This window comes from Heptranchias perlo, chromosome 27 (genome assembly GCF_035084215.1).
Source record: "Heptranchias perlo isolate sHepPer1 chromosome 27, sHepPer1.hap1, whole genome shotgun sequence".
Lineage (NCBI taxonomy): Eukaryota > Metazoa > Chordata > Chondrichthyes > Hexanchiformes > Hexanchidae > Heptranchias > Heptranchias perlo.
The window spans coordinates 1,044,991-1,324,561 of record NC_090351.1 but is presented as its reverse complement, the minus strand read 5'-3'; the positions used below and the strand labels follow the sequence as shown (position 1 = coordinate 1,324,561).

Sequence of the window (279,571 nt, the reverse complement as noted above, 5' to 3'; positions counted from 1 at the left end):
TAGAGAGAGAGAGGGGGAGGGTTAGAGAGAGGGGGAGGGTTAGAGAGAGGGAGGGATAGAGAGGGAGAGAGGGAGGGATAGAGAGAGAGAGAGAGGGGGAGGGATAGAGAGAGAGGGGGAGGGATAGAGAGAGAGGGGGAGGGATAGAGAGAGAGGGGGAGGGATAGAGAGAGAGGGGGAGGGATAGAGAGAGAGGGGGAGGGATAGAGAGAGAGGGGGAGGGATAGAGAGAGAGGGGGAGGATAGAGAGAGAGGGGGTGGGATAGAGAGGGGGAGGGATAGAGGGAGAGGGGGTGGGATAGAGAGGGGGAGGGATAGAGAGAGAGAGAGAGGGGGAGGGATAGAGAGAGAGGGGGAGGGATAGAGAGAGAGGGGGAGGGATAGAGAGGGGGAGGGATAGAGGGAGAGGGGGGTGGGATAGAGAGGGGGAGGGATAGAGAGAGGGGGAGGGATGGATAGAGAGAGAGGGAGAGGGAGGGATGGATAGAGAGAGAGAGGGGGAGGGTTAGAGAGAGGGGGAGGGTTAGAGAGAGGGAGGGATAGAGAGGGAGAGAGGGAGGGATAGAGAGAGAGAGAGAGGGGGAGGGATAGAGAGAGAGGGAGGGATAGAGAGAGGGGGAGGGATAGAGAGAGGGGGAGGGATAGAGAGAGAGGGGGAGGGATAGAGAGAGAGGGGGAGGGATAGAGAGAGAGGGGGAGGGATAGAGAGAGAGGGGGAGGGATAGAGAGAGAGGGGGAGGGATAGAGAGAGAGGGGGAGGGATAGAGAGAGAGAGGGTGGGATAGAGAGGGGGAGGGATAGAGAGAGGGGGAGGGATAGAGAGAGAGGGGGAGGGATAGAGAGAGAGGGGGAGGGATAGAGAGAGAGGGGGAGGGATAGAGAGAGAGGGGGTGGGATAGAGAGGGGGAGGGATAGAGGGAGAGGGGGTGGGATAGAGAGGGGGAGGGATAGAGAGAGGGGGAGGGATGGATAGAGAGAGAGGGAGAGGGAGGGATGGATAGAGAGAGGGGGAGGGTTAGAGAGAGGGGGAGGGATGGATAGAGAGAGAGGGAGAGGGAGGGATGGATAGAGAGAGAGAGGGGGAGGGTTAGAGAGAGGGGGGAGGGTTAGAGAGAGGAAGGGATAGAGAGGGAGAGAGGGAGGGATAGAGAGAGAGAGAGAGGGGGAGGGATAGAGAGAGAGGGAGGGATGGAGAGAGGGGGAGGGATCGAGAGAGGGGGAGGGATAGAGAGAGAGGGGGAGGGATAGAGAGAGAGGGGGAGGGATAGAGAGAGAGGGGGAGGGATAGAGAGAGAGGGGGAGGGATAGAGAGAGAGGGGGTGGGATAGAGAGGGGGAGGGATAGAGGGAGAGGGGGAGGGATAGAGAGAGAGGGGGAGGGATAGAGAGAGAGGGGGAGGGATAGAGAGAGAGGGGGAGGGATAGAGAGAGAGGGGGAGGGATAGAGAGAGGGGGGAGGGATAGAGAGAGGGGGAGGGATAGAGAGAGGGGGAGGGATAGAGAGAGGGGGAGGGATAGAGAGAGAGGGGGAGGGATAGAGAGAGAGGGGGAGGGATAGAGAGAGAGGGGGAGGATAGAGAGAGAGGGGGTGGGATCGAGAGGGGGAGGGATAGAGGGAGAGGGGGTGGGATAGAGAGGGGGGAGGGATAGAGAGAGAGAGAGAGGGGGAGGGATAGAGAGAGAGGGGGAGGGATAGAGAGAGAGGGGGTGGGATAGAGAGGGGGAGGGATAGAGAGAGAGAGAGAGGGGGAGGGATAGAGAGAGGGGGAGGGATAGAGAGAGGGGGAGGGATAGAGAGAGGGGGAGGGATAGAGAGAGGGGGAGGGATAGAGAGAGGGGGAGGGATAGAGAGAGGGGGAGGGATAGAGAGAGGGGGAGGGATAGAGAGAGGGGGAGGGATAGAGAGAGGGGGAGGGATAGAGAGAGGGGGAGGGATAGAGAGAGGGGGAGGGATAGAGAGAGGGGGAGGGATAGAGAGAGGGGGAGGGATAGAGAGAGGGGGAGGGATAGAGAGAGGGGGAGGGATAGAGAGGGGGAGGGATAGAGAGGGGGAGGGATAGAGAGGGGGAGGGATAGAGAGGGGGAGGGATAGAGAGGGGGAGGGATAGAGAGGGAGGGAGGGATAGAGAGAGAGGGAGGGATAGAGAGAGAGGGAGAGGGAGGGATAGAGAGAGAGGGAGATGGAGGGATGGATAGAGAGAGAGAGGGAGGGATGGATAGAGAGAGAGAGAGAGGGATGGATAGAGAGAGAGAGAGAGGGATGGATAGAGAGAGAGAGGGAGGGATGGATGGATAGAGAGGGAGGGAGGGATGGATAGAGAGAGAGGGAGGGAGGGATGGATAGAGAGAGAGAGGGAGGGATGGATAGAGAGAGAGAGAGTGAGGTAGGGATGGATAGAGAGAGAGAGAGAGGGAGGGATGGATACAGAGAGAGGGAGAGATGGATAGAGAGAGAGAGGGAGGGATGGATAGAGAGAGAGAGAGAGAGGTAGGGATGGATAGAGAGAGAGAGAGAGGGGGAGGGATAGAGAGAGAGGGGGAGGGATAGAGAGAGAGGGGGAGGGATAGAGAGGGGGAGGGATAGAGAGGGGGAGGGATAGAGAGGGGGAGGGATAGAGAGGGAGGGAGGGATAGAGAGAGAGGGAGAGGGAGGGATAGAGAGAGAGGGAGAGGGAGGGATGGATAGAGAGAGAGGGAGAGGGAGAGGGAGGGGATGGATAGAGAGAGAGAGGGATGGATAGAGAGAGAGGGAGGGATGGATAGATAGAGAGAGGGAGGGAGGGATGGATAGAGAGAGAGGGAGGGAGGGATGGATAGAGAGAGAGAGGGAGGGATGGATAGAGAGAGAGAGAGAGAGGTAGGGATGGATAGAGAGAGAGAGAGAGGGAGGGATGGATACAGAGAGAGGGAGAGATGGATAGAGAGAGAGAGGGAGGGATGGATAGAGAGAGAGAGGGAGGGATGGATAGAGAGAGAGAGAGAGGGGGAGGGATAGAGAGAGAGGGGGTGGGATAGAGAGGGGGAGGGATAGAGGGAGAGGGGGGTGGGATAGAGAGGGGGAGGGATAGAGAGAGAGAGAGAGGGGGAGGGATAGAGAGAGGGGGAGGGATAGAGAGAGGGGGAGGGATAGAGAGAGGGGGAGGGATAGAGAGAGGGGGAGGGATAGAGAGAGGGGGAGGGATAGAGAGAGGGGGAGGGATAGAGAGAGGGGGAGGGATAGAGAGAGGGGGAGGGATAGAGAGAGGGGGAGGGATAGAGAGAGGGGGAGGGATAGAGAGAGGGGGAGGGATAGAGAGAGGGGGAGGGATAGAGAGAGGGGGAGGGATAGAGAGAGGGGGAGGGATAGAGAGAGGGGGAGGGATAGAGAGAGGGGGAGGGATAGAGAGAGGGGGAGGGATAGAGAGAGGGGGAGGGATAGAGAGAGGGGGAGGGATAGAGAGAGGGGGAGGGATAGAGAGAGGGGGAGGGATAGAGAGGGGGAGGGATAGAGAGGGGGAGGGATAGAGAGGGGGAGGGATAGAGAGAGAGGGAGGGATAGAGAGAGAGGGAGAGGGAGGGATGGATAGAGAGAGAGGGAGGGATGGATAGAGAGAGAGAGAGAGAGGTAGGGATGGATACAGAGAGAGGGAGAGATGGATAGAGAGAGAGAGGGAGGGATGGATAGAGAGAGAGGGAGAGATGGATAGAGAGAGAGAGGGAGGGATGGATGGAGAGAGAGAGAGGGATGGATAGATAGAGAGAGAGGGAGGGAGGGATGGATAGAGAGAGAGGGAGGGATAGAGAGAGAGGGAGAGGGAGGGATGGATAGAGAGAGAGGGAGGGATGGATAGAGAGAGAGAGAGAGAGGTAGGGATGGATACAGAGAGAGGGAGAGATGGATAGAGAGAGAGAGGGAGGGATGGATAGAGAGAGAGGGAGAGATGGATAGAGAGAGAGAGGGAGGGATGGATGGAGAGAGAGAGAGGGATGGATAGATAGAGAGAGAGGGAGGGATGGATGGATAGAGAGAGAGGGAGGGAGGGATGGATAGAGAGAGAGAGGGAGGGATGGATAGAAAGAGAGAGAGAGAGGTAGGGATGGATACAGAGAGAGGGAGAGATGGATAGAGAGAGAGAGGGAGAGATGGATAGAGAGAGAGAGGGAGGGATGGATAGAGAGAGAGAGAGAGGGATGGATAGAGAGAGAGAGGGAGGGATGGATAGAGAGAGAGAGAGGTAGGGATGGATAGAGAGAGAGAGAGAGGAACAGATAGAGAGAGAGAGGTAGTGATGGATAGAGAGAGAGAGAGGGATGGATAGAGAGAGAGAGAGGGATGGATAGAGAGAGAGAGAGGGAGGGATGGATAGAGAGAGAGAGAGGGAGGGATGGATCGAGAGAGAGGGATGGATAGAGAGAGAGAGGGAGGGATGGATGGAGAGAGAGAGAGGGAGGGATGGATAGAGAGAGAGAGAGGGATGGATAGAGAGAGAGAGAGGGAGGGATGGATAGAGAGAGAGAGAGGGAGGGATGTATAGAGAGAGAGAGAGGAACAGATAGAGAGAGAGAGGTAGTGATGGATAGAGAGAGAGAGAGAGAGGGAGGGATAGATAGAGAGAGGGAGGTGGAGGGATAGATAGAGAGAGGGAGGTGGAGGGATATAGAGAGAGGGAGTGAGAGGGAGGGATAGAGAGAGAGAGAGGGAGGGATAGAGAGAGAGGGGGATGGATAGAGAGAGAGGGGGAGGGATAGAGAGAGAGAGAAGGGATAGAGAGAGGGAGGGGATATCGCGGGAGGGGATATAGGGGGAGGGGATAGAGAGAGAGGGGGGAGGGATAGCGAGAGAGGGGGGAGGGATGGAGAGAGAGAGGGAGGGATAGAGAGGGATAGAGAGAGAGAGGGAGGGAGGGAGGGATAGAGAGAGTGGGGGAGGGATAGAGAGAGGAGTGATAGAGAGAGGGAGGGGATTTTGGGGGAGGGGATAGAGAGGGAGGGGGAGGTAGAGAGGGAGGGGGTTTGGGGGAGAGGTGGGGGAGGTCGAGAGGGAGGGGGTGGGAGGGGATAGAGAGGGAGGGGAGTTAGAGAGGGAGGGGGTCGGGGGGTAGAGGGGGTGGGGGGGGTGAGGCGGAGGAGGTAGAGAAGTAGGGGGTGGGGGGGGGAGAGGCGGGGGAGGTGGAGAGGGTGGGGGGGAGGTGGAGAGGGAGGGGTTTGGGGGGGAAGGTGGAGAGGGAGAGGGAGGGTGTGGGGGGGGAAGGTGGAGAGGGAGGGGGTGGGGGGGGAAGGTGGAGAGGGAGGGGTGGGGGGGGGGGAGGTGGAGAGGGAGGGGGTGGGGGGGGGAGGTAGAGAGGGAGGAGGGTTGGGGGGGGGAGGTCGAGAGGGAGCGGGTGAGGGAGGGGGGAGAGGGCGTGTGAGTGAGAGAGGGTATGACGGAGTTGGGGAGGGAGAGGGGTTATGAGGAGGGGGAGTGAGGGAGGGGGTGTGAAGGAGTGGGGGTGTGAGGGAGGGCTGAGGGAGTAGGGGTATGATGGAGAAGGGGCGTGAGGGAGTATGGGGGGGGGGTGAGGGAGAGGGTGTGAGGGAGTAGGGAATGAGAGAGCGAGGGAGAAGGGTAGGATGGAGTTGGAGTGTGAAGGAGGGGGAATGAGGGAGTGGTTATGAGAGGGGGTACTAGGGAGAGGGAACGAGAGAGCGGGGGTATGAGGGAGCGGGAAAAGGCGTGGGAAGGAGTGGGGATGAGAGGGAGAGAGGGGGTGTGAGGGAGTGAGGGTAGGGGGGAGGGGAATGTGAGGGAGAGGGGGTGGGCGGATGGGGGTGTGTGAGGGAGTGGGGGTATGAGGGAGTGGGGATAGGAGGGAGAAGGGATATGATGGAGGGAGTGTGAGAGAGTGAGGGAATGAAGAAGAGTGTATGAGGATGAGGGGGTAGAAGGGAGAGGGATGGGAGAGTGGGGGTATGGGAGTAGAGGGTATGGGAGAGTGGGTGAATGAGGGCGTGGGTGAATGAGGGCGTGGGTGTATGAGGAGGAAGTGGGGTCATGAGGAAATGGGGTCATGAGGAAGTGGGGTTATGAGGGAGAGGGGTTATGACAGGGTGGGGGGATAAGGGAGAGGGGGAATGGGAGAGTGGGGGTTTGAGGGAGTGGGGTCATGAGGTCGTGAGGGTATGAAGGAGAGGGGATATGAAGGAGTGGTGGTATGAGAGTGGGGGAATGTGGGAGGAGGGTATGATGGAGGGGGTGTGAGAGAGTGGGGGTAGGAGGTTGAGGGAGGGGGGTATGAGGGAGGGTGTATGATGGAGTGGGGATATTAGGGCAAGGGGGTATGAGGGAGCGGGTAGGAGGGAGTTGGTGTATGTGGGAGTGGGTGTTGGAGGGTGAGGGGGTATGAGGGAGCTGGTGAATGAGGGTGTGGGGGTATGAGATAGAGAGGGTTTTGAGGGAGAGTGGGTAGGAGGGAGTGGGTTGGAGGGTGAGGGAGTGGGGTTGTGAGGGCGAGGGGGAATGAGCGGGGTAGTGAGGAAGAGGGGGTGTGAGGGAGCTGGGGTGTGAGATGGAAGGGATGTGAGGGAGAGGGGGATTCTGAGGGAGAGGGGCTGTGGGGAAGGGGGGTCTATGAGGGAGTCGGGGTATGAGGGAATGGGGCTATGAGAGAGTGGGCGTTTGTGAGAGGGGTTAGGAGGAAGTGGAGGTACGAGGGAGAGGGTATATGAGAGAATGGTGATATGAGGATGTCGGGGTATGAGGGGCTGAGGGAGTGGGGGGATGAAGGAGAGGGCGTATGAGGGAGTTGGGGTATGAGCGAGAGGGGTTATTGGGGAGTGGGGCTATGAGAGAGGGGGTATGAGGGAATGGGGATAGGAGGGATTGGGGTAGGAGGAGAGGGTGTATGAGAGTGGGGCTACGAGGGAGTGGGGCTACAAGGGAGTGGTGGTCTGAGTGTGGTGGTGTTGTGAGGGAGAGGGGGTATTAGTGAGTGGGGTCTGAGGGAGAGGGGGCATGAGAGCATTGGATTATGAGAGAGGGGTTATGAGGGAGCGGGGTTATGCGGGAGATGGTATGAGTGGGGGTATGAGTGACGGGTTTTGAGAGTGAGGGTATGAGGGAGTGGGTGTGTGAGGCAGAGAGGTTCTGAGAGAGTGGGGAATGGGGGTGAGGGCATATGAGAGAGGATGTATGAGGGAGAGGTATGGGGGAGTGGAGTTATGTGGGAGAGGGTATGAGAGAATGGGGGAATGAGGGAGAGTGCGTATGTAGGAGTGGGATTTTGAGGAAGAGGGGGTATGAGGGAGTGGGGGTATTGGAGAGGGCATGAGGGTGTGGGGTAATGAGGGTGTTGGGTATGAGGGAGAAGATATATGAGGGAGTGGGAGTATGAAAGAGTGGGCGAATGAGGGAGATGACTATGAGGAAATGACTATGACGGAGGGGACATAAGGGAAAGGGGTTATGAGTGAGTGGAGTATGAGGGTGAGGGGTTCTGAGGGAGAGGGTGTATGAGAGATGAGGGAGACGGTATGAGGCGGTTGGGCTAAGAGGGAGAGGGTGTATGAGGGAGTGGGGGAATGAGAGATTGGAGGTGTGAGGGAGAGGGGTTATGAGAGAGAGGAGGTATAAGGGAGTGGGGATATGACGGAAAGGGTGTATGAGAGATTGGGGGCATGAGGGAGGGGTTTGAGAGAGTGGGGGTATGAGGGAGGGGTTTGAGAGAGTGGGGGTATGAGGGAGGGGTTTGAGAGAGTGGGGGTATGAGGGAGGGGTTTGAGAGAGTCCTGAGGGAGGGGTTTGAGAGAGTGGGGGTATGAGGAAGGGGTTTGAGAGAGTGGGGGTATGAGGGAGGGGTTTGAGAGAGTGGCGGTATGAGGGAGGGGTTTGAGAGAGTCCTGAGGGAGGGGTTTGAGAGAGTGGGGGTATGAGGGAGGGGTTTGAGAGAGTGGGGGTATGAGGGAGGGGTTTGAGAGAGTGGGGGTATGAGGGAGGGGTTTGAGAGAGTGGGGGTATGAGGGAGGGGTTTGAGAGAGTGAGGGTATGAGGGAGGGATTTGAGAGAGTGGGGGTATGAGGGAGGGGTTTGAGAGAGGGGGTGTGAGAGAGTGGGGGTATGAGAGAGTGGGGGAGAAGGGGTATGAGGGAGTCTGGTATAAGTGGGTGGGGATATGAGTGAGGGGGCAGTAGGGAGAGGGGGTATGAGTGAGTCGGGGTATGAGGGATTGGACGTATGAGGGAGAGGGTGTATGAGAGAGTGGGGATATGAGGGAGTGGGATTATGGGAGCATGGAGGTATGTGGGACTGGGGATATGAGAGAGGGTGTATGAGGGAGTTGGATTATCAGTGTGAGGGTATGAGGGAGAGGGTATGAGGGAATTGGCGTATGAGGGAGTGGCGATACGAGGGAGAGGAGGTATGAGAGATTGGGGGAATGCGGGAGAGGGGCCATGGGCGAGTGGGGGTATGAGTGAGAGGGGGCTTGAGGGAGTGGGGGTATGAGGGAGAGGGTATATGAGAGAGTGGTGGTACGAGAGAGAGGGCGAATGAGAGAGTGAGGGTATGAGAAAGTAGGGGTAGGAGAGTAGTGATATGAGGGAGAGGTGGTATGAGAGAGTGGGGTTGAGAGGGGGCATGAGGGACTGGGGGCTATGAGAGAGTGGGGGTATCATGGAGTCAGGATATGAAGGAGAGGACACATGAGAGGGGAGGGTGTGAGAAACGGGTTATAAACAAATGCGGTTACGAGGGAGTGCGGGAATGAGGGAGAGGGGTTATGACGGAGAGAGGGCATGAGGGAGAGGGGGTTTGAGAGAGGGCATTGGAGGGAGAGTGGGGGTTATGAGGGAGTGGGGGTTATGAGGGAGTGGGGGTTATGAGGGAGTGGGGGTGTGAGGGAGTGGGGGTATGAGGGAGTGGGGGTATGAGGGAGTGGGGGTATGAGGGAGTGGGGGTATGAGGGAGTGGGGGTTTGAGGGAGAGGACATAGGAGGGAGTGGGGATATAATGGAATGGGGGTATGAGAGACGAGGTATGAGGGAGTGGGGTTATGGCAGTGTGGGGGTAGGAGGGAGTGGGGGTATGAGGGAGAGGATATATGAAGGAGTGGGGGAATTCAGGAGACAGTGTATGAAGGAGAGGATGTATGATGGAGTGGGAGTATGAGAGTGGGGATATGAGGGATATGGGGTGTAAGGGAGATGTGGTATAAGGGAGTCTGGATTTGAGAGTGGGGGAATGAGGGAGAGGGGGTATGAGGGAGTGTGGTATTAGAGAGTGGGGGTATGAGTGATGAGGTAGTAGGGAGAGGGGGTATGAGTGAGTAGGGGTATGAGGGATTGCGCGTATGAGGGAGTGGGGGTATGAGGAAATGGGGTTATCAGTGTGGGGGTATGAGGGAATGGGCATATGAGGGAGATGGTGATGTGAGAGTGGTGGGAATGAGGGAGAGTGGGGTTATGAGGCAATGGAGTTATGAGAGAGAGGGGTATGAGACAGCATGTGTACGAGGGAGTGGGGGTATGAAGGTGGGGTATGTGAGAGTGGGGGTTGAGAGAATGGTGGAATGAAGGAGAGGGGGTTTGTGAGAGAGAGGGGTATGAAGGAGTGGGCGTATGAGGGTGAGGAGGTATACGGGAGTGGGGGTTTGAGAGTGAGGTTATGAGTGAGGGGGTATGAGTGAGGGGGATGAGAGTGTGGGGCTGTGTGGGAGAGGGGCTATGAAAGGGTGGGGGTATGAGGGAAAGGGGGTCTGAGGGAAAGTGGTATGAGTGTGTGGGGTTACGAGGGAGAGGGTGTATGAGGCGGGATATGAGGGAGTGGGGTGATAGAGTGGGAGTATGAGAGGGCATATGAGAGAGTTGAGGTATGAGGAAGAGGGTTTATGAGGGAGAGGGGGTAGGAGAGAGGGGTTATGAAGGAGTAGGGTTTTGATGGATTGGGGGGGGGAGAGAATGGGGGAAGTGGGAGTTTGAGTAAGAGAGTGGGAATGAGGGAGTGCGGTTATGAGGGAGTGTGGGTATGAGAAAGAGCGGCAATGAGGGAGAGGGTATATGAGGGATTGGGGCTATGAGGAAGAGGAGGTATGTGGGAGTGGGGATATGTGGGAGAGAGGTTATGGAGAAGCGGGGGTATGAGGGAGAGGGGGTATGAGGGAGAGGGGGTATGAGGGAGAGGGGGTAGGAGGGAGTGGGGGTATGAGGGAGTGGGGGTATGCATGAGTGGGGGTAAGCAGGAGAGGGTATGAGTGAGTGGGGATATGAGGGAGAGGGGGTATGAGATAGAGTTTATGAAGAAGTAGGGGTATGAGGGAGTGGGGCTATGAGAGAGTAGGGCTATGAGAGAGGGGATATGAGAAAGTGGGGCTATGAGGGAGAGGGGGTATGAGGGCATGGGGTATGTGAGAGTGGGGGTTGAGAGAATGGTGGTATGAGGGAGAGGGGGTATGAGAGTGGAGGTTTGTGGGAGAGGGGGTATGAGTGATTGGGGGTATGTGGGAGTGGGGGTATCAGAGACTGTGTATGAGGGAATGGGGTTATGAGGGAGAGAGTTTATGAAGAAGTGGGGGTATGAGAGTGTGGGGCTATGATGGAGTGGGGGTATGAGGGAGATGCGAATGAGGGAATGGGGTTATGAGAGAGCAGGGCTATGAGGGCATGGGGGTGTGAGGGAGAGGGGGTTAGAGAGTGAGGGTATGAGGGAGAAGGCATATTAATGAATGGGGGTGTGAGGGAGAGGGGATACAAGAGAGTGGTGGTATGATGGAGACGGTATATGAGAGTGGGGGTGTGAGGGAGGGGGGTATGCGGCAGTGGGGGTGTACGAGGGAGAGGGGCTACGAGGGATTGGGAGTATATGATAGTTGGGTATGAGGGAGAGGGAGTATGAGGGCAAGTGGCAATGAGTGATTGGGTATGAGGGAGAGGGGATAGGAGAGAGTGGGGGTATGAGGCAGAGGGCATGTGAGGGAGGGGGGGTCTGAGGGAGTGGTGGTATGAGGGAGAGGGGTATGTGACTGGTGCTACGAGGGTGGGGGCGTATGAGGGAGAGGGGGTACGAGATAGTGGGGGTATTAGGGAGTGGGGGTATGAGGGAGAAGGGCTATGAGGGGTTATGAGGGAGTGGGGTTATGAGGGAATGGGTGTAATTTTTTTGATTCGTTCATGGGATGTGGGCGTCGCTGGCGAGGCCGGCATTTATTGCCCATCCCTAATTGCCCTTGAGAAGGTGGTGGTGAGCTGCCTTCTTGAACTGCTGCAGTCCGTGTGGTGACGGTTCTCCCACAGTGCTGTTAGGAAGGGAGTTCCAGGATTTTGACCCAGCGACAATGAAGGAACGGCGATATATTTCCAAGTCAGGATGTTGTGTGACTTGGAGGGGAACGTGCAGGTGGTGTTGTTCCCATGCGCCTGCTGCTCTTGTCCTTCTAGGTGGTAGAGGTCACAGGTTTGGGAGGTGCTGTCGAAGAAGCCTTGGCGAGTTGCTGCAGTGCATCCTGTGGATGGTACACACTGCAGCCACTGTGCGCCGGTGGTGAAGGGAGTGCATGTTTAGGGTGGTGGATGGGGTGCCAATCAAGCGGGCTGCTTTGTCCTGGTTGGTGTCGAGCTTCTTGAGTGTTGTTGGAGTTGCACTTATCCAGGCAAGTGGAGAGTATTCCATCACACTCCTGACTTGTGCCTTGTAGATGGTGGAAAGGCTTTTGGGAGTCAGGAGGTGAGTCAGTCGCCGCAGAATACCCAGCCTCTGACCTGCTCTTGTAGCCACAGTATTTATATGGCTGGTCCAGTTAAGTTTCTGGTCAATGGTGACCCCCAGGATGTTGATGGTGGGGGATTCGGCGATGGTAATGCCGTTGAATGTCAAGGGGAGGTGGTTAGACTCTCTCTTGTTGGAGATGGTCATTGCCTGGCACTTGTCTGGCGCGAATGTTACTTGCCACTTATCAGCCCAAGCCTGGATGTTGTCCAGGTCTTGCTGCATGCGAGCTCGGACTGCTTCATTATTTGAGGGGTTGCGAATGGAACTGAACACTGTGCAGTCATCAGCGAACATCCCCATTTCTGACCATTATGATGGAGGGAAGGTCATTGATGAAGCAGCTGAAGATGGTTGGGCCTAGGACACTGCCCTGAGGAACTCCTGCAGCAATGCCCTGGGGCTGAGATGATTGGCCTCCAACAACCATTACCATCTTCCTTTGTGCTAGGTATGACTCCAGCCACTGGAGAGTTTTCCCCCTGATTCCCATTGACTTCAATTTTACTAGAACTCCTTGGTGCCACACTCGGTCAAATGCTGCCTTGATGTCAAGGGCAGTCACTCTCACCTCACCTCTGGAATTCAGCTCTTTTCTCCATGAGAGGGGGGTATCAGGGAGTGTGGTTATGAGGGAGATGGTGTATGAGAGAGTGGGGAAATTAGGTTGAAGAACTATGAGGTTGAGGGGTTATGAGAGAGGGAGTATGAGGGTGAGGGGGTAAGAGAGAGTGAGGGTATGAGGGAGAAGGCATATTAGTGAGTGGGGGTATGAGGCAGTGAGGATATGAGGGTGAGCGGGTATGAGAGAATGGGGGTACGAGGGAGAGGGTATGAGAGACGGCATATGAGGTCGAGGGAATATGAAGGTGAGGTGTATCAGAGAGTGGGGGTATGAGGGAGAGGGGTATCGGAGTGTGGATATGCGGGAGAGGGTATGAGGGCGTCGGGTATGAGTGATTGAGGGAGCGGGAGTATGGGGAAGGGGGTAGGTGGGACGGGGGTATGAGTGAGTCGGGGTCTGAAAGATTGGGAGTATTAGGGAGAGGGGATTTGAGAGGGTGGGGTTATGAGGTAATGGCAGTATGTGGGAGTGGGGGTATGTGCGAGAGGGTGTATGAAAGATAGGGAGTATGAGGGAGAGGGGGTATGAGATAAATGATAGGGGGTGTGAGGGAGAGGGGTTATGAGGGAGTGGGGGCATGGGGAAGAGCGGTTACGATGGAGTGGGGCTATGTGGGGGAGTGGGGCTATGAGGGAATGGGTGTATGAGAGAGAGGAGTATCAGGGAGGAGGGTATGAAGGAGAGTGTGTATGAGGGAGGGGAGTACGGGGCGAGGGGCTATGAGAGAGTGTGGGTATGAGGGAGAGGGTGTAAGAGAGTGTTTGGCTACAGGGATAGGGGGTATGAGGGAGAGGGGTTATGAAGGAGTGCGGTTGAGGGAGTGGGGGTATGAGAGTGTGGCGGTATGAGGGAGTGGGGCTATGAGGGAGTGGGTGTAATAGGGAGAGGGAGTATGAGAGGGTGTATGAGGGAGAGGGTTTATGAGAGAGTAGGGGTATGAGGGAATGGGGTAAGAGATTGGGGGTATGAGGGAGAGTGTGTATGAGGGAGTGGGGGTAAGATATGAGGGAGAGGATATGAGGGAGAGGGCATGAGGGAATGGGTCTATGTGGGAGCGGGTCTATGAGGGAGAGGGTATATGAAGGACGGGGAAAGAGAGAAAGGGGGTATGAGACAGTGGAGGTTTGTGGGAGCGGGGGTATGAGAAAGTGGGGCAATGAGGGAGAGGGGGTATGAGAAAGTGGGGCAATGAGGGAGAGGGGGTATGAGGGCATGGTGATGTGAGTGGGGGTTGAGAGAATGGTGGTGTGAGGGAGAGAGGGGGCTATGAGTGAGTGGGCTTATGATGGAGTGGGAGTATGAGGCAGGGGCGCATGAGGGAGAGGGGGTATGAGATAGTGGGGTTATGAGAGAGTGAGGTATGTGAGAGTGGGGGTTGAGAGAATGGTGGTATGAAGGAGAGAGGGTATGAGAGAGGGGATATGCGGGAGTGGGCGTATGAGAGTGAGGTTATGAGCGAGATGGAGTTTGAGATGGGGTATAATAGAGAGGGGGCTATGAGGGAGAGCGACTATGAGCGAGAGGGTGTATGAGGGAGTGAAGATGTCAGAGTGGGAGTACGAGGGTGAAGGTGTACAAGGGAGAGTGGCAGTGAGTGATTGGGATATGAGACAGAGGAGTAGAGGACTGGTGCTATGAGGGAGAGGGGGTATGATGGAGTGGAGGTATGAGGGAGAGCGTGTATGAGGGAGTGGGATTATGAGGGAGAGTGGGTATGAGGGAGTGGGATTATGAGGGAGAGTGGGTATGAGGGAAAGTGGGTATGAGAGAAGGGCTATGAGGGAGAGGGGTGTGAGGGATTTGGGGTATAGGGGAGGAGGGGGTGGGTCTATGTGGGGGTGGGTCTATGAGGGAGAGGGTGTATGAGAGTGTGGGTCTATGAGGGAGAGGGTGTATGAAGGACAGGGGAAAGAGAAAGGGGGTATGAGAGTGGAGGTTTGTGGGAGAGGGGGTATGAGGGAGTGGAGGTATGAGAAAGCAGGGGTATGAGGGAGTGGGGGTTGAGAGAATGGTGGTATGAGGGAGAGGGGTTATGAGAGGGAGGGGGGTATGAGGGAGGGGGTTCTGAGTGAGTGGGCTTATGATGGAGTGGGAGTATGAGGCAGGGGCGCATGAGGGAGAGGGGGTATGAGGGAGATGGGGTATAAATGGGGGCATGAGGGAGACGATGTATGAGGGAGTGAAGTATGATGGATTGGGGAGTGGGGGTATGAGGGAGTGGTGTTATGAGGAAGAGGGGGTTTGAGGGAGAGGGCATATGAGAGAATGGGGTTATGAGAGAGGGGTATGAGACAGTATGGGTATGAGGGAGCATGTCTATGAGGGAGTGGGGGTATGAGAGAGAGGGGATGTGCGGGAGTGGGGTTTTGAGAGTGAGGGGTATGAGAGAGTGGGTGTATGAGAGTGAAGGGCTATGCAGGAGTGGGCGTATGAGAATGAGGTTATGAGGGATAGGGGGCTTGAGAGAGTGGGGGCTTGAGAGAGAGTGACTACATGAGGGAAAGTGGTATGAGTGTGTGGGGGTATGAGGTAGAGGAGGTATGAGTGTGGGGGAATGAGGGAAAGGGTGTATGAGGGAGGGGCGCATGAGGGAGAGGTGGTATGAGATAGTTGGGAATGAGGGAGTGGGGGTATGAGGGAGAGGGGTATGAAACTGGTGCTATGAAGGTGAGGAAGTATGAGGGAGTGGGGTTACGAAGGAGTAGGGTAATGAGGGAGATGAGGTATGAGGGAGTGGGGGTATGTGAGATGGCGGAATAAGGGAGAGGGGATATGAGAGACTCGGGTTATGAGGGAGAGGGGGTATGAGGGAGAGGGAGTGTGAGGGAGTGAGGGTATGTGGAAAAAAGGGGTTATGAGAGAGAGGGGGTATGAAGGAGCGGAGGTATGAGAGAGTGGGGGAATGAGGGAGGGGGGCTGTGAGACAGAGGGGATATGAGACAGAGATGGTTTGAGTGAGAGAGTGTATGAGAGAGAGGGGGTATGGGGGGTAGGGTTATGAGAGTGGGGCTATGAGAAAAAAGGGGTATGAGATAGAGGGGATATGAGACAGGAGATTTGAAGGAGAGGGGGTATGAGAGTGAGCGGGGATGAGGGAGTGGGGGGAATGAGGGAGTGGGGGTATGAGGAGAGGGGCTGAGAGAGTGGGTGTATTGGGGCCTGGGGGTATGACGGAGAGGGGTTATGAGGGAGAGGCGGTAAGAGAAAGGGAGCAATGAGCGAGTGGGCATATGAGGGAGAGTGGATATGAGAGAGTGGCGATATGAGGGAGATTGGTTATGAGGGAGTGCGGGTAAGAGGGAGAGTGAGGGAATGAGGAAGAGGGGTTATGAGGGAGTGGGGAAATGAGGTAGAGGGTGTGGGGCTCCGAGGGGGAGGGTGTATGATGGAGTGGGGGTGTGAGGGAGAGGGTTTGATTGAGAGGGGCTATGAGGGAGTGGGGGTATTGAGAGAGGGGCTGTGAGGTAGTGGGAATATGAGAGTGTGGGGGTACGAGGGAGAGGGAGTATGAGGGCGAGTGGCAATGAGTGATTGGGGTCTGAGGGAGTGGGGGTATGAGGGAGAGGGATATGAGACTGGTACTATGAGTCTGAGGGAGTGGGGTTATGAAGGAATGGGCGTATGAGGGAGAGGGGTTATGAGAGTTGGGGTATGAGGGTAAGAGGTAAGAGAGAGTGAGGGTATGAGGGAGGGGTTATGAGGGACAGGGCATATTAGTGAGTTAGGGTATGAGGGTGAGCGGGTGCGAGGAAGAGGTGGTACGAGGGAGAGGGTATGAGAGATAGGATATGAGGGAGTGGGATCATGAGGGAGATGGGGTATGACAGAGTGGGCGAATGAGGGAGATTGGGTATTAGGGAGTGGGGGTATGAGAGAGTAGGGGATTGAGGTTGAGGGGGTATGAGAGCGTGGAGGTATGAGGGAGAGGGAATAAGAGAGCGAGCGGGAGAGTGGGGGTATGAGGGAGAGGTGGTACAAGGGAGAGGGTATGAGAGACGGGATATGAGGTAGAGGGAGTATCAGAGTGGGGATATGGGGGAGAGGGTGAATGGGGGTATGAGGGAGAGGGCCTATGAGACAGTGGGGGTATGAGAGAGAGGGGGTATCTGAGAGTGGGGATATGCTGGAGAGGGGGATTGAGGAGTGGGAGTACGAGGGAGTGGGAGTACAAGGGAGCGGGGTTATGAGAAAGTGGGGGTATGAGGGAGAGGGGTTATGAGGGAATGGGTGTATGAGAGAGGGGGTATGAGGGAGAGGGTTTGTGAGAGAGTAGGGGATTGAGGTTGTGGGGGTATGGGGGAGAGGATATAAGAGAGACGGGATATGAGGTAGAGGGAGTATGAGAGTGGGCTTATGAGGGAGAGGATGTATGAGGGATTGGGGTTATGAGGGAGTGGGATTATGAGGGAGACGGGGTATGAGAGAGTGGGGGTATGAGGGTGAGAGGTTAATACGGAGAGGGAGTATGATGGATTTGGGGTATGAGGGAGATAGGGTATGAGGGAGAGGGGGTATGAGGGAGATGATACGAGGGGTTATGAGGGAGTGGGTGTATGAGGGAGTGGGGCTATGTGGGGGAGGGGTTATGAGGGAATGGGTGTATGAAGGAGAGGGGATATGAGGGAGGGAAGTACGAGGGCGAGGGGCTATGAGAGAGTGAGGGTATGAGAGAGTGTGGGTATGAAGGAGAAGGTGTATGAGAGAATGGAGGCATGAGGGTGTGGGGTTATGAGGGAGAGGGGGTATGAGGGAGAGGGGTTATGAAGGAGTGTGGTTATGAGGGAGTGGGAGTATGAGAGTGGGTGTACTAGGGAGAGGGGGTATGAGGGAGAGTTGGGGTATGAGGGAGAGGGGTGTGAGGGATTTGGGGTAAGAGGGAGTGGGGATATGAGGGAGACGATATGAGGAAGAGGGGGAGGAGGGAGTGGGCGTATTAGGGAGTGGGGGTACGAGGCAAGGGGCTGAGAGTGAGGGCTTGAGGGGGTATGAGGGAGAGGGGTTATGAAGGAGTGCGATTATGAGGGAGAGGGGGTATGAGAGAGTAGAGGTTTGTGGGAGAGGGCGTATGAGAAAGTGGGGCTATGAGGGAGAGGAGGTATGAGAGAGTGGGGGTATGAGAGAGTAGCAGTAAGAGAGAGAGGGGTAAGAGACAGCGTGGGTATGAGAGAGCATGTGAATGAGGGAGTGGGGTATGTGAGAGTCGTATGAAGGAGAGGGGGTATGAGAGAGAGGTGATATGAGGGAGTGGGAGTATGAGGGTGAGGGGGGTATGAGGGAGAGGATTTGGGGGTATGAGGGGGTGGGGGTATGAGGAAGAGGGCGTATGAGAGAGTGGAGTTATGAGGCAATGGGGGTATGAGGAGTGGGTGCATGAGGGAAATGAGTTATGAGGGAGTGGGGGTATGAGTGAGAGAGTGTATGAGGGAGAAGGAATATGATGACGTGGGGTATGGGAGAGTGGGGGAATGAGGGAGAGGGGATATGAGAGAATGGAGTTATGAGGGAGTGGGACTATCAGGGAGAGGGGTTTGAGGGAGAGGGGTTTGAGGGAGAGGGGGTGTGAGGGAGAGGGGATATGAGGGAGTGGCGGTATGAGAGAGAGGGGGTGATAGAGTGGCGGTATGAGAGAGGGATATGAGGGAGGGGTGTGGGAGAGCAGTGGTATGAGAGAGTGGGGGGTATGAGACCGTGGGTGTATGAGACATAGGGGGTTTGAGGGAGAAGGGGTATGAGGGCCTGGGGGGGTCTGAGGGAGGGGGGGGTATGAGAGAGGGGGGAATGAGGCGGAGGCGATATGAGGGAGAGGCGATATGAGTGAGTCCGGGTATGAGGGAGTGGGGGTATGAAAGAGTCGGAGAATGAGGAAGAGGGGCTATGATGGAGTGGGGCTAAGAGGGAGTGGGGGTTCGAGTGAGATGGGGTATGAGGAAGTTGAGGTATCAGGGAGAGGGGCTATGAGTGCGTGTGGGTATGAGGGAGAGGGGGTCTGAGAGAGTGGGGTATGAAGGAGAGGTTGTATGAGGGCATGGTGGTATGAGAGAATGGCGGTATGAGGGAGAGGGCTCATGAGGGAACGGGTCTATGAGCAAGAAGGTGTATGAAGGACAGGGGGAAAGAGGGAGAGGGGGTATGAGAGTGGAGGTTTGTGGGAGAGGGGATATGAGGGAGAGGAGGTATGAGGGAGTGTGGGTAAGGGGGAGAGGGGGTATGAGAGAGTGGGCATATTTGGGAGAGGGGGTATGAGGGAGTGGACATATGAGGGAGTGGGTGTATGAGAAAGGGGCTGCGAGGGAGTGGGAGTCTGAGGGAGTGGGGGTGTCAGTGTGGGGCTATGAGAGAGGGGGTAGGAGAGTGTGGGGCTATGAGGGTGAGGGGGTATGAGGGAGAGGGGGAATGTGAGTTAGTGGTATGAGGGAGTGGGGGTACGATGGAGAGTTGGCTATGGGGGAGCGGGGGTATGAGGGAGCGGGAGTATGAGACGGTTAGGGTTATGAGAGAGTAGGAGTATGACAGAGTGCGGGTATGTGCGAGGGGGGTATCGAAGTGGGGGTGTGAGACAGAGGGGGTATGTGGGAGTGGGGCTTTGAGAGAGTGGTGGTATGAGAGAGAGGGGTTATGACGAAATTGGGGTATGAGAGTGTGGTGGTATTAGAGAGTGGGGGTATGAGAGAGAGGGCTTATGAGGGAGTGGAGGTATGAGGGAGAGGGTTATGAACGAGAGGGGGTGTGAGGGAGTGGGGGTGTAAGTGAGTGAGGGTATGAGGCGGGGATATGAGGAAGATGGGGTATGAGAGACTGGGAGAATGAGGGAGATGGAGTATTAGAGAGTGGGGGTATGAGGGCGTGCGGGTATGAGGGAGAGGGGGTGTGAGAGAGTGGGGCTATGAGAGAGGGGATAGGAGAGAGTGGGTGTATGAGGGAGATGTGGTATGAAGGAGAGGGGGAATAAGTGAGTGGAGGGTATGCGGGAGTGTGGGGTATGAGAATGTGGAATGAGGGAGTGGGGGTGTGAGGGAGAGGGGATATGAGGCAGAGGACCTATGAGGGAGTTGGGTGATGAGGGAATGGGGGAATGAAAGAGGGCGTATGAGGAAGAGGGGGTATGAGTGAGAGAGGGTATGAGGGAGTCGGGCATGAGAGAGTGGACTATGAGGGAGATGGGGTATGAGGGAGTTAGTGTTAGGGGTTAGGGTTAGGGTTATGAGAGAGTTGGGCTATGAGGGAGTGGGGTTACGAGAGCGTGGGGGTACAAGGGAATGCAGGTACGAGAGGGGCTATAAGGGAGAGGGGTTATGTGGGAGTGGCGGTATGAGGGGTTGGGGTATGGGAGAAGGGTGTATGAGAGAGTGGGGGTGTCAGAGTGGGGATTTGAGAGTGGGGGTATTGGAGAGGGGTTATGTTAGAGTGGGGGTATGAGAGGCGGTATCATGGAGTGGGTGTATGAGAGAAAGGGGGTATCAGGGAGTGGGGGATATCATGGACAGGGGGCATCAGGGAGAGGGGTTATGAGGCAGTGGGGGAATCAGAATGGGTGTATCAGGGATTGGGTATCAGAGAGAGGAGGTATCAGGGAGAGGGGGCCTCAGGGAATGGGGGTATCGGAGTGGGGGCCACAGGGAGTGGGGGTATCAGAGACTAGGGCTGTCAGGGAGATGGGATGTGAGGAACGGGGTATGAGGAAGTGGGGGGTATGAGGGAGCGGGGGTGTCTGAGAGCGGAGATATCTGAGAGCGGGGTATCAGTAACGGGGTATCCTAGAGTGGGGGTACCAGGGACAGGGTGAATCAGGGACATGGTGAATCAAAGAGTGGGACATCTGGGACTGGGGGTCTCAAGGAATGGGGGCCTCAGGGAGAGGGGGTCTCAGGGAGTGGTGGTCTCAGAGAGTGGGTCTCAGGGAGTGGGGATATCAGATAGTGGGCTCTCAGGGAGAGTGAGCTATCAGGAACAGGGTGTATCAGTGTGGGGGTATAAGGAAGTGGGGGTCTCCAGGAGAGGGGTTATCGGGGAGAGGGTCTCAAGGTAGAGGGGGTAACAGGGAGAGGACGTTTCAGGGAGGGGCTCGATCAGGGCGAGGGGGTCTGTCAGGGTGAGGGGGTATCAGGGCGAAGGGGTATCGGGGAGGGGGTCTATCAGGGCGAGAGGGCCTATCAGGGTGAGGGGGTATTAGGGAGAGGGGAGTATCAGGCAGTGGGGTCTCAGGGACAGGGTATCAGCGACTGGGGATCTCGGGGAGAGCAGGATGGGGGAGAGGGGGTTAAGAGGGGCTATCAGGGTGAAGGGGATCAGGCAGTGTGGTATCAGGGATGGGATATCGGAGTGGGTTATCAGAGACAGGGATATCAGAGGGGTATCAGGTAGAGGGGGCATTAGGGAATGGGGGTATCGGAGTTGGGGCGTCGGAGTAGGGGTATCGGGGAGTGAGGGTATCAGGGACAGGGTGTATCAGGGAGTGTGGGTATCAGGGAGTGTGGGTATCAGGGAGTGTGGGTATCAGGGAGTGTGGGTATCAGGGAGTGTGGGTATCAGGGAGTGTGGGTATCAGGGTCAGGGGTATCAGAGTGGGATATCAGGGAGTTGGGGGCATCAGATAGAGGAGGTATCGGGGAGTGAGGGTATCAGGGAGTGGGGGTATCTGGGACATGGGATCTGAGGGTGTGGGGGTATCAGGGACGGGGTATCAGCGACTGGGGATCTGAGGGAGTGGGGTATCAGGTACAGGGGGTCTCAGAGTGGGGTCTCAGAGAGTGAGATATCAGGGAGTGGAGTATCAGGGACGGAGTATCAGAATTGGGTATCGGGCAGTGGGGGTATCGGGCAGTGGGGGTGTCAGGGAGAGGGGGTATCAGGAACAGGGGGTATCAGAGTGGGGGTATGAGGGAGTAGGTGTATGAGGGTATGGGGGTAACAGGGAGCATCAGAGTGGAGGTTCAGGGACAGGGAGTATAAGGGACAGGGAGTCTCAGGGAGATGGGGATATCAGGGAGTGGGGATATCAGGAGAGGGGATATCGGGGAGTGGGGGTATCAGGGAGTGGAGGTATCGGGCAGTGGGGGCATCAGGGATGGGGGTATCAGAAACTAGGGATATCGAAGTGGGGGTATTAGGGATAAGTGGTATTGGGGAGCGAGGTTTCAGAGACTGGGGTTATCAGGGAATGGGGGTGTCAGGGAATGGGGGTCTCAGGGAATGGGGGTCTCAGAGAGATGGTCTCAGGGTCAGGGGATCTTGGAGTGGGGGGTCTCATGGAGAGGGGGTAGCAGGGATTGGGGATCTCGGAGAGAGGCTCTCAGGGAGTGGGGTCTCAGGGAGAGAGGGTATCAGAGAGTGGGGGTCGCTGGTCGGGGGTATCAGGGAGAGGGATTTTCAGAGAGTGGGGTCTCAGGGAGAGGGAGTATTGGAGTGGGGTCTCAGGGACGGGGTATTGGGGAGTCGGGGTATGGGGTAACGGGGGTATGGGGGAGTCGGGGTATCAGAGACTGGGGATAACAGAGACGGGCTGTCAGGGAGAGGGAGTAACAGAGTGTGGGGTATCAGAGAGTGAGGGTTTGAGAGGATTGGGTATCGGGGAGACGGTGCGCAGGGAGGGGGGGCGTCAGGGAGAGGGAGTATCAGAGTGTGGGCTATCAGGGACTGTGAGGCTATCGGACAACTGGGGGTAACGGAGTAACGGAGACTGGGGGCATCAGTGCCCTGGATATCAGACTGCATTACCAGGGACCTGGGGCATCAGATTGGGGAATCAGGGACTGGAGGTAACAGACAGGGGTCTTAAGGCATTGGGGGCATAAAGTTTATAAACTAGGCTTGTAGTCCCTGTAATATAGAAGGTTAAGGGATGATTGAGTTTTTTATGATTTTGAAAGCAATTGATAGGGTAGACAGAGAGGAACTTTTTCCACTGGTGGGGGAGTCTAGGACAAGGGGACATAACATTAAAATCAGAGCCAGGTCATTGTGAGAGAAGTTAGGAAACATTTCTTCACACAAAGGGTGGTAGAAATGTGGAACTCTCTCCCACAAAAAGCAGTAGATGCGAGCTCAATTAATAAGTTTAAATCTGAGATCGATCAATTTTTGTTAGCCAAGGGTATTAAGGGATATGGAGCCAAGGTGGGTGAATGGAGTCAGGATACAGATCAGCCATGATCTCATTGAATGGTGGAACAGGGTCAAGGGGCTGAATGGCCTCCTCCTGTTCCTATCAGGGACTGGGGGCATCAGACAGGGGATATCAAATATTGAGGGGTATCAGAGACTGGGGGCATCGGACTGGGGGCATCGGACTGGGGGCATCGGACTGGGGGCATCAGGAACTTGAGGTATCAGGGACAGGGGGTACCAGTGGGGTATCGGGGACTGGGGGAATCGGGGATTGGGGATCAGGGACAGGGGGTACCAGTGGGGTATCGGGGACTGGGGGAATCGGGGATTGGGGATCAGGGACAGGGGGTACCAGTGGGGTATCGGGGACTGGGGGAATCGGGGACTGGGGATCAGCAATGACTGATGGTATCAGTGACAAGGGTTATCAGGTACTGGGGTATCAGGCTGGGGGTAATAGGGACTGGGGGCGTTCGAGAAACAGGAGAAGGCCATTCAGCCCCTCGAGCCTCTTCCACCATTCATTTAGAGCAAGGCTGATCTGTACCTTAACTCCATCTACCCCCCTTACTTCCATAACCTTTAATATTCTCACCTAACAAAAGTCTATCAATCTTAGTTTTGACATTTTCAATTGACCCCCAGCCTCAACAGCTTTTTGGGGGAGAGAGTTCCAAATTTCCGATTCCCTTTATATGGAAAAAGTGCTTCCTGACATCACCCCTGAACGGCCTGGCTCTAATTTTAAGGTTACGCCCCTTGTTCTGGACTCTCCCACCAGAGGAAATAGTTTCTGTTTATCTACCCTACCAACTCCTTTTAACATCTTAAACACCTCAATTAGATCGCCCCTTATTCTGTACTGGGACGGGAAGGAACTGTACCGATGAGACAGAGACTGTCCGCAGTAAACTGGGTAAATCTGTTAATGGGTAAAACGACAGATGATCAGTGGGAGGTATTCAAAAAAGAATTTAACGTGATACAGAACCAGTTTATACCCCTAAGGGGCAAGAGCTCTACTTGGCCAAAAAAACAGCCATGGATGACAAAAAAGGTGAGGGACCAATATCCTCACGGGGAGGTTTGCTAGTGCTATTGGGGAGGGTTTAAACTAGCTTGGCAGGGGGATGGGAACCTGAGCGTAGATTCAGAAGGGGGAGATGCAAAGCTGGAAGTGGAAAGCAGAAAAGTAGTAAGTGAGTTTGGAAGGCAGAGGAATCAAAGGTTAGAAAATAGACAACAAAGGAGTTTGGCAGTGCTTAATGGTACATACCTCAGTGCAAGGAGTATAGTGAATAAGGCGGATGAGCTGAGGGCACAGATAGACATGTGGACATATGATATCATAGCTATTACAGAAACATGGCTTAAAGAGGGGCAGAAATGGCAGCTCAATGTTCCCTGGTTACAGGGTTTTCAGATGAGATGGAGAGGGGGTAAAAAAGGAGGGGTGGGGTCACAATATTGGCTAAAGAAACAATTACATCTGTGAGGAGGGATGATATGTTAGAAGGATCCATCAAATGAGGCCATACGGGTTGAGCTGAGGAACAAAAAAGGGGCAGTCACACTACTGGGAGTGTACGATAGACCCCCAAACAGTCAGAGGAAGATAGAAGAGCAAATATGGAGGCAAATTTCTCAGAATTGCAAAAACAATAGGGCAGTGATAGTAGGGGATTTCAACCACCCTAATATTAACTGGGATACAAACAGTGTGAAGGGAATAGAGGGCACAGAATTCTTAAATTGCATTCAGGAGAACTTTTTTAGCCAGTACGTAGCAAACCCAACAAGAGATGGGGCAGGTCTGGACTTAGTTTTAGGGAATGAAGCTGGGCAGGTGGAAGGAGTATCAGTGGGAGAGCATTTTGGTGGTAGTGATCATAATTCAGTTAGATTTAGCATAGTTATAGAAAAGGACAAAGACAGAACAGGAGTAAAAGTTCTCAATTGGGGAAAGGCAAATTTTACTCAGCTGAGAAGTGATTTAGCAAAAGTGGCCTGGAAACAGCTACTTGAAGGTAAATCAGTGTCAGAGCAGTGGGAGGCATTCAAGGGGGAGATTCAAGGGGATCAGAGTAAACATGTTCCCACAAAGAAAAAGGGTGGGGCTGCCAAATCTCGAGCCCCCTGATTGTCCAGGAGCATTCAGAGTAAGATAAGGCAAAAAAGGAAAGTTTATGTCAGACACCGAGAACTCAATACTGCTGAAAGCCGAGAGGAGTATAGAAAATGCAGGGGTGAAATTAAAAAGGAAATTAGGAAAACAAAGTGAGGGCATGAAAAAATACTGGCAAGTAAAATCAAGGAAAACCCAAAGATGTTTTATGAATACATAAAGAGCAAGAGGATAACTAAGGAAAGAGTAGGGCCTATTAGAGACCAAAAAGGTAACCTGTGTGTGGAGGCGGAAGATGTGGGTATGGTTCTAAATGAATAATTTGCATCTGTCTTCACAAAAAGAGAGGGACAATGCAGAGATTTTAGTTGAGGAGGAGGAGTGTGAAATATTGGATGGGATAAATTTAGTGATAACTTAGGCTGTTAAGAGAAGCAAGAGAGGAAATAGCGGAGGCTCTGACCATCATTTTCCAATCCTCCCTGGATACAGGCGTGGTGCCGGAGGATTGAAGGACTGCTAACGTTGTACCGTTGTTTAAAAAGGGAGAGAGGGATAGACCGAGTAATTACAGGTCGGCCAGTCAGTCTAACCTTGGTGGTGGGCAAATTATTGGAAACAATTCTGAGGGACAGTATTAATCATCATTTAGAAGGCAGGGATCAATCAAGGACAGTCAGCATGGATTTGTTAAGGGAAGGCCATGTCTGACCAACTTGATTGAATTTTTTGAGGAGGTAACAAGGAGGGTTGATAAGGGTAGCGCGTTTGATGTAGTGTACATGGATTTTAGCAAGGTCTGATATGGCAGACTGGTCAAAAAAGTAAAAGCCCATGGGATCCAAGGGAAAGTGGCTAGTTGGATCCAAAATTGGCTCAGTGGCAGGAAGCAAAGGGTAATGGTTGACAGGTGTTTTTGTGACTGGAAGGCTGTTTCCAGTGGGGTTCCACAGGGCTCAGTATTAGGTCCCTTACTTTTTGTGGTATATATTAATGATTTGGACTTAAATGTAGGGGGCATGATTAAGAAATTTGCAGATGATACAAAAATGGGTCATGTGGTTGATAATGAGGAGGAAAGCTGTAGACTGCAGGAAGATATCAATGGACTTGTCAGGTGGGCAGAAAAGTGGCAAATGGAGTTCAATCCGGAGAAGTGTGGGATAATGCATTTGGGGAGGGCAAACAGTAAAAGGGAATACACAATAAATGGGAGGATACTGAGAGGTGTAGAGGAAGAGAGGGACCTTGGAGTGCATGTCCACAGATCCCTGAAGGTAGCAGGACAGATAGATAAGGTGGCTAAGAAGACATATGGAATGCTTTCCTTTATTAGCTGAATATAAGAGCAGGGAGGTTATGCTGGATCTGTATCAAACACTGGTTAGCCCACAGCTTGAGTACTGTGTACAGTTCTGGTCACCACATTACAGGAAAGATGTGATTGCACTAGAGAGGGTACAGAGGAGATTTACGAGGATAGTGCCAGGACTGGAGAATTTTAGCTACGAGAAAAGATTGGATAGGCTGGGGTTGTTCTCTTTGGAACAGACGAGGCTGAGGGGAGATTTAATTGAGGTGTATAAAATTATGAGGGGCCTAGATAGAGTGGATAGGAAGGACCTATTTCCCTTAGCAGAGTGGTCAATAACCAGGGGGCATAGATTTAAAGTGATTGGTAGAAGGATTAGACGGGAGCTGAGGAGAAAGGTTTTCACCCTGAGGGTGGTGGGGTCTGGAACTCACTGCCTGAAAGGGTAGGAGAGGCAGAAACCCTCATTGCATTTAAAAAGTACTTGGATATGCACTTGAAGTGCCGTAACCTACAGGGCTATGGACCAAGTGCTGGAAAGTAGGATTAGGCTGGGGGGCTCTTTTTCAGTCGGCACAGACACAATGGGTTGAATGGCCTCCTTCTGTGCCGTAAATTTCTATGATTCCATGATAAAACTAAAAGAAAAAGCATACAAAATTGCAAAAAATAGCACAGAACTTGGCGACTGGGAGATATACAAAGAACAGCAAAGGGTGACAAAATAGATAATAAGAGCTACAAAGAGGGAGTATGAAAAGAAACTTGCAAGGGATATCAAAATGAACACAAAAAATGTTACAATTATATTAGGAAAAAGAGGGTGGTCAAGAGCAATGTAGGCCCCTGAAAAACTGATACTGGTGATATTGTAAATGAAAATAAGGAAATGGTGGACATGTTAAATAATTACTTTGTGTCAGTATTTACAGAGGGGAAGAGGAGAGCATGCCAGGCACCCCAAGGAAACTCATTTTGAATCAGGAAAGGGGACTCACCATAATTAACATAAGCAAATTAACAGTAATGAAGAAAATAATGGCACGAAAGAGTGACAAATTCCCAGGACCAGATGGTTTCCATCCCAAGGTTTTAAAGGAAGTAGGTGAGAACATTTCAGATGCCCTAACTATAATCTTCCAAAGTTCTCTCGATTCAGGAACCGTTCCTTTAGATTGGAAAATTGCACGTGTCACTCACAGAAAGGTGAGCGAGAGAAACCAGGGAATTATAGACCAGTTAGCCTAACATCTGTTGTCGGGAAATTACTGTTGGAAACATTAAAGAGTAAAGAATTCGGTAAGTATTGAGAAAAGACAAGGAAGTAACTTCGGCAGAGTTTGCTTTCTAAAACACCCGTTACAAAAGTTGGTACTATTTGTGGGCGGTTATCATAGAGTTCGAGTCATAGAGTTATACAGCACGGTAGAGGCCCTTCGGCCCATCGTGTCCGCGCCGGCCATCAAGCCCTGTCTACTCTAATCCCATATTCCAGCATTTGGTCCGTAGCCTTGTATGCTATGGCATTTCAAGTGCTCATCCAAATGCTTCTTGAATGTTGTGAGGGTTCCTGCCTCCACAACCCTTTCAGGCAGTGAGTTCCAGACTCCAACCACCCTCTGGGTGAAAAAGTTCTTTCTCAAATCCCCTCTAAACCTCCCGCCTTTTACCTTGAATCTATGTCCCCTTGTTATAGAACCCTCAACGGTTGTTCCTATACATGCAGCCAGTAAGCCATTCTAGGCTCCACCCTTCTCCAAAGGAGTCCAGGCTGGAACACAATTATTCTCTATTGTGTGGCGAGATCTTTCCTCAATAACATGAAATGGGCTCAGTGATTAGATGAAGTGCTTTTAATGGGAATCCTGTTCACAAGTACTTAGGTTTACTGGCCAGCTTAGCAGCTTCCATTCAATCCAAGATTCTTCTTTGTCTTGGGGGGAGGGCAATGCTTTGCTATTTTACACTCAATGATGGTCTGGTCTGGTCTGGCCAATTCCTATGATTGGATTAAGTGTTTAACAATGTATGTAATTTCAAATGAACCAATGTAACTGCAAGCCTGTAGTAATGTATAAGAAAGCTTGTCTGTTTTTGTTCAGCAGTATTGTAACTAGGAGCCATAGTTCACTGTCTTGAGGTTGCGTCTGATAGGCTTATGCCTTTGACCATACTCTATCCATGTAACCAACGCTCTCTACATGGAAGCGAATAAAGGCGAAACTATCAACTTGTGGTATTGGACTCACAATTCTGTAAGTACGAAACTAAATCTACAACAATTACTGGAGTCTATAATTAAGAATGGAGTGACTGAACAACGTGAACATTTTCAGCTGATCGGAGAGAGCCAGCATGGAGTTGTAAAGGGTAGGTCATGCCTGACAAACCTGATTGAATTTTTTGAAGAGGTCACTAAAGTAGTGGACAGGGGAATGTCAATGGATGTTGTTTTTAGGGACTTCCAGAAGGCATTTGATATATTCCTTCATAAGAGACTGTTAGCTAAAGTTGAAACTCATGGAATTGAGGGCAAATTATTGACCTGGTTAGGAAATTGGCTGAACGGCAGGAGACAGAGGGTAGGGATAATGGGCAGGTACTCAAATTGGCAGGATGTGACTAGTGGTGTCCCACAGTTGGGGCCTGAACTATTCACTGTATTGATTAACAATGATGACGGGATAGAGAGCCACATATCCAAGTTTGCCAATTACATAAAGATAGGCAGCATTGTAAGCAGTGTAAATGAAAGCATAAAATTACAGAGATATTAATAGATTAAGTGAATGGGCAAAACTGTGGCAAATGGATTTCAATGTAGGCAAGTGTGAGGTCATCCATTTTGAACCTAAAAAGGATAGATCAGAGTACTTTCTAAATGGTGAAAAGCTCGAAACAGTGGAGGTCCAAAGAACATTAGGGGTCCGTGTACATAGATCATTAAAATGTCACGGACAGGTACAGAAAATAATCAAAAAGACTAATGTAATGCTGGCCTTTATACCTAGAGGACTAGAATACAATGGGGTAGAGGTTATGCTACAACTATACAAAGCCCCGGTTAGACCACACCTAGAGATTTGTGTTCAGTTCTGGGCACCTTCAGAAGGATATATTGGCCTTGGAGGGAGTGCAGCGTAGATTTACTAGAAAGATACCCGGACTTCAAGAGTTAAGTTACGAGGAGAGATTACACAAATTGGGGTTGTATTCTCTAGAGTTTAGAAGGTTAAGGGGTGATCTGATCGAAGTTTATAAGATATTAAGGGGAACAGATAGGATGGATAGAGAGAAACTATTTCCGCTGGTTGGGGATTCTAGCAGTAGGGGGCACAGTCTAAAAATTAGAGCCAGGAGTGAGATTAGAAAACATTTCTACACACAAAGGGTGGTAGAAGTTTGGAACTCTCTTCCGCAAATGGCAATTGATAATAGCTCAATTGCTAAATTTAAATCTGAGATAGATAGCTTTTTGGCAACCAAAGGTATTAAGGGATATGGGCCAAAGGCAGGTATATGGAGTTAGATCACAGATCGGCCATGATCTTATCAAATGGCGGAGCAGGCTCGAGGGGCTGAATGGCCTACTCCTGTTCCTATGTTCCTATGACTCCAAGGGTTATATTATGAGAAAACATTACACAAACTAGGGTTGTATTCCCTGGAATTTATAAGATCAAGGGCTGATTCGATCAATGTTTTCAAGATATTAAGGGGAACTGATAGGGTAGATAGAGAGAAACTATTTCTGCTGGTTGGGGAGTCTAGGACTAGGGGACATAGTCTAAAAATTAGAGGCAGGACTTTCAGGAGTGAAGTTAGGAAACACTTCTACACACAAAGGGTGGTAGAAATTTGGAACTCTCTTCCACAAACGGCAGTTGATACTAGCTCAATTGTTAATTTTAAATCTAAAATTGATAGATTTTTGTTAACCAAAGGTATTAAGGGATATGGGGCTAAGGCGGGTATATGGAGTTAGGTCACAGGTCACCCATGATCTCAGTGAAGGGCGGAACATGCTCGAGGGGCTAAATGGCCTACTCCTGTTGCTTTGTTCCTATACTCAAGGGAATACTAGTCTGTGCAACCTGTCCTCATAATTTAACCCTTTTAGCCCTGGAATCATTCTGATGAATCTGTGCTGCACCCCCTCCAAGGCAAATATATCCTTCCTAAGGTACAATGCCCAGAGCTGAATGCAGTCTCCAGATGGGGTCTAACCAGAGCTCTGTACAGCTGGAACATAACTTCCACCCCTTTGTATTCCAGCCCTTGAGATAAAGGCCAACATTCCATTGGTCTTTTAAATTATTTTTTGTACCTGTCCACTAGCTTTTAGTGATTTCTGTACTTGGACCCCTGAATCTCTCTGCTCCTCCACAGTTCCGAGCTTCTCGCCATTTAGAAAATACTCTGATTTATTTTTATTAGATCCAAAGTGAATTACCTCACACTTCCCTATATTGAACTCCATCTGCCACAGTTTTGTCCCTTTGCAACTTTCTGTTCCCATCTGCACTATTTACTGTGCCAACTTGGTGCCATCAGCAAACTTAGATATACAACTATCTCTCTTCCTTCCTTTAAGTCATTATAAGTATAGTGAAAAGCTGAGGCCCCAGTACAGATCCCTGGGGGACACCATTAATCACATCCTGCCAATTTGAGTACATACCCATTATCCCTACTCTCTGTCTCCCACCTCCCAACCAATTCCTTACCCATGTCAATAGGTTGCCTTTAATTCCAGGCGCTCTCTTTTTTGTTAACAGTCTCCTAAGTGGAACTTTATTGAACGCCTTCTGGAAATCCACATAAATAACATCCGTAGACACTCCCTCAAAAAGTTGAACTAGGTTCGTTAGACATGACATATCATTTACAGGGGCATCCTTGACTGGGGTTATCGGAGACCGAGGATTATCAGAGACCAAAGGGGCATCATTCACTGGGGATATCAGGGACTGGGGCTGTCGGGCTGGGGATATCAGGGACAGAGGTGTCAGACTCGGAGCATCAGTCTGGAGGCATCAGACTTGGATCGGGCTGGGGTAATCAGGGACTGCGGCATCAGGGACGTGGGTTGTCAGACTGGGGGCATCAGTCTGGCGGCATCAGACTGTGGGTTTCGGGATGGGGCAGCAGGAACTGGGGCATTAAGGACTTGGGTTATCAGAGCCTGGGCCATTATAGAAACAGGAGTAGGCCATTCAATCCCTCGAACCTGTCCACCAATTAGATCATATCAAAATTTGCAGATGATACAAAGATGGGAGGGAAAGTGGAAAATGTGAGGTTACCCTATACGTTATATCTTCGAGGATATAACGTATAGGGTGGATAAAGGGGAACCAGTGGACGTAGTGTATTTGGACTTCCAGAAGGCATTCGACAAGGTGCCACATAAAAGATTATTACTTAAGATAAAAAATCACGGGATTGGGGGTAATATTCTGGCATGGGTGGAGGATTGGTTATCAAACAGGAAGCAGAGAGTTGGGATAAATGGTTCATTTTCGGACTGGCAACCAGTAACCAGTGGTGTTCCACAGGGGTCGGTGCTGGGTCCCCAACTCTTTACAATCTATATTAACGATTTGGAGGAGGGGACCGAGTGCAACATATCAAAATTTGCAGATGATACAAAGATGGGAGGGAAAGTGGAGAGTGAGGAGGACATAAAAAACCTGCAAGGGGATATAGACAGGCTGGGTGAGTGGGCGGAGATTTGGCAGATGCAATATAATATTGGAAAATGTGAGGTTATGCACTTTGGCAGGAAAAATCAGAGAGCAAGTTATTTTCTTAATGGCGAGAGACTGGAAAGTACTGCAGTACAAAGGGATCTGGGGGTCCTAGTGCAAGAAAATCAAAAAGTTGGTATGCAGGTGCAGCAGGTGATCAAGAAAGCCAACGGAATGTTGGCTTTTATTGCTAGGGGGATAGAATATAAAAACAAGGAGGTATTGCTGCAGTTATATAAGGTATTGGTGAGACCGCACCTGGAATACTGCATACAGTTTTGGTCTCCATACTTAAGAAAAGACATACTTGCTCTCGAGGCAGTACAAAGAAGGTTCACTCGGTTAATCCCGGGGATGAGGGGGCGGACATATGAGGAGAGGTTGAGTAGATTGGGACTCTACTCATTGGAGTTCAGAAGAATGAGAGGCGATCTTATTGAAACATATAAGATTGTGAAGGGTCTTGATCGGGTGGATGCAGTAAGGATGTTCCCAAAGATGGGTGAAACTAGAACTAGGGGGCATAATCTTAGAATAAGGGGCTGCTCTTTCAAAACTGAGATGAGGAGAAACTTCTTCACTCAGAGGGTGGTAGGTCTGTGGAATTTGCTGCCCCAGGAAGCTGTGGAAGCTACATCATTAGATAAATTTAAAACAGAAATAGACAGTTTCCTAGAAGTAAAGGGAATTAGGGGTTATGGGGAGCGGGCAGGAAATTGGACATGAAGCTGAGTTCGGATCGGTCAATGCCCTGTGGGTGGCGGAGAGGGCCCAGGGGCTATGTGGCCGGGTCCTGCTCCGACTTCTTGTGTTCTTTAGATTTGTGGTTGGGATCAGATCAGCCATGATCTTATTGAATGGCGGAGCGGGCTCGAGGGGCCGATTGGCCTACTCCTGCTCCAATTTCTTATGTTCTTATGTTCTTATCTGTATCTTAACTCCATCTACCCACTTTAGTTCTGTAACCTTGCCTAACAAAAATTTATCAACCTCAGTTGTGAAATGTTCAATTGACCCTCGGCCTCAACAGCTTTTTGGGGAGAGTTTTCCAGATTTCCACTCCCCTTTGTGTGAAGAAGTGCTTCCTGACATTACCCCAGAATGGCCTAGCTCTAATTTTAAAGTTATTCACCCTTGATTTGGACTCCACCCACTAGAGTCATAGAGTCATACACTAGAGGATATCGTTTCTCTCCATCTACCCTATCAAATCCTTTCATCATTATAAACACCTAAATTACATCACCCCTCACTCTTCTATACTCAAGGGAATACAAGCCCAGTCCGTGCAACTTGTCCTCATAATTAACCCTTTTAGCCCCAGTGTCATTCTGGTGAATCTGTGCTGCACCCCCTCCAAAGCCAATATATCCTTCCTGAGGTGCGGTGTCCAGAACTGAACACATTCTCCAGATGGGGTCTAACCAGAGCTCTGAACAGCTGGAACATCACTTCCACCCCTTTGTATTCCAGGCCTCTCGAGATAAAGGCCAACATTCCATGAGCCTTTCCAATTAATTTTTGTACCTGTCCATTGGCTTTTAGTGATTTCTGTACTCGGACCCCTAAATCTCTCTGCTCATCCACAGTTCCGAACTTCTCACTAGAAAATACTCTGTTTTATCTTTATTAGGTCCAAAGTGGATAACCTCACACTTCCCCACATTGAACACCTTCTGCCACAGTTTTGCCCACTGTCCCAGTGTGTGAAAGGACAGCGACTGACCCACTGTCCCAGAGTGTGACAGGACAGCGTCTGACCCACTGTCCCAGCGTGTGAAAGGACAGCGACTGACCCACTGTCCCAGAGTGTGAGAGGACAGTGTCTGACCCACTGTCCCAGAGTGTGAAAGGACAGTGTCTGACCCACTGTCCCAGAGTGTGAAAGGACAGCGACTGACCCACTGTCCCAGAGTGTGACAGGACAGTGTCTGACCCACTGTCCCAGAGTGTGAAAGGACAGTGTCTGACCCACTGTCCCAGAGTGTGAAAGGACAGTGTCTGACCCACTGTCCCAGAGTGTGAAAGGACAGTGTCTGACCCACTGTCCCAGAGTGTGAAAGGACAGTGTCTGACCCACTGTCCCAGAGTGTGACAGGACAGTGTCTGACCCACTGTCCCAGAGTGTGAAAGGACAGTGTCTGACCCACTGTCCCAGAGTGTGACAGGACAGTGTCTGACCCACTGTCCCAGAGTGTGACAGGACAGTGTCTGACCCGCTGTCCCAGAGTGTGAAAGGACAGTGTCTGACCCACTGTCCCAGAGTGTGACAGGACAGTGTCTGACCCACTGTCCCAGAGTGTGACAGGACAGTGTCTGACCCACTGTCCCAGAGTGTGAAAGGACAGTGTCTGACCCACTGTCTCAGAGTGTGACAGGACAGTGTCTGACCCACTGTCCCAGAGTGTGAAAGGACAGTGTCTGACCCGCTGTCCCAGAGTGTGAAAGGACAGTGTCTGACCCACTGTCCCAGAGTGTGACAGGACAGTGTCTGACCCACTGTCCCAGAGTGTGACAGGACAGTGTCTGACCCACTGTCCCAGAGTGTGAAAGGACAGTGTCTGACCCGCTGTCCCAGAGTGTGAAAGGACAGCGTCTGACCCGCTGTCCCAGCGAGTGACAGGATAGCGTCTGTCCAGCTGTCAAAGCGTGTCACAGGACAGCGTCTGACTCTCTGTCCCAGAGTTGGACAGGACAGCGTCTGACCCGCTGTCCCAGCGAGTGACAGGACAGTGTCTGACCCGCTGTCCCAGCGAGTCACAGGACAGTGTCTGACCCACTGTCCCAGCGTGTGAAAGGACAGCGTCTGACCCGCTGTCCCAGCGTGTGAAATGACAGTGTCTGACCCGCTGTCCCAGCGTGTGAAATGACAGCGTCTGACCCGCTGTCCCAGCGAGTGACAGGACGTCGTCTGACCCGCTGTCCCAGCGAGTGACAGGATAGCGTCTGTCCAGCTGTCAAAGCGTGTCACAGGACAGCGTCTGACTCTCTGTCCCAGAGTTGGACAGGACAGTGTCTGACCGGCTGTCCCAGCGAGTGACAGGACAGTGTCTGACCGGCTGTCCCAGAGTGTGAAAGGACAGCGTCTGACCCACTGTCCCAGAGGGTGGTTGGAGTCTGGAACTCACTGCCTGAAAGGGTTGTGGAGGCAGGAACCCTCACAACATTCAAGAAGCATTTGGATGAGCACTTGAAATGCCATAGCATACAAGGCTACGGACCAAATGCTGGAATATGGGATTAGAGTAGACAGGGCTGATGGCCGGCGCGGACACGATGGGCCGAAGGGCCTCTATGCGTGCTGTATAACTCTATGACTCTATGAGTGACAGGATAGCGTCTGACCAGCTGTCCCAGCGAGTCACAGGACAGTGTCTGACTCTCTGTCCCAGAGTTGGACAGGACAGGGTCTGACCGGCTGTCCCAGCGTGTGACAGGACAACGTCTGACCGCTGTCCCAGCGTGTGACAGGACAGCGTCTGACCCGCTGTCCCAGCGAGTCACAGGACAGCGTCTGACCGGCTGTCCCAGCGAGTCACAGGACAGCGTCTGACCGGCTGTCCCAGCGTGTGACAGGACAGCGTCTGACCGGCTGTCCCAGCGTGTGACAGGACAGCGTCTGACCCGCTGTCTCAGCGTGTGACAGGACAGCGTCTGACCCGCTGTCCCAGCGTTTGACAGGACAGCGTCTGACCCGCTGTCCCAGCGTTTGACAGGACAGCGTCTGACCCGCTGTCCCAGCGAGCGACAAGACAGTGTCTGACTCGTTGTCCCAGCGAGTCACTGGACAGCGTCTGACGCGTTGTCCCAGCGTGTGACAGGACAGCGTCTGACCCGCTGTACCAGAGTGTGAAAGGACAGCGTCTGACTCTCTGTCCCAGCGAGTCACAGGACATTGTCTGACCCGCTGTCAAAGCGTGTCACAGGACAGCGTCTGACTCTCTGTCCCAGCGTGTGACAGGACAGGGTCTGACCGGCTGTCCCAGCGTGTGACAGGACAGTGTCTGACCCACTGTCCCAGCATGTGACAGGACAGCGTCTGACCCGCTGTCCCAGCGAGTGACAGGACAGTGTCTGACCCACTGTCCCAGAGTGTGAAAGGACAGTGTCTGACCCACTGTCCCAGAGTGTGAAAGGACAGTGTCTGACCCACTGTCCCAGAGTGTGAAAGGACAGGGTCTGACCCGCTGTCCCAGAGTGTGAAAGGACAGTGTCTGACCCACTGTCCCAGAGTGTGAAAGGACAGTGTCTGACCCACTGTCCCAGAGTGTGAAAGGACAGGGTCTGACCCGCTGTCCCAGAGTGTGAAAGGACAGTGTCTGACCCACTGTCCCAGAGTGTGACAGGACAGTGTCTGACCCACTGTCCCAGAGTGTGAAAGGACAGCGTCTGACCCACTGTCCCAGAGTGTGAAAGGACAGTGTCTGACCCACTGTCCCAGAGTGTGAAAGGACAGTGTCTGACCCGCTGTCCCAGAGTGTGAAAGGACAGCGTCTGACCCGCTGTCCCAGAGTGTGAAAGGACAGTGTCTGACCCACTGTCCCAGCGAGTGACAGGACAGTGTCTGACCCGCTGTCCCAGCGAGTGACAGGATAGCGTCTGTCCAGCTGTCAAAGCGTGTCACAGGACAGCGTCTGACTCTCTGTCCCAGAGTTGGACAGGACAGCGTCTGACCCGCTGTCCCAGCGAGTCACAGGACAGTGTCTGACCCACTGTCCCAGCGTGTGAAAGGACAGTGTCTGACCCGCTGTCCCAGCGTGTGAAATGACAGTTTCTGACCCGCTGTCCCAGCGTGTGAAATGACAGCGTCTGACCCGCTGTCCCAGCGAGTGACAGGATAGCGTCTGTCCAGCTGTCAAAGCGTGTCACAGGACAGCGTCTGACTCTCTGTCCCAGAGTTGGACAGGACAGTGTCTGACCGGCTGTCCCAGCGAGTGACAGGACAGTGTCTGACCGGCTGTCCCAGAGTGTGAAAGGACAGCGTCTGACCCACTGTCCCAGAGGGTGGTTGGAGTCTGGAACTCACTGCCTGAAAGGATTGTGGAGGCAGGAACCCTCACAACATTCAAGAAGCATTTGGATGAGCACTTGAAATGCCATAGCATACAAGGCTACGTACCAAATGCTGGAATATGGGATTAGAGTAGACAGGGCTGATGGCCGGCGCGGACACGATGGGCCGAAGGGCCTCTATGCGTGCTGTATAACTCTATGACTCTATGAGTGACAGGATAGCGTCTGACCAGCTGTCCCAGCGAGTCACAGGACAGTGTCTGACTCTCTGTCCCAGAGTTGGACAGGACAGGGTCTGACCGGCTGTCCCAGCGTGTGACAGGACAACGTCTGACCGCTGTCCCAGCGTGTGACAGGACAGCGTCTGACCCGCTGTCCCAGCCTGTGACAGGACAGCGTCTGACCCGCTGTCCCAGCGTGTGACAGGACAGCGTCTGACCCGCTGTCCCAGCGAGTCACAGGACAGCGTCTGACCGGCTGTCCCAGCGTGTGACAGGACAGCGTCTGACCGGCTGTCCCAGCGTGTGACAGGACAGCGTCTGACCGGCTGTCCCAGCGTGTGACAGGACAGCGTCTGACCGGCTGTCCCAGCGTGTGACAGGACAGCGTCTGACCGGCTGTCCCAGCGTGTGACAGGACAGCGTCTGACCCGCTGTCCCAGCGTGTGACAGGACAACGTCTGACCGCTGTCCCAGCGTGTGACAGGACAGCGTCTGACCCGCTGTCCCAGCGAGTGACAGGACAGCATCTGACCCGCTGTCCCAGCGAGTCACAGGACAGCGTCTGACCGGCTGTCCCAGCGAGTCACAGGACAGCGTCTGACCGGCTGTCCCAGCGTGTGACAGGACAGCGTCTGACCCGCTGTCCCAGCGAGTGACAGGACAGCGTCTGACCCGTTGTCCCAGCGAGTGACAGGACAGCGTCTGACCCGTTGTCCCAGCGAGTGACAGGACAGCGTCTGACCCGCTGTCCCAGCGAGTGACAGGACAGCGTCTGACCCGCTGTCCCAGCGAGTGACAGGACAGCGTCTGACCCGCTGTCCCAGCGAGTGACAGGACAGCGTCTGACCCGTTGTCCCAGCGAGTGACAGGACAGCGTCTGACCCGTTGTCCCAGCGAGTGACAGGACAGCGTCTGACCCGTTGTCCCAGCGAGTGACAGGACAGCGTCTGACCCGCTGTCCCAGCGAGTGACAGGACAGCGTCTGACCCCCTGTCCCAGCGAGCGACAAGACAGTGTCTGAATCGTTGTCCCAGCGAGTCACTGGACAGCGTCTGACGCGTTGTCCCAGCGAGTGAAATGACAGCGTCTGACCCGTTGTCCCAGCGAGTGATAGGACACCAAGTCCTGTTCACCCCTCACCCCTGTGTTCACTGACCTCCATTGGCTCCCAGTCGGGCAACACCTTGAATTTAAAATTCTCATCCTTGTTTTGAAATCCCTCCCTGTCCTGGCCCCTCCCTATCTCTGTAAACTCCTCCATGTCCTGGCCCCTCCCTATCTCTGTAAACTCCTCCCTGTCCTGGCCCCTCCCTATCTCTGTAAACTCCTCCATGTCCTGGCCCTCCCTATCACTGTAAACTCCTCCATGTCCTGGCCCCTCCCTATCTCTGTAAACTCCTCCCTGTCCTGGCCCCTCCCTATCTCTGTAAACTCCTCCATGTCCTGGCCCCTCCCTATCTCTGTAAACTCCTCCCTGTCCTGGCCCCTCCCTATCTCTGTAAACTCCTCCATGTCCTGGCCCCTCTCGATCTCTGTAAACTCCTCCATGTCCTGGCCCCTCCCTATCTCTGTAAACTCCTCCCTGTCCTGGCCCCTCCCTATCTCTGTAAACTCCTCCATGTCCTGGCCCCTCTCGATCTCTGTAAACTCCTCCCTGTCCTGGCCCCTCCCTATCTCTGTAAACTCCTCCCTGTCCTGGCCCCTCCCTATCTCTGTAAACTCCTCCATGTCCTGGCCCCTCCCTATCTCTGTAAACTCCTCCATGTCCTGGCCCCTCCCTATCTCTGTAAACTCCTCCATGTCCTGGCCCCTCTCTATCTCTGTAAACTCCTCCATGTCCTGGCCCCTCTCGATCTCTGTAAACTCCTCCATGTCCTGGCCCCTCCCTATCTCTGTAAACTCCTCCATGTCCTGGCCCCTCTCGATCTCTGTAAACTCCTCCATGTCCTGGCCCCTCTCTATCTCTGTAAACTCCTCCATGTCCTGGCCCCTCCCTATCTCTGTAAACTCCTCCATGTCCTGGCCCCTCCCTATCTCTGTAAACTCCTCCATGTCCTGGCCCCTCTCTATCTCTGTAAACTCCTCCATGTCCTGGCCCCTCTCTATCTCTGTAAACTCCTCCATGTCCTGGCCCCTCCCTATCTCTGTAAACTCCTCCCTGTCCTGGCCCCTCCCTATCTCTGTAAACTCCTCCCTGTCCTGGCCCCTCTCGATCTCTGTAATCTCCTCCATGTCCTGGCCCCTCCCTATCTCTGTAAACTCCTCCATGTCCTGGCCCCTCCCTATCTCTGTAAACTCCTCCATGTCCTGGCCCCTCCCTATCTCTGTAAACTCCTCCATGTCCTGGCCCCTCTCGATCTCTGTAAACTCCTCCATGTCCTGGCCCCTCTCGATCTCTGTAAACTCCTCCCTGTCCTGGCCCCTCTCGATCTCTGTGAACTCCTCCCTGTCCTGGCCCCTCCCTATCTCTGTAAACTCCTCCCTGTCCTGGCCCCTCCCTATCTCTGTAAACTCCTCCCTGTCCTGGCCCCTCCCTATCTCTGTAAACTCCTCCCTGTCCTGGCCCCTCCCTATCTCTGTAAACTCCTCCCTGTCCTGGCCCCTCCCTATCACTGTAAACTCCTCCATGTCCTGGCCCCTCCCTATCACTGTAAACTCCTCCCTGTCCTGGCCCCTCCCTATCTCTGTAAACTCCTCCATGTCCTGGCCCCTCCCTATCACTGTAAACTCCTCCCTGTCCTGGCCCCTCCCTATCACTGTAAACTCCTCCATGTCCTGGCCCCTCCCTATCACTGTAAACTCCTCCCTGTCCTGGCCCCTCCCTATCTCTGTAAACTCCTCCATGTCCTGGCCCCTCCCTATCACTGTAAACTCCTCCCTGTCCTGGCCCCTCCCTATCTCTGTAATCTCCTCCGTGTCCTATTATGTTAAAGGTGCTATATATATGTGCATGTTGTTGTTTGCCCCAGTTCACTGTCCAGCCCCTGTGCAATGGGTGTTGGGAGCAGTTTTCTATTGAATAAACACACGCCCAGAACTGTGTATAGATTTTATTTGCACAGCTCACTGCTGAGTCTCAATGTCACTCCTCTTTATTAATATCACACACGATTTAAAATATTATTTCAGGGGAGCAGACGTACAAAGGAAGATTTTACCCACAATGCGGTTCACAGTGGGGTTTAAGGTCACATAAAACTCTCAGTCAGTGTTACTAAATATCAGCTGAGCTCAGCACACACGACAGCTGGAGACGGCCCATCGAGTCAACGAGACAAGGGGACTCTGGTGACGAACACATCTGTGATCAACAAACAAAACTTAAGTCAGGCCGACACATATCGAGGTGGAATCTAACAGTGAGGCAGCTGAAACCAGCACAGATCAGGTCGCAACCTCGTAGGCCTCTTCATAAAGGGGCCGCCCTCCCCACCACAGTGTTTGGCAAACCCGCAGGCCATGACTTGAGTGGGGGCTCACGGGACTGTGTGAGGAAAGGCTGGTCATGGCCTCCATTTAAAACCATTCCCCCGGCACCAACCGGGCCTGGGACCTGTCGTGGACAGTTCATGGGGAACATGTTGCCTGTCAGCACATCTGTTTATAGGGGACACGGCGAGGGGTGGACCTCCTTATAGGGGACGCTGCGAGGGTCCCTCTCGCTCTATAGGGGACACGGTGAGGGTCCTTCTCTCCTTATAGGGGACACGGTGAGGGTCCCTCTCTCTTTATAGGGGAACGCGGCGAGGGTCCCTCTCTCCTTATAGGGGACACGGTGAGGGTCCCTCTCTCTCTATAGGGGACACTGCGAGGGTCCCTCTCTCCTTATAGGGGACACGGTGAGGGTCCCTCTCTCTCTATAGGGGACACGGTGAGGGTCCCTCTCTCTCTATAGGGGACACGGTGAGGGTCCCTCTCTCCTTATAGGGGACACTGCGAGGGTCCCTCTCTATAGGGGACACGGCGAGGGTCCCTCTCTCCTTATAGGGGACACGGTGAGGGTCCCTCTCTCCTTATAGGGGACACTGCGAGGGTCCCTCTCTCTTTATAGGGGACACTGTGAGGGTCCTTCTCTCCTTATAGGGGACACTGCGAGGGTCCCTCTCTCTTTATAGGGGACACTGTGAGGGTCCTTCTCTCCTTATAGGGGACACTGCGAGGGCCCCTCTCTCTTTATAGGGGACACTGCGAGGGTCCCTCTCTCTTTATAGGGGACACTGTGAGGGTCCTTCTCTCCTTATAGGGGACACTGCGAGGGTCCCTCTCTCTTTATAGGGGACACTGTGAGGGTCCTTCTCTCCTTATAGGGGACACTGCGAGGGCCCCTCTCTCTTTATAGGGGACACTGCGAGGGCCCCTCTCTCTTTATAGGGGACACTGTGAGGGTCCCTCTCTCTTTATAGGGGACACGGCGAGGGTCCCTCTCTCTTTATAGGGGACACGGCGAGGGTCCTTCTCTCTTTATAGGGGACACTGCGAGGGTCCCTCTCTCTTTATAGGGGACACGGCGAGGGTCCCTCTCTCTTTATAGGGGACACGGCGAGGGTCCCTCTCCCTTTATAGGGGACACGGCGAGGGTCCCTCTCTATAGGGGACACGGCGAGGGTCCCTCTCTCTTTATAGGGGACACGGCGAGGGTCCTTCTCTCTTTATAGGGGACACTGCGAGGGTCCCTCTCTCTCTATAGGGGACACGGCGAGGGCCCCTCTCTCTTTATAGGGGACACGGCGAGGATCCCTCTCTCTTTATAGGGGACACGGTGAGGGTCCCTCTCTCTCTATAGGGGACACGGCGAGGGCCCCTCTCTCTTTATAGGGGACATGGCGAGGATCCCTCTCTCTCTATAGGGGACACGGCGAGGATCCCTCTCTCTTTATAGGGGACACGGCGAGGGTCCCTCTCTCTCTTTATAGGGGACACGGCGAGGGTCCCTCTCTCTTTATAGGGGACACGGCGAGGGTCCTTCTCTCTCTATAGGGGACACTGCGAGGGTCCCTCTCTTTATAGGGGACACTGTGAGGGTCCCTCTCTCTTTATAGGGGACACTGCGAGGGTCCCTCTCTATAGGGGACACTGTGAGGGTCCCTCTCTCTTTATAGGGGACACGGCGAGGGCCCCGCTCTCTTTATAGGGGACACTGCGAGGGTCCCTCTCTATAGGGGACACTGCGAGGGTCCCTCTCTATAGGGGACACTGCGAGGGCCCCTCTCTCTTTATAGGGGACACTGCGAGGGTCCCTCTCTATAGGGGACACTGCGAGGGTCCCTCTCTCTTTATAGGGGACACTGCGAGGGTCCCTCTCTATAGGGGACACTGCGAGGGCCCCTCTCTCTTTATAGGGGACACTGCGAGGGTCCCTCTCTATAGGGGACACTGCGAGGGTCCCTCTCTCTTTATAGGGGACACTGCGAGGGTCCCTCTCTATAGGGGACACTGCGAGGGTCCCTCTCTATAGGGGACACTGCGAGGGTCCCTCTCTATAGGGGACACTGCGAGGGTCCCTCTCTCTTTATAGGGGACACTGCGAGGGTCCTTCTCTCCTTATAGGGGACACGGCGAGGGCCCCTCTCTATAGGGGACACTGCGAGGGTCCCTCTCTATAGGGGACACTGTGAGGGTCCCTCTCTATAGGGGACACTGCGAGGGTCCCTCTCTATAGGGGACACTGCGAGGATCCCTCTCTCTTTATAGGGGACACGGCGAGGGTCCCTCTCTCCTTTATAGGGGACACGGCGAGGGTCCCTCTCTTTATAGGGGATGTGGTGATGGTTCACCTGTTTATAGGGGATACAGTGTCCTGGCCAAAATTTATCCCTCAATCGACATCATTAGAAACTGATTATCGGGGCATTTTTAAAATTTGCTGCTTGTGGAGTTTGTTTTGTGCAAATTGGCTGCACAGCAAGATTCCACAAAGAGCCAATCATTAGCATAAATAACAGTGCCTGTATTCGGAATGAATTGCTTGGTTACAACGTACTGCCTGTCACCCTGGGATTGTGGTCAGGTGAGACATGAATGCCAATTCTTTCTGTACTCAATTCCTGTGGAGCGATTGTTCCTCCTCCCTCATTATAAAGTCACAGGGTTTTTGAACAAAGTGCAGTGGGAGGAGGATGATTCAGTGTTTATAATGTGCTGGGACCTCACCTGTATGGTGGAGCTGCTTTCGATGGGTCTAATCTTCACTGGGACACCTGGACAGCTGGAGAGGGCAAAGAAGAACAGAATCAGAGTGGAAAGAAAGGAGAGATGGATAGATGGAGGGGGAGATGGATAGATGGAGAGGGAGTCTTGAGCACATAATCCAGGTTGAATCTCCAGTGTAGTGCGGAGGGAGTGCTGCACTGTCAGAGGTGGTGTCTTTTGGATGAGACGTTAAACCGAGGCCCCTTCTGCCCTCTCAGGTGGACGTGAAAGATCCCATGGCCATTATTCAAAGAAAAGCAGGGGAGTTCTCCCTGGTGTCCTGGCAAATGGGCGCGTGGGTAACCTGCCCAGTGAAATCCGTCCGTTTCCCACGTGATCGCGGGTCAATTGGAGCCACTTACCGTGGCTTTCGGGTTTGCCGTTGGAAATCTGCACAGTGGGCGGACTGCGCACCCGCATCACAGGCTGCCAGCTGGAGGAGCTCTATTTAAAGGGGCAGTCCTCCAATGACTGCTCCTGGAGCAAACACCCACACAACATAATGGAGCAGCCCAGGGAAAAGGCTGCTCCCAGATTTAGTGATGCCTCACTCCAGGTCCTACTGGATGGGGTGAGGAGGAGGAGGGATGTCTTCTACCCAGCGGACGGGAGGAAGTGGCCTGCCTCTGCCACCAAGAAGGCCTGGCTCGAGGTGACTGAGGAGGTCACCAGCAGCAGCAACGTCTCCCACACCTGGATCCAGTGCAGGAAGGATTTCAATGACCGAACTAGGTCAGCAAAAGTGAGTCCACTTACTCATTCTCCTACACTCCGTCTTCCACATCACCGCCCCCACCCCACAACTCCTTCTGCACTGCCCACACAACTCTATCACATCACCCCTCACACCCACTCAAAGCTCATCCTCAACTTACCTGCACTTCCTCAGCACTTCCTCACCTCCCCAGTACTCATCCCACCACTACCACTCAACCCAATCCTCATACAATGTCATGGCTCTGTCTCATACTCACCCTCTGATGCATCTCTTTCATGGTCAGCCTCACCCAAAGGGTGAGGACGGGAGGGGGGCCACAACAAATCGCTGTCCTCACAGACGCGGAGCAGGAGGCTCTTGAAGTGAGCCTCTCCCTCGAGTGCCTGTCCATCGGGGACGCCGAGACTGCCACCCGACAAATGGCTGGTGACAGAACTTTAACATTCAGCACTCACAATAGCAAATGATGTTAACGTGCCTTGCCATCTTCGGCACCTCAACATCTGTGACCATGCTTAATATTGCCTTCTGTTCTCTTACAGGGCCTTCAGTGACCGCTGTGATGGCAGAGGGCGATTCCTCAGAGGACCTGCCGGCCTCTGAGGGGGCACCGTCACATCTGAGCGAGCCATCCACCAGCGCAGATACTCACACCTCGGTGGGTCCCCGTCCTCAGTTAGTTGGGGTCGCACCTGGTGAGTTACCACACACACGTGAGCACAAGCTGATGTCGGTGGGAGCACTCCTCTCCAGGCTCTGCTCGGCTGGACACAGATGCTGAACTCTGGGGGCCATCCTTTAAAAGGAGAATGATCGAGAGGCAGCAGCGCATTTGCGAGGTGCTGGAACAGGTGCCACGCGCAGTCTCCACAATCGCCCAGAGGATGGAGGAGTCCAACTCCTGCATGAGTGGAATGCTGGCACAGGTACGGGAGGGAATCTCTGAGATAGTGTTGCGGTTAAGTGCGGGAATGTCTGCGATGGAGGGAAGGCTAGCCTCAATCGAGTTTCAAGCACGGCTCACCAATAAGTCCATTGAGGCCCTGATAACGGCCCTTCGGACTCAAGGTGAGCAACATTCTGCCGCCTTAAACAGGCAGGCAGATACACGAGCACTGGCCTTACAAGGCTTCACATATGTCCTCTCAACTGTCGTCCAGCAGGGTGGTAGGAGTGGTGTGGGCCTGACCCCGGGGAGGGATGATGGCGAAAGGAGACTTGGAAGTGGGGACGCCACTCAAAGTGCCCCCACGTCTCACCCGTTGCCCCCCTCTCAACCATTACCCACAATGCTGCCTCCTCTCCAGGTGGCCGAGTCTGACCTGCACAGGTGCAGGTGGAGGAGTCTTTGGAGGGGCCCTCACGGGCACCGAAACCCAGAGGATGTCGGCCCAAAACATCTAATTGGTCAGGGCATGAACAAGAGTAACCTGTCACTACCTCTGCTGCAGTCACAGGGGAAGCACCACATAGGAGTAGTCGGAAGTGAAAGGCGAAGGTTTTGTGAGCACGAAGGGGATGCACAAGGGTGTTTGACGGTTTGTCATGTCTTTTATTTATATTTCCTTTTGTTAAACTCACATTAAATATTATATTGTCACCACTACTGCCACGTCTTGGCCATTCTTGACTGGTTTCTGTAATAATTCCCTTTCATGAGGTTCACCATGAACACCCACACTTGATGCCACCCATTGGGTCTCCCTACAGTGGGTGTATGTGTAGTTGCACGACTATTTTGTGCAGGTGCCTGTGGTGCAGCACTGTGTTGTGGAGCTCCACGTGGCGGAGGTGGACACCGTGCCTGGCGAGGCTGATGATGTTGCTCGTCCTCGGATGCAGCCATGGTGACCCCCCCATCCTGACGGTGTGAGTTTGAGGGGGTCCGCAAAGTAGGTAAATGTGTTTGCACAGCAGAGTTTAGGGTATAAATTAATAATTTTGAGTTGAAAGCAAAAAGTGTTGCAGACAAAACTTTGTCTGAAGTGACAGAGTGCCCTGCTGCAATAAATGAGGTTTTCCCCGCACCTGTCAAATAATCCTTTGCATCTCCCACTGGCTGCGGACTGAAACACGTCTGTTGGAACAGGGAGTGTTTCCCACAGCACGGGAAACACGCTGAGGATCCTTCAAAATCGCACCCCTGCCAAAATCTCCACTCAGAGGTCTGTCAAGTACCTCAACTACCCAAATAACAATGTAAATGATCATCTCGCCGGCTTTAATTGCCGGTGGGAGTCCCGTTTGCGGGAGCTATGCGCACACCCGACCGCGTCATTGGGGAACCCGGAAGTGAGCGGGTTGGAGCCGGGCTCCGAACCCGCTCCGGGATTCCGCCATTTTCTGAGCCCCACCCCCACCCCCAGCGCTCCCACTCGGCCATCCGAAAATCGGCCCCAGAGACAGATAAAGAGAGACAGACAGATGGAGAGAGAGAGAGTGTGAGATGGAAAGGGAGGTAGAGAGAGTGTGATGGACAGATAGAGAGAGAGAGGGAGATGGAGAAACCAGTCAGGAATTAACAGTCATAGTTCCAGGTTCATTACAAGCATTGGGAGTGGAAAATCAGCCAGGGATCCCCATGTCTGGTCAGTGTCCAGCGTGCCCTGGACTGGTGCTGGTGTGTTTAGCTGTGATGCCCTCACAGTGGAATAGCCCATTAGCTCTCACTATCTGAAACAGATACACTGATCCGGTGTAGACAGTGTGCAAGACCATCATGTGGGGAAGAGGTGGACCGCAGGCTGAGAGAGAGAGAGAGAGAGGGTGGGGAGACCCGGGGACAGAGGAACGGAGAGGGTGGGGAGACCCGGGGACAGAGGAACGGAGGGGGTGGGGAGACCCGGGGACAGAGGAACGGAGGGGGTGGGGAGACCCGGGACAGAGGAACGGAGGGGGTGGGGAGACCCGGGGACAGAGGAACGGAGGGGGTGGGGAGACCCGGGGACAGAGGAACGGAGGGGGTGGGGAGACACGGGGACAGAGGAACGGAGGGGGTGGGGAGACCCGGGGACAGAGGGACGGAGGGGGTGGGGAGACCCGGGGACAGAGGAACGGAGGGGGTGGGGAGACACGGGGACAGAGGGACGGAGAGGGAGGGTTAGCACTAATGCACATTCCCCAGATAGGGTGGCTGAAGCCATGGAGAGATTCAAAAGGAAAGACCGGGGTCCTGGAAATGGGTTGGGGGGTGTGAGGGACAATGTCGGGGAGAGGAAGCAGCCTGTCGGGGTGTGAATGAGCTGGGGGTTGAGGGCGGTGTTTGTGAATCAATCTCAAGATGATGAAAGTGTGGCCGAGGATTTCAGCAGCTGTGTGGGCTGGGGGTCGGAGGTCACAGGAGCACGAGCATGCAATGAACCCAATCTTGTCGTCAGGCCCAGGTGTTGGGGGTAGAAAGATTAGCTTGGGGTCAAGGAGAGACTGGGCCTTGTGAACCAGCAGCAGCCCGAGGGGAGGTGGATGGAGTCGGTTCCAGAGGCCTGAGCCAATTGGCAGGGCTCCATTATTTTGCTGTCATTGAGCTGCAGGAAGTTGGCTGATTGTGGGTTGGTCTCGGGGGGGGGGAGGTGAAGATCAGGCACTGAGGGGAGTGTGAAACCAGACTCCCGCACCAGGCAGCAGAGGAGGGGGAGAGATGGAAGGGAATGGCATTTGGGACTCCCCCCATGGTCAAAGAGCTGGCCCCTTTAAATAACCAGCAGGGGGCAGATAGCTGTGAACCGTTCACATATCAGCACTGTGCCCCAATACCAGGCCCCTGCTCCGAAACTGAAGGGTGAACCTGGTCGAATAGCTCTCGAGATGCCGTGCCAACGTGCCACTAGTGCTGGCTAAAGGCGTGTGGCTCTGCCGGTGGCTCGGCTGGTTAAGGACACCAGTGAGTGAGCCAAACCCGCCAGGAAGGCCCACATGTCACATTGGCTGAGGTCTGTCAGAGCACCAATAGGGGGCTGCAATTAGGTTCAGTGTTCCTGGGCTGAGGTTGTTCGGGGACTGGGGTGAGGGGCAGCTATCAGCCCAGGTTGTGGATCCTGATCGGTGTTATCCCTGCTGGAACGTGCACGTCGGGATTGGGTCAGGATCGGCTGGGCGGTGATGCCCCCCAAGGTCAGACAGCGCACACACATGAAGAGTAGCTGCTTGGGTCAGGCAACATTGGGAGCTAGAACCAGGTCAACTGCAGGGAGTTGGGGGGTATAGCACTGGCTGGGGGGCTGGGGGAGGGGAGCACGGGCTGGGGGAGGGGGAGCACGGGCTGGAGGGGTGGTGGGGGAGGGGGATGGGCAGCACGGGCCGGGGGAGGGGGATGGGCAGCACGGGCCGGGGGAGGGGGATGGGCAGCACGGGCCAGGGGTGGGGGAGGGGGAGCACGGGCTGGGGGAGGGGAGCACGGGCCGGGGAGGAGGAGCACGGGCAGGGGGGGGTGGTTGGTGGGGGAGGGGCAGCACGGGCCTGGGGGGGTGGGGGAGGGGGAGCATGGGGTGGTGGGGGAGGGGGAGCACGGGCCGGGAGGTGGTGGTGGGGAAGGGGGAGCACGGGCTGGGAGGGGGGTGGGGGAGGGGGAGCACGGGCCGGGGGGGTGGTGGGGGAGGGGGAGCACGGGCCGGGGGGGGGAGGTGGCGGCGGGGAGGGGGAGCACGGGCCGGGGGGGGGAGGTGGCGGCGGGGAGGGGGAGCACGGGCTGGGGGGTGGTGGTGGGGGAGGGGGAGCACGGGCCGGGAGGGGGGTGGGGAGTCGCCGAGAGAAGGGAATCAGTGGAGCGGTGAGGCTAGACCCAGACGTACCTTCGTGGAGGGAGCACGGAGTGAGTGTGATGCAGCCCTCATTGCACCGGCTCAGCGGCTTGTGCAATTTTACACAGATTTTGCGTAGCAGGGCATCGAATGGCGTCTGCCGTTAGCTAGACTTGACCCAGCCCCCTTCAGCTCCAAAAAATGTTGCCCACAAAGTTGGTGAAAGTGCGAACTGGTAACAGGGCACTGAGGGGAACAGGGTATCTCCTCAACCAATCAGATTTAAGGATTGGGAAATAAACACAGGAAGGACGGATGGTGAGTTAAAGGGGGTGAATTCACTGTCAAATCAGGTACAGAAAGAGAAATAGAGAGAGGGAAAGAAAGATTGGATTAAGAGAGAGAGAAAAAAGAGACTGAATGGAAAAGTAAGAAAAAAACTAATCCCACTGTCCCTCTCTCACCCCATAGCCCTGTATCAATCCCAAACTAATCCCACTGTTCCTCTCTCTCCCCATAGCCCTGTATCAATCCCAAACTAATCCCACTGTCCCTCTCTCTCCCTATAGTCCTGTATCAATCCCAAACTAATCCCACTGTCCCTCTCTCTCCATAGCCCTGTATCAATCCCAAACTAATCCCACTGTCCCTCTCTCTCCATAGCCCTGTATCAATCCAAAATTATTTGGATTCAGGAATCGGAAGTTCAATTTCAAGATTTGTGGACGACACCAAATTCGGGGGTGTAATTAATATAAAGAAAGCGTGCGTCAAACATAGAAGGACATTAATAAACTTGCAGAATGGGCATGTAATTGGCAAATGAATTGATAAATAAGTGTGAGGTAGTGCATTTTGGAAGGAAGAATAAAGAGGCCACATACTGCTTGGATATTAAGAATCTAAACGGGATAGAGGAGCAGAGGGATTAGGGTGTACACATACACAAATCACTAAAAGTAGCGATGCAGGTTAATAAGGACATAAAAAGGGCAAATCACGTACTGGGGTTCATTTCCAGAGGGATAGAATTGAAAAGCAGAGAAGTTATGTTAAACTTGTATAGAATCTTAGTTAGACCACGCTTGGAGCACTGTGAACAGTTCTAGTCTCCATAATTATAGAAAGGATATGGAGGCACTGGAGACGGTGCAAATAAGATTCACAAGGATGATACCGGAACTGAGAGGATATCCTTATCAGGAAAGGCTGAACAGGCTGGAGCTCTTTTCTCTGGAAAAGAGAAGACTGAGGGGTGACCTGATAGAGGTCTTTAAGATTATGAAAGGGTTTGATAGGGTAGATGTAGAGAAAATGTTTCCACTTGTGGGGGAGTTCAAAAGTAGAGGTCATCAATATAAGACAGTCAGTAATAAATCCAATCGGGAATTCAGGAGAAACTTCTTTACCCAGAGAGTGGTGAGAATGTGGAACTCACTCCCACAGGGAGTAGTTGAGGTGAATAGAATAGATACATTTAAGGGGAAGCTGGATAAACACATGAGGGAGAAAGGAATAGAAGGGGATCCCGATAGGGTGAGATGGAGTGGGGAGGGAGGGGGCTCGTGTGGAGCATTAACACCAGCACAGACCAGTGGGGCTGAATGGCCTGTTTGTGTGCTGTAGTTTTGATGTAACTCAGTGCAAAACTAAACCCACATCCCTGTATCAATCTCAAACTAATCCCACTGCCCCTCTCTCTCCCCATAGCCCTGTATCAATCCCAAACTAATCCCACTGCCCCTCTCTCTCCCCGTGGCCCTGTATCAATCCCAAACTAATCCCACTGCCCCTCTCTCTCCCCATAGTCCTGTATCAATCCCAAACTAATCCCACTGCCCCTCTCTCTCCCCGTGGCCCTGTATCAATCCCAAACTAATCCCACTGCCCCTCTCTCTCCCCATAGCCCTGTATCAATCCCAAACTAATCCCACTGCCCCTCTCTCTCCCCATAGCCCTGTATCAATCCCAAACTAATCCCACTGCCCCTCTCTCTCCCCGTGGCCCTGTATCAATCTCAAACTAATCCCACTGTCCCTCTCTCTCCCCATAGCCCTGTATCAATCCCAAACTAATCCCACTGCCCCACTCTCTCCCCATAGCCCTGTATCAATCTCAAACTAATCCCACTGCCCCTCTCTCTCCCCGTGGCCCTGTATCAATCTCAAACTAATCCCACTGCCCCTCTCTCTCCCCGTGGCCCTGTATCAATCTCAAACTAATCCCACTGCCCCACTCTCTCCCCATAGCCCTGTATCAATCTCAAACTCAAACTAATCCCACTGCCCCTCTCTCTCCCCGTGGCCCTGTATCAATCCCAAACTAATCATAGAAATATAGAAACATAGAAAATAGGAGCAGGAGTAGGCCATTCGGCCCTTCGAGCCTGCTCCGCCATTCAATATGATCATGGCTGATCCTCTATCTCAAAATCCTGGAACTCCCTTCCTAACAGCACTGTGGGAGAACCGTCACCACACGGACTGCAGCGGTTCAAGAAGGCGGCTCACCACCACCTTCTCAAGGGCAATTAGGGATGGGCAATAAATGCCGGCCTTGCCAGCGACGCCCACATCCCGTGAACGAATAAAAAAAAAAAAAAAAAAATACCATATTCCCGCTCTCTCCCCATACCCCTTGATGCATTTTGTGTCTAGAAATCTATCTATCTCCTTCTTAAATATATTCAGTGACTTGGCCGCCACAGCCTTCTGTGGTAGAGAATTCCACAGGTTCACAACCCTCTGAGTGAAGAAATTTCTCCTCATCTCAGTCCTAAATGTCCTACTCAAAATCCTGAGACTGTGACCCCTCGTTCTGGACCCCCCAGCCAGGGGAAACATCCTCCCTGCATCCAGTCTGTCTAGCCCTGTCAGAATTTTATATGTTTCAATGAGATCCCCTCTCATTCTTCTAAACTCGAGTGAATACAGGCCGAGTCGACCCAATCTCTCCTCATACGACAGTCCTGCCATCCCAGGGATCAGTCTGGTGAACCTTCACTGCACTCCCTCCACGGAAAGTCTATCCTTTCTTAGGTAAGGAGACCAAAACTCTACACAATACTCCAGGTGTGGTCTCACCAAGGCCCTGTATAACTGCAGTAAGACATCCTTGCTCCTGTACTCAAATCCTCTTGCAATGAAGGCCAACATACCATTTGCCTTCCTAACTGGTTGCTGCACCTGCATGTTTGCTTTCAGTGACTGGTGTACAGAGACACCCAGGTCCCTTTGTAAATCAACATTCCCCAATCTATCACCATTTAAATAATACTCTGCCTTTCTGTTTTTCCTTCCGAAGTGGATAACTTCACATTCATCCACATTATACTGCATCTGCCATGTATTTGCCCACTCACTCAACTTGTCTAAATTGCCTTGAAGCCTCTTTGCATCCTCCTCACAACTCAATCCCACTTAGTTTTGTGTCGTCAGCAAACTTGGAAATATTACATTTGGTTCCCTCATCCAAATCATTGATATATATTGTGAATAGCTGGGGCCCAAGCACTGATCCCTGCAGTACCCCACTAGTCACTACCTGCCACCCCGAAAAAGACCCATTTATTCCTACTCTCTGTTTCCTGTCTGTTAACTAATTTTCAATCCATGAAAATTGGTTAACAGACAGAGTGAGAGGGACAGTAACTCTACTGTCCCGCTCACTCCCCATAGTCGTGTATCAATCCCAAACTAATACCCCTGCCCTGCTCTCCCCCCATTGCCCTGTATCAATCCTACACTAATCCCACTGCCCCATTGTCTCCCCCTACTCTGTATAAATCCCGAACTGATCCCACTGCCCCCTTCTCTCCTCTTAGCCCTGTATCAATCCATAAATAATCCCACTGCCCCATTCTCTCCCCATGGCCCTGTATCAATCCCCAATTTTTTTTTCTTATTCATTCATGGGATGTGGGCATCGCTGGCAAGGCCAGCATTTATCGCCCATCCCTAATTACCCTTGAGAAGGTGGTGGTGAGCCGCCTTCTTGAACTGCTGCAGTCCGTGTGGTGAAGGTTCTCCCACAGTGCTGTTAGGAAGGGAGTTCCAGGATTTTGACCCAGCGACGATGAAGGAACGGCGATATATTTCCAAGTCTGGATGGTGTGTGACTTGGAGGGGAACGTGCAGGTGGTGTTGTTCCCATGTACCTGCTGCCCTTGCTCTTCTAGGTGGTAGAGGTCGCGGGTTTGGGAGGTGCTGTCGAAGAAGCCTTGGTGAGTTGCTGCAGTGCATCCTGTGGATGGTACACCCTGCAGCCACTGTACGCCGGTGGTGAAGGGAGTGAATGTTTAGGGTGGTGGATGGGGTGCCAATCAAGTGGGCTGCTTTGTCCTGGATGATGTCGAGCTTCTTGAGTGTTGTTGGAGCTGCACTCATCCAGGCAAGTGGAGAGTATTCCATCACACTCCTGACTTGTGCCTTGTAGATGGTGGAAAGGCTTTTGGGAGTCAGGAGGTGAGCCACTCACCGCAGAATACCCAGCCTTTGACCTGCTCTTGTAGCCATAGTATTTATGTGGCTGGTCCAGTTAAGTATCAATCCCAAACTAATCGAACTTTCCCGCGCTCTCCCCATAGCCCTGTATCAACCCAAAACTAATCCCACTGACCCACTCGCTCCCCCGATCCTGTATGAACCTCAAACTTAACCCACTGCTGCATTCTCTCCCCACAGCCCTGTATCACTTCCTTATTAATGGATTCCAGCATTTCCCGATGACTGATGTCAGGCTAACTGGCCTGTAGTTCCCTGTTTTCTCTCCCCCTCCTTTCTTGAATAGCGGGGTTACATTTGCTACCTTCTAATCCGATGGGACCATTCTAGAATCTAGGGAATTTTGGAAGGTCAAAACCAATGCATCCACTATCTTGGCAGTCACCTCTTTTAGAACCCTAGTATGAAGGCCGTCAGGTCCAGGGGATTTGTCGCTTTTAGTTCTGTTTGTTTCTCCAATACTTTTTCTCTACTGATATTAATTACTTTAAGTTCCTTACTCTCATTTACCCCTTGGTTTCCCACTATTTTTGGTACGTTTTTTGTGTCTTCTGCTGTGAAGACCGATACAAAATATTTGTCTAACATCTCTGCCATTTCCTGATTCCCCGTTATAATTTCTCCTGTCTCAGCATCTTTTGCTACTCTCTTCCTCTTTACATACTTGTAGAAGCTCTTACAATCTGTTTTTATATTTCTTGCTAGTTTACTCTCAAATTCTATTTACTCTCTGTTTATCAATTTTTTGGTTGTCCTTTGCCGGTTTCTAAAACTCTCCCAATCCCCAGGCTTACTACTCTTCTTGGCAACATTATAGATCTCTTCTTTTTATCGAATACTCTCCTTAACTTCTTTAGTTCATCACTTTTCCCGTGGTGTTTCTTTTCTCAATGGAATGTATGTTCGTTGAGAATGTTGAAATATTTCTTTAAATGTTTACCATTGCTATCGACCGCCATACCCTTTAATTTAATTTCCCAATCTACCTTTGCCAACTCGTCCCTCATACCTTTGTAATTGGCTTTATTTAAGTTTAAGACTTTAGTCTCTGACTTAAGTACGTCACTCTCAAAGTTAATGTGAAATTCTATCATATTATGATCACTCTTCCGCAGAGGATTATTTACTGTGAGATTGCTAATTAACCCTGTCTCTACAAGATCTAAAATAGCCTGTTCCCTGCTTGGTTCCATGACATAATGTTCTAGGAAACTGACTCGAATGCATTCCATGAACTTATCCTCCAAACTACTGTTGCCAATTTGATTTGTCCAGTCTATATGAAGATTAAAGTCTCCCATCACTATTGCATTACCTTTGTGCCTTGTAGATGGTGAAAAGGCTTTTGGGAGTCAGGAGGTGAGTCACTCGCCGCAGAATACCCAGCCTCTGATCGGCTCTTGTAGCCACAGAATTTATGTGGCTGGTCCAGTTAAGTTTCTGGTGAATGGTGACCCCCAGGATATTGATGGTGGAGGATTTGGCATTGGTAATGCCACTGTATGTCAAGGGGAGGTGGTTAGACTCTCTCTTGTTGGAGATGATCATTGCCTGGCACTTGTCTGGCGCGAATGTTACTTGCCACTCATCAGCCCAAGCCTGGATGTTGTCCAGGTCTTGCTGCATGCAGGCTCGGACTGCTTCATTATCTGACGGGTTGTGAATGGAACTGAACACTGTGCAATCATCAGCGAACATCCCCATTTCTGACCTTATGATGGAGGGAAGGTCATTGATGAAGCAGCTGAAGATGGTTGGGCCTAAGACACTGCCCTGAGGAACTCCTGCAGCAATGTCCTGGGGCTGAGATGATTGGCCTCCAACAACCACTACCATCTTCCTTTGTGCTAGGTATGACTCCAGCCACTGGAGAGTTTTCCCCCTGATTCCCATTGACTTCAATTTTACTAGGGCTCCTTGGTGCCACACTCGGTCAAATGCTACCTTGATGTCAAGGGCAGTCACTCTCGCCTCACCTCTGGAATTCAGCTCTTTTGTCCATGTTTGGACCAAGGCTGTAATGAGGTCTGGAGCCGAGTGGTCCTGGCGGAACCCAAACTGAGCATCAGTGAGCAGGTTATTGGTGAGTAAGTGCCGCTTGATAGCACTGTCGACGTCACCTTCCATCACTTTGCTGATGATTGAGAGTAGACCGATAGGGCGGTAATTGGCCAGATTGGATTTGTCCTGCTTTTTGTGGACGGACATACCTGGGCAATTTTCCACATTGTCGGGTAGATGCCAGTGTTGTAGCTGTACTGGAACAGCTTGGCTAGAGGCGCAGCTAGTTCTGGAGCACAAGTCTTCAGCACTACAGCTGGGATGTTGTCGGGGCCCATAGCCTTTGCTGTATCCAGTGCACTCAGCCGTTTCTTGACATCATGTGGAATGAATCGAATTGGCTGAAGACTGGCTTCCGTGATAGTGGGGATATCGGGAGGAGGCTGAGATGGATCATCCACTCGGCACTTCTGGCTGAAGATGGTTGCAAATGCTTCAGCCTTGTCTTTTGCACTCACGTGCTGGACTCCGCCATCATTGAGGATGGGGATGTTTGCAGAGCCTCCTCCTCCCGTTAGTTGTTTAATTGTCCACCACCATTCATGACTGGATGTGGCAGGACTGCAGAGCTTTGATCTGATCTGGTTGTGGAATCACTTAGCTCTGTCTATCGCATGTTGCTTCCGCTGTTTAGCATGCATGTAGTCCTAAGTTGTAGCTTCACCAGGTTGGCACCTCATTTTTAGGTACGGCCTGGTGTTGCTCCTGGCATGCTCTTCTACACTCCTCATTGAACCAGGGTTGATCCCCTGGCTTGTTGGTAATGGTAGAGTGAGGAATATGCCGGGTCATGAGGTTACAGATTGTGCTGGAATACAATTCTGCTGCTGCTGATGGCCCACAGCGCCTCATGGATGCCTAGTTTTGAGCTGCTAGATCTGTTCTGAATCTATCCCATTTAGCACGGTGGGAGTGCCACACGAGGACTGTGCGGTGGTCACTCCTACCAATACTGTCATGGACAGATGCATCTGCGACAGGTAGATTGGTGAGAATGAGGTGAAGTAGGTTTTTCCCTCGTGTTGGTTCGCTCACCACCTGCCGCAGGCCCAGTCTGGCATCTTTGTCCTTCAGGTCTTGGCTAGCTCAGTCAGTAGTGGTGCTACCGAGCCACTCTTGGGATGGACATTGAAGTCCCCCACCCAGAGTACATTCTGTGCCCTTGCTACCCTCAGTGCTTCCTCCAAGTGGTGCTCAACATGGAGGAGGACTGATTCATCAGCTGAGGGAGGACGGTAGGTGGTAATCAGCAGGAGGTTTCCTTGCCCATGTTTGACCTGATGCCATGAGATTTCATGGGGTCCAGAGTCAATGTTGAGGACTCCCAGTGCCACTCCCTCCTGACTGTATACCACTCTGACATGACTTCTGGTGGGTCTGTCCTGCCGGTGGGACAGGACATACCCAGGGATGGTGAAGGAAGAGTCTGGGACGTTGGCTGAAAGATATGATTCTGTGAGTATGGCTATGTCAGGCTGTTGCTTGACTAGTCTGTGGGACAGCTCTCCCAATTTTGGCACTGAATGGCTTGGTAGGCCATTTCAGAGGGCAGTTAAGAATCAACAACATTGCTGTGATTCTGGAGTCACACCGGGTAAGGACGGCAGGTTTCCTTCCCGATCGGACTTTAGTGAACCAGATGGGGTTTTTACGACAATCATGATTCATGGTCACTGTTGCTGATACAAGCTTTTTATTCCAGGTTTTTAATTTTTTTTAAATTAATTGACTTTAAATTCCCCAGCTGCCATGGTGGAATTTGAACTCATGTCTCCGGATTACTAGTCCAGTAACATAACACTATTGGCTACTTTACCAATAATCCCACATCCCCCCTCTCTCCCCATGGCTCTGTATCAATCCAAAACTAATCCCACTGCCCCTCTCTCCCCCAGATCAATCCCGATCTAATCGTGGAATTATAGAAAGGTTACAGCACGGAAGGAGGCCATTTGGCCCATCAAGTCCATGCCAGCTCGACGCAAGAACAATCCAGCTAGTCCCACTCCCCTGCCCTATCCCCGTAGCCCTGCAATTATTTTCCTTTCAAGTACTTATCCAGTTCCCTTTTGAAGGCCATGATTGAATCTGCCTCCACCACCCCCTCGGGCAGTGCATTCCAGATCCTAACCACTTATAGAATCATAGAATCATAGAAGTTACAACATGGAAACAGGCCCTTCGGCCCAACATGTCCATGTCGCCCAGTTTATACCACTAAGCTAGTCCCAATTGCCTGCACTTGGCCCATATCCCTCTATACCCATCTTACCCATGTAACTGTCCAAATGCTTTTTAAAAGACAAAATTGTACCCGCCTCTACTACTGCCTCTGGCAGCTCGTTCCAGACACTCACCACCCTTTGAGTGAAAAAATTGCCCCTCTGGACCCTTTTGTATCTCTCCCCTCTCACCTTAAATCTGTGCCCCCTCGTTATAGACTCCCCTACCTTTGGGAAAAGATTTTGACTATCGACCTTATCTATGCCCCTCATTATTTTATAGACTTCTATAAGATCACCCCTTAACTTGCAGTGTAAAAAAGTTTTTCCTCATGTCACCTTTAGTTCTTTTGCCAATCACCTTAAATCTATGTCCTCTGATCCTTGACCCTTCTGCCAATGGGGACAGTTTCTCTCTACCTACTCTGTCTAGATTTTGAACACCTCTATCAAATCTCCTCGCAACCGTCTCTGTTCCAAGGAGAAAAACCCCAGCTTCTCCAGTCTATCCATGTAACTGAAGTCCCTCATCCCTGGAACCATTCTGGTAAATCTCTTCTGCACCCTCTCTAAGGCCTTCACATCTTTCCAAAAGTGCGGTGCCCAGAACTGGACACAATACTCCAGTTGTATTCGCGATGCTGAGACTATCGTGGATAGCACGTTCACTGAGGTGGTCACACGCAGGTAAAGATTACGCAGGCAGAAAGGAAATGGGTGACTGCCAGGCAGAGTAAAAGGACTAGGCAGGTAGAGCAGGAGTCCCCTGGGGCCATCTCCCTCTCAAACAGATATACCGCTTTGGATATTATTGGGCGAGATGGCTTATCAGGGGAATGTAGCAAGAGTCAAGACCGCGGCACTACGAGTGATTCAGCTGCACAGGAGGGGAGGAAGAAGAATGGGAGAGCAATCATTATAGGGGATTCCATCATTAGGGGAACAGATAGGCGTTTCTGCGGCCGCAGACATGACTCCAGGATGGTATGTTGCCTCCCTGGTGCTAGGGTCAAGGATGTCACGGAGCGGCTGTAGGACATTCTGAAGGGGGAGGGTGAACAGCCAGAGGTCGTGGTTCATATCGGTACCAACGACATCAGTAAAAAAAGGATGAGGTCCTGCAAGCAGAAAATAGGGTGTTAGGAAATAAATTAAAAAGCAGGACCTTTAAGGTAGTAATCTCAGGATTACTCCCAGTGCCACGTGCTACCGAGAGCAGAAATAAGAGAATAGACCAGATGAATGCGTGGCTTGAGAGATGGTGTAGGAGGGAGGGGTTTAAATTTCTGAGGCATTGGGACCGATTCTGGGAAAGGCGGGACCTGTACAAGCTGGACGGGTTACACCCAAACAAAACCGGGACCAATATCCTCGCGGGGGCATTTGCTAGTTCTGTTGGGGAGAGTTTAAACTAGTATGGCAGGGGAATGGGAACCAAAGGGCAGGTACAGACAGGACAAATTCAGACCAGGAAACGGGAAGTAGACAAGCAGTTAGTGACGTAGTTAGCAACTCAGAAAGGCAAAAGAAGGAAAGGTTAAATAGTGTTCAGCACAGGAATTTGAAGGGGTGAAAGGGAATATACTTCAATGCAAGGAGTATTACAAACAAAGCAGATGAGCTAAGGGCACAGATAGACACATGGCAGCATGATATCATTGTTATAACGGAAACCTGGCTTAAAGAGGGGGATAATTGGCAGCTCAATATCCCTGGATATAGAGTTTTCAGGCAGGATAGAGTGGGTGATAAAAAAGGAGGGGGGGGGGGGAGTAGCATTACTGGTTAAAGAATCAATTCCAGTTGTGAGAAGGGATGATATGCTAAATGGATCATCAATCGAGGCCATATGGGTTGAGCTAAGAAATAAAAAAGGGGCAGTCACACTACGAGGAGTGTACTATAGACCCCCGAAGAGCGAAAGGGAGATCGAAGAACAAATATGTAGGCAAATTTCTGAGTTCAATAATAGTCGGGGACTTCAAGTACCCTAATATCAACTGGGATTCAAACAGTGTGAGGGGCACAGAGGGCGCAAAATTCTTGATCGGTGTCCAGGAGAACATTTTTAGCCAGTACGTGACAAGCCCAACAAGAGGGGATGCAATTCTAGATTTAGTCCTGGGAAATGAAGATGGGCAAGTGGGTGAAGTGACAGTGGGTGACCATATTGGGGATAGTGACCACAATTCAGTTAGATTTAGCATTATTAAGGAAAAGGACAGAGTGAAATCAGGAGTAAACGTTTTAAATTGGGGGAAGGCAAATTTTACAGAATTAAGAGGTGATTTGGCAGAAGTGGACTGGACACAACGACTTGAGGAGAAATCAGTGGCAAGCCAGTGGGAGGCACTAAAAAGTGAAATTCTATGGGCACAATGCAGACATGTCCCCTCAAAGAAAAAGGGCGGCACTGCCAAATTTACAGCCCCCTGGTTGTCCAGAAATATACGGGGCAAGATAAAGCAGAACTAGAAAGCTTATGACTGTCACAGAAAACTAAATGCTGCAGAAAGCCTAGAGCAGTATAGAAAGTACAGGGATGACGTAAAAAAGGAAATCAGGAAAGCAAAGAGAGGGCATGAAAAAATATTAGCTAGTAAGATTAAAGAAAACCCAAAGATGTTTTATCAGTACATTAAGAACAAGAGGATAGCTAAGGAAAAGGGTGGGACCTATCAGGGATGATAAGGGTAACTTGTGTGTAGAAGCAGAGGATGTGGGTAGGGTTTTAAATGAATATTTTGTCTCCGTATTCACAAAGGAAAGGGATGATCCGGACGTAGTAGTTAAAGAGGAGAGGTGTGAAATATTGGATAAGGTAAACATAACGAGAGAGGAAGTACTAGAGGGACTGGAATCCTTGAAAGTTGATAAGTCACCAGGGCCGGATGGATTGTTTCCTAGGCTATTGAAGGAAGCCAGGGAGGAAATAGTGGATGCTCTGAGGATCATTTTCCAATCCTCACTAGATACAGGGGAGGTACCAGAGGACTGGAAGACTGCAAACGTAGTACCATTGTTTAAAAAGGGTACGAGGGAAAGGCTGAACAATTATAGGCCGGTCAGTCTTACCTCGGTGGTGGGAAAACTATTAGAATCAATACTGAGAGATAGGATAAACGGTCACTTGGAAAGGCATGGTTTAATCAGGGATAGTCAGCATGGATTTGTTCAGGGAAGGTCATGCCTTACAAATCTGATTAAATTCTTTGAGGAAGTGACGAGGAGGATTGATGAGGGTAGTGCAGTGGATGTTGTCTACATGGATTTTAGTAAGGCATTTGACAAGGTCCCACATGGCAGACTGGTCAGAAAGGTGAAAGCCCATTGGATACAGGGAAATGTGGCGAATTGGATCCAAAATTGGCTCAGTAACAGGAAACAAAGGGTAAAAGTCGATGGATATCTTTGCGAATGGAAATCCGTTTCCAGTGATGTGCCACAGGGCTCAGTGTTGGGTCCCTTGCTGTTTGTGGTATATATTAATGATTTGGACTTGAATGTAGGGGGCATGTTTGGCAAATTTGCAGACGACACAAAAATTGGCTGTGTCGTTAATAGTGAAGAGGATAGCTGGAGACTCCAAGAAGATATCAATGAGTTGGTGGAGTGGGCGGAAAAGTGGCAAATGGAGTCCAACCTGGAGAAGTGTGAGGTAATGTACTTAGGGAGGGCAAACAGTAAAAGGGAATACGCAGTAAACAGGAATATATTGAGAGGGGTAGAGGAAGTGAGAGACCTTGGAGTGCATGTGCACAGGTCCCTGAAGGTGGCAGTACAGGTAGATAAGGTTGTGAAGAAGGCAAACGGAATGCTCTCCGTTATGAGCCGAGGTACAGAATACAAAAGCAGGGATGTAATGATGGAACTGTATAAAATGCTGGTAAGGCCACAGCTGGAGTATTGTGCGCTGTTCTGGTCACCACATTACAGGAAGGATGTAATTGCTCTGGAGAGAGTGCAGAGAAGATTTACAAGAATGTTGCCAGGGCTTGAAAATTGCAGCTACGAGGAGAGATCGGATAGGCTGGTGTTGTTTTCCTTGGAGCAGAGGAGGCTGAGGGGAGACTTGATTGAGGTGTACAAAATTATGAGGGGCCTAGGTTCAGTAGACAGGAAGTACTTGTTTCCCCTAGCGGAGAGTTCAAGAATTAGAGGACATAGATTTAAACTGATTGGCGGAAGGATTCGAGGGGACGTGAGGAAAAACATTTTTACCCAGAGGGCGGTGGGTGTATGGAATTCGCTGCCCGAATTGGTAATAGAGGCTGGGACCCTCAACTCTTTTAAAAAGTACCTGGACCTGCACCTAAAGTGCTGTAAGCTGCAGGGCTACGGACCGGGTGCTGGAAGGTGGGATTAGAATGGACACCTGGTTGTTGTTTGAGCCGGCGCGGACACGATGGGCCGAATGGTCCCTTCTGTGCTGTAACTTTTCCATAGTTCTACGGTTCTATTGTGGCCAAACCAATGTTGTATAAAGGCCCGTCATGACTTCCATACTTTTGTACTCTATGCCTCTATTTATAAAGCCCAGGATCCTGTATGCTTTTTTCACCACTTTCTCAACCTGCCCTGCCACCTTCAACGATTTGTGCACATATACCCCCAGATCTCTCTGTTCCTACAAGCCTTTTAGAATGTATCACTACACATTTTTCTGCGATAAATTTCATCTGCCACGAGTCTGCCCATGCGACCAGCCTGTCTATATCCTCTTGAAATCTATCACTATCCTCCTCACTGTTCACTACACTTCCAAGTTTTGTGTGATCTGCAAATTTTGAAATTGTGCCCTGTACACCCTAGTCCAAGTCATTAATATATATCAAGAAAAGCAGTGGTCCCAGCACCGACCCCTGGGGAACACCACTGTACACCTCCCTCCAGTCCGAAAAACAACCGTTCACCACTACTCTCTGTTTCCTGTCACTTAGCCAATTCTGTATCCATGATGCTACTGCCCCATTTATTCCTTCAATCTTGATGATAAGCCGATTATGCGGCACTTTATCAAACGCCTTTTGAAAGTCCACATACACCACATCAACTGCATTGCCCTCATCTACCCTCTCTGTTACCTCATCAAAAAACTCAATCAAGTGAGTTGAACACGATTTGCCTTTAACAAACCCATGCTGGCTTTCCTTAATTAATACTCACTTGTCCAAGTGACTGTTAATTCTGTCCCGGATTATCATTTCTAAAAGTTTCCCCACCACTGAGGTTAAACTGACTGGCCTATAGTTGCTGGGTTTATCCCTACACCCTTTTTGAACAAGGGTGTAACATTCGCAATTCTCCAGTCCTCTGGCACCACCCCTGTATCTAAGGATGTTTGGAAGATTATGGCCAGTACCTCCGCAATTTCCACCCTTACTTCCCTCAGCAACCTAAGATGCATCCCATCCGGACCGGGTGACTTAACTACTTTAAGTACAGCCAGCCTTTCGAGTACCTCTTCTTCATCAATTTTTAGACCATCCAGTATCTCAACTATATCTTCCTTTACTGAGATTCTGGCAGCATCTTCTTCCTTGGTGAAGGCAGATGCAAAGTATTCATTTAATATCTCAGCCATGCCCTCTGCCTCCATGAATAGATCTAATTTATGGTCCCTAATCAGGCCCACCCCTCCTCTTACTACCTGTTTACTGTTTACATGTCTGTGGAAGACTTTTGGATTTGCTTTCGTGTTCGCCGCAAGTCTATTCTCACTGTCCCTCTCTCTCCCCATAGTCCTGTATAATCCCAAACTAATTCCACTGCCCCACTCTTGCCCTATTGTCCTGTATAATCCCAAACTAATCCCACTGCCCCACTGTCTTCCCAATCCTTCCTCTCTTTCAGTGTTCATCTACTTTACCATTAAAAGATGCAATGGTCTCTGCCTCGACCACTCCCTGTGGCAAAGCATCCCATGTTGCATTTATGCTCTGTGTAATGAAATCTCTTCTGTATTCTCTGGAGAGGTTGGGAATATCGAACGTGTTGTTGGCTTTCTACATGAAGCTGAAGTTGAGGCCACCAAATGTAAACACAGAAAGACTCAAATTCCAGAGTAACCGACCTGCAGCCAGTCTGGGTCTTTGATTTCACGCCAGGGCGGAGGAACAGCACCAAGACCTATATCACCATTCTACTATTAAATTTCAACCGTGTTTCCATGGAAGCACTCTTACCTCTGAGTCAGAAGGACGTGGCTTCAAATCCCACTCCAGAGACTTCAGCCCATAAACCAGGCTGACCCTCCAGTGCAGCACTGAGGGAGTGCGGCCCTGGAAGGTGCCGTCTTGAGAATGAGATATTAAACCGAGGCCCCGTCTGCCCTCTCAGGTGGATGTAAAAGATCCCACGGCCACTATTCAAAGAAGAGCAGGGGAGTTCTCCCTGGTATCCTCGCCAATGTTTATCCCTCAACCAACGTCGCTAAAACAGATCATCTAGTTATTATCACTGCTGTTAGTGGGATCTTGCTGTGCACTAATTTGCTGCTACATTTCTCTACATTACGACCCATTAATAGTACTTCATTGGCTTTCAATTGTTGTGGAACATCCTGAGGTTGCGAAATGACAGGTCTTTCTTACTCACCTTTCACATCGAGCTTGCAGTCTGCCACAGCTTCCCCGAGTGCATTGACTGCTTTACACGTGTAGACTCCTCCATCGAACTGGGAGGGCTTGCGGATCTCCAGTGTACAGATTCCCTCGTTCGTCAGAACCCGAAACTTCGGATTTTGGTCCAGTAACATCTGGTTCTTCAACCAACTGATTTTGGGCTGGAAGAGACCAAAATGAAGAGTTTTTGCAGTGTGATGAATTATCCCCAGTCGTAGTGTGATGTATTATACCCAGTCGTAGTGTGATGTATTATACCCAGTCGTAGTGTGATGAATTATACCCAGTCGTAGTGTGATAAATTATACACAGTCGTAGCGTGATGAATTATACACAGTCGTAGTGTGATGAATTATACCCAGTCGTAGTGTGATGTATTATACCCAGTCGTAGTGTGATGAATTATACCCAGTCGTAGTGTGATGTATTATACCCAGTCGCAGTGTGATGTATTATACCCAGTCGTAGTGTGATGTATTATACACAGTCGTAGTGTGATGAATTATACCCAGTCGTAGTGTGATGTATTATACCCAGTCGTAGTGTGATGAATTACACCCAGTCGCAGTGTGATGTATTATACCCAGTCGTAGTGTGATGAATTATACACAGTCGTAGTGTGATGTATTATACCCAGTCGTAGTGTGATGAATTATCCCCAGTCGCAGTGTGATGTATTATACCCAGTCGTAGTGTGATGAATTATCGCCAGTCGCAGTGTGATGAATTATACACAGTCGTAGTGTGATGAATTACACCCAGTCGCAGTGTGATGTATTATACCCAGTCGTAGTGTGATGAATTATCCCCAGTCGTAGTGTGATGAATTACACCCAGTCGTAGTGTGATGAATTATACCCAGTCGTAGTGTGATGAATTATACACAGTCGTAGTGTGATGTATTATACCCAGTCGTAGTGTGATTTATTATACCCAGTCGTAGTGTGATGTATGATACCCAGTCGTAGTGTGATGAATTATACCCAGTCGTAGTGTGATGTATTATACCCAGTCGTAGTGTGATTTATTATACCCAGTCGTAGTGTGATGTATGATACCCAGTCGTAGTGTGATGAATTATACCCAGTCGCAGTGTGATGTATTATACCCAGTCGTAGTGTGATGAATTATCCCCAGTCGCAGTGTGATGAATTATACACAGTCGTAGTGTGATGAATTACACCCAGTCGCAGTGTGATGTATTATACCCAGTCGTAGTGTGATGAATTATCCCCAGTCGCAGTGTGATGAATTATACACAGTCGTAGTGTGATGAATTATCCCCAGTCGCAGTGTGATGAATTATACACAGTCGCAGTGTGATGAATTACACCCAGTCGCAGTGTGATGTATTATACCCAGTCGTAGTGTGATGAATTATCCCCAGTCGTAGTGTGATGAATTACACTCAGTCGTAGTGTGATGAATTATACCCAGTCGTAGTGTGATGAATTATACACAGTCGTAGTGTGATGAATTATACCCAGTCGTAGTGTGATGTATTATACCCAGTCGTAGTGTGATTTATTATACCCAGTCGTAGTGTGATGTATGATACCCAGTCGTAGTGTGATGAATTATACCCAGTCGCAGTGTGATGAATTATACCCAGTCATAGTGTGATGAATTATACACAGTCGTAGTGTGATGAATTATACCCAGTCGTAGTGTGATGAATTATACCCAGTCGTAGTGTGATGAATTATACCCAGTCGTAGTGTGATGAATTATACCCAGTCGTAGTGTGATGAATTATACCCAGTCGTAGTGTGATGAATTATACCCAGTCGTAGTGTGATGAATTATACACAGTCGTAGTGTTATGAATTATACCCAGTCGTAGTGTGATGAATTATACCCAGTCGTAGTGTGATGAATTATACCCAGTCGTAGTGTGATGAATTATACCCAGTCGTAGTGTGATGAATTATACCCAGTCGTAGTGTGATGTATTATACACAGTCATAGTGTGATGAATTATACCCAGTCGTAGTGTGATGAATTACACCCAGTCGTAGTGTGATGAATTATACCCAGTCGTAGTGTGATGAATTATACCCAGTCGTAGTGTGATGAATTATCCCCAGTCGTAGTGTGATGAATTATACCCAGTCGTAGTGTGATGAATTATACCCAGTCGTAGTGTGATGAATTATACCCAGTCGTAGTGTGATGTATTATACCCAGTCGTAGTGTGATGAATTATACCCAGTCGTAGTGTGATGTATTATACACAGTCATAGTGTGATGAATTATACCCAGTCGTAGTGTGATGAATTATACCCAGTCGTAGTGTGATGAATTATACCCAGTCGTAGTGTGATGAATTATCCCCAGTCGTAGTGTGATGAATTATACCCAGTCGTAGTGTGATGAATTATACCCAGTCGTAGTGTGATGAATTACACCCAGTCGTAGTGTGATGAATTATACCCAGTCGTAGTGTGATGAATTATACCCAGTCGTAGTGTGATGAATTATACCCAGTCGTAGTGTGATGAATTATACCCAGTCGTAGTGTGATGAATTACACCCAGTCGTAGTGTGATGAATTATACCCAGTCGTAGTGTGATGAATTATACCCAGTCGTAGTGTGATGAATTATCCCCAGTCGTAGTGTGATGAATTATACACAGTCGGAGTGTGATGAATCATACCCAGTCGTAGTGTGATGAATTATACACAGTCGTAGTGTGATGAATTATACCCAGTCGTAATGTGATGAATTATACCCAGTCGTAGTGTGATGTATTATACCCAGTCGCAGTGTGATGAATTATACCCAGTCGCAGTGTGATGAATTATACCCAGTCGGAGTGTGATGAATTATACACAGTCGTAGTGTGATGAATTATACCCAGTCGTAGTGTGATGAATTATACCCAGTCGCAGTGTGATGAATTATACCCAGTCGGAGTGTGATGAATTATACACAGTCGTAGTGTGATGAATTATACCCAGTTGTAGTGTGATGAATTATCCCCAGTCGTAGTGTGATGAATTATCCCCAGTCATAGTGTGATGAATTATACCCAGTCGTAGTGTGATGAATTATACCCAGTCGTAGTGTGATGAATTATATACAGTCGTAGTGTGATGAATTATACCCAGTCGTAGTGTGATGTATTATACCCAGTCATAGTGTGATGTATTATACCCAGTCGTAGTGTGATGAATTATACACAGTCGTAGTGTGATGAATTATACCCAGTCGTAGTGTGATGAATTATACACAGTCGTAGTGTGATGAATTATACCCAGTCGTGGTGTGATGAATTACACCCAGTCGCAGTGTGATGAATTATACCCAGTCGTAGTGTGATGAATTACACCCAGTCGCAGTGTGATGAATTATACCCAGTCGTAGTGCTATGAATTACACCCAGTCGTAGTGTGATGAATTATACCCAGTCGTAGTGTGATGAATTACACCCAGTCGTAGTGTGATGAATTATACCCAGTCGTAGTGTGATGAATTACACCCAGTCGCAGTGTGATGTATTATACCCAGTCGTAGTGTGATGAATTATACCCAGTCGTAGTGTGATGAATTATACCCAGTCGTAGTGTGATGAATTATACCCAGTCGTAGTGTGATGAATTATATCCAGTCGCAGTGTGATGTATTATACCCAGTCGTAGTGTGATGAATTATACACAGTCGTAGTTTGATGAATTACACCCAGTCGCAGTGTGATGTATTATACCCAGTCGTAGTGTGATGTATTATACCCAGTCGTAGTGTGATGAATTACACCCAGTCGCAGTGTGATGAATTATCCCCAGTCGTAGTGTGATGAATTATACCCAGTCGTAGTGTTATGAATTATACCCAGTCGTAGTGTGATGAATTACACCCAGTCGCAGTGTGATGAATTATCCCCAGTCGTAGTGTGATGAATTATACCCAGTCGTAGTGTGATGTATTATACCCAGTCGTAGTGTGATGAATTATACCCAGTCGTAGTGTGATGAATTATATCCAGTCGTAGTGTGATGTATTATACACAGTCGTAGTGTGATGTATTATACCCAGTCGTAGTGTGATGAATTATACCCAGTCGTAGTGTGATGAATTATATCCAGTCGTAGTGTGATGAATTATACACAGTCGTAGTGTGATGAATTATACCCAGTCGTAGTGTGATGTATTATACCCAGTCGTAGTGTGATGAATTATAACCAGTCGTAGTGTGATGAATTATACCCAGTCGTAGTGTGATGAATTATATCCAGTCGTAGTGTGATGAATTATACACAGTCGTAGTGTGATGAATTACACCCAGTCGTAGTGTGATGAATTATTTCCAGTCGTAGTGTGATGTATTATACCCAGTCGTAGTGTGATGAATTATACACAGTCGTAGTGTGATGAATTATACACAGTCGTAGTGTGATGAATTATACCCAGTCGCAGTGTGATGAATTATACCCAGTCGGAGTGTGATGAACTTTCCCCAGTCGTAGTGTGATGAATTATCCCCAGTCGTACTGTGATGAATTATACCCAGTCGTAGTGTGATGAATAATCCCCAGTCGTAGTGTGATGAATTATCCCCAGTCGTAGTGTGATGAATTATACCCAGTCGTCGTGTGATGAATTATACCCAGTCGTAGTGTGATGAATTATATACAGTCGTAGTGTGATGAATTATACCCAGTCGTAGTGTGATGAATTATACCCAGTCGTAGTGTGATGAATTATACCCAGTCGTAGTGTGATGTATTATACCCAGTCGTAGTGTGATGAATTATACCCAGTCGTAGTGTGATGAATTACACCCAGTCGCAGTGTGATGAATTATACCCAGTCGTAGTGTGATGTATTATACCCAGTCGTAGTGTGATGAATTTTCCCAGTCGTAGTGTGATGAATTATACCCAGTCGTAGTCTGATGAATTACACCCAGTCGCAGTGTGATGAATTATACCCAGTCGTAGTGTGATGTATTATACCCAGTCGTAGTGTGATGTATTATACACAGTCGTAGTGTGATGAATTATATCCAGTCGTAGTGTGATGAATTATATCCAGTCGTAGTGTGATGAATTATACCCAGTCGTAGTGTGATGAATTACACCCAGTCGTAGTGTGATGAATTACACCCAGTCGCAGTGTGATGAATTATACCCAGTCGTAGTGCTATGAATTATACCCAGTCGTAGTGTGATGAATTACACCCAGTCGCAGTGTGATGTATTATACCCAGTCGTAGTGTGATGAATTATACCCAGTCGTAGTGTGATGAATTATACCCAGTCGTAGTGTGATGAATTATACCCAGTCGTAGTGTGATGAATTATATCCAGTCGCAGTGTGATGTATTATACCCAGTCGTAGTGTGATGAATTACACCCAGTCGCAGTGTGATGTATTATACCCAGTCGTAGTGTGATGAATTATAACCAGTCGTAGTGTGATGAATTATACCCAGTCGTAGTGTGATGAATTATACCCAGTCATAGTGTGATGTATTATACCCAGTCGTAGTGTGATGTATTATACCCAGTCGTAGTGTGATGAATTATACCCAGTCGTAGTGTGATGAATTATACCCAGTCGTAGTGTGATGAATTATACCCAGTCGTAGTGTGATGAATTATACCCAGTCGTAGTGTGATGTATTATACCCAGTCGTAGTGTGATGAATTACACCCAGTCGCCGTGTGATGAATTACACCCAGTCGCAGTGTGATGAATTATCCCCAGTCGTAGTGTGATGTATTATACCCAGTCGTAGTGTGATGAATTATTCCCAGTCGTAGTGTTATGAATTATCCCCAGTCGTAGTGTGATGAATTACACCCAGTCGTAGTGTTATGAATTATACCCAGTCGTAGTGTGATGTATTATACCCAGTCGTAGTGTGATGAATTATATCCAGTCGTAGTGTTATGAATTATACCCAGTCGTAGTGTGATGTATTATACCCAGTCGTAGTGTGATGAATTATACCCAGTCGTAGTGTGATGTATTATACCCAGTCGTAGTGTGATGAATTATACACAGTCGTAGTGTGATGAATTATACACAGTCGTAGTGTGATGAATTACACCCAGTCGCAGTGTGATGAATTATCCCCAGTCGTAGTGTGATGAATTATACCCAGTCGTAGTGTTATGAATTATACCCAGTCGTAGTGTGATGTATTATACCCAGTCGTTGTGTGATGAATTATATCCAGTCGCAGTGTGATGTATTATACCCAGTCGTAGTGTGATGAATTATACCCAGTCGTAGTGTGATGAATTACACCCAGTCGCAGTGTGATGAATTACACCCAGTCGCAGTGTGATGAATTATCCCCAGTCGTAGTGTGATGAATTATACCCAGTCGTAGTGTTATGAATTATACCCAGTCGTAGTGTGATGTATTATACCCAGTCGTTGTGTGATGAATTATATCCAGTCGCAGTGTGATGTATTATACCCAGTCGTAGTGTGATGAATTATACCCAGTCGTTGTGTGATGAATTATATCCAGTCGCAGTGTGATGTATTATACCCAGTCGTAGTGTGATGAATTATACACAGTCGTAGTGTGATGTATTATACCCAGTCGTAGTGTGATGAATTATACCCAGTCATTGTGTGATGAATTATATCCAGTCGCAGTGTGATGTATTATACCCAGTCGTAGTGTGATGAATTACACCCAGTCGCAGTGTGATGTATTATACCCAGTCGCAGTGTGATGTATTATACCCAGTCGTAGTGTGATGAATTACACCCAGTCGCAGTGTGATGAATTATCCCCAGTCGTAGTGTGATGAATTATACCCAGTCGTAGTGTGATGTATTATACCCAGTCGTAGTATGATGAATTATACCCAGTCGTAGTGTTATGAATTATACCCAGTCGTAGTGTGATGAATTACACCCAGTCGCAGTGTGATGAATTATACCCAGTCGTAGTGTGATGAATTACACCCAGTCGCAGTGTGATGTATTATACCCAGTCGCAGTGTGATGTATTATACCCAGTCGTAGTGTGATGAATTACACCCAGTCGCAGTGTGATGAATTATCCGCAGTCGTAGTGTGATGAATTATACCCAGTCGTAGTGTGATGTATTATACCCAGTCGTAGTATGATGAATTATACCCAGTCGTAGTGTTATGAATTATACCCAGTCGTAGTGTGATGAATTACACCCAGTCGCAGTGTGATGAATTATACCCAGTCGTAGTGTGATGAATTACACCCAGTCGCAGTGTGATGTATTATACCCAGTCGTAGTGTGATGTATTATATCCAGTCGTAGTGTGATGAATTATACACAGTCGTAGTGTGATGAATTACACCCAGTCGTAGTGTGATGAATTATATCCAGTCGTAGTGTGATGTATTATACCCAGTCGTAGTGTGATGAATTATACACAGTCGAAGTGTGATGAATTATACACAGTCGTAGTGTGATGAATTATACCCAGTCGTAGTGTGATGAATTATACCCAGTCGTAGTGTGATGAATTATACCCAGTCGTAGTGTGATGAATTATACACAGTCGAAGTGTGATGAATTATACACAGTCGTAGTGTGATGTATTATACCCAGTCGTAGTGTGATGAATTATACACAGTCGTAGTGTGATGTATTATACCCAGTCGTAGTGTGATGAATTATACACAGTCGTAGTGTGATGTATTATACCCAGTCGTAGTGTGATGAATTATACACAGTCGTAGTGTGATGTATTATACCCAGTCGTAGTGTGATGAATTATACCCAGTCGAAGTGTGATGAATTATACACAGTCGTAGTGTGATGTATTATACCCAGTCGTAGTGTGATGAATTATACACAGTCGTAGTGTGATGTATTATACCCAGTCGTACTGTGATGAATTACACACAATCGTAGTGTGATGAATTATACCCAGTCGTAGTGTGATGAATTATACACAGTCGTAGTGTGATGAATTATACACAGTCGTAGTGTGATGAATTATACCCAGTCGTAGTGTGATGAATTATCCCCAGTCGTAGTGTGATGAATTATACCCAGTTGCAGCGTGTTGATGATACACAGTTGCAGTGTGTTGTATTATACCCAGTTGCAGTGTGTTGTATTATACCCAGTTGCAGCGTGTTGTATTATACCCAGTTGCAGTGTGTTATATTATACCCAGTTGCAGCGTGTTGTATTATACCCAGTCGTAGTGTGATGTATTATACCCAGTCGTAGTGTGATGAATTATACCCAGTCGGAGTGTGATGAATTATACCCAGTCGTAGTGTGATGAATTATCCCCAGTCGTAGTGTGATGAATTATCCCCAGTCGTACTGTGATGAATTATACCCAGTTGTAGTGTGATGAATTATCCCCAGTCGTAGTGTGATGAATTATCCCCAGTCGTAGTGTGATGAATCATACACAGTCGCAGTGTGATGAATTATACACAGTCGTAGTGTGATGTATTATACCCAGTCGTAGTGTGATGTATTATACCCAGTCGTAGTGTGATGTATTATACCCAGTCGTAGTGTGATGAATTATACACAGTCGTAGTGTGATGAATTATACCCAGTCGTAGTGTGATGTATTATACACAGTCGTAGTGTGATGAATCATACCCAGTCGTAGTGTGATGAATTATACACAGTCGTAGTGTGATGAATCATACCCAGTCGTCGTGTGATGAATTATACCCAGTCGTAGTGTGATGTATTATACCCAGTCGTAGTGTGATGAATTATACCCAGTCGTAGTGTGATGAATTATACACAGTCGTAGTGTGATGAATTATACCCAGTCGTAGTGTGATGTATTATACCCAGTCATAGTGTGATGAATTATACCCAGTCGTAGTGTGATGAATTATACACAGTCGTAGTGTGATGAATTATACCCAGTCGTAGTGTGATGAATTATACCCAGTCGTAGTGTGATGAATTATACCCAGTCGTAGTGTGATGAATTATACACAGTCGTAGTGTGATGAATTATACCCAGTCGCAGTGTGATGTATTATACCCAGTCGTAGTGTGATGAATTATACCCAGTCGTAGTGTGATGAATTATACCCAGTCGTAGTGTGATGAATTATACACAGTCGTAGTGTGATGAATTATACCCAGTCGTAGTGTGATGAATTATACCCAGTCGCAGTGTGATGTATTATACCCAGTCGTAGTGTGATGTATTACACCCAGTCGCAGTGTGATGAATTATACCCAGTCGTAGTGTGATGAATTATACCCAGTCGTCGTGTGATGAATTACACCCAGTCGCAGTGTGATGTATTATCCCCAGTCGTAGTGTGATGAATTACACCCAGTCGCAGTGTGATGAATTATACCCAGTCGTAGTGTGATGAATTACACCCAGTCGCAGTGTGATGAATTATACCCAGTCGTCGTGTGATGAATTACACCCAGTCGCAGTGTGATGAATTATACACAGTCGGAGTGTGATGTATTATACCCAGTCGTAGTGTGATGAATTTTCCCAGTCGTAGTGTGATGAATTATACCCAGTCGTAGTGTGATGTATTATACCCAGTCGTAGTGTGATGAATTATACCCAGTCGTAGTGTGATGAATTACACCCAGTCGCAGTGTGATGAATTATACCCAGTCGTAGTGTGATGTATTATACCCAGTCGTAGTGTGATGTATTATACACAGTCGTAGTGTGATGTATTATACCCAGTCGTAGTGTGATGAATTATACCCAGTCGTAGTGTGATGTATTATACCCAGTCGTAGTGTGATGTATTATACACAGTCGTAGTGTGATGAATTATACCCAGTCGTAGTGTGATGTATTATACACAGTCGTAGTGTGATGTATTATACCCAGTCGTAGTGTGATGAATTATACCCAGTCGTAGTGTGATGTATTATACCCAGTCGCAGTGTGATGAATTATACCCAGTCGTAGTGTGATGTATTATACCCAGTCGCAGTGTGATGTATTATACACAGTCGTAGTGTGATGAATTATATCCAGTCGTAGTGTGATGAATTATATCCAGTCGTAGTGTGATGAATTATACCCAGTCGTAGTGTGATGAATTACACCCAGTCGTAGTGTGATGAATTACACCCAGTCGCAGTGTGATGAATTATACCCAGTCGTAGTGTTATGAATTACACCCAGTCGCAGTGTGATGAATTATACACAGTCGGAGTGTGATGTATTATACCCAGTCGTAGTGTGATGAATTTTCCCAGTCGTAGTGTGATGAATTATACCCAGTCGTAGTGTGATGTATTATACCCAGTCGTAGTGTGATGAATTATACCCAGTCGTAGTGTGATGAATTATACCCAGTCGTAGTGTGATGTATTATACCCAGTCGTAGTGTGATGTATTATACACAGTCGTAGTGTGATGTATTATACCCAGTCGTAGTGTGATGAATTATACCCAGTCGTAGTGTGATGTATTATACCCAGTCGTAGTGTGATGTATTATACACAGTCGTAGTGTGATGAATTATACCCAGTCGTAGTGTGATGTATTATACCCAGTCGTAGTGTGATGAATTATACCCAGTCGTAGTGTGATGTATTATACCCAGTCGCAGTGTGATGCATTATACCCAGTCGTAGTGTGATGTATTATACCCAGTCGTAGTGTGATGTATTATACACAGTCGTAGTGTGATGAATTATATCCAGTCGTAGTGTGATGAATTATATCCAGTCGTAGTGTGATGAATTATACCCAGTCGTAGTGTGATGAATTACACCCAGTCGTAGTGTGATGAATTACACCCAGTCGCAGTGTGATGAATTATACCCAGTCGTAGTGTTATGAATTATACCCAGTCGTAGTGTGATGAATTGCACCCAGTCGCAGTGTGATGTATTATACCCAGTCGTAGTGTGATGAATTATACCCAGTCGTAGTGTGATGAATTATATCCAGTCGCAGTGTGATGTATTATACCCAGTCGTAGTGTGATGAATTATACACAGTCGTAGTGTGATGAATTACACCCAGTCGCAGTGTGATGTATTATACCCAGTCGTAGTGTGATGAATTATACCCAGTCGTAGTGTGATGAATTATACCCAGTCGTAGTGTGATGAATTATATCCAGTCGCAGTGTGATGTATTATACCCAGTCGTAGTGTGATGAATTATACCCAGTCGTAGTGTGATGAATTATATCCAGTCGCAGTGTGATGAATTATACCCAGTTGTAGTGTGATGAATTACACCCAGTCGCAGTGTGATGAATTATATCCAGTCGAAGTGTGATGAATTATACCCAGTTGTAGTGTGATGAATTATACCCAGTCGTAGTGTTATGAATTATACCCAGTCGTAGTGTGATGAATTACACCCAGTCGCAGTGTTATGAATTATACCCAGTCGTAGTGTGATGAATTATCCCCAGTCGTAGTGTGATGAATTATACCCAGTCGTAGTGTTATGAATTATACCCAGTCGTAGTGTGATGAATTACACCCAGTCGCAGTGTGATGCATTATACCCAGTCGTAGTGTGATGAATTATACCCAGTCGTAGTGTGATGAATTATACCCAGTCGTAGTGTGATGAATTATATCCAGTCGCAGTGTGATGTGTTATACCCAGTCGTAGTGTGATGAATTATACACAGTCGCAGTGTGATGTATTATACCCAGTCGTAGTGTGATGTATTATACCCAGTCGTAGTGTGATGCATTATACCCAGTCGTAGTGTGATGAATTACACCCAGTCGCAGTGTGATGAATTATACCCAGTCGTAGTGTGATGTATTATACCCAGTCGTAGTGTGATGTATTATACCCAGTCGTAGTGTGATGAATTACACCCAGTCGCAGTGTGATGTATTATACCCAGTCGTAGTGTGATGTATTATACCCAGTCGTAGTGTGATGAATTACACCCAGTCGCAGTGTGATGTATTATACCCAGTCGTAGTGTGATGAATTACACCCAGTCGCAGTGTGATGTATTATACCCAGTCGTAGTGTGATGAATTATACCCAGTCGTAGTGTGATGAATTATACCCAGTCGTAGTGTGATGTATTATACCCAGTCGTAGTGTGATGTATTATACACAGTCGTAGTGTGATGAATTACACCCAGTCGCAGTGTGATGAATTATCCCCAGTCGTAGTGTGATGAATTATACCCAGTCGTAGTGTGATGTATTATACCCAGTCGTAGTGTGATGAATTATCCCCAGTCGTAGTGTTATGAATTATACCCAGTCGTAGTGTGATGAATTACCCCCAGTCGTAGTGTGATGTATTATACCCAGTCGCAGTGTGATGTATTATACCCAGTCGTAGTGTGATGTATTATACCCAGTCGTAGTGTGATGAATTACACCCAGTCGCAGTGTGATGAATTATACCCAGTCGTAGTGTTATGAATTATACCCAGTCGTAGTGTGATGAATTACACCCAGTCGCAGTGTGATGAATTATACACAGTCGTAGTGTGATGTATTATACCCAGTCGTAGTGTGATGAATTATACCCAGTCGTAGTGTGATGTATTGTACCCAGTCGTAGTGTGATGTATTATACACAGTCGTAGTGTGATGAATTATACCCAGTCGTAGTGTGATGTATTATACACAGTCGTAGTGTGATGTATTATACCCAGTCGTAGTGTGATGAATTATACCCAGTCGTAGTGTGATGTATTATACCCAGTCGCAGTGTGATGAATTATACCCAGTCGTAGTGTGATGAATTATATCCAGTCGTAGTGTGATGAATTATATCCAGTCGTAGTGTGATGAATTATACACAGTCGTAGTGTGATGTATTATACACAGTCGTAGTGTGATGTATTATACACAGTCGTAGTGTGATGAATTATATCCAGTCGTAGTGTGATGAATTATATCCAGTCGTAGTGTGATGAATTAAACCCAGTCGTAGTGTGATGAATTACACCCAGTCGTAGTGTGATGAATTACACCCAGTCGCAGTGTGATGAATTATACCCAGTCGTAGTGTTATGAATTATACCCAGTCGTAGTGTGATGAATTGCACCCAGTCGTAGTGTGATGAATTATACCCAGTCGTAGTGTGATGAATTATATCCAGTCGCAGTGTGATGTATTATACCCAGTCGTGGTGTGATGTATTATACCCAGTCGTAGTGTGATGAATTATACACAGTCGTAGTGTGATGAATTACACCCAGTCGTAGTGTGATGAATTATATCCAGTCGCAGTGTGATGTATTATACCCAGTCGTAGTGTGATGTATTATACCCAGTTGTCGTGTGATGAATTACACCCAGTCGCAGTGTGATGAATTATCCCCAGTCGTAGTGTGATGAATTATACCCAGTCGTAGTGTTATGAATTATACCCAGTCGTAGTGTGATGAATTACACCCAGTCGCAGTGTGATGTATTATACCCAGTCGTAGTGTGATGAATTATACCCAGTCGTAGTGTGATGAATTATACCCAGTCGTAGTGTGATGAATTATATCCAGTCGCAGTGTGATGTGTTATACCCAGTCGTAGTGTGATGAATTATACCCAGTCGTAGTGTGATGTATTATACCCAGTCGCAGTGTGATGTATTATACCCAGTCGTAGTGTGATGTATTATACCCAGTCGTAGTGTGATGTATTATACCCAGTCGTAGTGTGACGAATTACACCCAGTCGCAGTGTGATGAATTATACCCAGTCGTAGTGTGATGAATTACACCCAGTCGCAGTGTGATGAATTATACCCAGTCGTAGTGTGATGTATTATACCCAGTCGTAGTGTGATGTATTATACCCAGTCGTAGTGTGATGTATTATACCCAGTCGTAGTGTGATGTATTATACCCAGTCGCAGTGTGATGAATTATACCCAGTCGTAGTGTGATGTATTATACCCAGTCGTAGTGTGATGAATTACACCCAGTCGCAGTGTGATGTATTATACCCAGTCGGAGTGTGATGAATTACACCCAGTCGCAGTGTGATGAATTATACCCAGTCGTAGTGTGATGTATTATACCCAGTCGTAGTGTGATGTATTATACACAGTCGTAGTGTGATGAATTACACCCAGTCGCAGTGTGATGAATTATCCCCAGTCGTAGTGTGATGAATTATACCCAGTCGTAGTGTGATGTATTATACCCAGTCGTAGTGTGATGAATTATACCCAGTCGTAGTGTTATGAATTATACCCAGTCGTAGTGTGATGAATTACACCCAGTCGCAGTGTGATGAATTATACCCAGTCGTAGTGTGATGAATTATACCCAGTCGTAGTGTGATGTATTATACCCAGTCGTAGTGTGATGAATTATACCCAGTCGTAGTGTTATGAATTATACCCAGTCGTAGTGTGATGAATTACACCCAGTCGCAGTGTGATGAATTATACCCAGTCGTAGTGTTATGAATTATACCCAGTCGTAGTGTGATGAATTATACCCAGTCGTAGTGTGATGAATTATACCCAGTTGCAGTGTGATGTATTATACCCAGTCGTAGTGTGATGAATTATACCCAGTTGTAGTGTGATGAATTACACCCAGTCGTAGTGTTATGAATTATACACAGTCGTAGTGTGATGAATTATACACAGTCGTAGTGTGATGAATTACACCCAGTCGTAGTGTGATGAATTATACCCAGTCGTAGTGTGATGAATTATATCCAGTCGCAGTGTGATGTATTATACCCAGTCGTAGTGTGATGAATTACACCCAGTCGTAGTGTGATGTATTATACCCAGTTGTAGTGTGATGAATTATACCCAGTCGTAGTGTGATGAATTATATCCAGTCGCAGTGTGATGTATTATACCCAGTCGTAGTGTGATGAATTACACCCAGTCGCAGTGTGATGTATTATACCCAGTCGTAGTGTGATGAATTATACCCAGTCGTAGTGTGATGAATTATACCCAGTCGTAGTGTGATGAATTATATCCAGTCGCAGTGTGATGTGTTATACCCAGTCGTAGTGTGATGAATTATACCCAGTCGTAGTGTGATGTATTATACCCAGTCGCAGTGTGATGTATTATACCCAGTCGTAGTGTGATGTATTATACCCAGTCGTAGTGTGATGTATTATACCCAGTCGTAGTGTGACGAATTACACCCAGTCGCAGTGTGATGAATTATACCCAGTCGTAGTGTGATGAATTACACCCAGTCGCAGTGTGATGAATTATACCCAGTCGTAGTGTGATGTATTATACCCAGTCGTAGTGTGATGTATTATACCCAGTCGTAGTGTGATGTATTATACCCAGTCGTAGTGTGATGTATTATACCCAGTCGCAGTGTGATGAATTATACCCAGTCGTAGTGTGATGTATTATACCCAGTCGTAGTGTGATGAATTACACCCAGTCGCAGTGTGATGTATTATACCCAGTCGGAGTGTGATGAATTACACCCAGTCGCAGTGTGATGAATTATACCCAGTCGTAGTGTGATGTATTATACCCAGTCGTAGTGTGATGTATTATACACAGTCGTAGTGTGATGAATTACACCCAGTCGCAGTGTGATGAATTATCCCCAGTCGTAGTGTGATGAATTATACCCAGTCGTAGTGTGATGTATTATACCCAGTCGTAGTGTGATGAATTATACCCAGTCGTAGTGTTATGAATTATACCCAGTCGTAGTGTGATGAATTACACCCAGTCGCAGTGTGATGAATTATACCCAGTCGTAGTGTGATGAATTATACCCAGTCGTAGTGTGATGTATTATACCCAGTCGTAGTGTGATGAATTATACCCAGTCGTAGTGTTATGAATTATACCCAGTCGTAGTGTGATGAATTACACCCAGTCGCAGTGTGATGAATTATACCCAGTCGTAGTGTTATGAATTATACCCAGTCGTAGTGTGATGAATTATACCCAGTCGTAGTGTGATGAATTATACCCAGTTGCAGTGTGATGTATTATACCCAGTCGTAGTGTGATGAATTATACCCAGTTGTAGTGTGATGAATTACACCCAGTCGTAGTGTTATGAATTATACACAGTCGTAGTGTGATGAATTATACACAGTCGTAGTGTGATGAATTACACCCAGTCGTAGTGTGATGAATTATACCCAGTCGTAGTGTGATGAATTATATCCAGTCGCAGTGTGATGTATTATACCCAGTCGTAGTGTGATGAATTACACCCAGTCGTAGTGTGATGTATTATACCCAGTTGTAGTGTGATGAATTATACCCAGTCGTAGTGTGATGAATTATATCCAGTCGCAGTGTGATGTATTATACCCAGTCGTAGTGTGATGAATTACACCCAGTCGTAGTGTGATGTATTAAACCCAGTCGCAGTGTGATGAATTACACCCAGTCGCAGTGTGATGAATTATCCCCAGTCGTAGTGTGATGAATTATACCCAGTCGTAGTGTTATGAATTACACCCAGTCGCAGTGTGATGTATTATACCCAGTCGTAGTGTGATGAATTATACCCAGTCGTAGTGTGATGAATTATACCCAGTCGTAGTGTGATGAATTATATCCAGTCGCAGTGTGATGTGTTATACCCAGTCGTAGTGTGATGAATTATACACAGTCGTAGTGTGATGAATTACACCCAGTCGCAGTGTGATGTATTATACACAGTCGCAGTGTGATGAATTACACCCAGTCGCAGTGTGATGAATTATACCCAGTCGTAGTGTGATGAATCATACCCAGTCGTAGTGTGATGAATTACACCCAGTCGCAGTGTGATGAATTATCCCCAGTCGTAGTGTGATGATTTATACCCAGTCGTAGTGTGATGTATTATACCCAGTCGTAGTGTGATGAATTATACCCAGTCGTAGTGTGATGCATTATACACAGTCGTGGTGTGATGAATTATCCCCAGTCGTAGTGTGATGAATTATACCCAGTCGTAGTGTGATGTATTATACCCAGTCGTAGTGTGATGAATTATCCCCAGTCGTAGTGTGATGAATTATCCCCAGTCGTAGTGTGATGTATTATACCCAGTCGTAGTGTGATGAATTATACCCAGTCGTAGTGTGATGAATTATATCCAGTCGTAGTGTGATGTATTATATCCAGTCGTAGTGTGATGTATTATACCCAGTCGTAGTGTGATGAATTACACACAGTCGTAGTGTGATGAATTATACACAGTCGTAGTGTGATGAATTACACCCAGTCGTAGTGTGATGTATTATACCCAGTCGTAGTGTGATGAATTATACACAGTCGTAGTGTGATGAATTACACCCAGTCGTAGTTTGATGTATTATACCCAGTCGTAGTGTGATGAATTACACCCAGTCGTAGTGTGATGTATTATACCCAGTCGTAGTGTGATGTATTATACCCAGTCGTAGTGTGATGAATTATACCCAGTCGTAGTGTGATGAATTACACACAGTCGTAGTGTGATGAATTATACCCAGTCGTAGTGTGATGAATTATACCCAGTTGCAGTGTGTTGTATTATACCCAGTTGCAGCGTGTTATATTATACCCAGTTGCAGCGTGTTGTATTATACCCAGTTGCAGTGTGTTATATTATACCCAGTTGCAGTGTGTTGTATTATACCCAGTTGCAGCGTGTTGTATTATACCCAGTTGCAGTGTGTTGTATTATACCCAGTTGCAGCGTGTTATATTATACACAGTTGCAGTGTGTTGTATTATACCCAGTTGCAGTGTGTTATATTATACCCAGTTGCAGTGTGTTATATTATACCCAGTTGCAGCGTGTTGTATTATACACAGTTGCAGTGTGTTGTATTATACCCAGTTGCAGTGTGTTGTATTATACCCAGTTGCAGTGTGTTATATTATACCCAGTTGCAGCGTGTTGTATTATACCCAGTTGCAGTGTGTTATATTATACCCAGTTGCAGCGTGTTGTATTATACCCAGTTGCAGTGTGTTGTATTATACCCAGTTGCAGTGTGTTGTATTATATACAGTTGCAGCGTGTTGTATTATACCCAGTTGCAGTGTGTTGTATTATATACAGTTGCAGCGTGTTGTATTATACCCAGTTGCAGTGTGTTGTATTACACCCAGTTGCAGTGTGTTGTATTATACCCAGTTGCAGTGTGTTGTATTATACACAGTTGCAGCGTGTTGTATTATACAGAGTTGCAGTGTGTTGTATTATACCCAGTTGCAGTGTGTTATATTATACACAGTTGCAGCGTGTTGTATTATACACAGTTGCAGCGTGTTGTATTATACAGAGTTGCAGTGTGGTGTATTATACCCAGTTGCAGCGTGTTGAATTATACACAGTTGCAGTGTGTTATATTATACCCAGTTGCAGTGTGTTGTATTATACACAGTTGCAGCATGTTGTATTATACCCAGTTGCAGCGTGTTGTATTATACCCAGTTGCAGTGTGTTGTATTATACCCAGTTGCAGTGTGTTGTATTATACACAGTTGCAGCGTGTTGTATTATACACAGTTGCAGTGTGTTATATTATACCCAGTTGCAGTGTGTTATATTATACCCAGTTGCAGCGTGTTGTATTATACACAGTTGCAGTGCGTTGTATTATACCCAGTTGCAGCGTGTTATATGATACCCAGTTGCAGCGTGTTGTATTATACCCAGTTGCAGCGTGTTGTATTATACCCAGTTGCAGTGTGTTGTATTATACCCAGTTGCAGCGTGTTGTATTATACCCAGTTGCAGTGTGTTGTATTATACCCAGTTGCAGTGTGTTGTATTATGCACAGTTGCAGCGTGTTGTATTCTACCCAGTTGCAGCGTGTTGTATTATACACAGTTGCAGCGTGTTGTACTATCCACAGTTGCAGCGTGCTGTATTATACCCAGTTGCAGCGTGTTGTATTATACCCAGTTGCAGTGTGTTGTATTATGCACAGTTGCAGCGTGTTGTATTACACACAGTTGCAGTGTGTTATATTATACCCAGTTGCAGTTTGTTGTATTATGCACAGTTGCAGCGTGTTGTATTATACACAGTTGCAGTGTGTTATATTATACCCAGTTGCAGTGTTTTATATTATACCCAGTTGCAGCGTGTTGTATTATACGCAGTTGCAGCGTGTTGTATTATACGCAGTTGCAGCGTGTTGTATTATACGCAGTTGCAGTGTGTTGTATTATACACAGTTGCAGTGTATTGTATTATGCACAGTTGCAGCGTGTTGTATTATACCAGTTGCAGTGTGTTATATTATACCCAGTTGCAGCATGTTGTATTATACCCAGTTGCAGCGTGTTGTATTATACCCAGTTGCAGTGTGTTGTATTATACACAGTTGCAGTGTATTGTATTATGCACAGTTGCAGCGTGTTGTATTATACCCAGTTGCAGCGTGTTGTATTATACCCAGTTGCAGTGTGTTGTATTATACCCAGTTGCAGCGTGTTGTACTATCCACAGTTGCAGCCTGCTGTATTATACCCAGTTGCAGCGTGTTGTATTATACACAGTTGCAGTGTGTTGTATTATACCCAGTTGCAGTGTGTTGTATTATACCAGTTGCAGTGTGTTCTATTATACCCAGTTGCAGTGTGTTATATTATACCCAGTTGCAGTGTGTTGTATTATGCACAGTTGCAGCGTGTTGTATTATACACAGTTGCAGTGTGTTATATTATACCCAGTTGCAGTGTGTTGTATAATGCACAGTTGCAGTGTGTTGTATTATACCCGTTGCAGTGTGTTGTATTATACCCAGTTGCAGTGTGTTGTATTATACCCAGTTGCAGTGTGTTGTATTATACCAGTTGCAGTGTGTTCTATTATACCCAGTTGCAGTGTGTTATATTATACCCAGTTGCAGTGTGTTGTATTATGCACAGTTGCAGCGTGTTGTATTATACACAGTTGCAGTGTGTTATATTATACACAGTTGCAGCGTGTTGTATTATACCCAGTTGCAGCGTGTTGTATTATACAGAGTTGCAGTGTGTTGTATTATACCCAGTTGCAGCGTGTTGTATTATACAGAGTTGCAGTGTGTTGTATTATACCCAGTTGCAGTGTGTTATATTATACACAGTTGCAGCGTGTTGTATTATACACAGTTGCAGCGTGTTGTATTATACAGAGTTGCAGTGTGGTGTATTATACCCAGTTGCAGTGTGTTAAATTATACACAGTTGCAGCGTGTTGTATTATACCCAGTTGCAGTTGTTGTATTATACCCAGTTGCAGTGTGTTGTATTATACACAGTTGCAGCGTGTTGTATTATACACAGTTGCAGTGTGTTATATTATACCCAGTTGCAGTGTGTTATATTATACCCAGTTGCAGCGTGTTGTATTATACCCAGTTGCAGCGTGTTGTATCATACACAGTTGCAGTGCGTTGTATTATACCCAGTTGCAGCGTGTTATATTGTACCCAGTTGCAGCGTGTTGTATTATACCCAGTTGCAGCGTGTTGTATTATACCCAGTTGCAGTGTGTTGTATTATACACAGTTGCAGTGTATTGTATTATGCACAGTTGCAGCGTGTTGTATTATACCCAGTTGCAGCGTGTTGTATTATACCCAGTTGCAGTGTGTTGTATTATACCCAGTTGCAGCGTGTTGTACTATCCACAGTTGCAGCGTGCTGTATTATACCCAGTTGCAGCGTGTTGTATTATACACAGTTGCAGCGTGTTGTATTATACCCAGTTGAAGTGTGTTGTATTATACCAGTTGCAGTGTGTTGTATTATACCCAGTTGCAGTGTGTTGTATTGTACCAGTTGCAGTGTGTTGTATTATACCCAGTTGCAGTGTGTTATATTATACCCAGTTGCAGTGTGTTGTATTATGCACAGTTGCAGCGTGTTGTATTATACACAGTTGCAGTGTGTTATATTATACCCAGTTGCAGTGTGTTGTATTATGCACAGTTGCACCGTGTTGTATTATGCACAGTTGCAGTGTGTTATATTATACCCAGTTGCAGTGTGTTATATTATACCCAGTTGCAGCGTGTTGTATTATACGCAGTTGCAGCGTGTTGTATTATACGCAGTTGCAGTGTGTTGTATTATACACAGTTGCAGTGTATTGTATTATGCACAGTTGCAGTGTGTTGTATTATACACAGTTGCAGTGTATTGTATTATGCACAGTTGCAGCGTGTTGTATTATACCCAGTTGCAGCGTGTTGTATTATACCCAGTTGCAGTGTGTTGTATTATACCCAGTTGCAGCGTGTTGTACTATCCACAGTTGCAGCGTGCTGTATTATACCCAGTTGCAGCGTGTTGTATTATACACAGTTGCAGCGTGTTGTATTATACCCAGTTGCAGTGTGTTGTATTATACCAGTTGCAGTGTGTTGTATTATACCCAGTTGCAGTGTGTTGTATTATACCAGTTGCAGTGTGTTGTATTATACACAGTTGCAGCGTGTTGTATTATACACAGTTGCAGTGTGTTATATTATACCCAGTTGCAGCGTGTTGTATTATACACAGTTGCAGCGTGTTGTATTATACCCAGTTGCAGTGTGTTGTATTATACACAGTTGCAGTGTGTTGTATTGTACGCAGTTGCAGCGTGTTGTATTATACACAGTTGCAGCGTGTTGTATTATACCCAGTTGGAGCGTCTTGTATTATACACAGTTGCAGCGTGTTGTATTATACCCAGTTGCAGCGTGTTGTATTATACCCAGTCGTAGTGTGATGAATTATACCCAGTCGTAGTGTTATGAATTATACCCAGTCGTAGTGTGATGAATTACACCCAGTCGCAGTGTGATGTATTATACCCAGTCGTAGTGTGATGAATTATACCCAGTCGTAGTGTGATGAATTATACCCAGTCGTAGTGTGATGAATTATATCCAGTCGCAGTGTGATGTGTTATACCCAGTCGTAGTGTGATAAATTATACACAGTCGTAGTGTGATGAATTACACCCAGTCACAGTGTGATGTATTATACCCAGTCGTAGTGTGATGTATTATACCCAGTCGTAGTGTGATGAATTACACCCAGTCGCAGTGTGATGAATTATACACAGTCGTAGTGTGATGTATTATACCCAGTCGTAGTGTGATGTATTATACCCAGTCGCAGTGTGATGAATTACACCCAGTCGCAGTGTGATGAATTATACACAGTCGTAGTGTGATGTATTATACCCAGTCGTAGTGTGATGAATTACACCCAGTCGCAGTGTGATGAATTATACACAGTCGTAGTGTGATGAATTATACCCAGTCGCAGTGTGATGAATTATACCCAGTCGTAGTGTGATGAATTACACCCAGTCGCAGTGTGATGAATTATACCCAGTCGTAGTGTGATGAATTACACCCAGTCGCAGTGTGATGAATTATACACAGTCGTAGTGTGATGAATTATACCCAGTCGTAGTGTGATGAATTATACCCAGTCGTAGTGTGATGTATTATACCCAGTCGCAGTGTGATGTATTATACCCAGTCGTAGTGTGATGAATTACACCCAGTCGCAGTGTGATGTATTATACCCAGTCGTAGTGTGATGAATTATACCCAGTCGTAGTGTGATGAATTATACCCAGTCGTAGTGTGATGAATTATATCCAGTCGCAGTGTGATGTATTATACCCAGTCGTAGTGTGATGAATTATACACAGTCGTAGTGTGATGAATTATACCCAGTCGTAGTGTGATGAATTATACACAGTCGTAGTGTGATGAATTATACCCAGTCGTAGTGTGATGAATTATACCCAGTCGTAGTGTTATGAATTATACCCAGTCGTAGTGTGATGTATTATACCCAGTCGTAGTGTGATGAATTATACACAGTCGTAGTGTGATGAATTACACCCAGTCGCAGTGTGATGAATTATACCCAGTCGTAGTGTGATGTATTATATCCAGTCGTAGTGTGATGTATTATACCCAGTCGTAGTGTGATGAATTACACACAGTCGTAGTGTGATGAATTACACCCAGTCGTAGTGTGATGAATTATACCCAGTCGTAGTGTGATGAATTATACCCAGTCGCAGTGTGATGTATTATACCCAGTCGTAGTGTGATGAATCATACACAGTCGTAGTGTGATGAATTACACCCAGTCGTAGTGTGATGTATTATACCCAGTCGTAGTGTGATGTATTATACCCAGTCGTAGTGTGATGAATTACACACAGTCGTAGTGTGATGAATTATACCCAGTCGTAGTGTGATGAATTATACCCAGTCGTAGTGTGATGAATTATACCCAGTCGTAGTGTGATGAATTATACCCAGTCGTCGTGTGATGAATTATACCCAGTCGTAGTGTGATGAATTATACCCAGTCGTAGTGTGATGAATTATACACAGTCGTAGTGTGATGAATTATACCCAGTCGTAGTGTGATGAATTATACCCAGTCGTAGTGTGATGAATTATACCCAGTCGGAGTGTGATGAATTATATCCAGTCGTAGTGTGATGTATTATATCCAGTCGTAGTGTGATGTATTATACCCAGTCGTAGTGTGATGAATTACACACAGTCGTAGTGTGATGAATTATACACAGTCGTAGTGTGATGAATTACACCCAGTCGTAGTGTGATGTATTATACCCAGTCGTAGTGTGATGAATTATACACAGTCGTAGTGTGATGAATTACACCCAGTCGTAGTTTGATGTATTATACCCAGTCGTAGTGTGATGAATTACACCCAGTCGTAGTGTGATGTATTATACCCAGTCGTAGTGTGATGTATTATACCCAGTCGTAGTGTGATGAATTATACCCAGTCGTAGTGTGATGAATTACACACAGTCGTAGTGTGATGAATTATACCCAGTCGTAGTGTGATGAATTATACCCAGTTGCAGTGTGTTGTATTATACCCAGTTGCAGCGTGTTATATTATACCCAGTTGCAGCGTGTTGTATTATACCCAGTTGCAGTGTGTTATATTATACCCAGTTGCAGTGTGTTGTATTATACCCAGTTGCAGCGTGTTGTATTATACCCAGTTGCAGTGTGTTGTATTATACCCAGTTGCAGCGTGTTATATTATACACAGTTGCAGTGTGTTGTATTATACCCAGTTGCAGTGTGTTATATTATACCCAGTTGCAGTGTGTTATATTATACCCAGTTGCAGCGTGTTGTATTATACACAGTTGCAGTGTGTTGTATTATACCCAGTTGCAGTGTGTTGTATTATACCCAGTTGCAGTGTGTTATATTATACCCAGTTGCAGCGTGTTGTATTATACCCAGTTGCAGTGTGTTATATTATACCCAGTTGCAGCGTGTTGTATTATACCCAGTTGCAGTGTGTTGTATTATACCCAGTTGCAGTGTGTTGTATTATATACAGTTGCAGCGTGTTGTATTATACCCAGTTGCAGTGTGTTGTATTATATACAGTTGCAGCGTGTTGTATTATACCCAGTTGCAGTGTGTTGTATTACACCCAGTTGCAGTGTGTTGTATTATACCCAGTTGCAGTGTGTTGTATTATACACAGTTGCAGCGTGTTGTATTATACAGAGTTGCAGTGTGTTGTATTATACCCAGTTGCAGTGTGTTATATTATACACAGTTGCAGCGTGTTGTATTATACACAGTTGCAGCGTGTTGTATTATACAGAGTTGCAGTGTGGTGTATTATACCCAGTTGCAGCGTGTTGAATTATACACAGTTGCAGTGTGTTATATTATACCCAGTTGCAGTGTGTTGTATTATACACAGTTGCAGCATGTTGTATTATACCCAGTTGCAGCGTGTTGTATTATACCCAGTTGCAGTGTGTTGTATTATACCCAGTTGCAGTGTGTTGTATTATACACAGTTGCAGCGTGTTGTATTATACACAGTTGCAGTGTGTTATATTATACCCAGTTGCAGTGTGTTATATTATACCCAGTTGCAGCGTGTTGTATTATACACAGTTGCAGTGCGTTGTATTATACCCAGTTGCAGCGTGTTATATGATACCCAGTTGCAGCGTGTTGTATTATACCCAGTTGCAGCGTGTTGTATTATACCCAGTTGCAGTGTGTTGTATTATACCCAGTTGCAGCGTGTTGTATTATACCCAGTTGCAGTGTGTTGTATTATACCCAGTTGCAGTGTGTTGTATTATGCACAGTTGCAGCGTGTTGTATTCTACCCAGTTGCAGCGTGTTGTATTATACACAGTTGCAGCGTGTTGTACTATCCACAGTTGCAGCGTGCTGTATTATACCCAGTTGCAGCGTGTTGTATTATACCCAGTTGCAGTGTGTTGTATTATGCACAGTTGCAGCGTGTTGTATTCTACCCAGTTGCAGCGTGTTGTATTATACACAGTTGCAGCGTGTTGTACTATCCACAGTTGCAGCGTGCTGTATTATACCCAGTTGCAGCGTGTTGTATTATACCCAGTTGCAGTGTGTTGTATTATGCACAGTTGCAGCGTGTTGTATTACACACAGTTGCAGTGTGTTATATTATACCCAGTTGCAGTTTGTTGTATTATGCACAGTTGCAGCGTGTTGTATTATACACAGTTGCAGTGTGTTATATTATACCCAGTTGCAGTGTTTTATATTATACCCAGTTGCAGCGTGTTGTATTATACGCAGTTGCAGCGTGTTGTATTATACGCAGTTGCAGCGTGTTGTATTATACGCAGTTGCAGTGTGTTGTATTATACACAGTTGCAGTGTATTGTATTATGCACAGTTGCAGCGTGTTGTATTATACCAGTTGCAGTGTGTTATATTATACCCAGTTGCAGCATGTTGTATTATACCCAGTTGCAGCGTGTTGTATTATACCCAGTTGCAGTGTGTTGTATTATACACAGTTGCAGTGTATTGTATTATGCACAGTTGCAGCGTGTTGTATTATACCCAGTTGCAGCGTGTTGTATTATACCCAGTTGCAGTGTGTTGTATTATACCCAGTTGCAGCGTGTTGTACTATCCACAGTTGCAGCCTGCTGTATTATACCCAGTTGCAGCGTGTTGTATTATACACAGTTGCAGTGTGTTGTATTATACCCAGTTGCAGTGTGTTGTATTATACCAGTTGCAGTGTGTTCTATTATACCCAGTTGCAGTGTGTTATATTATACCCAGTTGCAGTGTGTTGTATTATGCACAGTTGCAGCGTGTTGTATTATACACAGTTGCAGTGTGTTATATTATACCCAGTTGCAGTGTGTTGTATAATGCACAGTTGCAGTGTGTTGTATTATACCCGTTGCAGTGTGTTGTATTATACCCAGTTGCAGTGTGTTGTATTATACCCAGTTGCAGTGTGTTGTATTATACCAGTTGCAGTGTGTTCTATTATACCCAGTTGCAGTGTGTTATATTATACCCAGTTGCAGTGTGTTGTATTATGCACAGTTGCAGCGTGTTGTATTATACACAGTTGCAGTGTGTTATATTATACACAGTTGCAGCGTGTTGTATTATACCCAGTTGCAGCGTGTTGTATTATACAGAGTTGCAGTGTGTTGTATTATACCCAGTTGCAGCGTGTTGTATTATACAGAGTTGCAGTGTGTTGTATTATACCCAGTTGCAGTGTGTTATATTATACACAGTTGCAGCGTGTTGTATTATACACAGTTGCAGCGTGTTGTATTATACAGAGTTGCAGTGTGGTGTATTATACCCAGTTGCAGTGTGTTAAATTATACACAGTTGCAGCGTGTTGTATTATACCCAGTTGCAGTTGTTGTATTATACCCAGTTGCAGTGTGTTGTATTATACACAGTTGCAGCGTGTTGTATTATACACAGTTGCAGTGTGTTATATTATACCCAGTTGCAGTGTGTTATATTATACCCAGTTGCAGCGTGTTGTATTATACCCAGTTGCAGCGTGTTGTATCATACACAGTTGCAGTGCGTTGTATTATACCCAGTTGCAGCGTGTTATATTGTACCCAGTTGCAGCGTGTTGTATTATACCCAGTTGCAGCGTGTTGTATTATACCCAGTTGCAGTGTGTTGTATTATACACAGTTGCAGTGTATTGTATTATGCACAGTTGCAGCGTGTTGTATTATACCCAGTTGCAGCGTGTTGTATTATACCCAGTTGCAGTGTGTTGTATTATACCCAGTTGCAGCGTGTTGTACTATCCACAGTTGCAGCGTGCTGTATTATACCCAGTTGCAGCGTGTTGTATTATACACAGTTGCAGCGTGTTGTATTATACCCAGTTGAAGTGTGTTGTATTATACCAGTTGCAGTGTGTTGTATTATACCCAGTTGCAGTGTGTTGTATTGTACCAGTTGCAGTGTGTTGTATTATACCCAGTTGCAGTGTGTTATATTATACCCAGTTGCAGTGTGTTGTATTATGCACAGTTGCAGCGTGTTGTATTATACACAGTTGCAGTGTGTTATATTATACCCAGTTGCAGTGTGTTGTATTATGCACAGTTGCACCGTGTTGTATTATGCACAGTTGCAGTGTGTTATATTATACCCAGTTGCAGTGTGTTATATTATACCCAGTTGCAGCGTGTTGTATTATACGCAGTTGCAGCGTGTTGTATTATACGCAGTTGCAGTGTGTTGTATTATACACAGTTGCAGTGTATTGTATTATGCACAGTTGCAGTGTGTTGTATTATACACAGTTGCAGTGTATTGTATTATGCACAGTTGCAGCGTGTTGTATTATACCCAGTTGCAGCGTGTTGTATTATACCCAGTTGCAGTGTGTTGTATTATACCCAGTTGCAGCGTGTTGTACTATCCACAGTTGCAGCGTGCTGTATTATACCCAGTTGCAGCGTGTTGTATTATACACAGTTGCAGCGTGTTGTATTATACCCAGTTGCAGTGTGTTGTATTATACCAGTTGCAGTGTGTTGTATTATACCCAGTTGCAGTGTGTTGTATTATACCAGTTGCAGTGTGTTGTATTATACACAGTTGCAGCGTGTTGTATTATACACAGTTGCAGTGTGTTATATTATACCCAGTTGCAGCGTGTTGTATTATACACAGTTGCAGCGTGTTGTATTATACCCAGTTGCAGTGTGTTGTATTATACACAGTTGCAGTGTGTTGTATTGTACGCAGTTGCAGCGTGTTGTATTATACACAGTTGCAGCGTGTTGTATTATACCCAGTTGGAGCGTCTTGTATTATACACAGTTGCAGCGTGTTGTATTATACCCAGTTGCAGCGTGTTGTATTATACCCAGTCGTAGTGTGATGAATTATACCCAGTCGTAGTGTTATGAATTATACCCAGTCGTAGTGTGATGAATTACACCCAGTCGCAGTGTGATGTATTATACCCAGTCGTAGTGTGATGAATTATACCCAGTCGTAGTGTGATGAATTATACCCAGTCGTAGTGTGATGAATTATATCCAGTCGCAGTGTGATGTGTTATACCCAGTCGTAGTGTGATAAATTATACACAGTCGTAGTGTGATGAATTACACCCAGTCGCAGTGTGATGTATTATACCCAGTCGTAGTGTGATGTATTATACCCAGTCGTAGTGTGATGAATTACACCCAGTCGCAGTGTGATGAATTATACACAGTCGTAGTGTGATGTATTATACCCAGTCGTAGTGTGATGTATTATACCCAGTCGCAGTGTGATGAATTACACCCAGTCGCAGTGTGATGAATTATACACAGTCGTAGTGTGATGTATTATACCCAGTCGTAGTGTGATGAATTACACCCAGTCGCAGTGTGATGAATTATACACAGTCGTAGTGTGATGAATTATACCCAGTCGCAGTGTGATGAATTATACCCAGTCGTAGTGTGATGAATTACACCCAGTCGCAGTGTGATGAATTATACCCAGTCGTAGTGTGATGAATTACACCCAGTCGCAGTGTGATGAATTATACACAGTCGTAGTGTGATGAATTATACCCAGTCGTAGTGTGATGAATTATACCCAGTCGTAGTGTGATGTATTATACCCAGTCGCAGTGTGATGTATTATACCCAGTCGTAGTGTGATGAATTACACCCAGTCGCAGTGTGATGTATTATACCCAGTCGTAGTGTGATGAATTATACCCAGTCGTAGTGTGATGAATTATACCCAGTCGTAGTGTGATGAATTATATCCAGTCGCAGTGTGATGTATTATACCCAGTCGTAGTGTGATGAATTATACACAGTCGTAGTGTGATGAATTATACCCAGTCGTAGTGTGATGAATTATACACAGTCGTAGTGTGATGAATTATACCCAGTCGTAGTGTGATGAATTATACCCAGTCGTAGTGTTATGAATTATACCCAGTCGTAGTGTGATGTATTATACCCAGTCGTAGTGTGATGAATTATACACAGTCGTAGTGTGATGAATTACACCCAGTCGCAGTGTGATGAATTATACCCAGTCGTAGTGTGATGTATTATATCCAGTCGTAGTGTGATGTATTATACCCAGTCGTAGTGTGATGAATTACACACAGTCGTAGTGTGATGAATTACACCCAGTCGTAGTGTGATGAATTATACCCAGTCGTAGTGTGATGAATTATACCCAGTCGCAGTGTGATGTATTATACCCAGTCGTAGTGTGATGAATCATACACAGTCGTAGTGTGATGAATTACACCCAGTCGTAGTGTGATGTATTATACCCAGTCGTAGTGTGATGTATTATACCCAGTCGTAGTGTGATGAATTACACACAGTCGTAGTGTGATGAATTATACCCAGTCGTAGTGTGATGAATTATACCCAGTCGTAGTGTGATGAATTATACCCAGTCGTAGTGTGATGAATTATACCCAGTCGTCGTGTGATGAATTATACCCAGTCGTAGTGTGATGAATTATACCCAGTCGTAGTGTGATGAATTATACACAGTCGTAGTGTGATGAATTATACCCAGTCGTAGTGTGATGAATTATACCCAGTCGTAGTGTGATGAATTATACCCAGTCGGAGTGTGATGAATTATACCCAGTCGTAGTGTGATGAATTATACCCAGTCGTAGTGTGATGAATTATCCCCAGTTGCAGCGTGTTGTATTATACACAGTTGCAGTGTGTTGTATTATACCCAGTTGCAGTGTGTTGTATTATACCCAGTTGCAGCGTGTTGTATTATACACAGTTGCAGTGTGTTGTATTATACCCAGTTGCAGTGTGTTATATTATACACAGTTGCAGCGTGTTGTATTATACACAGTTGCAGTGTGTTGTATTATACCCAGTTGCAGTGTGTTGTATTATACACAGTTGCAGTGTGTTGTATTATACCAAGTTGCAGTGTGTTATATTATACCCAGTTGCAGTGTGTTATATTATACCCAGTTGCAGCGTGTTGTATTATACACAGTTGCAGTGTGTTGTATTATACCCAGTTGCAGTGTGTTGTATTATACCCAGTTGCAGTGTGTTATATTATACCCAGTTGCAGCGTGTTGTATTATACCCAGTTGCAGTGTGTTATATTATACCCAGTTGCAGCGTGTTGTATTATACCCAGTTGCAGTGTGTTGTATTATACCCAGTTGCAGTGTGTTGTATTATATACAGTTGCAGCGTGTTGTATTATACCCAGTTGCAGTGTGTTGTATTATACCCAGTTGCAGTGTGTTATATTATAAGCAGTTGCAGTGTGTTGTATTATACCCAGTTGCAGTGTGTTATATTATAAGCAGTTGCAGTGTGTTGTATTATACCCAGTTGCAGTGTGTTATATTATACACAGTTGCAGCGTGTTGTATTATATCCAGTTGCAGTGTGTTGTATTATACACAGTTGCAGTGTGTTATATTATACCCAGTTGCAGCGTGTTGTATTATAGACAGTTGCAGTGTGTTATATTATAGCCAGTTGCAGTGTGTTATATTATACACAGTTGCAGCGTGTTGTAGTATACACAGTTGCAGCGTGTTGTATTATACAGAGTTGCAATGTGGTGTATTATACACAGTTGCAGCGTGTTATATTATACACAGTTGCAGCGTGTTGTATTATACACAGTTGCAGCGTGTTGTATTATACAGAGTTGCAGTGTGTTGTATTATACCCAGTTGCAGCGTGTTGTATTATACAGAGTTGCAGTGTGTTGTATTATACCCAGTTGCAATGTGTTATATTATACACAGTTGCAGCGTGTTGTATTATACAGAGTTGCAGTGTGGTGTATTATACCCAGTTGCAACGTGTTGTATTATACACAGTTGCAGCGTGTTGTATTATACCCAGTTGCAGTGTGTTGTATTATACCCAGTTGCAGTGTGTTGTATTATACACAGTTGCAGCGTGTTATATTATACCCAGTTGCAGTGTGTTATATTATACCCAGTTGCAGCGTGTTGTATTATACACAGTTGCAGTGCGTTGTATTATACCCAGTTGCAGCGTGTTATATTATACCCAGTTGCAGCGTGTTGTATTATACCCAGTTGCAGCGTGTTGTATTATACCCAGTTGCAGTGTGTTGTATTATACACAGTTGCAGTGTATTGTATTATGCACAGTTGCAGCGTGTTGTATTATACACAGTTGCAGCGTGTTGTATTATACACAGTTGCAGTGTGTTATATTATACCCAGTTGCAGTGTGTTATATTATACACAGTTGCAGCGTGTTGTATTATACAGAGTTGCAGTGTGGTGTATTATACCCAGTTGCAACGTGTTGTATTATACACAGTTGCAGCGTGTTGTATTATACCCAGTTGCAGTGTGTTGTATTATACCCAGTTGCAGTGTGTTGTATTATACACAGTTGCAGCGTGTTATATTATACCCAGTTGCAGTGTGTTATATTATACCCAGTTGCAGCGTGTTGTATTATACACAGTTGCAGTGCGTTGTATTATACCCAGTTGCAGCGTGTTATATTATACCCAGTTGCAGCGTGTTGTATTATACCCAGTTGCAGCGTGTTGTATTATACCCAGTTGCAGTGTGTTGTATTATACACAGTTGCAGTGTATTGTATTATGCACAGTTGCAGCGTGTTGTATTATACACAGTTGCAGCGTGTTGTATTATACACAGTTGCAGTGTGTTATATTATACCCAGTTGCAGTGTGTTATATTATACCCAGTTGCAGCGTGTTGTATTATACGCAGTTGCAGCGTGTTGTATTATACGCAGTTGCAGTGTGTTGTATTATACACAGTTGCAGTGTATTGTATTATGCACAGTTGTAGCGTGTTGTATTATACCAGTTGCAGTGTGTTATATTATACCCAGTTGCAGCGTGTTGTATTATACGCAGTTGCAGCGTGTTGTATTATACGCAGTTGCAGTGTGTTGTATTATACACAGTTGCAGTGTATTGTATTCTGCACAGTTGCAGCGTGTTGTATTATACCCAGTTGCAGCGTGTTGTATTATACCCAGTTGCAGCATGTTGTATTATACCCAGTTGCAGCGTGTTGTATTATACCCAGTTGCAGTGTGTTGTATTATACACAGTTGCAGTGTATTGTATTATGCACAGTTGCAGCGTGTTGTATTATACCCAGTTGCAGCGTGTTGTATTATACCCAGTTGCAGTGTGTTGTATTATACCCAGTTGCAGCGTGTTGTACTATCCACAGTTGCAGCGTGCTGTATTATACCCAGTTGCAGCGTGTTGTATTATACACAGTTGCAGCGTGTTGTATTATACCCAGTTGCAGTGTGTTGTATTATACCAGTTGCAGTGTGTTGTATTATACCCAGTTGCAGTGTGTTGTATTATACCAGTTGCAGTGTGTTGTATTATACCCAGTTGCAGTGTGTTATATTATACCCAGTTGCAGCGTGTTGTATTATACACAGTTGCAGCGTGTTGTATTATACCCAGTTGCAGTGTGTTGTATTATACACAGTTGCAGTGTGTTGTATTGTACGCAGTTGCAGCGTGTTGTATTATACACAGTTGCAGCGTGTTGTATTATACCCAGTTGGAGCGTCTTGTATTATACACAGTTGCAGCGTGTTGTATTATACCCAGTTGCAGCGTGTTGTATTATACCCAGTTGCAGCGTGTTGTATTATACACAGTTGTAGTGTGTTGTATTATACCCAGTTGCAGCGTGTTGTATTATACACAGTTGCAGTGTGTTGTATTATACCCAGTTGCAGCGTGTTGTATTATACACAGTTGCAGTGTGTTGTATTATACCCAGTTGCAGCGTGTTGTATTATACACCGTTGCAGTGTGTTGTATTATGCACAGTTGCAGCGTGTTGTATTATACACCGTTGCAGCGTGTTTTATTATACCCAGTTGCAGCATGTTGTATTATACCCAGTTGCAGCGTGTTGTATTATACCCAGTTGCAGCGTGTTGTATTATACACAGTTGCAGTGTGTTGTATTATACACAGTTGCAGCGTGTTGTATTATACCCAGTTGCAGCGTGTTGTACTATACATTGTTGCAGTGTGTTGTATTACACCCAGTTGCAGCGTGTTGTATTATACCCAGTTGCAGCGTTTTGTACTATACACAGTTGCAGTGTGTTGTATTATACCCAGTTGCAGCGTGTTGTACTATACATAGTTGCAGTGTGTTGTATTATACCCAGTTGCAGCGTGTTGTATTGTACCCAGTTGCAGCGTGTTGTATTATACACAGTTGCAGTGTGTTGTATTATACCCAGTTGCAGTGTGTTGTATTATACCCAGTTGCAGTGTGTTGTATTGTACCCAGTTGCAGCGTGTTGTATTATACCCAGTTGCAGCGTGTTGTATTATACACAGTTGCAGTGTGTTGTATTATACCTGTTGCAGTGTGTTGTATTATACCCAGTTGCAGTGTGTTGTATTATACCAGTTGCAGTGTGTTGTATTATACCCAGTTGCAGTGTGTTGTATTATGCACAGTTGCAGCGTGTTGTATTATACACAGTTGCAGTGTGTTATATTATACCCAGTTGCAGTGTGTTGTATTATGCACAGTTGCAGCGTGTTGTATTATACACAGTTGCAGTGTGTTATATTATACCCAGTTGCAGTGTGTTATATTATACCCAGTTGCAGCGTGTTGTATTATACGCAGTTGCAGCGTGTTGTATTATACGCAGTTGCAGTGTGTTGTATTATACACAGTTGCAGTGTATTGTATTATGCACAGTTGCAGCGTGTTATATTATACCCAGTTGCAGCGTGTTGTATTATACGCAGTTGCAGCGTGTTGTATTATACGGAGTTGCAGCGTGTTGTATTATACACAGTTGCAGTGTGTTATATTATACCCAGTTGCAGTGTGTTGTATTATGCACAGTTGCAGCGTGTTGTATTATACACAGTTGCAGTGTGTTATATTATACCCAGTTGCAGTGTGTTGTATTATACCCAGTTGCAGCGTGTTGTATTATACACAGTTGCAGTGTGTTGTATTATACCCAGTTGCAGCGTGTTGTATTATACACCGTTGCAGTGTGTTGTATTATGCACAGTTGCAGCGTGTTGTATTATACACCGTTGCAGCGTGTTGTATTATACCCAGTTGCAGCATGTTGTATTATACCCAGTTGCAGCGTGTTGTATTATACCCAGTTGCAGCGTGTTGTATTATACACAGTTGCAGTGTGTTGTATTATACACAGTTGCAGCGTGTTGTATTATACCCAGTTGCAGCGTGTTGTATTATACCCAGTTGCAGCGTTTTGTACTATACACAGTTGCAGTGTGTTGTATTATACCCAGTTGCAGCATGTTGTACTATACATAGTTGCAGTGTGTTGTATTATACCCAGTTGCAGCGTGTTGTATTGTACCCAGTTGCAGCGTGTTGTATTATACACAGTTGCAGTGTGTTGTATTATACCCAGTTGCAGTGTGTTGTATTATACCCAGTTGCAGTGTGTTGTATTGTACCCAGTTGCAGCGTGTTGTATTATACCCAGTTGCAGCGTGTTGTATTATACACAGTTGCAGTGTGTTGTATTATACCTGTTGCAGTGTGTTGTATTATACCCAGTTGCAGTGTGTTGTATTATACCAGTTGCAGTGTGTTGTATTATACCCAGTTGCAGTGTGTTATATTATACCCAGTTGCAGTGTGTTGTATTATGCACAGTTGCAGCGTGTTGTATTATACACAGTTGCAGTGTGTTATATTATACCCAGTTGCAGTGTGTTGTATTATGCACAGTTGCAGCGTGTTGTATTATACACAGTTGCAGTGTGTTATATTATACCCAGTTGCAGTGTGTTATATTATACCCAGTTGCAGCGTGTTGTATTATACGCAGTTGCAGCGTGTTGTATTATACGCAGTTGCAGTGTGTTGTATTATACACAGTTGCAGTGTATTGTATTATGCACAGTTGCAGCGTGTTATATTATACCCAGTTGCAGCGTGTTGTATTATACGCAGTTGCAGCGTGTTGTATTATACGCAGTTGCAGCGTGTTGTATTATACGCAGTTGCAGTGTGTTGTATTATACACAGTTGCAGTGTATTGTATTATGCACAGTTGCAGCGTGTTGTATTATACCAGTTGCAGTGTGTTATATTATACCCAGTTGCAGCCTGTTGTATTATACGCAGTTGCAGCGTGTTGTATTATACGCAGTTGCAGTGTGTTGTATTATACACAGTTGCAGTGTATTGTATTATGCACAGTTGCAGCGTGTTGTATTATACCCAGTTGCAGCGTGTTGTATTATACCCAGTTGCAGCATGTTGTATTATACCCAGTTGCAGCGTGTTGTATTATACCCAGTTGCAGTGTGTTGTATTATACACAGTTGCAGTGTATTGTATTATGCACAGTTGCAGCGTGTTGTATATACCCAGTTGCAGTGTGTTGTATTATACCCAGTTGCAGTGTGTTGTATTATACCAGTTGCAGTGTGTTGTATTATACCCAGTTGCAGTGTGTTATATTGTACCCAGTTGCAGTGTGTTGTATTATGCACAGTTGCAGCGTGTTGTATTATACACAGTTGCAGTGTGTTATATTGTACGCAGTTGCAGCGTGTTGTATTATACACAGTTGCAGCGTGTTGTATTATACCCAGTTGGAGCGTCTTGTATTATACACAGTTGCAGCGTGTTGTATTATACCCAGTTGCAGCGTGTTGTATTATACACAGTTGCAGTGTGTTGTATTATACCCAGTTGCAGCGTGTTGTATTATACACAGTTGCAGTGTGTTGTATTATACCCAGTTGCAGCGTGTTGTATCATACACAGTTGCAGTGTGTTGTATTATACCCAGTTGCAGCGTGTTGTATTATACACCGTTGCAGCGTGTTGTATTATGCACAGTTGCAGCGTGTTGTATTATACACCGTTGCAGCGTGTTGTATTATACCCAGTTGCAGCATGTTGTATTATACCCAGTTGCAGCGTGTTGTATTATACCCAGTTGCAGCGTGTTGTATTATACACAGTTGCAGTGTGTTGTATTATACACAGTTGCAGCGTGTTGTATTATACCCAGTTGCAGCGTGTTGTACTATACATAGTTGCAGTGTGTTGTATTACACCCAGTTGCAGCGTTTTGTACTATACACAGTTGCAGTGTGTTGTATTATACCCAGTTGCAGCGTGTTGTATTATACCCAGTTGCAGCGTGTTGTACTATACATAGTTGCAGTGTGTTGTATTATACCCAGTTGCAGCGTGTTGTATTGTACCCAGTTGCAGCGTGTTGTATTATACCCAGTTGCAGTGTGTTGTATTATACCCAGTTGCAGCGTGTTGTACTATCCACAGTTGCAGCGTGCTGTATTATACCCAGTTGCAGCGTGTTGTATTATACACAGTTGCAGCGTGTTGTATTATACCCAGTTGCAGTGTGTTGTATTATACCAGTTGCAGTGTGTTGTATTATACCCAGTTGCAGTGTGTTATATTATACCCAGTTGCAGTGTGTTGTATTATGCACAGTTGCAGCGTGTTGTATTATACACAGTTGCAGTGTGTTATATTATACCCAGTTGCAGCGTGTTGTATTATACACAGTTGCAGCGTGTTGTATTATACCCAGTTGCAGCATGTTGTATTATACCCAGTTGCAGCGTGTTGTATTATACCCAGTTGCAGCGTGTTGTATTATACACAGTTGCAGTGTGTTGTATTATACACAGTTGCAGCGTGTTGTATTATACACAGTTGCAGCGTGTTGTATTATACCCAGTTGCAGCGTGTTGTACTATACATAGTTGCAGTGTGTTGTATTACACCCAGTTGCAGCGTTTTGTATTATACCCAGTTGCAGCGTGTTGTATTATACACAGTTGCAGCGTGTTGTATTATACCCAGTTGCAGTGTGTTGTATTATACCAGTTGCAGTGTGTTGTATTATACCCAGTTGCAGTGTGTTGTATTATACCAGTTGCAGTGTGTTGTATTATACCCAGTTGCAGTGTGTTATATTATACCCAGTTGCAGCGTGTTGTATTATACACAGTTGCAGCGTGTTGTATTATACCCAGTTGCAGTGTGTTGTATTATACACAGTTGCAGTGTGTTGTATTGTACGCAGTTGCAGCGTGTTGTATTATACACAGTTGCAGCGTGTTGTATTATACCCAGTTGGAGCGTCTTGTATTATACACAGTTGCAGCGTGTTGTATTATACCCAGTTGCAGCGTGTTGTATTATACCCAGTTGCAGCGTGTTGTATTATACACAGTTGTAGTGTGTTGTATTATACCCAGTTGCAGCGTGTTGTATTATACACAGTTGCAGTGTGTTGTATTATACCCAGTTGCAGCGTGTTGTATTATACACAGTTGCAGTGTGTTGTATTATACCCAGTTGCAGCGTGTTGTATTATACACCGTTGCAGTGTGTTGTATTATGCACAGTTGCAGCGTGTTGTATTATACACCGTTGCAGCGTGTTTTATTATACCCAGTTGCAGCATGTTGTATTATACCCAGTTGCAGCGTGTTGTATTATACCCAGTTGCAGCGTGTTGTATTATACACAGTTGCAGTGTGTTGTATTATACACAGTTGCAGCGTGTTGTATTATACCCAGTTGCAGCGTGTTGTACTATACATTGTTGCAGTGTGTTGTATTACACCCAGTTGCAGCGTGTTGTATTATACCCAGTTGCAGCGTTTTGTACTATACACAGTTGCAGTGTGTTGTATTATACCCAGTTGCAGCGTGTTGTACTATACATAGTTGCAGTGTGTTGTATTATACCCAGTTGCAGCGTGTTGTATTGTACCCAGTTGCAGCGTGTTGTATTATACACAGTTGCAGTGTGTTGTATTATACCCAGTTGCAGTGTGTTGTATTATACCCAGTTGCAGTGTGTTGTATTGTACCCAGTTGCAGCGTGTTGTATTATACCCAGTTGCAGCGTGTTGTATTATACACAGTTGCAGTGTGTTGTATTATACCTGTTGCAGTGTGTTGTATTATACCCAGTTGCAGTGTGTTGTATTATACCAGTTGCAGTGTGTTGTATTATACCCAGTTGCAGTGTGTTGTATTATGCACAGTTGCAGCGTGTTGTATTATACACAGTTGCAGTGTGTTATATTATACCCAGTTGCAGTGTGTTGTATTATGCACAGTTGCAGCGTGTTGTATTATACACAGTTGCAGTGTGTTATATTATACCCAGTTGCAGTGTGTTATATTATACCCAGTTGCAGCGTGTTGTATTATACGCAGTTGCAGCGTGTTGTATTATACGCAGTTGCAGTGTGTTGTATTATACACAGTTGCAGTGTATTGTATTATGCACAGTTGCAGCGTGTTATATTATACCCAGTTGCAGCGTGTTGTATTATACGCAGTTGCAGCGTGTTGTATTATACGGAGTTGCAGCGTGTTGTATTATACACAGTTGCAGTGTGTTATATTATACCCAGTTGCAGTGTGTTGTATTATGCACAGTTGCAGCGTGTTGTATTATACACAGTTGCAGTGTGTTATATTATACCCAGTTGCAGTGTGTTGTATTATACCCAGTTGCAGCGTGTTGTATTATACACAGTTGCAGTGTGTTGTATTATACCCAGTTGCAGCGTGTTGTATTATACACCGTTGCAGTGTGTTGTATTATGCACAGTTGCAGCGTGTTGTATTATACACCGTTGCAGCGTGTTGTATTATACCCAGTTGCAGCATGTTGTATTATACCCAGTTGCAGCGTGTTGTATTATACCCAGTTGCAGCGTGTTGTATTATACACAGTTGCAGTGTGTTGTATTATACACAGTTGCAGCGTGTTGTATTATACCCAGTTGCAGCGTGTTGTATTATACCCAGTTGCAGCGTTTTGTACTATACACAGTTGCAGTGTGTTGTATTATACCCAGTTGCAGCATGTTGTACTATACATAGTTGCAGTGTGTTGTATTATACCCAGTTGCAGCGTGTTGTATTGTACCCAGTTGCAGCGTGTTGTATTATACACAGTTGCAGTGTGTTGTATTATACCCAGTTGCAGTGTGTTGTATTATACCCAGTTGCAGTGTGTTGTATTGTACCCAGTTGCAGCGTGTTGTATTATACCCAGTTGCAGCGTGTTGTATTATACACAGTTGCAGTGTGTTGTATTATACCTGTTGCAGTGTGTTGTATTATACCCAGTTGCAGTGTGTTGTATTATACCAGTTGCAGTGTGTTGTATTATACCCAGTTGCAGTGTGTTATATTATACCCAGTTGCAGTGTGTTGTATTATGCACAGTTGCAGCGTGTTGTATTATACACAGTTGCAGTGTGTTATATTATACCCAGTTGCAGTGTGTTGTATTATGCACAGTTGCAGCGTGTTGTATTATACACAGTTGCAGTGTGTTATATTATACCCAGTTGCAGTGTGTTATATTATACCCAGTTGCAGCGTGTTGTATTATACGCAGTTGCAGCGTGTTGTATTATACGCAGTTGCAGTGTGTTGTATTATACACAGTTGCAGTGTATTGTATTATGCACAGTTGCAGCGTGTTATATTATACCCAGTTGCAGCGTGTTGTATTATACGCAGTTGCAGCGTGTTGTATTATACGCAGTTGCAGCGTGTTGTATTATACGCAGTTGCAGTGTGTTGTATTATACACAGTTGCAGTGTATTGTATTATGCACAGTTGCAGCGTGTTGTATTATACCAGTTGCAGTGTGTTATATTATACCCAGTTGCAGCCTGTTGTATTATACGCAGTTGCAGCGTGTTGTATTATACGCAGTTGCAGTGTGTTGTATTATACACAGTTGCAGTGTATTGTATTATGCACAGTTGCAGCGTGTTGTATTATACCCAGTTGCAGCGTGTTGTATTATACCCAGTTGCAGCATGTTGTATTATACCCAGTTGCAGCGTGTTGTATTATACCCAGTTGCAGTGTGTTGTATTATACACAGTTGCAGTGTATTGTATTATGCACAGTTGCAGCGTGTTGTATATACCCAGTTGCAGTGTGTTGTATTATACCCAGTTGCAGTGTGTTGTATTATACCAGTTGCAGTGTGTTGTATTATACCCAGTTGCAGTGTGTTATATTGTACCCAGTTGCAGTGTGTTGTATTATGCACAGTTGCAGCGTGTTGTATTATACACAGTTGCAGTGTGTTATATTGTACGCAGTTGCAGCGTGTTGTATTATACACAGTTGCAGCGTGTTGTATTATACCCAGTTGGAGCGTCTTGTATTATACACAGTTGCAGCGTGTTGTATTATACCCAGTTGCAGCGTGTTGTATTATACACAGTTGCAGTGTGTTGTATTATACCCAGTTGCAGCGTGTTGTATCATACACAGTTGCAGTGTGTTGTATTATACCCAGTTGCAGCGTGTTGTATTATACACCGTTGCAGTGTGTTGTATTATGCACAGTTGCAGCGTGTTGTATTATACACCGTTGCAGCGTGTTGTATTATACCCAGTTGCAGCATGTTGTATTATACCCAGTTGCAGCGTGTTGTATTATACCCAGTTGCAGCGTGTTGTATTATACACAGTTGCAGTGTGTTGTATTATACACAGTTGCAGCGTGTTGTATTATACCCAGTTGCAGCGTGTTGTACTATACATAGTTGCAGTGTGTTGTATTACACCCAGTTGCAGCGTTTTGTACTATACACAGTTGCAGTGTGTTGTATTATACCCAGTTGCAGCGTGTTGTATTATACCCAGTTGCAGCGTGTTGTACTATACATAGTTGCAGTGTGTTGTATTATACCCAGTTGCAGCGTGTTGTATTGTACCCAGTTGCAGCGTGTTGTATTATACCCAGTTGCAGTGTGTTGTATTATACCCAGTTGCAGCGTGTTGTACTATCCACAGTTGCAGCGTGCTGTATTATACCCAGTTGCAGCGTGTTGTATTATACACAGTTGCAGCGTGTTGTATTATACCCAGTTGCAGTGTGTTGTATTATACCAGTTGCAGTGTGTTGTATTATACCCAGTTGCAGTGTGTTATATTATACCCAGTTGCAGTGTGTTGTATTATGCACAGTTGCAGCGTGTTGTATTATACACAGTTGCAGTGTGTTATATTATACCCAGTTGCAGCGTGTTGTATTATACACAGTTGCAGCGTGTTGTATTATACCCAGTTGCAGTGTGTTGTATTATACACAGTTGCAGTGTGTTGTATTATACCCAGTTGCAGCGTGTTGTATCATACACAGTTGCAGTGTGTTGTATTATACCCAGTTGCAGCGTGTTGTATTATACACCGTTGCAGTGTGTTGTATTATGCACAGTTGCAGCGTGTTGTATTATACACCGTTGCAGCGTGTTGTATTATACCCAGTTGCAGCATGTTGTATTATACCCAGTTGCAGCGTGTTGTATTATACCCAGTTGCAGCGTGTTGTATTATACACAGTTGCAGTGTGTTGTATTATACACAGTTGCAGCGTGTTGTATTATACCCAGTTGCAGCGTGTTGTACTATACATAGTTGCAGTGTGTTGTATTACACCCAGTTGCAGCGTTTTGTACTATACACAGTTGCAGTGTGTTGTATTATACCCAGTTGCAGCGTGTTGTATTATACCCAGTTGCAGCGTGTTGTACTATACATAGTTGCAGTGTGTTGTATTATACCCAGTTGCAGCGTGTTGTATTGTACCCAGTTGCAGCGTGTTGTATTATACCCAGTTGCAGTGTGTTGTATTATACCCAGTTGCAGCGTGTTGTACTATCCACAGTTGCAGCGTGCTGTATTATACCCAGTTGCAGCGTGTTGTATTATACACAGTTGCAGCGTGTTGTATTATACCCAGTTGCAGTGTGTTGTATTATACCAGTTGCAGTGTGTTGTATTATACCCAGTTGCAGTGTGTTATATTATACCCAGTTGCAGTGTGTTGTATTATGCACAGTTGCAGCGTGTTGTATTATACACAGTTGCAGTGTGTTATATTATACCCAGTTGCAGCGTGTTGTATTATACACAGTTGCAGCGTGTTGTATTATACCCAGTTGCAGTGTGTTGTATTATACACAGTTGCAGTGTGTTGTATTGTACGCAGTTGCAGCGTGTTGTATTATACACAGTTGCAGCGTGTTGTATTATACCCAGTTGGAGCGTCTTGTATTATACACAGTTGCAGCGTGTTGTATTATACCCAGTTGCAGCGTGTTGTATTATACCCAGTTGCAGCGTGTTGTATTATACACAGTTGCAGTGTGTTGTATTATACCCAGTTGCAGCGTGTTGTATTATACACAGTTGCAGTGTGTTGTATTATACCCAGTTGCAGCGTGTTGTATTATACACAGTTGCAGTGTGTTGTATTATACCCAGTTGCAGCGTGTTGTATTATACACCGTTGCAGTGTGTTGTATTATGCACAGTTGCAGCGTGTTGTATTATACACCGTTGCAGCGTGTTGTATTATACCCAGTTGCAGCATGTTGTATTATACACAGTTGCAGCGTGTTGTATTATACCCAGTTGCAGCGTGTTGTACTATACATAGTTGCAGTGTGTTGTATTACACCCAGTTGCAGCGTGTTGTATTATACCCAGTTGCAGCGTTTTGTACTATACACAGTTGCAGTGTGTTGTATTATACCCAGTTGCAGCGTGTTGTATTGTACCCAGTTGCAGCGTGTTGTATTATACACAGTTGCAGTGTGTTGTATTATACCCAGTTGCAGTGTGTTGTATTATACCCAGTTGCAGTGTGTTGTATTATACCCAGTTGCAGCGTGTTGTATTATACCCAGTTGCTGTGTGTTGTATTATACCCAGTTGCAGCGTGTTGTATTATACCCAGTTGCAGTGTGTTATATTATACCCAGTTGCAGCGTGTTGTATTATACCCAGTTGCAGTGTGTTGTATTATACCCAGTTGCAGTGTGTTGTATTATACCCAGTTGCAGCGTGTTGTATTATACACCGTTGCAGTGTGTTGTATTATGCACAGTTGCAGCGTGTTGTATTATACACCGTTGCAGCGTGTTGTATTATACCCAGTTGCAGCATGTTGTATTATACCCAGTTGCAGCGTGTTGTACTATACATAGTTGCAGTGTGTTGTATTATACCCAGTTGCAGCGTGTTGTATTGTACCCAGTTGCAGCGTGTTGTATTATACCCAGTTGCAGTGTGTTGTATTATACCCAGTTGCAGCGTGTTGTACTATCCACAGTTGCAGCGTGCTGTATTATACCCAGTTGCAGCGTGTTGTATTATACACAGTTGCAGCGTGTTGTATTATACCCAGTTGCAGTGTGTTGTATTATACCAGTTGCAGTGTGTTGTATTATACCCAGTTGCAGTGTGTTATATTATACCCAGTTGCAGTGTGTTGTATTATGCACAGTTGCAGCGTGTTGTATTATACACAGTTGCAGTGTGTTATATTATACCCAGTTGCAGCGTGTTGTATTATACACAGTTGCAGCGTGTTGTATTATACCCAGTTGCAGTGTGTTGTATTATACACAGTTGCAGTGTGTTGTATTATACCCAGTTGCAGCGTGTTGTATCATACACAGTTGCAGTGTGTTGTATTATACCCAGTTGCAGCGTGTTGTATTATACACCGTTGCAGTGTGTTGTATTATGCACAGTTGCAGCGTGTTGTATTATACACCGTTGCAGCGTGTTGTATTATACCCAGTTGCAGCATGTTGTATTATACCCAGTTGCAGCGTGTTGTATTATACCCAGTTGCAGCGTGTTGTATTATACACAGTTGCAGTGTGTTGTATTATACACAGTTGCAGCGTGTTGTATTATACCCAGTTGCAGCGTGTTGTACTATACATAGTTGCAGTGTGTTGTATTACACCCAGTTGCAGCGTTTTGTACTATACACAGTTGCAGTGTGTTGTATTATACCCAGTTGCAGCGTGTTGTATTATACCCAGTTGCAGCGTGTTGTACTATACATAGTTGCAGTGTGTTGTATTATACCCAGTTGCAGCGTGTTGTATTGTACCCAGTTGCAGCGTGTTGTATTATACCCAGTTGCAGTGTGTTGTATTATACCCAGTTGCAGCGTGTTGTACTATCCACAGTTGCAGCGTGCTGTATTATACCCAGTTGCAGCGTGTTGTATTATACACAGTTGCAGCGTGTTGTATTATACCCAGTTGCAGTGTGTTGTATTATACCAGTTGCAGTGTGTTGTATTATACCCAGTTGCAGTGTGTTATATTATACCCAGTTGCAGTGTGTTGTATTATGCACAGTTGCAGCGTGTTGTATTATACACAGTTGCAGTGTGTTATATTATACCCAGTTGCAGCGTGTTGTATTATACACAGTTGCAGCGTGTTGTATTATACCCAGTTGCAGTGTGTTGTATTATACACAGTTGCAGTGTGTTGTATTGTACGCAGTTGCAGCGTGTTGTATTATACACAGTTGCAGCGTGTTGTATTATACCCAGTTGGAGCGTCTTGTATTATACACAGTTGCAGCGTGTTGTATTATACCCAGTTGCAGCGTGTTGTATTATACCCAGTTGCAGCGTGTTGTATTATACACAGTTGCAGTGTGTTGTATTATACCCAGTTGCAGCGTGTTGTATTATACACAGTTGCAGTGTGTTGTATTATACCCAGTTGCAGCGTGTTGTATTATACACAGTTGCAGTGTGTTGTATTATACCCAGTTGCAGCGTGTTGTATTATACACCGTTGCAGTGTGTTGTATTATGCACAGTTGCAGCGTGTTGTATTATACACCGTTGCAGCGTGTTGTATTATACCCAGTTGCAGCATGTTGTATTATACACAGTTGCAGCGTGTTGTATTATACCCAGTTGCAGCGTGTTGTACTATACATAGTTGCAGTGTGTTGTATTACACCCAGTTGCAGCGTGTTGTATTATACCCAGTTGCAGCGTTTTGTACTATACACAGTTGCAGTGTGTTGTATTATACCCAGTTGCAGCGTGTTGTATTGTACCCAGTTGCAGCGTGTTGTATTATACACAGTTGCAGTGTGTTGTATTATACCCAGTTGCAGTGTGTTGTATTATACCCAGTTGCAGTGTGTTGTATTATACCCAGTTGCAGCGTGTTGTATTATACCCAGTTGCTGTGTGTTGTATTATACCCAGTTGCAGCGTGTTGTATTATACCCAGTTGCAGTGTGTTATATTATACCCAGTTGCAGCGTGTTGTATTATACCCAGTTGCAGTGTGTTGTATTATACCCAGTTGCAGTGTGTTGTATTATACCCAGTTGCAGCGTGTTGTATTATACACCGTTGCAGTGTGTTGTATTATGCACAGTTGCAGCGTGTTGTATTATACACCGTTGCAGCGTGTTGTATTATACCCAGTTGCAGCATGTTGTATTATACACAGTTGCAGCGTGTTGTATTATACCCAGTTGCAGCGTGTTGTACTATACATAGTTGCAGTGTGTTGTATTACACCCAGTTGCAGCGTGTTGTATTATACCCAGTTGCAGCGTTTTGTACTATACACAGTTGCAGTGTGTTGTATTATACCCAGTTGCAGCGTGTTGTATTGTACCCAGTTGCAGCGTGTTGTATTATACACAGTTGCAGTGTGTTGTATTATACCCAGTTGCAGTGTGTTGTATTATACCCAGTTGCAGTGTGTTGTATTATACCCAGTTGCAGCGTGTTGTATTATACCCAGTTGCTGTGTGTTGTATTATACCCAGTTGCAGCGTGTTGTATTATACCCAGTTGCAGTGTGTTATATTATACCCAGTTGCAGCGTGTTGTATTATACCCAGTTGCAGTGTGTTGTATTATACCCAGTTGCAGTGTGTTGTATTATACACAGTTGCAGCGTGTTGTATTATACCCAGTTGCAGCGTGTTGTATTGTACCCAGTTGCAGCGTGTTGTATTATACCCAGTTGCAGCGTGTTGTATTCTTCCCAGTTGCAGCGTGTTGTATTATACCCAGTTGCAGCGTGTTGTATTATGCACAGTTGCAGCGTGTTGTATTATACCCAGTTGCAGCGTGTTGTATTATACCCAGTTGCAGCGTGTTGTATTATACACAGTTGCAGCGTGTTGTATTATACCCAGTTGCAGCGTGTTGTACTATACATAGTTGCAGTGTGTTGTATTACACCCAGTTGCAGCGTGTTGTATTATACCCAGTTGCAGCGTTTTGTACTATACACAGTTGCAGTGTGTTGTATTGTACCCAGTTGCAGCGTGTTGTATTATACACAGTTGCAGTGTGTTGTATTATACCCAGTTGCAGTGTGTTGTATTATACCCAGTTGCAGTGTGTTGTATTGTACCCAGTTCCAGCGTGTTGTATTATACCCAGTTGCAGCGTGTTGTATTATACCCAGTTGCAGTGTGTTGTATTATACACCGTTGCAGCGTGTTGTATTATACACAGTTGCAGTGTGTTGTATTATACACAGTTGCAGTGTGTTGTATTATACCCAGTTGCAGCGTGTTGTATTTTCCCCAGTTGCAGTTTGTTGTATTATACACAGTTGCAGCGTGTTGTATTATACACAGTTGCAGTGTGTTCTATTATACCCAGTTGCAGTGTGTTGTATTATACACAGTTGCAGCGTGTTGTATTATACCAACACACTGCAACTGGGTATAATAGAACACACTGCAACTGTGTATAATAGAACACGCTGCAACTGGGTATAATACAACACACTGCAACTGGGTAAAATACAACACACTGCAACTGGTATTATACACAGTTGCAGCGTGTTGTATTATACCCAGTTGCAGTGTGTTATATTATACCCATTTGCAGCGTGTTATATTATACCCAGTTGCAGTGTGTTGTATTATACCCAGTTGCAGCGTGTTGTATTATACCCAGTTGCAGCGTGTTATATTATCCCCAGTTGCAGTGTGTTGTATTATACCCAGTTGCAGTGTGTTGTATTATACCCAGTTGCAGTGTGTTGTATTGTACCCAGTTGCAGCGTGTTGTATTATACCCAGTTGCAGTGTGTTGTATTATACACAGTTGCAGCGTGTTGTATTATACCAACACACTGCAACTGGGTATAATAGAACACACTGCAACTGTGTATAATACAACACGCTGCAACTGGGTATAATACAACACACTGCAACTGGGTATAATACAACACGCTGCAACTGTGTATAATACCAGTTGCAGTGTGTTGTATTTTACCCAGTTGCAGTGTGTTGTATTATACCCAGTTGCAGCGTGTTATACTATACCCAGTTGCAGCGTGTTGTATTATACCCAGTTGCAGTGTGTTATATTATACCCAGTTGCAGCGTGTTGTATTATACCCAGTTGCAGTGTGTTGTATTATACCCAGTTGCAGCGTGTTGTATTATACCCAGTTGCAGCGTGTTGTATTATACACAGTTGCAGCGTGTTGTATTATACCCAGTTGCAGCATGTTGTATTATACCCAGTTGCAGCGTGTTGTATTATACCCAGTTGCAGTGTGTTATATTATACCCAGTTGCATCGTGTTGTATTATCCCCAGTTGCAGCGTGTTGTATTATACCCAGTTGCAGTGTGTTGTATTATACACAGTTGCAGTGTTTTATATTATACCCAGTTGCAGCGTGTTGTATTATACACAGTTGCAGTGTGTTGTATTATACACAGTTGCAGCGTGTTGTATTATACCCAGTTGCAGCGTGTTGTATTATACCCAGTTGCAGTGTGTTACATTATACCCAGTTGCAGTGTGCTATATTATACCCAGTTATATTGTGATTTATTTTGTGATATACTGCAACCAGTTATAGTGTGATGTATTATACACAGTTGTAGTGTGATGTATTATACACAGTTGTAGTGTGATGTATTAAACCCAGTTGTAGTTTGATATGTGGCAGGCACTTCTGGTGTGATGTATTACAGCCAGGTGCACTGCGATGTAATATACCCAGATGTCGTGTAATATATTATACCCAGTTGTAGTGTGATGTGTTGCACCCAGTTGTCATATGATGTATTATAGGCACTTGTGGTGTGATGTATTATAGCAAGTTGTAGTTTGATGTATTATACCAAGGTGCAGTGTGATGTGTATATACCCAGTTGTTATGTGATGCAATATACCCAGTTGTAGGGTGATGCAATATACCCAGTGGTAGTGTGATGCATTATACTATGTTGTAGTATGATGTATTATACTCAGTTGTAGTATGACGTATTATAGCCATTGGTAGTGTGATGTATTATACCCAGTTGTAGTGTGATTATTACAAGTTGTATTGTGCTGTATTTTCGCAGTTGTATTGTGATGTGTTACATCCAGTTATAGTTTCCTGTATTATACCCAGTTGTAGTGTGATTTATTACACTTAATTGCAGTGTGTTATATTATACCCGGTTCCAGTGTGTTGTATTATACACAGTGTGTAGTGTGCTATATTATACCCAGTTATATTGTGATGTATTATGCACAGTTGTAGTATGATGTATTAAACCCAGTTGTACTGTGATGTATTATTCCCAGTTACAATATGATATATGACCTTGAGTTGCAGTGTGTTATATTATACCCAGTTGTAGTGTGATGTATTATCCACAGTTGTAGTGTGATGTATTATCCACAGTTGTAGTGTGATGTATTATCCACAGTTGTAGTGTGATGTATTATCCACAGTTGTAGTGTGATGTATTATCCACAGTTGTAGTGTGATGTATTATCCACAGTTGTAGTGTGATGTATTATCCACAGTTGTAGTGTGATGTATTATCCACAGTTGTAGTGTGATGTATTATCCACAGTTGTAGTGTGATGATTTATCCACAGTTGTAGTGTGATGTATTATCCACAGTTGTAGTGTGATGTATCTTCCCTTGTTGTAATGTAATGTATTATCCCCAGTTGTCGTGTAATGTATTATCCCCAGTTGTAGTGTAATGTATTATCCCCAGTTGCAGTGTGATATATTGCAGGCACTTCTGGTGTGGTGTATTACAGCCAGGTGCACTGTGATGTAATATACCCAGTTGAACTGTGATGTATTACGGGCACTTGTAGTTTGATGTATTATACACAGTTTTAGTGTGATTAATTGCACCCAGTTGTCGTGTAATGTATTACAGACAGTTGTAGTGTGATGTATTATAACTGGCTATAATATATCACACAACAACTGGGTATAAGAACATAAGAACATAAGAAATAGGAGCAGGAGTAGGCCAATCGGCCCCTCGAGCCTGCTCCGCCATTCAATAAGATCATGGCTGATCTGATCCTAACCTCAAATCTAAATTCATGTCCAATTTCCTGCCTGCTCCCCGTAACCCCTAATTCCCTTTACTTCTAGGAAACTATCTATTTCTGTTTTAAATTTATTTAATGATGTAGCTTCCACAGCTTCCTGGGGCAGCAAATTCCACAGACCTACTACCCTCTGAGTGAAGAAGTTTCTCCTCATCTCAGTTTTGAAAGAGCAGCCCCTTATTCTAAGATTACGCCCCCTCGTTCTAGTTTCACCCATCCTTGGGAACATCCTTACCACATCCACCCGATCAAGCCCCTTCACAATCATATATATTTCAATAAAATCGCCTCTCATTCTTCTGAACTCCAATGAGTAGAGTCCCAATCTACTCAACCTCTCCTCATATGTCCGCCCCCTCATCCCCGGGATTAACCGAGTGAACCTTCTTTGCACTGCCTCGAGAGCAAGTATGTCTTTTCTTAAGTATGGACACCAAAACTGTATGCAGTATTCCAGGTGCGGTCTCACCAATACCTTATATAACTGCAGCAAAATCTCCCTGTTTGTATATTCTATCCCCCTAGCAATAAAAGCCAACATTCCGTTGGCCTTCTTGATCACCTGCTGCACCTGCATACTAACCTTTTGATTTTCTTGCACTAGGACCCCCAGATCCCTTTGTACTGCAGTACTTTCCAGTTTCTCGCCATTAAGATAATAACTTGCTCTCTGATTTTTCCTGCCAAAGTACATAACCTCACATTTTCCAATATTGTATTGCATCTGCCAAATCTCCACCCACTCACCCAGCCTGTCTATATCCCCTTGTAGGTTTTTTATGTCCTCCTCACTCTCTACTTTCCCTCCCATCTTTGTATCACCTGCAAACTTTGATATGTTACACTTGGTCCCCTCCTCCAAATCATTAATATAGATTGTAAAGAGTTGGGGACCCAGCACCGACCCCTGCGGAACACCACTGGCTACTGGTTGCCAGTCCGAGAATGAACCATTTATCCCAACTCTCTGCTTTCTGTTAGATAACCAATCCTCCACCCATGCCAGAATATTACCCCCAATCCAGTGATTCTTTATCTTGAGCAATAATCTTTTATGTGGCACCTTGTCGAATGCCTTCTGGAAGTCTCAATACACTACATCCACTGGTTCCCCTTTATCCACCCTGTACGTTATGTCCTCAAAGAACTCAAGCAAATTTGTCAGACATGACATCCCCTTCGTAAAGCCATGCTGACTTTGTCCTATTAAATTATGTTTATCCAAATGTTCCGCTACTGTCTCCTTAATAATAGACTCCAAAATTTTACAAACTACAGATGTTAAGCTAACTGGTCTATAATTTCCAGCCTTCTGCCTACTACCCTTTTTAAATAAGGGTGTTACATTATCAGTTTTCTAATCTGCCGGGACCTTTGCCGAGTCCAGAGAATTTTGGAAAATTATTACCAAAGCATCCACAATCCCTACTGCCACTTCCCTCAAGACCCTAGGATGTAAGACATCAGGTCCAGGGGATTTATCCGCCTTGAGTCCCTTTAATTTACTGAGTACCAATTCCTTAGTGATTTTAATCGTATTTAGCTCCTCCCCCCCGAGAGTCCCCTGTTTGTCCAGTGTTGGGATATTCTTAGCGTCCTCTACCGTAAAGACTGAAACAAAATATTTGTTCAGCATTTTTGCCATTTCCATGTTTCCCACCATTAATTTCCCGGTCTCATCCTCTAAGGGACCTACGTTTGCCTTAGCCACCCAACAGATAATAGAAACTCTTGCTATCTATTTTTATATTTTTTGCTAATTTATTTTCATAATCTATCTTCCCTTTCTTAATCCTTTAGTTACTTTTTGCTGTCTTTTGAAGACTTCCCAATCTTCTATCCTCCCACCCTGTTTGGCTACCTTATATGTCCTTGTTTTTAGTCGGATACTATCCTTAATTTCTTTACTTAGCCACAGATGGCTGTCATTTCTTTTACACCCTTTTTTCCTCAGTGGAATATATTCTTTTAAGGAGTTATTTTACAACTTTCAAAATGAACACCACTGCTCATGTACCGTCTTACCCTTTAATCTATTTTCCCAGTCCACTTTAATCAATTCCACTCTCATACCATCATAGTCTCCTTTATTCAAGCTCAGTACACTTGTTTGAGAACCAACCTTCTCACCCTCTAATTGGATATGGAATGTAACCATGTTATGGTCACTCATTCCAAGGGGATCCTTAACTAGGACATTATTAATTAATCCTGGCTCATTACTCAGGACCAGGTCCAAGGTTGCCTGCCCCCTTGTAGGATCAGTTACATACTGCTCAAGAAATCTATCCCTAATACACTCAATAAACTCTTCCTCAAGGCTGCCCTGCCCAATTTGATTTGTCCAGTTAATATGATAATTAAAATCCCCCATAATTATGGCTGTTCCCTTATTACATGCCCCGACTATTTCCTGATTAATACTTCTTCCAGCAGAGTTGCAACTATTAGGAGGCCTATATACTACGCCCACTAGTGTTTTTTTCCCCTTATTATTTCTTATCTCTACCCAAACTGTTTCATTATCCAGATCCTTTGTCCCAATATCATTTCTCTGTATTACAGTGATTCCATCCTTTATTAACATAGCCACCCCACCTCCCCTTCCTTCCTGCCTGTCCTTCCTGATTGTTAAGTATCCTGGCATATTTAATTCCCAGTCGTTGTCACCCTGCAGCCATGTTTCTGTAATGGCCACAAGATCATACCCATACGTAGTTATTTGTTGTAGTGTGATGTATTATACCCAGTTGTTGTATGATATATTATAGCCAATTGTAGTGTGATGTATTATACCCAGTTACAGTGTGATATATGACCTCGAGTTGTAATGTGATGTATTATCCGCAACTGTTGTGTGATGTATTATACCCAGTTGTTGTGTGATGCATTATATGCAGTTGTAGTGTGATGTATTAAACCCAGATGTAGTGTGATGTATTCTGCCCAGTTGTCATGTGATGTGTTAATCGCAGTTGTCGTGCGATATATTCCACTCAGTTGTAGTGTGATGTATTATACTCAGTTGTAGTTTGATGCATTATATGCAGTTGTAGTGCGATTTATTACACTCAATTGTATTGTGTTATGTTATAGCCAGTTGCAGTGTGATATATTATACCCAGTTATATGGTGAGATATTATGCACAGTTGCAGTTTGATCTATGACCTCAAGTTGTAGTGTGATGTATTTTCCCCAGTTGTAATGTAATGTCTTATAATAATACATTATAAGACAACTGCATATAAGTTATATTGTGATGTATAATACCCAGTTTTAGTGTGATGTATTATACCCAGTTGTAGAGTGATGTATTATACCCAGTTGTAGAGTGATGTATTATACCCAGTTGTAGAGTGATGTATTATACTTAGTTGTAGTATGATTATTAAAAGTTGTATTGTGCTGTACTTTCGCCAGTTGTAATGTGATGTGTTAATGAAGCAGTCCGAGCCCGCATGTAGCAAGACCTGGACAACATCCAGGCTTGGGCTGATAAGTGGCAAGTAACATTCACGCCAGACAAGTGCCAGGCAATGACCATCTCCAACAAGAGAGAGTCTAACCACCTCCCCATGACATTCAATGGCATTACCATCGCCAAATCCCCCACCATCAACATTCTGGGGGTCACCATTGACCAGAAACTTAACTGGACCAGCCATATAAATACTGTGGCTACAAGAGCAGGTCAGAGACTGGGTATTCTGCGGCAAGTGACTCACCTCCTGACTCCCCAAAGCCTTTCCACCATCTACAAGGCACAAGTCAGGAGTGTGATGGAATACTCTCCATTTGCTGCAGTGGTTCAAGGAGGCGGCTCACCACCACCTTCTCAAGGGCAATTAGGGATGGGCAATAAATGCCGGCCTCGCCAGCGACGCCCACATCCCAGGAACGAATAAAAAAAAACATCCTGTTATAGTGATGTATTATACCCAGTTGTCGTGTGATGTATTATATGCAGTTGTGGTGTGATTTCTTACACTGTGTGTGTACGCTATATTATACCCAGTTATATTGTGATGTATTATACATAGTTGCAGTGTGATATATCACACAGAGTTTTGGTGTGATGTATTGTACCCAGTTATATTGTGATGTATTAAATGCAGTTGTAGTGTGATTTCTTACACTCAGTTGTAGTGTGCTGTTTTATCTCCGGTTAGATTATGATGTGTTATACGCAGTTGTGGTGTAATGTATTTTCCCCAGTTGTAGTGTAATGAATTATGCACAGTTGTAGTGTGTTGTATTATCCCCATTTTTAATGTGATGTATTATAACAAATTGTATTCTGTTGTATTTTCCCCGGTTGTAGTGTGATGTATTATACCCAGTTTTAGTGTGATTTATTATATATCCAGTTGTAGTGTGATATATTATCCTCATTGGTCGGGTGATGTAATATCACCCAATTTATGTGCTCCCCTCCCCTCGCTCTCGGTAACCTCCTCCTCCCCATATTACGCCCCCCCTACCCCCGCAGCAGCGTAACCCCCCCCCCCCAGTTACACCTTCCCCCTGGGATGCCCTCCCCAACCTGGGATGTCCTACTCCCCTTCCTAGGATTCTCCCCCCCCGAGATACACCCCCATGGTATCCCACCGCCTGGATACCCCTCTCCGCTACGTCAGCCGCCAGCATAACCACTCCTCCCCTGAAATAACTGCTCTCCTGGGGTAACCCCCAACCAGTGTAACCTGCCTCCCCTGCAATACCCCCCTCCCAGGGTAACCCCCTCCCCTCAGATTACCCCGTCCCCCAGGGAAACCCACCCCCGGGATACCCCCCTCACACTGGGTGACCCCACTGGGGGTATCCCTCCTCCCCTGGGATACCCCCCTCAGGCTGACCCACCCACCGGGCGTAACCCCCCTCCCCATAGGTAACCCCCCTCCCCTGGGATACCCCCCTCAGGCTGACCCATCCCCCGGGCGTAACCCCCCTCCCCTGGGAATAACCCCTCAGGGTGACCCCCCCCCGGAGGTAACCGCCCCTCCCCAGTACTGAGCACCATCCCCTGGGATGAACCCTCACAGGGTGATCACTCCCCCCGGGGTAACCCCTCTGCCCCGGGACTGCCTGCTGTGGTTTCAGTTTTTATCTTTTCAAATGGATTTTGCAGGAAGTCCATTTCGAATTAGTCGGTTCCTTCTGATTGGCTGATGTCCATGTCAATCACAGCAAGCCCTCTCCCCCAGGACAGAGGCAGCCAACTTGCAAACTGTCTAAACGATGGGCTTTTGACTGTTTTACGAGGTAATTTATGGGAATCTACTGCTCCATCACCGTGACCTCAGCCCAAACCCCATTAACATCCGAGAGCGAGGTTTCCCTCGAACTGCAGCCAAAGATTCCGCAGCGGAGTGGGAGAATTCTAAAAGTAATTGCAACAGAGAATTATCTTCAATGGGAGAGTTAGGGGACTAGAGGGATGGGCATCAATGGGAGAGTTAGGGGACTAGAGGGATGGGCATCAATGGGAGAGTTAGGGGACTAGAGGGATGGGTTCCAGTGGAACGGATGTGGGTGTCTGATGTGAGTGTCCGACTGTGGGACTGCGTTAATGCTCTGGTTAATTCATTGTTTTCTTACCTTGGGATTCCCCCTCACGCTGCAGTAGAGTTTGGTGGTGAATCCCACTGTGGCTGTCTTGTCAGCCGGGGGCTGTGTAAATTTAGGAGGCTCGTTGAAGTCCTTCTCTTGGTACACGGGAGGATTGTATGTGACACCTGTAGACAGAGGTGGATAGTTATGTCACAGTTATTGCGGTGACCAGGGATCTGGACATTAGTCAGTAATCATGTAATAAATTACCGGTTATGCAAAGGTTCTTGCTGAGCTGTGCAGACCACGATGAGGGCAGGTTCCACATCCAGACTGTGCTGGGTTTACCGATGACAGGTAGGGCAGTGGTCTCCAAATCCCCACTGGTCCAAGACCAGGCCCGCATTCTGTTTGCCCGTCTGGAAAGCTCACTTATGGGCAAGAGCAGAGCTGGGCTTTACAGTGAAGTCCTCACAGCCGAATAGCTTGTCAACACTCACCCATGAGGAACAGCAACATGAAACTGGTGCCGAAGGATGGCTGGGACCATATCCCAGTATGCACCAGTGGGGAATATGACAGTCTGACCATATTCAATAACATTACAGAGCAAAAATACCAGCCAATAACAGCTGGAAAAAAATCTCAGACCTTCACCAATAGTCCAGCCATCTCTGAGCTGGAAATCCAAGTCCATCCAGCTTAAGTAAGTACAGACTGCACAAAGCAGTCGGCGCCTAAATGTCTAAACATTAATCTGATCAGTAGACCACTAATCCTTCAATAAATTAGGCAAGGCACATTGGCTGGGACATCGGGATGATCCTATAATGGATACACTGGGATGATCCTATGTCCCAACCAATGTGCCGATTTGTGAGGTACATCCAAAATGATCAGGTAAAGATACCCTGGTATGGTCCTATAATAGATACACTGGAAAGGTCCTTTAATGGATACACTGGGATTTTCCTACAATGGACACACTGGGATGGGCCTTTTAATGGATACGTGGGATGGTCCAAACATGGATAAACTGGGATGATCCTATAATAGATGCCTTGGGATGATCCTCAACAGATACACTTAGATTGTCCTATAATGGAGACACTGGGATCACCATATAATAGACACTGGGATGGTCCTATAATGGACACACCGGGATGATCCTTTAATGGATACACTGGTATGGTCCTATAATGGATACACTCTGATCCATTATAGGACTCATGGGCATCCATGAGGTGCTGTGGGCCATCAGCAGCCACAAAATTGTATTCCAGCACAATCTGTAACCTCATGGCCTGGCATATTCCTCACTCTACCATTACCAACAAGCCAGGGGATCAACCCTGGTTCAATGAGGAGTGTAGAAGAGCATGCCAGGAGCAGCACCAGGCGTACCTAAAAATGAGGTGCCAACCTGGTGAAGCTACAACTCAGGACTACATGCATGCTAAACAGCGGAAGCAACATGCTATAGACAAAGACAAAGCTAAGCGATTCCACAACCAACGGATCAGATCAAAGCTCTGCAGTCCTGCCACATCCAGTCGTGAATGGTGTTGGACAATTAAACAACTAACGGGAGGAGGAGGCTCTGCAAACATCCCCATTCTCAATGATGGCGGAGTCCAGCACGTGAGTGCAAAAGACAAGGCTGAAGCGTTTGCAACCAACTTCAGCCAGAAGTGCCGAGTGGATGATCCATCTCGGCCTCCTCCTGATATCCCCACCATCACAGAAGCCAGTCTTCAGCCAATTCGATTCACTCCATGTGATATCAAGAAACGGCTGAGTGCACTGGATACAGCACAGGCTATGGGCCCGACAACATCCCGGCTGTAGTGCTGAAGACTTGTGCTCCAGAACTAGCTGCGCCTCTAGCCAAGCTGTTCCAGTACAGCTACAACACTGGCATCTACCCGACAATGTGGAAAATTGCCCAGGTACGTCCTGTCCACAAAAAGGACAAATCCAATCCGGCCAATTACCGCCCCATCAGTCTACTGTCAATCATCAGCAAAGTGATGGAAGGTGTCGTCGACAGTGCTATCAAGCAGCACTTACTCACCAATAACCTGCTCACCGATGCTCAGTTTGGGTTCCGCCAGGACCACTCGGCTCCAGACCTCATTACAGCCTTGGTCCAAACATGGACAAAAGAGCTGAATTCCAGAGGTGAGGTGAGAGTGACTGCCCTTGACATCAAGGCAGCTTTTGACCGAGTGTGGCACCAAGTAGTCCTAGTAAAATTGAAGTCAATGGGAATCAGGGGGAAAACTCTCCAGTGGCTGGAGTCATACCGAGCACAAAGGAAGATGGGAGTGGTTGTTGGAGGCCAATCATTTCAGCCCCAGGACATTGCCTTGAGGAACTCCTGCAGCAGTGTCCTAGGCCCAACCATCTTCAGCTGCTTCATCAATGACCTTCCCTCCATCATAAGGTCAGAAATGGGGATGTTCACTGATGATTACACAGTGTTCAGTTCCATTTGCAACCCCTCAGATAATGAAGCAGTCCAAGCCTGCATGCAGCAAGACCTGGACAACATCCAGGCTTGGGCTCATAAGTGGCAAGTAACATTTGTGCCAGATAAGTGCCAGGCAATGACCATCTCCAACAAGAGAGAGTCTAACCACCTCCCCTTGACATTCAGCGGCATTACCATCACCGAATCCCCCACCATCAACATCCTGGGGGTCACCATTGACCAGAAACTTAACTGGACCAGCCATAAAAATACTGTGGCTACAACAGCAGGTCAGAGGCTGGGTATTCTGCAGCGAGTGACTCACCTCCTGACTCCCCAAAGCCTTTCCACCATCTACAAGGCACAAGTCAGGAGTGTGATGGAATACTCTACACTTGCCTGGATGAGTGCAGCTCCAACTACTCTCAAGAAGGTCGACACCATCCAGGACAAAGCAGCCCACTTGATTGGCACCCCATCCACCACCCTAAACATTCACTCCCTTCACCACTGGCGCACAGTAGCTGCAGTGTGTACCATCCACAGGATGCACTGCAGCAACTCGCCAAGGCTTCTTCGACAGCACCTCCCAAACCCGCCACCTCTACCACCTAGAAGGACAAGAGCAGTAGGCACATGGGAACAACACCACCTGCACGTTCCCCTCCAAGTCACACACCATCCCGGCTTGGAAATATATCGCCGTTCCTTCATCATCGCTGGGTCAAAATCCTGGAACTCCCTTCCTAACAGCACTGTGGGAGAACTTTCACCACACGGACTGCAGCGGTTCAAGAAGACGGCTCACCATCACCTTCTCAAGGGCAAATAGTGATGGGCATTAAATGTCGGCCTCGCCAGCGCTGTTATACACTGCATTGTTACTAAAATGGATAGACTCTGATGGTCCTTTAAAGGATACACTGGGATGTTCCTATAATGGATTCAGTGGGATGGTCCTACAATTGATACCCTGGGATGATCTTATAATGGATACACTAGGTTGATCCCACGATAGATACACTGAGATGGTCCTATATTGGATATACTCAGATGATCCTATAATATATACCCTGGGATGCTCCTATAACGGATATACTGGAATGGCACTATAATAGATGCACTGGGATGATCCTATAATAGTTACACTGGAATGGTCCTATAATGGATACACTGAGATGGTCCTTTAAAAGATACACTCAGAAGGTCATATATTAGATGCACTGGGATGGTCCTATAATACATACACTGGGTTGGTCCCATAATGGATATATTGGGATGTCGCAATAATAGATAAACTAGAATGGTCACGTAATGGATACATTGGGATGATCCTATATAAATATACTGGGATGATCCTATAATGGATACACTGGGGTGGTCCTATCATAGATACACTGGGATGGTCCTATAATGGATACACTGGGATGGTCCTGTAATGGATACACTGGGATGGTCCTGCAATGGATACACTGGGATGATCCTCTAATGGATGCATTTGGAAGGGCTTATAATGTATGGACTGGGATGGTGCTACAATGGATACACTGGGATGTTCCTATCATGGATAAACTGGGATGGTCCTGTAATACATACACTGAATTGGTGCCATAATGGATACATTGGGATGTCCCAATAATAGATACACTGGGATGATCCTTTAATAGATACACTGGGATGTTGCTATCATGGGTACACTCAGATGATACTATAATAGATACACTGAGATGATCCTATAATAGATACACTGGGATGATCCTATAATGGATACACTGGGATGATCCTATAATGGATACACTGGGTTGGTCCTGCAAAAGATACAGTGGGATGGTCCTATAATAGATCCACTGGGATGGTCCTATAATGGATAGACTGGGATGGTCCTATCGTGTATACACTGGGATGGTGCTATAATGGAAACTCTGGGATGATTCTGTAATGGATACACTGGGATGGTCCTGTAATAGATACACCTGGATGATCCTATAATGGATACAGTAGGATTGTCCTATAATAGACACACTGGCATGATCCTCTAATGGAAATACTAGGATGATTCCATAATGAATACACTGGGATGGGCCTCTAATAGATACACTGGGAAAATCCTATCACAGATGCACTGGGATTGTGCTATAATGGATAAACTGGAAGGTCCTGTCGTAGATACACTGAGATGATCCTATAATGGATTCACTGTGGTGATCCTATAATAGATACACTGGGGTGATCAAATAATGGATACACTGGGATGGGCCTTTGATGGATACGCTGGGATGATATCATAATAGATACACTGGGATGATCCTGTAATAGATGCATTGCGATGGTCCTATCATAGATACACTGAGATGATGCTATAATGGAAACACTGGGATGATCCTCTAATGGAAACACTGGCATGGCCCTATAATAGATACACTGGGATGCTCCTGTAATGGATACACTGGGATGGTCATATCATGGATACACTGGGATGATCCCATAATGGATACAAAGGGATGGTCCTATAATCGATGCACTGGGAGGGTCCTATAATGGATACACTGGGATGGTCTTTTTATGGATACACTGGGATGGTCCTATAATGGATACACTGGGAAGATACTATAATAGATACACTGGGAAGATACTATAATAGATACACTGAGATGGTCCTATAATGGGTATACTGGGATGCTCCTGTAATGGATAGACTGGGATCATCCTAGAATAGATAAACTGAGATGGTCCTATAATGGATGCACTGTGATGACCCTATAAGAGATACTCCGAGATAGTCATATAATGGATACACTGCAATGATATGATGTACCTAGTGTATCTATTATTATATTATAGATACACTGGGATGGCATTATTATGGATACACTGGCACAATCCTATAATGGATACGCTGGAATGGTCCTATAATAGATACACTGGGTTGGTCCTATCATAGATACACAGGGATGATACAAAATAGATACACTGGGATGGTCCTGTAATAGATACACTTAGATGATCCTATAATGGATACACTGGGTTGGTCCTGCAATAGATACAGTGGGATGGTCCTATACTTGATACACTGGGATGATCCTTTAATGTAAACACTGGGATGATCCTATAATAGATACACTGGGATGATCCTTTAATGGAGACACTGGGATGATCCTATAATAGATACACTGGGATGATCCTTTAATGTAAACACTGGGATGATCCTATAATAGATACACTGGGATGATGCTATAATGGATATACTGGGATGGTCCTATCACAGGTACCCTGGGATGATCCTATAATAGATACACTGGGATGATCCTATAATAGATACACTGGGATTGTCCCATTATGGATGCATTGGGATGGTCCTATCATAGATACACTGGGATGATCCTTTAATGTAAACACTGGGATGATCCTATAATAGATACACTGGGATGATGCTATAATGGATATACTGGGATGGTCCTATCACAGGTACCCTGGGATGATCCTATAATAGATACACTGGGATGATCCTATAATAGATACACTGGGATTGTCCCATTATGGATGCATTGGGATGGTCCTATCATAGATGCACTGGGATGATCCTATAATGGACACAGTGGGATGATCGTATAAAGATACACTGGAATGGTCTTATAATGGACACACTGGGATGGTCCTATGATGGACACACTGGGATGGTCCTATAATGGACACACTGGGATGGTCCTATAATGGACACACTGGGATGGTCCTATGAAGGATACACTGGGATGGTCCTGCAATGGATACACTGGGATGATCGTATAAAGGATACACTGGGGTGGTCTTATAATGGATACACTGGATGGTCCTATAATAGATACACTTGGATGGTCTTATAATGGATACACAGGGATGGTCCTATAATAGATACACTGGATGGTCCTATAATAGATACACTGGATGGTCCTATAATAGATACACAGGGATGGTCCCAAAATGGACATACTGGGATGGTCCGATAATAGATACACTGGGCTGGTACGATAATAGATACACTGGGATGGTCCTGTAATAGATACACTGGGATGGTCCTATAATGGATACACTGGGATGGTCCTATGAAGGATACACTGGGATGGTCATATAATGGATACACTGGGATGGTCCTATAATAGATACACAGGGATGGTCCCAAAATGGACATACTGGGATGGTCCGATAATAGATACACTGGGCTGGTACGATAATAGATACACTGGGATGGTCCTGTAATAGATACACTGGGATGGTCCTATAATGGATACACTGGGATGGTCCTATGAAGGATACACTGGGATGGTCATATAATGGATACACTGGGATGGTCCTATAATAGATACACTGGGATGGTCATATAATAGATACACTGGGATGGTCATATAATGGATACACTGGGATGGTCCTATAATGGATACACTGGGATGGTCCTATAATAGATACACTGGGATGGTCCTATAATAGATACACTGGGATGGTCCTATAATAGATACACTGGATGATCATATAATAGATACACTGGGATGGTCCTATAATAGATACACTGGGATGGTCCTATAATAGATACACTGGATGATCATATAATAGATACACTGGGATGGTCCTACAATAGATGCACTGGGATGGTCCTATAATAGATACACTGGGATGGTCCTATAATAGATACACTGGGATGGTCCTATAATAGATGCACTGGGATGGTCCTATAATAGATACACTGGGATGGTCCTATAATAGATGCACTGGGATGGTCCTATAATAGATACACTGGGATGGTCCTATAATAGATACACTGGGATGGTCCTATAATAGATACACTGGGATGGTCCTATAATAGATACACTGGGATGGTCCTATAATAGATACACTGGGATGGTCCTATAATAGATACACTGGGATGGTCCTATAATAGATACACTGGATGGTCCTATAATAGATACACAGGGATGGTCCCAAAATGGACATACTGGGATGATCATATAATAGATGCACTGGGATGGTCCTATAATAGATACACTGGGATGGTCATATAATGGATACACTGGGATGGTCCTATAATAGATACACTGGATGGTCCTGTAATAGATACACTGGGATGGTCCTATAATAGATACACTGGATGGTCCTGTAATAGATACACTGGGATGGTCCTATAATAGATACACTGGGATGGTCCTATAATAGATACACTGGGATGGTCCTATAATAGATACACTGGATGGTCCTATAATAGATACACTGGAATGGTCATATAATAGATACACTGGGATGGTCCTATAATAGATACACTGGGATGGTCATATAATGGATACAAAGGGATGGTCCTATAATCGATGCACTGGTAGGGTCCTATAATGGATACACTGGGATGGTCTTTTTATGGATACACTGGGATGGTCCTATAATGGATACACTGGGATGGTCCTATAATGGATACACTGGGGTGGTCATATAATGGATACACTGGGATGATCCTCTTTTAGATACACTGGGTTGATTCTATAATAGGTACACTGGGATGGTACTAGAACAGATTCACTGGGATGGTCCTATAATAGATACACTGGGGTGGTCGTATAATAGATACACTGGGATGGTCCTATAATAGATACACTGGGATGGTCCTATAATAGATACACTGGGATGGTACTGTAATAGATACACTGGGATGGTCCTATAATAGATACACAGGGATGGTCCTATAATAGATACACTGGGATGGTCATATCATGGATACACTGGGATGATCCCATAATGGATACAAAGGGATGGTCCTATAATCGATGCACTGGTAGGGTCCTATAATGGATACACTGGGATGGTCTTTTTATGGATACACTGGGATGGTCCTATAATAGATACACTGGGATGGTCCTATAATAGATACACTGGGATGGTCCTTTAATAGATACACTGGGATGGTACTATAATAGATACACTGGGATGGTCCTATAATAGATACACTGGGATGGTCCTATAATAGATACACTGGGATGGTACTATAATAGATACACTGGGATGGTACTATAATAGATACACTGGGATGGTCCTATAATAGATACACTGGGATGGTCCTATAATAGATACACTGGGATGGTCCTATAATAGATACACTGGGATGGTACTATAATAGATACACTGGGATGGTCCTATAATAGATACACTGGGATGGTCCTATAATAGATACACTGGGATGGTACTATAATAGATACACTGGGATGGTCATATAATGGATACACTGGGATGATCCCATAATGGATACAAAGGTATGGTCCTATAATCGATGCACTGGTAGGGTCCTATAATGGATACACTGGGATGGTCTTTTTATGGATACACTGGGATGGTCCTATAATGGATACACTGGGATGGTCCTATAATGGATACACTGGGGTGGTCATATAATGGATACACTGGGATGATCCTCTTTTAGATACACTGGGTTGATTCTATAATAGGTACACTGGGATGGTACTAGAACAGATTCACTGGGATGGTCCTATAATAGATACACTGGGGTGGTCGTATAATAGATACACTGGGATGGTCCTATAATAGATACACTGGGATGGTCCTATAATAGATACACTGGGATGGTACTGTAATAGATACACTGGGATGGTCCTATAATAGATACACAGGGATGGTCCTATAATAGATACACTGGGATGGTCATATCATGGATACACTGGGATGATCCCATAATGGATACAAAGGGATGGTCCTATAATCGATGCACTGGTAGGGTCCTATAATGGATACACTGGGATGGTCTTTTTATGGATACACTGGGATGGTCCTATAATAGATACACTGGGATGGTCCTATAATAGATACACTGGGATGGTCCTATAATAGATACACTGGGATGGTCCTATAATAGATACACTGGGATGGTCCTATAATAGATACACTGGGCTGGTACTATAATAGATACACTGGGATGGTACTATAATAGATACACTGGGATGGTCCTATAATAGATACACTGGATGATCATATAATAGATACACTGGGATGGTCCTATAATAGATACACTGGGATGGTCCTATAATAGATACACTGGGATGGTCCTATAATAGATACACTGGGATGGTCCTATAATAGATACACTGGGATGGTCCTATAATAGATACACTGGGATGGTACTATAATAGATACACTGGGATGGTCCTATAATAGATACACTGGGATGGTCATATAATAGATACACTGGGATGGTACTATAATAGATACACTGGGATGGTCCTATAATAGATACACTGGGATGGTCCTATAATAGATACACTGGGATGGTCATATAATAGATACACTGGGATGGTACTATAATAGATACACTGGGATGGTCCTATAATAGATACACTGGGATGGTCCTATAATAGATACACTGGGATGGTCCTATAATAGATACACTGGGATGGTCCTATAATAGATACACTGGGATGGTCCTATAATAGATACACTGGGATGGTCCTATAATAGATACACTGGGATGGTCCTATAATAGATACACTGGGATGGTCCTATAATAGATACACTGGGCTAGTACTATAATAGATACACTGGGATGGTCCTATAATAGATACACTGGATGGTCCTATAATAGATACACTGGGATGGTCCTATAATAGATACACTGGATGGTCCTATAATAGATACACTGGGATGGTCCTATAATAGATACACTGGATGGTCCTATAATAGATACACTGGGATGGTCCTATAATAGATACACTGGGATGGTCCTATAATAGATACACTGGGATGGTACTATAATAGATACACTGGGATGGTCCTATAATAGATACACTGGATGGTCCTATAATAGATACACTGGGATGGTCCTATAATAGATACACTGGATGGTCCTATAATAGATACACTGGGCTGGTACTATAATAGATACACTGGGATGGTACTATAATAGATACACAGGGATGCCCCTATCAAAGCTAGTTGGCCCATGCAGCTCAGGTTTGAAAGCAGATTAGACCTTGTTCAACCTCTCCCTAAGTGTCACAATTGCCAGAAACGTTTATCACTGTGCGGGCATTTGGCCAGTATCGACCGGTAATATGACACGTCCACAGCCTGTCCTCTGAAGGCCTTGAAACGCCACCCTGAAGGGCCAAGAATCATCTGGCTCTCGATCACTGCAGCTGGCCTCACGACCCAGAGTATCGCGATCTTCTCCACCATGAGGAGAAGCTTGAGAAATGCAGAGGTGCCATCCACCAAGTCGCTCTCTGAAGGAGCACGCTACAATGATGCTAATCTTGTCGCAGGAAAGTGGGTCCATTTCTGGTGCTGAAGTTACTGAATATTGTCAGCCTAAGTGAAATAAATCTTCGAGGTGTGGGAGGGGTCCAGTGGGATTGGACACCTTCACTCCATCACTCATTTGATGACAGGCTCAATTTTAAAACGGAAGTGCGGGTGAGTTGGGGGCAGGGCGGGGGGGCGAAGAAAATCGCCTTTCCCAGGAGCAGGCAGGAATCCCGGCTCCAACATGCTGAAGAACATGCCGGAGTCATCTGGGTCCACGCGCTGTTCCGGAAACCGGAAATCCCGTTGGCAATTAAAGCTGGTGGGATGATATTTAAAGCATCAATTCAACTAGTTAACCTACTGAAAAATCCAAAAATACAATACAAAAGGCAAGTGATTTCAATGCTGCCTCAGCGTATTTCTGTGTGAAACACTCCATGGTGAAGGAGACGGGTTTCAGATGGCAGCCATTTCGATATTGAAATGCCTGTTTGACTGATGGGGATAAAAAGTGAGTTATTGCAGCAGGGCACTCAGTTCTCTCAGACAAACTTTTGGCTGGGAGATCTTTGTGTTTGGACTGAAAATTCTTGGTTTCCACTCAGTATTGTTCTGTTTACACATATTTACCTACTTTCCAGACCCCCTCAAACTCACACCGTCAGGATGGGGGTCACCATGGCCGTATTCATCACTACATCCAAGGACGAGGAACATCACCATCCTCACCAGGCACGGTGTCCACCTCCGCCACGTGGAGCTCCACAACACAGTGCTGCACCACAGGCACCTGCACAACAGCACGGAGGGCAACAACAGAGAGAGCGAAGTCGCAGGAGGCACTACCCTCGCCACAGGTTCTACAGACCGAGGCTCAGTTTCCTGGACCTCTCTGAGGAGCAGTGCATACGGAGGCTCAGAGTCAGTCACCAGGTGGTCGCAGACATCTGCCAGCCTCCTTCATGCCGAGCTGCTCCCGGCTGGGACTGGCGGTATCTGATTACCCGTTGCAGTTAAAGTCACCACTGCCCTCAACTTCTTCGCCTCCGGATCATTCCAGGGTGCCACCAGGGACATCGCCGGGGTCTCTCAGTCGTCTGCACATAAGTGCATAAGGCAGGTCACCGACGGCTTGTTTCGCAGGGCCTCGCACTGCGTCAACTTCCCCATGGACGACCTCAGCCAGACGGAGAGGGCAGTGGGATTCCACACTGTGTCTGGCTTCCCACGGGTGCAGGGTGTAATCGATTGCACCCATATAGCAATACGAGCACCTCCACACGAGCCAGGACTGTTCATCAACAGGAAGGACTATCACTCCATCAACACTCAGCTCGTTTGAGACCACAAGAGATTCCTTCACATGTGTGCCAGATTCCCTGGCAGCTGCCACAATTTGTTCATTCTGAGGGAATCCAACATCCTGGGCCTCGTCCACGCACCGAACACCCTTGAGGGCTGGCTCCTCGGGGACAAGGGATACCCCCTGCACACAGAGGTTCATGACACCTCTGAGGAACCCCATCACCGAGCAACAGCGTCGATATAACGACAGCCACATCGTCACCAGGTCTACAATTGAGCATGTTATAGGGCTGCTCAAGATGCACTTCAGGTGCCTTGATCGTTCTGGGGGAGCGTTTCAATATGCACCAGACAGAGTGGGTCGCATTATAGTCATGTGTTGTGCCCTGCACAATATGGTAAAACAGAGAGGGGTGCCGCTGGAGGAGGCCCCATCCACATCTGCCATCCACATTGAGGAGGAGGAGGAGGAGGAGGAGGAGCAGGAACAGGAGCAACCCACGGGCAGAACAGCGGCTCACCTGGCTGCTCGAGAGGTGAGGGAGTCATTTATATGCGAATGATTCGCGTAAGATCAGAAAGTGAGAATAGTCCAGTCCTCACACCACCTGGACAGAGCAGCGCCCACATCAGCTCTCCCCCCTCACTCCTCCCTGCACAAAACAGTCCTGCAATTACATTTACACCCACTGTAAAGTGACCCACTGGGTGGCATCAAGTGTCGTCTTTCATGATGAAGCACACGAAAGGGCCCTATCACAAAAGCCAGTTAAGAATGGGCAAGATGTGGCAGTAGTGGTGAGAATGATAACATTTAATGTGACTTTAACAAAAATCAAATATAAATGAAAAACTTGACCAATCGTCAAACACCCTTGTGCATCCCCTTCGTGCTCACAAAACCTTCACCTTTCACTTCCGACTACTCCTACGTGGTGCTTCCCCTGTGACTGCAGCAGAGGTAGTGACAGGTTACTCTTGTTCATGCCCTGACCGATTAGATGCTTTGGGCCGACATCCTCTGGGTTTTGGTGCCCATGAGGGCCCCTCCAAAGACTGCTCCACCTGCACCTCTGCAGGTCAGACTCGGCCACCTGGAGAGGAGGCAGCATTGCGGGTAATGGTTGAGAGGGGGGGCAACGGGTGAGACGTGGGAGCACTTTGAGTGGCATCCCCACTTCCGTGTCCCCTTTTGTCATCATCCTTTTCCTGGACCAGGCCCACATCACTCCTACCATCCTGCTGGAGAACAGTTTGGACATACACGTATGGACAACATATATGATGCCTTGGAAGCCCAGTTGTAAAGTTTCTGTCAGCCTGTTTAAGGCGGCAGAATGTTGTTCACCCTGAGTCCGAACGGCTGTTGTCAGGGCCTGAATGGACTCATTTCTGAGCCGTGCTTGAAGTTCAACGGAGGCTAGCCTTCCCTCCATCGCAGACATTTCCGCAGTTACCCACGACACTATCTCAGACAGTTGCTTCACGTCCCTGTGACAGTATCTCAGAGATTCCCTCCTGTACCTGTGCCACCATTCCACTCATGCAGGAGTTGGACTCCTCCATCCTCTGCGCGATTGTGGAGACTGCGCGTGGCACCTGTTCCAGCACCTCGCAAATGTGCTGCTGCCCTTTGATCATTCTCCTTTTAAAGGATGGCCCCCAGGGTTCAGCATCTGTGTCCAGCCGAGCAGAGCCTGGAGAGGAGTGCTCCCACCGACACGGACTCTCCACAGCTGCCCCTGCCACCAGTGTCTGCTCGTGCTCACTTGTGTGTGGTGACTCACCAGGTGCGACCCCAACTAACTGCGGACTGGGACCCACCGAGGTGTGAGTATCTGCGCTGATGGATGGCTCGCTCAGATGTGACGGTGCCCCCTCAGAGGCCGGGAGCCCCTCTGAGGAATCACCCTCTCCCGTCACTTTGGTTGTTGTACGGCCTGTAAGAGAACAGAAGGCAATATTAAACATCATCACAGATGTGTCATGTTGCGATGAGCATTCTGAGGTGTTCAACATGCCAATCATTGTTAACATCAATTCATATTGTGTCTGCTGAATGTTAAAGTTCTGTCACCAGACGTTTGTCGGGTGCCAATCTTAGCGTCCCAGACGGACAGGCACTCGAGGGTTTGGCTCAGCTCCAGCGTCTCCTGTTCCACGTCTGTGAGGACGGTGATTTGTTGTGGCCCTCCTCCGGTCCTCGCCCTCTCCAGTGCATTCTGGGCTCTCTTCTCCCACAAGGGAAAAAAGTACAGACGCGTGAGTGAGTGATGGTGACGTGGCCAACCGATGAATGCAATGGTTTGGGTGAGGCTGACCGTGAAAGAGATGCATCAGAGGGTGAGTATGAGACAGAGCCATGACATTGGATCAGGATTGGGGTGAGTGGTAGTGGTGGGGTCACAAATGGGGGGGTGAGGAAGTGCTGAGGAAGTGCAGGTAAGTTGAGGATGAGCTTTGAGTGGGTGTGAGGGGTGATGTGATGGAGTAGTGTGGGCAGTGCAGAAGGAGTTGTGGGGTGGGGGCGGTGATGTGGAAGACGGAGTGTAGGAGAATGAGTAAGTGGACTCACTTTTGCTGACCTAGTTAGGTCATTGAAACCCTTCCTGCACTGGATCCAGGTGCGGGAGACGTTGCTGCTGCTGGTGACCTCCTCAGCCACCTCGAGCCAGGCCTTCTTGGTGGCAGAGGCAGGCCACTTCCTCCCGTCCGCTGGGTAAAATAGTTCCCTCCTCCTCCTCACCCTGGCCAGTAATACCTGGAGTGAGGCATCGCTGAATCTTGGAGCAGACTCGCCCCTGTGCTGCTCCATTGGGTCTTCTTGCTCCTTGCTCGAGCAAAATCCATTGGAGCAATGGCCCTTTAAATGTAGCCTGTCATGTGGGTGCACAGTCCACCCACTGTGCAGCTTTCGGGCGCCAAACCCGGAAACAAGATTAATAGCGACCAATTAAGCCGCGGGGAACGGTAAGTTTTTATTATTCGGGTTTGCTGACCGCCCACTGACCCCGCCCCCACCGCCCCCCGCTGCCATCCCTTTTAAAATCAAGCCCATAGTAACCATTTCCCATTGCTGGGCCTCAGGAGGCCCCCGTGTGTTTGCAGTAGATGGGAACAGGGTGGGGTCTCACTTGTTTTGGGGATGTAGGCTGTGTCCTTGCACTGCACTGCTGTCTCACTGAGGCCACACAGGTTCTCGGAGAAGACTCGGAAGTTGTAGTGATTGCCCATCACCAGGTCGGAGATGGTGCAGGGGATGGAGTGGGCATTTTCCAGCACGGTGAACCATTCCTGACAACAAGGGAAGAGAAAGACATCAGAGACTGGCCATTACAGAGACATGTTGCAAGATGACCAAGGTTGGGAGCTAAATATTCAGGGTTATTTAACATTTCGGAAGGATAGGAAAAAAGGTAAAGGTGGTGGGGTTAATAAAGGATGAAATTGGTATAATAGTGAGAAATGATCTTGGCTCAGAAGATCAAAGATGTTGAATCAATTTGGGTGGAGGTAAGAAATAGCAAGGGGAAGATCACTGGTGGGAGTAGTCTATAGGCCCCCTAACAGTAGCTACACTGTAGGGCAAAATATAAATCAGGAAATAAGGGGGGCTTGTAAAAAAGGTAATGCAATAATCATGGGCGATTTTAACTTTCACATAGATTGGACAAATCAAATTGGCAAAAATATCCCCGAGGAGGAGTTCATAGTGTGTGTTAGGGACTGTTTTAGACCAATACGTCTAAGAAACCAACCAGGGAACAGGCCATTTTGGATCTGGTAATGGGTAATGAAACAGGATTAATTAATGATCTCAAAGTAAAGGATTCCTTGGGAAGCAGTGATCATAACATGATAGAATTTCACATCCAGTTTGAGAGGGAGGATCTTGGGTCTGAAACTACTGTATTAAACTTAAATAAGGGCAATTATAAAGGAATGAGGGCAGAATTGGCTAAAGTGGACTGGGTAAACAGATTAGACGGTATGATGGTGGATAAACAGCGGCAAACATTTAAAAAGATATTTTATGACTCGCAACAAAAATATATCCCTGTGAGGAGGAAAGACTCCATAAAAAGGGTGAACCAACCATGGCTAACTAAGGAAGTCAAGGATGGTATCAGGTTAAAAGAAAAACCATACAACATGGCAAAGATTACTGGTAAGCCCGAAGATTGGGAAAACTTTAAAAACCAGCAAAGGATGACTAAAAGAATAATAAAGAGGGAGAAAATAAATTATGAGAGTAAACGAGCAAGAAATATAAAAACTGACAGTAAAAGCTTCTACAAGTATATAAAAAGGAAGAGGGTAGCTCAAGTAAACATTGGTCCCTTAGAGGATGAGACTGGGGAAATAATAATGGAAAACAAGGAAATGGCAGAGGAATTGAACAGATATTTTGTATCTGTCTTCACAGTAGAAGACACTAATAACATACCAATAATAGTAGAAAATCAATGGGCAAAGGGGAGGGAGGAACTAAAAACAATCACTATCACTAGAGAAAAAGTACTAGATAAACTAATGGGTCTAAAGGCTGACAAATTCCCTGGACCTGATGGTTTGCATCCCAGGGTCTTAAAGGAAGTGGCTGCAGAGATAGTGGATGCATTGGTTGTAATCTTCCAGAATTCACTAGATTCTGGAAAAGTCCCAGCGGATTGGAAAACCAGAAACGTAACACCCCTATTCAAGAAGGGAGTGAGACAGAAAGCAGGTAATTATAGACCAGTTAGCCTAACATCTGTCATTGGGAAAATGCCAGAATCCATTATTAAGGAAGTAGTAGCAGGACATTTGGAGACTCATAATACAATCAAGGAGAGTCAACATGGTTTTATGAAGGGGAAATCATGTCTGACAAATTTATTAGAGTTCTTTGAGGAAGAAACAGGCAGGGTGGATAAAGGGGAACCAATGGGTGCAGTATATTTGGATTTCCAAAAGGCATTCGATAAGGTGCCACATAAAAGATTACTGCACAAGATGAGAGCTCATGGTGTTGGGGGTAATATACTGACATGGATAGAGGATTGGCTAACTAACAGAAAACAAAGAGTCGGGATAAAAGGGTCATTTTCAAAATGGCAATCTGTAACTAGTGGGGTGCCGCAGGGCTCAGTGCTGGGGCCTCAACTATTTACAATATATATCAATGACTTGGATGAAGGAACGGAGTGTCTTGCGGCCAAATTTGCTGATGATACAAAGATAGGTGGAAAAGCAAGTTGTGATGAGGACACAAAGTGTCTGCAAAGGGATATTGACAGGTTAAGCGAATGGGCAATAATTTGGCAGATGGAATATAATGTGGGAAAATGTGAAGTCATCCACTTTGGGAGGAAAAATAAAAAAGCAAAATATTATTTGAATGGAGCAATACTACAAAATGCTGCGGTACAGAGGGATCTGGGTGTCCTCGTACATGAAACACAAAAAGTCAACATACAGATGCAGCAGGTAATCCGGAAGGCAAACAGAATATTGGCCTTTATTTCTAGGGGGATGGAGTATAAAAGCAGGGAAGTCATGCTACAACTGTACAGGGTGCTGGTGAGACCACACCTGGAGTACTGCGTACAGTTCTGGTGTCCTTATTTAAGGAAGGACATACTTGCACTGGAGGCAGTTCAGAGAAGGTTCACTAGGTTGATTCCGGGAATGGAAGGGTTGTCTTATGAGGAAAGATTGAACAGGTTGGGTCTATACTCATTGGAGTTTAGAAGAATGAGAGGAGATCTTATTGAAACATACAAGATTCTGAGGGGACTCGATACGGTGGATGCTGAGAGGATGTTACCCCTCATGGGGGAATCTAAAACTAGGGGGCATAGTCTCAGAATAAGGGGTCGCCCGTTTAAGACGGAAATGAGGAGGAATTTCTTCTCCCAGAGGGTCGTGAATCTTTTGAATTCTTTACCCCAAAAAGCTGTGGAGGCTGAGTCATTGAATACATTCAAGTGCAACACTCCCTCAGCACTGACCCTCCAACGGTGCAACACTCCCTCAGCACTGACCCTCCAACGGTGCAACACTCCCTCAGCACTGACCCTCCAACGGTGCAACACTCCCTCAGCACTGACCCTCCAACGGTGCAACACTTGAATGTATGCAATAAAATTTTTGATCAGCGAGGGAGTCAAAGGAGATGGGGAAAGGGCGGGAAAGTGGAGTTGAGGTAAAAATCAGATCAGCCATGATCTCATTAAATGGCGGAGCAGGCTCGAGGGACCGAATGGCCTACTCCTACTCCTATCTCTTATGGTCTTATGGTCTTAATACATGGCAACCGTTCCTGCATCTCCCAGGCATTCTGTGTCTGACGCACTACTCCACGTGTGACCGCACTGATAAGGCACCAGCTAAGTGGAGAGATTGGAGAAGCTGGGGTTGTTCTCCTTAGAGCAGAGAAGGTTATGGGGAGATTTGAATGAGGTGTTCAAAATCATGAACAGTTTTGATAGAGTAAAGAAGGAGAAACTGTTTCCAGTGGAAGGAGGGTCGGTAACCAGAGGACACAGATTTAAGGTAATTGGCAAAAGAACCAGAGGTGAAATGAGGAGAATTTTTCTTACGCAGCGAGTTGTTCTGATCTGGAATGCGCTGCCTGAAAGGGCGGTGGAAGCAGATTCAATCGTAACTTTCAGAAGGGAATTTTATAAATACTTGAAGGGAAAACGGGGAAAGAACAGGAGGGTGGGACTAATTGGATAGCTCTTTCAAAGAGCCGCCACCGGCACGTGGGCCAAATGGCCTCCTTCTGTGCTGTATAGTTCCATCCAATGGGAAATAGTGGGTGCCCAGGCTGTGAGTTTCCACCACACTGGGGGTGTGGGGTTTGGCCCTTTAGCCCACCCTAATTACAGGGTCACACTGGAACCTTGCGACTGATAAGGTTTATTTGGGGTCACTGTGAGAGCAGGAGCATGGGATGTAAAGGTGAGGCTTCATCCACTGGAGTCCCAGCTTCCTTCCTGTCTATTTGAAACATTGATTCACGTCCTGCAAGAACAGAGCTGGCTGGTTTCACTGCCCTTCTCATCACTACCTGGTGTGACACTGAGCCAAACCAGAGTCACATGTACTGGGCTCACCCCCAACCCCCTCCCACCCTCCCCCAACCAGTGCCGCAGCTGATCGAGCGCTAGGGCAGGGGAGGGCTGGATCAGACGGGACTGCGATACCTCTGCAGATTCCTCAGGATCCCGATGTGCCGCTGGTCTGGGTACGGACAAGTCTTAGGTGCACACGGAGGGAGGAGGGGAGATGTGGTGATGGAAAGCCTCCTGGTGCTAGCCAAAGAAACAAAGAGTTTTACAAAATAAAGTTGGAAATCGGCCCTCCAACAGTGCAACACTCCCTCAGCACTGACCCTCCAACAGTGCAACACTCCCTCAGCACTGACCCTCCAACAGTGCAACACTCCCTCAGCACTGACCCTCCAACAGTGCAACACTCCCTCAGCACTGACCCTCCAATGGTGCAACACTCCCTCAGCACTGACCCTCCAACGGTGCAACACTCCCTCAGCACTGACCCTCCAACAGTGCAACACTCCCTCAGCACTGACCCTCCAACAGTGCAACACTCCCTCAGCACTGACCCTCCAACGGTGCAACACTCCCTCAGCACTGACCCTCCAACAGTGCAACACTCCCTCAGCACTGACCCTCCAATGGTGCAACACTCCCTCAGCACTGACCCTCCAACAGTGCAACACTCCCTCAGCACTGACCCTCCAACGGTGCAACACTCCCTCAGCACTGACCCTCCAACAGTGCAACACTCCCTCAGCACTGACCCTCCAACAGTGCAACACTCCCTCAGCACTGACCCTCCAATGGTGCAACACTCCCTCAGCACTGACCCTCCAACGGTGCAACACTCCCTCAGCACTGACCCTCCAACAGTGCAACACTCCCTCAGCACTGACCCTCCAACAGTGCAACACTCCCTCAGCACTGACCCTCCAACAGTGCAACACTCCCTCAGCACTGACCCTCCAACGGTGCAACACTACCTCAGCACTGACCCTCCAACAGTGCAACACTCCCTCAGCACTGACCCTCCAACAGTGCAACACTCCCTCAGCACTGACCCTCCAACAGTGCAACACTCCCTCAGCACTGACCCTCCAACGGTGCAACACTACCTCAGCACTGACCCTCCAACAGTGCAACACTCCCTCAGCACTGACCCTCCAACGGTGCAACACTCCCTCAGCACTGACCCTCCAACGGTGCAACACTCCCTCAGCACTGACCCTCCAACGGTGCAACACTCCCTCAGCACTGACCCTCCAACAGTGCAACACTCCCTCAGCACTGACCCTCCAACAGTGCAACACTCCCTCAGCACTGACCCTCCAACAGTGCAACACTCCCTCAGCACTGACCCTCCAACAGTGCAACACTCCGTCAGCACTGACCCTCCAATGGTGCAACACTCCCTCAGCACTGACCCTCCAACGGTGCAACACTCCCTCAGCACTGACCCTCCAACAGTGCAACACTCCTTCAGCACTGACCCTCCAACAGTGCAACACTCCCTCAGCACTGACCCTCCAACAGTGCAACACTCCCTCAGCACTGACCCTCCAACAGTGCAACACTCCCTCAGCACTGACCCTCCAACAGTGCAACACTCCGTCAGCACTGACCCTCCAATGGTGCAACACTCCCTCAGCACTGACCCTCCAACGGTGCAACACTCCCTCAGCACTGACCCTCCAACAGTGCAACACTCCTTCAGCACTGACCCTCCAACAGTGCAACACTCCCTCAGCACTGACCCTCCAACAGTGCAACACTCCCTCAGCACTGACCCTCCAACAGTGCAACACTCCCTCAGCACTGACCCTCCAATGGTGCAACACTCCCTCAGCACTGACCCTCCAACGGTGCAACACTCCCTCAGCACTGACCCTCCAACAGTGCAACACTCCCTCAGCACTGACCCTCCAACAGTGCAACACTCCCTCAGCACTGACCCTCCAACAGTGCAACACTCCCTCAGCACTGACCCTCCAACAGTGCAACACTCCCTCAGCACTGACCCTCCAACAGTGCAACACTCCCTCAGCACTGACCCTCCAACGGTGCAACACTCCCTCAGCACTGACCCTCCAACAGTGCAACACTCCCTCAGCACTGACCCTCCAACAGTGCAACACTCCCTCAGCACTGACCCTCAAACAGTGCAACACTCCCTCAGCACTGACCCTCCAACAGTGCAACACTCCCTCAGCACTGACCCTCCAACAGTGCAACACTCCCTCAGCACTGACCCTCCAACAGTGCAACACTCCCTCAGCACTGACCCTCCAACAGTGCAACACTCCCTCAGCACTGACCCTCCAATGGTGCAACACTCCCTCAGCACTGACCCTCCAACGGTGCAACACTCCCTCAGCACTGACCCTCCAACAGTGCAACACTCCCTCAGCACTGACCCTCCAACAGTGCAACACTCCCTCAGCACTGACCCTCCAACGGTGCAACACTCCCTCAGCACTGACCCTCCAACAGTGCAACACTCCCTCAGCACTGACCCTCCAATGGTGCAACACTCCCTCAGCACTGACCCTCCAACAGTGCAACACTCCCTCAGCACTGACCCTCCAACGGTGCAACACTCCCTCAGCACTGACCCTCCAACGGTGCAACACTCCCTCAGCACTGACCCTCCAACAGTGCAACACTCCCTCAGCACTGACCCTCCAACAGTGCAACACTCCCTCAGCACTGACCCTCCAATGGTGCAACACTCCCTCAGCACTGACCCTCCAACGGTGCAACACTCCCTCAGCACTGACCCTCCAACAGTGCAACACTCCCTCAGCACTGACCCTCCAACAGTGCAACACTCCCTCAGCACTGACCCTCCAACAGTGCAACACTCCCTCAGCACTGACCCTCCAACGGTGCAACACTACCTCAGCACTGACCCTCCAACAGTGCAACACTCCCTCAGCACTGACCCTCCAACAGTGCAACACTCCCTCAGCACTGACCCTCCAACAGTGCAACACTCCCTCAGCACTGACCCTCCAACGGTGCAACACTACCTCAGCACTGACCCTCCAACAGTGCAACACTCCCTCAGCACTGACCCTCCAACGGTGCAACACTCCCTCAGCACTGACCCTCCAACGGTGCAACACTCCCTCAGCACTGACCCTCCAACGGTGCAACACTCCCTCAGCACTGACCCTCCAACAGTGCAACACTCCCTCAGCACTGACCCTCCAACAGTGCAACACTCCCTCAGCACTGACCCTCCAACAGTGCAACACTCCCTCAGCACTGACCCTCCAACAGTGCAACACTCCGTCAGCACTGACCCTCCAATGGTGCAACACTACCTCAGCACTGACCCTCCAACAGTGCAACACTCCCTCAGCACTGACCCTCCAACAGTGCAACACTCCCTCAGCACTGACCCTCCAACAGTGCAACACTCCCTCAGCACTGACCCTCCAACAGTGCAACACTCCCTCAGCACTGACCCTCCAACGGTGCAACACTCCCTCAGCACTGACCCTCCAACGGTGCAACACTCCCTCAGCACTGACCCTCCAACAGTGCAACACTCCCTCAGCACTGACCCTCCAACAGTGCAACACTCCCTCAGCACTGACCCTCCAACAGTGCAACACTCCCTCAGCACTGACCCTCCAACAGTGCAACACTCCCTCAGCACTGACCCTCCAACAGTGCAACACTCCCTCAGCACTGACCCTCCAACGGTGCAACACTCCCTCAGCACTGACCCTCCAACGGTGCAACACTCCCTCAGCACTGACCCTCCAACGGTGCAACACTCCCTCAGCACTGACCCTCCAACAGTGCAACACTCCCTCAGCACTGCACTGGAATATCAGCGAGGATTATGGGCTCGAGTATCTGGAGTGGGGTTCGAACCCACGACCTTGTAACTCCGAGGTGGGAATGATAACCAGCAACTTTCAGGATCAATGAGATTGGTTGAAATTAATAGAAAAAGAAATTCAAAGAAGTTGATGGGACTTCTGAGAATGAGTTTTTGTTGTAGTGGAAAACATTGTCCAATCAGGGCAAACCAGCCATGACGATCTTGAATCGTATTGAACGCCCAATGTTGGGTGATTTGACTCTCTCTACCTACCCCTGTTTTTTTGTCAGCTTTCTGGATTGTGTAGCCACTGATTTCAGTGTTGCCTTTGTCCTTGGGAGGCAGCCACTCCAGGGTCACGTTAAATCCCCACACGTCCAGCATCTTCAAGTTCTGTGGAGGGCCGGGCTTCTCTGCAAGGTGAATCACAGTTGTCCAGTCAGTGATGAGCCCTGCAGCTTGATTCTGGGAGCGGAGCGGCCAGGAATTTGGGTGGAATCCATTTCCGCTGGGTTTGCCCCCTCCCTGGTTCCCGCGGCAACTTCCGACGTTAAGGGCGTGCCTGGTGGGGTCCCGGGGGAGGGGGCGGGTTCCGCCTTCGGTACAGCCAGTGGCCAATGTGTCACACGGAGCTGGCAGCGGACAGATTGATTCCTGGTTGAATCTGGGGCCTCCCCATCATCGAGAGAAGGTTGGCACCTGCCCCCTGTTGATCCAGGCTCCGAGAAGGCAGATTGCCCTGGTCATACCTGGGCGGGTTTGCCAGGGCATCTCGGCAGGTGTGGGCACCCAGGCAATGCTGGCTCCTGATTACCATGGCTTCTTTCATGCAATCCACTGTAAAGCATAGTATGCTGTGATTGGGAGGTTTGTGAAGAGCCTTCCAGCGGACGGGTTAGCCTGGCGTTGCCAGCTCGGTGTGATACCCCCTGGGGATCACAGCACAGCCATCACTTTCTACTGATGCCACTTTTTTATTTTTAAGTGAATTCAAATTCTCAAACTGCCGTGGTTGGATTTGAACTGATAGGGACAGGAGAAGGCCATTCAGCCCCATGAGCCCGATCCGCCATCCTAGGTTCTGTAACCCTTGACTAATAAAAATGGATGAGCAGTCCAGTAACAGCAAAAGAAAAACCTGCATTTCTATAGCGCCTTTCACAACCTCAGGACGTCCCAAAGCAATTTACAGCCAATGAAGTGCAGCAGCCAATTTCCGCACAGCAAGATCCCATAAACAGCAATGTGAGAATGACCAGATAATCTGTTTCAGTGATGTTAGTTGAGGGATGAACATTGGCCAGGACACCAGGGAGAACTCCCCTGTTCTTCATTGAATAGTGGCTGTGGGATCTTTTACATCCACCTGAGGGGGCGGACGGGACCTCGGTTTAACATCTCATCCGAAAGACGGCAACTTCGATAGGGTGGCACTCCCTCAATACTGCACGTGTAGATTTTGTGCTCAAGTCTCTGGTGTGGGACTTGAACCCACGACCTTCTGACTCAGAGGTGAGAGTGCGAGCACTGAGCCAGGGCTGGGTTACTACACCATTGTACCCCTGTGCACTGCCTGCACCCACTCCTAATCTCAATGCATCTTTGATGATCCATATTCACATTCAATATTTATGAATATTATGATATGCATACCCACAACCTGGATCTCGATGACCACTTCATCCATCGCAGTGTCTATCTGGACAACCAGCTTGTACTGGCCCGAGTCCTTTCTCTCCACCTTCCTGATGAATAGGATCGTATCCACGGGGCTGTTATGGATATTCACACGGGCCGGGTCCAGAGGCTCATCGTCCTTGGTCCAGGTTACGATAGGTTTGGGATTTCCCTAAGCACATTGGAGAGGAATTCCTTCTTTTAGTGAGGCAGACCGAAAAACCTGCAGCCTCCGTCAACATGGCGGCTGCCGTCCGTTCAGTCAGAGAGTTTTATAAAGGAGCTCAGATCGGAGTGTTTCCCACGACCAGTCCCAGGAAAACTGATCAGCCTCTTTTCATGACTAAGGTAAGCCATATAGACCTAAAGGCTGACCCACTCTCTGAGACCCCCCCACACTGACCCACTCTCTGAGCCCCCCACACTGACCCACTGTCCGAGACCCCCCCGCACTGACCCACTGTCTGAGCCCCCCCCCGCACTGACCCACTCTCTGAGCCCCCCCCCGCACTGACCCACTCTCTGAGCCCCCCCCCACACTGACCCACTGTCCGAGACCCCCCCTCACACTGACCCAGTGTCTGAACCCCCCCACACTGACCCAGTGTCTGAACCCCCCCACACTGACCCAGTGTCTGAACCCCCCCCCTCACACTGACCCAGTGTCTGAACCCCCCCACACTGACCCAGTGTCTGAACCCCCCCACACTGACCCACTGTCCGAGACCCCCCCTCACACTGACCCAGTGTCTGAACCCCCCCACACTGACCCAGTGTCTGAACCCCCCCCCCACACTGACCCACTGTCTGAACCCCCCCCCACACTGACCCAGTGTCTGAACCCCCCTCCACACTGACCCACTGTCTGAGACCCCCCCTCACACTGACCCAGTGTCTGAACCCCCCCACACTGACCCAGTGTCTGAACCCCCCCACACTGACCCACTGTCTGAACCCCCCCCACACTGACCCACTGTCCGAGACCCCCCCCCACACTGACCCAGTGTCTGAACCCCCCCCCCACACTGACCCAGTGTCTGAACCCCCCCCACACTGACCCACTCTCTGACCCCCCCCTCACTGAACCACTCTCTGACCCCCCCTCACTGACCACTCTTTGCCCCCCCTCACTGACCCTCTCTCTGACCCCCCCTCACTGACCCTCTCTCTGACCCCCCCTCACTGACCCTCTCTCTGACCCCCCCTCACTGACCCTCTCTCTGACCCCCCCTCACTGACCCTCTCTCTGACCCCCCCTCACTGACCCTCTCTCTGACCCCCCCTCACTGACCCTCTCTCTGACCCCCCCTCACTGACCCTCTCTCTGACCCCCCCTCACTGACCCACTCTCTGACCCCCCTCACTGACCCACTCTTTGCCCCCCTCACTGACCCACTCTTTGCCCCCCTCACTGACCCACTCTCTGCCCCCCTTCACTGACCCACTCTCTGACCCCCCTCACTGACCCACTCTCTGACCCCCCTCACTGACCCACTCTCTGCCCCCCTTCACTGACCCACTCTCTGACCCCCCTCACTGACCCACTCTTTGCCCCCCTTCACTGACCCACTCTCTGACCCCTCTCACTGACCCACTCTCTGACCCCTCTCACTGACCCATGACAACAGGGCCGTGACCTTCTCTTGAGGTGATGTGGAGATGCCGGTGATGGACTGGGGTTGACATTTGTAAACAATTTTACAACACCAAGTTATAGTCCAGCAATTTTATTTTAAATTCACAAGCTTTCCGAGGCTTCCTCCTTCCTCAGGTGAACCTTGTTGGAAAAAAAACGTTTTTTTTTCCAACACCGTTCACCTGAGGAAGGAGGAAGCCTCCGAAAGCTTGTGAATTTAAAATAAAATTGCTGGACTATAACTTGGTGTTGTAAAATTGTTTACAATTCTCTTGAGGTGAGAGCTACAATAATGTGGATATGAGGAAGATTATCGCCAGTGTCACTGATACTTAAAAATATTTGAGCATATTTAGCCTGACGGACATTGTCTGGGAGTGTGGTGTTTTCTGCTGTTTTGAAGTGATCTTGATATTATTTCCATGCACTCTCCAGGTAAAAGGGTTCAGAGTTCACCTTGGGCCGCACCATTCTAGATACTTTAGAAATAAGGTCAATTTCTTATTCATAGACAATGCAGGTTTGCCAATGGAAACTTTTTTTGCAAAGATTATTAATGCTACTACACCTTTGACCTAAGGGTGCATTATGACACATTGTCAGTCTGAGCTCGTGTTGTCTGTTATTCATTAGACGCCAATCAATCCATACAGACTGTGCTATGGAGTGACCGTCTCCTCGTCCTAGTTACTCACCTGGAAAGGTATGACCAGGTTTAACGACTGCCCAACTTTTCTAATAAAGGTTCCCCTCAGGTTGCGAGGCAAACGGATCTTTGGAGGATCTGCATGAGAAACAGCAAAGCACCCAATAAAAACTGAAACTCAGAATCTAAAAGAAACACTTGCATTTTTATAACGCCTCGAGACCTCAGGACTTTACAGCCAATGAAGTACTTTTTGAAGTGTAGTCACTGTTGTAATGTAGGAAACGCAGCAGACAATTAGTGCACAGCAAGATCCCACAAACAGCAATGAAATAAATGACCAGAGCTTGAGCACAGGAGTTGGGTAAGACGGAGAGTGAGTTTCTAACACAGTGAATTGCTAACAGAGTGAAGACTTACAACTGGGAATTTGGTGAGTGTGGGAATTAGGTGCAAAGGGGCATTTAAACCAAAGAACTATAAACTAATCGATCAACTTTTAAAACTTAAATTTAAAAAAATACATAAAATAAAAATAAAAAAGACTAAGTAATTACTAATTATTTGGAAATCAAGCTAAATTTATTTAAATATAATCTAGATCGCAAGAGATTCTATTAGTCCTAGAAATAAACGACTGATAATAAATAAGTAAGTAACAACTAGAAATGGCAGTACAGGCTATGTGTTGGGATTGTAATGTTGGCAGTGTGTGGACAGCGAGACTGTCCTGGATTGCCACATCTGAAGTAAATGTCTCCTGCTTGAGACAAGCCGGCTCAGAGTCCTTGAGCTGGAGAATGAGTTAGAGACACTCCAACACATAAGGGAGGGGGAGGTAGAGAAGGAGGTTCCACCAGACACTGGTCCTGTCCAACAGGTATGAGGTATTTGATACCAGTAAGGATAAGGATGAAGGCTGCAGGGAGGAGGCCCAGAATGCCAACCATGGCAACGGGGAGCATGAGGCAGTCCAAGGGCAGGGGAGGATCAGAATAGAAAGGTTATAGTCAAAGGGGATTCGATAATTAGCGGGATAGATAGAGTCCTCTGCAGTGGTGATCAAGAGTCCAGGTGGGTATGTTGCCTACCCTGGTGCAAGGGTAAAGGATATCTTGAAGGAACTTGGAAAGGGAGGAGGAGGATCCAGTTGTCCTGGTCCATGTCAGCACCAATAACATAAGGAAGAACAAGGAGGAGGTCCTGCTAAGGGAATATCAGAAGTTAGGAACTAAATTAAAAAGCAGGACCTCACGGGTGGTAATCTTGGGATTACTACTCGAGCCACGTGCTAATTGGCCCAGGGATAGGCAGATCAGAAAGGTGAATGCGTGTCTGAGAGACTGGTGTGGGAAGGAGGGGTTCCATATCATGGGACATTGGCACCAGTACTGGGACAGGAAGGGACTGGGACGGGCTCCATCTGAAACGGAATGGGACCAGAGTCCAAGAGGAAAGGATAAATAGGGCAGTGCGTAAGGCTTTAAACCAGCAAGATAGGGGGAGAGAGCTGAAGATCTGATAGCAATAACAAAAGCCTAAAGATGAAAGAAACAGGAGATGAATGTAAAGGTCAGACCAGGGTAAGGAATAAAGATAACAGAAACGGTCAAGGAACAAATACAGTTATAAAACAGAAGTATAAAAGGACTGTTCAAAATTAAAGTAAAAGGAACAACTAGTAAAGACAAATTGAACTGCCTGTACAGCAATGTACACAGTATTCAAAATAAAATGGGGTAACTGGAGGCAATAATCCGTAGTGAGGAACAAGGAGTAGTAGGAATAACTGAAACATGGCTACATAAAGAACAGGATCGGCAACTAAATATTACAGGTTATAACCTAATCAGAAGGTTAATCAATAGGGAAGGAAGAAGGAGGGGGCAGAGTAGCTGTATTAATTAGAGATAACATAATGGCAGTCGAAAAAAGGGACATAACTAACAGAAGGATAGAAACAGAATCCATATGGATTGAAATAAAAGATAAGGGGTCGATCAGGCTAATAGGGGTTTACTACAGACCACCTAATAGTGGAAAGGAGGTGGAGGAAGAAATATATTAGAAAATATGTGAAATGAGTAAAGGACATAGAATAATAATCATGGGAGATTTTAACTATCCCGATATAAACTGGCAAGAGGAGGTAGGTAAAGGGGTACAGGGAATGGAGTTTTTACAGTGTGTGCAGGACTCCTTTCTTACCCAGTGTGTAAAAAGCCCAACCAGAGAGGAATCACTGCTGGATCTAATAATGGGAAATGAACCAGAGAAGTAAGTGTAGGGGAACATCTAGGCAATAGGGATCACCACATAATAAGGTTTAAGATAAAGTTTGAGAAGGACATAAGTAAGACAAAGACCAAAGTAATAAATTGGAAAAAAGCTGATTTTCAGGGGATGAGAATGGAACTCGGGAAAATAAACTGGAAAAATTTACTGATAAACGAAGAAATAGAACAGCAGTGGGAAACATTTAAAACTGTGATCAATAGAGTCCAGGAGAAATACATCCCACTAAAAAGCATGAACAAACTAGCCAGTAATGACACACCCTGGATAAATAAAGAAATAAGAGCAAAATTTAAACTAAATAAAAAGGCATACTCTGAGTACATAGACAACAAAGGAGAGGATGACAGAGGGGAATATGAAAAGGTTTGGGAAGAAGTTAAAAAAAACAATTAGGAAGGCAAAGAGAAACTACGAAACTAAATTATCAAGGAATATAAAAGGAAATAATAAGCACATAATCCAGGTGACACTCTAGGGCAGTACTGAAGGAGTGCTGCACTGTCAGAGGTGCTGTCTTTCGGATGAGATGTTAAACGAAGGCCCCATTTGCTCTCTCAGGTGGATGTAAAATATTCTTTGGCACTATTCGAAGAAGAGCAGGGGGTTTGTCGCAATGTCCCGGCCAATATTTATCCTTCAACCAACTTTACTAAAACAGATGATTACATGGAATTACATAGAATGTACAGCACAAAAACAGGCCATTCGGCTCAACTGGTCTGTGCCGGCGTTTTTGTTCCACACGAGCCTCTTCCCTCCCTTCGTACTCCATCTCACCCTATCAGCATATTCCTTTCTCCATGTGTTTATCCAGCTTCCCCTTAAATGTATCTATTCTATTCACCTCAACTACTCCCTGTGATAGTGAGTTCCACATTCTCACCACTCTTTGGGTAAGGAAGTTTCTCCTGAATTCCCTATTGGATTTATTAATGACTATCTTATATTTATGGCCCCTAGTTCTTGTCTACCTCGCAAGTGAAAACATCTCCTCTATGTCTACGCTATCAAACCCTTTCATAACCTTAAAGACCTCTATCAGGTCACCTCTCAGCCTTCTCTTTTCTAGAGAAAAGAGCCCCAGCCTGTTCAATCTTTCCTGATAAGTATATCCTCTGAGTTCTGGTATCATCCTTGTGAATCTTTTTTGCACCTTCTCCAGTACATCTATATCTTTTCTATAATATGGAGACCAGAACTGTTCACAGTACTCCAAGTGTGGTCTATACAAATTTAACATAAATTTTCTGCTTTTCTATTCTGTCCCTCTAGAAACGAACCCCAGTGCTTGATTTGCTTTTTTATGTCCTTATTACCCTGTGTCACTATTTTTAGTGATCTGTGTATCTGTACCCCCAGATCCCTCTGCTCCTCTACCCCATCTTATTATCCAAGGCGTATGTGGCCCCCTTGTTCTTCCTACCAAAATGCGCCACCTCACGCATCTATATTGAAATTAATTTGCCAATTACATGCCCATTCTACATAAGAACATAAGAAATAGGAGCAGGAGTAGGTCATACGGCCCCTCGAGCCTGCTCCACCATTCAATAAAATCATGGCTGAACTTCTACCTCAATCCACTTTACCACCTATTCCCATATCCCTTCATTCCTCTAGTGTCCAAAATTCTGACGATCTCAGTCTTGAATATACTCAATGGCTCAGCATCCCAGCTCCCTCTGGGGTAGAGAGCTCCAAAGATTCACAACCTCTGAGTGAAGAAATTTTCCTCATCTCAGTCCTAAATGGCCAACCCTTATCCTGAGACTATGACCCGTAGTTCTAGACTCTCCAGCCAGAGGAAACAGCCTCTCAGCATCTACCCTGTCAAGCCCTCTAAAAATTTTTGTATGTTTCTGCAAGTTTATTAATGTCTTCTTGCATTTTGATGCATTCTTCCTTTGTATTAACTACACCCCCCAATTTGGTGTGGTCTGCACATTTTGAAATTATATTTCAAATTCCTGAGTCCAAATCATTGATGTAAATTGTGAACAACAGTGGTCCCAGTATCGATCCTTGTGGAACACCACTTCCCACCTTTTGCCAGTCTGAGTAGCTATCCTGAACTTCTACTCTCTGTTTTCTGTTTTGTAGCCAGTTTGATATCCATTCTGCTACCTGTCCCCTGACTCCACATGCTCTGACCTTAGTCATGAGTCTACAATGTAGTACCTTATCGAAGAATTTTCAAAATCCTGATATAGTACATCTACTACATTACTCTTGTTTACTCTTTCTGTTACTTCTTCAAAGAATTCAATAAGATTGATCAAGCATGACTTTCCCTTCTGAAATCTGTGCTGACTACTCGATATTATATTTTCAGTTTCTAGATGTTTCTCTATTACATTGTTGAATAAAGATTCCATTATCTTTCCTACCACCGACATTAAGCTAATTGGTCTGTAGTTCCCTGGACTTGTTCTTTCTCCCTTTTTAAATATAGGAATCACATTATCTGTCAGCCAGTCCTCTGGCACTAGTCACTTTTCTAATGAATTTTTATATATATGTAATAGTGCCTCTGCTATCTCCACCCTAACTTCTTGTAATATTCGCGGATGGAATCCATCTGGACCTGGGGTTTTATCCTCTCTAAGTTTATCAATTATCTCCCCCCTTTTTATCTTAAATGTCTTCATACCTTTTTTGATCTCTTCCTCCAATGTCATGCCCACCATGTCTCCCTGGTAAATACTGAAGCAAAGTAATTATTTAATGTTTCTGCCATTTCGCTGTCATTACCAGTGAGTTTATCCTGTGTATCTGTTAGTGTCCCTATCCCTATCCTGATTTTCCTTTTGTTATTTATGTGTTGAGAACACTTTACTATTTCTTTTTATATTCCTTGATAATTTAATCTCTTAGTTTCTCTTTGCTTTCCTAATTGTTTTTTTGACATCTATCCTAACCTCTTCATATTCCCTTTTGTCATCCTCTCCTTTATTCTCTATGTACTCAGTGTGTGCCTTTTTCTTTAATTTCAATTTTACCCTTATTTCTTTATTTATCCAGGGTGCGTCATTATTGACTAGTTTGTTCTTGCTTTTTAGTGGGATATATTTCTCCTGAACTCTATTGATCACCGTTTTAAATATTTCCCACTGCTGTTCTATCTCTTTGTCTGTCAAAATTGTTTTCCAGTTTACCTTTCCTAGTTCCATCCTCACCCCCTCAAAATTAACTTTCCTCCAATCTATTACTTTGGTCTTTGTCTTACTAATGTCTTTCTCAATCATTATTTTAAACCTTATTATATTATGATCGCTATTGCCTAGATGTTCCCCACACTTACTTCTCTTATCTATTGTGGTTCATTTCCCATTACTCGATCCAGCAGTGATTCCTCTCTTGTTGGGTTTTTCACATTCTGGGTAAAAAAGGAGCCCTGTACACGATGTAAAAACTCCATTCCCATTTCCCCTTTCCCTACCTCTTCTTGCCAGTTTATTTGGGGGAAATTGAAAGCTCCCATGATTATTAGAAATCCACAGAATAGGAGTTCAAATCCCACCATGGAAAATTGAACACAGCTTTTTAAAAAAATCTCAACATTAAAAAGCTGCTTTCAGTAAAGGTGACCGTGAAGCTGCCAGATTGTTGTGAAAAAATCAGCTGGCTCACTAACTGTAATGTGAATTACTCAACACAATGTGAGCTACTGAATGACAATCCAGGTTATTGAATGGTAATGTACATCACAGAATAGTAATTTAATCATTGTAATGGAGGATATTGAATGACAATGTAATTTATTGAATGGTAATGTATGTTACTGGATATTAATATGTGTTCCCGGATGGTAATATGTGTTCCCGGATGGTAATGTGCGTTACTGGATGGTAATATGCATTATCAGATGGTAATGCGAGTTACTGGATGGTAATGATCGTTACTGGATGGTAATGTGCGTTACTGGATGGTAATGTGCGTTACTGGATGGTAATGTGCGTTCCTGGATGGTAATGTGCGTTATCAGATGGTAATGTGCGTTCCTGGATGGTAATGTGCGTTATCAGATGGTAATGTGCGTTCCTGGATGGTAATGTGCGTTATCAGATGGTAATGTGCATTACTGGATGGTAATGTGCGTTTCCCGATGGTAATGTGCATTACTGGATGGTAATGTGTGTTTCTCGAATATAATGTGTGTTTTTCGATGGTAATGTGCGTTTCTCGATGGTAATCTGCATTACTGGATGATAATGTGCGTTACTGAATGGTGATGTGTATTACTGGATGGTAATGTGCGTTATCAGATGGTAATGTGTATTACTGGATGGTAATGATCATAACTGGATGGTAATGTGCGTTCCTGGATGGAAATGTGCATTCCTGGAAGTTAATTTGTGTTATTGGATGGTAATGTGCGTTCCTGGATGGTAATGTGCATTACTGGATGGTAATATGCGTTCCTGGATGTTAATTTGTGTTACTGGATGGTAATGTGTTTTTCTCGATGGTAATCTGCATTACTGAATGTTAATGTGCGTTACTGAATGGTGATGTGTATTACTGGATGGAAATGTGCGTTCCTGGATGGTAATGTGTGTTACTGGATAGTAATGTGTATTACTGGATGCTAATGTGCGTTACTAGATGATAATGTGTGATTCTGGATGGTAATGTGTGTTACTGGATGGTAATGTGTGTTACTGGATGGTAATGTGTATTACTGGATGCTAATGTGCGTTACTAGATGATAATGTGTGATTCTGGATGGTAATGTGTGTTACTGGATGGTAATGTGTGTTACTGGGTGGTAATGTCTGATTCTGGTTGGTAATGTGTGTTACTGGATGGAAATGTGTGTTACTGGATGGTAATGTGTGTTACTGGATGGTAATGTGTATTACTGGATGCTAATGTGCGTTACTAGATGATAATGTGTGATTCTGGATGGTAATGTGTGTTACTGGATGGTAATGTGTGTTACTGGGTGGTAATGTCTGATTCTGGTTGGTAATGTGTGTTACTGGATGGTAATGTGTGTTACTGGATGGTAATGTGTGTTACTGGGTGGTAATGTCTGATTCTGGTTGGTAATGTGTGTTACTGGATGGAAATGTGTGTTACTGGATAGTAATGTGTATTACTGGATGCTAATGTGCGTTACTAGATGATAATGTGTGTTACTGGATGGTAATGTGTGTTACTGGATGGTAATGTGCGTTACTGGGTGGTAATGTCTGATTCTGGTTGGTAATGTGTGTTACTGGATGGTAATGTGCCTTATTGGATGGTAATGTCTGATTCTGGTTGGTAATGTGCGTTACTGGATGGAAATGTGCAATTCTGGATGGTAATGTGCATTACTGGATGGTAATGTGCATTTTCAGATGGTAATGTGCAGTACTGGATGGTAATGTACCTTACTGGATGGTAATGTGCGTTCCTGCATGGAAATGTGCGTTCCTGGAAGTTAATGTGCGTTACTGGATGGTAATGTGCGTTTCTGGACGGTAATATGAATTATCGGATGATAATGTGCGTTACTGGATGTTAATGTGCATTGTTGGATGGTAATGTGCGTTACTGGCTGGTAATGTGCATTTTCAGATGGTAATGTGCGTTACTGGCTGGTAATGTGCATTTTCAGATGGTAATGTGCGTTACTGGCTGGTAATGTGCATTTTCAGATGGTAATGTGCGTTACTGGCTGGTAATGTGTATTATCGGATGGTAATGTGCATTTCTGGATGGTAATTTGCGTTATCAAATGTTAATGTGTGTTACTGGATGGTAATGTGCATTTCTGGATGGTAATTTCGTTATCAGATGGTAATGTGCGTTACTGGATGGTAATGCGCATTTCTCGATCGTAATGTGCGTTACTTGATCGTAATGTGCTTTCCTGGATGGGAATGTGTATGATCGGATGGTAATGTGCGTTACTGGATGGGAATGTGTACGATCGGATGGTAATGTGCGTTACTGGATGGGAATGTGTACGATCGGATGGTAATGTGCGTTACTGGATGGGAATGTGCGTTACTGGATGGTTACAGGTACAGTACACACTTCAGAAGAAATTCTTTGCAAAACAACATGAAGTGTTGCACTGAATATTGAATCTTCAATGGTCCAGATGTCTTTTGCGACAGCTGAGATGACATGTTCTCCCTGACTCAGGAATCTGCTGAGGAATTTTTCCTTCAAACCAACACTTGTCACTATCAGTCTGCTGGGAATGGTGAAATGTGACACCCTTCTCTCTGTGGCTGCAGGAATGTTTTCAGCCAAATGCTCTAATTCAATTGCTTGTTAACTCTTCACTTACCGATGGGCAGATGGATGAGCACCGCCTCTGGCAGGGTTGCCGTGCCGATGCCTCCATCACCGTGAACTGCTTTCACCCGAGCCTGTACCTTGTCTCCGTCACTGAGATTTTTAATCACCAGGACAGTTTTTGTGGTCAGTTCCTTGTTAGCAGCGACCCAGGTTTGAGCTTAGAAAAAAAATAAAAATAGGAATCAATAGGTCACCTCAGCTGTGCGTCAGAGGCTCAGGATGGAAAGCAAAGCTCAGATATGATCGTGAAACCTCAGAACCTCACAGGCTTAAGGGTTTATGAACATATTCAATGGATCAGCAACATCAGCAACTAATAATTACACTTGGGGCAGATTTCAGTCACAGACTGGAGACAGGGACTGACTATATATACAGACACAGACTGGAGACAGGGACTGACTGTATATACAGACACAGACTGGAGACAGGGACTGACTATATATACAGACACAGACTGGAGACAGGGACTGACTATATATACAGACACAGACTGGAGACAGGGACTGACTATATATACAGACACAGACTGGAGACAGGGACTGACTATATATACAGACACAGACTGGAGACAGGGACTGACTATATATACAGACACAGACTGGAGACAGGGACTGACTATATATACAGACACAGACTGGAGACAGGGACTGACTATATATACAGACACAGACTGGAGACAGGGACTGACTATATATACAGACACAGACTGGAGACAGGGACTGACTATATACACAGACACAGACTGGAGACAGGGACTGACTATATATACAGTCACAGATGGAGACAGGGACTCTCTATATATACAGTCACAGACTGGAGACAGGGACTCACTATAAATACAGTCACAGGCTGGAGACAGGGACTCAATCCATGGACAATCCCAGACTGGAGACAGGGACTCACTATACATACAGTCACAGACTGGAGACAGGGACTCACCACACACAGAGTCACAGACGGGAGACAGGGACTCACGATATATACAGTCCCAGACTGGAGACAGGGACTCACCACATACAGAGTCACAGACGGGAGACAGGGACTCACTATATATACAGTCACAGACTGGAGACAGGGCTCACAATAAATACAGTGACAGACTGGAGACAGGGACTCACTATAAATACAGTCACAGACTGGACACAGGGACTCACTATAAATACAGTCCCAGACTGGAGACAGGGACTCACTATATATACAGTCATAGACTGGAGACAGGGACTCACTATAAATACAGTCACAGACTGGAGACAGGGACTCACGATATATACAGTCACAGACTGGAGACAGGGACTCACTATAAATACAGTCATCGACTGGAGATAGGGACTCACTATTTATACAGTCACAGACTGGAGACAGGGACTCACGAAAATACAGTCATCGACTGGAGATAGGGACTCACTATAAATACAGTCATCGACTGGAGATAGGGACTCACGATATATACAGTCCCAGACTCGAGACGACTACTCGCTATATTTACAGTCCCAGACTGGAGACAGGGATTCACTATACATACAGTCACAGACTGGAGACAGGGACTCACTATAAAAACATTCACAGACTGGAGACTGGTACTCTCTATCGACACAGTCCAAGACTGGAGACAAGGTCCCACGAAATACGCAGACACCGACTGGAGACAGAGACTGACTATATATACAGTCACAGTCTGGAGACAGGGACTCACGATATATACAGTCACAGACTGGGACAGGGACTCACTCGATGTACAGTCCCAGACTGGAAAAAGGGACTCACTATAGACACAGTCACAGACTGGAGACAGGGACTCACTATATATACAGTCACAGGCTGGAGACAGGGACTCACTATAAATACAGTGACAGACTGGAGACAGAGACTGACTATATATACAGTCACAGTCTGGAGACAGGGACTCACGATATATACAGTCACAGACTGGGACAGGGACTCACTCGATGTACAGTCCCAGACTGGAAAAAGGGACTCACTATAGACACAGTCACAGACTGGAGACAGGGACTCACTATATATACAGTCACAGGCTGGAGACAGGGACTCACTATAAATACAGTGACAGACTGGAGACAGGGACTCACGATATATACAGTCCCAGACTGGAGACAGGGACTCACGATATATACAGTCCCAGACTGGAGACAGGGACTCACTATAGACACAGTCACAGACTGGAGACAGGGACTCACTAAATAGACAGTCACAGACTGGAGACAGGGACTCACGATAAATACAGTCACAGAATGGAGACAGGGACTCACTAAATAGACAGTCACAGACTGGAGACAGGGACTCACGATAAATACAGTCACAGAATGGAGACAGGGACTCACTATAAATACAGTGACAGACTGGAGACAGGGACGAACTATATATACAGTCCAAGACTGGAGACAGGGACTCACTATATAAACAGTCCCAGACTGGAGACAGGGACTCACGATATATACAGTCCCAGACTGGAGACAGGGACTCACTATAGACACAGTCACAGACTGGAGACAGGGACTCACTAAATAGACAGTCACAGACTGGAGACAGGGACTCACGATAAATACAGTCACAGAATGGAGACAGGGACTCACCAAATAAACAGTCACAGACTGGAGACAGGGACTCACGATAAATACAGTCACAGAATGGAGACAGGGACTCACTATAAATACAGTGACAGACTGGAGACAGGGACTAACTATATATACAGTCCAAGACTGGAGACAGGGACTCACTATATAAACAGTCCCAGACTGGAGACAGGGACTCACGATATATACAGTCCCAGACTGGAGACAGGGACTCACTATAGACACAGTCACAGACTGGAGACAGGGACTCACGATAGATACAGTCACAGACTGGAGACAGGGACTCACTATATAAACAGTCCCAGACTGGAGACAGGGACTAACTATATATACAGTCCCAGACTGGAGACAGGGACTCACGATAGATACAGTCACAGACTGGAGACAGGGACTCACTATATACACAGTCACAGACTGGAGACAGGGACTCACTATATACACAGTCACAGACTGGAGACAGGGACTCACGATATATACAGTCCCAGACTGGAGACAGGGACTCACTATATATATATGGTCCCAGACTGGAGACAGGGACTCACTCGATGTACAGTCCCAGACTGGAAAAAGGGACTCACTATATATAAAGTCACAGACTGGGGACAGGGACTCACTATAAATACAGTCCAAGACTGGAGACAGGGACTCACTATACATACAGTCCAAGACTGGAGGCAGGGACTCACTATAGATACAGTCACAGACTGGAAACAGGGACTCACTCGATGTACAGTCCCAGACTGGAAAAAGGGACTCACTATAGACACAGTCACAGACTGGAGACAGGGACTCACTATATATACAGTCATCGACTGGAGATAGGGACTCACGATATATACAGTCCCAGACTCGAGACGACTACTCGCTATATTTAGTGAAGAAGGTTATCTGGGATTGCAACGGGATCTTGATCAATTGGGCCAGTGGGCCGATGAATGGCAGATGGAGTTTAATTTAGATAAATGTGAGGTGATGCATTTGGTAGATCGAATTGGGCCAGGACCTACTCCGTTAATGGTAGGGTGTTGGGGAGAGTTATAGAACAAAGAGATCAAGGAGTACAGATTCATAGCTCCTTGAAAGTGGAGTCACAGGTGGATAGGGTGGTGAAGAAGGCATTCGGCATGCTTGGTTTCATTGGTCAGAACATTGAATGCAGGAGTTGGGATGTCTTGTTGAAGTTGTACAGGGCATTGGTGAGGCCACACTTGGAGTACTGTGTACAGTTCTGGTCACCCTATTATAGAAAGGATATTATTAAACTAGAAAGAGTGCAGAAAAGATTTACTAGGATGCTACCGGGACTTTATGGTTTGACTTACAGGGAGAGGTTAGACAGACTGGGACTTTTTTCCCTGGAGAGTAGGAGGTTAAGGGGTGATCTTATAGAAGTCTATAAAATAATGAGGGGCATAGATAAGGTAGATAGTCAAAATCTTTTCCCAAAGGTAGGGGAGTCTATAACGAGGGGGCATAGATTTAAGGTGAGAGGGGAGAGATACAAAAGGGTCCAGAGGGGCAATTTTTTCACTCAAAGGGTGGTGAGTGTCTGGAACGAGCTGCCAGAGGCAGCAGTAGAGGCGGGTACAATTTTGTCTTTTAAAAAGCATTTGGATAGTTACATGGGTAAGATGGGTAGAGAGGGATATGGGCCAAGTGCAGGCAATTGGGACTAGCTTAGTGGTATAAACTGGGCGACATGGACATGTTGGGCCGAAGGGCCTGTTTCCATGTTGTAACTTCTATGATTCTATGATACAGTCCAAGACTAAAGACTGGGACTCACTATACATACAGTCCCAGACTGGAGACAGGGACTCACTATAGATACAGTCACAGACTGGAGACAGTGATTCACTATAAATACAGTCCCAGACTGGAGACAGGGACTCAAAAAAGATACAGTCCCAGACTGGAGACAGGGACTCACTATACATACAGTCCAAGACTGGAGACAGGCACTCACTATATATAAAGTCACAGACTGGAAACAGGGACTCACTACATACAGAGTCACAGACGGGAGACAGGGACTCACTATAAATACAGTCACAGGCTGGAGACAGGGACTCAATCCATGGACAATCCCAGACTGGGGACAGGGACTCTCTCTATGTACAATCCCAGACTGGAGACAGGGACTCACTATAAATACAGTCCCAGACTGGAGACAGTGACTCACTATACATACAGTCCAAGACTGGAGACAGGGATTCACTATATATACAGTCCCAGACTGGAGACAGGGACTCACTATAAAAACATTCACAGACTGGAGACTGGTACTCTCTATCGACACAGTCCAAGACTGGAGACAAGGTCCCACGAAATACGCAGACACAGACTGGAGACAGAGACTGACTATATAAACCGTCAGAGACTGGAGACAGGGACTCACGATAAATACAGCGGCAGACTGGAGACAGGGACTAACTATATATACAGTCCCAGACTGGAGACAGGGACTCACTATAAATACAGTGACAGACTGGAGACAGGGACTCACTATATATACAGTCACAGACTGGAGACAGGGACTCACGATAAATACAGTCACAGAATGGAGACAGGGACTCACTATATATACAGTCACAGACTGGAGACAGGGACTCACTATAAATACAGTGACAGACTGGAGACAGGGACTAACTATAGAAACAGTCCAAGACTGGAGACAAGGACTCACTATATAAACAGTCCCAGACTGGAGACAGGGACTCACGATATATACAGTCCCAGACTGGAGACAGGGACTCACTGTAGACACAGTCACAGACTGGAGACAGGGACTCACGATATATACAGTCCCAGACTGGAGACAGGGACTCACGACAGATACAGTCACAGACTGCAAACAGGGACTCACGATATATACAGTCACAGACTGGAGACAGGGACTCACTATATATATATGGTCCCAGACTGGAGACAGGGACTCAGTCGATGTACAGTCCCAGACTGGAAAAAGGGACTCACTATATATACAGTCACAGACTGGAGACAGGGACTCACGATAAATACAGCGGCAGACTGGAGACAGGGACTAACTATATATACAGTCCCAGACTGGAGACAGGGACTCACTATAGACACAGTCACAGACTGGAGACAGGGACTCACTATATATACAGTCACAGACTGGAGACAGGGACTCACTATAGACACAGTCACAGACTGGAGACAGGGACTCACTATATATACAGTCACAGGCTGGAGACAGGGACTCACAATATATACAGTCATCGACTGGAGATAGGGACTCACGATATATACAGTCCCAGACTCGAGACGACTACTCGCTATATTTAGTGAAGAAGGTTATCTGGGATTGCAACGGGATCTTGATCAATTGGGCCAGTGGGCCGATGAATGGCAGATGGAGTTTAATTTAGATAAATGTGAGGTGATGCATTTGGTAGATCGAATTGGGCCAGGACCTACTCCGTTAATGGTAGGGCGTTGGGGAGAGTTATAGAACAAAGAGATCAAGGAGTACAGATTCATAGCTCCTTGAAAGTGGAGTCACAGGTGGATAGGGTGGTGAAGAAGGCATTCGGCATGCTTGGTTTCATTGGTCAGAACATTGAATGCAGGAGTTGGGATGTCTTGTTGAAGTTGTACAGGGCATTGGTGAGGCCACACTTGGAGTACTGTGTACAGTTCTGGTCACCCTATTATAGAAAGGATATTATTAAACTAGAAAGAGTGCAGAAAAGATTTACTAGGATGCTACCGGGACTTTATGGTTTGACTTACAGGGAGAGGTTAGACAGACTGGGACTTTTTTCCCTGGAGAGTAGGAGGTTAAGGGGTGATCTTATAGAAGTCTATAAAATAATGAGGGGCATAGATAAGGTAGATAGTCAAAATCTTTTCCCAAAGGTAGGGGAGTCTATAACGAGGGGGCATAGATTTAAGGTGAGAGGGGAGAGATACAAAAGGGTCCAGAGGGGCAATTTTTTCACTCAAAGGGTGGTGAGTGTCTGGAACGAGCTGCCAGAGGCAGCAGTAGAGGCGGGTACAATTTTGTCTTTTAAAAAGCATTTGGATAGTTACATGGGTAAGATGGGTAGAGAGGGATATGGGCCAAGTGCAGGCAATTGGGACTAGCTTAGTGGTATAAACTGGGCGACATGGACATGTTGGGCCGAAGGGCCTGTTTCCATGTTGTAACTTCTATGATTCTATGATACAGTCCAAGACTAAAGACTGGGACTCACTATACATACAGTCCCAGACTGGAGACAGGGACTCACTATAGATACAGTCACAGACTGGAGACAGTGATTCACTATAAATACAGTCCCAGACTGGAGACAGGGACTCACAAAAGATACAGTCCCAGACTGGAGACAGGGACTCACTATACATACAGTCCAAGACTGGAGACAGGCACTCACTATATATAAAGTCACAGACTGGAAACAGGGACTCACTACATACAGAGTCACAGACGGGAGGCAGGGACTCACTATAAATACAGTCACAGGCTGGAGACAGGGACTCAATCCATGGACAATCCCAGACTGGGGACAGGGACTCACTCTATGTACAATCCCAGACTGGAGACAGGGACTCACTATAAATACAGTCCCAGACTGGAGACAGTGACTCACCATACATACAGTCCAAGACTGGAGACAGGGACTCACTATAAATACAGTCCCAGACTGGAGACAGGTACTCAATATAAATACAGTCCCAGACTGGAGACAGGGACTCACTATAGATACAGTCACAGACTGGAGACAGGGACTCACTATATATACAGTCACAGACTGGAGACAGGGACTCACTGTACATACAGTCCAAGACTGGAGACAGGCACTCACTATATATACAGTCACAGACTGGAAACAGGGACTCACTACACACAGAGTCACAGACGGGAGACAGGTACTCACTATAAATACAGTGACAGACTGGAGACAGGGACTAACTATATATACAGTCCCAGACTGGAGACAGGGACTCAAGATATATACAGTCCCAGACTGGAGACAGGGACTCACTATAAATAAAGTCATCGACTGGAGATAGGGACTCACTAGAAATACAGTCCCAGACTGCAGACAGGGACTCACTATAAATACAGTGACAGACTGGAGACAGGGACTCACTATAAATAAAGTCATCGACTGGAGATAGGGACTCACTAGAAATACAGTCCCAGACTGCAGACAGGGACTCACTATATATACAGTCACAGACTGGAGACAGGGACTCACTATAAATACAGTGACAGACTGGAGACAGGGACTCAATATAAATACAGTCACAGACTGGAGACAGGGACTCACTATAAATACAGTGACAGACTGGAGACAGGGACTCACTATAAATACAGTCACAGACTGGAGACAGGGACTCACTATATATACAGTCACAGACTGGAGACAGGGACTCACTATAAATACAGTGACAGACTGGAGACAGGGTCTCACTATAAATACAGTCACAGACTGGAGACAGGGACTCACTATATATACAGTCACAGACTGGAGACAGGGACTCACTACAAACACAGTCACAGACTGGAGACAGGGTCTCACTATAAATACAGTGACAGACTGGAGACAGGGACTCACTATATTTACAGTCACAGACTGGAGACTGGTACTCTCTATCGACACAGTCACAGACTGGATACAAGGTCCCACGAAATACACAGACACAGACTGGAGACAGAGACTGAATATATAAACCATCAGAGACTGGAGACAGGGACTTGCTATTTCAACAGTCACAGACGACAGGGACTCACTATATATACAGTCACAGACTGGAGACAGGGACTCACGATAAATACAGTCACAGACTGGAGACAGGGACTCAATCCACGGACAATCCCAGACTGGAGACAGGGACTCACTCCATGTATAATCCCAGACTGGAGACAGGGACTCACTATGTATACAGTCCCAGACTGGAGACAGGAACTCACGACATATACAATCACAGGCTGGAGACAGGGACTCACTATAAATACAGTCCCAGACTGGAGACAGGGACTCACTCCATGTATAATCCCAGACTGGAGACAGGTACTCACTATAAATACAGTCCCAGACTGGAGACAGGGACTCACTAGAGATACAGTCACAGACTGGAGACAGGGACTCACGATACATACAGTCCAAGACTGGAGACAGGGACTCACTGTATATACAGTCACAGACTGGAAACAGGGACTCACGACATACAGAGTCACAGACGGGAGACAGTGACTCACTATATATACAGTCCCAGACTGGAGACAGGGACTCACGATATATACAGTCACAGACTGGAGACAGGGCTCACGAAAATACAGTGACAGACTGGAGACAGGGACTCACTATAAATACAGTCACAGACTGGAGACAGGGACTCACTATATATACAGTCACAGACTGGAGACAGGGACTCACTATAGAAACAGTCACAGATTGGAGACAGGGACTCACTATAAATACAGTCACAGACTGGAGACAGGGACTCACTATAAATACAGTGACAGACTGGAGACAGAGACTCACTATAAATACAGTCACAGACTGGAGACAGGGACTCACTATATATACAGTCACAGACTGGAGACAGGGACTCACTATAGATACAGTCACAGACTGGAGACAGGGACTCACTATAAATACCGTCCCAGACTGGAGACAGGGACTCACAAAAGATACAGTCCCAGACTGGAGACAGGGACTCACTATAGATACAGTCACAGACTGGAGACAGGGACTCACTATAAATACAGTCCCAGACTGGAGACAGGGACGCACAAAAGATACAGTCACAGACTGGAGACAGGCACTCACTATAGATACAGTCACAGGCTGGAGACAGGGACTCACTACACATACAGTCCAAGACTGGAGACAGGCACTCACTATATATAAAGTCACAGACTGGAAACAGGGACTCACTACATACAGAGTCACAGACGGGAGACAGGGACTCACTATAAATACAGTCACAGGCTGGAGACAGGGACTCAATCCATGGACAATCCCAGACTGGAGACAGGGACTCACTCCATGTACAATCCCAGACTGGAGACAGGGACTCACTTGAGATACAGTCCCAGACTGGAGACAGTGACTCACTATACATACAGTCCAAGACTGGAGACAGGGACTCACTATAAATACAGTCCCAGACTGGAGACAGGTACTCAATATAAATACAGTCCCAGACTGGAGACAGGGACTCACTATAAATACAGTCACAGACTGGAGACAGGGCTCACTATAAATACAGTGACAGACTGGAGACAGGGACTCACTATATTTACAGTCACAGACTGGAGACAGGGACTCACTATATATACAGTCCCAGACTGGAGACAGGGACTCACGATATATACAGTCCCAGACTGGAGACAGGGACTCACTATAAATACAGTGACAGACTGGAGACAGGGACTCACTATATTTACAGTCACAGACTGGAGACAGGGACTCACTGTATATCAAGTCCCAGACTGGAGACAGGGACTCACTATAAATAAAGTCATCGACTGGAGATAGGGACTCACTAGAAATACAGTCACAGACTGCAGACAGGGACTCACTATGTATACAGTGACAGACTGGAGACAGGGACTCACTATATATACAGTCACAGACTGGAGACAGGGACTCACTATAAATACAGTGACAGACTGGAGACAGGGACTCAATATAAATACAGTCACAGACTGGAGACAGGGACTCACTATATATACAGTCACAGACTGGAGACAGGGACTCACTATATTTACAGTCACAGACTGGAGACAGGGATTCACTATAAATACAGTGACAGACTGGAGACAGGGACTCACTATAAATACAGTCACAGACTGGAGACAGGGACTCACTATATATACAGTCACAGACTGGAGACAGGGACTCACTATCAATACAGTCACAGACTGGAGACAGGGACTCACTATATATACAGTCACAGACTGGAGACAGGGACTCACTATATATACAGTGACGGACTGGAGACAGGGACTCACTATACATACAGTCCAAGACTGGAGACAGGGACTCACTATAAAAACATTCACAGACTGGAGACTGGTACTCTCTATCGACACAGTCCAAGACTGGAGACAAGGTCCAACGAAATACACAGACACAGACTGGAGACAGAGACTGACTATATAAACCGTCAGAGACTGGAGACAGGGACTTGCTATTTCAACAGTCACAGACGACAGGGACTCACTGTATACACAGTCACAGACTGGAGACAGGGACTCAATCCATGGACAATCCCAGACTGGAGACAGGGACTCACTCTATGCACAATCCCAGACTGGAGACAGGGACTCACGAGAGATACAGTCCCAGACTGGAGACAGGGACTCACTATACATACAGTCCAAGACTGGAGACAGGGACTCACCACATATACAATCACAGGTTGGAGACAGGGACTCACTATGTATACAGTCCCAGACTGGAGACAGGGACTCACTACATATACAATCACAGGTTGGAGACAGGGACTCACTATAAATACAGTGACAGACTGGAGACAGGGTCTCACTATAAATACAGTCACAGACTGGAGACAGGGACTCACTATATATACAGTCACAGACTGGAGACAGGGACTCACTACAAACACAGTCACAGACTGGAGACAGGGTCTCACTATAAATACAGTGACAGACTGGAGACAGGGACTCACTATATTTACAGTCACAGACTGGAGACTGGTACTCTCTATCGACACAGTCACAGACTGGATACAAGGTCCCACGAAATACACAGACACAGACTGGAGACAGAGACTGAATATATAAACCATCAGAGACTGGAGACAGGGACTTGCTATTTCAACAGTCACAGACGACAGGGACTCACTATATATACAGTCACAGACTGGAGACAGGGACTCACGATAAATACAGTCACAGACTGGAGACAGGGACTCAATCCACGGACAATCCCAGACTGAGACAGGGACTCACTCCATGTATAATCCCAGACTGGAGACAGGGACTCACTATGTATACAGTCCCAGACTGGAGACAGGAACTCACGACATATACAATCACAGGCTGGAGACAGGGACTCACTATAAATACAGTCCCAGACTGGAGACAGGGACTCACTCCATGTATAATCCCAGACTGGAGACAGGTACTCACTATAAATACAGTCCCAGACTGGAGACAGGGACTCACTAGAGATACAGTCACAGACTGGAGACAGGGACTCACGATACATACAGTCCAAGACTGGAGACAGGGACTCACTGTATATACAGTCACAGACTGGAAACAGGGACTCACGACATACAGAGTCACAGACGGGAGACAGTGACTCACTATATATACAGTCCCAGACTGGAGACAGGGACTCACGATATATACAGTCACAGACTGGAGACAGGGCTCACGAAAATACAGTGACAGACTGGAGACAGGGACTCACTATAAATACAGTCACAGACTGGAGACAGGGACTCACTATATATACAGTCACAGACTGGAGACAGGGACTCACTATAGAAACAGTCACAGATTGGAGACAGGGACTCACTATAAATACAGTCACAGACTGGAGACAGGGACTCACTATAAATACAGTGACAGACTGGAGACAGAGACTCACTATAAATACAGTCACAGACTGGAGACAGGGACTCACTATATATACAGTCACAGACTGGAGACAGGGACTCACTATAGATACAGTCACAGACTGGAGACAGGGACTCACTATAAATACCGTCCCAGACTGGAGACAGGGACTCACAAAAGATACAGTCCCAGACTGGAGACAGGGACTCACTATAGATACAGTCACAGACTGGAGACAGGGACTCACTATAAATACAGTCCCAGACTGGAGACAGGGACGCACAAAAGATACAGTCACAGACTGGAGACAGGCACTCACTATAGATACAGTCACAGGCTGGAGACAGGGACTCACTATACATACAGTCCAAGACTGGAGACAGGCACTCACTATATATAAAGTCACAGACTGGAAACAGGGACTCACTACATACAGAGTCACAGACGGGAGACAGGGACTCACTATAAATACAGTCACAGGCTGGAGACAGGGACTCAATCCATGGACAATCCCAGACTGGAGACAGGGACTCACTCCATGTACAATCCCAGACTGGAGACAGGGACTCACTAGAGATACAGTCCCAGACTGGAGACAGTGACTCACTATACATACAGTCCAAGACTGGAGACAGGGACTCACTATAAATACAGTCCCAGACTGGAGACAGGTACTCAATATAAATACAGTCCCAGACTGGAGACAGGGACTCACTATAAATACAGTCACAGACTGGAGACAGGGCTCACTATAAATACAGTGACAGACTGGAGACAGGGACTCACTATATTTACAGTCACAGACTGGAGACAGGGACTCACTATATATACAGTCCCAGACTGGAGACAGGGACTCACGATATATACAGTCCCAGACTGGAGACAGGGACTCACTATAAATACAGTGACAGACTGGAGACAGGGACTCACTATATTTACAGTCACAGACTGGAGACAGGGACTCACTGTATATCAAGTCCCAGACTGGAGACAGGGACTCACTATAAATAAAGTCATCGACTGGAGATAGGGACTCACTAGAAATACAGTCACAGACTGCAGACAGGGACTCACTATGTATACAGTGACAGACTGGAGACAGGGACTCACTATATATACAGTCACAGACTGGAGACAGGGACTCACTATAAATACAGTGACAGACTGGAGACAGGGACTCAATATAAATACAGTCACAGACTGGAGACAGGGACTCACTATATATACAGTCACAGACTGGAGACAGGGACTCACTATATTTACAGTCACAGACTGGAGACAGGGATTCACTATAAATACAGTGACAGACTGGAGACAGGGACTCACTATAAATACAGTCACAGACTGGAGACAGGGACTCACTATATATACAGTCACAGACTGGAGACAGGGACTCACTATCAATACAGTCACAGACTGGAGACAGGGACTCACTATATATACAGTCACAGACTGGAGACAGGGACTCACTATATATACAGTGACGGACTGGAGACAGGGACTCACTATACATACAGTCCAAGACTGGAGACAGGGACTCACTATAAAAACATTCACAGACTGGAGACTGGTACTCTCTATCGACACAGTCCAAGACTGGAGACAAGGTCCAACGAAATACACAGACACAGACTGGAGACAGAGACTGACTATATAAACCGTCAGAGACTGGAGACAGGGACTTGCTATTTCAACAGTCACAGACGACAGGGACTCACTGTATACACAGTCACAGACTGGAGACAGGGACTCAATCCATGGACAATCCCAGACTGGAGACAGGGACTCACTCTATGCACAATCCCAGACTGGAGACAGGGACTCACGAGAGATACAGTCCCAGACTGGAGACAGGGACTCACTATACATACAGTCCAAGACTGGAGACAGGGACTCACCACATATACAATCACAGGTTGGAGACAGGGACTCACTATGTATACAGTCCCAGACTGGAGACAGGGACTCACTACATATACAATCACAGGTTGGAGACAGGGACTCACTGTATATACAGTCCAAGACTGGAGACAGGGACTCACTATATATGCAGTCCAAGACTGGAGACAGGGACTCACTACATATACAATCACAGGTTGGAGACAGGGACTCACTATATATACAGTCCCAGACTGGAGACAGGTACTCACTATAAATACAGTGACATACTGGAGACAGGGACTCACTATATATACAATCACAGGCTGGAGACAGTGACTCACTATATACACAGTCGAAGACTGGAGACAGGGACTCACTATAAACACAGTCCCAGACTGGAGACAGGGACTCACTATAAATACAGTCACAGACTGGAGACAGGGACTCACTATATCTACAGTCACAGACTGGAGACAGGGACTCACTATATTTACAGTCACAGACTGGAGACAGGGACTCACTATATTTACAGGCACAGACTGGAGACAGGGACTCACTATATATACAGTCCAAGACTGGAGACAGGGCCTCACTATATATACAGTCCAAGACTGGAGACAGGGACTCACAATATGAACAGTCCCAGTCTGGAGACAGGGACTCACGATATGTACAGTCCCAGACTGGAGACAGGGACTCAATATATATACAGTCCCAGACTGAAGGCAGGGACTGTATATATATACAGTCACAGACTGGAGACAGGGACTCACTATATATACAGTCTCAGACTGGAGACAGGGACTCACTATAAATACTTTCACAGACTGGAGACAGGGACTCACTATACATACAGTCCCAGACTGGAGACAGGGACTCACTATAAAAACATTCACAGACTGGAGACTGGTACTCTCTATCGACACAGTCCAAGACTGGAGACAAGGTCCCACGAAATACACAGACACAGACTGGAGACAGAGACTCGCTATATTTACAGTCACAGACTGGAGACAGGGACTCGCTATATATACAGTCACAGACTGGAGACAGGGACTCGCTATATTTACAGTCACAGACTGGAGACAGGGACTCGCTATATATACAGTCACAGACTGGAGACAGGGACTCGCTATATATACAGTCACAGACTGGAGACAGAGACTCGCTATATTTACAGTCACAGACTGGAGACAGGGACTCGCTATATTTACAGTCACAGGCTGGAGACAGGGACTCACGATAAATACAGTCACAGAATGGAGACAGGGACTCACTATATTTACAGTCACAGACTGGAGAAAGGGACTCACTATATTTACAGTCCCAGACTGGAGACAGGGACTCACTATAAATACAGTCACAGACTGGAGACAGGGACTCACTATAAATACTGTCATCGACTGGAGACAGGGACTCACTATATATACAGTCATAGGCTGGAAACAGGGACTCACTATATTTACAGTCCCAGACTCGAGACGACTCATCGCTATATTTCCAGTCCCAGACTCACTATATTTTCAGATACAGACTGGAGACAGGGTCTCGCTTTTCAACAGTCACAGACTACAGGGACTCACTATATATCCAGTCCCAGACTGGAGATAGGGACTCACTATAAATACAGTCCCAGACTGGAGACAGGGATTCACTACACATGCAGTCACAGACTGGAGACAGGGACTCGCTACATAAACAGTCACAGACTGTAGACAGGGACTCACTACATCTACAGTCACAGACTGGAGACAGGGAATCACTGCATATACAATCACAGACTGGAGACAGGGACTCACTACATATACAGTCACAGACTGTAGACAGGGAATCACTACATAAACAGTCACAGACTGGAGACAGGGACTCACTATATATACAGTCCCAGACTGGAGACGGGGACTCACTATAAAAACAGTCACAGACTGGAGACAGGGACTAACTGTAAATACAGTCAGAGACAGCAGACAGGGATTCACGATATATGCAGACACAGACTGGAGACAGAGACTTACCATATATACAGTCACAGACTGGGGACAGGGACTCACTATATATACAGTCCCAGACTGGAGACGGGTACTCTCTATAGACACAGTCGCAGACTGGAGACAGGGACTCACGATATATACAGTCACAGACTGGAGACAGGGACTCACTTTATATACAGTCCCAGACTGGAGACAGGGACTCACTTTATATACAGTCCCAGACTGGAGACAGGGACTCACTATATATACAGTCCCAGACTGGAGACAGGGACTCACTATATATACAGTCCCAGACTGGAGACAGGGACTCACTATATACACAGTAAAAGACTGGAGACAGGGACTCACTGAAAATACAGTCCCAGTCTGGAGACAGAGACTCAATATATATACAGTCAGAGACAGGAGACAGGGACTCAGTATATTGCCAGTCAGAGACTGGAGACAGGGACTCCCTGGACATACAGTCACAGACTGGAGACAGGGACTCCCTGGACATACAGTCACAGACTGGAGACAGGTACTCGCTATATAAAGAGTCACAAACTGGAGACAGTGACTAGCTTTACAAACAGTCACAGACTGCAGGGACTCACTATATGTACAGTCACAGGCTGCAGACAGGGATTCATTATATATACAGTCACAGGCTGCAGACAGGGATTCACTGTATATACAGTCACAGGCTGCAGACAGGGATTCACTATATATACAGTCACAGGCTAGAGACAGAGACTCACTATATATACAGTCAAAGTCAGGAGACGGGGACTAACTATAAATACAGTCAGAGACTGGAGACAGGGACTCCCTACACATACAGGCCCAGACCGGAGACAGGGACTCACCATATGCAGAGTCACAGACTGGAGACAGGGACTCACTATATCCACAGTCCCAGACTGGAGACAAGGACTCACTTTATATACAGTCACAGACTGGAGACAGGGACTCACTAGAAATACAGTCAAAGACTGGAGACAGGGACTCACTGTAAAAACAGTCACAGACTGTGGACAGGGAATCACTACATATACAGTCACAGAATGGAGACAGTGACTCGCTGCATAAACAGTCACAGACTGGAGACAGGGACTCACTACATATGCAGTCCCCAACTGGAGACAGGGACTCGCTTTATAAACAGTCGCAGACTGCAGGGACTCACTATATATACAGTCCCAGATTGGAGACGGGTACCCTCTATGGACACAGTCCCAGACTGGAGACAGGGACTCACTGTATATACAGTCACAGACTGGAGACAGGGACTCACCATAAAAACAGTCCCAGACTGGAGACAGGGACTCACTTTATATATAGTCCCAGACTGGAGACAGGGACTCACTGTAAAAACAGTCACAGACTGGAGACAGGGACTCACTATATACACAGTCCCAGACTGGAGACGGGGACTCACTACATAAATAGTCACAGACTACAAGGACTCACTATATATACAGTCCCAGACTGGAGACAGGGACTCACTATATATACAGTCAAAGTCAGGAGACGGGGACTAACTATGAATACAGTCACAGTCTGGAGACAGGGACTCACTATATATACAGTCACAGTCTGGAGACAGGGACTCACTATATATACAGTCACAGTCTGGAGACAGGGACTCACTATATATACAGTCACAGTCTGGAGACAGGGACTCACTTTCTATACAGTCACAGTCTGGAGACAGGGACTCACTTTCTATACAGTCACAGTCTGGAGACAGGGACTCACTTTCTATACAGTCACAGTCTGGAGACAGGGACTCACTATATATACAGTCCCAGACTGGAGACAGGGACTCACTATAAAAACATTCACAGACTGGAGACTGGTACTCTCTATCGACACAGTCCAAGACTGGAGACAAGCTCCCACAAAATATACAGACACAGACTGGAGACAGGGACTCACTATATACAGTCCCAGACTGGAGACAGGGACTCACTATGTATACAGTCCCAGGCTAGAGACAGGGACTCGCTGAAAATACAGTCAGAGACAGGAGACAGGGACTCAGTATATTGCCAGTCAGAGACTGGAGACTGGGACTCGCTATATATACAGTCACAGACTGGAGACAGGGACTCAGTATATTGCCAGTCAGAGACTGGAGACAGGGACTCACTTTCTATACAGTCCCAGACTGGAGACAGGGACTCACTATATGCACAGTCACAGACAGAAGACTGCGACTCACTATAAAAACATTCACAGACTGGAGAAGGGTACTCTCTTTTGACACAGTCCCAGACTGGAGACAGGGACTCACTACATATACAGTCACAGACTGGAGACAGGGACTCACTATATATACAGTCACAGACTGGAGACAGGGACTCACGATAAAAACAGTCCCAGACTGGAGACAGGGACTCACTATATATACAGTACCAGAATGGAGACAGGGTCTCACTATATATACAGTCCCAGACTGGAGACAGGGAGTCACTGTATATACAGTCCCAGACTGGAGACGGGGACTCACGATAAAAACAGTGACAGACTGGAGACAGGGACTCACTTTATATACAGTCACAGACTGGAGACAGGGACTCACTATATATACAGTCACAGACTGGAGACAGGGACTCACGATAAAAACAGTCCCAGACTGGAGACAGGGACTCACTGTATATACAGTCACAGACTGGAGACAGGGACTCACCATAAAAACAGTCCCAGACTGGAGACAGGGACTCACTTTATATATAGTCCCAGACTGGAGACAGGGACTCACTGTAAAAACAGTCACAGACTGGAGACAGGGACTCACTATATACACAGTCCCAGACTGGAGACGGGGACTCACTACATAAATAGTCACAGACTACAAGGACTCACTATATATACAGTCCCAGACTGGAGACAGGGACTCACTATATATACAGTCAAAGTCAGGAGACGGGGACTAACTATGAATACAGTCACAGTCTGGAGACAGGGACTCACTATATATACAGTCACAGTCTGGAGACAGGGACTCACTTTCTATACAGTCACAGTCTGGAGACAGGGACTCACTATATATACAGTCACAGTCTGGAGACAGGGATTCACTATATATACAGTCCCAGACTGGAGACAGGGACTCACTATAAAAACATTCACAGACTGGAGACTGGTACTCTCTATCGACACAGTCCAAGACTGGAGACAAGCTCCCACAAAATATACAGACACAGACTGGAGACAGGGACTCACGATATACAGTCCCAGACTGGAGACAGGGACTCACTATGTATACAGTCCCAGGCTAGAGACAGGGACTCGCTGAAAATACAGTCAGAGACAGGAGACAGGGACTCAGTATATTGCCAGTCAGAGACTGGAGACTGGGACTCGCTATATATACAGTCACAGACTGGAGACAGGGACTCAGTATATTGCCAGTCAGAGACTGGAGACAGGGACTCACTTTCTATACAGTCCCAGACTGGAGACAGGGACTCACTATATGCACAGTCACAGACAGAAGACTGCGACTCACTATAAAAACATTCACAGACTGGAGAAGGGTACTCTCTTTTGACACAGTCCCAGACTGGAGACAGGGACTCACTACATATACAGTCACAGACTGGAGACAGGGACTCACTATATATACAGTCACAGACTGGAGACAGGGACTCACGATAAAAACAGTCCCAGACTGGAGACAGGGACTCACTATATATACAGTACCAGAATGGAGACAGGGTCTCACTATATATACAGTCCCAGACTGGAGACAGGGAGTCACTGTATATACAGTCCCAGACTGGAGACGGGGACTCACGATAAAAACAGTGACAGACTGGAGACAGGGACTCACTTTATATACAGTCCCAGACTGGAGACGGGGACTCACTATATAATTAGTCATGATGTGGAGATGCCGTGATGGACTGGGGTGGACAAATGTAAGGAATCTTACAACACCAGGTTATAGTCCAACAAATTTATTTTAAAATCACAAGCTTTAGGAGATTATCTCCTTCGTCAGATGAATGAATGAAAAGGTTCTCAAATCGCATATCTTATACTATGTTGGGACAGCATCACACCAATCAAAAGGTGTCGTTGTTATTCAAACAGGCCAGTCACGGAGAACAGCACGTCCCAGTACACTCGATATACATTGTGTCTGTTACACAGGCAGGCAGAAAGAAACTCAAAATGGCAGAGAGAGAGAGAGAGAGAGAGAATTTTAAAAAACATATACATTTTTTCCCCCTTTTTGCTGGTGGGGTTACGTGTAGCATGACATGAACCCAAGATCCCGGTTGAGGCCGTCCTCATGGGTGCGGAACTTGGCTATCAACTTCTGCTCGACGATTTTGCGTTGTCGTGTGTCTCGAAGGCCGCCTTGGAGAACGCTTACCCGAAGATCGGTGGCTGAATGTCCTTGACTGCTAAAGTGTTCCCCGACTGGGAGGGAACCCTCCTGTTTGGCGATTGTTGCGCGGTGTCCGTTCATCCGTTGTCGCAGTGTCTGCATGGTCTCGCCAATGTACCATGCTCCGGGGCATCCTTTCCTGCAACGTATGAGGTAGACAACGTTGGCCGAGTCACAGGAGTATGAACCATGTACCTGGTGGGTGGTGTCCTCTCATGTGATGGTGGTATCCGTGTCGATGATCTGGCAAGTCTTGCAGAGGTTGCCGTGGCAGGGTTGTGTGGTGTCGTGGACGCTGTTCTCCTGAAAACTGGGTAACTTGCTGCGAACGATGGTCTGTTTGAGGTTGGGTGGCTGTTGAAAGGCGAGCAGTGGAGGCGTGGGGATGGCCTTAGCGAGGTGTTCGTCGTCATCGATGACATGTTGAAGGCTGCGGAGAACATGGTGTAGTTTCTCCGCTCCGGGGAAGTACTGGACGACGAAGGGTACTCTGTTGGTTGCGTCCCGTGTTTGTCTTCTGAGGAGGTCTATGCGATTCTTCGCTGTGGCCCGTCGGAACTGTCGATCGACAAGTCGAGCGTCATATCCCGTTCTTACGAGGGCGTCTTTCAGCGTCTGTCGGTGTCCATCGCGTTCCTCCTCGTCTGAGCAGATCCTGTGTATTCGTAGGGCCTGTCCATAGGGGATGGCCTCTTTGACGTGGTTGGGGTGGAAGCTGGAAAAGTGGAGCATCGTGAGGTTGTCCGTGGGCTTGCGGTAGAGTGAGGTGCTGAGGTGCCCGTCTTTGATGGAGATTTGTGTGTCCAAGAAAGAAACCGATTCTGAGGAGTAGTCCATGGTGAGTTTGATGGTGGGATGGAACTTGTTGATGTTATCGTGTAGTCTCTTCAGTGATTCTTCGCCGTGGGTCCATAGGAAGAAAATGTTGTCGATGTATCTGGTGTATAGCGTTGCTTGGAGGTCCTGTGCAGTGAAGAAGTCGTGCTCGAACTTGTGCATGAAAATGTTGGCGTTTTGGGGGAAAAAATTTATATGTTTTTCAAAATTCTCTCTCTCTCTCTCTCTGCCATTTTGAGTTTCTTTCTGCCCGCCTGTGTAATAGACACAATGTATATCCTGTGTAGTGGGACGTGCTGTTCTCCGTGACTGGCCTGTTTGAATAACAACGACACCTTTTGATTGGTGTGATGCTGTCCCAACATAGTATAAGATATGCGATTTGAGAACCTTTTCATTCATTCATCTGACGAAGGAGATAATCTCCGAAAGCTTGTGATTTTAAAATAAATTTGTTGGACTATCACCTGGTGTTGTAAGATTCCTATTATAATTAGTCACAGACTACAAGGACTCACTGTATATACAATCCCAGACTGGAGACAGTGACTCACTATATATACAGTCCCAGACTGGAGACAGAGACTCACTATATACACAGTCAAAGTCAGGAGACGGGGACTAACTATAAATACAGTCAGAGACAGGAGACAGGGACTCAGTATATTGCCGGTCAGAGACTGGAGACAGGGACTCCCGACACATACAGTCACAGACTGGAGACAGGTACTCGCTTTATAAACAGTCACAGACTGCAGGGACTCACTATATATGGAGTGACAGACTGGAGACCGGGACTCACCATATATAGAGTGACAGACGAGAGACAGGGACTCACTATAAAAACATTCACAGACTGGAGACGGGTACTCTCTATAGACACAGTCCAAGACTGGAGACAAGGTCCCACGAAATATACAGACACAGACTGGAGACAGGGACTCACTAAAGATACAGTCACAGACTGGAGACAGGGACTGATTATAAAAACAGTCCCAGATTGGTGACAGGGACTCACTATATACACAGTCCCAGACTGGAGACAAGGACTCACTATATATACAGTCAAAGTCTGGAGGCAGGGACACACTACAAATACAGTCACAGACAGGAGACAGGGACTCACTATATATACAGTCACAGACTGGAGACAGGGACTCACTATATATACAGTCCCAGACTGGAGACAGGGACTCACTCCATATACAGTCCCAGACTGGAGACAGGGACTCACTATATACACAGTCCCAGACTGGAGACAAGGACTCACTATATATACAGTCCCAGACTGGAGACTGGGACTCACTTTAAAAACATTCACAGACTGGAGACGGGTACTCTCTATAGACACAGTCCAAGACTGGAGACAAGCTCCCACGAAATATACAGACACAGACTGGAGACAGTGACTGACTATAAATACAGTCCCAGAATGGAGACAAGGACTCACTATATATACAGTCACAGGCTGGAGACAGGGACTCTCTATATATACAGTCACAGACTGGAGACAGGGACTCACTATGTATACAGTCACAGTCTGGAGACAGGGACTCACTATATATACAGTCCCAGACTGGAGACAGGGACTCACTATATATACAGTCACAGACTGGAGACAGGGACTCACTATGTATACAGTCACAGTCTGGAGACAGGGACTCACTATGTTTTCAGTCACAGTCTGGAGACAGGGACTCACTATATATACAGTCCCAGACTGGAGACAGGGACTCACTATATATACAGTCACAGACTGGAGACAGGGACTCACTATGTGTACAGTCACAGACTGGAGACAGGGACTCACTATGTATACAGTCACAGACTGGAGACAGGGACTCACTTTTTTACACAGTCCCAGGCTAGAGACAGGGACTGGCTGAAAATACAGTCCCAGACTGGAGACAGAGACTCACTATATACACAGTCCCAGACTGGAGACAGGGACTCACTACATATACAGTCCCAGACTGGAGACGGGGACTGACTATATATACAGTCCCAGACTGGAGACAGGGACTCATTATAAAAACAGTCCCAGACTGGAGACAGGGACTCACTATATATACAGTGCCAGACTGGAGACAGGGACTCACTATACATACAGTCCCAGACTGGAGACGGGGACTGACTATATATACAGTCCCAGACTGGAGACAGGGACTCACTATAAAAACAGTCACAGACTGGAGAAAGGGACTCACTATATATACAGTCCCAGACTGGAGACAGGGACACACTATATATACAGTCCGAGACTGGAGACAGGGACTCACTATATATACAGTCACAGACTGGAGACAGGGACTCACTATAAATACAGTCGCAGACTGGAGACAGGGACTCACTGTCTATACAGTCACAAACTGGAGACAGGGACTCACTATATATACAGTCGCAGGCTGGAGACTGGGACTCACTATATATAGATTCCCACACTGGAGACAGTGACTCACGATATATTCAGTCCCTGACTAGAGACAGGGACTCACTATATATACAGTCCCAGACTGGAGACAGGGACTCACTATATATACAGTCCCAGACTGGAGACAGAGACTCACTATATACACAGTCAAAGTCAGGAGACGGGGACTAACTATAAATACAGTCAGAGACAGGAGACAGGGACTCAGTATATTGCCGGTCAGAGACTGGAGACAGGGACTCCCTACACATACAGTCACAGACTGGAGACAGGTACTCGCTTTATAAACAGTCACAGACTGCAGGGACTCACTATATATGGAGTGACAGACTGGAGACCGGGACTCACTATATATAGAGTGACAGACGAGAGACAGGGACTCACTATAAAAACATTCACAGACTGGAGACGGGTACTCTCTATAGACACAGTCCAAGACTGGAGACAAGGTCCCACGAAATATACAGACACAGACTGGAGACAGGGACTCACTAAAGATACAGTCACAGACTGGAGACAGGGACTGATTATAAAAACAGTCCCAGATTGGAGACAGGGACTCACCATATACACAGTCCCAGACTGGAGACAAGGACTCACTATATATACAGTCAAAGTCTGGAGGCAGGGACACACTACAAATACAGTCACAGACAGGAGACAGGGACTCACTATATATACAGTCACAGGCTGGAGACAGGGACTCACTATATATACAGTCACAGACTGGAGACAGGGACTCACTATATATACAGTCCCAGACTGGAGACAGGGACTCACTCTATATACAGTCCCAGACTGGAGACAGGGACTCACTATATACACAGTCCCAGACTGGAGACAAGGACTCACTATATATACAGTCCCAGAATGGAGAAAGGGATTCACTATATATACAGTCCCAGACTGGAGACTGGGACTCACTTTAAAAACATTCACAGACTGGAGACGGGTACTCTCTTTCGACACAGTCCAAGACTGGAGACAAGCTCCCACGAAATATACAGACACAGACTGGAGACAGAGACTGACTATAAATACAGTCCCAGAATGGAGACAAGGACTCACTATATATACAGTCACAGGCTGGAGACAGGGACTCTCTATATATACAGTCACAGACTGGAGACAGGGACTCACTATAAATACAGTCACAGACTGGAGACAGGGACTCACTATGTATACAGTCACAGTCTGGAGACAGGGACTCACTATATATACAGTCCCAGACTGGAGACAGGGACTCACTATATATACAGTCACAGACTGGAGAAAGGGACTCACTATGTATAGAGTCACAGACTGGAGACAGGGACTCACTATGTATACAGTCACAGTCTGGAGACAGGGACTTACTATGTTTTCAGTCACAGTCTGGAGACAGGGACTCACTATATATACAGTCCCAGACTGGAGACAGGGACTCACTATATATACAGTCACAGACTGGAGACAGGGACTCACTATGTATACAGTCACAGACTGGAGACAGGGACTCACTATGTATACAGTCACAGACTGGAGACAGGGACTCACTTTTTTACACAGTCCCAGGCTAGAGACAGGGACTGGCTGAAAATACAGTCCCAGACTGGAGACAGAGACTCACTATATACACAGTCCCAGACTGGAGACAGGGACTCACGACATATACAGTCCCAGACTGGAGACGGGGACTGACTATATATACAGTCCCAGACTGGAGACAGGGACTCATTATAAAAACAGTCCCAGACTGGAGACAGGGACTCACTATATATACAGTGCCAGACTGGAGACAGGGACTCACTATACATACAGTCCCAGACTGGAGACGGGGACTGACTATATATACAGTCCCAGACTGGAGACAGGGACTCACTATAAAAACAGTCACAGACTGGAGAAAGGGACTCACTATATATACAGTCCCAGACTGGAGACAGGGACACACTATATATACAGTCCGAGACTGGAGACAGGGACTCACTATATATACAGACACAGACTGGAGACAGGGACTCACTATAAATACAGTCACAGACTGGAGACAGGGACTCACTGTATATACAGTCACAGACGGGAGACAGGGACTAACTATATATACAGTCGCAGACTGGAGACAGTGACTCACTATAAATACAGTCGCAGACTGGAGACAGGGACTCACTGTCTATACAGTCACAAACTGGAGACAGGGACTCACTATATATACAGTCGCAGGCTGGAGACTGGGACTCACTATATATAGATTCCCACACTGGAGACAGTGACTCACGATATATTCAGTCCCTGACTAGAGACAGGGACTCACTATATATACAGTCCCAGACTGGAGACAGGGACTCACTATGTATACAGTCCCAGACTGGAGACGGGGACTGACTATCTTTACAGTTCCAGACTGGAGACAGGGACTCACTATATTTACAGTCAGAGACTGGAGACAGGGACTCACTATAAATACAGTCGCAGACTGGAGACAGGGACTCACTGTCTATACAGTCACAAACTGGAGACAGGGACTCACTATATATACAGTCGCAGGCTGGAGACTGGGACTCACTATATATAGATTCCCACACTGGAGACAGTGACTCACGATATATTCAGTCCCTGACTAGAGACAGGGACTCACTATATATACAGTCCCAGACTGGAGACAGGGACTCACTATATATACAGTCCCAGACTGGAGACAGAGACTCACTATATACACAGTCAAAGTCAGGAGACGGGGACTAACTATAAATACAGTCAGAGACAGGAGACAGGGACTCAGTATATTGCCGGTCAGAGACTGGAGACAGGGACTCCCTACACATACAGTCACAGACTGGAGACAGGTACTCGCTTTATAAACAGTCACAGACTGCAGGGACTCACTATATATGGAGTGACAGACTGGAGACCGGGACTCACTATATATAGAGTGACAGACGAGAGACAGGGACTCACTATAAAAACATTCACAGACTGGAGACGGGTACTCTCTATAGACACAGTCCAAGACTGGAGACAAGGTCCCACGAAATATACAGACACAGACTGGAGACAGGGACTCACTAAAGATACAGTCACAGACTGGAGACAGGGACTGATTATAAAAACAGTCCCAGACTGGAGACAAGGACTCACAATATATACAGTCAAAGTCTGGAGGCAGGGACACACTACAAATACAGTCACAGACAGGAGACAGGGACTCACTATATATACAGTCACAGGCTGGAGACAGGGACTCACTATATATACAGTCACAGACTGGAGACAGGGACTCACTATATATACAGTCCCAGACTGGAGACAGGGACTCACTCTATATACAGTCCCAGACTGGAGACAGGGACTCACTATATACACAGTCCCAGACTGGAGACAAGGACTCACTATATATACAGTCCCAGAATGGAGAAAGGGATTCACTATATATACAGTCCCAGACTGGAGACTGGGACTCACTTTAAAAACATTCACAGACTGGAGACGGGTACTCTCTATAGACACAGTCCAAGACTGGAGACAAGCTCCCACGAAATATACAGACACAGACTGGAGACAGAGACTGACTATAAATACAGTCCCAGAATGGAGACAAGGACTCACTATAAATACAGTCACAGACTGGAGACAGGGACTCACTATGTATACAGTCACAGTCTGGAGACAGGGACTCACTATATATACAGTCCCAGACTGGAGACAGGGACTCACTATATATACAGTCACAGACTGGAGAAAGGGACTCACTATGTATAGAGTCACAGACTGGAGACAGGGACTCACTATGTATACAGTCACAGTCTGGAGACAGGGACTTACTATGTTTTCAGTCACAGTCTGGAGACAGGGACTCACTATATATACAGTCCCAGACTGGAGACAGGGACTCACTATATATACAGTCACAGACTGGAGACAGGGACTCACTATGTATACAGTCACAGACTGGAGACAGGGACTCACTATGTATACAGTCACAGACTGGAGACAGGGACTCACTTTTTTACACAGTCCCAGGCTAGAGACAGGGACTGGCTGAAAATACAGTCCCAGACTGGAGACGGGGACTGACTATATATACAGTCCCAGACTGGAGACAGGGACTCATTATAAAAACAGTCCCAGACTGGAGACAGGGACTCACTATATATACAGTGCCAGACTGGAGACAGGGACTCACTATACATACAGTCCCAGACTGGAGACGGGGACTGACTATATATACAGTCCCAGACTGGAGACAGGGACTCACTATAAAAACAGTCACAGACTGGAGAAAGGGACTCACTATATATACAGTCCCAGACTGGAGACAGGGACACACTATATATACAGTCCGAGACTGGAGACAGGGACTCACTATATATACAGACACAGACTGGAGACAGGGACTCACTATAAATACAGTCACAGACTGGAGACAGGGACTCACTGTATATACAGTCACAGACTGGAGACAGGGACTAACTATATATACAGTCGCAGACTGGAGACAGTGACTCACTATATATACCGTCGCAGACTGGAGACAGGGAATCACTGTCGATACAGTCACAAACTGGAGACAGGGACTCACTATATATACAGTCGCAGGCTGGAGACTGGGACTCACTATATATAGATTCCCACACTGGAGACAGTGACTCACGATATATTCAGTCCCTGACTGGAGACAGGGACTCACTATATATACAGTCCCAGACTGGAGACAGGGACTCACTATGTATACAGTCCCAGACTGGAGACGGGGACTGACTATCTTTACAGTTCCAGACTGGAGACAGGGACTCACTATATTTACAGTCAGAGACTGGAGACAGGGACTCACTATAAATACAGTCGCAGACTGGAGACAGGGACTCACTGTCTATACAGTCACAAACTGGAGACAGGGACTCACTATATATACAGTCGCAGGCTGGAGACTGGGACTCACTATATATAGATTCCCACACTGGAGACAGTGACTCACGATATATTCAGTCCCTGACTAGAGACAGGGACTCACTATATATACAGTCCCAGACTGGAGACAGGGACTCACTATGTATACAGTCCCAGACTGGAGACGGGGACTGACTATCTTTACAGTTCCAGACTGGAGACAGGGACTCACTATATTTACAGTCAGAGACTGGAGACAGGGACTCACTATAAATACAGTCGCAGACTGGAGACAGGGACTCACTGTCTATACAGTCACAAACTGGAGACAGGGACTCACTATATATACAGTCGCAGGCTGGAGACTGGGACTCACTATATATAGATTCCCACACTGGAGACAGTGACTCACGATATATTCAGTCCCTGACTAGAGACAGGGACTCACTATATATACAGTCCCAGACTGGAGACAGGGACTCACTATATATACAGTCCCAGACTGGAGACAGAGACTCACTATATACACAGTCAAAGTCAGGAGACGGGGACTAACTATAAATACAGTCAGAGACAGGAGACAGGGACTCAGTATATTGCCGGTCAGAGACTGGAGACAGGGACTCCCTACACATACAGTCACAGACTGGAGACAGGTACTCGCTTTATAAACAGTCACAGACTGCAGGGACTCACTATATATGGAGTGACAGACTGGAGACCGGGACTCACTATATATAGAGTGACAGACGAGAGACAGGGACTCACTATAAAAACATTCACAGACTGGAGACGGGTACTCTCTATAGACACAGTCCAAGACTGGAGACAAGGTCCCACGAAATATACAGACACAGACTGGAGACAGGGACTCACTAAAGATACAGTCACAGACTGGAGACAGGGACTGATTATAAAAACAGTCCCAGATTGGAGACAGGGACTCACCATATACACAGTCCCAGACTGGAGACAAGGACTCACGATATATACAGTCAAAGTCTGGAGGCAGGGACACACTACAAATACAGTCACAGACAGGAGACAGGGACTCACTATATATACAGTCACAGGCTGGAGACAGGGACTCACTATATATACAGTCACAGACTGGAGACAGGGACTCACTATATATACAGTCCCAGACTGGAGACAGGGACTCACTCTATATACAGTCCCAGACTGGAGACAGGGACTCACTATATACACAGTCCCAGACTGGAGACAAGGACTCACTATATATACAGTCCCAGACTGGAGACTGGGACTCACTTTAAAAACATTCACAGACTGGAGACGGGTACTCTCTATAGACACAGTCCAAGACTGGAGACAAGCTCCCACGAAATATACAGACACAGACTGGAGACAGAGACTGACTATAAATACAGTCCCAGAATGGAGACAAGGACTCACTATATATACAGTCACAGGCTGGAGACAGGGACTCTCTATATATACAGTCACAGACTGGAGACAGGGACTCACTATAAATACAGTCACAGACTGGAGACAGGGACTCACTATGTATACAGTCACAGTCTGGAGACAGGGACTCACTATATATACAGTCCCAGACTGGAGACAGGGACTCACTATATATACAGTCACAGACTGGAGAAAGGGACTCACTATGTATAGAGTCACAGACTGGAGACAGGGACTCACTATGTATACAGTCACAGTCTGGAGACAGGGACTTACTATGTTTTCAGTCACAGTCTGGAGACAGGGACTCACTATATATACAGTCCCAGACTGGAGACAGGGACTCACTATATATACAGTCACAGACTGGAGACAGGGACTCACTATGTATACAGTCACAGACTGGAGACAGGGACTCACTATGTATACAGTCACAGACTGGAGACAGGGACTCACTATGTATACAGTCCCAGGCTAGAGACAGGGACTGGCTGAAAATACAGTCCCAGACTGGAGACAGAGACTCACTATATACACAGTCCCAGACTGGAGACAGGGACTCACGACATATACAGTCCCAGACTGGAGACGGGGACTGACTATATATACAGTCCCAGACTGGAGACAGGGACTCATTATAAAAACAGTCCCAGACTGGAGACAGGGACTCACTATATATACAGTGCCAGACTGGAGACAGGGACTCACTATACATACAGTCCCAGACTGGAGACGGGGACTGACTATATATACAGTCCCAGACTGGAGACAGGGACTCACTATAAAAACAGTCACAGACTGGAGAAAGGGACTCACTATATATACAGTCCCAGACTGGAGACAGGGACACACTATATATACAGTCCGAGACTGGAGACAGGGACTCACTATATATACAGTCACAGACTGGAGACAGGGACTCACTATAAATACAGTCACAGACTGGAGACAGGGACTCACTGTATATACAGTCACAGACTGGAGACAGGGACTAACTATATATACAGTCGCAGACTGGAGACAGTGACTCACTATATATACAGTCGCAGACTGGAGACAGGGAATCACTGTCGATACAGTCACAAACTGGAGACAGGGACTCACTATATATACAGTCGCAGGCTGGAGACTGGGACTCACTATATATAGATTCCCACACTGGAGACAGTGACTCACGATATATTCAGTCCCTGACTGGAGACAGGGACTCACTATATATACAGTCCCAGACTGGAGACAGGGACTCACTATGTATACAGTCCCAGACTGGAGACGGGGACTGACTATCTTTACAGTTCCAGACTGGAGACAGGGACTCACTATATTTACAGTCAGAGACTGGAGACAGGGACTCACTATATATACAGTCACAGGCTGGAGACAGGGACTCTCTATATATACAGTCACAGTCTGGAGACAGGGACTCACTATATATACAGTCCCAGACTGGAGACAGGGGCTCACTATATATACAGTCACAGACTGGAGACAGGGACTCACTATGTATACAGTCACAGACTGGAGACAGGGACTCACTATGTATACAGTCACAGACTGGAGACAGGGACTCACTATGTATACAGTCACAGTCTGGAGACAGGGACTCACTATGTATACAGTCACAGTCTGGAGACAGGGACTCACTATATATACAGTCCCAGACTGGAGACAGGGACTCACTATATATACAGTCACAGACTGGAGACAGGGACTCACTATGTATACAGTCACAGACAGGAGACAGGGACTCACTATGTATACAGTCACAGACTGGAGACAGGGACTCACGATATACACAGTCCCAGGCTGGAGACAGGGACTGGCTGAAAATACAGTCCCAGACTGGAGACAGAGACTCACTATATACACAGTCCCAGACTGGAGACAGGACTCACTACATATACAGTCCCAGACTGGAGACGGAGACTGACTATATATACAGTGCCAGACTGGAGACAGGGACTCATGATAAAAACAGTCCCAGACTGGAGACAGGGACTCACTCTATATACAGTGCCAGACTGGAGACAGGGACTCACTATATATACATTCCCAGACTGGAGACAGGGACTCACTATACATACAGTCCCAGACTGGAGACGGGGACTGACTATATATACAGTCCCAGACTGGAGACAGGGACTCACTATAAAAACAGTCACAGACTGGAGAAAGGGACTCACTATATATACAGTCCCTGACTGGAGACAGGGACACACTATATATACAGTCCCAGACTGGAGACAGGGACTCACTATATATGGAGTCACAGACTGGAGACAGGGACTCACTATATATACAGTCCCAGACTGGAGACAGGGACACACTATATATGCAGTCACAGACTAGAGACAGGGACTCACTATAGACACAGTCCCAGACTGGAGACAAGGACTCACTATGTATGCAGTCCCAGACTGGAGACGGGGACTGACTATCTTTACAGTTCCAGACTGGAGACAGGGACTCACTATATATACAGTCCCAGACTGGAGACAGGGACTCACTCTGCATACAGTCCCAGACTAGAGACAGGGACTCACTCTGTATGCAGTCCCAGACTGGAGACAGGGACTCACTGTATATACAGTCCCAAACTGGTGACAGGGACTCACTATAAAAACAGTCCCAGACTGGAGACATGGACTCACTATATATACAGTCCCAGACTGGCGACAGGGACTCACTATGAAAACAGTCACAGACTGGGAAAGGGACTCACGATACATGCAGCCACAGTCTGGAGACAGGGACTCACTATATATACAGTCACAGACTGGAGACAGGGACTCACTACATATACAGTCCGAGACTGGAGACACGGACTCACTATATATACAGTCCCAGACTGGAGACAGGGACTGGCTGAAAATACAGTCCCAGACTGGAGACAGAGACTCACTATATACACAGTCCCAGACTGGAGACAAGGACTCGCTGTATATCCAGTCCCATACGGGAGAAAGGGACTCACCACATAAACAGTCACAGAATGGAGACAGGGACTCACTTTATAAACAGTCACAGACTGCAGGGACTCACTATATATACAGTCCCAGACTGGAGACTGCGACTCACTATCAAAACATCCACAGACTGGAGACGGGTCCTCTCTGTAGACACAGTCCCAGACTGGAGACAGGGACTCACGACATATATAGTCGCAGACTGGAGACAGGGACTCACTATATATACAGTCCCAGACTGGAGACAGGGACTCACTACATATACAGTCCCAGACTGGAGACAGGGACTCACTATATATACAGTCGCAGACTGGAGACAGGGACTCACTATATATACAGTCCCAGACTGGAGACAGGGACTCACTATATATACAGTCCCAGACTGGAGACAGGGACTCACTGCATATACAGTCCCAGACTGGAGACAGCGACTCGTTATATATACAGTCCCAGAATGGAGACAGGTACTCGCTTTATAAACAGTCACAGACTACAGGGACACACTATATATACAGTCACAGACTGGAGACAGGTTCTCACTGTATATAGAGTAACAGACTGGAGACAGGGACTGACTATTTATACGGTCACAGGCTGGAGACAGGGACTCACGATATATACAGTAACAGACTGGAGACAGGGACTGACTAGATGTGCAGTCACACGTGGAGACAGGGACTCGCCATGTAAACAGTCACAGGCTAGAAACAGGGACTCACGATAGATACAGTCACAGACTGGAGACAAGGACTCACTATATTTACAGTCAGAGACTGGAGACAGGGAGTCACTATACATACAGTCACAGGCTGGAGACAGGGACTCACTATATATACAGTCCCAGACTGGAGACAGGGACTCACTATATATACAGTCCCAGACTGGAGACAGAGACTGACTATCTGTGCAGTCCAAGACTGGAGAGAGTGACTCACTCAAAAAACATTAACAGACTGGAGACAGGAACTGACCACATATACAGTCCCAGACAGGAGACAGGGACTCAATACAAATAGATTCACAGTCTGGAGACGGGGTCTCGCTGTCGATAGAGTCATGGACTGGAGACAGGGACTCACTGTATATACAGTCACAGACTGGAGACTGGGACTCACTATCAAAACATTCACAGACTGGAGACGGGTACTCTCTATAGACACAGTCCAAGACAGGAGACAAGCTCCCACGAAATATACAGACACACACTGGAGACAGAGACTGACTATATATACAGTCAGAGACTGGAGACAGGGACTCACTATATACAAAGTCCCAGACTGGAGACAGGGACTCACTATATATACAGTAACAGACTGGAGACAGGGACTCACTATAAAAACAGTCCCAGACTGGAGACAGGGACTGACTGTATATGCAGTCACAGACTGGAGACAGGGACTGACTATATGTACAGTCACAGACTGGAGACAGGGACTCACTGTATATAAACTCCCGGACTGGAGACAGGGAGTCACTATATTTTCAGTCCCAGACTGGAGGCAGGGACTCACTATATTCCCAGTCCCAGACTGGAGACAGGGACTCACTCAAAAAACATTAACAGACTGGAGACAGGAACTGACCATATCTGCAGTCCCAGACAGGAGACAGGGACTCAATACAAATAGACTCACAGTTTGGAGACGGGGTCTCGCTGTCGATAGAGTCATGGACTGGAGACAGGGTCTCACCATAAAAACAGTCCCAGACTGGAGACAGGGACTCACTATATGTACAATCACAGTCTGGAGACGGGGACTCACGATGTATACAGTCACAGACTGGAGACAGGGACTCACTATATATACAGTCCCAGACTGGAGACAGGGACTCACTATGTGTACAGTCCCAGACTGGAGACAGGGACTCACGATGTATACAGTCCCAGGCTGGAGACAGGGACTCACGACATATACAGTCCCAGACTGGAGACAGGGCCACAATACAAATAGATTCACAGTCTGGAGACGGGTTCTCGCTGTCGATAGAGTCATGGACTGGAGACAGGGACTCACTGTATGTGCAGTCACAGGGACTCACCACATATCGAGTGCCAGAATGGAGACAGGGTCTCACCACATATGCCGTCCCCGACTGGAGACAGGGACTCACTATATATACATTCCCAGACTGGAGACAGGGACTCGCTATATATACAGTCCCAGACTGGAGACAGGGACTCACTATACATAGATTCCCAGACTGGAGACAGGGACTCACTATATATAGATTCCCAGACTGGAGACAGGGACTCACTATATATAGATTCCCAGACTGGAGACAGGGACTCACTATATGTAGATTCCCAGACTGGAGACAGGGACTGACGATACATACAGTCCCAGACTGGAGACAGGGACTCAATACAAATAGATTCACAGTCTGGAGACGGGGTCTCGCTGTCGATAGAGTCATGGACTGGAGACAGGGACTCACTATATATACAGTCCCAGACTGGAGACAGGGACTCAATACACAGAGATTCACAGTCTGGAGACGGGGTCTCGCTGTCGATAGAGTCATGGACTGGAGACAGGGACTCACTATAAAAACAGTCACAGACTGGAGACAGGGACTCATTATAGATGCAGTCACAGACTGGAGACAGCGACTCGTTATATATACAGTCCCAGAATGGAGACAGGGACTCGCTATATATACAGTCACAGACTGGAGACAGGGACTCACTGTATATACAGTCCCAGACTGGAGACAGCGACTCGTTATATATACAGTCCCAGAATGGAGACAGGGACTCACTAAATATACAGTCCCAGACTGGAGACAGGGACTCATTATAGATGCAGTCACAGACTGGAGACAGGGACTCACTATAAATACAGTCACAGTCTGGAGACAGGGACTCACCATATATTAAGTCCCAGACTGGAGACAGGGACTCACTATAAAAACAGTCACAGACTGGAGATAGGGACTCACTATGTATACAGTCCCAGACTGGAGACAGGTACTCAATGCAAATACAGTCACTGACTGGAGACAGGGAATCACTATATATACAGTCCCAGACTGGAGACAGGGACTCACGATATATACAGTCCCAGACTGGAGACAGGGACTCACTATTTTTACAGTCCCAGACTGGAGACAGGGACTCACTGTATATTCAGTCACAGACTGGAGACAGGGACTCACTATATATTCAGTCACAGGCTGGAGACAGGGACTCACTATATATTCAGTCCCAGACTGGAGACAGGGACTCACTGTATATACAGTCCCAGACTGGAGACAGGGACTCACTATTTTTACAGTCCCAGACTGGAGACAGGGACTCACTGTATATTCAGTCACAGACTGGAGACAGGGACTCACTATATATTCAGTCACAGGCTGGAGACAGGGACTCACTATATATTCAGTCCCAGACTGGAGACAGGGACTCACTGTATATACAGTCCCAGACTGGAGACAGGGACTCATTATAGATGCAGTCACAGACTGGAGACAGCGACTCGTTATATATATACAGTCCCAGAATGGAGACAGGGACTCGCTATATATACAGTCACAGACTGGAGACAGGGACTCACTGTATATACAGTCCCAGACTGGAGACAGCGACTCGTTATATATACAGTCCCAGAATGGAGACAGGGACTCACTAAATATACAGTCCCAGGCTGGAGACAGGGACTCACTGTATATAAAGTCCCAGACTGGAGACCGGGACTCACTGTATGTACAGTCCCAGACTGGAGACAGCGACTCGTTATATATACAGTCCCAGAATGGAGACAGGGACTCACTAAATATACAGTCCCAGGCTGGAGACAGGGACTCACTGTATATAAAGTCCCAGACTGGAGACCGGGACTCACTGTATGTACAGTCCCAGACTGGAGACAGGGACCGACTATAAAAACAGTCCCAGACTGGAGACAGGGTCTGAAGAGACATACTGTCACAGACTTGAGACAGGGACTCACTATAAATATAGTCACAGTCGAAAGCCGAGATCTCGCTATCGATAGAGTCATACACTGGAGACAGGGACTCGCTATATATACAGTCCCAGACTGGAGACAGGGACTCGCTATATACACAGTCCCAGACTGGAGACAGGGACTCACTATATATAGATTCCCAGACTGGAGACAGGGACTCACTATATATAGACTCCCAGACTGGAGACAGGGACTCACTATATATAGATTCCCAGACTGGAGACAGGGACTCACTACATGTAGATTCCCAGACTGGAGACAGGGACTGACGATACATACAGTCCCAGACTGGAGACAGGGACTCAATACAAATAGATTCACAGTCTGGAGACGGGGTCTCGCTGTCGATAGAGTCATGGAAAGAGACAGGGACTCACTATATATACAGTCCCAGACTGGAGACAGGGACTCAATACACAGAGATTAACAGTCTGGAGACGGGGTCTCGCTGTCGATAGAGTCATGGACTGGAGACAGGGACTCACTATATATACAGTCACAGTCTGGAGACAGGGACTCACCATATATACAGTCACAGACTGGAGACAGGGACTCACTATAAAAACAGTCACAGACTGGAGACAGGGACTCACTATATATACAGTCCCAGACTGGAGACAGGGACTCATTATAGATGCAGTCACAGACTGGAGACAGCGACTCGTTATATATACAGTCCCAGAATGGAGACAGGGACTCGCTATATATACAGTCCCAGACTGGAGACAGGGACTCACTATATATACAGTCCCAGACTGGAGACAGGGACTCACTATATTTCCAGTCCCAGTCTGGAGACAGGGACTCACTATAAATACAGTCACAGTCTGGAGACAGGGACTCACCATATATACAGTCCCAGACTGGAGACAGGGACTCACTATTTTTACAGTCCCAGACTGGAGACAGGGACTCACTGTATATGCAGTCACAGACTGGAGACAGGGACTCACTGTATATTCAGTCACAGACTGGAGACAGGGACTCACTATATATTCAGTCCCAGGCTGGAGACAGGGACTCACTATATATACAGTCCCAGACTGGAGACAGGGACTCACTACATATACAGTCCCAGACTGGAGACAGGGACTCACTGTATATTCAGTCACAGGCTGGAGACAGGGACTCACTATATATTCAGTCCCAGACTGGAGACAGGGACTCACTATATATACAGTCCCAGACTGGAGACAGGGACTCACTATATATACAGTCCCAGACTGGAGACAGGGACTCATTATAGATGCAGTCACAGACTGGAGACAGCGACTCGTTATATATACAGTCCCAGAATGGAGACAGGGACTCGCTATATATACAGTCACAGACTGGAGACAGGGACTCACTATAAAAACATTCACAGACTGGAGACAGGGACTCGCTATATTTACAGTCACAGACTGGAGACAGGGACTCGCTATATATACAGTCACAGACTGGAGACTGGGACTCACTATAAAAACATTCACAGACTGGAGACAGGGAGACTCACTATATGTACAGTCACAGACTGGAGACTGGGACTCACTATAAAAACATTCACAGACTGGAGACGGGTACTCTCTGTAGACACAGTCCAAGACAGGAGACAAGCTCCCACGAAATATACAGACACAGACTGGAGACAGGGACTCACTATGTATACAGTCCTAGACTGGAGACAGGGACTCACTATATATACAGTCACAGGCTGGAGACAGGGACTCACTATATATACAGTCACAGACTGGAGACAGGGACTCACTATAAAAACAGTCCCAGACTGGAGACAGGGACTCACTGTATATACAGTCACAGACTGGAGACAGCGACTCACTATATATACAGTCACAGTCTGGAGACAGGGACTCACTATTTTTACAGTTTCAGACTGGAGACTTGGACTCACGACATATACAGTCCCAGACTGGAGACAGGGACACAATACAAATAGATTCACAGTCTGGAGACGGGTTCTCGCTGTCGATAGAGTCATAGACTGGAGACAGGGACTCACTGTATGTGCAGTCACAGGGACTCACCACATATCGAGTGCCAGAATGGAGACAGGGTCTCACCACATATGCCGTCCCCGACTGGAGACAGGGACTCACTGTATATAGATTCCCAGACTGGAGACAGGGACTCGCTATATATACAGTCCCAGACTGGAGACAGGGACTCACTATATATAGATTCCCAGACTGGAGACAGGGACTCACTATATATAGATTCCCAGACTGGAGACAGGGACTCACTATATATAGATTCCCAGACTGGAGACAGGGACTCACTATATGTAGATTCCCAGACTGGAGACAGGGACTGACGATACATACAGTCCCAGACTGGAGACAGGGTCTCAATACAAATAGATTCACAGTCTGGAGACGGGGTCTCGCTGTCGATAGAGTCATGGACTGGAGACAGGGACTCACTATATATACAGTCCCAGACTGGAGACAGGGACTGACGATACATACAGTCCCAGACTGGAGACAGGGACTCAATACAAATAGATTCACAGTCTGGAGACGGGGTCTCGCTGTCGATAGAGTCATGGACTGGAGACAGGGACTCACTATATATACAGTCACAGTCTGGAGACAGGGACTCACCATATATACAGCCACAGACTGGAGACAGGGACTCACTATAAAAACAGTCCCAGACTGGAGACAGGGACTCACTATATGTACAGTCACAGACTGGAGACAGGGACTCACGATATTTCCAGTCCCAGTCTGGAGACAGGGACTCACTATAAATACAGTCACAGTCTGGAGACAGGGACTCACCATATATACAGTCCCAGACTGGAGACAGGGACTCACTATAAAAACAGTCACAGACTGGAGACAGGGACTCACTATATATACAGTCCCAGACTGGAGACAGGTACTCAATGCAAATACAGTCACTGACTGGAGACAGGGAATCACTGTATATACAGTCCCAGACTGGAGACAGGGACTCACTATATATACAGTCCCAGGCAAGAGACAGGGACTCGCTGAAAATACAGTCCCAGACTGGAGACAGAGACTCACGATATATACAGTCACAGACTGGAGACAGGGACTCACTACATATACAGTCACAGACTGAGACAGGGACTCACTATATATACAGTCCCAGACTGGAGACAGGGAGTCACGATATACACAGTCCCAGACTGGAGACAAGGACTCGCTATATATGCAGTCCCAGACTGGAGACAGGGACTCACTATATATATAGTCCCAGACTGGAGACAGGGACTCACTATATACACAGTCACAGACTGGAGACAGGGACTCACTATATATATAGTCACAGACTGAGACAGGGACTCACTATATGTACAGTCCCAGACTGGAGACAGGGACTCACTATGTATACAGTCCCAGGTAAGAGACAGGGACTCGCTGAAAATACAGTCCCAGACTGGAGACAGAGACTCACGTTATATACAGTCACAGACTGGAGACAGGGACTCACTATATATACAGTCACAGACTGAGACAGGGACTCACTATATGTACAGTCCCAGACTGGAGACAGGGAGTCACTATATACACAGTCCCAGACTGGAGACAGGGACTGACGATATATGCAGTCACAGTCTGGAGACAGGGACTCACCATATATACAGTCCCAGACTGGAGACAGGGACTCACTATAAATATAGTCCCAGACTGGAGACAGGGACTCACTATGTATACAGTCACAGACTGGAGACAGGGACTCACTATAAATATAGTCCCAGACTGGAGACAGGGACTCACTATATATATAGTCCCAGACTGGAGACAGGGACTCACTTTCTATATAGTCCCAGACTGGAGACAGGGACTCACGATATATATAGTCCCAGACTGGAGACAGGGACTCACTATATACAAAGTCCCAGACTGGAGACAAGAACTCGCCATATATACAGTCGCAGACTGGAGACAGGGACTCACTACATATACAGTCACAGACTGAGACAGGGACTCACTATATATACAGTCCCAGACTGGAGACAGGGAGTCACTATATACACAGTCCCAGACTGGAGACAGGGACTCACTATATATATAGTCCCAGACTGGAGACAGGGACTCACTATATACACAGTCACAGACTGGAGACAGGGACTCACTATATATATAGTCACAGACTGAGACAGGGACTCACTATATGTACAGTCCCAGACTGGAGACAGGGACTCACTATATACACAGTCCCAGACTGGAGACAAGGACTCGCTATATATGCAGTCCCAGACTGGAGACAGGGACTCACTATATTTACAGTCACAGACTGGAGACAGGGACTCACTATATTTACAGTCACAGACTGGAGACTGGGACTCACTATATATATAGTCACAGACTGAGACAGGGACTCACTCTATACACAGTCCCAGACTGGAGACAAGGACTCGCTATATATACAGTCCCAGACTGAGAAAGGGATTCACGATATATGCAGTCACAGTCTGGGGACAGGGACTCACTATATATACAGTCACAGACTGGAGACAGGGACTCACTATATATACAGTCACAGACTGGAGACAGGGACTCACTATATATACAGTCACAGACTGGAGACAGGGACTCACGATATATACAGTCACAGACTGGAGACAGGGACTCACGATGTATACAGTCACAGTCTGGAGACAGGGACTCACGATATATACAGTCACAGTCTGGAGACAGGGACTCACGATATATACAGTCACAGTCTGGAGACAGGGACTCACTGTGTATACAGTCCCAGGCAAGAGACAGGGACTCACTGAAAATACAGTCCCAGACTGGAGACAGAGACTCACTATGTATACAGTCACAGACTGGAGACAGGGACTCACTATGTATACAGTCACAGACTGGAGACAGGGACTCACTATATATATAGTCCCAGACTGGAGACAGGGACTCACGATATATATAGTCCCAGACTGGAGACAGGGACTCACTATGTATACAGTCACAGACTGGAGACAGGGACTCACTATATATATAGTCCCAGACTGGAGACAGAGACTCACGATATATATAGTCCCAGACTGGAGACAGGGACTCACTATATACAAAGTCCCAGACTGGAGACATGGACTCGCCATATATACAGTCGCAGACTGGAGACAGGGACTCACTATATATACAGTCACAGACTGGAGACAGGGACTCACTATATATACAGTCCCAGACTGGCGACAGGGACTCACTATATATACCGTCCCAGACTGGAGACAGGGACTCACCATATATACAGTCCCAGACTGGAGACAAGGACTCACTGTATATACAGTCACAGACTGGAGACAGGGACTCACGATATATACAGTCACAGACTGGAGACAGGGACTCACGATATATACAGTCACAGACTGGAGACAGGGACTCACCATATATACAGTCCCAGACTGGAGACAGGGACTCACTATATATACCATCCCAGACTGGAGACAGGGACTCACCATATATACAGTCCCAGACTGGAGACAGGGACTCACTATATATACAGTCACAGTCTGGAGACAGGGACTCACCATTTCTACAGTCACAGTCTGGAGACAGGGACTCACCATATATACAGTCCCAGACTGGAGACAGGGACTCACTATATATGCAGTCACAGACTGGAGACAGGGACTCACTTTCTATTCAGTCCCAGACTAGAGGCAGGGACTCACTGTATATGCAGTCACAGGGACTCACTATATATAGAGTGCCAGACTGGAGACAGCGTCTCACCACATATCCCGTCCCAGACTGGAGACAGGGACTCACTGTATATCGAGTGCCAGACTGGAGACGGGGTCTGACCACATATACCGTCCCAGACTGGAGACAGCGACTCACTACATGTAGAGTCACAGACTGGAGACAGGGACTCACTATATATACCGTCACAGACTGAGACAGGGACTCACTATCAAAACAGTCACAGTCTGGAGACAGGGACTCACTGTATATACAGTCACAGACTGAGACAGGGACTCACGATATGTGCAGTCACAGTCTGGAGACAGGAACTCACTATTTTTACAGTCACAGACTGGAGACAGGGACTCACTCTATATACAGTCACAGAATGGAGAGAAGGACTCACTATATATACAGTCACAGACTGGTGACAGGGACTCACTTTCTGTACAGTCCCAGACTAGAGGCAGGGACTCACTGTATATAGAGTGCCAGACTGGAGACGGGGTCTGACCACATATACCGTCCCAGACTGGAGACAGGGACTCACTATACATACAGTCACAGGCTGGAGACAGGTTCTCACTGTATATAGAGTCACAGACTGGAGACAGGGACTCACTATACATACAGTCACAGGCTGGAGACAGGGACTCACTATAAATACAGTAACAGACTGGAGACAGGGAGTGACTATAAAAACAGTCCCAGACTGCAGACAGGGTCTCACTATATATGCAGTCCCAGACTGGAAACAGGGACACAATACAAATAGATTCACAGTCTGGAGACGGGGTCTCGCTGTCGATAGAGTCATGGACTGGAGACAGGGTCTCACTATAAAAACAGTCCCAGACTGGAGACAGGGACTGACTGTACAGTCACAGTCTGGAGACAGGGACTCACTATATTTCCAGTCACAGGCTGGAGACAGGGACTCACTCAAAAAACATTAACAGACTGGAGACAGGGACTCACTGTATATGCAGTGCCAGACTGGAGACAGGGACTCAATACATATAGATTCACAGTCTGGAGACGGGGTCTCGCTGTCGATAGAGTCATGGACTGGAGACAGGGTCTCACTATAAAAACAGTCCCAGACTGGAGACAGGGACTCACTACATCTTCAGTCACAGTCTGGAGACAGGGACTCACTATGTGTGCAGTCACAGTCTGGAGACAGGGACTCACTATGTATACAGTCCCAGACTGGAGACAGGGACTCACTATGTCTGCAGTCCCAGACTGGAGGCAGGGACTCACTATGTCCACAGTCCCAGACTGGAGGCAGGGACTCACTATTAAAACAGTCACAGTCTGGAGACAGGGACTCACTATTTATACAGTCACAGACTGAGACAGGGACTCACGATATATGCAGTCACAGTCTGGAGACAGGGACTCACTATATATACAGTCACAGACTGGAGACAGGGACTCACTATATGTATAGTCCCAGACTGGAGACAGGGACTCACTATATATACAGTCACAGACTGAAGACAGGGACTCACTATATATATAGTCACAGACTGAGACAGGGACTCACTATATGTACAGTCCCAGACTGTAGACAGGGACTCACTATAAATACAGTCCCAGACTGGAGACAGGGACTCACTATATATAGATTCCCAGACTGGAGACAGGGACTCACTATATATAGATTCCCAGACTGGAGACAGGGACTGACGATACATACAGTCCCAGACTGGAGACAGGGACTGACCATATATGCAGTCCCAGACTGGAGACAGGGACTCACTGTAAAAACAGTCCCAGACTGGAGGCAGGGACTCACTATATATACAGTCACAGACTGAGACAGGGACTCACGATATATGCAGTCACAGTCTGGAGACAGGAAATCACTATACATACAGTCTCAGTCTGGAGACAGGGACTCACTATTTTTACAGTCACAGACTGGAGACAGGGACTCACTGTATATATAGTCACAGACTGGAGACAGGGACTCACTATTTTTACAGTCACAGACTGGAGACAGGGACTCACTATTTTTACAGTCACAGACTGGAGACAGGGACTCACTATATATAGTCACAGACTGGAGACAGGGACTCACTCTATATACAGTCACAGACTGGAGACAGGGACTCACTATATGTAGAGCCACAGACTGGAGACAGGGACTCACGATCAAAACAGTCACAGACTGGAGACAGGGACTCACCATATATACAGTCACAGACTGGAGACAGGGACTCACTATAAATACAGTCACAGACTGGAGACAGGGACTCACTATATATACAGTCACAGACTGGAGACAGGGTCTCACTATATGTACAGTCCCAGACTGGTGACAGGGACTCACTTTCTATTCAGTCCCAGACTAGAGGCAGGGACTCACTGTATATGCAGTCACAGGGACTCACTATATATAGAGTGCCAGACTGGAGACGGGGTCTGACCACATATACCGTCCCAGACTGGAGACAGGGACTCACTATATGTAGAGCCACAGACTGGAGACAGGGACTCACTATATATACAATCACAGACTGGAGACAAGGACTCACCATATATCCCGTCACAGACTGAGACAGGGACTCACTATAAAAACAGTCCCAGACTGCAGACAGGGTCTCACTATATATACAGTCACAGGCTGGAGACAGGGACTCACTGTATATACAGTAACAGACTGGAGACAGGGACTGGCTGTACAGTCACAGTCTGGAGACAGGGACTCACTATATTCCCAGTCACAGGCTGGAGACAAGGACTCACTCAAAAAACATTAACAGACTGGAGACAGGGACTCACTATATATGCAGTCCCAGACTGGAAACAGGGACACAATACAAATAGATTCACAGTCTGGAGACGGGGTCTCGCTGTCGATAGAGTCATGGACTGGAGACAGGGTCTTACTATAAAAACAGTCCCAGACTGGAGACAGGGACTCACTATATATACAGTCACAGTCTGGAGACAGGGACTCACTATGTGTGCAGTCACAGTCTGGAGACAGGGACTCACTATGTATACAGTCCCAGACTGGAGACAGGGACTCACTATGTGTACAGTCCCAGACTGGAGGCAGGGACTCACTATTAAAACAGTCACAGTCTGGAGACAGGGACTCACTATTTTTACAGTCCCAGACTGGAGACAGGGACTCACTGTATATGCAGTCACAGACTGGAGACAGGGACTCACTATAAATACAGTCACAGACTGGAGACAGGGACTCACTATATATACAGTCACAGACTGGAGACAGGGACTCACTATAAATACAGTCACAGACTGGAGACAGGGACTCACTATATATACAGTCACAGGCTGGAGACAGGTTCTCACTGTATATAGAGTAACAGACTGGAGACAGGGACTGACTATTTATACAGTCACAGGCTGGAGACAGGGACTCACTATAAATACAGTAACAGACTGGAGACAGGGAGTGACTGTATATACAGTCACAGACTGGAGACAGGGACTGACTATGTGTACAGTCACAGTCTGGAGACAGGCACTCACTATAAAAACAGTCCCAGACTGCAGACAGGGTCTCACTATATATACAGTCACAGGCTGGAGACAGGGACTCACTATATATACAGTAACAGACTGGAGACAGGGACTGACTGTACAGTCACAGTCTGGAGACAGGGACTCACTATATTTCCAGTCACAGGCTGGAGACAGGGACTCACTATATATACAGTCCCAGACTGGAGACAGGGACTGACTATGTCTACAGTCCCAGACTGGAGGCAGGGACTCACTATGTATACAGTCCCAGACTGGAGGCAGGGACTCACTATGTCTACAGTCCCAGACTGGAGGCAGGGACTCACTATGTCTGCAGTCCCAGACTGGAGACAGGGACTCACTATGTATACAGTCCCAGACTGGAGACAGGGACTCACTATGCATACAGTCCCAGACTGGAGACAGGGACTGACTATATGTACAGTCCCAGACTGGAGACAGGGACTGACTATATGTACAGGTCTTTTATCTCTGGTATTTTAACCTCATCCTCTGCGATGAAGATCGATGCAAAGTAGCTGGTTCGTGAGTCTGTCATTTCCTGATTTCCAATTACAATATCACCTTCGTCTGTCATGAAGGGGCCCACATTATTCTAAGCCACCCTCTTTCTCATAATATATTTGTAAAAACCTTTCGTGTTGTCCTTGATATTCCTTGCAAGCTTTTTCTCGAATTCCACTTTCTTTGTATCCCTTTGCTGTTCTTTATATCTCTCCCAGTCTGTGGGATCTCGACTGTTCTTTGCCTTTGTATGAACCCTTCCTTTTAGTTTTATGCTGTCTCCCACTTCCCTTGTTGACCAAGGTTGTTTAATTAGAGCTCTTGCCCTTTAGGGGGATGTACAGATCTTGTATTCCACCAAATACTTTTTTGAACACCTCCCACTGCTCATCTGTAGTTTTATCCATTGATAGATCTGCCCAGTCTCTTGTGGTCAATCCCTGCCTCATCCCTCCAAAGTCAGCCTTACCTAAATTTAAAACCTTCGTTAATGTCTCACATTCTCCCTCTCAAACTAATATCGAATTCAATTATAGAATCATCGAAAGTTATGGCACAGAAGGAGGCCATTCGGCCCATCGTGTCCATGCCGGCTGAAAAAAAACTATCCAGCTTAATCCCACGTTCCCACACTTGGTCCGTAGCCCTGTAGGTTACAGCACTTCAGGTGCACATCCAAGTACATTTTAAATGATTTGAGGGTTTCTGCCTCGACCACCCTTTCAGGCAGTGAGTTCCAGACCCCTGTCGAAACTTAACACTATACCAATGCACTAACACACTCAGACCAGTATCACAAAGGGAAAAGTTTTACTTTAATTGACTTGTATACAAGGGAAGCTGTACTCTGAACAACGGTCAGAACAACCTCTTCACTGAACAAAGGAAACAGTTCACATTTATACAGTTTAATTAGTAATGTCCACCTGTCATAGAATATGGGCGTACATGTACATTCTTTATTGGTTCAGGTAGTTGGTCAATCAAGTAGTGAGCCTGCCCCCTCTGGACATCCATAGCTCATTCCTAGATTGGCATGTAGGCCTCGTAGGCCCGAGCACTATCCTCCCTAAATTCTAAAGCTGGTTATCAGTCGGGCTGAAGTCAGTCTCAAGGCCACATGGCCTCTCAAGAAACTGTATTCTCATTATATTTTATAGTCAGCAATACCCTTATCTGCACGGGGGGATGGGGGGGCAGACAGTACCAAGCACCTGGACAGCCAGCTTAATTATCAACATACCAAGGCTTAAACGTAATTACACAATTGTGTCTTTCTGTGTGTGTGTGCTGTAGCTACCCCATTATGGGAGGCAAGGAGTTAACATTGGTCAAATATCCATCATGCATTTCTTCTTTACTATGGTCAAGTAACTGTTCACGTATTTCCAGACCCCCACCACCCTCAGGGTGAAAACATTTCTCCTCAGCTCCCCTCTAATCCTTCTACCAATTACTTTAAATCTATGCCCCCTGGTTATTGACCTCTCTGCTAAGGGAAATAGGTCCTCCCTATCCACTCTATCCAGTCCCATAATAATTTTATACACCTCAATTAAAATCACCCCTCAGCCTCCTCTGTTCCAAGGAAAACAACCCCAGCCTATCCAATCTTTCCTCATAGCTAAAATTCTCCAGTCCTGGCAACATCCTCGTAAATCTCCTCTGTACCCTCTCTAGTGCAATCACATCCTTCCTGTAATGTGGTGACCAGAACTGTACACAGTACTCAAGCTGTGGCCTAACTAGTGTTTTATACAGTTCCAGCATAACCTCCCTGCTCTTATATTCCATGCCTCGGCTAATAAAGGAAAGTATCCCTTATGCCTTCTTAACCACCTTATCTATCTGTCCTGCTACCTTCAGGGATCTGTGGACATGCACTCCAAGGTCCCTCTCTTCCTCTACACCTCTCAGTACCCTCCCATTTATTGTGTATACCCTTGCCTTGTTTGCCCTCCCCAAATACATTACCTCACACTTCTCCGGATTGAATTCCATTTGCCACTTTTCTGCCCACCTGACCAGTCCATTGATATCTTCCTGCAGTCTACAGCTTTCCTCCTCACTATCAACCACACGGCTAATTTTTGTATCATCTGCAAACTTCTTAATCATGCCCCCTACATTTAAGTCTAAATCATTAATGTATATCACAAAAAGCAAGGGGCCTAGTACTGAGCACAATCATATTATGGTTCACTGTTAGCTCAGTGTTCCCTTATCATTAGATTATTGACTAGTTCAGGCTCATTATTCATTATTAAATCTAAACTAGCCTGTTCTCTTGTTGGTTTAAGAATATATTGGGGGGAATGTTAACCCCAGAATGGGGGAAGGGTTAACTTCTTAAAAATCTGAAACCCGACACTGACCCTCCGTGAAAGTGCCTAAGTGCAGAAAACCAGGGCTTGTAGAGAGGCGGGTTAGTCATTTAATGAGGTTGCGTGCCTCAGGTTTCAGCTGCCATTTAGATTTAACGGCTGCGGACTGTGAGTCCCCGGGCTCGGGACAGGGAGGTGAGAACGGCCAGATCCAGCGGCTCAGTGCTTTTCCAGCACTGCTTGTGTGGGCCAGGGGTAGCAGGAGGGCTTTGAGCTGGCCTCACTCCCCCACTGAGCAACCTGATACTCCCTGACCTCCAGGCCGACCTGCAATCTGCAGCCTCCCAGGGATCTCTCCCCCGCGAACTCTGCCCCACAATCTCTCCCCCTGCGATCTCTCCCCCCGCGATCTCTCCCCCCGCGATCTCTCCCCCGCGATCTCTCCCCCGCGATCTCTCCCCCCGCGATCTCTCCCCCCGCGATCTCTCCCCCGCGATCTCTCCCCCCGCGATCTCTCCCCCCGCGATCTCTCCCCCCGCGATCTCTCCCCCAGCGATCTCTCCCCCGCGATCTCTCCCCCCGCGATCTCTCCCCCTGCGATCTCCCCCCCCACCACCATGATCTGTCCCTTCCTCCCTCTGCTCCAGTCCCTGGCTGAGGCCTGGTACCACAGGCCCTCCTATCGACCGACATTCTCTCAACCTGCTGCCGGCTGGGAAACGGAATAAAAACATTCAAATCAGATCCTGAAGTTAAATTTGGCCGGACCTCCACATTCCCCACATTTCTGGGCTCTCTGCCCCCCGCCCCACCTTCCCATCAAAATGGGGGCCATCGTGACAGAAAACTCTCCCGAATAATCTCAAGACATTCGCTGCCTTTGTGACTCGAGCTGTTCCCCCCCCCGGTCTGTGTGGGAATTAAAGTCCCCCATTATTACCATTCTGTTTTTACAACAAGTTTCTCTGATCCTGTTATTTTACCACCGCTATCAGGAGGTCTGTAGACAACTCCCCCAAACACCAAACACCCCCACCCTCACCCCCAAACACCAAACACCCCCACCCTCACCCCCAAACACCACACACCCCCACCCTCACCCCCAAACACCACACACCCCCACCCTCACCCCCAAACACCAAACACCCCCACCCTCACCCCCAAACACCACACACCCCCACCCTCACCCCCAAACACCACACACCCCCACCCTCACCCCCAAACACACTCACACCCCCACCCTCACCCCCAAACACCAAACACCCCCACCCTCACCCCCAAACACCACACACCCCCACCCCACCCCCAAACACCACACACCCCCACCCCCAAACACCCCCACCCTCACCCCCAAACACCACACACCCCCACCCTCACCCCCAAACACCACACACCCCCACCCTCACCCCCAAACACCACACACCCCACCCTCACCCCCAAACACACTCACACCCCCACCCTCACCCCCAAACACCACACACCCACACCCTCACCCCCAAACACCACACACCCCCACCCTCACCCCCAAACACCACACACCCCCACCCTCACCCCCAAACACACTCACACCCCCACCCTCACCCCCAAACACACTCACACCCCCACCCTCACCCCCAAACACACTCACACCCCCACCCTCACCCCCAAACACACTCACACCCCCACCCTCACCCCCAAACACACTCACACCCCCACCCTCACCCCCAAACACACTCACACCCCCACCCTCACCCCCAAACACCACACACCCCCACCCTCACCCCCAAACACACTCACACCCCCACCCTCACCCCCAAACACCACACACCCCCACCCTCACCCCCAAACACACTCACACCCCCACCCTCACCCCCAAACACACTCACACCCCCACCCTCACCCCCAAACACACTCACACCCCCACCCTCACCCCCAAACACCACACACCCCCACCCTCACCCCCAAACACACTCACACCCCCACCCTCACCCCCAAACACCACACACCCCCACCCTCACCCCCAAACACACTCACACCCCCACCCTCACCCCCAAACACACTCACACCCCCACCCTCACCCCCAAACACCACACACCCCCACCCTCACCCCCAAACACACTCACACCCCCACCCTCACCCCCAAACACCACACACCCCCACCCTCACCCCCAAACACACTCACACCCCCACCCTCACCCCCAAACACACTCACACCCCCACCCTCACCCCCAAACACACTCACACCCCCACCCTCACCCCCAAACACCACACACCCCCACCCTCACCCCCAAACACCACACACCCCCACCCTCACCCCCAAACACACTCACACCCCCACCCTCACCCCCAAACACCACACACCCCCACCCTCACCCCCAAACACACACACCCCCAGCCTCACCCCCAAACACATTCACACCCCCACCCCCACACCCCCCACCCCCACCCCCCACCCCCACCCTCACCCCCACACCCCCCCACCCCCCACACCCCCCCTCCCAAACACACACACTATCCCAATCCCTCTCCAATCTCTCGGGGAATGTTCGTGAACATGTTGTGGCCCCGAGGGGGAATATTTGGGACTCGGTGTTTGGACAAACGATGATTTGAATTTCCAGTGCCAGTAATAACTGTATTTTCTGCAAGACCATCTTTGGATGCTGGTTAATGATGTGATTGTTTATTAAAATGTTCATTCTTCTTGTCTGAGACAGGTCAGGACCCAAAGCTGAGGGATGGCTGAGCCGAGAAGCCCAGATCAAACAGTCCGACATCCCTGCTCTTTCTCCGCACTCTCCTCACTCACCTTCTCATCTTAGGAAGTGATCATTTTAACCAACTACCTGCATCGGCTCTCAAGTCACAGCTTCCAGAACCCACTGTGCTGGGGTTGGTGTTATTACAAGCCCCGCTCTGTGCTGGGGTTGGCGTTATTACAAGCCCCGCTCTGTGCTGGGGTTGGTGTTATTACAAGCCCCGCTCTGTGCTGGGGTTGGTGTTATTACAAGACCCGCACTGTGCTGGGGTTGGCGTTATTACAAGCCCCGCTCTGTGCTGGGGTTGGTGTCATTACAAGACCCGCACTGTGCTGGGGTTGGTGTTATTACAAGCCCCGCTCTGTGCTGGGGTTGGTGTCATTACAAGCCCCGCTCTGTGCTGGGGTTGGCGTTATTACAAGCCCCGCTCTGTGCTGGGGTTGGCGTTATTACAAGCCCCGCTCTGTGCTGGGGTTGGTGTTATTACAAGACCCGCACTGTGCTGGGGTTGGCATTATTACAAGCCCTGCTTTGTGCTGGGTTTAATGTTATTACAAGCTGTTATCTGTGATGGGTTTAATGTTATTACAAGCTGTTATCTGTGATGGGTTTAATGTTATTACAAGCCCTGGTCTGTGATGGGTTTAATGTTATTACAAGCCCTGGTCTGTGATGGGTTTAATGTTATTACAAGCCCTGGTCTGTGATGGGTTTAATGTTATTACAAGCCCTGGTCTGTGATGGGTTTAATGTTATTACAAGCCCTGGTCTGTGATGGGTTTAATGTTATTACAAGCCCTGGTCTGTGATGGGTTTAATGTTATTACAAGCCCTGGTCTGTGTTGGGATTGTGCAGACTGACCACGCTAACCTGCAGCCCCCTCCAGTACCCGGACTGACCCCAGTCTAATGCTGGGAGTGAATTGTCGAGCGGTCACTGCCCATCATGTCGGCTGATCTAAGTACAAACAGCCGATGTGAGCTTGTGCTGATGAGGCTGGGAATGAGCCGCTATCAATGTCAGTTCATGCAGGGGACATGAGGCGGTCGTCACTCACTGCTTTCCTTGCAGTATTCCACAATGTATCCGGCCAGCCCAGCACTGCCGATGTTCTTGGGCGGGTTCCAGTTGAGGGTCAGCGAGGTGCCGGTCACATCCTCCGCAGCGAGGTCCATGGGCTGCCCCTCGGGTACTGCACAATGACAGGAGAGATCACAGCAGGGTTAGGGGGACTGGGACCATCCGGGCACAGCTCAATGATCTGATTATTACCAACATTTGGACAGAGAGAGAGTTAGAGAGAGAGAGATAGAGTTAGAGAGATAGATAGAGAGAGAGAAAGAGTTAGAGAGATAGAGAGAGAGAGTTAGAGAGAGAGATAGAGTTAGAGAGATAGATAGAGAGATAGAGAGAGAGAGAAAGAGTTAGAGAGATAGAGAGAGAGAGAGAGTTAGAGAGAGAGATAGAGTTAGAGAGATAGAGAGAGAGAGAGTTAGAGAGAGAGAGATAGAGTTAGAGAGATAGATAGAGAGAGAGAAAGAGTTAGAGAGAGAGATAGAGTTAGAGAGAGAGAGAGATAGAGAGAGAGAGAGTTAGAGAGAGAGATAGAGTTAGAGAGATAGAGTTAGAGAGAGATAGAGTTAGAGAGATAGATAGAGAGAGAGAAAGAGTTAGAGAGAGATAGAGAGAGAGAAAGAGTTAGAGAGAGAGATAGAGTTAGAGAGATAGAGAGAGAGTTAGAGAGATAGAGAGAGAGAGAGAGTTAGAGAGAGAGATAGAGTTAGAGAGATAGAGAGAGAGAGAGAGAGTTAGAGAGAGAGATAGAGTTAGATAGAGAGAGAGAGTTAGAGAGAGAGATAGAGAGTTAGATAGAGAGAGAGTTAGAGGGATAGAGAGATAGTTAGAGAGATAAAGAGATAGATGGTTTGAGAGATAAAGAGATAGAGAGAGATAGAGTTGGAGAGATAGATAGAGTTGGAGAGATAGAGAGATAGATCGAGTTAGAGATGTAAAGAGATAGATAGGGAGATAGTTAAAGTTACATTTAGAGAGAGGAGGTTATAGAGAGATTGATGGATAAAGAGAGGGAGAGTTAGAGTGGGAGATCGATAAAGTGATAGTTCGAGATCCAGGAACAGGCGGACAGGGACTCGGTGCCGTTCATCCTTCGGAACTTTCTTACCTTCTTTGGGGGTCTCTGATTCCGCGGGCGGTGCGGGAGGCATGGCTGGAGAGTCCGGAGGGAGAGGCTGGAGAGTCCGGAGGGAGAGGCTGGAGAGTCCGGAGGGAGAGGCTGGAGAGTCCGGAGGGAGAGGCTGGAGAGTCCGGAGGGAGAGGCTGGAGAGTCCGGAGGGAGAGGCTGGAGAGTCCGGAGGGAGAGGCTGGAGAGTCCGGAGGGAGAGGCTGGAGAGTCCGGCGTGGGGCTGGAGCGGCGAGTGTCTCTTTATATAGAGAGCAGGCGAACTGAGGACCGCCCAGCCGGACTGACACTGCCCACAGCAAAAGAGGCAGGGAACCGTACCGGGGTCACCAGACAGGCTCCAGGCACCCGGCACCACTCCGACACTCCTCCCTTCGAACCACGGGACCCCCACACCCCCAAACTCAGCCCCCCTCCGAGACCCTCACCCTGACACCTGCCCTCACACCCCCCCATCTCACTCCCCCCTCCTCCTCCCCACACTCACCCCCAAACCCCCCCCCCCCCCCCGGGAACGTCACACACACCCCAACACTCACCTCCCCCCCCACAAGACCCCCACATTCACCCCAACCCCCACTCACCCCCACATCCCCTCACAGGTGCCTTGGCACTTTGGATACAAAACTGGCTTAGTGGCAGAAGGCAGAGGGTGATGGTCGAAGGTTGTTTTTGTGACTGGAAGCCTGTGGCCAGTGGGGTACCACAGGGATCGGTGCTGGGTCCCTTGCTGTTTGTGGTCTACATTAATGACTTGGATATGAATGTAAAAGGTATGATCAGTAAGTTCGCTGATGATACAAAAATTGGTAGGGTGGTAAATAGCGAGGAGGACAGCCTCAGTCTGCAGGACGATATAGATGGGTTGGTCAGATGGGCGGAACAGTGGCAAATGGAATTTAACCCGGAAAAGTGCGAGGTGATGCACTTTGGAGGGACTAACAAGGCAAGGGAATACACAATGAATGGGAGGACCCGAGGCAAGACAGAGGGTCAGAGGGATCTTGGTGTGCAAGTTCACAGATCCCTGAAGGCGGCGGAACAGGTAGATAAGGTGGTAAAGAAGGCGTATGGGATACTTGCCTTTATTAGCCGAGGCATAGAATATAAGAGCAAGGAGGTTATGATGGAGCTGTATAAAACACTGGTTAGGCCACAGCTGGAGTACTGTGTGCAGTTCTGGTCGCCACACTACAGGAAGGATGTGATCGCTTTGGAGAGGGTGCAGAGGAGATTCACCAGGATGTTACCAGGGCTGGAGCGCTTCAGCTATGAAGAGAGACTGGGAAGATTGGGTTTGTTTTCCTTGGAGCAGAGGAGGCTGAGGGGGGACATGATTGAGGTGTACAAAATTATGAGGGGCACAGATAGGATGGATACTAAGGAGCTTTTTCCCTTCGTTGAGGGTTCTATAACAAGGGGACATAGATTCAAGGTAAAAGGCGGGAGGTTTAGAGGGGATTTGAGAAAGAACTTTTTCACCCAGAGGGTGGTTGGAGTCTGGAACTCACTGCCTGAAAGGGTTGTGGAGGCAGGAACCCTCACAACATTCAAGAAGCATTTGGATGAGCACTTGAAATGCCATAGCATACAAGGCTACGGACCAAATGCTGGAATATGGGATTAGAGCAGACAGGGCTTGATGGCCGGCGCGGACACGATGGGCCGAAGGGCCTCTATCCGTGCTGTATAACTCTATGACTCTATGACGCTATGACATTCACTCCCACATCCCCGCAAACACACACCCACCCTGAGACCCTCCCCCCCACACACTCACCCCCACACACCCCCACGCTCACAGCTCCCCAAGACACCCACACTCACCCCCACACCAGCACTCACACCTACCCCTGGACCCCCAAACTCACCCTCACACTCACCCCCACACCCACACGCACACCTGCCCTGGTACCCCACACACACACCTCAAGACCCCAACAATCAACCAGGACCACCTCACCCATCCCCTCACCCATCCCCTCACCCACACCCACACCCCTGCGCCCACCCCAAGATCCCCACACTCTCCCGGGAACCCCTCACCCACCCCACACCGATCCTGGGACCCTCACTCCCACACTCTCCCAGAACCTCCATACTCAATATAACCAATGAGATTTGACAGCACATATGTGTAACCTGTGCAGCCAATGGGCTGCGTGTAGCCTGTGCAATTAGTGAGACATATGTAGCCACTGTAACCAGTGTGATATTTGTAGCCAGTGGGACAGGTGCAGCCAGCGCAGCCAGTGGGCCATATGCTGCCAGTGGAACATGTGCAGCCAGTGGGATATGTTCAGCCTATAGGACATTTGTAGCCAGAGCAACTAGTGGGAAATAAATAACCAGTGCAGCCAGGGTGCCATGTGCTGCCAATGGGACACATGTAGCCAGTGCAGCCAGTGGGCTGTGTGTAGCCAGTGGGCTTCTGGTGATGTAACATCTGCTCCGACAGTGGGATTAGTTTGGAATTGATACAGGGCCATGGGGAGAGAGAGAGACAGTGGGATTAGTTTGGGATTGATACAGGGCTATGGGGAGAGAGGAAAAGTGGGATTAATATCAGATTGATACCGAGCTTTGGGGAAAGAGAGACAGTGGGATTAGTTTGGGAATGATACAGGGCTATGGAGAGAGAGGGATAGTGGGATTAGTTTGGGATTAATACAGGGCTATGGGGAGAGGGAGGGAAAGTGGGATTAGTTTCGGATTTATACAGGGATATGGGGAGAGAGCGGGACAGTGGGATTAGTTTGGGATTGATACTGGACTATGGGGAGTGAGAGGGAAAGTGGGATTAGTTTGGGATTGATACAGGGATTATGGGGAGAGTAGGACAGTGGGATTAGTTTGGGACTGATGCAGGGCGATGGGGAGAGAGAGGGACAGTGGGAATAGTTTGGGATTGATACAGGACTATGGGGAGAGAGTGGGGCAGTGGGATTAGTTTGGGATTGATACAGGGCTATGGGGAGAGAGTGGGGCAGTGGGATCAGTTTGGGATTGATACAGGGCTATGGGAAGAGAGAGGGACAGTGGGATTAGTTTGGGATTGATACAGGGCCATGCGGAGAGAGCGGGACAGTGGGATTAGCTTGGGAATGATACAGGGCCACGAGGAGAGAGAGGGACAGTGGGATTAGTTTGGGATTGATACAGGGCCATGCGGAGAGAGTGGGGCAGTGGGATTAGTTTGGGAATGATACAGGTAGACGGGGAGAGAGTGGGGCAGTGGGATTAGTTTGGGATCGATACAGGGCTATGGGGAGAGAGTGGGGTAGTGGTATAAGTTTGGGATTGATACAGGGCTGTGGGGAGAGAGGGACAGTGGGATTAGATTGGGATTGATACAGGACCATGGGGAGAGAGGGGCAGTGGGATTAATAACAGATTGATATAGAGCTATGGGGAAAGAGGGACATTGGGATTAGTTTGGGATTGATACAGGGCAATGGGGAGAGAGGGATAGTGGGATTAGTTTGGGATTGATACAGGGCAATGGGGAGAGAGGGATAGTGGGATTAGTTTAGGATTGATACAGGGCTATGGGGAGAGGGAGGGAAAGTGGGATTAGTTTCGGATTGATACAGGGATATGGGGAGAGAGCGGGGCAGTGGGATTAGTTTGGGATTGATACAGGACTACGGGGAGTGAGAGGGAAAGTGGGATTAGTTTGGGAATGATACAGGGCTATGGAGAGAGAGCGGGGCAGTGGGATTAGTTTGGGATTGATACAGGGCTATGGGGAGAGAGTGGGGCAGTGGGATAAGATTGGGATTGATACAGGGCTGTGGGGAGAGAGGGATAGTGGGAATAGTTTGGGATTGATACAGGGCCATTGGGATTAGTTTGGGAATGATACAGGGAAATTGAGGAGCAAATATGTAAGGAGATTACAGACAGCTGCAAGAAAAATAGGGTGGTAATAGTAGGGGACTTTAACTTTCCCAACATTGACTGGGACAGCCATAGCATTAGGGGCTTGGATGGAGAGAAATTTGTTGAGTGTATTCAGGAGGAATTTCTCATTCAGTATGTGGATGGCCCGACTAGAGAGGGGGCAAAACTTGACCTCCTCTTGGGAAATAAGGAAGGGCAGGTGACAGAAGTGTTAGTGAGGGATCACTTTGGGACCAGTGATCATAATTCCATTAGTTTTAAGATAGCTATGGAGAAGGATAGGTCTGGCCCAAAAGTTAAAATTCTAAATTGGGGAAAGGCCAATTTTGATGGTATTAGACAGGAACTTTCAGAAGTTGATTGGGAGAGTCTGTTGGCAGGCAAACGGACATCTGGTAAGTGGGAGGCTTTCAAAAGTGTGTTAACCAGGGTTCAGGGTAAGCACATTCCTTATAAAGTGAAGGGCAAGGCTGGTAGAAGTAGGGAACCTTGGATGACTCGGGAGATTGAGGCACTAGTCAAAAATAAGAAGGAGGCATATGACATGCATAGGCAGCTGGGATCAAGTGGATCCCTTGAAGAGTATAGAGATTGCCGGAGTAGAGTTAAGAGAGAAATCAGGAGGGCAAAAAGGGGATATGAGATTGCTTTGGCAGATCAGGCAAAGGTGAATCCAAAGAGCTTCTACAAATACATAAAGGGCAAAAGGGTAACTAGGGAGAGAGTCGGGCCTCTTAAGGATCAACAAGGTCATCTAAGTGCGGAACCACAAGAGATGGGTGAGATCCTGAATGAATATTTCACATCGGTATTTACGGTTGAGAAAGGCATGGATGTTAGGGAACTTGGGGAAATAAATAGTGATGTCTTGAGGAGTGTACATATTACAGAGAGGGAGGTGCTGGAAGTCTTAACGCGCATCAAGGTAGATAAATCTCCGGGACCTGATGAAATGTATCCCAGGACGTTATGGGAGGTTAGGGAGGAAATTGCGGGTCCTCTAGCAGAGATATTTGAATCATCCACCGCTACAGGTGAGGTGCCTGAAGATTGGAGGGTAGCAAATGTTGTGCCTTTGTTTAAGAAGGGCGGCAGGGAAAAGCCTGGGAACTACAGACCAGTGAGCCTGACATCTGTAGTGGGTAAGTTGTTAGAGGGTATTCTGAGGGACAGGATCTACAGGCATTTGGAGAGGCAGGGACTAATTAGGAACAGTCAGCATGGTTTTGTGAGAGGAAAATCATGTCTCACGAATTTGATTGAGTTTTTTGAAGGGGTAACCAAGAAGATAGATGAGGGCTGTGCAGTAGACGTGGTCTACATGGACTTCAGCAAAGCATTTGACAAGGTACCGCATGGTAGGTTGTTACATAAGGTTAAATCTCATGGGATCCAAGGTGAGGTAGCCAATTGGATACAAAATTGACTTGACGACAGAAGACAGAGGGTGGTTGTCGAGGGTTGTTTTTCAAACTGGATGCCTGTGTCCAGCGGTGTGCCTCAGGGATCGGTGCTGGGTCCGCTGTTATTTGTTATTTATATTAATGATTTGGATGAGAATTTAGGAGGCATGGTTAGTAAGTTTGCAGATGACACCAAGATTGGTGGCATTGTGGACAGTGAAGAAGGTTATCTAGGATTGCAACGGGATCTTGATAAATTGGGCCAGTGGGCCGATGAATGGCAGATGGAGTTTAATTTAGATAAATGTGAGGTGATGCATTTTGGTAGATCGAATCGGGCCAGGACCTACTCCGTTAATGGTAGGGCGTTGGGGAGAGTTATAGAACAAAGAGATCTAGGAGTACAGATTCATAGCTCCTTGAAAGTGGAGTCACAGGTGGATAGGGTGGTGAAGAAGGCATTCAGCATGCTTGGTTTCATTGGTCAGAACATTGAATGCAGGAGTTGGGATGTCTTGTTGAAGTTGTACAGGGCATTGGTGAGGCCACACTTGGAGTACTGTGTACAGTTCTGGTCACCCTATTATAGAAAGGATATTATTAAACTAGAAAGAGTGCAGAAAAGATTTACTAGGATGCTACCGGGACTTGATGGTTTGACTTACAGGGAGAGGTTAGACAGACTGGGACTTTATTCCCTGGAGAGTAGGAGGTTAAGGGGTGATCTTATAGAAGTCTATAAAATAATGAGGGGCATAGATAAGGTCGATAGTCAAAATCTTTTCCCAAAGGTAGGGGAGTCTATAACGAGGGGGCATAGATTTAAGGTGAGAGGGGAGAGATACAAAAGGATCCAGAGGGGCAATTTTTTCACTCAAAGGGTGGTGAGTGTCTGGAACGAGCTGCCAGAGGCAGTAGTAGAGGCGGGTACAATTTTGTCTTTTAAAAAGCATTTGGACAGTTACATGGGGAAGATGGGTATCGAGGGATATGGGCCAAGTGCAGGCAATTGGGACTAGCTTAGTGGTATAAACTGGGCGACATGGACATGTTGGGCCGAAGGGCCTGTTTCCATGTTGTAACTTCTATGATTCTATGATTCTATGATTGATAGATGGCTATGGAGAGAGAGGGATAGTGGGATTAGTTTGGGAATGATACAGGGCTATGGAGAGAGAGCGGGGCAGTGGGATTAGTTTGGGATTGATACAGGGCTATGGGGAGAGAGGAAAAGTGGGATTAATATCAGATTGATACCGAGCTTTGGGGAGAGAGGGACAGTGGGATTAGCTTGGGAATGATACAGGGCCACAGGGAGAGAGAGGGGCAGTGGGATTAGTTTGGGATTGATAGATGGCTCTGGAGAGAGAGCGGGGCAGTGGGATTAGTTTGGGATTATTACAGGGCTATGGAGAGAAAGGGATAGTGGGATTTGTTTGTGATTAATACAGGGCTATGGGGAGAGGGAGGGAAAGTGGGATTAGTTTCGGATTGATACAGGGATATGGGGAGAGAGCGGGGCATTGGGATTAGTTTGGGATTGATACAGGACTACGGGGAGTGAGAGGGAAAGTGGGATTAGTTTGGGATTGATACAGGGATTATGGGGAGAGATTGGGACAGTGGGATTAGTTTGGGACTGATGCAGGGCTATGGGGAGAGAGGGATAGTGGGATTAGTTTTGGATTGATAGTGGGCTATTGGGAGAGAGAGGGTAGTGGGAATAGTTTGGGATTGATACAGGGCCATTGGGATTAGTTTGGGATTGATACAGGACTATGGGGAGAGAGTGGGGCAGTGCGATTAGTTTGGGATTGATACAGGGCTATGGGGAGAGAGAGGGGCAGTGGGATTAGTTTGGGATTGATACAGGGCTATGGAGAGAGAGAGGGGCAGTGGGATTAGTTTGGGATTGATACAGGGCTATGGAGAGAGAGGGGCAGTGGGATTAGTTTGGGATTGAAACAGGGCTATGAAGAGAGAGAGAGGGGCAGTGGGATTAGTTTGGGATTGATACAGGGCTATGGAGAGAGAGAGGGGCAGTGGGAATAGCTTGGGAATGATACAGGGCCACGGGGAGAGAGAGGGGCAGTGGGATTAATTTGGGAATGATACAGGTAGACGGGGAGAGAGTGGGGCAGTGGGATTAGTTTGCGATTGATACAGGGCTATGGGGAGAGAGAGGGGCAGTGGCATTAGTTTGGGATTGATGCAGGACTTTGGGAAGAGAGGAGCAATGGGATTAATATCAGATTGATATAGAGCTATGGGGAGAGAGGGACATTTGGATTAGTTTGGGATTGATACAGGGCTATGGGGAGAGAGGGATAGTCGGATTTGTTAGGGATTGATATTGGGCTATGAGGAGAAAGGGATAGTGGGATTAGTTTGGGATTGATACAGGGCTATGGGGAGAGAGGATTAGTGGGATTAGTTTGGGATTGATACAGGGCTATGGAGAGAGAGAGGGGCAGTGGGATTAGTTTGGGATTGATACAGGGCTATGGAGAGAGAGGGGCAATGGGAATAATATAAGATTGATACAGAGCAATGGGGAAAGAGTGACAGTGGGAATAGCTTGGGAATGATACAGGGCCACGGGAAGAGAGAGGGGCAGTGGGATTAGTTTGGGATTGATACAGGGCTATGGGGAGAGAGTGGGGCATTGGGATTAGTTTGGGATTGATACAGGGCTATGGGGAGGGAGTGGGGCAGTGGGATTAGTTTGGGATTGATACAGGGCCATGGGGAGAGAGAGGGGCAGTGGCATTAGTTTGGGAATGATACAGGTAGATGGGGAGAGAGTGGGGCAGTGGGATTAGTTTGGGATTGATACAGGGCTATGTGGAGAGAGTGGGGCAGTGGGATTAGTTTGGGATTGATCCAGGGCTTTGGGGACAGGGGGACAGTGTGATTAGTTTGGGATTGATACAGGGCAAATGGGGAGAGAGGGATAGTGGGATTAGTTTAGGATTGATACAGGGCTTTGGGGAGAGGGAGGGAAAGTGGGATTAGTTTTGGATTGATACAGGGATATGGGGAGAGAGCGGGGCATTGGGATTAGTTTGGGATTGATACAGGACTACGGGGAGTGAGAGGGAAAGTGGGATTAGTTTGGGATTGATACAGGGATTATGGGGAGAGATTGGGACAGTGGGATTAGTTTGGGACTGATGCAGGGTTATGGGGAGAGAGGGATAGTTGGATTAGTTTTGGATTTATACAGGGCTATGGGGAGGGAGGGGCAATGGGAATAATATCAGACTGATACAGAGCAATGGGGAGAGAGGGACAGTGGGAATAGCTTGGGAATGATACAGGGCCACGGGATTAGTTTAGGAATGATACAGGGCTATGGGGAGAGAGGGACAGTGGGATTAATATCAGATTGATACAGAGCTATGGGGAGAGAGGGACAGTGGGATTAGATTGGGAATGATACAGGGCTATGGAGAGAGAGAGGGGCAGTGGGATTAGTTTGGGATTGACACAGGCCTATGGGGAGAGAGCGGGGCAGTTTGATTAGTTTGGGATTGATAGAGGGCCATGCGGAGAGAGTGGGGCAATGGGATTAGTTTGGGATTGATACAGGGCCATGGGGAGAGAGAGGGGCAGTGGGATTAGTTTGGGATTGATACAGGGCTGTGGAGAGAGAGAGGGGCAGTGGGATTAGTTTGGGATTGATGCAGGGCCATGGGGAGAGAGAGGGGCAGTGGGATTAGTTTGGGAATGATACAGGTAGACGGGCCGAGATTGGGGCAGTGGGATTAGTTTGGGATTGATACAGGGCTATGGGGAGAGAGTGGGGCAGTGGGATTAGTTTGGGATTGATGCAGGGTTATGGAGAGAGAGGGATAGTGGGATTAGTTTGGGATTGATACTGGGCTATGGGGAGAGGGAGGGAAAGTGGGTTTGGTTTCGGATTGATACAGGGATATGGGGAGAGAGCGGGGCAGTGGGATTAGTTTGGGATTGATACTGGACTATGGGGAGTGAGAGGGAAAGTGGGATTAGTTTGGGATTGATACAGGGCTGTGGGGAGAGAGGGATAGTGGGAATAGTTTGGGATTGATACAGGGCCATTGGGATTAGTTTGGGAATGATACAGGGCCACGGGGAGAGAGAGGGGCAGTGGGATTAGTTTGGGAATGATGCAGGGCTATGGAGAGAGAGCGGGGCAGTGGGATTAGTTTGGGAATGATACAGGCTCACGGGGAGAGAGAGGGGCAGTGGGATTAGTTTGGGATTGATACAGGGCTATGGAGATAGAGAGGGGCAGTGGGATTAGTTTGGGATTGATACAGGGCTATAGAGAGAGAGAGGGGCAGTGGGATTAGTTTGGGATTGATACAGGGCTATGTGGAGAGAGTGGGGCAGTGGGATTAGTTTGGGATTGATACAGGACTTTGGGAAGAGAGGAGCAATGGGATTAATATCAGATTGATATCGAGCTATGGGGAGAGAGGGACATTTGGATTAGTTTGGGATTGATACAGGGCTATGGGGAGAGAGGGATAGTCGGATTTGTTAGGGATTGATATTGGGCTATGAGGAGAAAGGGATAGTGGGATTAGTTTGGGATTGATACAGGGCTATGGAGAGAGAGAGGGGCAGTGGGATTAGTTTGGGATTGATACAGGGCTATGGAGAGAGAGAGGGGCAGTGGGATTAGTTTGGGATTGATACAGGGCTATGGAGAGAGAGAGGGGCAGTGGGATTAGTTTGGGATTGATACAGGGCTATGGAGAGAGAGAGGGGCAGTGGGATTAGTTTGGGATTGATACAGGGCTATGGAGAGAGAGAGAGGGGCAGTGGGATTAGTTTGGGATTGATACAGGGCTATGGAGAGAGAGAGGGGCAGTGGGATTAGTTTGGGATTGATACAGGGCTATGGAGAGAGAGGGGCAATGGGAATAATATCAGATTGATACAGAGCAATGGGGAGAGAGTGACAGTGGGAATAGCTTGGGAATGATACAGGGCCACGGGAAGAGAGAGGGGCAGTGGGATTAGTTTGGGATTGATACAGGGCTATGGGGAGAGAGTGGGGCATTGGGATTAGTTTGGGATTGATACAGGGCCATGGGGAGAGAGAGGGGCAGTGGCATTAGTTTGGGAATGATACAGGTAGATGGGGAGAGAGTGGGGCAGTGGGATTAGTTTGGGATTGATACAGGGCTATGTGGAGAGAGTGGGGCAGTGGGATTAGTTTGGGATTGATCCAGGGCTTTGGGGACAGGGGGACAGTGTGATTAGTTTGGGATTGATACAGGGCAAATGGGGAGAGAGGGATAGTGGGATTAGTTTAGGATTGATACAGGGCTTTGGGGAGAGGGAGGGAAAGTGGGATTAGTTTTGGATTGATACAGGGATATGGGGAGAGAGCGGGGCATTGGGATTAGTTTGGGATTGATACAGGACTACGGGGAGTGAGAGGGAAAGTGGGATTAGTTTGGGATTGATACAGGGATTATGGGGAGAGATTGGGACAGTGGGATTAGTTTGGGACTGATGCAGGGTTATGGGGAGAGAGGGATAGTTGGATTAGTTTTGGATTTATACAGGGCTATGGGGAGGGAGGGGCAATGGGAATAATATCAGACTGATACAGAGCAATGGGGAGAGAGGGACAGTGGGAATAGCTTGGGAATGATACAGGGCCACGGGATTAGTTTAGGAATGATACAGGGCTATGGGGAGAGAGGGACAGTGGGATTAATATCAGATTGATACAGAGCTATGGGGAGAGAGGGACAGTGGGATTAGATTGGGAATGATACAGGGCTATGGAGAGAGAGAGGGGCAGTGGGATTAGTTTGGGATTGACACAGGCCTATGGGGAGAGAGCGGGGCAGTTTGATTAGTTTGGGATTGATAGAGGGCCATGCGGAGAGAGTGGGGCAATGGGATTAGTTTGGGATTGATACAGGGCCATGGGGAGAGAGAGGGGCAGTGGGATTAGTTTGGGATTGATACAGGGCTGTGGAGAGAGAGAGGGGCAGTGGGATTAGTTTGGGATTGATGCAGGGCCATGGGGAGAGAGAGGGGCAGTGGGATTAGTTTGGGAATGATACAGGTAGACGGGCCGAGATTGGGGCAGTGGGATTAGTTTGGGATTGATACAGGGCTATGGGGAGAGAGTGGGGCAGTGGGATTAGTTTGGGATTGATGCAGGGTTATGGAGAGAGAGGGATAGTGGGATTAGTTTGGGATTGATACTGGGCTATGGGGAGAGGGAGGGAAAGTGGGTTTGGTTTCGGATTGATACAGGGATATGGGGAGAGAGCGGGGCAGTGGGATTAGTTTGGGATTGATACTGGACTATGGGGAGTGAGAGGGAAAGTGGGATTAGTTTGGGATTGATACAGGGCTGTGGGGAGAGAGGGATAGTGGGAATAGTTTGGGATTGATACAGGGCCATTGGGATTAGTTTGGGAATGATACAGGGCCACGGGGAGAGAGAGGGGCAGTGGGATTAGTTTGGGAATGATGCAGGGCTATGGAGAGAGAGCGGGGCAGTGGGATTAGTTTGGGAATGATACAGGCTCACGGGGAGAGAGAGGGGCAGTGGGATTAGTTTGGGATTGATACAGGGCTATGGGGAGAGAGGAAAAGTGGGATTAATATCAGATTGATACCGAGCTTTGGGGAGAGAGGGACAGTGGGATTAGCTTGGGAATGATACAGGGCCACAGGGAGAGAGAGGGGCAGTGGGATTAGTTTGGGATTGATAGATGGCTCTGGAGAGAGAGCGGGGCAGTGGGATTAGTTTGGGAATGATACAGGCTCACGGGGAGAGAGAGGGGCAGTGGGATTAGTTTGGGATTGATACAGGGCTATGGAGATAGAGAGGGGCAGTGGGATTAGTTTGGGATTGATACAGGGCTATAGAGAGAGAGAGGGGCAGTGGGATTAGTTTGGGATTGATACAGGGCTATGTGGAGAGAGTGGGGCAGTGGGATTAGTTTGGGATTGATACAGGACTTTGGGAAGAGAGGAGCAATGGGATTAATATCAGATTGATATCGAGCTATGGGGAGAGAGGGACATTTGGATTAGTTTGGGATTGATACAGGGCTATGGGGAGAGAGGGATAGTCGGATTTGTTAGGGATTGATATTGGGCTATGAGGAGAAAGGGATAGTGGGATTAGTTTGGGATTGATACAGGGCTATGGAGAGAGAGAGGGGCAGTGGGATTAGTTTGGGATTGATACAGGGCTATGGAGAGAGAGAGGGGCAGTGGGATTAGTTTGGGATTGATACAGGGCTATGGAGAGAGAGAGGGGCAGTGGGATTAGTTTGGGATTGATACAGGGCTATGGAGAGAGAGAGGGGCAGTGGGATTAGTTTGGGATTGATACAGGGCTATGGAGAGAGAGAGAGGGGCAGTGGGATTAGTTTGGGATTGATACAGGGCTATGGAGAGAGAGAGGGGCAGTGGGATTAGTTTGGGATTGATACAGGGCTATGGAGAGAGAGGGGCAATGGGAATAATATCAGATTGATACAGAGCAATGGGGAGAGAGTGACAGTGGGAATAGCTTGGGAATGATACAGGGCCACGGGAAGAGAGAGGGGCAGTGGGATTAGTTTGGGATTGATACAGGGCTATGGGGAGAGAGTGGGGCATTGGGATTAGTTTGGGATTGATACAGGGCCATGGGGAGAGAGAGGGGCAGTGGCATTAGTTTGGGAATGATACAGGTAGATGGGGAGAGAGTGGGGCAGTGGGATTAGTTTGGGATTGATACAGGGCTATGTGGAGAGAGTGGGGCAGTGGGATTAGTTTGGGATTGATCCAGGGCTTTGGGGACAGGGGGACAGTGTGATTAGTTTGGGATTGATACAGGGCAAATGGGGAGAGAGGGATAGTGGGATTAGTTTAGGATTGATACAGGGCTTTGGGGAGAGGGAGGGAAAGTGGGATTAGTTTTGGATTGATACAGGGATATGGGGAGAGAGCGGGGCATTGGGATTAGTTTGGGATTGATACAGGACTACGGGGAGTGAGAGGGAAAGTGGGATTAGTTTGGGATTGATACAGGGATTATGGGGAGAGATTGGGACAGTGGGATTAGTTTGGGACTGATGCAGGGTTATGGGGAGAGAGGGATAGTTGGATTAGTTTTGGATTTATACAGGGCTATGGGGAGGGAGGGGCAATGGGAATAATATCAGACTGATACAGAGCAATGGGGAGAGAGGGACAGTGGGAATAGCTTGGGAATGATACAGGGCCACGGGATTAGTTTAGGAATGATACAGGGCTATGGGGAGAGAGGGACAGTGGGATTAATATCAGATTGATACAGAGCTATGGGGAGAGAGGGACAGTGGGATTAGATTGGGAATGATACAGGGCTATGGAGAGAGAGAGGGGCAGTGGGATTAGTTTGGGATTGACACAGGCCTATGGGGAGAGAGCGGGGCAGTTTGATTAGTTTGGGATTGATAGAGGGCCATGCGGAGAGAGTGGGGCAATGGGATTAGTTTGGGATTGATACAGGGCCATGGGGAGAGAGAGGGGCAGTGGGATTAGTTTGGGATTGATACAGGGCTGTGGAGAGAGAGAGGGGCAGTGGGATTAGTTTGGGATTGATGCAGGGCCATGGGGAGAGAGAGGGGCAGTGGGATTAGTTTGGGAATGATACAGGTAGACGGGCCGAGATTGGGGCAGTGGGATTAGTTTGGGATTGATACAGGGCTATGGGGAGAGAGTGGGGCAGTGGGATTAGTTTGGGATTGATGCAGGGTTATGGAGAGAGAGGGATAGTGGGATTAGTTTGGGATTGATACTGGGCTATGGGGAGAGGGAGGGAAAGTGGGTTTGGTTTCGGATTGATACAGGGATATGGGGAGAGAGCGGGGCAGTGGGATTAGTTTGGGATTGATACTGGACTATGGGGAGTGAGAGGGAAAGTGGGATTAGTTTGGGATTGATACAGGGCTGTGGGGAGAGAGGGATAGTGGGAATAGTTTGGGATTGATACAGGGCCATTGGGATTAGTTTGGGAATGATACAGGGCCACGGGGAGAGAGAGGGGCAGTGGGATTAGTTTGGGAATGATGCAGGGCTATGGAGAGAGAGCGGGGCAGTGGGATTAGTTTGGGAATGATACAGGCTCACGGGGAGAGAGAGGGGCAGTGGGATTAGTTTGGGATTGATACAGGGCTATGGGGAGAGAGGAAAAGTGGGATTAATATCAGATTGATACCGAGCTTTGGGGAGAGAGGGACAGTGGGATTAGCTTGGGAATGATACAGGGCCACAGGGAGAGAGAGGGGCAGTGGGATTAGTTTGGGATTGATAGATGGCTCTGGAGAGAGAGCGGGGCAGTGGGATTAGTTTGGGATTATTACAGGGCTATGGAGAGAAAGGGATAGTGGGATTTGTTTGTGATTAATACAGGGCTATGGGGAGAGGGAGGGAAAGTGGGATTAGTTTCGGATTGATACAGGGATATGGGGAGAGAGCGGGGCATTGGGATTAGTTTGGGATTGATACAGGACTACGGGGAGTGAGAGGGAAAGTGGGATTAGTTTGGGATTGATACAGGGATTATGGGGAGAGATTGGGACAGTGGGATTAGTTTGGGACTGATGCAGGGCTATGGGGAGAGAGGGATAGTGGGATTAGTTTTGGATTGATAGTGGGCTATTGGGAGAGAGAGGGTAGTGGGAATAGTTTGGGATTGATACAGGGCCATTGGGATTAGTTTGGGATTGATACAGGACTATGGGGAGAGAGTGGGGCAGTGCGATTAGTTTGGGATTGATACAGGGCTATGGGGAGAGAGAGGGGCAGTGGGATTAGTTTGGGATTGATACAGGGCTATGGAGAGAGAGAGGGGCAGTGGGATTAGTTTGGGATTGATACAGGGCTATGGAGAGAGAGGGGCAGTGGGATTAGTTTGGGATTGAAACAGGGCTATGAAGAGAGAGAGAGGGGCAGTGGGATTAGTTTGGGATTGATACAGGGCTATGGAGAGAGAGATGGGCAGTGGGAATAGCTTGGGAATGATACAGGGCCACGGGGAGAGAGAGGGGCAGTGGGATTAATTTGGGAATGATACAGGTAGACGGGGAGAGAGTGGGGCAGTGGGATTAGTTTGCGATTGATACAGGGCTATGGGGAGAGAGAGGGGCAGTGGCATTAGTTTGGGATTGATGCAGGACTTTGGGAAGAGAGGAGCAATGGGATTAATATCAGATTGATATAGAGCTATGGGGAGAGAGGGACATTTGGATTAGTTTGGGATTGATACAGGGCTATGGGGAGAGAGGGATAGTCGGATTTGTTAGGGATTGATATTGGGCTATGAGGAGAAAGGGATAGTGGGATTAGTTTGGGATTGATACAGGGCTATGGGGAGAGAGGATTAGTGGGATTAGTTTGGGATTGATACAGGGCTATGGAGAGAGAGAGGGGCCTGTGGGATTAGTTTGGGATTGATACAGGGCTATGGAGAGAGAGGGGCAATGGGAATAATATAAGATTGATACAGAGCAATGGGGAAAGAGTGACAGTGGGAATAGCTTGGGAATGATACAGGGCCACGGGAAGAGAGAGGGGCAGTGGGATTAGTTTGGGATTGATACAGGGCTATGGGGAGAGAGTGGGGCATTGGGATTAGTTTGGGATTGATACAGGGCTATGGGGAGGGAGTGGGGCAGTGGGATTAGTTTGGGATTGATACAGGGCCATGGGGAGAGAGAGGGGCAGTGGCATTAGTTTGGGAATGATACAGGTAGATGGGGAGAGAGTGGGGCAGTGGGATTAGTTTGGGATTGATACAGGGCTATGTGGAGAGAGTGGGGCAGTGGGATTAGTTTGGGATTGATCCAGGGCTTTGGGGACAGGGGGACAGTGTGATTAGTTTGGGATTGATACAGGGCAAATGGGGAGAGAGGGATAGTGGGATTAGTTTAGGATTGATACAGGGCTTTGGGGAGAGGGAGGGAAAGTGGGATTAGTTTTGGATTGATACAGGGATATGGGGAGAGAGCGGGGCATTGGGATTAGTTTGGGATTGATACAGGACTACGGGGAGTGAGAGGGAAAGTGGGATTAGTTTGGGATTGATACAGGGATTATGGGGAGAGATTGGGACAGTGGGATTAGTTTGGGACTGATGCAGGGTTATGGGGAGAGAGGGATAGTTGGATTAGTTTTGGATTTATACAGGGCTATGGGGAGGGAGGGGCAATGGGAATAATATCAGACTGATACAGAGCAATGGGGAGAGAGGGACAGTGGGAATAGCTTGGGAATGATACAGGGCCACGGGATTAGTTTAGGAATGATACAGGGCTATGGGGAGAGAGGGACAGTGGGATTAATATCAGATTGATACAGAGCTATGGGGAGAGAGGGACAGTGGGATTAGATTGGGAATGATACAGGGCTATGGAGAGAGAGAGGGGCAGTGGGATTAGTTTGGGATTGACACAGGCCTATGGGGAGAGAGCGGGGCAGTTTGATTAGTTTGGGATTGATAGAGGGCCATGCGGAGAGAGTGGGGCAATGGGATTAGTTTGGGATTGATACAGGGCCATGGGGAGAGAGAGGGGCAGTGGGATTAGTTTGGGATTGATACAGGGCTGTGGAGAGAGAGAGGGGCAGTGGGATTAGTTTGGGATTGATGCAGGGCCATGGGGAGAGAGAGGGGCAGTGGGATTAGTTTGGGAATGATACAGGTAGACGGGCCGAGATTGGGGCAGTGGGATTAGTTTGGGATTGATACAGGGCTATGGGGAGAGAGTGGGGCAGTGGGATTAGTTTGGGATTGATGCAGGGTTATGGAGAGAGAGGGATAGTGGGATTAGTTTGGGATTGATACTGGGCTATGGGGAGAGGGAGGGAAAGTGGGTTTGGTTTCGGATTGATACAGGGATATGGGGAGAGAGCGGGGCAGTGGGATTAGTTTGGGATTGATACTGGACTATGGGGAGTGAGAGGGAAAGTGGGATTAGTTTGGGATTGATACAGGGCTGTGGGGAGAGAGGGATAGTGGGAATAGTTTGGGATTGATACAGGGCCATTGGGATTAGTTTGGGAATGATACAGGGCCACGGGGAGAGAGAGGGGCAGTGGGATTAGTTTGGGAATGATGCAGGGCTATGGAGAGAGAGCGGGGCAGTGGGATTAGTTTGGGAATGATACAGGCTCACGGGGAGAGAGAGGGGCAGTGGGATTAGTTTGGGATTGATACAGGGCTATGGAGATAGAGAGGGGCAGTGGGATTAGTTTGGGATTGATACAGGGCTATAGAGAGAGAGAGGGGCAGTGGGATTAGTTTGGGATTGATACAGGGCTATGTGGAGAGAGTGGGGCAGTGGGATTAGTTTGGGATTGATACAGGACTTTGGGAAGAGAGGAGCAATGGGATTAATATCAGATTGATATCGAGCTATGGGGAGAGAGGGACATTTGGATTAGTTTGGGATTGATACAGGGCTATGGGGAGAGAGGGATAGTCGGATTTGTTAGGGATTGATATTGGGCTATGAGGAGAAAGGGATAGTGGGATTAGTTTGGGATTGATACAGGGCTATGGAGAGAGAGAGGGGCAGTGGGATTAGTTTGGGATTGATACAGGGCTATGGAGAGAGAGAGGGGCAGTGGGATTAGTTTGGGATTGATACAGGGCTATGGAGAGAGAGAGGGGCAGTGGGATTAGTTTGGGATTGATACAGGGCTATGGAGAGAGAGAGGGGCAGTGGGATTAGTTTGGGATTGATACAGGGCTATGGAGAGAGAGAGAGGGGCAGTGGGATTAGTTTGGGATTGATACAGGGCTATGGAGAGAGAGAGGGGCAGTGGGATTAGTTTGGGATTGATACAGGGCTATGGAGAGAGAGGGGCAATGGGAATAATATCAGATTGATACAGAGCAATGGGGAGAGAGTGACAGTGGGAATAGCTTGGGAATGATACAGGGCCACGGGAAGAGAGAGGGGCAGTGGGATTAGTTTGGGATTGATACAGGGCTATGGGGAGAGAGTGGGGCATTGGGATTAGTTTGGGATTGATACAGGGCCATGGGGAGAGAGAGGGGCAGTGGCATTAGTTTGGGAATGATACAGGTAGATGGGGAGAGAGTGGGGCAGTGGGATTAGTTTGGGATTGATACAGGGCTATGTGGAGAGAGTGGGGCAGTGGGATTAGTTTGGGATTGATCCAGGGCTTTGGGGACAGGGGGACAGTGTGATTAGTTTGGGATTGATACAGGGCAAATGGGGAGAGAGGGATAGTGGGATTAGTTTAGGATTGATACAGGGCTTTGGGGAGAGGGAGGGAAAGTGGGATTAGTTTTGGATTGATACAGGGATATGGGGAGAGAGCGGGGCATTGGGATTAGTTTGGGATTGATACAGGACTACGGGGAGTGAGAGGGAAAGTGGGATTAGTTTGGGATTGATACAGGGATTATGGGGAGAGATTGGGACAGTGGGATTAGTTTGGGACTGATGCAGGGTTATGGGGAGAGAGGGATAGTTGGATTAGTTTTGGATTTATACAGGGCTATGGGGAGGGAGGGGCAATGGGAATAATATCAGACTGATACAGAGCAATGGGGAGAGAGGGACAGTGGGAATAGCTTGGGAATGATACAGGGCCACGGGATTAGTTTAGGAATGATACAGGGCTATGGGGAGAGAGGGACAGTGGGATTAATATCAGATTGATACAGAGCTATGGGGAGAGAGGGACAGTGGGATTAGATTGGGAATGATACAGGGCTATGGAGAGAGAGAGGGGCAGTGGGATTAGTTTGGGATTGACACAGGCCTATGGGGAGAGAGCGGGGCAGTTTGATTAGTTTGGGATTGATAGAGGGCCATGCGGAGAGAGTGGGGCAATGGGATTAGTTTGGGATTGATACAGGGCCATGGGGAGAGAGAGGGGCAGTGGGATTAGTTTGGGATTGATACAGGGCTGTGGAGAGAGAGAGGGGCAGTGGGATTAGTTTGGGATTGATGCAGGGCCATGGGGAGAGAGAGGGGCAGTGGGATTAGTTTGGGAATGATACAGGTAGACGGGCCGAGATTGGGGCAGTGGGATTAGTTTGGGATTGATACAGGGCTATGGGGAGAGAGTGGGGCAGTGGGATTAGTTTGGGATTGATGCAGGGTTATGGAGAGAGAGGGATAGTGGGATTAGTTTGGGATTGATACTGGGCTATGGGGAGAGGGAGGGAAAGTGGGTTTGGTTTCGGATTGATACAGGGATATGGGGAGAGAGCGGGGCAGTGGGATTAGTTTGGGATTGATACTGGACTATGGGGAGTGAGAGGGAAAGTGGGATTAGTTTGGGATTGATACAGGGCTGTGGGGAGAGAGGGATAGTGGGAATAGTTTGGGATTGATACAGGGCCATTGGGATTAGTTTGGGAATGATACAGGGCCACGGGGAGAGAGAGGGGCAGTGGGATTAGTTTGGGAATGATGCAGGGCTATGGAGAGAGAGCGGGGCAGTGGGATTAGTTTGGGAATGATACAGGCTCACGGGGAGAGAGAGGGGCAGTGGGATTAGTTTGGGATTGATACAGGGCTATGGAGATAGAGAGGGGCAGTGGGATTAGTTTGGGATTGATACAGGGCTATAGAGAGAGAGAGGGGCAGTGGGATTAGTTTGGGATTGATACAGGGCTATGTGGAGAGAGTGGGGCAGTGGGATTAGTTTGGGATTGATACAGGACTTTGGGAAGAGAGGAGCAATGGGATTAATATCAGATTGATATCGAGCTATGGGGAGAGAGGGACATTTGGATTAGTTTGGGATTGATACAGGGCTATGGAGAGAGAGAGGGGCAGTGGGATTAGTTTGGGATTGATACAGGGCTATGGAGAGAGAGAGGGGCAGTGGGATTAGTTTGGGATTGATACAGGGCTATGGAGAGAGAGAGGGGCAGTGGGATTAGTTTGGGATTGATACAGGGCTATGGAGAGAGAGAGGGGCAGTGGGATTAGTTTGGGATTGATACAGGGCTATGGAGAGAGAGAGGGGCAGTGGGATTAGTTTGGGATTGATACAGGGCTATGGAGAGAGAGAGGGGCAGTGGGATTAGTTTGGGATTGATACAGGGCTATGAAGAGAGAGAGAGGGGCAGTGGGATTAGTTTGGGATTGATACAGGGCTATGGAGAGAGAGAGGGGCAGTGGGAATAGCTTGGGAATGATACAGGGCCACGGGGAGAGAGAGGGGCAGTGGGATTAATTTGGGAATGATACAGGTAGACGGGGAGAGAGTGGGGCAGTGGGATTAGTTTGGGATTGATACAGGGCTATGGGGAGAGAGAGGGGCAGTGGCATTAGTTTGGGATTGATGCAGGACTTTGGGAAGAGAGGAGCAATGGGATTAATATCAGATTGATATAGAGCTATGGGGAGAGAGGGACATTTGGATTAGTTTGGGATTGATACAGGGCTATGGGGAGAGAGGGATAGTCGGATTTGTTAGGGATTGATATTGGGCTATGAGGAGAAAGGGATAGTGGGATTAGTTTGGGATTGATAAATGGCTATGGGGAGAGAGGATTAGTGGGATTAGTTTGGGATTGATACAGGGCTGTGGAGAGAGAGAGGGGCAGTGGGATTAGTTTGGGATTGATACAGGGCTATGGAGAGAGAGGGGCAATGGGAATAATATCAGATTGATACAGAGCAATGGGGAGAGAGTGACAGTGGGAATAGCTTGGGAATGATACAGGGCCACGGGAAGAGAGAGGGGCAGTGGGATTAGTTTGGGATTGATACAGGGCTATGGGGAGAGAGTGGGGCATTGGGATTAGTTTGGGATTGATACAGGGCTATGGGGAGGGAGTGGGGCAGTGGGATTAGTTTGGGATTGATACAGGGCCATGGGGAGAGAGAGGGGCAGTGGCATTAGTTTGGGAATGATACAGGTAGATGGGGAGAGAGTGGGGCAGTGGGATTAGTTTGGGATTGATACAGGGCTATGTGGAGAGAGTGGGGCAGTGGGATTAGTTTGGGATTGATCCAGGGCTTTGGGGACAGGGGGACAGTGTGATTAGTTTGGGATTGATACAGGGCAAATGGGGAGAGAGGGATAGTGGGATTAGTTTAGGATTGATACAGGGCTTTGGGGAGAGGGAGGGAAAGTGGGATTAGTTTTGGATTGATACAGGGATATGGGGAGAGAGCGGGGCATTGGGATTAGTTTGGGATTGATACAGGACTACGGGGAGTGAGAGGGAAAGTGGGATTAGTTTGGGATTGATACAGGGATTATGGGGAGAGATTGGGACAGTGGGATTAGTTTGGGACTGATGCAGGGTTATGGGGAGAGAGGGATAGTTGGATTAGTTTTGGATTGATAGTGGGCTATGGGGAGAGAGAGGGCAGTGGGAATAGTTTGGGATTGATACAGGGCCATTGGGATTAGTTTGGGATTGATACAGGACTATGGGGAGAGAGTGGGGCAGTGGGATTAGTTTGGGATTGATGCAGGGTTATGGAGAGAGAGGGATCGTGGGATTGGTTTGGGATTGATAGTGGGCTATGTGGAGAGAGAGAGAGTAGCCGGAATAGTTTGGCATTGATACAGGGCCAATGGGATTAGTTTAGCAATGATACAGGGCGATGTGGAGAGAGGGACAGTGGGATTAATATCAGATTGATACAGAGCTATGGGGAGAGAGGGACAGTGGTATTAGATTGGGAATGATACAGGGCTATGGAGAGAGAGAGGGGCAGTGGGATTAGTTTGGGATTGACACAGGCCTATGGGGAGAGAGCGGGGCAGTGGGATTAGTTTGGGATTGATGCAGGGCCATGGGGAGAGAGAGGGGCAGTGGGATTAGTTTGGGAATGATACAGGTGGACGGGCCGAGATTGGGGCAGTGGGATTAGTTTGGGATTGATACAGGGCTAAGGGGAGAGAGTGGAGCAGTGCGATTAGTTTGGCATTGATACAGGGCTATGGGGAGAGGGAGGGAAAGTGGGATTGGTTTCGGATTGATACAGGGATATGGGGAGAGAGCGGGGCAGTGGGATTAGTTTGGGATTGATACTAGACTATGGGGAGTGAGAGGGAAAGTGGGATTAGTTTGGGATTGATACAGGGCTGTGGGGAGAGAGGGATAGTGGGAATAATTTGGGATTGATGCAGGGCCATTGGGATTAGTTTGGGAATGATACAGGGCCACGGGGAGAGAGAGGGGCAGTTGGATTAGTTTGGGAATGATGCAGGGCTATGGAGAGAGAGCGGGGCAGTGGGATTAGTTTGGGAATGATACAGGCTCACGGGGAGAGAGAGGGGCAGTGGGATTAGTTTGGGATTGATACAGGACTTTGGAGATAGAGAGGGGCAGTGGGATTAGTTTGGGATTGATACAGGGCTATGGAGAGAGACAGGGGCAGTGGGATTAGTTTGGGATTGATACAGGGCTATGGAGAGAGAGAGGGGCAGTGGGATTAGTTTGGGATTGATACAGGGCTGTGGGGAGAGAGTGGGGCAGTGGGATTAGTTTGGGATTGATACAGGACTTTGGGAAGAGAGGAGCAATGGGATTAATATCAGATTGATATCGAGCTATGGGGAGAGAGGGACATTTGGATTAGTTTGGGATTGATACAGGGCTATGGGGAGAGAGGGATAGTCGGATTTGTTAGGGATTGATACAGGGCTATGAGGAGAAAGGGATAGTGGGATTAGTTTGGGATTGATAAATGGCTATGGGGAGAGAGGGGCAGTGGGATTAGTTTGGGATTGATACAGGGCTATGGAGAGAGAGAGGGGCAGTGGGATTAGTTTGGGATTGATACAGGGCTATGGAGAGAGAGAGGGGCAGTGGGATTAGTTTGGGATTGATACAGGGCTATGGAGAGAGAGTGAGTCATTGGGATTAGTTTGGGATTGATACAGGGCGATGGGGAGAGAGGGATAGTGGGATTAGTTTGGCATTGTTACAGGGCTATGGGGAGCGAGGGATAGTGGGATTAGTTTGGGATTGATACAGGGCTATGGGGAGTAAGGGATAGTGGGATTAGTTTGGGATTGATAGTGGGCTATGGGGAGAGAGAGGGTAGTGGGAATAGTTTGGGATTGATACAGGGCCATTGGGATTAGTTTGGGATTGATACAGGACTATGGGGAGATTGGAACAGTGGGATTAGTTTGGGATTGATACAGAGCTATGGGGAAAGAGGGACAGTGGGATTAGTTTGGGATTGATACAGGGATATGGGGAGAGAGGGACAGTGGGATTAGTTGGAGATTGATACACTGCTTACAATGCCACCAATCTTTGTGTCATCGGCAAATTTAGATATGAGACTTTCTATGCCTTTATCTAAGTCGTTAATAAATATTGTGAATAATTGAGGCCCCAAGACAGATCCCTGCGGGACTCCACTAGTCACATCCTGCCAATGTGAGTACCTTCCCATTATCCCTACTCTCTGTCGCCTTTCGCTCAGCCAATTTCCTAACCAAGTCCATACTTTTCCCTCGGTTCCATGGGCTTTTGTCTTCGCCAACAGTCTCTTATGTGGGACTTTATCAAATGCCTTCTGGAAGTCCATATAAATAACATCCATTGACATTCCCCTGTCCACTACTTTAGTCACCTCTTGAAAAAGTTCAATCAGGTTTGTCAGGCACGTCCTACCTTTCACAAATCCATGCTGGCTCTCTCTGATTAACTGAAAATTCTCGAGGTGTTCAGTCACCCTATCCTTAATTATGGACTCCAGCATTTTCCCCACAACAGATGTTAGGCTAACTGGTCTATAATTCCCTGGTTTCCCTCTCTTTCCTTTCTTAAAAAGCAGAGTGACATGTGCAATTTTCCAATCCAGAGGGACAGTTCCTGAATCTGGAGAACTTTGAAAGATTGTAGTTCGGGCATCTGCAATGTGCTCACCTACTTCCTTTAAAACCCTGGGATGGAAACCATCTGGTCCTGGGGATTTGTCACTCTTTAGTGCTATTATTTTCTTCATTCCTGTTGTTTTACTTATGTTAATTTTATCGAGTTCCTGTCCCCGATTCAACAATAGTTTTCTTGGGATTTCCGGCATGCTATCCTCTTTTTCGACTGTAAATACTGACACAAAGTAATTGTTCAACATGTCCACCATTTCCCCATTTTCAATGACAATATCTCCACTTCCAGTTTTTAAGGGGCCAACACTGCTCCTGACCACTCTCTTTTTCCTAATATAACTATAAAAGTTCTTCGTATTGGTTTTGATATCCCTTGCGAGTTTCTTTTCATACTCTCTTTTTGTAGCTCTTACTATCTGTTTTGTGACCCTTTGTTGATCTTTGTATCTTTCCCATTTGCCAGGATCTGTGCCATTTTTTGCCTTTTTGTATGCCCTTTCCTTATGTCTTATACTGTCCCTTACCTCTTTAGTTGTCCATGGCTGCTTTTTTGGCAAGTCGAGTTCTTGCCCCTCAGGGGTATAAACTGATTCTGTATCACGTTAAATGTTTCTTTAAACATTTCCCACTGATCATCAGTTGTTTTACCCATTAACAGATTTGCCCAGTTTACTGTGGACAGTCTCTGTCTCATCCCATTGAAGTCGGCCTTACCCAAGTCTAGAATCTTAGCAGCTGATTCACTTTTTTCCCTTTCAAACATTACATTGAACTCGATCATGTTATGATCGCTATTGGATAGATGTTCATGCACAGTTAAGCTGTTAACTAAATCTGGTTCATTACTCATTACTAAATCTAGTATGGCTTGCCCCCTTGTTGCCTCTAGGACATACTGCTGTAGAAAACTATCCCGGACACACTCAAGAAATTCACTACCTTTCTGACAGTTGCTAGTCTGCTTTTCCCAATCTAAGTGAAGGTTAAAGTCCCCCATTAAGGCCACTATGCCTTTGTTACAAGCTTGACTAATCTCTGCATTTAAAGAAACGAGCCACTTCAGAGCTGCTGCCAGGGCTCCTATACACAACTCCCACTATAGTCTTAGATCCTTTCCTATTTCTCAATTCAACCCATAAGGTCTCATTTGGCTGCTTAACCCTCGTTATATCCTCCTTTATCATTGAATTGGGATTAGTTTGGGATTGATACAGGCCGAAGGGGAGAGAGGGAGAATGGGATTAGTTTGGAATTGATTCAGGGTTATCAGGAGAGAAGGACAGTGGGAATAGTTTGGGATTGATACAGGACTATGAGGAGAGAGTGATAATGGGATTAGTTTGGGATTGGCACAAGGCTATAGGGAGAGAGAGGGACAGTGGGATTAGTTTCGGATGATTACAGGGCTATGGGGAGAGAGGGACAGTGGGATTAGTTTGGGACTGATACAGGGCTATGGGGAGAGAGGGGGACAGTGGGATTAGTTTGGGATTGACACAGGGCTATGGGGAGAGAGAGGGATAGTGGGATTAGTTTGCGATTGATACAGGGCTATGGGGAGAGAGAGGGACAGTGGGATTAGTTTGGGATTGATACAGGCCTAAGGGGAGAGAGGGCAAGTGGGATTAGTTTGCGATTGATACAGGGCTATGGGGAGAGAGAGGGACAGTGGGATTAGTTTGGGATTGACACAGGACTATAGGGAGAGAGAGGGATAGTGGGATTATGCGATTGATACAGGGCTATGGGGAGAGAGAGGGACAGTGGGATTAGTTTGGGATTGATACAGGCCTAAGGGGACTGAGGGACAGTGGGATTAGTTTGGGATTGATACAGGACTCTGGGGAGAGAGAGGAACAGTGGGATTAGTTTGGGATTGATACAGGCCTAAGGGGACTGAGGGACAGTGGGATTAGTTTGGGATTGATACAGGACTCTGGGGAGAGAGAGGAACAGTGGGATTAGTTTGGGATTGATACAAGGCTATGGGGAGAGTGAGGGACAGTGGGATTAGTTTGAGATTGATACAGGCCTAAGGGGAGAGAGGGAAAGTGGGATTAGTTTGGGATTGTTACAGGGCCATGGGGAGAGAGAGGGACAGTGGGATTAGTTTGGGATTGATACCGGACTATAGGGAGAGAGAGGGACAGTGGGATTAGTTTGGGATTGATACAGGACTCTGGGGAGAGAGAGGAACAGTGGGATTAGTTTGGGATTGATACAGGGATATGGGGAGAGAGGGACAGTGGGATTCGTTTGGGATTGATACAGGGATATGGGGAAAGAGGGACAGTGGGATTAGTTTGGGATTGATAGAGGGGTTTGGGGAGAGAGGGACAGTCGGATTAGTTTGGAATTGATACAGGGCTATCGGGAGAGAGAGGTAGTGGGAATAGTTTGCGATTGATACAGGACTATGAGGAGAGAGGGATAATGGGATTAGTTTGGGATTGGCACAGGGCTATAGGGAGAGAGAGGGACAGTGGGATTAGTTTGGGATTGATAGAGGGGTTTGGGGAGAGAGGGACAGTCGGATTAGTTTGGAATTGATACAGGGCTATCGGGAGAGAGAGGTAGTGGGAATAGTTTGCGATTGATACAGGACTATGAGGAGAGAGGGATAATGGGATTAGTTTGGGATTGGCACAGGGCTATAGGGAGAGAGAGGGACAGTGGGATTAGTTTCGGATTGTTACAGGGCTATGGGGAGAGAGGGACAGTGGGATTAGTTTGGGATTGATACAGGGCTATGGGGAGAGAGGGGTACAGTGGGATTAGTTTGGGATTGACACAGGGCTATGGGGAGAGAGGGGGAAAGTGGGATTAGTTTGGGATTGACACAGGACTATAGAGAGAGAGAGGGATAGTGGGATTAGTTTGCGATTGATACAGGGCTATGGGGAGAGAGGGACAGTGGGATTAGTTTGGGATTGATACAGGTTTATGGGGAGAGAGGGATAGTGGGATTAGTTTGGGATTGATACAGGGCTATAGGGAGAGAGAGGGACAGTGGGATTAGTTTGGGATTGATACAGGTTTATGGGGAGAGAGGGATAGTGGGATTAGTTTGGGATTGATAAATGGCAATGGGGAGAGAGAGACAGTGGGAATAGTTTGGGATTGATACAGGACTTTGGGGCGAGAGGGGGACAGTGGGATTAGTTTGGGATTGATACAGGACTATCGGGAGAGAGAGGAACAGTGGGATTAATTTGGGATTGATACAGGATTTAGGGGAGGGAGGGCAGTGGGATTAGTTTGGGATTGGTACAGGGCTATCAGGAGAGAGGGATAATGGGATTAGTTTGGGATTGATACAGGGCTATGAGGAGAGAGGGACAGTTAGATTAGTTTGGGATTGATACAGGACTCTTGGGAGAGAGAGGGACAGTGGGATTAGTTTGGGATTGATACAGGACTATCGGGAGAGAGAGGAACAGTGGGATTAGTTTGGGATTGATACAGGATTTAGGGGAGGGAGGGCAGTGGGATTAGTTTGGGATTGGTACAGGGCTATGGGGAGAACGGGACAATGGACTTAGTTTGGGATTGATACAGAACTATAGGGAGAGAGAGTGACAGTGGGATTAGTTTGGGATTGATAGAGGACCACAGGGAGAGAAAGAGGGACAGTGGGATTAGTTTGGGATTGATATAGGGCTATGGGGAGAGAGTGACAGTGGGATTAGTTTGGGATTGATACAAGTATATCGGGAGAGAGCAGGGCACTGGGATTAATTTGGGATTGATACAGGACTATAGGGAGATAGAGGAACAGTGGGATTAGTTTGGGATTGATACAGGGCTATAGGGAGAGAGAGGGACAGTGGGATTAATTTGGGATTGATACAGGTTTATGGGGAGAGAGGGATAGTGGGATTAGTTTGGGATTGATAAATGGCAATGGGGAGAGAGGGACAGTGGGAATTGTTTGGGATTGATACAGGACTTTGGGGCGAGAGGGGGACAGTGGGATTAGTTTGGGAATGACACAGGACTATTGGGAGAGTGAGGGACAGTGGGATTAGTTTGGGATTGATACAGGGCTATGAGGAGAGAGGGATAATGGGATTAGTTTGGGATTGGCATAGGGCTGTAGGGAGAGAGAGAGACAGTGGGATTAGTTTTGGATTGATACAGAGCTATGGGGATAGAGGGACAGCGGGATTAGTTTTGGATTGATACAGGGCTATGGGGAGAGAGTGACAGTGGGATTAGTTTGGGATTGATACAAGGATATCGGGAGAGCAGGGCACTGGGATTAATTTGGGATTGATGCATATCCATGCGGAGAGAGAGAGAGAGTGGGATTAGTTTGGGATTGATACAGGGCTATGAGGAGAGAGGGATAATGGGATTAGTTTGGGATTGATACAGGGCCATGGGGAGAGAGGGACAGTGGGATTAGTTTGGGATTGACACAGGGCTATGGGGAGCGAGGGACAGTGGGATTTGTTTCGGATTGATACAGGGCTATGGGGAGAGAGTGACAGTGGGATTAGTTTGGAATTGATACAAGTATATCGGGAGAGAGCAGGGCACTGGGATTAATTTGGGATTGATGCATGTCCATGCGGAGAGAGAGAGACAGTGGGATTATTTTGGGATTGATACAAGACTATAGGGAGAGAGAGGAACAGTGGGATTAGTTTGGGATTGATACAGGACTTAGGGGAGAACGGGACAATGGACTTAGTTTGGGATTGATACAAGACTATTGGGAGAGAGAGGGACAGTGGGATTAATTTGGGATTGATACAGGACTATGGGGAGAGTGGGCTATTGGATAGTTTGGGATTGATACAAGGCTATGGCAGAGGGAGGGACAGTGGGATTAGTTTGGGATTGATAAAGGGTTATGGGAAGAGAGGGAAAGTGGCATTGGTTTGGGATTGATACAGGGCTTTGGGGAGGGAAGGATAGTGCCATTATTTTGGGATTGATACAGGACTTTAGTGAGATAGCGGGGCAGTGGGATTAGTCTGGGATTGATACTGGGCTATGGGGAGAGAGGGGGACAGTGGGGTTAGTCTGGGATTGATACTGGGCTGTGGGGAGAGAGGGATAGTGGGATTTGTTTGGGATTGATACAGGGCTATGGGGAGAGAGGGGGACAGTGGGGTTAGCCTGGGATTGATACTGGGCTATGGGGACAGGGGGACAGTGGGATTAGTTTGGGATTGATACAGGGCTATGGGGAGAGAGGGGGACAGTGGGGTTAGCCTGGGATTGATACAGGGCTATGGGGAGAGAGGGGGACAGTGGGATTAGTCTGGGATTGATACTGGGCTTTCGGGAGAGATCGGGGAGATTTTCTACCTTCCTTCATGTGAGAACTGGACCTGTTTCTGGCTCGGGCTGTGATCACCGCATTCAAGAGGTAGGTACCGGGTAACGTTAGTCAGTGCCAGACTGATCACCTGGATTGGTTTGTATCACCTAAGGCCGGGGAGAGGGTGGTGGGAGAGGGCTTTTCCAGATTTTTCCTCTCTAATTTGCCTGGGATTTTAGCTGGTTTCCCCCTCTCCCAGGAGATTTTTTTTTCGTTCATGGGCGTCGCTGGCCAGGCAGCATTTATTGCCCATCCCTAATTGCCCTTGAGAAGGTGGTGGTGGACAGGACATACCTGGGCAATTTTCCACATTGTCGGGTAGATGCCAGTGTTGTAGCTGTACTGGAACAGCTTGGCTAGAGGCGCAGCTAGTTCTGGAGCACAAGTCTTCAGCACTACAGCTGGGATGTTGTCGGGCCCATAGCCTTTGCTGTATCCAGTGCACTCAGCCGTTTCTTGATATCACCTGGAGTGAATCGAATTAGCTGAAGACTGGCTTCTGTGATGGTGGGGATATCGGGAGGAGGCTGAGATGGATTATCCACTCGGCACTTCTGGCTGAAGATGGTTGCAAACGCTTCAGCCTTGTCTTTTGCACTCACGTGCTGGACTCCGCCATCATTGAGGGCGGGGATGTTTGCAGAGCCTCCTCCTCCCGTTAGTTGTTTAATTGTCCACCACCATTCACGACTGGATGTGGCAGGACTGCAGAGCTTTGATCTGATCCGTTGGTTGTGGAATCGCTTAGCTCTGTCTATAGCATGTTGCTTCCGCTGTTTAGCATGCATGTAGTCCTGAGTTGTAGCTTCACCAGGCTGGCACCTCATTTTTAGGTACGCCTGGTGCTGCTCCTGGCATGCTCTTCTACACTCCTCATTGAACCAGGGTTGATCCCCTGGCTTGTTGGTAATGGTAGAGTGAGGAATATGCCAGGCCATGAGGTGACAGATTGTGCTGGAATACAATTCTGCTGCTGCTGATGGCCCACAATGCCTCATGGATGCCCAGTTTTGAGCTGCTCGATCTGTTCTGAATCTATCCCATTTAGCACGGTGGTAGTGCCACACAACACGTTGGATGGTGTCCTCAATGCGAAGACGGGACTTCATCTCCACGAGGACTGTGCGGTGGTCACTCCTACCAATACTGTCATGGGCACAGGTAGATTGATGAGGACGAGGTCAAGTAGGTTTTTCCCTCGTGTTGGTTCACTCACCACCTGCCGCAAGCCCAGTCTGGCAGTTATATCCTTCAGGACTCGGCCAGCTCGGTCAGCTGTGGTGCTACCGAGCCACTCTTGGTGATGGACATTGAAGTCCCCCACCCAGAGTACATTCTGTGCCCTTGCTACCCTCAGTGCTTCCTCCAAGTGGTGTTCAACATGGAGGAGGACTGATTCATCAGCTGAGGGAGGACGGTAGGTGGTAATCAGCAGGAGGTTTCCTTGCCCATGTTTGACCTGATACCATGAGATTTCATGGGGTCCAGAGTCAATATTGAGGACTCCCAGGGCCACTCCCTCCTGATTGTATATCACTGTACCGCCACCTCTGGTGGGTCTGTCCTGGTGGTGGGACAGGACATACCCAGGGATGGTGATGGAAGAGTCTGGGACGTTGGCTGAAAGATATGATTCTGTAAGTATGGCTATGTCAGGCTGTTGCTTGGCCAGTCTGTGTTGGCTCCGAGTTGGGTGGGGAGTTTTGCTATCATGCTGTACCAGGTACCACATCTGGATGGGTCAGGCTGGATGGACTAGATGGTCTTTGCCTGTCTGACATTGTGTGTAAAACACAAGGGGAGGAATTCAATAGCGAAGGTTTTTGGAATCGGCACAGCAAGAAGCCGGCGGAGATTTGGCTCAGGGCGGGGAACAGGGTCCGGGGAATGCCAGGTTCCACCGGGTTACCCTGCCTTGGCTGCTCTCGGCTTTCAGTTTTCTCTGCTGGTTTCATGGCTGCTGCAGGGCAGATCGTCCCAGGGCGCACACCGCACATCGAGGTCAAGGAGCAAAGGTCAAAAGCCATCTACAGGCTGGTTCAACTTGGCAGATGCACCAAAAAAATCAGCGGTTAAATACTTAGTATTTCAGTGATTTACGTTCCCCTCCGCCAACTCTATGCGCTGATCACCTCCTGAACAGAGACAGCGTCCCATTGCTCCACCCTCCAGGCTCTGCTGGGCCTGCTGGTTGAACTGGTCGGTCAGCTTGCTCTTGACTTTGCAGATCTGCCCAGTGCTGGAGTCGTTCCTCAGCGCCCGCGCCATCTTCTGGTACGTCGTGGTCTTGCGGTTGCTCGTCCTCAGCCCCCATATGGCCCGCCAGCTGCTCCTTGTTCTGGGAGGAGAATGGGAAGGTGCTGCTGTCCAACTCCACCCACCAGATGCTGTGTCCCATCCTCGGGTCCTGCAGCATCTCGTACAGGAAGTGGAAGAGTCTTTACCCGTTCAGGGAACCAAGGGGACTCGCTGACACAGAGCTAATGATATCTGTATCCCGCGGGATTGTCCACCCCTCTCCCCTCTCCCCTCCCTCTCTGAATTCTGTGCTCATCACGCTGAGGCAGTTCAGTGCTAGCCAATGCAAGACTGTCCAATGTGGACACCCATTGATACCTTCACCTCAGAAAAATCCACCCATCTCAGTTTTGAAAACTCCAATTAACCCCCAGCATCCACAGCTTTTTTGGGGGAGAGAGTTCCAAATTTCTACAATCCTTCCAGACATCACCCCTGAACGGCCTAGCTCTAATTTTAAGGTTATGCCTCCTAGTTCTGGACTCTCCCACCAGAGCAAATAGTTTCTCTCTATCCGCCCTGTCAAATCCTTTAATCATCTTAAACACCTCAATTAGATCATCCCTTAATCTTCGATACTGAAGGGAATACAAGCCTAGTCTGTGCAACCTGTCCTCATAATTTAACCCTTTTAGCCCTGGTATCATTCTGGTGAATCTGTGCTGCACCCTCTCCAAGGCCAATATATCCTTCCTGAGGTGCGATGCCCAGAGCTGAATGCAGTCTCCAGATGGGGTCTGACCAGAGCTCTGAACAGCTGGAACATAACTTCCACCCCTTTGTATTCCAGGCCTCTCGAGATAAAGGCCAACATTCCATTAGCCTTTTTAATTACTTTTTGTACCTGTCCACTAGCTTTTAATGATTTGTGTACCTGGACACTGAAATCCCTTTGCTCCTCCACAGTCCCTGGTATCTCACACGATTTGTCAAAGTCGGTGACCTCAGGCTTCCCCACATTGAACCCCATCCAGTACAGTTTTGTCCACTCACTTAGTTTGTCAATGTCCCTTTGTAACTTCCTGCTCCCATCTGCACAACTTACTGTCCCTCCTAACTTAGTGTCATCTGCAAACTTGGATATATAATTCTCTCTTCTTCCATCCAAGTTATTAATATGGTGAAAAGCTGAGGCCCCAGAACAGATCCCTGGGGAACATCACTTGTCACACCCCACCAATCAGCACACTCCCTTTATCCCCACTCTCGATCTCCTACCACCCAACAAATTATCCACCCATGTCCCATCAAACACTCCCTGAGTAGGTACAGCCCAGATTATATCCAGAGTAAAGCTGCCTCTACACTGTCCCATCAAACACTCCCTGAGTAGGTACAGCCCAGATTATATCCAGAGTAAAGCTGCCTCTACACTGTCCCATCAAACACTCCCTGAGTAGGTACAGCCCAGATTATATCCAGAGTAAAGCTGCCTCTACACTGTCCCATCAAACACTCCCTGAGTAGGTACAGCCCAGATTATATCCAGAGTAAAGCTCCCTCGACACTGTCCCATCAAACACTCCCTGAGTAGGTACAGCCCAGATTATATCCAGAGTAAAGCTGCCTCTACACTGTCCCATCAAACACTCCCTGAGTAGGTACAGCACAGGTTAGATATACAGTAAAGCTCCCTCGACATTGTCCCATCAAACACTCCCAGGGCAGGTAAAGCATGTGTTAGATACAGAGTAAAGCTCCCTCTACACTGTCCCATCAAACATTCCCAGGGCAGGTACAGCACAGGTTAGATATACAGTAAAGCTCCCTCTACACTGTCCCATCAAACATTCCCAGGGCAGGTACAGCTGTCGGGGGTGGTGGTGTGTGTCAGCTTCACCTCTGACTGCTGAGCGGTCCGAATCGCTCCCACTCCCTTGGTTCTAGATCTTGGACTTATTTGGGGGTTGTGACAAAGTGCAGCAGACAACTGGTTTTAGTGCAAGAAACTTCGATCTTTATTCAAGAGAGAAAATACAACACAACAATCTTAACACTCTAATAAAATGGAGAACACTTCAGTACACCCGAGGGAAATTACAGTGGAAACTTTGCGGATCTTCGGTTTTCTCCCGAATTGGTTTTCTTTGGTCGCGGTGGCTCAATATTACCCGGTTGGTTGGTGGCAATATTCGGTTGGTTGTTTCGTAAGGCCCTTGTTGCCGCGAGGTGTCTGATGGTTTTGGGGTGATCTTATAGAAGTCTATAAAATAATGAGGGGCATAGATAAGGTAGATAGTCAAAATCTTTTCCCAAAGGTAGGGGAGTCTATAACGAGGGGGCATAGATTTAAGGTGAGAGGGGAGAGATACAAAAGGGTCCAGAGGGGCAATTTTTTCACTCAAAGGGTGGTGAGTGTCTGGAACGAGCTGCCAGAGGCAGTAGTAGAGGCGGGTACAATTTTGTCTTTTAAAAAGCATTTGGACAGTTACATGGGTAAGATGGGTATAGAGGGATATGGGCCAAGTGCAGGCAATTGGGACTAGCTTAGTGGTATAAACTGGGCGACATGGACATGTTGGGCCGAAGGGCCTGTTTCCATGTTGTAAACTTCTATGATTCTATGATTCTATGGTCACTGGGGCTGTTGCTCTGGTTTCTTCTTGTGTGTCGGCCTGCTTCTAGAGCTGCTGACCTTCTCTCTGTTGCCCCCTCGTCTTGTTGAACTGTCGCCTCCCGAGCTGTCGAACTCCTGGCTGAACTGAACTGAACAAACCTTTGCACTTGCAGGTCTGGCTGAGCGGTTCTCTCACGTAGGGTTCGTTGGTTCCGCTGGAAGCTGCTCTCCTTCCAGAGACAGGCAGAACAAGAGAAGCAGAACACAAGGGCCAGCAAGAGCCAGAGAGAGAGAGAGAGAGAGAGAGGTTTCGAGTTTCCACATATATATCCCTCTCTTACAATGTTCTTTGTCACTTAAAAAAAAGGCACTTCATGTCTGTTTGAACAATTCTTACAAAGTCCTTCAGAATCTTTGATGGCTTTTGATGGTCCCTCATCATGTTGCAATTGTTTTTCTCGATTTGACATTGTTAATTCTGATTTGTAGAGCTTGCCACACGAGGCTTCCTTTTGTATCCAACGTCCTAGGTGTTGATCGGTTTTGCTTTAAAACAAAGACATGGCCCCACCATGTCTGGAGCAGATGCCTCTTTCAATGGCCGACTGCCTTTCGAATTAGTGCTGAGTGTTGACCACCTGCTGTAGGTTTTGCATTAAAACAGAGACATGTCTGAAGCAGTAATTCTCCCACATTCCACTGTGTGTGTTGTTGATTCATCTGGTGACCTCTCACCTATCCTTCCATCTTAGGATTTTAGTCAATGGCCAAAGTTTTTCATACTCAGGGAAAAGGTGAATTCCCAGAATTCTTACAGTCGCCCCTACGAGGAAGCGAGTCCCTTAAAGGACGTGGATTCCTCGCAAAGTACTTTTCCCTGGTTGATGCTTCCAGGTGTGGCGTGTGTGTGAGTCGGCCCAATATTTCATCACCCTGAAATGGTTAGAAAAGAGTCCAAAGTCCTTTTCTTTAGGGTTTTTCTCTGAGTTTTGGGGGATCTGTGAATTTTGAGAATCTTACAAATCCATGTGCTGCCATGGATGAATAGTCTCGGGCCCGGTCATTACAAGGACAATGTTGGAGGGAGAAGGAAAGGGAAAATACTGCAGATATCTTTCACTTCTTCCTGTTCTGACGAAAGGTCATCGACCTGAAACATTAATTCTGTTTCTTTCTCCACAGAGGCTGCCTGACTTGCTGAGTATTTCCAGCATTTTCTGTTTTTATTATTGAAGCTTGGGGCTAAATTTAGCAAAGACCAACTTTCCAATGTTAAGACGAGATAAATAATAGCGCAATAGAATTTTAATTTATGGCCTCCAATTTCTCAGTGGTGTCCAAAGGACAGAACTTGCATTTATATAGCGCCTTTTACAACCTCCAGGACATCCCAAAGTGCTTAACAGTCACTGAAGTACTTTCTTGAAGTGCAGTCACTGTTGTAATATAGGAAACGTAGCAGCCAATTTACACACAGCAAGATCCCACAAACAGCAATGGGATAATGAGCAGATCATCTGGTTTTTTTAGTGATGTTGGTTGAGGGATTAATATTGGCCAGGACACTGGGGAGAACTCCCCTGCTCTAGTTTGAAATAATGCCATGGGATCTTTTACATCCACCCGAGAGGGCAGGTGGGCTCTCAGTTTAATGTCTCATCTGAAAGACGACAGCTCCGACAGTGCAGTGCTCCCTCAGTACTGCATTGGAGTGTCAGCCTGGATTATTATATTATATACTACCACTGAGCCATGGCAGTCACCTCAATCCAACGTCCAGACGATTTTAATGGAACAAGAAAACTGAATGAGTTTCAAGAAGGAACTAAACAGGTTCATATCAACAAATGGGATTCAGAGTTATTAGAAATGCACCAAGGGAGTACTGGGGATAGGTGGGCTAGATGGACTAAAGGTCTTCTCCTGCCTGCAACTGTTACTGTGTTACCCAACTGGTTCACTAATGTCATCTAGGGAAGGATATCTGCCATCCTTACCCGGTCTGGGCCTATATGTGACTCCAGCCCCACACCAACGTAGTTGATTCTTAACTGTCCTCTCGAGTGGCCTAGCAAGACACTCAGTTGTATCAAACTGCTACACTGCGGAGGGTCAAGAAGGAGGCCGACCACCACCTTCTCAGGGCCACTACGGACAGGCAATAAATGCCGGCCTTGCCAGCGACGCCCACATCCCGAGAAATAATTTATAAAAATATTACAGATTGCGTGACTCCCTGTGTTCAGTTACAGGCAACAGATTTTATAAATGAGCTCATTAATGTCAATAGACAAGTTCTTTCAAGAGTGACTGAATAAATAATGTCATCATTGTTCACCTCACACTCCTGCATTATTGAACCTCTGCTCGCAACTCGTCCTCAAAAATATCAGATTAAAATGCAGTCACTGGCCTCACCGAGTGTGAGGGATACTTGCACACTCATTGTCGGGATCACAAATACACAGCTTATGACTTCTGGTGAAATGGAAAGCATCGCTCCCTCTCCAATTGGTCCCCTCCCCATCTCTCCTCACGCTAATGATTCACACTGGACAGTGTGGTTCCACCACTTAAAAAAAAGCTCTGCATTTATATAGCACCTTTCACATCCTCGGGACATCCCAAAGCACTTTACAGCCAATAAAATACATTGGAAGTGTAGTCACTGTTGTAATGTAGGAAATGGGGCAGCCAATTGGTACACAGCAAGATCCCACAAACAGCAATGTGATAATGACCAGAAAATCTGTTTTAATAATGATGGTTGAGGGATAAATATTGGTCAGGACACTGAGTAGAAGTCCCCCCTGCTCTTCTTAGAAACCGTGGAATGGGGTCTTTTATGTCCACCTGAGGGGGTTTAACATCACATCCGACAGTGCAGCACCCCCTCAGTACTGTACTAGGGTGTCAGCCTGGATTATGTGCTCAAGTCTCTGGAGTGGGACTCGAACCCATGACCTTCTAAACTAACTCAGTCCAGACCAAGGATCGAACCCAAGTCCTTCCTGAACAGTGCGTCTCAATCCCACCCCAAACGGTGCAGTTACTCACTGAGCCACTGCAGGAGCCCTACCTGGTGGAATATAAAAAACAGATCAAGCTGAATTTTCTTCTCCCCCATTCACAAAAATCGACAAGTCCCACATTGTAAAAGTGGTCAGCGGGGAAGCTGGGGCTGGGGGGGGCAATTAGCAGATACTCTCCGTATTGCCCATATAATGCTGCAGTAACAGGGCTGCAAACATCACACAGAAGCACGGTGGACAGAGTCAAAGGGATTATTTTAATTATTCATGTTTCTTAAATTATTCAGAACACACTATGAAAATTGAACATTATTACACGGACTTTCCTATTGCCAGATTAAACATTAAACACCAGGGATAAGAACAAGATAGTCTAACCTCAGGAAACAGAGCCCACCTTTCAGAGCTTCCTTCACCTCAAAACTACATTTGGACAGATAATGGGGTAGAAATCGGTCTCGGGCTGTAGTGTGAAATGGGCGATCGCCAATCGGCCGCCCGTTTTTACTCTCCCCCTGATTTTCTTTTCCATTCAAGTCAAAAATCAAAATCGTATCTCTGATTCGCTATTGGCCGTTTTACACCATCGTCCGAGGCTAATTCCCAGCCCCACAGGGGGTGAAATCAGTCTCTGCTCATCGGGCTCGTCGCCAAATCGGCAGCCCCTTCTCCACCGCGGCAAAACGGAAAAGGAAACCGGGTGTGGTGTGAAACGGGCTGGAGATTCGCGATGAGCTCATTTCACGCTACCCGTGTAGATCAGTTTCACTCCCACAGTACGTTTACATTTATAACATCTTGCATTTATATAGTGCCTTTAACATCGTTAAACGTCCCAAGGTGCGTCACAGTCAAACAATTGATACCGAGCCACATAAGGAGATATTAGGACAGGTGACCAAAATGTTGGTCAAAGAGATAGGTTTTAAGGAGTGACTGAAAGGAGGAGAGAGAGAGGTGGAGGGGTTTAAGGAGGGAATTCCAGAGCTTAGGGCCTGGGTAACTGGAGGCACTGCCGCCAATGGTGGAGTGATTAAAATCGGGGATGCGCAAGAGGCCAGAATTGGAGGAGCGCAGAGATCTCGGAGGGTTATAGGGCTGGAGGAGGTTACAGAGATAGGGAGGGGAGAGACCATGGAGGGATTTGAAAACAGGGATGAAAATTTTAAAATCGAGACATTGCTGGACCGAGAGCCAGTGTAGGTCAGAGAGCACAGGGGGTGATGGGTGAACGGGACTTGGTGTGAGTATATGCACATGTACACACACGGAATGAGGTATTTTGGGGGGAGGGGTGGGGATTACTTCCCTCTGACCCTACCCCTGCATTCAATTACAATCAAAGGAACATAGTATGAAAACCTCAGTGTTCTGATTATACAGTGTTTAATAAATCCAGCACCAAGCCAACAAGTAATGGAATTTAAACAGAGCAACAACCGACACTGCGACAAAAAGTGATATCCTTTTTTAAGTTATTTCATTCCCAAATTCCCCTGTGGATATTTTAACAAGGGGCCTGTGCCTTTAAGCAGAGTGATACTTAAAGGGGTCATTTCTACAAGAGGAGGGAGGGAGAGAAATATTAATCCCCCAAATCAGCACAAAAACACAGGAAACTTTCCAACAAAAGTTACCTCTGGACTCAGGAGTTGTGACAGAAAGGAAAAAAACAGGCAGCAGAGCGAAATGTTTGGCAGTTTCACCGTGTGTCGGAGAGATTGGGAAGGGACAGCTTACTGGCTGTAAAATCAAAAGAAATATCAACTCATTAGCACGAACCAAATGTCTGAACCACTGAAAGGGGCTCTGCAATTAATTCATAAATTTACAAATAAATTAATTCATCGATTTATAAATCCATCAATTTATAAAATTCAATCTGCTAAACCTCTTGGCCAAAAAAAAATCAATTAGCAAACAAACCGATCAATTATTCCATTTACAAAATCAATTTTCAAAGTTGAAATTTACAAACTGAAACGTTAAGTTCAAGAGTATGAGTGTTGCTAAAAAGTCTGTTCGCACAAGTTACCATTTAAACCGAATGGGAAACGAGAAGTGAGAGAGGGGAAATAGCAACATTCTGGGCACTTTCCCCACGTGTTGCGGTGACTTTATACTAAGAGGGAGAGGTTCCCAACCTGTTCCTGTCAGTCACTGTAACCTGAGCCGACCCGACCCGGCCCGGCCCGGCACGCTGCTCAATCCGCTGCACAAACTTGCCTGCAGAATCCAGAAATCTGGAGCGACGCAAAACGGGTGATATGGGCTCCCCCCACAGGTAAACACCTCTCCCATTTTCCTCTCTATTCACTTCCCGTTCTGTCACGCAGGGAGGAGAAGTTATAACAAACGTTTCTGTCAGCAGATATTTTCGTGTCATGGTTTTGAATGATGCAGCGGAGAAAGCTGGTCCATCTTTTCCCAACCCACAATGCACCCACAACCTGGCAAAACAAAACTCTTAGCTCTAATTTTAAGCTCATGCCCCCTTGTTCTGGACGCCCCCCCACCAGAGGAAATAGTTTCTCTCTATCTACCCTTTCGAATCCTTTTAACAGAATGATTTGGGTGTCCTCATACAAGAAACACAGAAAGTTAGCGTGCAGGTACAGCGAGCAATTAGGAAGGCAAATGGCACGTTGGCCTTTATTGCAAGGGGGATGGAGTAAGGAAGTCTTACTACAGTTGTACAGGGCTTTGGTGAGACCTCACCTGGAGTACTGTGTACAATTTTGGTCTCCTTATCTAAGGAAGGATATACTTGCCTTAGAGGCAGTAATGAAGGTTCACTGGATTAATTCCTGGGATGAGAGGGTTGTCCTATGAGGAGAGGTTGAGTAGAATGGGTTTATTCGCTCTGGAGTTTAGAAGAATGAGAGGTGATCTCTTTGAAACATATAAGATTCTGGGGGTGCTTGACAGGGTAGATGCTGAGAGATTGTTTCCCCTGGCTGGAGAGTCTAGAACTAGGGGGCATAGTCTCAGGATAAGGGGGCGGTCATTTAAAACTGAGATGAGGAGGAATTTCTTCATACAGAGGGTTGTGAATCTTTGGAATTCTCTACCCCAGAGGGCTGTGGATGCTGAGTCATTGAATATATTCAAGACTGAGATCGATAGATTTTTGGACTCTCGGGGAATCAAGGGATATGGGGATCGGGCGGGAAAGTGGAGTTGAGGTCGAAGATCAGCCATGATCTTATTGAATGGCGGAGCAGGCCCGAGGGGCTGTATGACCTACACCAGCTCCTATTTGTTATGTTCTTATGTTCTAACAGTTTAATTTTGCGCTGTTCCGTACAGTTTTATGATTTATATTTTCTTCGGTGATTTCCTGGTGAATCGTGTTCTGTTTTATTTATCCACATAAGGGCCAATTCTCAACTACAGTGCACAGCGCACAGGCTGGGGGGCGGGGAGGAGAGGAGGGGTAAGGGTGAGGGCGGGGTTGGGATTGGGGCTGCGTGACATGCAACCAATGGCTCCAGCGAGAGGCCCGAACCATTTTAATGACCATGCCTCGTCAATTTATTGTGGGTGAGCTGCCAGTGCTCAGCGAGCCGGGGGGGGGGGGCAGAGAATCGGGTGGCTCCTCAGTGGAGCCGAGCCAGATGTCAGGCCCTGAAGGGGAGGCAATCTGGTGGTAGGGGGGGACCTGCAGCAGGCCTGAAGGTCAGGATCACAGCTCCAGGAGGACCATTCACTGTAGAAAATCTCACACCTTGTCAGGTTTTCTTTTCCACTGAAGTTATCGGGCGAGGTGTAGAACAGGTGGCCGATTCGCTGTCACCTGACTTTCTTGGCCGGGGGTAGTAGTTAGCAGAGGCTCATTGGGTAGTTCTCTAGTCTTTGAATCAGACAAGTCATGGGTTCAAGTCCCACTCCAGAGACTTGTGCACATAATCTAGGCCGACGCTCCCAGTGCAGTGCTGAGGGAATGCTGCACTGTCGGAGGTTCTGTCTTTCGGATGAGATATTAAACCGAGGCCCCGTCTACACTCTCGGGATGTGAAAGATCCCATGGCATTATTTTGAAGAGCAGGGGAGTTCTCCCAGGTGCCCTGGCCAATATTTATCTCTTAACCAAGATCACTAAATCAGATGATCTGGTCATTATCACATTGCTGTTTATGAGACCTTGCTGTGTGCAAATTGGCTGCTGCATTTCCTACATTACAAAAGCACTTAATTGGCTTTAAAGCATTTTGGGACATCCTGAGGTCATGAAAGGTGCTATATAAATGAAAGTTCGTTCTTTCTTTAAAATTACCCCACTCTTGCTAGTGTGAGACAGAAGTTGGGGTTAAGGTAAACTTACCAACATGATTCCATGCTCTCTGGTCTCCTTCAGCCTTCCCTGGTTTATGGCCAGTGCTCCACCACTCCATCTGTCCTCCTTCCCAGCTGGATCCAATGGAAAGATATTGACCTGACTCAATGGAGTAGTTTATCTTCAGTATCTCTACAGTTGTTATTGATTGACATTCCCCAGTTGTACAAATAAGGACATGGTTTCCATCATGCTCTCCTTATCTTAATTAATTAGTGCAGTAATCCAGGCCTGCAGTGGAGAGGAGAGTAACAGATATCGGCAAACATCTGGGTCCATGCAGATTGTTGGGATTAGATTGGCCCATTCAGTGACTGGTGAATCGAGTGAGCCAATGGTTTTAACCAATTATCAAACCAGTTGTTTTTGGCCCACCTTCTAGGCTTCTCTCCTGAAGGCATTGGACTCTTGCTGGGGTTTGGTTCCCAGGCCCATCCTCTGATACCTGGGCCAACTGGGTGCACCTGGTTAGAGAGTGCAGTGAGCAGACTGTTTGATCCATGCTCACGCGTAGCTGAGTCTGGTCTTATCCTCATCCCAGGTCCATCACCTCCAAGTGATTTCCAGTCCGGATCACAGGATAGTGATCAGGAGCCGGGAACCCTGGCTGTGTTTTCCCAATCCTTAGCCCAGGGTGTTTAAGCCAATCAGAGCGGCGTTTATTGGAAGGCCAGATAACTCAGCGCAGGCTGGAGACTGAACCTGGGACTCCATGGTCTGCTAAGATTTTACTCTCAATTGCCAGTAATTGACCTGACTCCAATTTGGTAAAAAGGAGCTTTATTGAAATTCACAAAAGGACCAATATACTGTGTTGGGGCAGTGGATTACAACACAGAGCAAGAGATCAGATCACCCGGCCCGCACTGGGTAGAGTTGCGTCCCCCTCAGAAATCTTGAAGAAAGTGGCTTTCCACCCCGTCTTCTGCCCCACCAGGGGGTGACCTCTTGGACTCTTCATCCTCATTCCTGCTCCACCTGGAGGCTCTTCTCACTGTTTGTTGGCCTCCACAGTCAGCCGTAGTTACCTTACTCCCTGATATCTGTGCGAGGTGCTCTTTTTATGCCATTTTTGGGGGTGGGCCCAGAGCCAGCTATTGACAAGGGTCCTTGCCTTATTGGGTCTCCCAAAAAGGCGAGGTGGCCAATGGTGCCTCGAGTTCTTTGTCTCTTTGAGATAAAGGGGTCAGCCTCCCTGTTATCTCCCACCTTTCAGAGGACTGCAAAAACAGCTCGTGTCCCACCTCTGGTCTTAACCAATCATGACTTTACACAATGGCTTGAGACTGTTTCTGCCTCGCCTTATCGGGTCATGCCCGTGTGTCAAGGCTGGGAATCCATGGTGCTCCTGGCCCCCGACTCCCTCAGATTCCGGGTCAGGTCCTCCCCCGACTCCCTCAGATTCCAGGCCAGGTCCTCCACTGAGTCCCTCAGATTCCGGGTCAGGTCCTCCCCCGACTCCCTCAGATTCCAGGCCAGGTCCTCCACTGAGTCCCTCAGATTCCAGGCCAGGTCCTCCCCCGACTCCCTCAGATTCCAGGCCAGGTCCTCCCCCGACTCCCTCAGATTCCGGGCCAGGTCCTCCCCCGACTCCCTCAGATTCCGGGCCAGGTCCTCCCCCGACTCCCTCAGATTCCGGGCCAGGTCCTCCCCTGACTCCCTCAGATTCCGGGCCAGGTCCTCCTCCGACTCCCTCAGATTCCAGGCCAGGTCCTCCCCCGACTTCCTCAGATTCCAGGCCAGGTCCTCCCCTGACTCCTTCAAACTCCAGGCCAGGTCCTCCCCTGAGTCCCTCAGATTCCAGGCCAGGTCCTCCCCTGAGTCCCTCAGATTCCAGGCCAGGTCCTCCCCTGAGTCCCTCAGATTCCAGGCCAGGTCCTCCCCTGAGTCCCTCAGATTCTGGGCCAGGTCCTCCCCCGACTCCCTCAGATTCCAGGCCAGGTCCTCCCCCGACTCCCTCAGATTCCAGGCCAGGTCCTCCCCCGACTCCCTCAGATTCCAGGCCAGGTTTTATGGGCTGCCTTGTAAGGCTCCATTATTTATGGAACCCAGTATTTGATAAGGGTCCCAGCTCCAACCCAATCAAGAATCTTTTAGCCTCTAGGCATAAACAAGCCAGAAGGTGGAATGTGGAGGTTGGGTGCCTTCCTTGTAAGTTGCTATAATCTGAGAGCCCCCTGCCCTGATATCAGTCCTGCTCGATTCATACATCCAGCACCAGAGTATTTAATTACATACAATCACATAAAAGGAAAGGTCCACGTACAGACACCATTATAGCTATTTCACTTGTTCACTGGACTATGAGTGAGGGTACGATCTTACAGACTGCGTGACTCAACTCCACAACCAACAACAAATGTACAAACTTTGGGAACAGGCTTTTAATCGAGGATTGATTACTGTGTTGTTCGTCATTCAAAGTTGGTGCCTTGAGAGAAAAGAAAATAAATAACAAACTTGCATTTATATAGCACCTTTAACACAGTAAAACACCCCAAAGGCACTTCACGGGAATGTATTCAGTCAAAATTTGACACCAAGCCAAAGAAGGAGATATTAGGAGGGGTGACCAAAAACTTGGTCAAAGAGGTAGGTCTTAAAGGAGGAGGGAGAGGTGGAGGTGGAGAGGTTTAGGGAGGGAATTCCAGAGCTTAGGGTCTAGACGGCTGAAGGCACGGCCGCCAATAATGGGGTGAAGGGAGGGGGTGTGGATGCGTAAGAGGCCTTAGTTGGAGGAGTGTAGAGATCTCAGAGGGTTGCCGGGCTGAAGGAGGTTACAGAGATAGGGAGGGGTGAGGCCACAGAGGGATTTCAGCACGAGGATGAGAATTTTAAATATGAAGCAAAGCCTTGTGTATAGGCCACACTGTGGGACTTTTTTATCCTCTCCAAATTATAGGAGGGTGATATATTGGCATCACTTCTATATAAAGTTTTACAGCCTGGCTTTAAAACCTTCATTGGTGCAGTTAAATAGTTTTCAAAAGTATAGGAGCAGGAGTAGGCCATCCGGCCCCTCGAGCTTGCTCCGCCATTCAATCAGATCATGGCTGATCTTTGACCTCAGCTCCACTTTCCACTTTCCAAGCACAGGGTTGTACTGTTTGTGCTGTTTACTGGTGTTACTGTTAATCTTATTAAACACAATACGGTTGAGCCCAAAATCGTGTGTCCGAGTCTGATCTGTCCTTAGAATCCCTATCGCTCCAGAACTTATAGTAAAAGGTGTGTTTTCAGCACGCCCGAGAAAACCACTTACAGATCTCTGAGATACTGTCACAGGGACGTGAGGGAATCTCTGAGATACTGTCACAGGGACGTGAGGGAATGTCTGAGATAGTGTCACAGGAACGTGAGGGAATGTCTGAGATAGTGTCACAGGGACGTGAGGGAATCTCTGAGATACTGTCACAGGGACGTGAGGGAATCTCTGAGATACTGTCACAGGGACGTGAGGGAATCTCTGAGATACTGTCACAGGGACGTGAGGGAATGTCTGAGATAGTGTCACAGGAACGTGAGGGAATCTCTGAGATACTGTCACAGGGACGTGAGGGAATGTCTGAGATACTGTCACAGGGACGTGAGGGAATGTCTGAGATAGTGTCACAGGGACGTGAGGGAATCTCTGAGATACTGTCACAGGGACGTGAGGGAATCTCTGAGATACTGTCACAGGGACGTGAGGGAATGTCTGAGATAGTGTCACAGGAACGTGAGGGAATCTCTGAGATACTGTCACAGGGACGTGAGGGAATCTCTGAGATAGTGTCACAGGGACGTGAGGGAATCTCTGAGATACTGTCACAGGGACGTGAGGGAATCTCTGAGATACTGTCACAGGGACGTGAGGGAATGTTTGAGATACTGTCACAGGGACGTGAGGGAATGTCTGAGATAGTGTCACAGGGACGTGAGGGAATGTCTGAGATAGTGTCACAGGGACGTGAGGGAATGTCTGAGATAGTGTCACAGGGACGTGAGGGAATCTCTGAGATAGTGTCACAGGGACGTGAGGGAATCTCTGAGATACTGTCACAGGGACGTGAGGGAATGTCTGAGATACTGTCACAGGGACGTGAGGGAATGTCTGAGATAGTGTCACAGGGACGTGAGGGAATGTCTGAGATAGTGTCACAGGGACGTGAGGGAATGTCTGAGATAGTGTCACAGGGACGTGAGGGAATGTCTGAGATAGTGTCACAGGGACGTGAGGGAATGTCTGAGATACTGTCACAGGGACGTGAGGGAATCTCTGAGATACTGTCACAGGGACGTGAGGGAATGTCTGAGATAGTGTCACAGGAACGTGAGGGAATGTCTGAGATAGTGTCACAGGGACGTGAGGGAATCTCTGAGATACTGTCACAGGGACGTGAGGGAATCTCTGAGATACTGTCACAGGGACGTGAGGGAATCTCTGAGATACTGTCACAGGGACGTGAGGGAATGTCTGAGATAGTGTCACAGGAACGTGAGGGAATCTCTGAGATACTGTCACAGGGACGTGAGGGAATGTCTGAGATACTGTCACAGGGACGTGAGGGAATGTCTGAGATAGTGTCACAGGGACGTGAGGGAATCTCTGAGATACTGTCACAGGGACGTGAGGGAATCTCTGAGATACTGTCACAGGGACGTGAGGGAATGTCTGAGATAGTGTCACAGGAACGTGAGGGAATCTCTGAGATACTGTCACAGGGACGTGAGGGAATCTCTGAGATAGTGTCACAGGGACGTGAGGGAATCTCTGAGATACTGTCACAGGGACGTGAGGGAATCTCTGAGATACTGTCACAGGGACGTGAGGGAATGTTTGAGATACTGTCACAGGGACGTGAGGGAATGTCTGAGATAGTGTCACAGGGACGTGAGGGAATGTCTGATATAGTGTCACAGGGACGTGAGGGAATGTCTGAGATAGTGTCACAGGGACGTGAGGGAATCTCTGAGATAGTGTCACAGGGACGTGAGGGAATCTCTGAGATACTGTCACAGGGACGTGAGGGAATGTCTGAGATACTGTCACAGGGACGTGAGGGAATGTCTGAGATAGTGTCACAGGGACGTGAGGGAATGTCTGAGATAGTGTCACAGGGACGTGAGGGAATGTCTGAGATAGTGTCACAGGGACGTGAGGGAATGTCTGAGATAGTGTCACAGGGACGTGAGGGAATCTCTGAGATACTGTCACAGGGACGTGAGGGAATGTTTGAGATAGTGTCACAGGGACGTGAGGGAATGTCTGAGATAGTGTCACAGGGACGTGAGGGAATGTCTGAGATAGTGTCACAGGGACGTGAGGGAATGTCTGAGATAGTGTCACAGGGACGTGAGGGAATGTCTGAGATACTGTCACAGGGACGTGAGGGAATCTCTGAGATACTGTCACAGGGACGTGAGGGAATGTCTGAGATAGTGTCACAGGGACGTGAGGGAATGTCTGAGATAGTGTCACAGGGACGTGAGGGAATCTCTGAGATACTGTCACAGGGACGTGAGGGAATCTCTGAGATACTGTCACAGGGACGTGAGGGAATCTCTGAGATACTGTCACAGGGACGTGAGGGAATGTCTGAGATACTGTCACAGGGACGTGAGGGAATGTCTGAGATAGTGTCACAGGGACGTGAGGGAATGTCTGAGATAGTGTCACAGGGACGTGAGGGAATGTCTGAGATAGTGTCACAGGGACGTGAGGGAATGTCTGAGATAGTGTCACAGGGACGTGAGGGAATCTCTGAGATACTGTCACAGGGACGTGAGGGAATGTTTGAGATAGTGTCACAGGGACGTGAGGGAATGTCTGAGATAGTGTCACAGGGACGTGAGGGAATGTCTGAGATACTGTCACAGGGACGTGAGGGAATCTCTGAGATACTGTCACAGGGACGTGAGGGAATGTCTGAGATAGTGTCACAGGGACGTGAGGGAATGTCTGAGATAGTGTCACAGGGACGTGAGGGAATGTCTGAGATAGTGTCACAGGGACGTGAGGGAATCTCTGAGATACTGTCACAGGGACGTGAGGGAATCTCTGAGATACTGTCACAGGGACGTGAGGGAATGTCTGAGATACTGTCACAGGGACGTGAGGGAATCTCTGAGATACTGTCACAGGGACGTGAGGGAATCTCTGAGATAGTGTCACAGGGACGTGAGGGAATGTCTGAGATAGTGTCACAGGGACGTGAGGGAATGTCTGAGATAGTGTCACAGGGACGTGAGGGAATGTCTGAGATAGTGTCACAGGGACGTGAGGGAATGTCTGAGATAGTGTCACAGGGACGTGAGGGAATGTCTGAGATAGTGTCACAGGGACGTGAGGGAATCTCTGAGATACTGTCACAGGGACGTGAGGGAATGTCTGAGATAGTGTCACAGGGACGTGAGGGAATCTCTGAGATACTGTCACAGGGACGTGAGGGAATGTCTGAGATAGTGTCACAGGGACGTGAGGGAATCTCTGAGATAGTGTCACAGGGACGTGAGGGAATCTCTGAGATAGTGTCACAGGGACGTGAGGGAATCTCTGAGATACTGTCACAGGGACGTGAGGGAATCTCTGAGATAGTGTCACAGGGACGTGAGGGAATCTCTGAGATACTGTCACAGGGACGTGAGGGAATCTCTGAGATAGTGTCACAGGGACGTGAGGGAATGTCTGAGATACTGTCACAGGGACGTGAGGGAATCTCTGAGATACTGTCACAGGGACGTGAGGGAATCTCTGAGATAGTGTCACAGGGACGTGAGGGAATGTCTGAGATACTGTCACAGGGACGTGAGGGAATCTCTGAGATACTGTCACAGGGACGTGAGGGAATGTCTGAGATACTGTCACAGGGACGTGAGGGAATGTCTGAGATAGTGTCACAGGGACGTGAGGGAATGTCTGAGATACTGTCACAGGGACGTGAGGGAATGTCTGAGATACTGTCACAGGGACGTGGGGGAATGTCTGAGATAGTGTCACAGGGACGTGAGGGAATGTCTGAGATACTGTCACAGGGACGTGAGGGAATCTCTGAGATACTGTCACAGGGACGTGAGGGAATCTCTGAGATAGTGTCACAGGGACGTGAGGGAATGTCTGAGATACTGTCACAGGGACGTGAGGGAATCTCTGAGATACTGTCACAGGGACGTGAGGGAATCTCTGAGATACTGTCACAGGGACGTGAGGGAATGTCTGAGATAGTGTCACAGGGACGTGAGGGAATGTCTGAGATACTGTCACAGGGACGTGAGGGAATGTCTGAGATACTGTCACAGGGACGTGAGGGAATGTCTGAGATAGTGTCACAGGGACGTGAGGGAATCTCTGAGATACTGTCACAGGGACGTGAGGGAATCTCTGAGATACTGTCACAGGGACGTGAGGGAATGTCTGAGATACTGTCACAGGGACGTGAGGGAATGTCTGAGATAGTGTCACAGGGACGTGAGGGAATGTCTGAGATAGTGTCACAGGGACGTGAGGGAATGTCTGAGATAGTGTCACAGGGACGTGAGGGAATCTCTGAGATACTGTCACAGGGACGTGAGGGAATCTCTGAGATAGTGTCACAGGGACGTGAGGGAATGTCTGAGATAGTGTCACAGGGACGTGAGGGAATCTCTGAGATACTGTCACAGGGACGTGAGGGAATGTCTGAGATAGTGTCACAGGGACGTGAGGGAATCTCTGAGATACTGTCACAGGGACGTGAGGGAATGTCTGAGATACTGTCACAGGGACGTGAGGGAATGTCTGAGATACTGTCACAGGGACGTGAGGGAATGTCTGAGATAGTGTCACAGGGACGTGAGGGAATGTCTGAGATAGTGTCACAGGGACGTGAGGGAATGTCTGAGATACTGTCACAGGGACGTGAGGGAATCTCTGAGATAGTGTCACAGGGACGTGAGGGAATGTCTGAGATACTGTCACAGGGACGTGAGGGAATGTCTGAGATACTGTCACAGGGACGTGAGGGAATGTCTGAGATACTGTCACAGGGACGTGAGGGAATCTCTGAGATACTGTCACAGGGACGTGAGGGAATGTCTGAGATACTGTCACAGGGACGTGAGGGAATGTCTGAGATAGTGTCACAGGGACGTGAGGGAATGTCTGAGATAGTGTCACAGGGACGTGAGGGAATGTCTGAGATAGTGTCACAGGGACGTGAGGGAATGTCTGAGATACTGTCACAGGAACGTGAGGGAATCTCTGAGATACTGTCACAGGAACGTGAGGGAATCTCTGAGATAGTGTCACAGGGACGTGAGGGAATGTCTGAGATACTGTCACAGGGACGTGAGGGAATCTCGGAGATACTGTCACAGGAACGTGAGGGAATCTCTGAGATACTGTCACAGGGACGTGAGGGAATGTCTGAGATACTGTCACAGGGACGTGAGGGAATCTCTGAGATTGTGTCGCGGGTAAGTGCGGGAATGTCTGCGATGGAGGGTAGGCTAGCCTCCATGGAGCTTGAAGCACGGCTCAACAATGAGTCCATTCAGGCCCTGACAACGGCCGTTCAGACTCAGGGTGAACAACATTCTGCCACCTTAAACAGGCAGGCAGATACACGAGCACTGGCCTTACAAGGCTTCACATATGTCCTCCAAACTGTCGTCCAGCAGGGTGGTAGGAGTGGTGTGGGCCTGACCCCGGGGAGGGATGATGGTGAAAGGGGACATGGAAGTGGGGACGTTACTCAAAGTGCTCCCACGTCTCACCCGTTGCCCCCCTCTCAACCAGTACCCACAATGCTGCCTCCTCTCCAGGTGGCCGAGTCTGACCCTGCACAGGTGCAGGTGGAGGAGTCTTTGGAGGGGCCCTCACGGGCACCGAAACCCAGAGGATGTCGGCCCAAAGCATCTAATCGGTCAGGGCATGAACAAGAGTAACCTGTCACTACCTCTGCTGCAGTCACAGGGGAAGCACCACGTAGGAGTAGTCGGAAGTGAAAGGTGAAGGTTTTGTGAGCACGAAGGGGATGCACAAGGGTGTTTGACGGTTTGTCATGTCTTTTATTTATATTTGATTTTTGTTAATGGCACATTAAATATTATATTGTCACCACTACTGCAACGTCTTGGCCATTCTTGACTGGCTTGTGTAATAATTCCCTTTCATGAGGTTCTCCGTGAACACCCACACTTGATGCCACCCATTGGGTCACCCTACAGTGGGTGTATGTGTAGTTGCACGACTATTTTGTGCAGGTGCGTGTGGTGCAGCACTGTGTTGTGGAGCTCCACGTGGCGGAGGTGGACACCGTGCCTGGTGAGGCTGATGATGTTGCTCGTCCTTGGATGTCGTGGTGAATGCAGCCATGGTGACCCCCCATCCTGACGGTGGGAGTTTGAGGGGGTCCGCAAAGTTTGCACAGCAGAGTTTAGGGTATAAATTAATAATTTTGAGTGGAAAGACAAAGGTGTTGCAGCCAAAACTTTGTCTGAAGTGACAGAGTGCCCTGCTGCAATAAATGAGGTTTTCCCCCCAACTGTCAAATAATCCTTTGCATCTCCCACTGGCTGCTGGCTGAAACACGTCTGCTCCAACAGGGGATTCCCGGGGAGGGTCTGGAGCCCGGCTCCAACCCGTCCACTTCCGGGTTCCCCAGTGACGCGCCGACGTGTGCGCGCAGCCCCCACATGTGGGACTCCCGCCGGCAATTAAAGCCGGCCGGGTGCCACTTAAAGCAATTAACCAGGTACTTCAGGTCGTTTACAGACCTGAATAACCTGATATTTTAGGAGCGGTGGGATTTTGAAATGAACTGGGACTGTTTCCTGTATTGGGGGAAACACTCCCAGTTCAAATGGACGTGTTGCAGCCATCAGCCTGTTGGAGGGAGGGCTCTTCCTCCCATCAGACGGGAAAAGGATTTCCCTCCTCCTCCTCCTCACCCCATCCAGTAGCACCTGGAGTGAGGAGTCCGAAAACCTTGGGGCAGCCTTCCCTCTGGCCTGCTCCATGGTTTAGCATTGGTTGTTTGCTGCAGGAGGAGCATTGGAGGACTGCCCCTTTAAATAGAGCTCCTCCAGCTGACAGACCTTACTGCGCATGCGCAGCCCGCCCGACGCACAGCTTACCAGCGGGAAACCCGGAACAAGAGGTAAGTGGCTCCAATTAGCCTGTAATTGCGTGCGGAGCACACTGATTTCACCGGGCGCCCAGTCGACCCCCCGCTGAGAACCCACCGCCCTCCTAATATCAGGCCCACAGTGTCAGTGAGAGACAGTGTGACTGAGATACAGTGAGAATGAGAGACAGTGAGAATGAGAGACAGTGAGAATGAGTTACAGTGAGAATGAGAGACAGTGTGACTGAGATACAGTGAGAATGAGAGACAGTGTGACTGAGATACAGTGAGAATGACGCACAGTGCAAATGAGACACTGTGTGAATGGATACAGTGTGAATGAGAGCCAGGATTCTTGAAACACAGTATGAGTGAGACCCTAAGTGAACAAGACACAGTATGAATGGACACTATGTGAATGAGATACAATATAACTGAGACACAGTGTCAATGAGACACAGTATCCATGTGATACATTGTGAATGAGGTACAGTGTGAATGAGGTACAGTGTGAATGCGATACAGCTGGAATGAGGTACAGTGTGAATCAGACACAGTGGGAATGAGACACAGTATGAATGGGACACAGTATGAATGAGTTTCAATGGGCCCGATTTTACCAGGGGTGCGGGTTGGCAGCGGGTGGTCGGGCGGGCTCGAGGAAAACGCGCCGGCCAAATTGAGTGCGTTGCGCACGCGATCGCGGGATGATTGATGTGATTAGCCGGCAGTTACGGGTTCCGCGCTTCTCAGCTGCGTGCCGGCGGCCTGCGCATGCGCATTGACGTCTGAGCGATGGTTGCGCTCTATTTAAAGGGGCAGTCCACCAAAGCCCCTCCAGCCACAAACTACACTCCATCAAGGATGGAGGAGCACAGGGGTAAGGCTGCTCCCCGTTTCACGGACCACGCCCTCCAGGTGCTGCTGGACGGGGTCCGCATGAGGAGGGAGACGCTGTTCCCCACGGATGGAAGGAGGTGCCCTGCCAGCGCCACCAAGAGGGCATGGGAGGAGGTGGCCGCGGAGGTCACAAGCAGGGGAAACACCACCCGCACTTGGATTCAGTGCCGCAAGAGATTCAATGACCTCACCAGGTCCGGAAAAGTGAGTACACTAACGCATTCTGCATCACTCCGTCTTCCACATCACCTCAAACACCTCACAACCCCATCTCCACTGACAGTACTGCGCTCCCGCACCAATCCTCACAGCCACCCAACTATCATCCTCACAGTGCCTGCACGTACCCACCGTCCCTGTCCCCACTCGACCACTACCACACACCCCAATGCCCATACAATGGGATGGCCATGTGGCACACGCATCCTCCCATCCATCTGGCACACGTTCAACCCAATCACACCAATGCTTGAAGCGTCTCACATTGTAATCATCACTCAATAACGTTTTTGTGTTTTGCCCTCACAGGAGAAGAGGGCCAGGAACGCACGCGATAGGGCATGCACCGGAGGGGGCCCGCCACACGAGATGGCCCTGACAGACGCCGAGGTCGAGGCACTGGAGATCAGCCGCACGCTGCATTGCCTGTCGATGGCGGATGGCGAGTCTGGTTCTGGCGAAACGGCCGGTAAGGGAAAGCTGGCACTCATCACTCATGATCGTGAATGATCGTAGCATCACATGGCATATGCCGCACCGCCACATTTGGTCACATGCCTGATATTTCCCTCTGTTCTCTTCCAGGACCGTCTGCGATCGACGTCTCGGTTGAGGGCGATTCCTCAGAGGACATGCCCGTCTCTGAGGGTGCATCGTCACACATGAGCCTTGCATCCACCAGCGCAGATACACACACCTCGGTGGGTCCCCCCCCTCAGCTAGTTGGGATTGCACATGGTGAGTCACCGCGCACACATGAGCATGAGCAGACCCTGGTGGCAGGGTCAGCCGCGGAGGGTCCGCGTCGGTGGGAGCACTCTTCTCCAGGCTTTGCTCAGCCGGACCCAGATGCTGAACCCAGGGGGCCACCTGTCAAAAGGAGAGTCGTCGAGGGCCACCAGAACATTGCTGAGGTACTGGGAGAGGTGCCACGCGCACTCTCCACAATCGCACGGAGGATGGAGGAGTCCAACTCCTGCATGAGGGGAATGGTGGCACAGGTGCAGGAGGGTATCGCCGAGATAGTGTCGCAGGGACGTGAAGGCATCTCTGAGATAGTGTCGCGGGTAGGTGTGGGAACGTCTGCGGTGGAGGACAGGCTAGCCTCCCTCGAGCGTCACGCACAGCTCACCAATGAGTCCATCCAGGCCCTCACAACGGCTGTTCGGATTCAGGGTGAACAACATTCTGCCGCCATCAACAGGTTGACAGATACATTGGAGGTGGCCTTGCAAGGTCTCACCCACGTCATCCAAACTGCCGTCCAGCAGGGTGGAAGGGGTGATGTGGGCCTTGGCCATGAGAGGGAAGATGGTGAACGGGGAAATGGAAGTGTGGACGCTACTCAAGGCGCCCCCAAGTCTCACCCGTTGCCCCCCTCTCAACCAGTGCCCGCAATAGTCCATCCTCTCCAGGTGGCCGAGTCTGCCCCTGCACAGGTGCAGGAGGAGCAGTCTGTGGAGGTGCCCTCACGGGCACCGAAACCCAGGGGGCGTCGGCCCAAAGCATCTACCCGGTCAGGGCACGAACAGGAGCAACCTGCCACCACCTCTGCTGGAGCCACAGGGGTAGCACCACGTAGGGGGTCCCGAAAACGAACGCCTAAAGTTCCGTGAGCACACAGGGATTGCAACAGGGTGTTTGTCGTTTTTTTTTAATTTTCTACTCTTTGAATGTCACCACAAAATACACTCACTTTTTCTCACCAATGCTGCCACCTCTTGTCCATAATTCTGCGGCTTGTGCAATATGTCCCTTCCGTGCGCCTCATCATGACGACGACCACCCCGTCCCACCCATTGAGCATAATCCAGTGGGTGCAGGTGTACAGGCACCACTCTTCTGTGGAGGGAGCCTGTATGGACCCTCGTCTGTGCACGTTATGACATGTGAACGCCTCACACAGTGTGATGTTAGGAGAACCGTTGGCATATGAGTGCCTCCCTGGCCTGACGAGCACGCAGGTGAGCCGGTGTTCGGCGCATGGGTCGTTCCTCCTCCTCTCCCTCTTCCTCCTCCTCCTCTTCCTCCTCCACCTCCTCCTCATTGTCGTCCTCAATGTGGGTGGCGGGTGTGCATGGGGCCTCCTCCAGCGGCACCCCTCTCTGTAGTGCCATGTTATGCAGGGCACAGCAGACAACTATAATTCGTCCCACTCTGAATGGCGTGTATTGGAGCGCTCCCCCGGAACGATCAAGGCACCTGAAGCGCATCTTGAGCAGCCCTATAGCCTGCTCAATTGTAGACCTGGTAGCAATGTGGCTGTCATTATACCGACGCTGTGGCTCGGTAATGGGGTTCCTCAGAGGTGTCATAAGCCACGTGTGCAGGGGATATCCCTTGTCGCCGAGGAGCCAGCCGTTGCCGGCGTTGGGTGCGTGGAAGAGGGGCGGGACGCTGGACTCCCTGAGGACGAAGGCATCGTGGCAGCTGCCAGGGTATCTGGCGCACACGTGTAGGAATCTCTGGCGGTGGTCACAAATGAGCTGGGCGTTCATGGAGTGATACCCTTTCCTGTTGATGAACAGCCCTGGCTCATGTGGAGTTGCCCGTATGGCGATGTGGGTGCAATCGATTACACCCTGTACCCGTTGGAAGCCAGCCACAGCATGGAATCCAACCGCCCTCTCCGTCTGGCTGCGCTCATCCATGGCGAAGTTGATGTAGGTCGAGGCCCTGCGGAACAACCCATCGGTGACCTGCCTTATGCACTTGTGTGCAGACGACTGACAGACCCCGGTGATGTCCCCCGTGGCACCCTGGAAGGATCCGGAGGCGAAGAAGTTGAGGGCAGTGGTGACTTTGACGGCGACGGGTAAGAAGATGCTGCTTGGTCCATCCGGGAGCAGCTCGTCATTGAGGAGGCTGCAGATGTCGGCGACTACCTGGCGAGTGACTCTGAGCCTCCGTATGCACTGCTGCTCAGAGAGGTCCATGAAGCTGAGCCTCGGTCTGTAGACCCTGTGCGGAGGGTAGTGCCTCCTGCGACGCATCTCTCTCTGCGGATGCCCTCCATCCTGCTGTGCAGGTGGATGTGCCGCAGCACCGTGTTGTGGGGATGCACGTCTCTGAGGCGGACGGCGTGGACTGCGAGGCTGCTGAGGCTGGTCATCCTGTTCGTCCTCCGAGGATGTCAACGCAGCACCCATCTGGCAGGTTTAGGTTTGCGGGGTTGTGCACGCTAGAAAAGTGTGTCCTCGCACAGGGGTTGGACTTCCACGCCGGTGAATCTTCTTGCTTGGAGGAGGGTGGTGGAGGGCAGGCGTTGCCCAATGTTACGGAGTGTCCTCCTGCGTTGGTGAAGGCTCTCCCCCCCCGACCTGTGGAATGCACCTTGGCAGCTGCCACAGGCTGCTGGCTGCAACACGTCCGTTGAGAGTGAGAGTGTTTCCCCCAGTATGGGAAACAGTCTCATTTCACTGTAAAATCCGACACCTGTTAAATAAACAGCTCAATCAGGTCATTTAATGACCTGAAATACCAAGATAAATACACTCAAGTGGAACCCCGCTGGCTTTAATTGCCTGCGGGATTCCCACCAGCGGGGCCAACGCACGCACCCCCGCACGTCAGCGCGCAACCCGGAAGTGGGCGGGATCGAGGCGCGATCCGGTCCCGCTCCTCGAAACCGGGATTTTAGAGGCCCCCCCGCCGAGAACGCACCCGGAACCGGGTGCTAAAATCGGGCCCAATATGTCTGAGACACAGTGTTAATGAGGCACAATGAGTGTGAAAGAGATACAGTGTGAATGGATACAGTGTGAATGAGAGACAGTGTGAATGAGAGACAGGATTATTGAAACACAGTGTGAGTGAGACCTTGGGTGAACAAGACACAGTATGAATGGACACGGTATGAATGAGATACAATATGACTGAGACATTTGGGCTCGATATTACCAGGGCTGCGGGTTCACGGTGGGGGGGTGATTGGGCGCGTGGGTATCGCGCCTGGTGAAATCAGTCTGCCCCGCGCGCGATCGCAGCCTAATTGGATTCACTTACCTGCTCCTCCGGGTTCCCCACTGCTGATCTGTGCGTCGGGCGGGCTGCGCATGCGCAGTAAGGTCTGTCAGCTGGAGGAGCTCTATTTAAAGGGGCAGTCCTCCACTGACAGATGCTGCGACAAATAGAAAAAATCACAGCATGGAGCAGCCCAGGGGGAAGGCTGCTCCCAGTTTAATGATGCCTCACTCCAGATATCAATACATGGGGTGAGGAGGAGGGGGAGGACAGAGATCTTCCCCTCGGCGGGCGGGAGGAAGCGGCCTGCCTCTGCCACTAGGAAGGCCTGGCTCGAGGTGGCAGAGGAGGTCACCTGCACCACCAACATATCGCCCACCTGCATACAGTGCAGGAGGCGCTGCAATGACCTCAGTTGGTCAGCCAAAGTGAGTACACTTACTCATTCCCCTACACTCCATCTGCCACATCACCACCCCCACCCCACATCTCCTTCTGCACTGCCAACACTACCCTGTCACATCACCCCTCACACCCACTCAAAGCTCATCCTCATCTTACCTGCACCTACTCACCTCCCCAGTACTCATCCCGCCACTACCACTCAACCCAATCCTCATACAATCTCATGGCTCTATCTCATACTCACCCTCTCGTGCATCTCCCTCACGGTCAGCCTCATTCAACCTGCCACTACCTGTGCTGCAGCCACAGGGCATGCATCACATATGTGCAGTAGGCAGCGTAAGGCAAACGTGTCGTGAGCATGAAGGGGATGCACAAGGGTGTTTGAGGGTTTGTCATGGATTTTACTTATATTTGATTTCTGACCAACTCACATTACACATTATATTGGCACCACTACTGCCACATCTTCGCGAATCTTGTCTGGTTTGTGCAATAATGCCCTTTCCTGAGGATCACTATGAAGACCCACAACTGATGCCACCCATTGTGTCACTGCAGAGTGAGTGTAGGTGTATTTTCAGGGCTCTTTTGTGCAGATGACTGAGAGACGTCGGTGATGTCCCCAGTGGCACCCTGGAAGGATGCGGAGGAGAAGTTGTTGAGGGCAGTGGTGACTTTGACAGCGACAGGTAGGAAGATGGTGCTCGGGCCAGCCGGGAGCAGCTCGGCATGAAGGAGGCTGCAGATGTCCACGACTACATGTCGAGTGACTCTGAGCCTCCGTGTGCACTGCTGCTCAGAGAGGTCCAGGAAGCTGAGCCCCGGTCTGTGGACCCTGTGGCGAGGGTAGTGCCCTCTGCGACCCATCTCTCTCTGCGGTAGCCCTCCCTCCTGCTGTGCAGGTGGATGTGTCACAGCACTGTGTTGTGGAGCTCCACGTGTCAGAGGTGGACGGCGAGGCTGTGATGCTGTTCGTCCTCCGAGGAGGTCATGACTGCAGCTACGGCGGGCCCCCATCCGGAAGATGTACATCTGAGGGGGTCCGCAAGGTAGGTACATGTCTCTGGACCCCGGGGTAAGTGTGCAAGTTGGTGAATTTTCTTGTCAGGAGGAGGGTGGTGGAGGCCAAACTTTGTCCCAAGTGACAGAGTGGCCTCCTGCAATGAGTGAGGGTCTCCCCCCCACCGACCTGTCAAATGGACCTTGACAGCTGCCACAGGCTGATGGCTACAACACGTCCATTTGAACTGGGAGTGTTTCCCCCAGTGTGGGAAACAGTCTCAGTTGTTTGTAAAATCCCACCCCTCCTCACATCATCCCTTAATCAGGTCAGTTAATGACCTGAAATAGCACAATAAATATTCTCAAGTGGCATCCCGCTGGCTTTAATTGCCTGCGGGATTCCCATCAGCGGAGGCTGTGCGCGCACGCCGGCGCGTCTGTGGGGAACCCGGAAGTGCGCGGGTTCGAGGCGGGCTCCGGACCCGCTCCGGGATTCCCCGATTTTCGGAGCCCCCCCGCCAGGAATGCACCCGATAGCGGGTGCTAAAATGATGCCCATAATGTCAATGGGATACAGTGTAAATCAGACAGTGTGAATGAAACACAGTGTGATTTACCATGTGAATGAAACACAGTGTGATTTACCATGTGAATGAAACACCGTGTGATTTACCATGTGAATGAGTCACAGTGTGATTTACCATGTGAATGAGACACAGTGTGATTTACCGTGTGAATGAGACAGTGTGATTTACCTTGTGAATGAGACACAGTGTGATTTACCATGTGAATGAGACACAGTGTGATTTACCATGTGAATGAGACACAGTGTGATTTACCATGTGAATGAGACACCGTGTGATTTACCATGTGAATGAGACACCGTGTGATTTACCATGTGAATGAGACACCGTGTGATTTACCGTGTGAATGAGACACAGTGTGATTTACCGTGTGAATGAGACACAGTGTGATTTACCATGTGAATGAGACACCGTGTGATTTACCATGTGAATGAGACACCGTGTGATTTACCATGTGAATGAAACACAGTGTGATTTACCATGTGAATGAGACACCGTGTGATTTACCATGTGAATGAAACACAGTGTGATTTACCATGTGAATGAGACACCGTGTGATTTACCATGTGAATGAGACACCGTGTGATTTACCATGTGAATGAGACACCGTGTGATTTACCGTGTGAATGAGACACAGTGTGATTTACCGTGTGAATGAGACACAGTGTGATTTACCATGTGAATGAGACACCGTGTGATTTACCATGTGAATGAGACACCATGTGATTTACCGTGTGAATGAGACACAGTGTGATTTACCATGTGAATGAAACACAGTGTGATTTACCATGTGAATGAGACACCGTGTGATTTACCATGTGAATGAAACACAGTGTGATTTACCATGTGAATGAGACACCGTGTGATTTACCATGTGAATGAAACACAGTGTGATTTACCATGTGAATGAAACACAGTGTGATTTACCATGTGAATGAGACACAGTGTGATTTACCATGTGAATGAGACACCGTGTGATTTACCATGTGAATGAGACACCGTGTGATTTACCGTGTGAATGAGACACAGTGTGATTTACCATGTGAATGAGACACCGTGTGATTTACCGTGTGAATGAGACACAGTGTGATTTACCATGTGAATGAGACACAGTGTGATTTACCGTGTGAATGAGACACAGTGTGATTTACCATGTGAATGAAACACAGTGTGATTTACCATGTGAATGAAACACAGTGTGATTTACCATGTGAATGAGACACAGTGTGATTTACCATGTGAATGAGACACAGTGTGATTTACCGTGTGAATGAGACACAGTGTGATTTACCATGTGAATGAGACACCGTGTGATTTACCATGTGAATGAGACACCGTGTGAATGAGACACAGTGTGATTTACCTTGTGAATGAGACACAGTGTGATTTACCATGTGAATGAAACACCGTGTGATTTACCATGTGAATGAAACACCGTGTGATTTACCATGTGAATGAGACACAGTGTGATTTACCATGTGAATGAGACACAGTGTGATTTACCATGTGAATGAAACACCGTGTGATTTACCATGTGAATGAAACACCGTGTGATTTACCATGTGAATGAGACACCGTGTGATTTACCATGTGAATGAGACACCGTGTGATTTACCATGTGAATGAAACACCGTGTGATTTACCATGTGAATGAAACACCGTGTGATTTACCATGTGAATGAGACACCGTGTGATTTACCATGTGAATGAGACACAGTGTGATTTACCATGTGAATAAGACACCGTGTGATTTACCATGTGAATGAAACACCGTGTGATTTACCATGTGAATGAAACACCGTGTGATTTACCATGTGAATGAGACACCGTGTGATTTACCATGTGAATGAGACACCGTGTGATTTACCATGTGAATGAAACACCGTGTGATTTACCATGTGAATGAAACACCGTGTGATTTACCATGTGAATGAGACACCGTGTGATTTACCATGTGAATGAGACACCGTGTGATTTACCGTGTGAATGAGATACCGTGTGATTTACCGTGTGAATGAGACACCGTGTGATTTACCATGTGAATGAGACACCGTGTGATTTACCATGTGAATGAGACACCGTGTGATTTACCATGTGAATGAAACACCGTGTGATTTACCATGTGAATGAAACACCGTGTGATTTACCATGTGAATGAGACACCGTGTGATTTACCATGTGAATGAGACACAGTGTGATTTACCATGTGAATGAGATAAAGTGTGATTTACCATGTGAATGAGACACAGTGTGATTTACCATGTGAATGAGACACCGTGTGATTTACCATGTGAATGAGATAAAGTGTGATTTACCATGTGAATGAGACACAGTGTGATTTACCATGTGAATGAGACACAGTGTGATTTACCATGTGAATGAGACACCGTGTGATTTACCATGTGAATGAGACACAGTGTGATTTACCATGTGAATGAGACACAGTGTGATTTACCGTGTGAATGCGACACAGTGTGATTTACCGTGTGAATGAGACACCGTGTGATTTACCATGTGAATGAGACACCGTGTGATTTACCATGTGAATGAAACACCGTGTGATTTACCATGTGAATGAGACACAGTGTGATTTACCATGTGAATGAGACACCGTGTGATTTACCATGTGAATGAGACACAGTGTGATTTACCGTGTGAATGAGACACAGTGTGATTTACCATGTGAATGAGACACCGTGTGATTTACCGTGTGAATGAGACACAGTGTGATTTACCATGAGAATGAGACACCGTGTGATTTACCATGTGAATGAAACACAGTGTGATTTACCATGTGAATGAGACACCGTGTGATTTACCATGTGAATGAGACACAGTGTGATTTACCGTGTGAATGAGACACCGTGTGATTTACCGTGTGAATGAGACACAGTGTGATTTACCATGTGAATGAAACACCGTGTGATTTACCATGTGAATGAGACACCGTGTGATTTACCATGTGAATGAGACACAGTGTGATTTACCATGTGAATGAAACACCGTGTGATTTACCATGTGAATGAGACACCGTGTGATTTACCATGTGAATGAAACACCGTGTGATTTACCGTGTGAATGAGACACAGTGTGATTTACCATGTGAATGAAACACAGTGTGATTTACCATGTGAATGAAACACCGTGTGATTTACCGTGTGAATGAGACACCGTGTGATTTACCATGTGAATGAAACACCGTGTGATTTACCGTGTGAATGAAACACAGTGTGATTTACCGTGTGAATGAAACACCGTGTGATTTACCATGTGAATGAAACACAGTGTGATTTACCGTGTGAATGAGACACCGTGTGATTTACCATGTGAATGAAACACCGTGTGATTTACCATGTGAATGAAACACAGTGTGATTTACCGTGTGAATGAGACACTGTGTGATTTACCATGTGAATGAAACACAGTGTGATTTACCATGTGAATGAGACACCGTGTGATTTACCATGTGAATGAAACACAGTGTGATTTACCATGTGAATGAGACACCGTGTGATTTACCATGTGAATGAAACACAGTGTGATTTACCATGTGAATGAGACACCGTGTGATTTACCATGTGAATGAAACACAGTGTGATTTACCATGTGAATGAGACACAGTGTGATTTACCATGTGAATGAGACACCGTGTGATTTACCATGTGAATGAGACACCGTGTGATTTACCATGTGAATGAGACACAGTGTGATTTAACATGTGAATGAGACACAGTGTGATTTACCATGTGAATGAGACACCGTGTGATTTACCATGTGAATGAGACACCGTGTGATTTACCATGTGAATGAGACACCGTGTGATTTACCGTGTGAATGAGACACAGTGTGATTTACCGTGTGAATGAGACACAGTGTGATTTACCATGTGAATGAGACACCGTGTGATTTACCATGTGAATGAGACACCGTGTGATTTACCGTGTGAATGAGACACAGTGTGATTTACCATGTGAATGAAACACAGTGTGATTTACCATGTGAATGAGACACCGTGTGATTTACCATGTGAATGAAACACAGTGTGATTTACCATGTGAATGAGACACCGTGTGATTTACCATGTGAATGAAACACAGTGTGATTTACCATGTGAATGAAACACAGTGTGATTTACCATGTGAATGAGACACAGTGTGATTTACCATGTGAATGAGACACCGTGTGATTTACCATGTGAATGAGACACCGTGTGATTTACCGTGTGAATGAGACACAGTGTGATTTACCATGTGAATGAGACACCGTGTGATTTACCGTGTGAATGAGACACAGTGTGATTTACCATGTGAATGAGACACAGTGTGATTTACCGTGTGAATGAGACACAGTGTGATTTACCATGTGAATGAAACACAGTGTGATTTACCATGTGAATGAAACACAGTGTGATTTACCATGTGAATGAGACACAGTGTGATTTACCATGTGAATGAGACACAGTGTGATTTACCGTGTGAATGAGACAGTGTGACTTACCTTGTGAATGAGACACAGTGTGATTTACCATGTGAATGAGACACAGTGTGATTTACCATGTGAATGAAACACCGTGTGATTTACCGTGTGAATGAGACACAGTGTGATTTACCATGTGAATGAGACACCGTGTGATTTACCATGTGAATGAGACACCGTGTGAATGAGACACAGTGTGATTTACCTTGTGAATGAGACACAGTGTGATTTACCATGTGAATGAAACACCGTGTGATTTACCATGTGAATGAAACACCGTGTGATTTACCATGTGAATGAGACACAGTGTGATTTACCATGTGAATGAGACACAGTGTGATTTACCATGTGAATGAAACACCGTGTGATTTACCATGTGAATGAAACACCGTGTGATTTACCATGTGAATGAGACACAGTGTGATTTACCATGTGAATGAGACACCGTGTGATTTACCATGTGAATGAAACACCGTGTGATTTACCATGTGAATGAAACACCGTGTGATTTACCATGTGAATGAGACACCGTGTGATTTACCATGTGAATGAGACACAGTGTGATTTACCATGTGAATGAGACACCGTGTGATTTACCATGTGAATGAAACACCGTGTGATTTACCATGTGAATGAAACACCGTGTGATTTACCATGTGAATGAGACACCGTGTGATTTACCATGTGAATGAGACACCGTGTGATTTACCATGTGAATGAAACACCGTGTGATTTACCATGTGAATGAAACACCGTGTGATTTACCATGTGAATGAGACACCGTGTGATTTACCATGTGAATGAAACACAGTCTGATTTACCGTGTGAATGAGACACCGTGTGATTTACCATGTGAATGAAACACAGTGTGATTTACCATGTGAATGAGACACCGTGTGATTTACCATGTGAATGAAACACAGTGTGATTTACCATGTGAATGAGACACCGTGTGATTTACCATGTGAATGAAACACAGTGTGATTTACCATGTGAATGAGACACCGTGTGATTTACCATGTGAATGAAACACAGTGTGATTTACCATGTGAATGAAACACAGTGTGATTTACCATGTGAATGAGACACAGTGTGATTTACCATGTGAATGAGACACCGTGTGATTTACCATGTGAATGAGACACCGTGTGATTTACCATGTGAATGAGACACAGTGTGATTTAACATGTGAATGAGACACAGTGTGATTTACCATGTGAATGAGACACCGTGTGATTTACCATGTGAATGAGACACCGTGTGATTTACCATGTGAATGAGACACCGTGTGATTTACCGTGTGAATGAGACACAGTGTGATTTACCGTGTGAATGAGACACAGTGTGATTTACCATGTGAATGAGACACCGTGTGATTTACCATGTGAATGAGACACCGTGTGATTTACCGTGTGAATGAGACACAGTGTGATTTACCATGTGAATGAAACACAGTGTGATTTACCATGTGAATGAGACACCGTGTGATTTACCATGTGAATGAAACACAGTGTGATTTACCATGTGAATGAGACACCGTGTGATTTACCATGTGAATGAAACACAGTGTGATTTACCATGTGAATGAAACACAGTGTGATTTACCATGTGAATGAGACACAGTGTGATTTACCATGTGAATGAGACACCGTGTGATTTACCATGTGAATGAGACACCGTGTGATTTACCGTGTGAATGAGACACAGTGTGATTTACCATGTGAATGAGACACCGTGTGATTTACCGTGTGAATGAGACACAGTGTGATTTACCATGTGAATGAGACACAGTGTGATTTACCGTGTGAATGAGACACAGTGTGATTTACCATGTGAATGAAACACAGTGTGATTTACCATGTGAATGAAACACAGTGTGATTTACCATGTGAATGAGACACAGTGTGATTTACCATGTGAATGAGACACAGTGTGATTTACCGTGTGAATGAGACAGTGTGATTTACCTTGTGAATGAGACACAGTGTGATTTACCATGTGAATGAGACACAGTGTGATTTACCATGTGAATGAAACACCGTGTGATTTACCGTGTGAATGAGACACAGTGTGATTTACCATGTGAATGAGACACCGTGTGATTTACCATGTGAATGAGACACCGTGTGATTTACCATGTGAATGAAACACCGTGTGATTTACCATGTGAATGAAACACCGTGTGATTTACCATGTGAATGAGACACCGTGTGATTTACCATGTGAATGAGACACAGTGTGATTTACCATGTGAATGAGACACCGTGTGATTTACCATGTGAATGAAACACCGTGTGATTTACCATGTGAATGAAACACCGTGTGATTTACCATGTGAATGAGACACCGTGTGATTTACCATGTGAATGAGACACCGTGTGATTTACCATGTGAATGAAACACCGTGTGATTTACCATGTGAATGAAACACCGTGTGATTTACCATGTGAATGAGACACCGTGTGATTTACCATGTGAATGAGACACCGTGTGATTTACCATGTGAATGAGACACCGTGTGATTTACCGTGTGAATGAGATACCGTGTGATTTACCGTGTGAATGAGACACCGTGTGATTTACCATGTGAATGAGAGACCGTGTGATTTACCATGTGAATGAGACACCGTGTGATTTACCATGTGAATGAAACACCGTGTGATTTACCATGTGAATGAAACACCGTGTGATTTACCATGTGAATGAGACACCGTGTGATTTACCATGTGAATGAGACACAGTGTGATTTACCATGTGAATGAGATAAAGTGTGATTTACCATGTGAATGAGACACAGTGTGATTTACCATGTGAATGAGACACCGTGTGATTTACCATGTGAATGAGATAAAGTGTGATTTACCATGTGAATGAGACACAGTGTGATTTACCATGTGAATGAGACACAGTGTGATTTACCATGTGAATGAGACACCGTGTGATTTACCATGTGAATGAGACACAGTGTGATTTACCATGTGAATGAGACACAGTGTGATTTACCGTGTGAATGCGACACAGTGTGATTTACCGTGTGAATGAGACACCGTGTGATTTACCATGTGAATGAGACACCGTGTGATTTACCATGTGAATGAAACACCGTGTGATTTACCATGTGAATGAGACACAGTGTGATTTACCATGTGAATGAGACACCGTGTGATTTACCATGTGAATGAGACACAGTGTGATTTACCGTGTGAATGAGACACAGTGTGATTTACCATGTGAATGAGACACCGTGTGATTTACCGTGTGAATGAGACACAGTGTGATTTACCATGTGAATGAGACACCGTGTGATTTACCATGTGAATGAAACACAGTGTGATTTACCATGTGAATGAGACACCGTGTGATTTACCGTGTGAATGAGACACCGTGTGATTTACCATGTGAATGAGACACCATGTGATTTACCATGTGAATGAGACACAGTGTGATTTACCATGTGAATGAGACACAGTGTGATTTACCATGTGAATGAGACACCGTGTGATTTACCATGTGAATGAAACACCGTGTGATTTACCGTGTGAATGAGACACCGTGTGATTTACCATGTGAATGAAACACCGTGTGATTTACCGTGTGAATGAGACACAGTGTGATTTACCATGTGAATGAAACACCGTGTGATTTACCATGTGAATGAGACACCGTGTGATTTACCATGTGAATGAGACACAGTGTGATTTACCATGTGAATGAAACACCGTGTGATTTACCATGTGAATGAGACACCGTGTGATTTACCATGTGAATGAAACACCGTGTGATTTACCGTGTGAATGAGACACAGTGTGATTTACCATGTGAATGAGACACCGTGTGATTTACCGTGTGAATGAGACACAGTGTGATTTACCATGTGAATGAAACACAGTGTGATTTACCATGTGAATGAGACACCGTGTGATTTACCATGTGAATGAAACACAGTGTGATTTACCATGTGAATGAGACACCGTGTGATTTACCATGTGAATGAAACACAGTGTGATTTACCATGTGAATGAAACACAGTGTGATTTACCATGTGAATGAGACACAGTGTGATTTACCATGTGAATGAGACACCGTGTGATTTACCATGTGAATGAGACACCGTGTGATTTACCGTGTGAATGAGACACAGTGTGATTTACCATGTGAATGAGACACCGTGTGATTTACCGTGTGAATGAGACACAGTGTGATTTACCATGTGAATGAGACACAGTGTGATTTACCGTGTGAATGAGACACAGTGTGATTTACCATGTGAATGAAACACAGTGTGATTTACCATGTGAATGAAACACAGTGTGATTTACCATGTGAATGAGACACAGTGTGATTTACCATGTGAATGAGACACAGTGTGATTTACCGTGTGAATGAGACAGTGTGACTTACCTTGTGAATGAGACACAGTGTGATTTACCATGTGAATGAGACACAGTGTGATTTACCATGTGAATGAAACACCGTGTGATTTACCGTGTGAATGAGACACAGTGTGATTTACCATGTGAATGAGACACCGTGTGATTTACCATGTGAATGAGACACCGTGTGAATGAGACACAGTGTGATTTACCTTGTGAATGAGACACAGTGTGATTTACCATGTGAATGAAACACCGTGTGATTTACCATGTGAATGAAACACCGTGTGATTTACCATGTGAATGAGACACAGTGTGATTTACCATGTGAATGAGACACAGTGTGATTTACCATGTGAATGAAACACCGTGTGATTTACCATGTGAATGAAACACCGTGTGATTTACCATGTGAATGAGACACAGTGTGATTTACCATGTGAATGAGACACCGTGTGATTTACCATGTGAATGAAACACCGTGTGATTTACCATGTGAATGAAACACCGTGTGATTTACCATGTGAATGAGACACCGTGTGATTTACCATGTGAATGAGACACAGTGTGATTTACCATGTGAATGAGACACCGTGTGATTTACCATGTGAATGAAACACCGTGTGATTTACCATGTGAATGAAACACCGTGTGATTTACCATGTGAATGAGACACCGTGTGATTTACCATGTGAATGAGACACCGTGTGATTTACCATGTGAATGAAACACCGTGTGATTTACCATGTGAATGAAACACCGTGTGATTTACCATGTGAATGAGACACCGTGTGATTTACCATGTGAATGAAACACAGTGTGATTTACCGTGTGAATGAGACACCGTGTGATTTACCATGTGAATGAAACACAGTGTGATTTACCATGTGAATGAGACACCGTGTGATTTACCATGTGAATGAAACACAGTGTGATTTACCATGTGAATGAGACACCGTGTGATTTACCATGTGAATGAAACACAGTGTGATTTACCATGTGAATGAGACACCGTGTGATTTACCATGTGAATGAAACACAGTGTGATTTACCATGTGAATGAAACACAGTGTGATTTACCATGTGAATGAGACACAGTGTGATTTACCATGTGAATGAGACACCGTGTGATTTACCATGTGAATGAGACACCGTGTGATTTACCATGTGAATGAGACACAGTGTGATTTAACATGTGAATGAGACACAGTGTGATTTACCATGTGAATGAGACACCGTGTGATTTACCATGTGAATGAGACACCGTGTGATTTACCATGTGAATGAGACACCGTGTGATTTACCGTGTGAATGAGACACAGTGTGATTTACCGTGTGAATGAGACACAGTGTGATTTACCATGTGAATGAGACACCGTGTGATTTACCATGTGAATGAGACACCGTGTGATTTACCGTGTGAATGAGACACAGTGTGATTTACCATGTGAATGAAACACAGTGTGATTTACCATGTGAATGAGACACCGTGTGATTTACCATGTGAATGAAACACAGTGTGATTTACCATGTGAATGAGACACCGTGTGATTTACCATGTGAATGAAACACAGTGTGATTTACCATGTGAATGAAACACAGTGTGATTTACCATGTGAATGAGACACAGTGTGATTTACCATGTGAATGAGACACCGTGTGATTTACCATGTGAATGAGACACCGTGTGATTTACCGTGTGAATGAGACACAGTGTGATTTACCATGTGAATGAGACACCGTGTGATTTACCGTGTGAATGAGACACAGTGTGATTTACCATGTGAATGAGACACAGTGTGATTTACCGTGTGAATGAGACACAGTGTGATTTACCATGTGAATGAAACACAGTGTGATTTACCATGTGAATGAAACACAGTGTGATTTACCATGTGAATGAGACACAGTGTGATTTACCATGTGAATGAGACACAGTGTGATTTACCGTGTGAATGAGACAGTGTGATTTACCTTGTGAATGAGACACAGTGTGATTTACCATGTGAATGAGACACAGTGTGATTTACCATGTGAATGAAACACCGTGTGATTTACCGTGTGAATGAGACACAGTGTGATTTACCATGTGAATGAGACACCGTGTGATTTACCATGTGAATGAGACACCGTGTGATTTACCATGTGAATGAAACACCGTGTGATTTACCATGTGAATGAAACACCGTGTGATTTACCATGTGAATGAGACACCGTGTGATTTACCATGTGAATGAGACACAGTGTGATTTACCATGTGAATGAGACACCGTGTGATTTACCATGTGAATGAAACACCGTGTGATTTACCATGTGAATGAAACACCGTGTGATTTACCATGTGAATGAGACACCGTGTGATTTACCATGTGAATGAGACACCGTGTGATTTACCATGTGAATGAAACACCGTGTGATTTACCATGTGAATGAAACACCGTGTGATTTACCATGTGAATGAGACACCGTGTGATTTACCATGTGAATGAGACACCGTGTGATTTACCATGTGAATGAGACACCGTGTGATTTACCGTGTGAATGAGATACCGTGTGATTTACCGTGTGAATGAGACACCGTGTGATTTACCATGTGAATGAGAGACCGTGTGATTTACCATGTGAATGAGACACCGTGTGATTTACCATGTGAATGAAACACCGTGTGATTTACCATGTGAATGAAACACCGTGTGATTTACCATGTGAATGAGACACCGTGTGATTTACCATGTGAATGAGACACAGTGTGATTTACCATGTGAATGAGATAAAGTGTGATTTACCATGTGAATGAGACACAGTGTGATTTACCATGTGAATGAGACACCGTGTGATTTACCATGTGAATGAGATAAAGTGTGATTTACCATGTGAATGAGACACAGTGTGATTTACCATGTGAATGAGACACAGTGTGATTTACCATGTGAATGAGACACCGTGTGATTTACCATGTGAATGAGACACAGTGTGATTTACCATGTGAATGAGACACAGTGTGATTTACCGTGTGAATGCGACACAGTGTGATTTACCGTGTGAATGAGACACCGTGTGATTTACCATGTGAATGAGACACCGTGTGATTTACCATGTGAATGAAACACCGTGTGATTTACCATGTGAATGAGACACAGTGTGATTTACCATGTGAATGAGACACCGTGTGATTTACCATGTGAATGAGACACAGTGTGATTTACCGTGTGAATGAGACACAGTGTGATTTACCATGTGAATGAGACACCGTGTGATTTACCGTGTGAATGAGACACAGTGTGATTTACCATGTGAATGAGACACCGTGTGATTTACCATGTGAATGAAACACAGTGTGATTTACCATGTGAATGAGACACCGTGTGATTTACCGTGTGAATGAGACACCGTGTGATTTACCATGTGAATGAGACACCATGTGATTTACCATGTGAATGAGACACAGTGTGATTTACCATGTGAATGAGACACAGTGTGATTTACCATGTGAATGAGACACCGTGTGATTTACCATGTGAATGAAACACCGTGTGATTTACCGTGTGAATGAGACACAGTGTGATTTACCAT

General features: G+C 47.4%; 1 protein-coding gene across 3 annotated transcripts; it reads right to left on the bottom strand.

Moving 5' to 3' along the window:
• Positions 1–39,897: 39,897 nt before the first annotated feature.
• LOC137344338 (myosin-binding protein H-like) lies at positions 39,898–208,536 on the bottom strand. 3 transcript variants are annotated; one of them, XM_068007202.1, is made up of 12 exons: positions 208,255–208,535; positions 207,130–207,264; positions 154,384–154,551; positions 145,849–145,937; positions 143,494–143,689; positions 142,114–142,253; positions 134,094–134,253; positions 132,747–132,899; positions 118,965–119,101; positions 63,888–64,074; positions 43,013–43,067; positions 39,898–40,163 (listed from the first exon to the last, which is right to left on the bottom strand). In XM_068007202.1, exons 1-11 carry the CDS (start codon positions 208,295–208,297, stop codon positions 43,048–43,050), a joined length of 1,428 nt encoding a protein of 475 aa, XP_067863303.1. In that variant the 5' UTR covers positions 208,298–208,535; the 3' UTR covers positions 39,898–40,163; positions 43,013–43,047. The 3 variants fall into 3 exon arrangements, with proteins under 3 accessions (XP_067863303.1, XP_067863305.1, XP_067863304.1); XM_068007204.1 differs by lacking the exon at positions 154,384–154,551 and having other exon boundaries at positions 208,255–208,536; XM_068007203.1 differs by lacking the exon at positions 132,747–132,899 and having other exon boundaries at positions 208,255–208,528.
• Between the last annotated feature and the right edge of the window lie 71,035 nt (positions 208,537–279,571).

Coding starts and splice junctions, on each gene's coding strand:
- LOC137344338 (XM_068007202.1), bottom strand. CDS start 208,297: ATGCCTCCCGCACCGCCCGCGGAATCAGAGACCCCCAAAGAAG. Junction 154,552..207,129: donor GGAATACTGCAAGGAAAGCA/GTGAGTGACGAC, acceptor TTTTTTTCTAAG/CTCAAACCTGGGTCGCTGCT. Junction 134,254..142,113: donor AAGCTGACAAAAAAACAGGG/GTAGGTAGAGAG, acceptor CCTTGTTGTCAG/GAATGGTTCACCGTGCTGGA.